A 288,358-nucleotide genomic window follows, 5' to 3' on the forward strand; every position below is an offset into this window, starting at 1 on the left:
AACAAGCTGTCAAAGATAAAAGAGGCACTTAAGTCCCATCCTAGGAACAAAATGATGCCTACCTCACTGAGAAGTTGTCTCCCTCTCTGTGGTGTCATTGTGGCCATTTCTGCATCAATATCTTCTTTTAATTTTTTAAGCATCTCTGTTTCATTTTCTAGAGTAACATTTGGGATGTTCACCCTCAACTTTTTCCCTTAATAATGGTACAAAAATGAATTAAACTCCTTTGACTATACAAAAACCTCATCTGCAACAAAAGTTGCATGCTCTTCAGGTCAAACATCTGCATTAGCATTTATTCTCACCATGATTTTCTCCTGGCTCTCTGCCACTTCTAATTCAGGTGCACGAAGGGTTGATACAGTTGCATTCTCATCAGACCCACTCTCATTATCTCCTTCTTCTCTTAGTTCCTGAAGCCTCTTCTTTCGCTCTTCTAATTTTTGGTTTAATTCCTCTAAAAGTGCAACAGCCTCATCTCGTTCCTTATTTCTAAATAAATCTTCAGCCTCCATGGGTATATGCAAATACTCTCCCAGATTCTGGCTCTTCCTACAGTGGTGGATATACCCCTCTAGATCATAATTTTTCCAAGCCTAGTGTCCATACAAATTGTACTCCTTTACCAACTTCCTTTCTATCATCTCATAAGGCTTAGTAGATACAACGGTGAAGTCTCCAAAATGCAAAGTGACAGGCATAAATGTCTTCTTGTGTGCACCACCAAAATACTTTGCTTTTGACATACTAAGTTGCCTAACAATCTCTAAATAGGCAATCCTATCAGGAACTAATATAGGCAATATATAAGGAACACCCTCAAAACCATAAACCCTTAAAAAAGTGTAACTTTGACATACAAACCAGTCACCCCAATTGTGGCTAACCCTCATGTCTCCAAAAGCATGGGGTCTCAAGAATCTCTTAATCTCAGGTGATATATGTTAGAATCAATGACAATCCCAAAGACACTGAGAGGGGGGGGGGGTGAATCAGTGTCTAACCAGTTAACAAAATATTTACACTTATTTAAAACTTTGCATCTCAAAATAGTGTACCGGTAAATAAGAATAACAGAGACAACATAGAGAACACACCATAACACAAGATATTTAACGAGGAAACCTGGTGTGGGAAAAACCTCGGTGGGATTTGTGACCCACAATATTCACTTAGTAGTCAATGAATAAATATTACTTACATGAGGGGCCTACACATGTAGCAAGGCCAATAGGCTAGAGCTCACTGCTCAACTACAAAATAGAAGTCTCACTAACTTACAAAATGGATGATTAAATCCAATACAATATTGCTCAAATCAACATCAACTATGCCAGGTTCAGTACCGGTTTAAGTTGTCTATAACCAAAACCTTGTTGTCCTTATACAAAATTCTTCTATCAATTTCGCATCATATCATTCCTCTTTCATCACACACATCACTTCACAAAATGACCTACAAGACTTCATACATATATGAGTCTTTTACAATATACCAAGTCGTCTTACAAAAAGATAATTATATTACAACAAAAGATATTTCCATGTCATCTTGAGTGATGGTATACCGTTGCCGATGTAATATGAATGTCGGTTTAAGTGACTATCGGTGCTGGTGCTTGCCGGAGTATGTAGAAATCTTAATGTCAGTGAATGACGGTCGGTTGCCTATTAGTTTGTCAATCAATTTTCCATCAATGACAACACAACCATTCTCATAAGAGTGTAGAATGCCAACAATCTCCCCCTTTGGCATTGATGACAACACTCATGAGAAAAATAAAAAACTGTTAACCAAAATTTGATATCCAAAAATATGTACTCCCCTTGAGCAAGTGATCTCCTCTGTATAAGCATTTTTCTCCTTCCACTACTCCCCCTTTGACATCAATGACAAATATAGTCAAATGAGTGTAAGAATTTCACTTCAAGGTCTGTAACTGGTTGGTTACAATCTGAAAAATATCTACCAAAATTAAATTTAGACTCTGTATAAACCTTTTTCTATCATTCAAAGTTGCCTCAGTCTATTAGATCATGCTAATGAGATAGTGCATGTGTTCTTCTGGTGATCGCTCTCCTTGAAGTAATGTCTTAGAGATTTCAATTCTTTGAGAGATAAGATTGTCCAACTTAGGACCAAGTTTATCTTTAAGTTCCCGAGCATTTGACCTTATCCTTGCCTTCTCTTTCTCAAGTTTCTCTAATTTCTCCTCAAAACCTATCATTTCCTGCTCAATAACTGATATATGTCGAGATGAACCAATTATATTATCAGCTATGTCATCAATTTCTTTCTGTGTTTTACTGATCTCCTTATCTATGTCCTCTGTCAAAAGTTGAGGTTTGCATGTTTCCCTATATAGCTCCTTGTATTCCAAAATTGTAGAGTTAAGTACCAGTAATGATGTATTCTAGTGTTTTGTACACTTCTTTATAATGTCTTCAAAGAATTTATTTTTCTCTTTTTCAACTCTCTCCTTAATTGTGTCCTCATTCACCTTGTCAATAGTTATTACATTATCAACAATAAATTTGGACAATGTGTCTAATTTACCTAAAGAATCCTTAATATGATCTATGTTACAATTTGGTGCAATCAACTTAAGAATAGGTAAAGTGTTGTCAATTGCCTTGTAGGCTAATGCATTGCAATCCATTATCTTCTTTATTGAATCCAAAAGTACCTCTATAACATTGGTAGGTAATAATTCACCTGTAGATGTACTAGATGTCTGACCAATTATCTTTATTACCTCTTTTCTTCTATCAGGTGTATCCATTTTGCTTGCATTTTCCTCCGGTGGATCAGTCTGGGTTTGCATCTCAACCTGCAAAGGTTTCTCAGACTATTTTAATGTCTTTGTGATTGTCAGTTTTGTTGTTTCTATATGTACCTCTGACTCAGTTTGTTTCTCTAAAAGTTCAATTGTCAGTATCTTTGTCTCCGGTGGCCCTGTGCAAGTACCTTTATCTTCAGTGGTTTTTTAGTCTTTGGTGGTTGCTCTATTTGGGTTGGTATCTCAGCTTCCTGAGAGTCAACTGTTTATGTCAGTTCCTCTGAAATCTTTATCCACAACAATGTTTACCTCTTGAGTATCCACCTTCATGTTAAAGAGTATCTCAGATTTAGGATTAGTATCATCATGTGTAATACCTTCAGTGTTAATTACTGATGGATCTTCTGAGTGTACCAGTGTAGTATCCAAAGGTGGTGGTGGAAGATTGTTAGTAATCTTAATGTTTGGAACTCCACCAATTTTTCCTTTGCCCTTGTCCTTGTCTTTCTGATACACTTTGAATGTCTTTTTAGGTCTGTTCATTTCCTCTTGTTTTTCTTTCTCCATTTGTACCAGTGTTAGAATCTTCCTCAAGCTATTAGGCTTTTGAAAATAGAGGACCAAGATCTGATACCAATTGTTACAATCAATGACAGTCCCAAAAACACTAAGAGGGGGGGGGGGGTGAATCAGTGTCTAACCAGTTAACAAAAAATTTATACTTATTTAAAACTTTGCATCTCAAAAAAGTGTATCGGTAAACAAGAATTAATGCATCAAATAAGAATAACAGAGATAGCATAGATAACACACCATAACATAAGATATTTAACGAGGAAACCCGCTGTGGGAAAAACCTCAGTGGGATTTGTGACCCACAATATTCACTCACTGGCCAATGAATAAATATTACTTACATGAGGGGCCTGCACATGCAAGAAGGCCAACAGCCTAGAGCTCACTACTCAACTACAAAATAGAAGTCTCATTGACTTGCAAAATGGATGATTAAATCCAATACAATGTACTGCTCAAATCAACATCAACTATGCCAAGTTCAGTACTAGTTTAAGCTCAGTCTATAACCAAAACCTTGTTGTCCTTATACAAAATTCCTTTATCAATTTTGCATCATATCATTCCTCGTTCATCACACACATCACTTCACAAAATGACCTACAAGACTTCATACATATATGAGTCTTTTACAATATACCAGTTCGTCTTACAAAAAGATAATTATATTACAACAAAAGATATTTCCATGTCGGCTTGAGTGTCGGTATGCTATTGCCGATGTAATCTAAATGCTGGTGTAAGTGTCTATCGATGTCGGTGCTTGCCAGTGTATGTAGAAATCTTATTGTCAGTGAATGCCAGTCGGTTGCCTATCAGTTTGTCAATCAGTTTTCCATCAACGACAACACATACAAAACACCCTCAAAACCATAAAACCTGAAAAAAGTGAAATTCTGACATACAAACTAGTCACCCCAATTGTGGCTAACACTGGTGTCTCCAAAAGCATGGGGTCTCAAGAATCTCTTAATCTTAGGTGAGATAGACCCATCACATTCCACTCTAACCAATCTATAGAAAGGCTTAACAAAATATTCTTCAAACAACACATAGTATGATTTGACAAACCTTGAGTCCCACAGGGATACCCATAATTGAACTAGTTGGTCCTGTCCATCTTTGTTCCTGGGAGTCACCCTTAATTCCTTTGGCCACAAACCCCTTATCTACCCATGAAACAAAACCATATGCATTAGCAATGAGTAAAATTTAAAATTAGGGTTAGGTTCCATCTGCAAACTCAAGAACCCTTCATCTAGCTTCTCTGCAAAGTAAGTTTCATAATCAAAATGGCCTTGGCTCATAGATTTGAATATCTGTAGCTAGCACCAATGGGCCTATCATTGTGACATCAGGTACTTCTTCCCCGTAGACCTGGCGGCATGCCCAGTATGTGTATTCCAAGTATTATTTGAACAAAGTAATTTCAAAAGGAGAACCATCCTACTCTGTGAGTCATCCTTTCTCCTTCTTATGCATCGCTAAATTCCACACTGTGTGAGTAGTGTCCATTTGGGTATACTCTTCTTTTGGGCCTGTAAAAGATAGGGGCATGTAAGGCTCATAATACATACCAAAAACCTCCTAAATAGTCCTGATAGATATTTGGATGAACGGATCCCCATTGGGCAATTGAATGCACCTTTTTTCTTTGTTGTACTTTCTGGTAAGAAATTCCAATAATCTAAGATTTAGAAAAACATTTGGGACCACCAGTCTAGCCAAGTTTGTTGTCCAAGGGTTCGATAGTGGCATCTCCTTGTTCTACCTTAGGTAATGATATAGAAACAATTTTTGGCCCCTTATGGTTATCCAAATATCTCCAACCTCTTTGTACTTGTCTTCCAATTGATCCTTGGGCAGAAAATAGGTTTTAAACCTCCTCGACTTAGCACCAGATGACTCCATTTGGTCAATCATGTCCTGGTTCAATTTTCTCTTTTGCACACCCTCTATAGTCTTCATCTTTTTTGATTTAGTAGACTGTGTGTCTAAAATCTCTATGTCCTTTCTTTTCCCTTGTGAACCAGAAGCCTCAATGATTAAATGCTTGAACTTTCAAATTACCCATGCTTCTTGTCTGCAACTTCAATGTTGATGGCCGAAAACACTGTGAATAATTCTAGCACAAAAACTCTTTCTTTATGTTGGATATGCAACGACTATAGTCTGTAACAATCATAAGCTCATCAATTTGTTCCATGTGGATCTAATCCACTTGATCATGAGCATTAAATAATAGCTATCACAACAGATATTCCAATGGCTAATTGGTGTAACCCTACCCGATAATTCAATTACTTGGTGCCACATGCATTTTGCGTTCTTTCAATTACCTTTTTGTCTTTCTGATCGGCATAGGTCACTTCGATCGGTCCATCAAATCTTTCCTCGGCCGCTTTGCTTTCTTCCTCAAGGCTTGGCTTATCCCGATGGATCCTCCTTTCCTTTCTATTAGTTAGCTTTTCTTTACGTTTAATCAGGGTAGGTCCCTCTAATGAAACCTCCTTCCATTTATCCCTCTATGGTAGTCTACCCATCGGGCATTGAAACCACTCTGAAAAATGTTTCTCCAATAATGTAAGTTACCTCAATGAGTTTTTTTATTTCAATCCACACCTTATTATCCTTATCGGGTTGCTTTGGTCTATCGGCGTAGGTTTTTCTGATGTAATCTCTTCATTGGTGATGAGCTTGTCTCCCTCATCGGGTATCGCGATAACTCAAAATGTAGCTTCCCGATAATGTAAGTTATCTTGATGGCCTAGCTCCCCTTTTTGCTTAGTACTTCTTTATCAGAGAAAGTATTTTCAATAGAGTCGCCTTCTCCACTTAGTCTATTGGGTATCAAGGTAACATAAATTAGGACTTCCTGATGACCTGATGACATGGCTATGGATACATCGCTCCATCTGTTGTCAACAAGCATTCCACTGATAACCCCATTGGGTATCAGGATAAAATTATTTCTTCATTCCTGATAATGCATGCTACTCTGATGACTCCAACTTCTTATCATATCATCACCATAACTCTCCCCGATGGATTACCACTCAATCGCACTTCTTCCTATCACTCATGCTTTTAGGAAACTCCGTCGGCATGAGTTACTCCGATCAACACACTTCATCCTCCTTGGGCAATCTCATCGGGGTGACTTATGCTGATAAGAATTTTTTTACATTTTTTATAAAAGAAGCCCTTCTCCATGGATGCAACTTTTAATAACCATACTGAAAAGTTTCTCCCACACCATTGACATCTTTGAACATGCTCACAACACTTCTCTATGTTGATCTTCCAAAAGTGCTCTTGCAATGAAACTAATTATGAAGATGAGGATTACCAAAATGCCATCACACTCAATATTTCCCTTTAATATGCCCAAGTGATGCCTTTCATGAAGACACTACAACATATTACTTGCACATACAATCGAGAAATAAATGTTCTTATGATGAAACTATATGGAAAAAGCATCCATATATAGCACATAAATATTTTGTAAAATATGTGCTAACATAGTCCCGCATAATTCCCCTACTAATCTAGATGCTAATAAGGAATATGAGAACAATGCTAAAGCTAATAATGCCATTCTTAGTGGGTTGTTTGATAGTGGGTTTGTTAATGTCATGCACTTCTCCTCTACCAAGGAGACTTGGGATAAGCTGCAAATGATATTTGAAGGTGATGCTAAAGTCAAGGAAGCCGAGTTGCAGACATTGAGAGTATAGCTTGAGGGCTTGAAGATTAGAAATGAAGAGAAGATTGCTGACTATCTCCAAATTGTTGATGAAACAAAAAATACCATTAGAGGGATAGGAGAAGAAATAAAAGATGAGGTGGTAGTGAAGAAAGTACTTAGATCTCTTACATCTAAGTATGATACAAAGGTCTCAGCAATAGAAGAAGCAAAATATTTGAAAGTCTTTACAATGGATGAGTTGTATGGTTGTCTAACTGCCTATGAGATGAGGATTGTCGGTACTGATGCTATGAAGAAAGAAGCTGCATTCAAGACATCAAGAAAAGGAAAAGAAGAATCTGCTCATGATGCAACTGGTGAAGACTTTGATGACATCATAGAAAACTTTGTTAGAAGACTCAAGACTAGTTCAGGCAAATACAAAGGCAAGCTGCCTTTGAAATGTTTCAACTGTGGAAAGATTGGACATTTTGCTGCTAAATGTCCTTATGGTGATAAGAATGAAGATGATCAATCAAGTGGTACAAATCATATAGTAAGGATAGGAAGAAGAATGTCTACCAGCATGGTAGAAAAGGCTACCAGAAGTAGAGTAGTCTTTACACACATGAAGATGATACCACACATGAGGAAAGTTCCTCAGATGACTACTATAGTGGAGATGTAGTCAGAGAAAACCTTTTTATGACCCAAGAGGTATCGATACCTAAAGAAGCAGAAGAAAAAGTGAAAGAAGGAGAAGTTGATCTTGAAGAAGAACTCGTTAATGCATTAGATGAGCTGAAGAAAACAAGAAGAGATTTGAAGAAGGTAAAAGGGGTTGCAGCTGAAGAACAAGAGTTCTTGGAACAATCTCTTGAAGAGTCCAAGAAAACTATTGCAGATCTAAAACTCTAGTTGGAAGAGGCCAAGAGGATGTGTGAAGTCACTAGTGCTGACCTAAGTGAAAAAAAAGGAACATCAGAATGTGGAAGCAGAAATAGTGAAACTCCAGAAGGACTTACAGAAAAGTCAGGAAGAAATAAAAGTGAGAAGCAAATATGAAGGCAACACTGAAGCTCTGGACAAGATGTTGAGCAAATAGAAGCAATCTAAAGATATTGGAGGCTTAGGTTTTCAAGAAGGTCAAAGTTCAAACAACAAAGACACATTTGATAAGGAAATACAGTTAACTTCTTCAAATGAAGGTAAAGGGAAGAAAACATTTACGCTAAGCAAGGATACTGGTAAGAAGACATATGCAGATGCTGCTAGAAACTGCCATACAAACTGGTATACTCAATCAATGAACTAGAGACCATACTCAATGCACCGACATGAAGATCCAAGGAGAAATGCAAGCACTTATCATGAAATATTCACAAGAGTTAGCGGCATGAAAGGAAGCCCCCCGGTGAGGCAGTCCTTTGTAGGTTCAAGACATCCTAACCTGTATGTTCCAAATTTTCATGGTTATTATCACCGGTGTAATAAGTTTAGTCATAGAATGGAAAATTGTAGGAAAATGAATGTCAACCCTGTTTTTGAGAGTACAAACTCATTTTCTGCATTACAAAGTACAAATGTCATATTTATAATTGTAATGAGTTTGGTCACAAGAGTTATGATTGCAGGAGTAATATGCAAATGTCCTACAAGAATACAATGAGTGTATCTTATAGTGCTAATGTGAAATGCTATAAGTGTCAAAATTTTGGTCACATAGAAAGGTATTGTCAGCTAAGAACTGACGAGCAAAAGAGAGTTGTGCTGGATGAGAAGTTGGAAATAAAACCGAAACACAAAGTGACATAAGAGGAAAAGAAAGAAGATAAACCGGATTTGGTAGAGAAGGAGAAAAACAAGATAGAGTTCAGCCTGATTGTGCAAACTTCTCTACATGTTGAAAGGAGGAATTTATGGGTAGTTGATAGTGGTTGCTTAAATCACATGACCAAAGATAAGAAAAAGTTTATCAAGCATGATCATTAGAATGGTGGTTCAGTCCGGTCTAATGACAACTCCTCCATAAAGATCAAAGGCTGGGTACACTGATATTGATGGAAAGCTCAAGGATCATGATGTGTAGTATGTGGAAGGTTTGAAGCATAATGTGTTGAGTGTAAGTCAGATGTGTGACAAAGGGTACAAGTTCTCATTTAACTCTACCGGTTGTCAGATAAGAAATCAGAGTACCAGTCAGGTGGTAGCAAAAGGAAAGAGAACAAAGGGTAATGTCTACAATTTGAAGGAATGCTATGAGTCCCAATGCATGATGAGACAAGTTGATGAAAGCTGGTTGTGGCACCGAAGACTAGGCCATGTGAATTTTGATAATCTAGTTAAAATAAGAAAGAACCAGTATGTGAGAAACATATCTCAGATAATAAAACTGGCAAGCACATTTTGTGATGAATGTGTCAGAGGTAAGCAAGCAAAGGTCAGCTTTAAAACAAAAGAATATAACACCTCAAGACCTTTGGAGCTGATACATACTGACTTATGTGGGCCAACAAGGACAAGAGCATTGGCTGGAGAAAGGTATTTAATGTTGTTCATAGATTATTACTCAAGAATGACTTGGGTAACCTTCCTGCATGATAAGTCACAAGCATTTGAGAGATTCAAAATTTTTAGGAAGATGGTGGAAAATAAAAGTGGACGCCGGTTAAAATGCTTAAGATATGACCGAGGTGGATAATTTTCTTCCAATGAATTTGTTAACTACTGTGAGAAACATGGAATTCGAAGACAGTATTCAGCTGCAAGGACACCTCAACAAAATAGGGTGGTAGAGAGGAAAAATAGGATAGTAAAGGAGGTGGCTAGGACTATGTTGAATGAGGCCAACATACTAGATATATACTGGAAGTAAGGAGTTCATACTATTGTCTACACTTTAAACTAAGTATAGTTAAGAGTGAATAGTAGAATGACTCCTTATGAGTTATGGAATGAAAGGAAACCATCACTTAAGCACTTTAGAGTTTTTGGAAGTAAGTGCTTCATCAAGAGACATGTTGATGGATTAGGAAGTTTTGATTCTTGAAGTGATGAAGGAATCTTCTTGGGATACTCAACCAATAGTAAATCCTACAAATTCTACAACAAGATTGAGAAGGGTGGTTGAGAGTGTAAATGTGAGAATAGTCACATAGAGGACATTTTGCCCCAACACCTTACATTGATGATTCAGATGTTGAAATTGAAGAAAAATCTGACAATGGACCAGTAGAAGATACACCAAACAAAATCCCCAACCGGTATGTGTAGAAGAATCATCTGAAATAATAGATCATAGGAGATAAGAATGAAGGTGTGTAGACTAGAAGGAGATTAGCCCGGGAAGGTGATTAGGTAAATTTCTATCTTATGACTGAAGTAGAGCCCAAAAATGTTGATGATGCTAGAAAAAATGAGAAGTGGGTAGATGCCATGGATGAAGAATTAAGACAAATTGAAAAAAATCAGACTTGGGAACTTGTTCCTAGACCAACAGAGAAGAATCTCATAGGTACCAAATGGGTCTACTAGAACAAGATGAATGCAGAAGGTAAGATAGTCCGGCATAAAGCAAGGTTATTTTGTAAAGGGTGTGCTCAATTGGAAGGTATTGATTTTGAAGAAACCTTTGCACTGGTTTCTAGGTTAAAGGCAATAAGAATGTTTTTAGCTTTCTCAACCTACAAGGGATATAAAGTATATCAGATGGATGTAAAATATACTTTTCTCAATGGCAATATTGAAGAAGAGGTGTATATGGAACAGTCGGAAGGGTATTTGTTGCATGAAGATGAGATTTTTGTATGCTAGTTGAAGAAAGCTCTGTATGGCTTGAAGTAGACTCCCAAAGCATGGTATTCCTGGTTAGACAAATACTTGAAAAAGCAAGGATTCTAGAAAGGGAATGCAGACATCAACTTGTATGTCAAGGTAAATGGATATCACATGATTATAGTTGTTGTATATATGGATGATATTATCTTTGGTGGAGACAAGGACAACATGTGCAAAGAATTTGCAGATTAGATGAAGACAGAGTTTGAGATGTCCATGCTAGGTGAGTTGTCCTAATTTCTTGGTTTGTAGATCTCACAGAAGGAGAAAGGAATTTTCATCTCCCAAACCAAGTATGTGAAAGACATGCTGAAGAAATTTCAAATGGAGGACAACAAACCAGTAAGTACTCCCATTGTTACCAGTTGTAAGTTGAGAAAACAAGATGAATCACCAAAAGTTGGGCAAACACTATATAGGTCTATGATCGATAGTCTATTGTATTTAACAACATCTAGACTGGATATTGTACAAGTTGTTTGCATGGTAGCACGATTCCAAGCTGCTCCTAAATAGTTTCACTTAAATGTAGTCAGATGAATCTTAAGATATCTACAAGGAACTATCAGCTATGGTTTGTGGTATCCAAAGAAAGGAGACTTCTCTTTGCAGGCTTATACTGATACAGATTGGACAAGAAGTATTGATGACCATAAAAGTACAAGTGGAGGTGCTTTCTACTTAGGAGACTGGCTAGCATCATGGCACAGTAAGAAGAAAGATTCAATGTCACTATCTATAGCTGAGAAAGAGTACATAGCAGCTACTACATATTATTCACAAGTTTTATGGATGAAGAAGACACTAAAAGAAATATAGGTGGGATACTGGAACCTATTCCAATCCAGTGTGATAGCTCAAGTGCAATCAACATCTCCAAGAATCTAGTAATGCACTCACGAACAAAACACATCACAATCAAGTATCACTTCTGGAGGGAGAAGGTAGCAGACAAGGAGGTCATGGTAGAGTATGTTCCCACTGATGAGTAGATTGCTGACATATTTACCAAGCCACTTCCTTTAGGCCCATTTGAGTATTTGAGACAAAAGATGTGAGTTGTCCCACCATCTGGCAACACTTGAATGCATAGGAGATTGCATGATTCGAGGGGAGTCAACCATTGTTACTATCTTATGACTCTTGAATCATGAAGCATGGACATGGGGGAGAGTGTGTCTTAATTGGATGTAGTCAAGGGAGAGATTACTGGTGTCAGACTAAGGTTCCCTTTGCCATTGTTGTCAAAGGGGGAGAGAAAATAGAAAAGAAGATGTTGACATCAATGCGAAAGGGGGAGATTGTTAACATTGAGTTGTCATTGATGTCAACCGGTATTGCAAGTAGGCTACCAGTAGAGGTATGTCATCTGGTATGAAGAAAAATGTACTAGTATGGTGAAAGAAAAGTAGTTGTTGAGACTATCAGTGACTTCACTGATGTTGAGTGATAACCAGTATAGATTAAACTGGTCTAGAGTTTGGCTGCCTATTTATGATGAAGAGGCAGAATGTTAAATTAATCACAAATCATTGAAGGTGAAGATGTACTACTGGTGTAGTGTACACTACCACTTAGTAGGAGAAGAAGGTCTCACCGATAAAGGCATGTACCTGTATGAGTTTTCTGAATGCTAAAGTGTAAACCAATTGTGTGTCAATGAGCTAAGTGTATGACCATTATGATGCCATGTGGAGCTGAGGTGGAAAACATGCAAAGGTTAGTGAAGCCTCCATTGACATGGTTGTTGAAATACCTAGTCAACATTAATGAAACAAATAAAAATCAAGGGATTGTAACTGACTGATGTGGCTTGAGGAAGAAAGAATGACAGAGGAAGATTAGGGAGTAGTTGGCACCTGGATTGAAGCAAATAAATCAGATTTCAAGAAGACCTCAAGAAGAAAACAACTGAAATTTTTATGAGTCAACAAATTTCAAGGTAGAAAATCATGTATGAGATTGCTATCTTTAGAAAGTATGCATTGGATAGTGCAAAACATGTACAGATGCATTCCTTGAGTATAGGTGATTGATCCGAGACAAATTGGATCAGATCTCATGCAGATTGTGTTGGGTAAAGGAAACCCTAACTGCCCCAAGTTTGAATTGATTCTTGGCAGGAAAACTCAAGTTTTAAATGTGATGACTTGAGACTGTGATTGCAGTTGCTGTAGTGTAATGACAAGTGTGAAATTGCTAAGAGCCAAAGAGATAAACACTTGAAGTGTTTATGAGAAAAGTATTGATCAATAAGGAGAAGCAGAGTAAATTGGTATAAGGAACAACTGATGGAGAGCGCATTGAAAACAAAGGTGACAAACTGGAAGAAGTTGTACCTGATTAAGAGTGATAAAATGTGAGTTGAGAGAAGGAAGTCATTGTGAGAGGGGATTGAGAAAAGTGATCAGTAAAGTCAAGTTGCAGAGTGAGTGGAGATTATATAGACCAATAAGGTTGAAACCGACAGAGGAGAATATTGTAAGGTTGCAAAACTTCATTTGAAAGAGTGATTTGATTTGTATATCTGAGTCTTATATTGTTTTCACTAAGTTGTAGCTTAGTGCAGGGGTTGTAGCTCCTTTATTTTGTATCCTATAAATTCTGTAGGGGTTGGTGCTCCTTTGAGTTGGTTCTCATAAATTAGGGGTTGGTGCTCCTTGGGTTGGTGCCCTAAATATTATAATCAAAGATTCATTGTGAGGCTAAATTGGAGCAAAAGATCTCCAGGAGCTATTCTCACTGTGGTTTTTCCCACATTGGGTTTTCCTCGTATATATCTAGTGTTGTGTGATGTATTCTTGTGCATGTGGTATGTTAATGTTTTAGCAAGTTCTTTTACACACTTTGCTTGCATTTTTTAACTTGTCGGTTAGCACTCGGTTTGTTTTTTATATTACGGGTATCTCCTTGTTGAAGGAAAAGAGTTTAAATCATTGATTCAGCCCCCTCTTAATGATCCATTGTGTCCAACATTTATCTACTATTGAAGTTGAGTATGTTGTTGCTACTGTAGATGTCTAAAAATGGTCAATGCTTGTGGAGTCATACTTTAACATTCGCGCATTGCCTTATTTTAGGGTTTTTGCGTTGCATTAACATTTCTTCTATGTTGCACACTTGGTCTTTATCATTTGCAAGCATCGAGTCCTTCTTCTACATTCCTCATTTTTCTCACTTTCGAATTAGGTCTTGTCGATAGCAATCTTCAGTCATGATTTTGGTAGATCTTATCCTGTCGTATCATGGTGTGTGTGCATTTATCATCATTTTGGACATCGTCAATCCTAATCGATGATAGAATTAGGGTTTCATCCTCTTTTCAATCTCATCATTTTGTGATCGATTCATCACTGATCCTTGTCCTCTTGTCAATCTTGTCATTTTGCGATCGATTCATCATCGATCCCTGTCCTCTTGTCAATCTCATCATTTTGCGATCAATTCGTCATTGATCCTTGTCCTCTTGTCAATCTCATCATTTTGCAATTGATTCGTCATTGATCCTTGTCCTTGTCAATCTCATCATTTTGTGATCGATTCGTCATCGATCCCTGTCCTTGTCAATCTCATCATTTTGCAATCAATTCATCATCGATCCTTGTCCTTGTCAATCTCATCATTTTGCGATCGATTCGTCATTGATACTTGTCCTTGTCAATCTCATCATTTTTGCGATCGATTCATCATCGATCCTTGTCCTTGTCAAACTTGTCATTTTGTGATCGATTTGTCATCGATCCTTGTCCTTTTCAATCATGTCAATTTGGATCAATTAGTCATTGTTCCTCGTCAATTGGCGCCTATCAATTTGATCTCCTTGTCAATCTTGGTCAACTTGTCATTGATTTTTGTCAACCAGTCTCAATCATTTATCAACATTGGTCCTTTGTCAATCAGAATCATGATCGAACCTACATTAATTTCTTGTTGTATTGACCTAATTCCTTGTCCTCTTATTTCTAGGGTTTTATGATTTGTTCATTTAATCCTTTTCTTCTTCTGGGTGGGTTAAATAAATTAATTTATTTAGTCCTAGGTCTCTTTCATGAATTAATTAATGGATGAAAACCTATTAATTAATTCACCTAATTTCTATTTCTCCTATTTTCTTCAATTTCTCTAATTTTTCCCCCTAATTTCATTCCCTCATTTTCTCCTATGTTTATGCTCCCATTTGTTGCAATCATGGAGGCTATTTTCTCTCTTCCCTTTTGTCATGGGAATGGCATTTTAATCTTGTCATAATTTGTCATAATTTTTGTCAATCAATCTTGCATGTCAATCTTGATTTGAATTTCCTTTCAAATCTCTTCATTCTAATCTTGTCCTCTCTCCAATTTGTCTATAAATTGGATGATTTTCTTCAATGAATCAATCAACCACGCTTCTAGTATCCTTATGCTACAATTTTCATCTTGTCAATCTTGCTTGCTTTCATACTTGCATTTTGCACTTGTAGGTGAGATCCACAAACAAAGTAATTTGAAGGAGAAAGAAGGAAAATGGAGGGACAATGAAGGAGATACATGCTTTGATTTGCATTTTATTTTAGTATTTCATCTTCATGCCTTTATTGAATGTTTTTAGGATTTCTATTCATTGCAATCTAGTTTTTGTGGTTGAGCTAGTTTAATATTGCTTTGATGCATTCCATTTTCCCAGTTACATTTTTTGGTGAACCCGACGTGAACTAACCCCTTAACCATGTTTTTGAGTGCTTTTGAGCTGATTTGCAGGTGAAAAACTCAAGAAACTGGGCGACTCAGAGCTTTCTGGACACTTCTGTGCCTGTGTTGAGGCATTTTGCGCCTATGTTAAGGCATTTTGTGCCTATGTTGTTGAGATCTGCGCCTGTGTTAATGAGAATTGTGCCTATGTTGATGCATTTTGCGCCTGTGTTGAGACATTCTATGCCTGTGTAAGGCCAGAAACAAAGGTAAAATCAGTTTCTTTTACTTGCAAATTAATTTATTTCATTCTGTTTCTTGCATTCTAGTTTTTCTTTGGTACTAATTCTCTATGCAACATCTTGGCATTACGTGTGACGAAGACTAAAAAAATACAACTACTAACAAATCTTATGCAGGACACGGTCAAAGACTTTCACTAAAACATATTGCTTGTGATTTTTAGAGTAGTTGCACATGTCATTTCTTAAAGGTTAATGAACACCATGCATGCTTTGTTTGTTTTTAATTTGATTGAATGTTTTAACCCTTAGAACTGGGCCTGCCTCCTGATCTGCTTGGCACTTCACATAGGCATTGGTGAGAGGGAACGACCCTAAGTGGTGATGGGCTAAAGCCAAGCTCTTCTGAACCACTCTAAATAACTATGGATGTAACGAAAGTTGTATACAACAGGTGCTGGAATGGTATTGCGACAATTTATTTGCCGGATCAATACCCACCTGAACAGATGCCCTTACTAGAATCTCTTGGTTTTAGATGCCAAAATCCTTCTATCTGTTGGCTCAGGCGTTGTGATACGTGCATGCCGAAGACACCTCTCATGTACTCCTTAGTTAGAGATAGCAAGTTCTTGGGAAGTGATGCCCCTTGAACTCAAATGTTGGTATGCCCGAGAAGTGAGTGGACTATAAGGGGGAGCTAGTGCTACCAAGCGTCTAGCTATCCGGCTAAGTGTTGTATTTTATGGTTAGAGGATTCAACAGATATTGTCCTTGCCAGCCATAGGCTTTGTTTTGAATGTGCTTGATTGTCTTGAGTCAAAGTCAAACAAACATTTTGTCTTTCATGATTGTCAAAGGTTAAATCAACAAACTTTCAAAAGTGCTCATAATCAACTTGGGTTTTCAAAATCAACAAACTTCAATTCAAAACAAAATCCAAACAAAAGTCCAAATTTGTCCAAGTATTCATCCAACATTTGAACATGGCTTGTCAAAACATTGAATATCCTTGTTTCAAAATTCATGTCACTTTAGGCTAGGTTTTACATAGTCCAACTTAGGTCCTAAGGCATATTGTCATCTCCCTTCATTTTAGTCCTTTTCATTGCAAGCGTCCTCATTTTGCACTTAGGTTCAAAATCATTTCCCTAAGTTTGCATTTCATTGTCATATCCAAGCTAGATTTCCATTCAGGTGACATTCGTGCATTATCCTTGTCATGCTAAAATTAGGTCTTGCCTAGGTTGCATTTTGCATATTCCAAGTCATTGGTCTTCATGTATCCTTGTCATTGTATTGTCATCTTATCTTGGCTTCATCTTTTCATATCATATCCTTAGATATTTTTCATGTCATATCCTAAGTCATTGTCATAATCATTGCCTTCTTTCATTTAGTCTCAAAAATTTGATATGTCAAACTTGAGAAATCCAAAACTTTGGATGATACCCTAAGTTGTTGTTAGGGAGTCTTGACCCGATCTAAAAATTTGTCCTTTCATTAATATCATTTTTGTCAAACCTAGCTTAGTATCCAAGCATATAGGTGAGACATTGTTAGTTTGTCCTATTGTCATTTGGTCCTTTGTCCTTTAAGGTCTTGGCTTCATTTCAATTTCCCAAGGTTGAGTCTTTAGGTTTGCATTCCAAAAAGTTTGTCCAAATCTTGAATAACAACAAAAACATAGGTTGCATTCTTGCCATAGATTGCATTTTCATCTATTTAGGTTGCATTTAGTTGTATATCATACATCATCCTTTTAAAATAAAAAATCCCAAAAATATTACATTTGCATAGTGACATGCCTGTTGAAACAAGGTCAAAATCTAAGAAGATGGGCGAACCAACATATCAACCCATTGACAACATATCAAACTCACAGTTTCAACCTAGCCAAACATTACAAATTGAAGGTTCATCAAACACATCATTACCACAATATGGAATGGTTCAACTTGGACCACCTCCACTATATGAGCCAATGTTTGTACCCATGAAACCGGGATATGGAAGTGTTCCACCAACGCCAAGAGAAAATCCACCTTTTGACCGGAATCAACTGAACCTGCAACATGAAATTCAAACTCAAACATTACATGAGGAACAAACTCTTTCACAAGGATTTGGTTTAGATCAAGGTATTCAACAGGAAATAAATCCAAATATTTTACTAGATTCTTCATCAGATTCCAATGCTTTTGATGATGTTGATATGCTCCTTAAAGATCCAAAGGTGACAAAAAGGATGGATAAATTCTTAAACAAGGTCTTTAAGATGTTTCCACAAAAATATCTTGATATGATGAGTAATGTGACCTCCTCAAATGAGCAAACTAATGTGCAAAAACAACAAGGTGGTGATTTGTTAAGTTTCTCTCCACATCCAAACAAAGAAAATGTACAACAAGAACCTCAACACACGTTGTTGAGTAAGCGTGTTTCACAAACTTTGACAGTGACTATTCCACAAAAATCAACATTCGAAACAATAAACAATCCATTGTTTAATGCAACACCTTTAACACAAAATCAAATGATGGCCACACAAATGTTGATAGGTGTCCCTCTACAAGAAGTGATTCCTTGCATGCCTAAAATTGGATCCAAATCTAAGATGCAAGAAAGCTTTACGACTAGAATGCCTAATCTTACGAATGTTCAAAACAATTCTACAATGCAACAAAGTTCATATGTCCCATCAAGTTCAATATGTTTGGCAAATACTCAAGCACCCATTATGCAAAATATTGTGACAGATCCTTTGATAGTGGTAACACAAAGAGCCACAAATAGTGGTGTGCACCAATAACAAATGTTTTAACAATTGAGAAATAGACAAAAATCACAATCGAATGTGCAAACACGCAATGCACAACAACAACAATATTGCATTCAACAACAAGTTGCAGTATCTTCTGCACCATTACAAGTCAATTCAAACTTGCAACCACCACAATGGATTGGACAAACAACACAACAAGTCAATGCAAGTGCCATAACCTATCTAAAGGAGAAACAACAAAAACCTCCCAAACAAATTTTTTTGCAAATGATGGGATTTACATCAGGACAACAACAATTGGCAGAAAGTCAGCAAATGTCAATTCGCCAGCATCAACAGCAACATGTGCCTCAATACGTGCCAAGACAAACAAGTTATCATACATCACAACCACAACTGAAATCCATGCAATATCAACAACACCCTCAATTGCAATATCAACCAAGGCTACCAATGATGATCCCATCACAAGAAACACCGCAACAGGGTCAATATCAAGGCATGGCACAACCACAACAACAAGAGCTATATCAAGAACTTTATATGCTAGACACCAGAGACAACAATTTTAGAGCATCAACAACCAATGGAGAACACGATGTATCGACAAAGAGTATACCCAAGAATGAATGATGAACTTCCAAAATCTTTGATATCTGACACAGTTGCGCAATAGCTTGAGAAGTTGCAACGACAAATCAAAGCATTGCAAACCAAAAAGACAAAGAAATTATACACCGATCAAGATTTATGTCCTAATCCATTTGCCAGGAGCTTGTACATGCCTCCCTTTCCTAAGCATTTTGAGGCACCTCATTTTGAGAAATATAAAGGGATAGGCAACCCAAAAGACCATATTCGAGCATTTTTCACAGCATGTACTGAAGTGAGCTATGAGGAAACATATTTGATGCACTTATTCACATGAAGTATCATAGGACAAGCCATGGATTAGTATTCACATTTACCAAGGAACATAAAGACATGGTCGGAATTGGCTCAAAAGTTTATATCCCACTTCACATTCAACATTGACAATAAAGTGACCATGTCAAATTTATGCAACACAAAGCAAAAGCAAGGTGAACCATTAGTGACTTTCTTACAAAGATGGCGAAGCTTGTATAGTCATTCTTCCCTAGATATACTTGAAGAACAACAAGTAAACTTATTTATTCAAAATTTTGTCCTAGAAATGATGTATGAGCTCAAACTGAAAAGTCCTAGTACCATTGAGAAGCTCATTAAGAAAGGGATGAACATTGAAAATTCTCTTGTAGCTAAGGGACTCATTAAGCTTAACAAAGACAGTGACAACACAAACAATTCAAGGGACAGAAATAGATTTTGGTACAAAAACAAGAATGTCACTAATGATGGAGTTGTCAACGCAAGAGCGGTGAATGCAAATCAACCCAAGTTCATGATAAAGAAATTAAGTGCTCCTAATATGCTGGCTATGCAACAAAATCAAACACAAACAAGTAATGTTATTCAACAGCCGCATTACCAATAGTATAATCAACAACAAGGTCAGCAACAAAACCAGCAACGAAAACCTTTTAGATCAAGGGATGGGCCTTCTCGACAGTTTACACCATTGGGAGAGCCTATTGAATCGGTAATGAAACAATTGATACAAGCAAATTTTATCAAGTTACCTGATGTCAAGGAAGAACCATTGGTAAAGCCACATTGGTGGAATGATAATACATATTGTGAATACCATCGGTCAAAAGGACATAAAACCGCATCATGTTTTCAATTGAAACATATGATTCAAGACTTGTTAGATCAAGGAGTAATTGAGGTAGACCCACCCAACATGACCTCTAACACTGATCATACAATTTTCAAAACTCCTTTGCTTGATCATGACAAGGGCAAAGCATCTTCTTCAAACTCTACCCAAATAGTGAATCTTAATTATGCAAATATTGGGTATAACAATGTCATCAATTGTTTTCGAGCATCAAATGAGTATTTTTCCACCATAAGAATAAAGGGACAAGATCCTTCTTGCGCAGTCACCACTCATCAATCCAAAATAGTCCTGAAAGGAGTTCCTGCAATTCCTCCCAAATCAACTCCTACGAGTTAGTATAATCTCCTAGATCATCTGGGAAAGACACCTGCACAAATATCAATTCTTGAGTTGTTGAAAATGTCCCCTATGCATTGCACAGTCTTAGATAAAGCTTTAACTGAGTCCACCATCCCAATAGACATTGATGTTGACTAGTTTCAAGCCCGAATTGGACATCTCATTGTTTCCCAACATGTTGCCTTTTTTGATAACGATATTTCCATTGATAAAATCCCTCATAATGATCCTTTACATCTTGAAGTTTTTTTCCATAATTGCAAGATCCGACGAGCCTTGATAGATGGCAGAGCAGGTCTTAACATCTATACCTTGAGAGTGGTCATTGGTCTTGGTTATACAGAAAATGACATTGATTCTTCTAGAAGAATAACAATCAAAGCATATGATGATGCTGAGCACCCATCTAAAGGGGTAATTTCATTGCCTATCAGAGTAGGTCCAGTGACAGAAAACACTTTCCTGCAAGTCCTAGACCTCGATCTCCCTTACAATATGATTCTTGGTCATCCATGGATTCATGCAATGAAAGCAGTTCCATCTACTTATCATTAGTGTTTAAAATATCCTTACAATGGGACTAAGATAACAATTTCAGGAGATCGTAATCCATTTCAATTTTGTGCTAATCTAAAAGATTCCCCACAACAACAAGTCCTAGTCAATAGAGAGGCCCACTCACATAATTATGTGGATCCTAATAAGTTGTTAGATGCTATCAAAGGAAAATTGAAGATACAGGACCAAGGATGCGGAGAGTATTCAATGGCTCAAACATTCCTCATTGGGAATTTACCAATATCTCCCAAATCACATGGCAAACTGCATTTGTTGCAAAAGGAACCTAAGATAGTCATTCAATATCAGCCCCCCACTACATTTACAAAATGGGGTGAACTTAACAAGGAAACTTTAGATGATGATGTAACAAATTGGCTTTATAAGTACCAAACTGATACACCACCTGTCAAATTGCCAGTGGAGTGGTATGGAAAAGGGTTTACTATAATGCAAAAAAAGGGATATGATGGCTGCAGTGGTTTGGGCCCTGACAAGAAAGGAAGACTGGAACCTATTATACCTGAGATGCGACATCCAATTTTAGGGTTAGGTTTTGTACCATTGTGAATTGGAACCTTGTCTACCAAAGTGACCACATGTGGAAAGGGGCATGACTCTGATGATGAAACAACACCTGAGGATATCCAACCTAAAACTGATTCCAATGAATGGGAATGGAGTTCCTTTTCTTCTAGCTCCTATGCCCTTGAAGATATTTTCCTTGATCTTGATGATTTGCCCATGGAAGACAAACATGAAATAACTCCCCCTCCCAGAACATGTCCTAATGCTTGGATAGAGTCATTCTGGGACCCAAGCTCTGAATCAGATACGAGCAATTTAGATAGTGATACTAGGGACATCATTATCCTTACCATCTCAGCCCTAACTCTCCCTAAAACCAATGATGACATGCCCCTTGTCTATCCACAGCTTATCCAATAGGGCCAACAAGAACCACTCAAATTGGACTGTTTTCAAAATGACGAAGCAATTGCAAAATTCCTTGAACTATGAGAAGGTATACCACAAGGTAATCATAAGGTAGGGTTTGCTATTGATTTAGATTCTATAGCATATTTTGGGGAGTCAACTCCATCTTCTAGTCATAAAAATGACAAAGAAAACGTAAAAAATCAAAAGAATGGGTCTTTGAGTGAAAACCGTAAGGCATTCTCTGATCATGAAAAAGTAAAAATAAAAGACGTACCTACGGGTGAAAACCTCTATGAGACACCCAAAGGTGAAAGACTGGACATACCCTCATCAAGTCAGGATAAATCAACATTGCTTGTGGAAATGACCGAAGAGATAAATTTGGGTACACCTGACAACCCTAAGGTCATTCATTTCGCTGCTTCTCTATCAAAACAAGAAAGGATAGATTTTGTCAATTTCTTTCTTGAGAAAAAGATCAATTTTGCATGGTCTTATGCAGATATGCCCATCCTTGATCCTGAATTAGTCCTTCATCACTTGCCATTAAAACTAGATGCCAAGCCCGTCAAACAAAAACTCAAAAAGATGCATCCCCAGGTGGCTCTCTTAGTCAAAGTAGAACTCAAAAAATTATTAGATATGGGCTTTATCAGACCAATTGATTATGCAGATTGGATTTCAAATTTGGTACCAGTTAGCAAAGTAACTGGGGGCATCAAAATCTATACAGATTTTAGGGATCTCAATAAAGCATGCCCTAAAGATGACTTTCCACTGCTGAATATAGACATCATAGTTGACATGACTGGCGGATATGAGATGCTATCATTTATGGATGGTTTTTCTGGATATAATCAAATTCGCATTGCTCCTGAAGATCAACATAAGACTGTATTCACATGTGCTTGGGGTACCTACTGCTGGAATGTGATGCCCTTTGGCCTTAAAAATGCTGGAGCAACATATCAAAGAGCTATTACAATGATTTTCCATGATTTTATGCATACTTTGATGGAAGCCTATGTCGATGACCTATTATGCAAATCCGTCACAAGAGATAGTCATCTAGCCATCCTTGGCCCAATCTTTGATCGAATGGAAACCTACAAGCTCAGACTCAACCCAAAGAAATGTGTCTTTGGTGTCACAACTGAAAATTTATTAGGGTATATTGTTTCTCACAGAGGCATAGAAGTAGACCCAGAAAAAGTTAAAGCAATAATGGACATGCCTCCTCCTTCCAATCTCCATCAACTAAGAAGTCTGCAAGGGAAGTTACAGTCAATCTACCGGTTTATAGCTCACTTGGCAGACAAATGACATCGCTTCCAACATTTATTGCATAAAGGTGTCACTTTCAAATGGACTGAGCAATGTCAATCAACATTTCAAACTCTCAAGGATTATCTGATGTCACCACCTATTCTAATGCCTCCTATAGTAGGGAAGCCATTCATATTGTATATCTCTGCAATTGAAATAGCACTGGGAGCTCTCTTAGCCCAACAAGATGAGAAAGGCAAAGAACGGGCTATTTATTATATCAGTTAGACACTAGTGGGCTATGAACTGAATTATTCAACTATTGAATGGGCATCTTTAGCAGTGGTATTTGCCACATAGAAGCTTCGACACTATATGTTAAATCATCAAACATTGCTAGTTGCAAAAATTGATCCCTTAAAATACTTGCTTAGCAGGGCAGCCTTGACAGGTTGCCTAACAAAGTGGGTTATGATCCTAAGTGAGTTTGATATTGAGTACATTGAGAGAAAGGCAATAAAAGGACAAATCATAGCAGATCAACTTGCAGAGGCACCTATTCATGATGATCATCCAATGTTGACAGATTTTCTTGATGATTCAGTATTTGCTCTTACCTCTTCTAAGGAATGGCAATTATACTTTGATGGATCTCACACAAAGTATAGCTCAGGAGCAGGTATATTGCTTGTCACCCCTCAAGGAGATTCTATCCCAAAGTCATATAGGATCACTTTCCATTGCACCAATAATATTGCAGAGTACGAAGCTCTAGTCATAGGACTCAGAATAGCAATCCAATGGAACATTACACATTTGTAAGTCTATGGAGATTCCCAGTTAGTCATCCATCAAGTGAATGATGACTATGAAACAAAAGATGAAAAGCTTCTTCCCTACAAGCATATGGTGGATTTCTTCAAGACAAAATTTACAGATATGCATTTCAGTCAAGTTCCAAGAATTCAAAACAAATTAGCAGATGCTATGGCAACTATTGCTTCCATGTTACATATGCCCCACAATATGGACAAATGTGAATTTTTGGTCGAACAGTTGCTGGTGCCTTCTTTTGAAATTTTGACAACAGATGTGATGTGTGTTCTTGTTGGTCCTAATTCCCTGTGGTACAATGACATCTATCAGTATCTGAAATCCCAAACCTTACCACGTAACCTTTCCTCTAACCAACGCCGAGCCTTTATATGCCAAACTGCCAAATATGTCATCATCACATACACCCTTTGTCATCATTCCTTTGACCACATCCTCCTTAGGTGTTTGGATTTTGATGAGGCACAAACGGCTTTACGCGAGGTTCATGATGGTATATGCGGGGGCCCTTTCAATGGTTTCAGTCTGGCTAAAAAGTTGGTTCGTGCTGGATATTATTGGCCCACTATGGAAAAGGATGCTCAGGATTTTGTCAAGAAATGCAACAAATGTCAAATACATAGAAATTACATTCATGTGCCAGCCCAAGAACTTCACTCTGTCATATCTCTATGGCCCTTTTCTCAATGGGGATTGGATCTTATTGGCAAGATTCACCCGACATCTACAAATGGACACAAATTCATCATCACAGCCACAGAATACTTCACAAAATGGATCGAGGCTATCCCTATGACCTATATCACTAGTGTTCAAATTTCAAAGTTTCTACTAAATTATATCATATGCAGATATGGGGTTCCCCTTGCAATAGTCATAGATAATGGCCGTCCATTCAAAAATAAAGATGTCAAGGAACTCTGTGACAAATTTTGCATCCAACACCATTTCTCCAGTCCTTATTATCCACAAAGTAATGGTCAAGCCGAAGCATCAAATAAAACCATCATTAAGATCTTGGAAAAGGTTGTCAATGACACTGGTCGCGATTGGCATGTACAGTTGAATCCAACACTATGGGCTTATCGCACTTCCATCTGTACACCTACTGGCATAACACCTTATTCCTTGGTGTATGGTATGGAAGCCATTTTACCTTTGGAAGTGGAAATTCCCTCTTTGCATGTTTCCCTGCAACATTTGATTGATGATGAGATGCATAGAGTCTCTAGGCTGCATCAGCTTGAGATGTTAGATGAGAAATGTCAGATAGCCCTGACACATTTGCAAGCATATCAAAACTGTCTCCATCGCTCTTATAATAAGAAGGTCAAAGGGTGACACTTTGAAGTAGGAGATTTGGTCCTAAAGGCAAACCCAAAGAATACACAATCTACTGACAACATCAAAGGAAAATTTGAGCCTAATTGGGTTGGGCCTTTCATAGTTACTGTAGCCTATAGTTTAGAGGCATATCAGCTTGCAACCCCAGATGGTGAACCTCTGTCAGATCCTGTAAATAGCATGCACCTTCGAAGGTATTGGGCATAGTTTTTCTATCAGCAGTTCTTCAATATGATCCTGGAAAAATACAAAAAAAATCAAAAAAGTGAAAAATACAAAAAAATCAAAAAAGTGAAAAATACAAAAAAAAATCAAAAAAGTGAAAAATACGAAAAAAAAAAAAAAAATTAAAAAAAGTGAAAAATTGAAAAACAAAAAGTAAGTAAAGAAAAATCATTCACCCTTTAGTGAAAACCTGGCAAATAGGCGCTTTGGGCAAGTACCATGGTGAAAACCTAGCAAACAGGCGCCATGTGTAAAAGACTATTGCTCCACTATCTATCATGACCCCTAGCTATACTTTCCCCCTCATAGGTTTATCACGCTTATCCTTGCCCTAACCCAATGTTCTGTTCTAGGCCTATGATTGGTCAACATCATTGTCTAGTATACTCAGGTTTCTAGTCCTTGTGCATATGTTTTGGTCCTAGTTGCTGTAGATGACTTTTAAATTTTCATCAGGTGCATGCCCCTTGTCATGATCAATTACTGGAGCTTTCTTATCAAATAATGTCCTGAAATAATCCAAAAAAAAAAACAAATCAAATAACGTTCTGAAAAAATCCTAAAAATCATATAAAGTCCTGAAAAATGAACAACAAAAAAAAATAAAAAATTGTGAAAAACATCAAAATCCAAAAACAATTTCTTTGGCATTTTGCATTTTGTCAATAAATGGTCCCCTTTGTGCATAGATAGATTGCTGAGCATACATCCAATGACAATCAATCAAACATTGTGCTTTGATGAAATCACGCATTAACAAATGAAATTTTCAATCAAACCAAACATTCAAATTGATCAAAATTGTCATGTCAATCAATCAACATCAATATCATTTGTCCTTGCCACTATTATCATGGGTCTTATACAAGGTGTGGTATACTCAAAACCAGACTGTGTCCTATCTTAGATGGGGTACCACATTCCCTGAAACCAGACAGCATGATCATTCTTGTTCTCCACTTTTGACAATGACAATCAGAATGATTGTTTGACTTGGTTGAATTTGTGTGTCTTATCTTTTTACTAATTTATCTTTGGCTTCGATCATGTTCCTATGTTACTCAATGATGTCACTAAGTGATTTAGAGTGACCAGGATGGTTCATGGTCCCTTTCCTTGTTTTCTATTTGTGGAATGTTTGTCACAAACTAGGGCAACTATATCATTGGGTGTCTATGATAAGTACGTTCGCTTTGTGAACACTGCACATACCTCGACCCTTGATGTATGCACCCTAGGATGCTTCACTCATTCCTTGTGTGTGATGTGTCTGTCTTTTGCCAAAGGGGTTGCATTCCTACTCTGGCCTTCAATGCCATGATGCTCTACATCCGCTTTGCTATAATAAATAAAGGTTCTCACCTAATTATGTGCATTTGCGAAAACAAGTTTTCCTTCATCTCTAACTGTCCTCTGTCTAATTTCTTCTTACTAACATTTCTTCCGTCAGTCTTGGTAGTTCATCCAATTTGGTTCTCCAATCTCCAAATAAATACGATGCATCCTGCATTCATGGATTAGTACATCTGCATTATATCAAGCCTGTACAAAGCATTTTATCCATTACATGCATCAAAAAAAAACAAAAAAACATAAACAACATTCATACATGTTCCAAAGATAGTACATAGATAGTGCATAAGACATCCATAGATGGAAAGTAAACATAAGCCATAACACATTGCATCCCATCATATAGCTGCATATCATATCATATATCAAAAAATAGTATCAGAGTACAAAATTGGACTGTCTATCCCATGTAAGGCCCACAAGCTGAGTACATAATGTCAAATGTCCCCATCATAAGGAGCACGTGCCTCTATCACTAGGTGCTCCCTCTATCCTCCTCATCCCTGACATGTCTCAAGGATGATGCCCCTCCTGTCCCTAGTCCTGGCTGTGGTGGTCTCATAGGTCCACTCACCCCCATGTTGCTCACTAACCTCCGAGAGCATTGCCTACTCTCTATCCTCGATCGTGACCGATATAATGCTGCTCGCTACTCTGGTGGAATTGCACTCTCATATAAAGTCCTCAAATGGCACATCTCATCTCCAGCTTCTAATAACATCCATGCCATCTCACACACACTAGCATCCCTAATCGACCCAACATACTCAGTCAATCTCTGCTCTGCTTGTTGTGCCTGGGCTATCGTTGTATCTCGAGCCACTATCAATATAGCTAACTCTGCTCTATACCTATCCCTCTCAATTGCTCACTGCTCCTGCTCTGTCCTCAAGATAGCATTCTGTCTCTCTAATGTGGCAATGTAATCATGCTGACTTGCTATGGTGGTCCTACATGTATGCATCTCCTCTATGCTAGTTGTCTCCTGCCCTATGGATATATCCTGCAATGACTCATGATCTGCTGGATCTAGCTCCTCTTGTTGCATACACCTAGGACTCTCCTCATCCCCCTCATCCTCATCCCCCTTGTCCTCATCATCTCCCTCCTCATCCTCTCCCTCCTCAACATCTCCCTCCTCATCATCTCTATCCTCATCATCTCCCTCCTCCTCATCTCCCTCGTCATCATCCCCCTCCTCTCCAGCAAGTGGGAAGTCCTCTTGTCTCCTAGGTACCAAAATATCAGGATCCGTCAATGGCACTGGCCGCCATTGTGAAAACCATCGCTCATACTCCTCTGTCATCCTGGCATCTACAACATTTGATCTCCAATCCCATTGTCTCTGCTACAGCTGTATGAAGTCGACAAATGCTATGTGTGGCTGGATCATCCTCCCCCACTGACTCGTCTCTCTGTGGGATCGGGCAAAGTGTGCAGTCCCTGTCGATACATCCTGCCTCTCTCCAAACTGTCATCTGACTCTCTCTGGTAGATACATCTCAATCACTCTTTGGTGATTCACTGGTCACCCAATCAGGTATCTCTCCTATCTGCAATATGGTAGCTCATTACCATCATCTGACCATCCAAGGCAATCAAGATATGGCCTCCATGTGAAATCTCTCAACCTATCTAGCTCATGTCGCCAATACAATATGTATCCGAATGGACCCTGTCTCAATGCTCCCCCATAGTAGTACACATATGGTTGATGTGGTACTACCTGTCTCTTTGCAATCGAACGACATATGGCTATGTGCTCAAATGCCCATACATGTAACAGTGTGACTCCATAGCTCAAAGTCTGTACCCTCTGATATGCTATCTGATGCAATTGAAAATATAGCATGGCAAGCACACATGGGCCCCATGCATATACAGTCCCCTCTATCACCATTCGCTCTAACACTCTTCCCCATCCAATAGGGAATCCATGTCCTCGTCTGTCACTTGCTAATAGGCATGTTATAACCACTGCTATCACCACATATCACTGATCATACTCTGCTGCCATGGTCTCCCAGTGGATCTCCCTCTCTACGATATCAAGGTCATCTACATCACACTCAAATAATCTGCACAAAGAGTCTCTCCCTATCGTTGGGTCATATACCACCATCTCCCCATGAATTGGAATGCGGAGGATATGCCACACTTCCTCTAGTGTCACAGTCACCTCTCTAGTCGGAAGATGGAAAGAGGAAGTCTCTGAATGCCATTGCTCTGCCAATGCTATGAGTAGTCCTGTGTTTTCCCTAATCTCAGGCATGTATGTGATGTAGTATAATCCAAGTTCTGCTAGTGTATCTTTGTCAGTACTCCTGAGTTTGTATCGCAACATGAAGCATTCGGGTCTGTTCTCCCACGCAATCAATGGATACTGTCAACTCTGCATCACAATTGGGGCACAATTTGTTAGTTTTAGGGTTGTTTCCTAAGGGCTATATTTCCTTTTTTCATACACCAATCAAGGTTTTCTTATCTATTTTTGACCTATCCTACCCTTATCCCTCTTTTCAGGATCATCTACGCGCTATTTTCAGTCAAATTAGAGTCATCAGTGCACAATTGCACTTGTGTACAATGTCTTGCGCCTGTGTACCTTACACAGGCATAGAACACCCTTACACAGGCACAAAATGCGCCCACACAGGCGCAGATCTCCATTTTTCCTACCCCTATGGGCCCCGCAATGTCTCGCAAGCAAGTAAAATTCATGAAATTTGACATATGGGTTTTTGAGCTACATACCGCTTCTCCTGCGTCATTCGATCATCTGTAGGTGCGTACACGTTCCCCAAGGTGATCTACCATTGGAATGTTCACCATCTCTCTGTAAAGGTCCTTTTTCCAGAGCAACAATTCCTCCACTTTGGCCAGTACAAATAAACTCTTTTCCTTCTCCTTGTCTCCTATATAGCTCTTTGTTAGTACCTAGATGGACGTGCATGCTCTCCATCTTATGATGGTCGCGGTCTTTTGCACCTTCCACTGCTTGTCATTTGTGCATCTGACCTCCACTTTTTAATCTGTTCGAACCTATCATCTTCTGTCATTATTATCGATCAATTGGCCTCTTTTCTGGATTTTTTCAGCCAATTCCTCAAGGGGGCATGCATATGTCATTGTTATTGTCTCAGGCATTTTCATTATTGTTCTTTGAAACAACGCTTAGAATCGCATTGTCTCAAAGAGGGGCAAAATATAGACATCTAAAAATGGTCAATGCTTGCGGAGTCATACTTTAACATTTGTGCATTGCCTTATTTTAGGGTTTTTGCATTGCATTAACATTTCTTCTATGTTGCGCACTTGGTCTTTATCATTTGCGAGCATCGAGTCCTTCTACATTCTTCATTTTTCTCACTTTCAAATTAGGTCTTGTCGATAGAAATCTTCAGTCATGATTTTGGTCAAACTTATCCTGTCGCATCATGGTGCGTGCTCATTTATCATCATTTTGGACATCATCAATCCTAATCAATGATAGAATTAGGGTTTTGTCCTCTTGTCAATCTCGTCATTTTAAGATCGATTCATCATCGATCCTTGTCCTCTTGTCAATCTTGTCATTTTGTGATTGATTCATCATCGATCCTTGTCCTCTTGTCAATCTCGTCTTTTTGCGATCAATTTGTCATCGATACTTGTCCTCTTGTCAATCTCGTCATTTTGCGATCAATTCTTCATCGATCCTTGTCCTTGTCAATCTCATCATTTTGCAATCGATTCATCATCGATCCTTGTCCTTGTCAATCTCATCATTTTGCGATCGATTCATCATCGATCCTTGTCCTTGTCAATCTCGTCATTTTGCGATTGATTCATCATCGATCCTTGTCCTTGTCAATCTTGTCATTTTGTGATCGATTTGTCATCTATCCTTGTCCTTTTCAATCATGTCAATTTGGATCAATTAGTCATTGTTCCTCGTCAATTGGCACCTATCAATTTGATCTCCTTGTCAATCTTGGTCAACTTGTCAGTGATTTTTGTCAACCAATCTCAATCATTTATCAACATTGGTCCTTTGTCAATTAGAATCATGATCGAACCTACATTAATTTCTTGTTGTATTGACCTAATTCCTTGTCCTCTTATTTCTAGGGTTTTATGATTTGTTCATTTAATCCTTTTCTTCTTCTTGGTGGGTTAAATAAATAAATTTATTTAGTCCTAGGTCTCTTTCATGAATTAATTAATGGATGAAAACCTATTAATTAATTCACCTAATTTCTATTTCTCCTATTTTCTTCAATTTCTCTAATTTTTCCCCCTAATTTCATTCCCTCATTTTCTCCTATGTTTATGCTTCCATTTGTTGCAATCATGGAGGCTATTTTCTCTCTTCCCTTTTGTCATGGGAATGGCATTTTAATCTTGTCATAATTTGTCATAATTTTTGTCAATCAATCTTGCATGTCAATCTTGATTTGAATTTCCTTTCAAATCTCTTCATTCTAATCTTGTCCTCTCTCCAATTTGTCTATAAATTGGATGATTTTCTTCAATGAATCAATCAACCACGCTTCTAGTATCCTTATGCTACAATTTTCATCTTGTCAATCTTGCTTGCTTTCATACTTGCATTTTGCACTTGTAGGTGAGATCCACAAACAAAGTAATTTGAAGGAGAAAGAAGGACAATGGAGGAAAAATGAAGGAGATACATGCTTTGGTTTGCATTTTATTTTAGTATTTCATCTTCATGCCTTTATTGAATGTTTTTAGGATTTCTATTCATTGCAATCTAGTTTTTGTGGTTGAGCTAGTTTAATATTGCTTTGATGCATTCCATTTTCCTAGTTACAGCTACTACTACTTATACACAGGTTCTATGGATGAAGAAAATGTTGAAGGACATTGAAGTGCATTGCATTGGACCAGTATTTATTCACTGTGATAACTCTGCTACTATAGACATATCAAAGAATCTGTTATTTCACTCTATGACAAATCAAATATCTATCAAGTTTAACTTTTTGAAGAAGAAGGTGGAAGAAAATGAAGTTAACATGGTTTATGTGAACACTAAATAGAAGATTGTAAATATTTTAACTAAACCTTTTCCTAAAGAATCATTTGAGTACCTAAGAGATAGATTAGGGGTTTCTACCCCTCTGATAGATAAATGATTGATGTTATTTGGCATCAGTCTAGTATGCATTATCAGAGATATCATTCATTCTAGCATTGATGTGGGGATGCTACTGCTCAGGGGGAGTAATTAGCCTTGTGATTAAGTGGTTTTTGGTTTTTGCTTTGATATTTTTGTCAGATTTATGGCATTTATGTCAAAAGGGGAGATATATATGTGAAAAATAAAGCTTTACAAAGATAATATTCATAGGGGGAGTTTGGTCTTTGTTTTAGAACTTCATTGCTATATCTTTGAGTGGGAAATTGTTGGTTATCTTCCATTAGGGGAGACTTGTTTGAGATTTCTTGGTACTTGATGTTTTTCACATTTAGTGTTACCATCAATGCCAAAGGGGGAGATTGTTGGCCATTTGGAGGAATTGATTATGTGTGCATTGATGTTTTGTCATTGATGTCAACACTAGCTGTTTTGGTTTCTTTACCGATATCCTTTTGATCCCAGTAGGTTGTTTGGTTTTTGGTTCATTTAGATTATCATGATCTAGTATGCTTCGGTATGTTTGGGTTATGGAATTGGCTTATTCATGCTACTCAAATTCATTTTTAGTTAGTTGGTTTTGATCTGGTGATCGGATGCTATCTCGTTTGCTAGTAAGCTTGGTTTGTTGTTCCAACGAGGGTTTCACTGGCAGAGCTTTGTTGAAGATCTTTGATGTTATACATAAGTGGTGTTGGTACAACCTCTAGTGGAGATTAAGGATGTTGATGGTGATCATTTTTGAGACTTAGTTGATTGGGATCATTGCTTTAGTGTGTGTGGACCTATATTAGGTCCTAATATTGTCTAGGTTATGGACCAACTTAATGTAACATGTGGATTGGACTTCTCGATGTGTTTTTGGGATGTATTATAGGTTGGATATTATTTGTTTGGTCTTAGGCCAACATTTTTTGTAATTATGTAATTGGTTTATTGTCTGGTGGCTGAGCTTATTGTTTATGGTCGAGGGTTTGTATATATATGATGTAAGATCTCATTGTAGATTATATGGTATGGATATGGAATGAATAGGAGTGAATAATGCAATAATCATTCAGGCAAAGAATTTGGTCGATCATTGGTGATTGATTTGGGTTTATGTAAGAGGATTTAGTCCTCTGGTATTGAGCTTAACCGAAACTGTACTCAGGTATAGGAGATGCTATCTTGGCAGTTCATTCCTTCTTCTCGATTGTAGTCCATATTTCTATGTAGTCAGTGAGACTCCTTTTGTGATGAGTAGTGCGCTCGAGGCTATTGGCCTTCTTGCAAGTGGAGGCCCCTCAATTGTAATTCACATACTTACTACAAAAATTTTATCTGACTATGGGTAGGCTTCCTACCATTGTTTTTCCATGTATAAATCTTGGTGTCATGTGGATGGAATTTATCCTCTGATTGTTGTTTATGATTAATTGGTTTATCTACTATTTCAGTATTTGGTTTATGCATTTCGGTATTGATCTTTTGGGTTATGGTATTAAATTTTAATTTATTAAGGTTCTGGTAATCTGGTGACAATTGATTCACCCCCCCTCTCAATTGTATTTCGGTTATTTGAATTGTCTAACAAGATTGGATAAGTATCTTCTAAAATTAGGATTTAATAAAGGTATTGTTGATAGTAATCTATATTTCAAGATTGAAAATGATAACATTTTGATTGTTGAAGTTTTTGTTGATGACATTATCTTTGGAGGAGATGATGAATTGAGTATAAAGTTTTCCAGTGATATGCAAAAAGAATTTGAGATGTCTATGATAGGACAAATGAAATTTTTCTTAGGTTTGTAGATTTCACAGACTAGAAAAGGTATTTTTATATCTCAAGCTAAATATATGAAGGAATTAGTGAAGAAGTTTGGGTTAGAATATTCTAAACTGGTTGGAACTCCTATGGTCACTAGCTACAAATTATCTAAGAATGATGAATCTCCGAAAGCTAATCAGACCTTGTATAGATATATGATCGATGGACTACTATACCTGACTCAAACTAGACCTAACAATATGCATGTTGTGTGCATGGCTTCTAGATATCAAACTGATCCAAAAGAGAGTCATGTCACTATTGTGAAGAGGATATTCAGATAATTGAAAGGAACTGTGGATTATAGTTTGTAGTATCCAAGGAATGATGATTGCATGTTATGTGCTTACACTGAAGTTGATTAGGCTGCTGATGTTGATGACCAAAAGAGTACCTCCGATGGTGCATTCTTTTTGGGTAAGAAATTGGTTTCATGGGCAAGTAAGAAACAAGATTCAGTTTCTCTATCTACTGTTGAAGTTAAATACATTGTTGTTTCTAGTAACTGCACTCAGGTAGTTTGGATGAAACAAATGTTGAAGGATATTAGATTTATCTATGATGAGCCTACTGTCATATATTATGATAATTTCAGTGCTATTAATATTTCAAAGAACTTGGTGCAACAATCAAAGACTAAACATGTATCAATTATCATTTCTTGATAGAAAATGTTAGTGAACGGGAAGTGAAATTAGAGTATGTGTCTACAAAGGAACAAATTTCTGATATTTTCACCAAGCCTTTGCTTGCAGATACATTCTTCAATTTGAGAGACAAGTTAGGGGTATCCAACCCTCCTAATGGGAATTAGATGCATTGAGTTGCATCAATTCGGTGGACTTTGCAGTCTTATCTTTTTGTCAGGATTGATGAGTTTTTGTTTCTCCTCTAATGGAGTAGTCTGTTTGTGGCTTAGTTGAGCTAGTTATAATCATGATTTGTTCATTTAAGGGAGAGAGTAAGTTTGGTTTTCTATTTTGAGAACCTTTGTCATTGATGTCAAAGGGGGAGAGAAAGCATGTGAAAAATTGTCTTATCTGGTGTTGGTGAGCTTGATCTTAGGGGAAGTTTGTTGGAGATGTTTTCTTTCTTTGCATTGATTGTTTTTCACATCCATATGTTGCCATCAATGCCAAAGGGGGAGATTGTCGGACATTGTTGCTACTAGGATATGTTATTGTCATTGATGTTAACATATTCCTATGATTTATTGCTCTGGTGGTTGTAGATTGGTTTATTAGGATTATGGTTTGGTATATGGAGTATTTCTAGTATCATTATATCTTTTTATATTGATTTTAGTAAGCTAGGAGCTTAATTGATCATATCATATGATTTAGTTTATAGTTTGGTTCTTCTGATTAGTGCTTTGCAAAGTTTAGTATTTCCTCTGGTATATTCCAGTGTTATAAGATCTTGAGTTGAGACTTTGGGAGTTTTCTTGGGATGTTCATGTGCATCTTAATTTTAGATGGTTCATGATTTGGTTCTCCACAAGTTATCTTTCCTTGTGGTAGTTGCAATTGTTTGAGTGTTCTTGAGTTTCAGATGTTGATCGATGAAGATTTGATAAGTGGTGTTGGTGAAGTTGTTACAGATGATTCTAACATGCTTGTTGGTGTTTCCTAATTATGTCATATTTTTTTATGATCTAAATTGATCATTGTGCATGATTTTGGTGTTTTATTTTTCTGATGGTGTTGTTAATTCTATATGAGACCTATTTGGTGGCGTAGCATGGTGCAGTTGATCTTGGAGTTGATTCTGGTGGTGTTGCATGTTTGAGAATTTGATTTAGGTCCATCTTATGTCATGTATATCATTATATTGGTCTAGTTGTTCTCATATGTATCATGTGATGTAATTTTGTAATTGTGAGTTGAGGGTTTGGCCAACCTTGTAGTAAAGGTTGATTATTTGTATAAATAGGTGATACAGTCATGTAATTTAGGTGTGCATGAAGTATCTACATTTATCAAAGAATGGTAAAGGTGTGAACAAGGGAATATATCCTTTGTCATTGTGATTGACCATAGATTGAAGTGTTGCAAAGCAAACAAATATGCTTAATCGAAACTATCATCAAGCATTTGTAGATGCTATTCTTTTAGTTCATTTGATTTTGGATTATTGTTTGAATATTTTGGAAGTCAGTGAGACTTATTTATAAGGTAGTGAACCTTCCCTGAGGGTTGTAGCATTTCAGTTTATTGTATTTTGAGTAGTGAGCCTGAATGCATGTGCATTCCCCATTGTAATTATTTTCACATACTACTATAAAGTATGATTTTATTGTGGGTAGGTTCCCACCATTGTTTTTCCCTTATCCAAGTTTTCTACATCTAAACATTTGTGTTGTGTGTTGTGCTATCAATGTTCTTATCTTTATTATTGCCATAATTAATCAGATTTTTATTTAAGATTAAAGTTTGTCCATCCGGTGAAAATTGATTCACCCCCCTTTCAATTTTCCTTCATTGTTGTTGCCAACACCAGGAAGAGGAAAGTAAGAAAAGAAGTTGAGGAGCTAGTAGATAAAATGAGCATATCCAATTAGGCTATGTAGAGGGCAAGAGAATAAAACATTCTAAAGGAGGAAGATGAGGTAAAGCCCAAGACTAAACCAGTCTCCAATCCTCCCAAGTAGACTAAGCCAAGACAATCTTAGTCTGCACCTACCTCTAGTATGTAGAAGCCTATCCCTCCACCCAAGTCTCAAAATACATCAATCGATGGAGGAGAGAAGAGAAAGAAGGAGAAGCCAACAAGAAAATATGCAGGTGCTAAAGAAGAGACTGAATTGGATGAAGAGGTTAGAGAAGTGAAGAAGAAAGCCACTTATGCCAGAGTGGTGAAAATCCTTTATCTGGTGGAGCTCATCCAATAAAGAATCCTAAAACACAAAGTGAGTCATCCAGAAAGGCTAGAGAAAGCAAAAATCAGAAATCAAAACTTGATGAAGCTCTTAAATCAGGTAAGCTTGAAGGATCTTATACTATTGTGTCCTTGAAATCCTTGGACGAGATTATTAATGAAATTGTAAAAGAAGGAAACTTGAAAAACCTACCTGTATATTATGAATTTTTTTATGACAAGGATCAAAGAGTAATTGAGGAAGAAGTTGTAGAGTACATGGATGTTTATAGTAAGGCATTAATAGAACTATCATCTATGATTCCAAAGGTGATATATGACATTTTGGATGTTAGGAGGCATACAACCAATTTAGAGGATGATTGGATAAAGGAATATGTACTAGTAAACTTATCCTCTGTCATCTCCAAAGATGAAGTTATTGGATTATTAAATCTTGCCAAGGAAATATTATGAAGCAAGAAGAGAGTAAATAAGCTTATGCTCAGGAACATAGATGAGATGATTAAGGAGACAAAGACAATTTTGAGACAGTATTTGATAGATCAAATATATGATGTAAATTTGGTGCACGATGACACTCATATAGCAGAGCAACCTCATGACACATTTTTTCTAGAAGTGCATGCATTCGTTCCTAACAAACCAAAGCATCAAACACCTAAGAAGGCTATTCCAAAAGGAAAGTCAAATGATTAGACCTCGGTTGATGATATTAATGGTGCTAATGATATCTCTGGTGAAGTTGAACAATATCCTCTTATTATAAAAGTTGTATCAAAACAGTCAGCTAAGGAGACAAGTGAAGAAAAGAAGGGCAAGGATGGTGATAAAGATGAGAGTCCCAAAAAAGAGAAAGGAGAGAAGGAGGTATATCAGGCTCCAATAATAGTGGCAAGACACACTATACCTAAAAAATAGAAACAAATTGTTATTGATTCATATTTTGGTAGAGGGGTGATTAACCTGAGCTCTTTATCTCCTATTCAAGCACTAAAGTTGGCAAATCTTTCTCAATCCAAAGCTAGTGAGGACTTACTTATGTCTCATTCTATTGACAAAGAGTTGATATCATTGGCAAGAGACCTGTTGGAGAAAATAATGTCATCTTTCAAGCCAGACTCATCTGATCCCTTCGGTAAGCTTAAGGGTTTTCTGAATGTTGTTGGTTCTCATTTTGAATCCTTGGAGAAGGAAACATGTGTTAAAGTGTTGAATCAATTCAATACTATGAGATTAAAACAATTTTTGAAGATGATTGAGGATGATAGAGTCGGTTTAGTTATTACTATGAAAAGTATTCAAGATTCTCTTAATGAAGGTGGTCGGTTATACAAGTCATGCCTAATTTTTTTGAGGTTCACTATAGAAATTGACAAGAAAATAAGGGAATGTGAAGGGCAGCTAGCTAGATTATCATAGTCATACACAACCTAATTAGTCTTGGCTAGCAGTTTTGAACCCCAAGTTTTTAGTGTATTAGACAAGATTAAAAGTTTAAATCAAGAAAAGGAAAGAGTTTTGGGTAGAGTGCCAGAAGTGAGGATTCTTATCACTACCCAGATAGATTCATTGATGATTAGCATGCAAGATGCTAAGGATGGTCTGGATAAGTCTATTCTAGCACACAAAATAGGAGAAGAGATGCATGCCTACCTTTTCATCGAGATGATAAGCATTTTGGAGAGATTAAAGAAGACATGGGATAACCATTTGTTGTCCCTTAGAATAGTTTTTGCAGATATCTTCAAGTTTTTCTGAGTAGATGTACATATCTTTGTATATCATTTTTGGCAGATTTATATCTTTGGCATTGTTGTCAAAGGGGGATAGAGTAGACTAAAAAATGGTGATAATTTCCAGGGGAATCTTGTAGATTCTTAGTGAGTTTGAAATTTTGAACTTTTCCAGTCTTGAGTGTACAATTCATTTTTCACAATATTTCCATCAACGCCAAAGGGGGGAATTGTTGGAAAAAAATATTGTTCCGATGAATATTGGTGCATGATTAATGCTTAGAGGTTGTCATTGATGGCAACCTAGTTCACAAATCCCATCTGGTGTACATAGATTTGGTTTACCGAAAGTCATATTGTTCATGAGGCATAAGTATGTAAGGTAGAAACAATAACCAATAGAGTAAGAGATCATTGTGTATATCTTTATTTTCGTGATGTAATTATGGTTGTTGTGATCAAGGCAGTTGATTCAAGGTTCAAGTCAGATTTTTTTGTGATTATGATATCTAGTGTTGATTCATGAGCAAGTTTAGAGATCTTCCATTTGGTAATTCAGTTAGAGTAGAGCTATTTTGATGTAGCATGTGTTGCGGATTTGTTGGGTTAATTTTGGTGATCAGTTTTATGTTTGAGGTGATTCAGTCGACTTATGGGAAGCTTATTATCATCTTGTTTTGGTTAGCATTCATATTTGTGGACAGATTGAGCTGACCTGGTGATACACATTTCATGTTGCGTGTTATGTGGTTTTGGGAAGCCAACTTTAGTAAATGATTCTTTTTGTTGGTGTGGATATATAAGATCGAATTGGTTGATCATTTTGATATAGGTGATGAGTGAAGAGTGTTTGTTTGAGTGGATTTGCAAGTCTAGTGAATGTGATTGAAGGTTTTGGTGGTTTGATGATTGAAAGAGAAAGAAAATAGAGCAGAAGGATAGATCAGTTATAGGAGACAATCTGAGCCTAACCAAAACTGCATTTTGGCATAGTTAGATGCTATACTTTAGCTCATTCATTATTGTAATCATTTGTAATAGCCTGTAATGTAGTGAGCCTTCCTCCAAGTTGTAGCTCTTTTCTAATTGAGCAGTGAGCTCTAGGCAGTGTGAATAAATGCAAGTTTATTCCCCTCATGTAATATTATCATACATCTGGCCATAGTAAAATAATATTGTGGTTTCAAATCCCATCGTGGTTTTTCCCTTTTCGAGTTTCCACATAAAAATCTTGGTGTTATGGTTGCATGGTTAATTGCTTTATGTTTCTGCATTTCACTTTCTTTGTTATGCATCTGGTGGTTTAAGAATTAGATTAGAAAGTTTGAAAATTGTAAAACATTGATTCACCCCCCTCTCGATGTTCATTGATTCCAACATGGAATACTAGATTTAGTAAACATAGATCTATGTGGTTTGACCAGAACAAGAAGCTTGCAAGGTGAGAGGTATTTCATGTTATTGATTGATTATTATTCTAGAATGTCTTGGGTTGCATTTTTAAGAGATAAGTCTAAGGCATTAGAGAAATTCAAGATATTCTAAGCAAAAGTTGAGAATGAGGTTGACAAGAAAATCAAGTGTTTAAGATCTGACATAGGGGGAGAATTTATTTCTGATGAGTTTAACGATTTTTGTAAGAAACGTGGCATTAAAAGATAGTTATGTTCCCCCAAACACCATAGCATAAGGGTGTAGAAAAAATAATGAATGAAATTATGAAAGAGGCTGCTAGAACCATGATGAAAGGAGTAGAACTACCAGAAGTCTACAGAAGAGAAGAAATTCACATAGAAGCATACACTCAAAATTCTATAATCAAAAGAAATATGGAAAGACATCCTATGAACTTGAGAATGGTACAACTCTGACAGTGAAATATTTCAAAGTATTTGGAAGCAAGTGTTATATCCAAAGAGATGAGGATAATCTTGGAAAATTCTACAACAGAGTAGATGAAGGCATATTCTTAGGCTACTCAACATGGAGAAAGGAATACTAGTGTTACAATAAAAGGCTGAATAAGATTGTTGAAAGTGAAAATGTGAAATTTGATTAAAGTACTTCAAAGGACTCAGAGATATTGGTAGGATATGAATCTGATGAGTCGAGTGAAAATAAAAAGGAGAAGGAAACTATCAATGAAGAAAGAATGTTCCACATATTCCAGTATATACATCCAAAACTCCAAGGTATGTATAGAAGAATCATTTGGAAGATCAGATTATTGGAGACAAGAATAAAGACATCATTACAAGAAGCAAAGTAGCTTAGGAACAAGTTTTGCTATGCTTACTGTCTAAAATTTAACCAAAAATAGTGAAAGAAGATTTCAGTGATTAAAATTAGGTAAAGGCAATGAAAGAAAAGCTGGATCAGATTGAGAGAAATAAGACATGGGAATTAGTTAATAGATTGGAAGACAACAATGTGATTGGAACTAAGTGGGTGTTCTGGAAAAAACTAAATGAGGATGGAAAGGTTGTAAGAAACGAAGCAAGATTGGTTTTCAAAGGTTATACTTAGACTGAAGGAATTGATTTTGATGAGAATTGTGCTCTGGTTTCTTAGATGGAAGCAATTAGGATATTCTTGGCATTTGAGACATTTAAGGATTTCAAGGTTTATTAGATGGATGTGAAATCAACATTCTTGAACATGGATAATTGAATGAAGAACTTTGTATTGAACAACTAGAAAGTTTTAAGTTGAAAGATGATATGAACATTGTCTATAGATTGAAGAAAGTCATGTATGGACTGAAACAAACTCCTATTTCTTGGTATGGAAGACTAGATAAGTACCTAATTAATCAAGGATCTCAAAAAGCTTCATCTGATAGCAATTTATATTTCAGGACTGATTTAGGTAAAATTTTCATTGTTGTAGTATATGTTGATGATATAATCTTTGGAGAAAATGAAGGTATGTGTGGAAGATGTGCTAATGAGATGTAGAAGGAATTTGCGATTTCCATGATTGGTGTTAAATTTCTTCCTTGGTTTGAAAGTTAATCAAAATGATAAAGGAATTTTCATTTCTCAATCTAAGTATATCAAAGAGTTGTTAAAGAAGTTTGGGTTGGAAAATTCCAAACTGGTGTATACACCTATTACCACCAAATGCAAGTTAACCACAGATGATAAATCTCCTAAGGAAGATGCAAGTCGGTATAGGTCAATGATTAGAGGATTGTTATATTTGACTACTACCAGACCAGATATCATGTATGTAGTATGCTTGGCAGCTAGATTTTAGCAAGAACCAAAAGTATCATATGTTGTGGCAGTAAAATGGATTTTTAGATATCTGAAAGACTCAGAAGAATTTGGCTTGTAGTAACCCAAGAACTCATATTTTACCTTGATATTCTATACAAATGCAAACTAGGCCAGAATTGTTGATGACAAGAAAAGTACAAGTGGAGGAGCATTCTTTCTTGGCTCCTAGTTAGTTGCTTGGTTGAGTAAGAAGTAGGACTCAGTGTCTCTATCTACAACTAAACCAGAATACATTGCTACATATTCATGTTGCATGTAGATTTTGTGGAATTAGCAGACTCTGAAGGACATTGGTGTAAAGTTTGATGACCCTATCTCAATAATGTACAATACTAGTGTAATAAATATTTCAAAGAATCTAGTACAACATTCTAGAACAAAGCATATATCTATTTGTGATGGTGAAAAATGGCATTGGGTAGTTTAGGACCTAACCCCACTTTACTCCACATATTGGAATATGAAAGAGCCTAAGGAAGTGATTCACTTTGACTAAATCTTGTAAAAGAGAGTCAAGGAATACTCTTAAGGTTTCTACTCCTTTGCACTATGAAAGGGAAATGAGCTAATTGTGCAATGATGATAAACTAAGCTAAAAAGATGAAGGAAATGATTGGGTAGATTACAATAATAGAGAGATACAGAACTGAAATTGAGACACAAAGTATAGAGTTGAAGGGGAAACTCTTGTATGCACTTGATATCAAGATCTAGGATTGATTGAGCTGGACTAGGGTGTTGAGCACTCTGGTCCCCCTTAATGTACTAAGTTAGACTTTTGGAATCTACTTATTGAAGCCCTGAGATGCAAAAATTTAAAGAATGATTAAAAATGTAGAGGACCAAGGAATTGGGCACTCTAGTCTTGGACCAAAGCATTGGGCATTATAGTCATAGGGATCTAGGTCTTCTTTTAGATCTAGACTTGTGCCTATGAATTTTGGATTTCTAGAAGATCATAGCTCTCTTGGATCTTTGTACCTACACCTGCAACTAAAAAAATGGTGTTTGGGTGGCTATATAAGGTTCTTCCTTAGTCAAACCCCTTGTTTTGATGTTTTCCACTTCCACAAATAGCCAATAAAATGTTGAAATATGTGTGTGTCCTAGAATCTCATGTGTTTACAAGATTCTAATGAGAAAGAATGCAAAATTTAGAGTTATACCCTATGCTTTGAGTATAAACCCTAAATGATCACAATATAAACCACAAATGCAATAATGGATCTTAAAAAATTATTTAGATCTAAAAATAAGTGTTATGAAACTCATATAAAGATATGAAAATAACATGAAATCATACCAAACCCTAAGGGAGAGGTACAAGCTAATCAACAGTTGGTAATCTCTTATTATTCTTCAATATCTTAAAAGCTTCAATGGGTGGTAAAAATGGTATATGAAGACTTGATTAATGCTTTATTTTCTGATTGAAGACTTCACATAATCTGCACTTTCAGTTCACAAGAGGCTCCTTCAATTGTTAGAGTTGTTGGATCCTTCAAATAAGGAAAGGTTATATATATGAAACTCTAACTTTTTTTTTGATCATAGGCTAACCTATAATTGATATATTTTCACACAAAGCTATATTTAAAAATTATAATATCACCAAAACATGATCCCAAAATTTGGGGAGATAAAGTTGGGACCAATATGTTGTGCTCTAGTCCAGACGACCTTTTTCCAATTTTTTAGGGATGCAAGGTATCATGATTACAAAGTTAATCCTAATCTCAGTGTGATAATTCAAGGTGTTTAGATATGAAAAATTGTTCCTTGAAGGTCGAAATAAGACCTAATAAGGGTTTTGATGAATTAATTGATTAAAAGGATAAAATAAAAAGGGGAACACGTAGGGTTAAGGGCTCAATTTTATAATGTGTAGAATGATGAGAGAGGACTTTAGATTTAATTAAATTAATTAATTAAATGCTTAAACAAAATTTAAAAAGTAAAATTCAACACACTAAGGCAGGTACTAACCTAAGCATGAAATTATACCACCCAATTAAAGGTGTACAATTTATGACACTACACTATTCAGTACCACTTCTTGAGGGAAAAAGTGTTGTATAATGAAGACTTGAATATGTACCTAAAAAGGAGTAGATTTTAGATATCTTCACTAAGGCATTGTGTAAAGATACTTTTGAGTATCTTCGATAGAAATTAGGGGTATTGCCCCTTTCTAGTTTGAACTAATGTGTATTGGTCTAGTGAGAAGTTTGCATATTCTTTTTCTAGACTAATACTTGGGTGCTTCCTCTTAGGGGGAGCATGAGTGAGTTTCATAGGGGGAACTTTTCCTGCCTTTGTCATTTTTTTCAAAGGGGGAGAGAGAGAAAGTATGATGTGTGTTGATATGCTTATTCATCTTGTTGGATGTTGTAATAAATGACAAAAGGAGAGATTGTTAGCATTATTTTGCATGTTGTCATTGATGTCAAATCTTGTGGTCCAGTTAGGTTTGGATGTGGTATATTGACCAGTAGAGGAAGATAGGTATGTATGTGATGTCAATGGTTGTTTGGTGATTTCCAAAAAGATTTGGTTTCTTGAAAGATTTGTTGCTGATGTTTCTCAGTACTATCTTTGGGCCTAGCTTGATCCAGAATTCAAGGTGTTGATCCGAAAGTTGAGATGGTATAATGACATTTGTATTATGTGTGCATAATGTTTTTGGGTCTGACATTCATAATGTATGTAATGTGATGATATGTTAGATGAAGAGTGTTGTGGAGTGGTCTACTTCTCATTCCTTTCAACCACTGAAATGTTTAGTGTTGACCTATTTTTTTAATCTCTATCTTGGCCAACTTGGAGGATTATTTTTTTCAGAGATAGTATATGTATGTGTATGATTTGGATGAGTTAGTGTGTCATTTTAATGATGGATAATTGTATAGAAGATATGCAAGATTGAAAGAAACTAGTTGATTTGTGAAGTGTGTTGCGGATTATTACCAAAAGCAGTTTCAACTATGTATACTATGTTTTAGTGCTGGATTCTCTTTTATATCTTCCTTTCTTTGGTAGTGAGCCTTTTTGGGTAGTGGTCCCTCTAGCAATGAGCCTTTCTAAGCAATGAGCCCTTCGAAAGTGAGCCTTTTTGGGCAGTGAGCCCTCTCGTAGTGAGCATCTTGGTAGTGAGCCATCCTTTGTAAAAATTACCTTAACCAGTCTCACCTTAACTGGTGTTTCATATTGAGCATTAGCATTCTACATGGTTTTTCCCTCCGTGGGTTTTCCATGTAAATTTTTGGGTTCATTATGTCTAATTTATTTGTGTATGTTCTTTCATGTTCCATCTATCTTGATTTAATCTTCTAATTATTTTAGATCTGTGAATAAAGTAAAGAAGTTTTGGTTGACAATTGATTCACCCCCCTCTTAGTTTCCCAAATATTCAACACACTGAACCTATCTCTATTATGTGTGGTAAAACTTGTGCAATAAACACTTATAAGAATCTGGTACAACATTCTAGGAAAAAAGCATATATCCATTTGGTATCACTTCTTGAGGGAAAAGGTATTGGATAATTAAGTGAAGCTTTAGTATGTACCTACAAAAGAGCAGATTGCAGATATCTTAATGAAGGCATTGTGTAAAGATACTTTTGAGTATCTCTGACACAAGTTAGGGGTATTACCCCTTCCTAGTGTGAATTGATGTACATTCAGATGTGCATTAGTCTAGTGAACAACTTGTATATCATTATTTGGACTGATTCTTGGGTGCTTCCTCCTAGGGAGAGTAGGAGTGAGTTTCAAAGGGGGAGTTTTGCTCACCATTTTCACACCATTTTCATTGTTGTCAAAGGGGGAGAGATTCAAGATTCAAATAGTTGCAAAGATGTGCAAACACTATTATGTGTTTGTTGTTGATGGATGTTGCCATCAATGACAAAGGGGGAGATTGTTGAAAATATGATGTTGATGATTATAATTAGTTGTCATTGATGTCAACACAATGGTTCTCATTAATTTTCTTTGTGTTGGTGATCCGAAAGATGTGTCCCAAAAATATTTGGTGCTCCAAAAGATGTGTTTTAGTATGGATTAGTTAACCTGATGGTGATCTAGATATTTCTATTTATCAGATATGGTGTTGATCGATTGCATTCATGCATATCTTGATTCCATTATTATTTTTGGTGTATTGGGCACTAATTTTTATGTCCGGATTAAGTCTGAAATTTGAGGATATGTAGCAGATTTAGTGTAGCATGTGAGTCATGATTTGGGTTTGGAATTTGTAATGTTTGTAACATATTGATCTAACTATTGATGTGTGTTGTGGTATGGTATACCTATCATTCCTTCTCACCATTGAAATGTTTAGTGTTGACCTATTTTAGATCCCTGTCTTTGCCAACTAATTGTAACATTATGCTTCTTGGAAGACAATATTTATATGAGGATGATCTGATTGTGTTAGTATGAAAACGTGTGGCATTTTTATTGAAGATATGTGAGATTGATAAGGAAGGATTTCATTATTGATCATGTTGTGCGAAGTGTGTTGGTATTGAGGCACTAGAAGTAGTTTGACTTTATAGATTGTGTTACAGTGGTGGATTACCTTTCTTTCTTTCTTTCTTTTTTTGGCAGTGATCCTTTTTCTAGGCAGTGAGCCCTATTGCAATGATCATTCTAGCAGTGAGCCACCCTTTGTAAAAATCACCTTAACTGGTGTTTTATATTGAGAAATAACATTCTTTGTGGTTTTTTCCTTCTTGGGTTTTCTATGTCACATCTAGTGTTCATTGTGTGATATGTTGTATGTTTATGTTTTCATGCTATATTTGTCTTAATTAAGTATCTGAATGTGTAAAAGGATTTAATAAATTGATTTAATTTATCAACTGATTCACCCCCCCTCTCAGTTTCTTAGATATTCAGCAATACAAAATAAATCAAAGAAAAATAGGACACATTAGACAACCATTGAGATCTTCTTGCCAGATATAAGTGTTTCTTAACTTAATGATAAGGATGATGTTTTGTAGGATGCTAGAGTCAATACTTGATCTAAGAATGAAACATCTCATATAAGACATCTAGTCTGGTTCCGATGATGGAACAACCTATTATAGGACAAATTACTGACGGGTAGATCATGTTGCTTAGGAAATTCAATCAATTTGATTGTCATCTAGCTAGGTAGTTTGTCTATTAATGTGTGATTTGTTAAGATCAATGTTGGACATGATGCTCTATTTGTGTCTAGCCAAAGTGTCGGTCTTTGTAAGAGAGTTTATTATGGGTGATGGATTGTGATGGGTGAAAGTTTATTATGGTGTGTGGATAGTGAAAGTGATTATTTTAGTGAAATGTGTTGTATCCTACGAAGTGATGTCAAATATCCCACTAAAAATTAGGTTGAGGATTGCCCCTAGATATGCATAGGACCATTTGTAACAAAATGGGTTAAGTGAACTAACTCATTATGGATATGAATGAAGGGTTGTGATGCTAAAAATCAATCAATCTCAAACCTTGAGATGTGCACCAAGGATTTATTATGGGGGATGGGTTTTATTATAGATAAATGTGTGCTCAAGTTACTATGGAAGGTGTGAAAAACTAGATAGAGAGACGATAACTGAAAGATAAATGACCTACTACACATGGTGCCTATAAGAAGTTCTCACAATAGTACTTACCCAAGGCACCACCAAGGTGGTATTCACCATAGGGTAATTATTTTTTTTGTCACACAAGATGCCTATTTGCCAGGTTTTCATCAAGGTGATATTTCTTCTTGTATTTTATTTAAGGGGATTTCCCAAGGATAATTTGTAAAAATTGCATAGGTGCATGTTGTTGATAGGCTCTAGAAGCAGTTCATCTTTGGGATTAATAATTTGGTATAGGCTAGATCTGTATGTTGTTGTGAAAATGTAGGGACCCAACCAATTTAGTTCAAACTTGCTTGGCTTTTCTCTATCTATTTGATTCCTCTAATTCTCTTTTAAGACCAAGTCACCAACCTTAAAGTGTCAAACTTTGACCCATTTGTTATAATTGTAATTCAAATTGTTTTAGATATGCTTTTAGATGTTTTAGTGTAATTTGACGTCTCTAATCTTTTAACTCTAACTCACACAACTTGGATGCTTGAAATTGTTCAACATCTATGAAGCACTACATGGAAACCTCAAGGATGGTAACTTGACCTTAATAGGAAGAATGGATTATGATCCAAAGATAAGGGAATGAAGTTTTTCACATGTGTAGAAGTGTAGATGTTGGTTTGGTAAGCCCATATAGGGCTAGGTTAAGCTGGATGTGCTAGTCATGGCCAACATCATTGACAGACTTTTTCTGGATTTTCAAGATAGTTTTGTTAGATGCCTCAACTTGACCATTAATCTAAGAGTAATATGGTGTATAAAAATATTGTTGGATGTGAAATTTATCACAAATATCATGAAAATATTGATTTTCAAGGGTTGATCAATGTTTGTGATAATGGAGAAGGGAATGCCATACTTGCATATGATATAATTGAGGATAAATGTTGCAATTTATTTACTATTAACATAGGTGAGAAGAGTGGATTCAATCTAGTTCGTGAAATGTTTAGTTGTAGTAAGAATTAATTTATGGACATTAATGGAGGTAGGGTGAATCTTTTCTTCATGGTCGAGTCCCCATTGAGAGGAGGGCAAGGGAGATATGATAGGATGAAGTTCCAATGCTAATGCATGAATGGGATCTCTGTAAATCTAAGACTAACATCATTTCTTAACAAAATTATAGGCATCTCATTCCATATTGGGCCAATAATATCCAATACTCATGATCCTTTTATCTAAGGTAGGTGTATCATTGTAAATTATATTCATAAATAATTCCTTGCTCATCTAGGCCCTATTTTAGCATGTATGGCTTCTCACATCTAGTCTCATTCATCACATCTCAATTTCACATATCATTTTGGCTACTCCTTCCCATTTTGGACCTAAAGTCTCAATTTGAGGCCACATTGAAGGGATTGGGTAGCCCGATCCGACCCGCTCCTTGATGTTTGAGCTCAAATTTGAACCACATAATGGTCAGCTAGGTTAAGTGAGAAATATGTTCCCATGTTGGTCTAATCCAAGTTTTGCATTCCAAAATGATTGAGAGAGATATATAAGCAAGGTATCCTCCCTCATTTTGGTTAATAGGAATGGACAAAGGACAAAACACTCAAGCATTCGTCATTCAAGAATTCAATACATTTCCTCTTGTCATATACTTCATTGTGGTGACCTTCAACAACCTTCATGCAAACATGTCTTTTATTATTTACTTTTAGCTCTTTTGTGTGTAGTCATGATATTGCACCAACATTTGTGATAGTATTTAAAGAATAATTTGCATCATCAAGTTACAAGAAATTTATATTCTCAAATCTAGCCTCTACTATACATTAGCACACATTCCTTTCAAGGAAACTTCAATTCAATTTCAAGGTTGATTCAAAAATTGGGATTTGACTTAGGCAAACCCCTTTCTACCTAATAATTTCCCTCATTTTTATTGTGAAATAATAGATGGTGCACCTACAAAATCAAGGACACGCTAATTAGGTGAAGATATATAACTTGCAATTTCTTGGAGCAAAAACTGTTGAGAGCGAGCAGAGCATAGGGACCCAGTCCCAAGAGCGGGCCAATCTAGGCGACCTAGTCCCTGTATTTTTGCCTCAATTTTGGATTATGGTTTGGTTTTGATCTGTTTTGTTGTATTCTCTTGTAAAATGTAGTTGTCAACCTATCATAACCTTTAACACAAAAGGTCATCTCCTCATTGGATCTTGCCTTCTTCTCCCTAATTTGCAGAGTCACTTTCAAGTACCCCCATGAGGGACTATTGAATTCTCCTTGTGTCTTATAAAATATTTGGCCAATTGGATCATTATCCCTCTCAATATAATCAAAGAAAAAATAGGCCTAAGTTTCCTAGTTTTCTAGTGAACCCTATTTTCCTACCGTACATTTTGGTGAAGCCGACTTATCTTAGGCTTACTTCTGATTTTCATTTTTAGATTTTATTTGTATGAATGTCATTGACTCATGTTTGTAATCATTTCTAAAACATATAGATTATGCACTTACATTTACATTCATAATTTCATTTGTATGTTCATTTTCCTTTCAAATAATAAGAAAAATTCAAAAAAAAAGATCTTGTTTATGCATTGTGTGTGTTTAGATTTACATTTATATGTTGTTTTTACATTAGATCATTTCATTGCAATAGTAAGCATTTATTTTCAACAATAACAGATTACCTTTTACAATACTTTCATGCCTTTGGTAACCCATTTGATTATGATTATTATACATTGGATAAGGAATTTACTATTAATGAACTCGATGAGTCCCTTGATTATTTTCTCTATCCTAAGTCATCATCCTCTAAACCATCATTTTTCCAAACATTAATCGACATAATACAAATGCCACTTAGTAGTGATGATCTTGAGATGTTGGATGAAACTCTTGATGACTTCACTCCTACCTCTAAATCATGTATTAAATCCTTAAAGACTCATAAGGAAATTGTGATACCTGACAATTCTCTTTATGAAGCTTTACAAAAGATACATAGGATTGAAAATACTCTTCATGAAGGTTCACCTCCCATTCAATCCAAGATAAATCCTATTCATGAAGAAGTATTTATGCTTGATAATCCAATTTGTGAAGCATTATAAGAGATCGATAGAATTGACAATCCCCTTTATGAGGCTTTCTCTTCTATTAATTCCAATACACTTCCTTATAGATATGAGGCCCTAGTGAATTCTCCTAAAACTTCTCTTATGCATGAGGAAGTTTGTGTGAAAGAAGAGGATACCACTATCATTTCTTCTAATGAAATCCCTCTTGGAGATGAAGCATTGAAGAATGATGAATCTTCTCACAAAAATAACCTCTTCCATTAGAATACTTTGGTGGAAGAGGAACATGACTTAGAACCCTATTCTTCCCCAAGAGACTACTTCATTGATCAAGAAATTTTAATGCAACATCATACTTTTTTTATTGAAGATATGACTCCCAAAATCAAGAGGATTTCCTTACCTCCCAAATGGACATAAATGTTACTAATAATAATGTGTATCTCCTAATAACATCAATACTTATTCTTCCATTCATCCTTTTGGTTCTTTATAATATTCTTACACTACTAATCTCAATAAGTTTTGTGATGAAAGTCCCTCCCCATTACAATTTCATATGCATTGAAATATTGAATTTGACATTATTTGTAAACAAGAATATAGTGGTCATGATTATCTTATATCTTATGGAATAGGTTTCTATAATTATTTCTTGTCTACACTTAATTATTCACATGACGTCAGAATAGTGCCTAATCACTCTCCTTTCCTTAGAGAAGACCAAATCTTGTTAACATCCCTAAGAGACTATTTGATCACCTTTTTACCTTTACAAATTATGGATGTCAACAAGTAAACTATACATATTTATTGTTTTGTGCTTATCATCTTATGTATGCTCTTACTTCCATTGATTGTAGAGCATTTAATAGGTCTTCATCGAATCTATCATGTAATTAAATAACATTAGTGGCCATTGTGTTTCTCCTCACTATGTGACATTATAGATTACTTATTAGAGGCTCATTGTCATTCATGGTGGTATAATTTCATGTGAAATCATACATTGTAAGAAACATATTAGCCTATATTTGTATCTTCTCTTGTCTCTATACTAGGGGGTAAGAGTCTTTTGCTAGAACTTCTCCTTTATTAGAGATAAAACTTTCCCTTTTTTGAATATGTCTTCTATAAGGATCTTTTCTTGATTGTGAAGGTGTATATCCCTACTGAGTATCCCCTCTCTCTTATTGGAACAAGTATCCCTGGTGAGGATCTTATCCTTGATTTAAAAGTATGCATTCTTGATTAGGACCTCTTCCTTAGTGTTAAAGTCTATGCTCATTCATCAAATCTTCATCTTTCCATTTATTGAGTGTTATCTTTTATAATGAACCCTTCTATATTATGGACATGCATATCCCTACTGAGGATCTCATCCCTCTTATAGGAAAATGTATCCATGGTGAGGATATTTTCCTTATTTTAGAAAATTTCATCTTTTATAAATGACCCGATGGTCCTGCAAAATGACCTACAAAAAATTTGATGTTCCTATGAAGAATTTGATCATTTTGAATTATTTTTTCTCTCTATTATTGCCCTCAAGCTTAGGGTTTAGGGTTTATTCATTTTGATTAAGTCCTATTGATAAAACCCTTAAACCTGTTATAATTTTGCGTTACCTTTTTTGAATTAGGCCTGAGGGTCATCCTCTCGTTCAAGGGGCCATATCTTCTCCTAGGCATTTAAATTTTATGTCCCTTATTATTTTCCTAAGTCTAAGCACACTATTATTTTATCCACCCCATGGTCTAGTCCACTTTATTTCCCAATGTTATGTCTACCCTTTATCATCCTAGGTGGGTCCCCTTTTAATATTTTAGTGAGTGCTTTATTATTTCCCTAAGTTTGAGTCTTATGTTATTTTGCTAGTATCTTTACTCTAAAGATCAAGATACTAAAGACTTGTCAATCTACACATGCAATTAATGGATGATGATGTCTTAATTGCAATCGAAAAGGTGCTAGATGGTTAAGAGGCTAAAGTTGGTGGGCACCATGGCTAGAGGATAAAGCTCGAGAAGAACAGATGATCCTCACGATAGTGTTGTCGAAGATGTGAGGAGGATAATCATCATGACATCGTGAGATGATGCCATGTGTCCAAGGTGGGCCGAAGTGAGCTGATGGTGGGGCTGGTGAGATGGCGATGAGATGTCGGTGAGTTGGATGTAGTACATCATACCTTTAAGGGACCCTCTTGCCACATATGATGGTCAATGTCAGATTGACCAATGTGGTTCATGTGATCTACCAGTGTGGAAAGGATCAACGGTTGAGATTAAAATTTGATTCAAATACAAAATGGAGCCATTTTTACACTCGTGCGAGCAGTAATGGCGGATAGGACGTCGACTCTTCATTTCAAAAAAAAATTAAATCCATTTTTAGAGTTATTTTGAGTCACTAAATCATTCAGAGGAGATCAAAGAGAAATTCCAAAGGCGAAGGAGATCTGAATGAGTTCTTGTAAGGCAAAATTGGGGTTTTCTGGTGCGTTTTAAAGAAGTAAGTCCTCTAAGCTTTTCTCATCTGTTTTAAAGCTATTAAAGCTGTGAATTGCATGGAAACCGTAGGAAAAAATTATAATTATTCTAAGGATAGAGGTTAGATAGAGAAGGGTGAGAATTTTCCTGAATTATTGCTACAATTAAATTTCCATGCTAGCCCTAGTCTTTTCCTTTTGAATTCAGAAATTATAGTAGAAACCCTAGTTTAGGAGATGGCACCTCAGAGAAATCACTCGAGAAAAACAAAATACTTGAAGAGAAATATGTATGATGATTTCTTGGACCAAATGAAGCCGTCAACTAATGATAAGTATCAAGGACAAAGGTTTGGACATGGACAAACCCTAGGTGAGGGTTTAGTCAATAAAGCTTGCAAGCTATCAGATGCAAAGGTGTCAATGTCAGGGCTAAATATGTTCAAGCTATGGTTTAGTCAAAGGAATTTACCAACCCCACTTTCATAGGCATGGCAGTATGACTTAGGAAAATTGGCGGTGCCTAATGTGTTCATGGATATTGACCTACTCAAATCAGTTGCAGATAGATATGACCCAATTATGAGGGTCATAAGAGGCAATAAGGGAGAAATTTTGTTGTCTATGTCAAGAAAGGAGTTTTAAAATGTTATTTTGATGTCTATGTCAAGAAAGGAGTTTTAAAATGTTTTTTATTTATATGAACCCTCTGTTATCCTGGAACCCATTGATTTGGAGGAATTGAAGGAGTATGAAAAGACAAGATATCTAATCAAAGAAAGATTGCTCCCATCCCACTTGGCTAAGGTAGCAGACACTCAATATTATATCGGCCCAAGTGCTCATGAGCCTTTTCCAATTGATTCTTTTGCACATTATTTTAGGGCTACATTCTTCTCACTGTTGTTTAGAAAAAGAGTAAAAGGAACCCAGATACCTCATTATTTTAATTTTTTGGAAGATCAATCAGGAATGAGTTTGATTTGAATAAACAAGAAGTCAAAAAATAAAGGTGGTTAGCTTATAAAAATATTATTGACAAAGTCCATAAGCTAGATCCCAAATATGATCCATTGATAGAGTTCAAACCATTTTATAAGAAAATGGATCATTTGATGGAAAATTTTGATACAGTCATGTATGATTTGATGGATGAGGTGGAGCAATTAGAGATAGCAGGAGGCCAAGAAATGAGAAAAGAGCCTCCAAAGGTAGCAACCCAACAAAGGCCACTATCAAAGCCTCCACAACAAAGACCCCAAATACAAAGGTCAGCATCACCATTAGAAGGAGAAACAAAGCAGGAGATAACTATCCCCATGCCTTCAAGAGGGAGGATTATTTATCGACAGTTAAGAGAGGAGGGTGATAAATTTATTGAAGAAGAGCTAAAGAGGAAGGGGATAATGGAACAAGAAAATCCCCTTGAACCTTAGTGTGGGACCCTTAAGGGGGTAGTGATTGTAGATGTTGAATCTCCACCTAAAAGGAGCCTTTCACCTCCTTCCTCACCTCCTCCATCTAAAAGATAGAAAATTGACAAGCCTGAAGAACAGCCCACACAAGAAATAGAGGAGAATGTGATCATTCTCACTAATAAAGAGTTATAGGTTGGGATACCATCTTCACCAAGCTCATTATATTGAGACCTTCCTTTACTTGATATATAAGGAAAGGCCATCCAGGACACAAGGAAAGATGCCTATGATAAATTTATTGAAGATGAGGCTTTTGTACAAAGCCAAGCTTTCCTGCAAATAGTATGGAAAATGAAGATTGATGATTACAAAAGGAGATGCGAAGAAAGGAAAGCTCAAAATATGGATAATACTAATTAGGAAAATCAGGATGAACTAAGAGATGAGATGATGGAATAATTTACAACAATCATAGTTGAAGAAGGTAGAAAAATCATTAGCCAAGAAGGGGTCCTAAGTATCACTAAGTGGGATATTGCAGATGCAGTGGCCTTTGATACCATTAGGAAGTAAGAATAGTAGTCATTCAATTATAAAGAAGAGGCTAGGTTGGCATTAAAATAATCTAAATTTGTACATGATTATGCCACACTAGCCATTTGGTCATTAGAACAAGGGCCCAAAAGACCTGATATTAGTGATTTCAACCTAAATTTGAGGGGAAGCCTAATAGTCAAGAGAGTTGCAGATACATCAAATGTGGAAGCCTCAAAGTTAATTGTGGATGTGCCCAAATTGGCCCATGAGACAGCTAAGAGGGAGAAGGTGGCTAAAGAAGAATACCAAAGAAAGTATGAAAACCTTTTTGGTGAATATAACAAGGTGCAACAGAGATGTATTGAGTTGCAGTCTAAGGTTAAACTTCTAGAACATAAGCAATTGGAGGCATCCCCTGCTACCCTATATCTTCTTTAGCACCATCAACATCATGGTCTCCTCCTATCACCCTTGTTGATGCAACAATTTAGCATTCTCCATCGGAGCCTTTTGTTGAAGAGCCAACCAGGTCAACTAATCCAACAAGAGCTCAATTGTTGGATAGGATCATAGAATTGGAGAATAAATTGAAAGAATCAAGGGATCAGTCTAACTTTGAGCAAGGAGAGATAGTTAGTTCTATACTAACTCATTTAAATGAAAAAAATGACAACAGGTTAAATAGCACATTCTTTATATTCTTCCCTATTTAATATTCAAGGTTTTGATCAGGATAAAGAGGTGGAAATATCTCTATTTACTAAGTGGTTACCAAGGGAAAATGAGCTTAAACTAATATCAATGACTACTAAATATCATGTTGAGAGGCCTGATGAATAGTGATGAACAACAAATACCCTAATTGGTATTGAGAGGGGGGAAGGTGAATCAGTACATACAAAAACTTCTCTGCAACTTATCAAGTTAAAACAATGCTAACCGGTTGTCTTCGTCACTGAACTTAACCATGTCAATACTGGTTAAACACAGTAATACTTCAGATAGCTAAACCAGTAAAACTGAATACTTCAAATAACATTCAGCACTTGATAACTGCTTCACCAATATACTTATGCATGTGTTGTATCAATAATACCATAACCATTAGATTCACAAGCATAATCACTTAAACAAAGACTGCACAATCATCACATGAAAAATGTACAACTCATGACACACAAATTTTTCACGTGGAAACCCAAATGGGAAAAACCACGGTGGGGATGAATACCCACAAGCTTGTTTTTGAACTATTTTGAAGCTCTCTCTATTAGGAGCCTAGTCCAGTTAAAGACTTTACAATAAGGTTCTGTTAGGAACCGGTCCTGTTAAAGATCACCTGGTTAAGGGATGGCTATATACCCTGTTAAAGGATGAAATCCTGTTAAAGGTTACCTTGCTAGAGGATTTGAAGAACTCAATGATCTTGAGTCACCTGGTTTGAGGATTTACAATAAGCCTGTTAAAGCTACTCGGTAAAGGTATTTTCCTATTGTTGAAATGGTTAGAAGACAATAGGTAAAGCTCTAATATGATAACAACACTATATGCTAAGGCAGATCTGTTTCAGCTTCTCTACTCTACAATCACACTTTGTAGTTTTCCACTCATTGGTCTAGCAAGTATCTCATCACTTGGATTAAAATGCAACATTTGCCAACACTTCAATATCAAAACTCATCAACCTTAACCCTAAACCCTAAACATTTTAGGTTTACAATTACAAGAAGTCCAATCCTGACTATTCACACACTTTGCATAAAATAAAACAATCTCAAACAAATCACAAGTCATTCTGCATCGTCCATTCTTCACTGCATATGGAAATCAATAACTCATCACGCTCTCTTCACATACCGCTAAGAATAATGTTCATTCCCGAGGTAAATATTTAATGCAATTGATCTTCACATGTAAGATCCTCAAAGGAAATCCTTCACGTGCACAAAACTGATGTGGCATATCGATCTCATCCTTATCTCTTAGCTAACTCATCACAAAATGTCACCTATTACATCGCACAAGCTAGATTTCCAAACCCGAAACCCTAGTGCTAAGACTACCAAGCAGTAGTCATACTTAGTGAAACCCTGACACTGGTTCACTTCATCTCTTCATACTGGTTCTCCTACTTGAACATCAATAACAAATTCTTCCAATCTTCATACCGGTTCACTTGTACTTATTGACATCAATGATAACATACATTATCATCATATCATCATATGCCAATAATCTCTCCCTTTAGCATTTATGACAATACTCAGTGTAGCATTGCAACTAAACTATAAACATCATAGACCAGTGCAACTATAACATATATCTTCATCATTAGATATCTTCTCCCATATCATACATCAGATATCTTCTCCCCCTTTGACATCAATGCCAAAGTGGAGGCACAAGCTTCCAAGATCCACTATGTTGCTCCCCCTATGGAGTAGCATCCTTTAACACATCAATCTTGAAATATTTGTCACTGTAGTGCCTGACTGATGTGGAGCACAAAACTTTAGTTTACTTCATGAAGGGGTAGAACTCCTAATTCATCTCTCAAATAGGTAAATGTAGTCTTTGGTAAGGGCTTAGTGAATATGTCTGCTAGCTGCTCCTTATTGGAAACATGTTCTAATACAACCTCTCTATTTTGAACCTTTTCTCTCAAGAAATGATACTTGAGCTCAATGTGCTTTGTCCTAGCATACAATACCAGATTCTTGGAAATATTGATTGCACTTGTGTTGTCACAAAATATACTCATCGGTTTAGATATAGGTACTTTGAAACCATCCAATACATGTTTCATCCAGATTGCTTGAGTGTAGTTCATAAATGCTGCCACATACTCCGCTTCAGCTGTAGATTGGGAAGTACAGCTCTACTTCTTACTCGTCCATGAGACTAGTCTTCCACCAAGAAAAAATGATCCACCGGTTGTGCTCTTCCAGTTGTCAACATTACTTGCTCAATCTGCATCGGTAAATACTTTGAGATTAAAATCACCATTGTATTGATACCACAATCCATAATCAACTATCCCTTTTAGGTATCTAAGAATCCTCTTGACTACTACCAAGTAGGATTCTCTTGGAATTTTTTGAAAATGGGCCACAATGCCCACTGCATGAGCAATATCTGGTCTCTTGTGTACCACATAGTGTAGCTTACCAGTCATTGACTGGTACCCCTTCTCATTCACCAATGTTGAATCATCTTCCTTAGTCAATTTGTAGTCGTTCACCATTGGTGTACCAACTGGTTTGCTCTCATCCATGCCAAAGGTCTTCAATACCTCTTTGACATACTTGGACTAGGTAATAAAGATACCCTCTTTCATTTGCTGAATCTGTAGACCAATGAAGAACTTTATCTCTCCAATCAAAGACATCTCAAACTCTTTATTCATTTCATCTGCAAATGCATGGCTCATTTCATCATCTCCTCCAAAGATTATGCCATCTACAAACACTTCACAGATTAGAATCTGATCACCTTCAGATTTCAGGTAGATGTTGTTGTCCTCACTTGTTCTCTAAAATCCTATCTTCACAAGATGAGAGTGTAACCATTCATACCATGTCCTTGGTGCTTGTTTCAATTCATACAGGGTCTTGTGTAATCTACACACCCTCCTCCTCCTCCTCCTCCTCCTCCTCCTCTCCTCCTCCTCCTCCTCCTTCTTCTTCTTCTTCTTCTTCTTCTTCTTCTCCTTCTTCTTCTTCTTCTTCTTCTTCTTCTTCTCCTTCTCCTTCTCCTCCTTCTCCTTCTTCTTTTTCTTCTCCTTCTTCTTCTTCTTCTCCTTCTTCTTCTCCTTCTCCTTCTTCTTCTTGGTTCAGTAATAATAAGGGGTTTTATCTTTACCTTTCTTGATGAGTACCCAGTTCATAGTATAGACTACAGTGCTCACCGCTTCTCTCCAAAAAGTGTGGGCAACCTTTCGTTGGATCAACATTGTTCTGGTTGCTTCAACTATAGTCCTATTATTCCTTTTTGCTATGCCATTTTGTTGTGGTGTCCTTGGGGCAGACAACTACCTCTTGATACCATTCTCTTCACAGTACTTGTTGAATTTATCATAAGTCAATTCACCTCCTTGATCAGTTCTTAGGCATTTTATCCTTTGACCACTTTCCTTCTCTACTAATGCTCTAAAGGCTTTGAACTTTCCAAATGCCTTAGACTTGTCTTTCAAGAATGTGACCCACATCATTTTTGAGAAATCATCAGTAAGAATCATGAAATAACTATCTCCCTGAATACTTCTAGTTTTCATTAGACCACACAGATCAGTGTGTACAAGATCAAGTAAGTTCTTTGCTAAAAAAGACTTACCTTTGAACATTGAGGAAGACATCTTCCCAAGTTGGCATTCTCTACACAGAATTCTCTAGTTTATTCAGCAAAGGCAATCCTCTTACTACATTGATCCTACTGGCTTTTATAATATTGTCAAAATTTATATGACAAAGTCTCCTATGCCATATCCAACTATCATCAAACTTTTCCATCAGACGCTAACTAATCTTGGCATTCAACTGAAACAAATTACCTCTAGTCTGCTTACCAGTGGCAATAAGTTCACCACTCTTTCCAATTATATTGCAGACTCCACCTTTGAACTCTAGAATGGGTCCTTTGTCATTTAGCTGAGCAACACTCAAAGGGTTATGCTTAAGACCTTCTACCCAGTAGACATCATTTGCACTGCTCTTTCCATTCACTAAGATGGATCCTTTACCTTTCACCAAGCATGGTGTATCATTGCCAAACTGAACAACACCTCCATCATATTATTCCAGAGACAAAAACTTTCTCTGGTCACCAGTCATGTGGTGAGAACACCCACTATCAATAATCCACTCATTAGAGTTGTCAATGCGAGAGACAAGGGCTTTCTCGTTGGAGACTTCTTCCTTTACAGCTATAAGCACTATGTCCTCATTCTCTTCATCCTCAAATTCTTCATCAGTAACACCTTCATCAACTGCAACAAGACAATTTCTCCCACCTCCTCCTTTATACTTTCTAAAGCTCTCCAATTTATCTTTATTGTCATTGTTAGGACAATTAACGGCTATATCTCCTATCTTATTGCAGGAAAACATTTTAAAGGAAGCTTACCTCTATATTTTACGGTGCCTTTTGGAAGTCTCTTGGCAAGAAGAGCTTCAAACTCGATCAGAATATCTTCATCATCCATATCTTTGCATTGCCTAGATTCATAACTGGTACTTACTTCTTTTCCTTTTCTGGTTGGTGCCACAGATACTCTAAAGGCTGACTCAGTCTTCTAAACACTATCATCACAACTATTGAACTCATATGCAGTCAACTTTGCAATGATAGATTGTAAGGATACCTTGGTTTTGTCAATAGACTTTAGCTCTTGAATAGCAGCAATTCTGATTGCATAAACCGATAACAATGATCTCAAAAATTTACTGATAATGGTGGCATCATCAATTGTTCCACCAATTTTCTTGATATCTCCAACCACAGTCTTGATCCTTATGCCATATTGTTGAATGGTCTCTCCTGCAACCATCCTCATGTCTTCAAATTTTCCTCTAAGGATTTCTTCCTTATCCTGCTTGACATGCTCATCACCGCCATAAATGGTTTCCAGTGTGTCCCATACATCCTTAGGAGTGTCCTTATCTTGTACATTAATGAACTCAGTATCAGACAGGCTGCTAATAAGGGCTTCCATGACTTGCACATTTTCTTGAATCTCTCTTTTATGATCATTGGTTAGAGTGCCAATGGGGATTATATAGGCATTCTCAACATAGCTCCAGTGTTAAGCACCCAAAATCTTGATATAAATCTTCATTCTATCCTTCCATATTTTGAAGTTATCTCTGTTGAACTTAGGACCTTCTCTCTTCATCATTAAAGCAGGATCTTTTACCTCAAGCAGGTAAGCTTATATCACCAAGGACCTGGAGTTGCTCTGATACCAATTGATAAATAATGATGAACAAAAAATACCCTAATCAGTACTGAGAGGGGGGGGTGAATCAGTACATACAAAAAATTCTCTGCAACTTATCAAGTTAAAACAATGCTAACCGATTGTCTTCATCATTGAAATTAACCATGGCAATACCAGTTAAATACAATAAGACTTAAGACAGCTAAACCAGTAAAATTGAATACTTCAAATAACATTCAACACTTGATAACTACTTCACCAATATACTTATGCATGTGTTGTATCAGTAATACCATAACCATTAGATTTGCATGCATAATCACTTAAACAAAGACTTCACAATCATCACATGAAAAATGTACAACTCATGACACTTAGATTTTTGATGTAGAAACCCAAATGGGAAAACCCACGGTGGGGATGAATACCCAAAATCTTGTTTTTGAACTCTTCTGAAGCTCGCTTTGTTAGGAGCCTAGTCTGGTTAAAGACTTTACAATAAGGTTCTGTTAGGAACCAATCCTGTTTAAGATCACCTAGTTAAGGGATGGCTATATACCCTGTTAAAGGTTACCTTGCTAGAGGATTTGAAGAACTCAATGATCTTCAGTCACCTGGTTAGAGGATTTACAATAAGCCTGTTAAAGCTACTTGGTAAAGGAATTTTCCTATTATTGAAATGGTTAGAAGAGAATAGGTAAAGCTCTAAACTAATAACAACACTACATGCTAAGGCAGATCCCTTTCAGCTCCTCTACTCTGCAATCACACTCTACAGTTTTCCACTCATCGATATGGCAAGTATCTCATCACTCGGATACAAACACAACATTTTCCAACACTTACAATATCAAATCTCATCAACCTTATGGACAACAATTAGGTCAGTAGCATAAAACCTAAACCCTAAACATTTTAGGTTTACAATTACAAGCGGTCCAATCCTGACCATTCACACACTTTGCATAGAATAAAACAATCTCAAATAGATCACAAGTCATTTTGCATCATCCATTCTTCATTGCACATGGAAATCAGTAACTCATCACACTCTCTTCACATACCTCTAAGAAGACTGTTCATTCGTGAGGTAGACATTTAATGCAATCGATCTTCACATGCAAGATCCTCAAGGAAATCCTTCATGTGCACAAAACTGATGTGGCATCTCGATCTCATCCTTATCTCTTAGCTAACTCATCATAGAATGTCACTGGTTACATCACACAAGATAGATTGCCAAATTGGAAACCCTACAGATGAGACTACCAACTAGTAGTCATACTTAGTGAAACCCTAACACCAATTCATTTCATCTCTTTATACCGATTCTCCTACTTGAACATCAATAACAACTTCTTCCAATCTTCATACCAGTTCACGTATACTTATTGACATCAATGACAACATACATTATCAACATATCATCATATGCCAACAAGGCCACCTACACTTCAGCCAACCTATTTGTTGGTAAAGTCAATGCAAGAAGCTCAAATCCAACTAGAGAGAATAGATAGAAAGATAAGAGAGTTGATGAGGATTTTAAATAAGTTGAATGATACACTTTTACCAGGGATCTTGGATGAGAATGGAGTTGTCAAGACTTTGCAACTATGGAAGGAAGAGGCAGAGAGAAATACCAACACTCAAGTGGAACTAATTTGCAAGGATTTGGATACTGGTTTGCTGTAAATTAGTATGGATAAAATTGTATACATAGAGACTTTTTTTGAGTCCTTTGAAAGAGAAGAAAAACAAGTTGTTGTAAAGTATGCTCCATATAGGGAAAATTTTGATGAGATCATGAGTTTTAGGTGGCCATCTGATGATGAATACAAATAATGGAGCAAGACACATTTAAATGAGCAATAAAGACTGCAAGCAATTAGCTACCCAACCTATTGATGTGATAGTTTGGTTAATGATTTTGTCTTCTTGTAGCAGTTACCTTTTTGAACATGAGAAACAACAAGGTGGGCCCATATCAGGATCTTTTTTAGCAACAAGGAAGACAGAGTGCATAAAGTGTTATGTTGGAGCAATTATAGATATTTGGTGTTGGTTGTGACATTCCTCAAAAGGAATATTTTGTAACAGAATTATGTATGGCCGATCATTTTGATGATAGGTGTCTCCTCAAGCCTGAAGCTTGTTTGCTCCCTTATTTTCTATAAAAGGGAATTCAAGGCCGAGAGACAGGGTTCCTGTTTTGATATCTATACTTAGTTTTCTAAATCAAATTCATAGGTCTCATTAGCAGGTTTAGGTGGAATGAGCAAAGTGTAAAGTCCTTTTTGCAAAGAAAAAATAGAAATGAGTCTTGTGTCATATTTTGTGCAAGTTTTGAAGGACTAGATTGTGCATTGTCTTATGACAGATATAGAATTTGAGTTAATGAAATAGAATTCAAACCTTTTTGTCTCCATTGTATGATTCTACTATCTTTTGAATGAGATATAATTAAGGATTTCTTTCATTCATTGCATTTTTGTGTTGTATGTGATTTATGTTTATGATGTGATCTAAGGGATCAATTAAATGCTTAAACAAAATTGCAGAGTGGTCGGGCTTGTGTAGGGATTTTGATAAATAGTCATGGTTTGGGTTATAGTAGAGATATATTGTAATGCAATATATTCTTAGTTCAACATGCTATCAGATAAACTCTATTGTAATTCATCTTACATTTCATTAATTTGACTCCCCAATGGAATAAGGCACTAGTTATTAGCTTGTCTTAGTCTTTATAGTCAGTTTTATGCTCTATTTCATGTATATTTGTTATAAATTGTTTATTATCAAAATTTATTTCACTCTATGTTTGTTACTATATGCTTTCTCCATCTCATGCTCCAATAGGTTGAGGATCATTGAAGAATTTTCCATTCTTGAGCATTCTCCCTCTTTGTTGAGCCTGTATATGAGATTATCTGCTTTGTTTTAGTGCAATTTGTAAGTATGGCACAAAGATTATAAATTCACTAAGGGGTCACCCTCTCGAGTCTTGCATAGCCCAAAGTGTAGAAGGATCTATTGAATCCTTGTCAGTTGGTCCAAGTTCTAGAGGATTTTGATGGTTGGATTTGGCTTCTCCATAGATATTTGAAGAATCAACTTGGTTTCTTCCTTTTGTAGTGTAAACCCTTTGGGGAACCAACAAAATTGTGACTCTATTGGGGAGTAATGCATAATTGCAGTCAGTCTTCTCATCCATTTGGGAAAATTGCATTGATTTTTCATTGTGTTTCTATGATTTGATTGTTGAGCATGCAGATTTGTGTTTTTGGTGCATGCTTTTTTTTGTACAGAGTGTTTTACATTTGTGTGAGAAAAACTTTCCTATTTGTGAACAAGGTCTTCAAATTTCTTTCAAGGATTACTAGATATCATTTTATTTGGAATCCCAAGGCTATTTGGGTCATGACTTTGAAGTCTCTACGCCAGTGCGTGTATTTTTTAAGATTTCTAAAAATTCCTTGAAAGATTCTATCACCATGAGTAGAGATAAAAAAACCAAAGGTTACATGAAGCTACATGTGGAAGAGAGATTGGAAGGAGAGATTCTTGGAGCTCCAAAAAGGTATGGGACAAGAATAAATGTGGAAACAAGCATTGTTCCCTCATCATGGAAGCCAAAGCATAAGAATGCAAGTAAGTCATATTTGAATCCTGTTCCTGAAATTCATACAACATCTTGTAAGAGTTATGAGTCAGATAGCTTAGCATTCTTTGATTCCTTATTTAATACACTTTTTCAAGAAGAAGTGCAACAATAGAATAAGGAAGTTACCTAGGTCCAATATTCAGAAAAGAGAAGAGATCAGAGTAGAAGTAGAAGTCATTAAAGAGATAGTTCCATTGGTATGCCTCCTCCTCTTGGCCTCACAACGGAATTTATTTATAATTATGAGTCAATTCAAGAACAAGAAGATGCAAACCTAATAGAATTAGGTTATACTTCTAGATCTGAAACAACTTTGCCAGATCCTGAAGAGGTTTTTGGAGATATAGATATGTTAAGAAAGGAACTCCAAGAACAAATGGAACTCAGAAAGAAAAGAGAAAAAGAGAAAGAAAATGAATTCATTAGTTATGTGATTGAAAGAGATAGTCTAATGAGACAATTAGATACACTTAAGGCTTTAAATCAAGAGAAAGTAAAGCCTAATATTGAAGGTATTGTTGTGAGAGAAATCCTAGACAATAAAGTTGAACAAATTGTTAAGGAAAAACCTAAAAGCCTTGTTGATAGTAAAAAATTTGTAGATCAAGTTGATCCTAAGTAGAATGTTTAACTTCTTAAGTCTAATCAAGACAAAGAAAACCCAAAGGTCTCTAGTATAAAGATAAATGACCAGAAATCTACAAATATCTTGAATAAAAGTCAAGGATTATCCCAAGCTGATATAGAACTAGAGAAGGCAAGAATAGAAAATGAATCTCTTGAAAAAGAGTTAGAGAAGATAGAGATGGAATCTACTATAGCAGAAAAGAAAAGGAAAATTAATTTCCTTAAGATATCAGCATTGAATAATGCTTCTTTTAATGTTGGTCCATCTAATGCTTAAACTATCTCTGGTTCAGTCCCCACAACACAACAAAATGTTACTACAAATAAAACTACCCAAAATGTTCAGAGTACCCAAACTACTGGAGTTGTGTTGAGTACAATGTACCATTGAGAGGGGGGTGAATCAGTGGTTCCTAAATTCTTTTCTTTTTAAATAGCCTTGGCACATCAGTTATCACCCTAAGAACTAAACAATCAAACCGATTAGACAAATTTGGATATCAAAAGTGGAAAGCACACAAATGAAACCCACAACACCAGATGTACGAGGAAAAACCAATATGAGAAAAACCTCAGTGAGAAATGTTGTTGGAGTCTACTAGTCCAATCCAGCCTCATAATGAAATAATAGATTACAATGATTTAGGGCACCAACCCAAGGAGCACCAACTCCTATTGATTTAGAGCACCAACCCAAGGAGCACCAACCCCTGCACTAAGCTCCAACACGATGATGTATAATAAAATACAATTTTGATATAGTTATAGCACCTGGTTTCAAATGAGCTCTACAACGCCTGCTCAATATATTTCTACCCATTAACAACCTCGTCTTCTTCACTGGTTCTCACACTACTAGTTATAAGATTACTCTCTTTGATCACTCATCGGTTACTCCAAGCCTCTCTTCTATCTCCCTTAGCCTCACACCACACTATATCACTCATGGATGCCTTCTTGACCAATCACACCTCACTGGTTAGCTTAACTGTTAGACTTGAAATAGTTTATTGGTTACTCTATCTCTACCGGTTAGACCCTCTCACCGGATAGCTTGCTAACTCACTACAAATTTCTTAGAATAAACTCTAAGGAAGATGATCTTTCTCCTTACTCAAGATCTCTTCTGTCTAACTTTTCGTATCCAATATCAACTGATTTCTGTCTCAAGCTCACATATTTATCTTCTAGGGTTCCCACCAAAAAAACATTCAAATAGTGCCGAGTTAGGTTTTGCCTTCACCAACTTGATTTGTATTGGATTTGATCCGATCTCCTTTTCTATAGAAATGATCTGCATGTCATTGATTAGCACCCCAACACCTCACATTCCAATGTGCATTTTTATATCTGGAGGTCTGCATCATGCTTTTCTACATTTCTCTATCACATGCCATTAATGGATGGGTTTTTTCCTTCAATGAATGGGTACAAAGATCAGATCTTCTTACAAGATAAGTTCAATCACTTTCCAACATGTATTCCTTGAGATGCAATCTTCTACCATCCTCCCATGACTTGTAGGTTCTTCATAAAAGTTGACCTTCTTGCTGACTATTATGTCGATGCACACTTCACCAACCCGTGCATGATCACCACATGGATTCCTGCTATTATTTTTGTTGACATCCTCCTCTTCTTAGTTTGAAATGCTGGTTTGACATTCTTTGTTGACCAAGATTGACTACTGGTTCAACTCAGCTTACCAGTATAACCTAACTCCACCGGTGGGCCTTCATACCTGCATACCTCTTCTCTGTTGGTGGATCAACTTGGCTTTCCATCAAAAATGTTGGTCCATTTACCTGCAACATTGATCTTCTCTAAGTATATTGGTTTACATCCTTCAGTTCTTCTCTTGCTTCCTTGCCTTACTAGTGGTCCTACTTTATTGGTATATGACACATTTCATGTGTATCAGTAACCTTCCTTCTACATGCTTACACACATATGGATTGACACCATCATGTCTTACTTCTACTATACCAGTCACCACTTCTTACTCACCGATGACCATGCCAAATCGGTTGACATCAATGACAACTTATTGCCAATAATGCCAACAATCTCCCCCTTTGGAATTGATGTCAACTTTTTGCAAGACTTCATACTGGTATATTTCTCCCTCTTTGACACAATTACAAAGGGTCATGGTACTTTAAACTCCCCCTTTGATACATTCCTATCTCCGTTTTAGTGAAATCATCTCTTAGTGATTACAGTTGTTATGAGACATACAACCTTGAACTTTCCCTATGATCAACATGTGGTTCAAGAGTTATAGATGTTTCTTTGAACTCCCCCTGAACCATATAACTCCTTACTAACTTAAGTGCATAAGGAAGGTGACACAAATCCCAACTTATGTCTTAAGTACTCAAAAGTGCTTACTGGCAATGGTTTGGTTCTCCTGTAGGGACATAGTCCATCTTTACTTCATGTCCTTCAACCTTCTCTCTAAGAAAATGATACTTGATGGCTATGTGCTTTGTTCTAGAATGCATCACTAGATTCTTTGATATGTTGATGGCACTTTAATAATCACACCAAATGGGAATAAGATTAGAGATGTCCACTTGTATGTCCTTGAGGGTTTTCTTCATCCAAAGCACCTAAGATAAGCATGTAGCAACAACAATGTACTATGCTTCAAGAATTGATAGAGAGACTGAATCCTGCTTCTTGCTATGCCATGAGACCAACCTATCACCTAGGAAGAATGCACCACCACTTGTTCTCTTCTGGTCATCAATGCAACCTAACCAATCAATATTAGTATTCTTCCAAGAGGAATTCCCCTTATTTAGGGTACCACAATCTATAACTAAGTGTTCCTTGCAAGTACCTAAACATTCTACTTATGACATTCATATGTGACTTCTTAGGTGCAACTTGAAATCTAGCCACCATGCACACTGCCTGCACTATATTTGGTCTAGAGGAAGTAAGATACAATAAGCTACCTATCATGGATCTATACAATGTCTGATCCACCACAGGTGATTTATCATTCTTTCTTATTTTGATTTCAGTCACCATGGGAGTACTTACTGGTTTTCAATCCTCCATTTGAAATTTCTTCAACATATCCTTTGCATACTTGGTTTGTGAGATAAAGAATCCCTTATCTTGCTGTGATATCTACAAACCAAGGAAGTATGTCAATTCTCTAAGAATTGACATCTCAAATTCTGACTGCATTTGATCAGCAAATTCTTTGCAAAGGGTGTCCTTGTTGCCTCCAAAAATAATGTCATCTACATACACAACCACAATGATCATGTGGTTTCCATCTTTCTTGATGTATAAATTGTTGTCAGCACTCCCCTTACTAAATCCTTGCTCCTTCAAGTACTGAGCTAGCCTTGAATACCATGCTCTAGGAGCTTGCTTTAAACCATACAGGGCTTTCTTCAACCAACACACAAAGGTTTCATCATCATGTAGCAAAAACCCTTCGGGTTGTTCCATGTACACTTATTCTTGTACATACTGATTAGGAGCCTTTTTGGATGCTTCTTTTGGTTCATTGTTTGACTGAGCTTCCTCACCTTCATCATCAGAATCATCATACCAGTTTACCTATGATTGTCTTCCTTTGTATATATCCTCATCAACTCTTACATGCACACTCTCAATGACTCTTCTTAGTCTTTTGTTGTAGCATTTATAGGCCTTGCTGTTAGATGAGTAACCAAGGAAGATTCCTTCATCACTCCTGGAATCAAAACTACCTAGACCATCAATATCTCTCTTGATAAAAAACTTGCTTGCAAATATCTTAAAGTACTTGACTGATGGTTTCTGGTCATACCACAACTCATAAGGTGTCATTCTATTGTTTATTCTTAATTTAACCCGGTTCAAGGTATATGCAGCAGTATGAACTGCTTCCTTCCAATATATGTATTGAAAGATGGCCTCATTTAACATGATTCTGGCCATCTCCTTGACTATCCTATTCTTTCTTTCTACCACACCATTTTTTTGTAGTGTCCTAGGGGCTGAGTATTGCCTTCTAATTCCATGTCTTTCATGGTAATCTTCAAACTCATTTGATGTGAACTCTCCACCCTAGTCTGATCTTAGACATTTCAGCTTGCACCCACTTTCTTTCTCCACCATCTTCCTAAAGATCTTGAATCTGTCAAATGCTTGTGATTTATCTTTTAGGAAAGTGACCCATGTCATTCTTGAATAGTCATCAATGAAGATCATAAAATATCTTTCACCAACAAGAGCTCTTATCCTAGTTGGACCACAAAGATTTGTATGTACAATTTCAAGTGGTCTTGAGGTGTTGTGTTCTTTTGTTCTAAAGCTCACCTTGGTCTGCTTCCCTTTCACACATTCATCATAAAATATGCTTATCGGTTTGATGATGGGCGAAATATTTCTTACACACCCCTTTTTTCTTACTGCAACTAAGTTATCAAAATTTATGTGGCCCAATATTCTGTGCCACAACCAACTTTCATCCACTTTTCCAAACATAGATTGTATACATTACCATTTGTCCTCTTTCCTTCAGCTATAGTTTGACTAGTACTCTCTTTCTTTATCTGCTAGCTAGTAGAATCAAAGGTGAATTTGTAACCTTTGTCACACATCTGACTCACACTCAACAAGTTGTTCTTTAGGCCTTCCACATAATACACATCATGTGCCTTCAGTTTTCCATCAATATTTAGAGTACCTTTTCCCTTTATTTTGATGGATGAGTTGTCTCTGAATCTTACTGAACCACCATTCCAATCTTCAATCTTGATACATTTCTTGGAATAGCCACTATCTACAACCCATACGGGTGAAACCACAATAGTGGGTTACACTTTTTCAAACAAAAAAAATTGACTCTTTTGTCCAAAACTCAATTTTAGCCATGTTCTATCGAAACCCCCTTTCGATCGAACGTAAAAATCACATTTGATTGAAACCCACTTCTGATCGAACCCAAAAAAGAATAAAATACAAAATTTGTATTAGGGGGTTCGATCAAACCCCCTTCGATAGAACATATATTCTATCGAAACTACTTGGTTTTGGACTCCCCCCAAACCTCTCATAGTTTCTATAGATTTTTGGCCTTCGAAACTCAAATTAGGGGCTCAAATGGACAAATTTTTACAAACCCAAATGCATGATAGTAGTACTCAAAGAAATCTTTCTAATGACAATTATTTTAATAAATAAAGAGTTTATTATGATTTATTTTTTAGATTAACTATACATGAGTTTCATACTGAACATCAACTTTTTAATTCAACGGTTATGGAAAAATAGTAAACAAGTGAAAAAAAATTCTAAAAATATTTGTGCACTAGGTATTGAAGTCCTCTTTCCAACAAAAAAAAAATGAATTTGGATACATACACAACAAGTTATGATCAACCAAATGAAGATATATCAAAATTACAGTTAACTGGACTTCAAAACTTAATAAAAAATGAAATATTGAAGATAATGTTATGAAACCAATTGGAAACATTAGATATGGATGTCACAAAACTAAATTTGAAAGAATCACATTCATATCTATTTTAGAAAAAAGTTATGCCACACCAAATGAGTATCACTCTTTAAAAATGTCATTTTTGGTAAAAAATTAGTTTTCGAGGGAGAGATAAAAATGAAAATAAATTGATTCAAAAAAGATTTCAAAAAAATATATTTAGAATATACACACAAAATTTCACAAATCACTAGCTCACATCATCTACAAATTCCTTATGGTTTAGCAATAATAAATGTCCAAATATGAGGTTTTTTTTTAAATTGAACATTGAAGTGTCAAAGTTGGCAAAAAAGTGTAACCTGCTATTGTGGGTTCACCCATACATTTTTCCTTTCAGCATGTAAGGTATTATGCACTATCAGCCTTGATTCTGCCTTGTCCTTTTCTTTCTCAACCCATACCAGTTTGGTTTCCTTCTTCTTGTCAGCTGCTATTTTGTGCTCTAGTTTAATTACTGATTCTTGATCACAGTATGTCCTCTTCTGCTTGATTTTCCCATTTTTACAAAACTTTGCTATATGTCCAAACTCTTGACAATTATAGTAATTCACATTTTCATTTAAGGGTGAATCTTTGAAACTATTGTAGGACACCCGTTTATTCTTCCTACATTCAAAACTCCTATGACCAAATCCATTGCACTGATAATAGACAACATTCATATCCCAAAGTGCATTAAATGGATTTCTACTTTCATAACTCATAGTGGACTTATTGGTTAATCTACAGTCAGCTATCCTATGTCCAAATTTGTTACACCGATGACAATAACCATGAAAGTTTGGAACATACCAGTTAGGCTGCCTTGGTCCTACAAATGACTTCCTCACTGAGGGTCTTCCTTTCATGTTGCTAACTCTGGTGAATCCTTCATGATCAACTCTTGCATTTCTCCTTGGATCTGCATGTCGGTACATTGAGTGTGGCCTCTAGTTCATTGATGTTGTATACAGGTTTGTGTGGCAGTTTCTAACAACATCTGCATATGTTTTCTTACCAGTATCCTTTCTTACCATGAATGTCTTCTTCTCTTCACCTTCACTTGAAGAAGTGAACTGTATCTCCTTGTCAGACGTGTCCTTGTTGTTTGAACTTTGTCCTTCTTCAAATCCTTCTATTTGCTCAACATCTTGTCCAAGGCTTCGTTGTTGTCTTCATATTTGCTTCTCACTTTCATTTATTCCTTACTTTTTCAAGCTCCTTTCTAAGATTCACTATTTCTGCTCCCAGATCTTGATGCTCCTTTTCCTTCTTCATCAGATCAAAGGATGTAACTTCACATATCCTCTTGGCTTCTTCCAATTGGAGTTTCAAGTTAGATATAACTTGATTTTACTCATCTAAGGATTGCTTCAAGAGACCTTGTTTATCTACTGCAACAAGCTTGAACTTCTTGATTTCTCTTCTTGTTTTACTCAGCTCCTCAGGAGCACTTATGAGCTCACATTCTAGATCCACTTTGGCCTCCATGTCTTTTTCGTCTTCATCTTCATCAACTGATTCATCAAGTTCCATAAAGAGATTAACTTCTCTTTCATTCTCATGGTAGTCATCTTCTGATGCACTTTCTGTGTCTGTGGCATCATCCTCAAAAGTGTATAGGTTGTTTTTCTTTCGGTAGCCTGTTCTTCCTTTTCGGTAGACATTTCTTTTTTTGTCTTTACCAATAGATCTGCTAAAACTCCTTAACTCATCTCCATCGATTTCATTATAAGGACATTTTGCAGCAAAGTGTCCAACTTTACCACAGTTGAAACATTTGAGTGGTAACTTTCCTTTATACTTGTTGTATCCTCTCTTGAGCTTTCTGACAATGTTTTCTACCTCTTCATCTAATTCTTCACTAGGTCCTTTATGAGCAACCTCTTCCTTGCCCTTTTTGGTGGATTTGAACATTGCCTCTTTCCTTGAGGATGCTTCATCGATTGTTCTCATTTCATATGTTGTTAGTGAGGCAAATAGCTCATCCATTGTGAAGATCTTCAGATCCTTGGCTCCCTCTATGGCAAAAACCTTAGTATCATACTTAGGTGTAAGAGATCTAAGTACCTTCTTGACAATAATCTCATCTACAATTTCTTGTCCAAGTCTTCTAATGGTGTTCATAGTTTCATCTATTCTATGAAGGTAGTTTGCAATCTTTTCTTCATTCTTCATCTTGATACCTTCAAGTTGACCCCTTAGCGCTTACAACTTGGCCTCTTTGACTTTTGCATCTCCTTCAAATAACCTTTGCATTTTATCCCAAGTCTCCTTGGAGGATGCACAATGCATCACCTTGACAAAATCATTATCAGACAACCTGCTCAAGATAGAATGTTTAGTGTTTTCATTATTCTCATACTCCTTCTTGGCATCCAGATCAGTGAGAGGAACACTAGGGATAGTATACCCATTCTTGACAGAAATCCACACATCAAAACCAAGGGAGGAAATATATGTCTCCATTCTTCTTCTCTAGAAGGCCATTAAACATGGGGGCTTTTGAGGAGGCAGACTCATTTATTTCCATTGTGTTCTAAGAATAGAATCTACCCAAGTTTTAATCAACTGGGAACTTAGGCTCTGATACCAATTGTTGAACACAATGTACCATTGAGAGGGGGGTGAATCAGTGGTTCCAAAATTCTTTTATTTTTAAACAACCTTGGTACATTGGTTATCACCCTAAGCACTAAACAATTAAACCAGTTAGACAAATGTGGATATCAAAAGAGGCAAACACACAAATGCAACCCACAACACTAGATGTATGAGGAAAACCCAATATCAGAAAAACCTCGGTGAGAAATGTTGTTGGAGTCTACTTCTCCAATCTAAACTCATAATGAAACAATGGATTATAATGATTTAGTGAGCCAACCTGAGGAGAACCAACCCCTACTAATTTAGGGCACCAATGCAAGGAGCACCAACCCTTGCACCAAGCTCCAACTCGGTGATGTATAATGAAATAAAATTTTGATATAGTTATAGCACCTAGTTGAAAATGAGTTCTATAACACCTGATCAATATATTTATGCCAATTAGCAACCTCCTCTTCTTCATTGGTTCTTACACTATCGATTATCAAATTACTCTCTCTGATCACTCACTAGTTACTCCTAGCCTCTCTTCTATCTTCCTTAGCCTCACACCACACTATATCACTCTTGGATGCCTTCTTGACCAATCACACCTGACTAGTTAGCTTAATGGTTAGACCTACAATAGTTTACCGATTACTCTATCTCTACCAGTTAGACCCTCTCACTAGTTAGCCTACTAACTCACTCTGCAACTTTCCTAGAATAAACTCTAAGGAAGATGATCTTTCTCCTTGCTCAATCTCTCTTTTATCTCACTCTTCACATCTAGCATCAACTAATTTTAGTCTTGAGCTCACCTATTTATCTTCTAGGGTTCCCATGAAAACAACATTCAAACAGTATCATGGTAGGTTTTGCCTTCACCAACTCGATTCGTATTGGATTTGATCTGATCTTCTTTTCCAAAGAGATGATCTACATGCCATCGATCAACATCCCAACACCTTGCATTCCAATGTGCGTTTTCTACATTTGTAAGTCTGCACCTTGCTTTTCTGCATTTCTCTATCACACGCTATTAATGGCTCAACTATTTCCTTTAGCGAACGGGTATGAAGATCAAATCTTCTTCCAGGATAAGTTCAATCTCTTGCTAGCTTGTCTTCCTCAAGCTACAATCTTCTACCATCCTTCAATGACTTGTGGGTTCTTCATAAAATATGACCTACTTGCTAACTATTACATCCATGCATACTTCATCGACCTATGCACAATCACCACCTGGCTTCCAACTGTCATTTTTGTTGACATCCTCATCTTCTTGGTTTGCGATGTTGGTTTGACATTCTTTGTTGACCAAGATTGACTACTGGTTCAACTCACCTTACCGGTATAACCTAACTCCACCACTAGGCCTTCATACATGTAGACATCTTCTCTATCGATGGATCAACTTGGCCTTCCATCAAATATGTTGGTCCTGTGTGTGTGAAAAAGTGGAATAAGTATTTGTAAGCTATAAGACACAACATTTCAATTAAGTCATTACATGTATGGTTAGACAAATATAAGCATGAATAATAAAACCATAACAAATTGACCAATTGCCTTCTAAAAGATGCGAGTACATACTTTCTCTCAAATTTGTATAAGCAATACCAGTGACTAGACTACACCAAGACGAAGGATTTCATCTATATGAGCATGATATTAAGCTAAATGGATGCAAGATTATGCTAGATGGATGAATAATAAGATATATGAATTCAAGCAATCATAATTGAACTAAATATGCAAAATAAATTAAACTAAGATGCAATAATCTCAAAAAAGCAAGCACAATATCTTCAATGACTCTAGAGCAAAAACTGTATAATAACAATAAATCTCCAGGGTGTTTTGAATGAGAGACGAAGGCTGAGTTTATAGAGAATAACAAGAGAGATCAATAAAAAGAACAATTTAGGATAATTGAAATAATTGACAAATCAAAATCAGTTAACCTTGAGATAGATTCCAATTATAGTTTGATTGAAATGCATTCTAGAAAAGAAGTTTGAGTTTGCATTGGAGATAAAATTCAATTAATTCCATGCACTTAAGATAAAAATAGGTAATTCCATGCACTTGAGATAAAAATAGGTAATTCCATGCATATTTCTTTGATTTATTCAAGAAAAGAGTCTTTTCAATGCAACTGAACTTCTTTTCTCAAAAGCTTTGAGTTCCAATTTTAGAGAATGATAAAATTCCTTTAATCATTTTTCTAATTTCAAGTTCTCAATTTATAAGAAAGAAATGATATCTCAAGTTTGATTTCTCTCTCAATTCAATTCTTTTATTTTATTTTCAATTTAACTATTGCTTTTCATATTGATTCCTCTTTTGTGATAAATTAATTCCATTTTTTATGATTAATGGCAAATTTATTAATTAATTAAATATGCTAGGATATTTAATAAATTAAATAGGATAATTGATCAAAATGATTTTTTTGTGATGATTTAATTAATTAAATAAATATTAAATTAATATAGAATAATTCACTTGCCATGTGGCATTTGATAATTGAAGAATTAATTAATTGTGTGCTCAAAGTTGATTTAAGTTTCTTTGGTTAGGACCTTGGTGATGTTGAAATTAGGGGCCCATGGTTTAGATGACCAATTTTAGGGTATTACATTTGCCCCTCTTTGAATTAATGTGCAAGCAACGCATTGGTTCAAAGAATATGTTGATGTGTAGGAAATACCAGTTTTGAACTTGATTGATCATGAACTAGATGAAGAGTAAGATATTTAGCTTGATTTGAAGTGATGAAGCTGAAAAAAGTTGATTAAAGTGATATCGATCCCGAACTTGATTGAACTAGGACTGATGAAGAGAAAAGATACCGAACTTGAACTTGATTGATCAAGAAGCAGATCATACTGATCTAGAACTTGATTGAACTAGACACAGTGAGTGAAGATAAAATTGATCTTGAACTTGATGGATCAAGACATGCTGAGTGAAGATAAACTATCTAGCTTGATTTGAAGCGATGAAACTGAACACCTGCTTAGATTGAGCATATGATCAAAGATACTCTTTAAATTCCTTTAATTGAGTTTAAATGAATAATCAGCTTGATGAAAAGCGATGAAATTTATCAACGTTAAGAGACTGATTTAGATGAAGACAAATATCAGCTTGATTTAAAGTGATGAAACTGATATGCCCCTAGCGATTGATTTGATTCAGATGATCAAGAAATCTCAACTTGATATGAAGCAATGAAGCTGAGATGGCCCTTAGCAATAAGAATTTGTTTGATTTTCAATTAATTGAAAAGATTTTTTCTCGACTTTTGATGAAGATTTGAAAAAAAAATTGAATTTGAAGATGTGAAGTCATGAGGTCACTAGTATGCCCCCTCGGGAGAAAAATCAAAAAAGAGCGAGGGTACATGATTTTAGGCAAGTGTTGGCGATGATAATGACTTGAGCACAAAAATTAAGTCGAAGGAATATTTGAAGATTTAGCGATAATTGATGTGAAATTGAGCGCAAATTGAAGAAAAGAATGAGCATTTGAGGAAAGCACTAAGTGGTCATAGTTGTGTGAAATTGACTAGAAGAACAATCTTGGATTTTGATTTCGATCCCAAAAATGGAATCGGGACAGGCAAATTAGCTAAGGGTACAATTTTCATGTCCATCAGAGTAAGTTGAAAAATTAGGTTTTGGGCTATATAAGGGGTCCAAGTGTCATTTTCAATTCATTTTAACCTCTCCAAGTTAAAAATTTTAAAATCCCTCTACGAAGAAAAATGGTCATTCCGATCTAGGAGCACCGATTTGAGCATCAGAGACCTAATAATCAACCGTGGAATTAAGAGCCACTGGTGAGTGACTAATCTTATGCCTGTTTATTTAATCAATTTTGAATTTTTTGTTGATTTTTTTGTTTTTAGTATTGGTCCATGTCGTTTTGTCGTGCGGTATGACAATGTGTCTCATACGAGAAACTATCCTTTAGTATTTTATCATTTGGGCCCATTAGTTTTTTCGTTTGAGACATCCTCATGTATCGTACAAATGTTTTCTTAGAAGATCATTTAATCGTGTGGGTGTATGTCTTTTTTTGTATAGGAGTCTTTTGTCATGCTATAGCTATTCTTGACTCGTACGAGTTTCTGCCTACACTGTGAAATGTCATATGAAAAATAGTGAGTGTTTTTAAGGCTGCAAACATGAAAATTTGATTTTGCAATTGATATAATTGGATTTGCATGATGTTTAAGTCATCTTATAGAAAATTTGAATGACTTTTTGATGCTCTATTGTTTGATTCTTGTAGGTGCGATTTCCACATGTTCTTTTCTGATGCATCTATCCTCCTACTATGAGGCAAGTTCGTGAGTTATCCGATATATATAGAGCACATATTGACTTGTGCAGATTTACCCACCTTTTATAGATGCCAGATATCCGTGTGAATTACGGGATATATATAGAGCACATATTGACTTGTGCAGGGATGCTCACTGCACTGGTTGAGAGATTCCATTATGAGCATAACACCTTCCATTTACTAGTTGGGGAGATGACCATCACTCTAGAGGATGTTTACAAGATATTGAGGATTCCATTTTCTAGGGATAAGGTTGATTATGATTCAACTCAGCATCCTGGTATATTAGCCTTGAGATGCATTTTTCATGATGAGGACATCCTTACGTGGGCTATTAGTTGGGATGATATGTTGGACAGGTATAGTGAGGAGTTTCCCTTGGCATGTGTCTTGGCAGGATTCATTGGTTTCTTCATTATGTCGGACAGGGGACAACAAGGTTTCTTATGTGGCTGGGCTAGGATGTTGGAGAGATTGGTGGATCATCCTGAGAGATTAGGATGGGGTTTGTGTCTATTAGCCCACATGAATCATGAGATGCATGATGTTGTATATAGGGAGGGGAAGAGCATGGCAATAGGTGTTCTAGTTTTATAGATATGGGCCTGGGAGCATCTCCTAGTTTGTAGACCTATTGTGGATGATGCTAGAGATCCACAACAACTGATACTTTATAGATATTCTAGATATGTCACTCAACCCCATATGGGCAAGATAGAGTACTGGAGATGACAGCTAGATGACTTGATTGTTGTTGTATGGAGATCATACAGGGGCCTTGAGCTTTGGGGTGATTGGAGAGTTGTGCAGAGAGATATATTCATGACTCGTCCTCTTATCGACAGATCTATGATGATTATTGAGTGATTCATTGTATCTCAGGTCATGAGGCAGTATGGTAGGCCTCAAGGGATTTCATAGGAGTTTACCACCTACGCTCGTTATGCAGATAAGGATAGATGAGGATGGCCCCCTAGGTTTTCCTACACATTGAGCATGCAGGCACTGACAGGGTTACAATGACTTCAGTGGGATTATTTGGATGACACTGCAGATCCGGGGGTATTGCCCCAGTACATGGATTGGTTCCAGCAACATCCATTCCCTAGGTTTATAGATCTAGCTTAGCATGTGCCTCTCATAGAGGAGATTGAGGATGATGCCCCTACACAGGCACAAAGACAGGGATAGGGACATAGAGAAGAGGCTCTTAGGCGGGTAGGTAGTGATCCTAGTGCGAGTAGTAGCAGGGTACTAGCTGGGGGGAGACAACAAAAGAGAGAAGAGGGCATATCTCTAGGAGCTATTGGTGTGAGGATGAGAAGAGGAGCAAGCAGCTCCTAGATAGGTGCGGCAGTGGAGGGATGAGCAAGGTGGAGATGAAGGCAAAGAGCCTATGAGGGAGCAGGGGGCAGCTAATGTAGGATGGTTGATGAGAGTGAGATTAGTAGGTCTAAAATCATAGTTGACAGTAGCTCATACACAACTTGCAGAGTGGGACTGATAGCTAGTGAAGCTCAGAGTAGAGAGAGACTCATATTTGGCTGACATCAAGGTAGAGCGAGACTGATAGCTAGCTAGGGTTAGGGCATAGTGAGACACTCTTTAGTAGGAGGTTTTACACCAGACCAGTCGAGAAACATATTATGTGGCAGTGTATAGCATAGCTGTTCCATTAACTTAGCAAGTTGTCCCATATTCTCAGTACATGGTACAATCTGAGGGAGCTCGGGCACCGAGGCAGGATGCCAGTCAGTAGGCTCCACCTCCTCCACCACCTGGCGATGAGGGAGAGACAGAGAGATAAAAATTTTTATAGCTCTTAGATTTTGTTAGATACCCCATTTTTTGTAGCCCACATGATTCTTTCTCTGATGGTAGATTGTATATGATAGTTATATCACTTGTACTCCAAGATATTGATGATTATATATATAAGATCTTGATTTGATTTCATTGTACTTGTGTCGATTGATTTATGAGATATTTTTCTATATTCTTTATTCTATATGTATGCATATATGTTCAGTATGGATGTATGCAATGTAAATGAATATGAATGTTTGTTTTTGTTTCTTTTCATATGCAAATAAATGATGAAAATGAGTAACTAGTAATGAAAATTGTTTATTTATTTATTTTCTATGCAATAAGATGAATGCAAATGAATGTATATAATGATATGTATGGATCTATATAAAATGCTTATGTATGTAGCTAACATCTCAATACACAAGTACTTGATCGAAGAAATGATGAAAAAGAGACCACTTAGCTTAGAAATGATGATACTTCAAACTCTCATTCAAAAGATAAAGAGATGATTGTTATCATGCAGAAATCACTCGAAATGCACAAAATGCAGAATGAATGCAACTTAAAAACTAGTCATTGGATTTGGAATGCTTAATTTTCATCACTGAGCGTTTACAAACATAGTAGGCAGAATAGAGTTCCTTCCTTTTCATGTGCAATATTAATTATCTTGCCCATAATCACCCTTTTTTTGTTCATATCCTTGGACAGATTACCCATGCATCCGGATTGCAGATTTAAAGAAATTCCCTCAAAACAGACAAAGAAATGATGCCAACCTCCCTGTAGCATACAAATAAATGGAGTCGAGGTATGTGTGGTGATTTCACCTTGATGTGAAGGCTCTTATAATAGACACCCAGCTGATTAGATGTTTCCATATCATCAGAATCATTCCTACAAGTAGAAAACAAAGAAAATATTATGCCCCAAATCCTTGCTTCTCTTAGTCAAGATAGACTTCCTCAAGTTACTCAGAGGGAATAATGATTGAAAACCAATATAAAAGACAACACACAAAGAAATATTTCATGCATATCTCAAACTATTTAGTGATTATTTCTAGTAATGTTTTTTTCTTGTGTACTCAGTGATAAAACTCTTCAGTAGTTAGGAGACAGGTGACTGACTCAGATTGGACAACCAAGTATCACTGACAGAATGATGACTTGGTTGATACTACTTAGGACACATAAAATGCTCAGTTGATTGCCCTAAGACTAGGACATTGATTAGTTTCAACCCATGAGAGTTCCAAAAGAACCAAGATGTCACAAAAGTGACTAAAAGATATGTACAAGCAAAATCAAAGATGCGGGAAAGCAAGAAATGCCAATGTTGCATTGATAGATGGAGCGCTTGAGTACAAAAGGTGCCTATTTGCGAGGTTTTCACCTGCTTGACAAAGATTCTTTTTTTTTTTCAAGACATTTTCAGCTGTACAAGTTGTTGGCGTAGAGAATACTAAGTGAAGAACTTTTTCAAGTGGATGGTGTTAATTGGTTGATGGAGTTGTTCCCCTTTTGATGTTGAGAGTTGATAGGCACCAGAGCCAGAGACTATAGTAACAATGTAGGGACCCAGCCAGTTGGTTTCAAACTTCCATTTGTTGTCTTGAAACTATTGGTTTTTAGGATTTTCTCTTAAAACAAGGTCACCAACCTAAAACTCTTGTTGTTGAACCTTCTTGTTATATCCTTTGGACATTCTCTTTTGATACACTCTCAGATGATCAAACACCACTTGCCGACATTCATTCAGCAACTCAAGTTCATGCAATCTAGATATTATGTGGTCTTCATCAGTAACAAGACCTTACAAAGAAACTCTCAAAGATGGTATTTCCACCTCAATAGGTAAGAATGCTTCAAATCCATACACCAAAGAAAAAGGTGTGGCCCCAATAGGTGTTCTAATACTTGTTCTATAAGCCCATAGTATAGAATTGAGTTGCAGATGCCAATCCCTCCTAGATTTGTTTATTGTTTTGAGTAAGATAGTCAACAGGTTTTTGATAGATGCTTCAGCCTATCCATTTCCTTGAGGGTAATATACGGATGACCAGTGTTGTTTGATTTAGAATTTCTCATAGAGCTCATCTAAATCTTTATTCTTGAATTTTCCTCCATTGTCAGTCATAATGGATGAAGGTATCCCATACCTATAGATGATATAGTTAAGGATGAACATAGCTACTTGTTTACTGGTTGCTTTGATGAGTGGAACCACTTGTACCCACTTAGTGAAGTAATCAGTGGCAGTTATGATAAACTTATGTCTGTTGGATGATGTAGGATATATTTGACCAATGAGTTCAAAGGCCCATTGCTGAAAAGGCCAATGTGTAATGAAGGGTATGAGATCCCTTGCTGGAGCATGTATGATATTCCCATGTAGTTGACACTTCTCACAAGTTTTAGAAAAATTTATACTATCTTTCTCCATGTCTGGCTAGTAGTAGCCAACCCTTAGTAATTTTCAAGCTAAAGTAAGACCATTCGAATGAGATCCACAAATACCTTCATGAACTTTCAATAATGCACATTGGGACTCTTTATTTTCTAGAAACCTAAGCAAAGTACTATCCAAACCTCTCCTAAATAGATTGTTAGCAATGATGACATACCATGAAGCATTTCAGATTAGGTTCCTTTTCTCATTACGAGTAAGATTTTCTGGGACAATTTGGTCTCGTAGATAAGAGTAAATATGGCTGTAGTGAGATGAGTCATGTCCAATAATAGAACAGACCATCTGGGACTCAAGAGAATCATAGGCAGGGTAGTGTAACTCTTCCACCAGAAATTCAAAGCAAAAATTAGATTCTTGTAACTCTGGTATGGATGCCAAGGTGGCCATAGCATCTGCTACTCTGTTTGTGGATCTGGGAATCTGCTAGAATGATAGAAAAGTAAAATATTTCTTGAGATCATCCACCATTCTATTATAAAGCATCATTTTCTCATCTTGAGTCTAATATGTATCATTGATTTGATTAATGAATAGATGAGAATCTTCATAGATGTGTAATTCTAGAACCTTCCATTTGATAGCTAGCTTGATCTCGTTTACCAAAGCTTCATACTCTGCAATGTTGTTTGTGCAAGGGAAAAGAATCTTATAAGCCTTCGGGATCGAATACTTTTGAGGATTAATAAAAAGTATTCTAGTACTAGAACCATGTTGAGTGAAAGATCCATCAAAGAACATCTTCCATGATTGTTGAGTAAGGTGCATTATTGATTCATCTGAGAATTCTATATGCAGAGGTTGAGTGTCTTCAAGTGGAGCATCAACAAGTTGACCTGCAATCACCTATCCTTTGATAGCTTTACATTCTACATACTCAATATCAAAATCTGTAAGAACCATGACCCATTTAGCTAATCTTCTTGTAAGTGTTGCTTTGTTGAGAAGATATTTGAGTGGATCAATCTTAGCTACTAGCTTGTTCGAATGTGCTAGCATGTAGTGTCTCAATCTTTGTGATGCAAAGACTAATACCAAGCATGTTTTTTTTATTATAGTATAGCTGATTTCATAAGACAATATATAGCTCTCTCTTTTTTATTTTCATCCTGTTGTGCCAGAAATGCCCCCAATGATGAATCAGTAGTTGATATGTATAGAATCAATGGTTTACCTTGAATTGGTGGCATCAGTATTGGTGGATTAGATAGGTATTCTTTGATTTTCTAAAGATGTTGTTCACATTCTTGATCCCAATTGTATGTTACTCCTTTCCTTAATACTTTTGTGAAGGGTTGAGCCTTATCTGCTAGCTGAGAAATAAAGCGTCTAATTGACTGGAGACGTCCTTGTAAACTTATCATTTGACTAATATTATTTTGAGGTGGCATTTCCATTATAGCTTGGGCCTTCTCAGGATCAACCTCAAATCCTTTCTTTGAAATAATGTAGCCAAGCAATTTCCCAGATGTAGAATTTAGCCAAAGCTTGAATTTTTCCATTCTATCTAGTATAAGGTCTAGCTCTTGAATATGTGTGGATCTCTTCATAGTCTTCACTAAAGTGTCATCAACATAATATTCCATGTTCTTATGCATCATATAATGAAAGATAGTTGTTACTTCTCTTTGGTAAGTTGCTACTACATTCTTTAGCCCAAATGGCATGACGTTTCAATAGAAGGTTCCTCGTGCATAGGTGAAAGTTGTCTTTTCTTGATCTCCAGGAGCTATTTTGATCTGATTATAACTAGAGAATCCATCCATTAGTGATTACATCTCATATCCATTAGTCATATCCACTATCATATCAGTGTTAGGCAATGCAAAATCGTCCTTCGGACATGCTTTGTTAAGATCCCTAAAGTCTGTGGAAACCCTACTAGATTTGTCTTCCTTTGATATAGGTACTATGTTTGAAATCCATTCTCCATAGTTTATTGCTCTAATAAATCCATCTTTTAGCAATTTTTCTAGCTCAACTTTGACTATCAATGCCAGATGAGGGTGCATCTTGCGGAGTTTTTTCTTGACTAGATTAACTCCTGGTGTAATATAAATATGGTGCATGATGAGATTAGGATCTAGACCCAGTATATCAGAGTATGTCAATGAAAAGTTGATTTTCTTCTCTAGAAAGAGATTGCTGAAATATTTTAAATCTTCTGCTGATAATGATTGAGCTAAGTGGATGATATGTGGTGTCTCTTGACTCCCAATATTTATTGGCTGAGTTGGTTCAATCAATATAGAAGACCTTATCTAGAAATGACTTGGCAGTATATCAAGTATCTCACCTTTAGGTGCCTCAGAGAGGTTTTCACCCTTATGTATGTTCTTTATTTTTTCTTTTTTTTATTTAGACACTGCCACAATGTGGTTTTTGCCATCAAATCTTTTATTTTTCTTTTTTTGATTTTTGTGACTAAGATACTTGATATCTGTTTCAGTCATGTTCTCACTATGTTCGCTGGTGGAAGAGTCCATTGGTTCAATTGCATTAAGGTGGTAGGCTAACGTATAGTCATTGGCAAAGATAGGTACATTCATAGGTTGGTTTTGGAGACTATAGTCAATTAGTTCAGGATGTACCAAGGATAAATTCTAAATAGGTCCAAGGAAGTTCACGGTATTATCATCATAACTTCGGACCGACAAGTCGAGTTCTAGAAGACTACCTTGCATAAATGTCTCGAGACTAGAAATAGTTACAACATGATCATTTAAGTTCATGTTAATGTTTAATTGACCAAATCCAATAGACCTACTCGTAGAACCATTTTCTATGCTATACTGGACTACATATTGTGGTTTGACAGTAAAAAGATCAGTAGATAGATTCATGACATCCATGACAGAGGAGTCAGAGATTGATGCTAAATAGGTATTATCATCAACAGGACTATTGTTAGAGTCATAAGAGGGAGTTTTTGACTCTTCTTCAAGTGATTGAGTGAATGCATGTATAGTGTCGATACCTACATCTTTCATGTTGCAAGTTTCTTCATGATTTAGTTCATTTATCACTTGTATCTGACATAACTATTGACATAACCTTGATGGCTCTGTGAACTTTTGTCTTCTACTCCATTCAGCTTCTTCTAGAATAATGACTAGCTCTATTTATGTAGCTTCTGATTCTTCTTTTGTAGTTCTATACTTGTTTTTTTTTGTCCTATTAGAGGGAGACATAGTAGGTGAAGAATTTTCTCATGTCTTTTCTTCTTTCAGCTTTTGTTCATAGTCTGCCTATCTTTTTAGTCTGATTTCTTTTATCTCCATTTTTAGTTTTAAGCATATCATCTCTTCTGTGTCATCTATGATATCATTGGACTCTTATAGATTTTTTGTACCAGATGTATCTGAGAGATGATCTGGACCCCATTCATACTCATTCGAGTCAGTTTCTGAATCATCTACTTGTTGTCTACCAGAGTATGTGAATGGAATTTTCCATAGTGCAAACAATTCTCTGATTCTTTCTACCTTTTCTCTCATATCCTTTGGGACTTCTACTCCTTGTAATGTTGTAGCTGATACCATTGGAACTTGATTATTGGTTGTTTCCTCTCTCTTGATTGTTATTTCTTTTTGTTCTTTTTCATACTCTTCTTGAGCTTGTTGAGTGTTTACTTCCTCTGATGTTGAAGGTAGTATCTTTTTTCTTCCACTTAGACTTAGAAGCATTTTTTTGGTTTGAAGTCTTTCCTGGATTGTATCCCAGTCCATCTTTGTCATTTGTAGACTTTGTTTGTAGATGAACGGGTTCAATGATACCTTCTTGATTTTTTCCTAGAGGACCAGTACCTGAATATCCCATGTATTAAATCATTTTATATCCTGGACCATATTGTGTCGGGGAAATCTCACAATGTCTTACTTCTTTTTTTTCACTATCTTCTTTGAAAATCCATTTGAGAACATCATCCTCTTATATTTCATCTGTAAGGGAAGTAAAGGATTGTATAAAGAGACCATCATATATGACATTTGGAGTGGAAGTCTGTAGTTTCATAACCTCTGATGGTTTTCCTGACTGTCTTGGTGATGGAGGAAGAGAGATTAGTGAAAGTACTGGTTCTATCTTATATCCATCCATGCCAGTGTATGTGATTTTCAATTTCTTTTCAAGTTCTTCATCAAGGTTTTTGAACTTTCAGCTATAGAGGCTGCTCTATTATGAGGCACAAAGGTATCAGCACTCTTTGCCAATGCATTGCAGGGGGAGTTTGTATCAATAGGAATATTGACTTCAACCTCATTATAAGGAAATTTTAAGCACTGATGATATGTAGATGGAACTTCCTTCATTTCATGAATCCATGGCCTACCTAGTAAGATATTGTATGACAGAGGAAGATCAAGCACTTGGAAAATAACATCCCTTTCTATAGTTCCTTCTTTGATTGGTAATAGTACCAAACCTTTAGAGGTTCTTTCTTCTTCATCATAAGATTTGATTGTTATTTTCTTGGTTGGATCAATGACATTTTCAGAAAAGCCCAGCTATGTAAGCAGATTAGAGGTACAAATATTCAACCCAACACCTCCATCTATCAAAACATGTTTAACTCGGTGTTTATGGATCATAGCTTCAATGTATAATGGCTGGTTATGTGGGTGATTCAGCTAGTTGTCATCTTCTTTAGAGAAAGTAAGATAATGAGGTGAAGTCAGGTGACCCACCATAGATTGAAACCGATCGATATCTAAATCTTTTGGGATATTAGTTATGAGCAATGCTTTGTCCAAGATCTCCTTATGACCAGAAGAGATTTTGAGCAATTCAAAGATGGAGATTTGAGCATTCGTTCTTTTCAGTTGTTCGACAATACTATATCCAGGGGATGATGATTAATTTAGCTATTTAAATTTAGCAAATGTTGTATCTATTTGTTTGTTTGATGAGGTTGATAGGTTTGATGTTGTTTGAGTGGGAGTTGAAGAAATAGTTCCTTGGAGAGTGACTTTCTTTTGAGCCCGGGTCACAACATTTGCATTTTGTGATTCATTTTGTTTATCTTTGATTATAATCACATTGTAATATCCAGGTTGGGAAGACTCAATCATGTTGATCACATTGTCATTGTTGGTATAGGTGTAATTAAATTTGACACCTCCTTTTGAATTTTAGGAATCACCTTGTTCATAAATAGGTAAGGGATCTTTATAAGCTTTGTGATCAGCATTAGTTGTGTGATTTCCAGCAATAATTTTTCAACATGAATGAGATCTTGAATCTCATGCTTGAGCTTCATGCAATTGTTTGTGTTAGGACATTTGTTTTGATGGTATTCACAGTGTTCATTTTCTCTCCACCATTTTGGTTTAACTTCCAGATCATATGACCTAGAATTATCTGGTAAGGTTATCAGATCATTTTCCAATAAAGTTTTGAAAATGGATTCATATGATTCCTCCAGAGGAGTGAAGTCACGTTTAGGTTTTGAAAGCCAAGGATTCTATTTAAACCATTCTTTTACTTTCTTCGAAGGATTTTCTACTGCGGTTTCAGGTGCTTTGAGTGCTTGTGTGCCACTAGTCAAGTTAAATATCATGGATTTTGATTTTTCTTTAACAATGTCTACCACTCCATCATTAACAACATTTTTGTTGTTGTCTTTGCCATATTTCCAATATTTGTTTTTTTCTTTGGAGCTAGAAGCTTTCTGTGTTTCTTTCCAAAGTGATATATCTCCTTTCTTTATAAGCACATCTTCCATTCTAAGGGAACTGTCTACCATTTTGTTGAATGAGGGATATACTTGCATTTGGATACTATATTTCAATTTAAGGATTAAGTTGTTGATGAAGATATCCCTCTTCTTAGAATCTGGAATAGGCCGTGAATATCTAGAGAACATCTTTCTCCATCGTTGGAGAAAAGTGAGAAAGGGATCCCCTATTTTCTGTTTGGTATTGCAAAGCTCTATCATACTAAGTAAATGATGAACTTTATAGGAGTATTGTTGTAGAAATAGTTGGATTAATTCTTCAAAAGTTTTTATTCCCATAGGTAGGCTTGAGAACCATTCCATAGCTTGCCCCCCTAAAATTTTTGGGAAAAGGCTCATGAGATATGTTTGGTCGTGCATGAACTCCATACATAAAGCACAAAATTATCTGATATGGTCTTGGGGATCTGAGTTACCATCATATTTATCAAATTTTGGGATCTCCACTCATGAAGGGAATGGAGGCATGTAAATGTTTTTGTCAAATGGAAATGGGCATACTGTGTCGAGAGAATATTGTTTTGATGATTTATCCTTGTTTTTCAGTTCTGTGATCTCAGGTCGTAATGCTTTTAATTCTGTGATCTCAGTTCATAATGCTTGTAATTGTTTGTTTACCATTGTTAATGATGTCTCTTCCTCTTTGGTGATGAGGGCCTCAATGTTATAACCAGTAGGAAGTTTAGCTCCTTGCTTTGCTAGTTCTAGAAAATAGTCTTCTTTTTATCTATCCATGATAACCTTCATCATTTTTTGGAAATCTTTATCGTTTTGACATTTCTATATATCAGTTTCTAGAGGTTCAGAGGCTTCAGATTCACTTGATGAGAAATCACTATCAGTATCATGGATACTGAGATCGTCATAAAATTTGTGTTTAGCATCTTGTCTTTCTTGTTTTGTTCAAGATATGGTGGGAGACAAGGATTGATCATAAATTGGCATATCTGATGATGAAGGTTTATTAGTGAGAGGATCCTTTATGTAAAATGGATTATTTTGATATAAAAAGGATTGTCCTTTGCCCTCGATAGCTTTCTTATGAGAACTTCTAGTTTGAATAGGCATTTTTATTGATTGATGTGACCTAAAGTTGTTTATGATGCAGAAGTCAAGATCAAATTTGGAGCTAGTTGTTCGTTTAATGTATCAATTGAGAGAAGCAACTAAGATTGAGTCTGGTTTCAAGAAAGATCTATCCTGTTTAAGGCGTTTATCTAAGTTACCTAGTTAAATCTAAGAGAAGTGACTAAGAATTAGTCTGGTTTCAGGAATGATCTATCCTGTGTAAGACGTTATCTAAGTGACTTAAATTTTATAAATGGTTGATTGAACTAGCTAAAAGATGATTGACAAAATCGTGCAACACCATGGTAGAAGTGCACTGTTTAGATTGGTTTATGCTAAGAATGATGATAACCAATTTTATGCTCATTGTAAATTGTTTTAGGCAAGTTTGATTGTTCTAGAATGACAAAATTAGAGATTCGTACGATAGGTTTTACAGGACCGGATGACAATTTAATAGCTTCAGGACGACACAAACAAAATTTCGTACGCGTTGCTGCCTATGTTTGCACGACAAATGGGTATACCTCAGATGACAAACTGATAAATGTAATGGTTTTTCATACGAAATAGAATCAGAGACCAGATGATAATTCCCTAAGAAGGATGATAGTTTAGCAGATTTCATACAACATAGAACGGAGGCTTAGATGACAAACTGTTAGACCTAATTAAATTTCATACGACAATAGATATGTATCAGGATGATAAATCAGAAGACTCGTACAACAACTTACTGGATAGAGACAAAATCTCTAACAGACCGAGTCTTTTTTTTTATGACTGATGACGACCAGTTTTGAGATGGACTGAGTTTTTGAACAACTGAGATAGACTTGTTTTTGACATAGACAGAGTTTTGACTACTGAGTTGTTTATTATTTTCTTCAGTTCTGGTATTTCAATTTCAGTTTTAGGGATGAAAACATAGTAAACACGCAATATGTATAATGAATTCAATCATAGTACACTAACCCTATGGAAATTGGTGAGAGAAGAAAACCTTTGCTTGCAGACTCAGGTTCACACCCAATAGCTAATCAAAATACAGTCGATGTGTCTCATGCAATGGATTCTCAATGCCATATTAGCCGACTCCAAATTATAATGGGAGCACAAAATGGCAAGTATTTTGTGAGAGTTAGTATCTCTCTTGCACAAAGATTATCCCCCCTTTCGGAGGTGAACCGGGTAGCTTCAAATCTTAATTGGAACTAGTAAGGGATCCGTTTGGCATGTCAGGGTATAAACTCAATTAAGAGGTCTCCCAGCCTTGAAAACCAAGGTTTGATATACCCAAAGGTACAAAGGAGAGCTATTCCCTGTTGGGAATCCCACAGATACTAAGAGGGGGGGGTGAATCAGTGTCTAACCGGTGAATAGAATTTCTTAACTTAAAACATGCAGAACATATTATAATAGAGTACTGGTATGTAATAAATAATGCAATAAACAAAATTAAATTCATCCACATGAAAAGAACACCATAACACAAGGATTTAACAAGGAAACCCAGTGTGGGAAAAACCTCAGTGGGATTTGTGACCCACATTATCCACTTACTGGCCAATAAGAGAATATTACTTACAAGAAAGGCCTGCACATGTAGGAAGGCCAACTGCCTAGAGCTCACTACTCAATGGGAAGTCTCACTGACTTACAATGTGGATTATACAAATCCAATATCTTGTACTGCTTTACAATAGCATCTATAATGCCAGATCCAGTACCGGTTTCTTCTTTGTTCTTTACATAAAACCTTTAACCTATATTTTGTATAATAGGTCTGCCTTATATCTTTTCTTATTCACTTGTTGCTTCTTCCAAAATGTCTACAATGATCTCTCCTATATATAAGAGTCATTTTACAACTTGCCAAGTCGATTTTACAAAGTTTTTACAATAATAAACAAAATATAATAAAACAAAAATCTTGTCGGCCTCTATGTCAGTATACTTCCTTTCTATGTGCTGGTGTCGGTGGTCTGAGTGTCGGTGTGGAGTGTGATCTGTTGATGCCGGTGAACTATCTTGTCGGTGTAATGCCTTGCCTGTGTAATTCCTTACCGGTGCCATAGGATTGTAAGGTTTCCATCAATGACAAAACCTTCAATCACATACAATGTCTCATTGGAGTGTGCATATGCCAACAATCTCCCCCTTTGGCATTGATGGCAACACTCATGAGAAATTTCAAAAGTGTATCAAAAAATGTGAAGTCCAAAAAAAATGTTACCAAAAATGTATGCTCCCCCTGAGCATATGATTCTTGTGATATTGAATTTTCTCATACCACTACTCCCCCTTTGGCATCAATAACAAAGGTTGTCAAGATGTCAGTAGAGTTTGTAGTTTCAACCTTGTAACTGGGTAGTTACAATTTGAAAAAGCTCTGCCAAAATCAAGTTTATACTCTCCATAAACTTCTTGTTGTCTCTTATTGTTGTCTCTATTCTTTTAACTATACTGGTGAGGTGTTGCATATGCTATGCCAGTGTTTTCTGTCCCTATATCAATGCCTCAGATATTTCCTTCCTCAATGATGCTAGATAGTCCAATCTTAGACTCAATTTTAGTCTCAAATGCTTTGCCTTATTTACTATTCTCTCCTTTTCTCTTTCTAATTTAAGTAACTCTTTTTCAAAAGTTGTCATCTTCTATTCAAAAACTGATAATGTATTAGGTGAGTTAACAAAATTATCTGCAAGTTTATTGATTTCAACCTATACCTTGCTCATCTTCTTATCTATGTCTACTGTCAAAAAGTTTGTTTTGCAGGTGTCTTTGTATAGAGTTTTGTATTCCTTTAATAAGTTACACAGTTCCAGTAGAAGTGTGTTAAAATCCCTAGTACACTTCTTTATCTAATCTTCAAAGAATTTCTGCTTTTCAGTTTCTACCTTATCCTTCAATGTCTCTTCCTTTATTTTCTCAATGGTCACTGTGTTCTCAGTGATGTATTTACACAAAATACCAAGTTGTTCTAAAGAATATTTATTGTCTATATTACAGTTAGGAGCAATTACCTTCAAAATTGGGATTGTGTCATCTATGGCTTTATAAGCCTGTGAACTACAATCTGTTATCCTTTTGATTGAATCCAAAAGTACTTCAGTTACATTTGTTGGTTTGTGGCCTGCTGAGAAGGAACCAACATTCTGAATTCTGCTAGTGGAGGAAGTAACCAAGCTTGTTGTGACCTCTGGTAGGTCAGTCTGGGTTTGCATTTCTTTAAGCAATGGTTTGTGTACTTCTCCAGTTGTTGGTGGCACTGTTTCCTCATGAACTTGTTCCTATTTCTGTTCCTCTTCTTATTGCTCTGTCTCAGTCTGAGTTCCTGCATGTTGCTCTTTGTCATCTGCTGGTTTCTTTTGTATGTTATCAATTTGTTCAGCTACTGGTGGCTCATTAGCAATTTCAGTCTTACCAGTTGTATCTTTGTCTACCACAATGTTGATCTTTTGTGTATCAACATCTATTGTATATAAGACTTCAGGATTAGGATTGACATCCTCTACATCCATACTTTCAACTACTAGTTGATCTTCTATAGTTATTGTTACCGGTGATGTAAAAGACGGTGGGGGTAAGTTGTCTTTTACTTTAATACTCAGAGTTCCACCAACCTTTCCTTTTCCTTTGTCTCTTTCCTTCTAATATACCTTTATTGGTTTGGGGTTCCTGTATTCTTCCTGTTTTTCTTTTTCGACTAGGAATATATCCCATCCATTTTTTGTTTCTTCAGTCACCTCATTGACCCTTCCAACCATTAATGAAATGTGCCAGTGTGCAGTAGAGAATACTGATCGGTTGGCTTAGAAATTAAATCATCAATTTCTTTAGGTGAGTTCACTGGGTACACAACAAGTAGCTTTTCTATCTTGATTTTCTTGTCAAGTTCTATTACTGCTTGTCTCCTTGCCTCCATCCTTTTGAACAATTCATCTAGTACATCATCTATCACTTCCATCAAAAATTTCTTATACATGTCCATATGCAATATAACACTATTTTCTACTTGTTCTTTTTCATCTGCAGTCAAAGTGTCATACAATTTCTCTATATTCTTCAGTTTTCCTTCCTCTGTTATTTCATTTAGCAGTATGTCAAGAGGAGCCAAGTTTTGTTTTGTTCTCTTCTTCTTCTTGGGTGTCAACTTTCTTTGCTACCTCGGGAGCTAGTTGAAACATGGGCCTAGTGTGTTTTATGACCTTGACTACAATAGGGTTTTCTATATATTCAAGTGTAGAGGTGGATGCAATGATGATAAATACCTTTTTCTGCCTTTGGATGGATTGATTTCTTGAAGTGCTTCGCCTCTTTGCTCAAAATCCCTTAGCTCTGCAAATTTTGCGCTCTTCAAATATTTGAAATCACAGTGAAAAGAAATGGAGCCAAAACTACAAATTTATAGTGTTTATTTTCCATCTACCACATTTAATGCATGCCGGTTAAGTATTCACTTAACATTGTCTGCCGGTAAGAAGTAATTTCCAACTTCTCATCTCTAACCGAGGGAATAATAGCACATGTGTCACTAGATTGCCAAACCCTCAAGGAAACTTTCTTCAATTAGATGAAGAACTTTTTGCTGGTGGAGCACTGCTCTGTCCTGCCGGTGGAGTAATACTTTGTTCTACTGGTGGAGTGTTGATTGGTTCTACCAGTGGAGGAGTATTCCCAACATTTAGATCATCTTTTCTAATCCATTGTTTTGAGAATTCTTGTTTTACCTCTTCAAATTTTTCTTTCCCTTTCAAGCTAGAACTTTTGTTGTCTGCCGGTGATCCTTTACTTCTACAGAATTTTGCAATATGTCCAATTTTGTTACATGCATAACAAGTCACATTATTCTTCTGAATAGCTTTCCCATAACCTATGCCGGTTTGTGTTCTGCTTTGATTAGATAAATATCCAAATCTTCCACAAACATAACATCTCACATTCATTATGCAATTTTCAGAGTTGTGACCAACTTTGTTGCATTTTGAACATTGACCGATGGGTGTGTTGATATTCTGATAATTTCTAGATATACATTCATTTTCTCTATGACCATACTTATTACAGTTAAAGCATTTTCCATTGAATTTATAAGTATTAGGTTGCCTTATCGGTTTGCTATGATCCTGAGTATTTGCAGTACCGGAGCTTTCACCAGCTTCAAAGCCAATTCTAGAAGTGTCACCCTTAGGTTTTTGATTCTTTAGCAAGGTGCCAAGTTCCTCTGAGCTTTTCTTGAATTTTTCTTTATGTTGATTTGCAATTTCTCATTCTCTTTCTAAGACTTATTTTTGCCTCATCAGTTCATTGGAGTCATTCTGAGTGTGCATCAGATCTGTCCTCAATAAATCATTTTCATAGTTCAGATCTATCTTCAATAAATCATTTTCATAGCTAAGTCTTGTGTTCTCATTTGTTACATCACTTAGTCTTTTGGTCAATTCTTCTTCATTCTTCTTCCTATCCTCAATTTCTTTACAAAATATCATAATCATATCTTGCATCTCATTCTTTGTTGTCATGTTTTCCAATTTCAGCTTGCTTATCTGATCATTAAGTGATTCCTTTTCATCATTTTCGCTTTGCATCTTTTCACAAAGTTCTCTTCTCTTAAAGTGCTTGAATGATATCTTGAGATGCCTTTAGATCATCTTCTAGTTTGATATTTTTCAATTTTTCTACATCATAGTCTGAGAGAGCTCCTTCAAGTTGCTTCATCAGATTTTCCATATCTACCGGTATCAAGATCTTCCTCAAGTTGTTAGGCTTCTGAAGATAGAGGACCAGGCTCTGATACCAATTGTTAGGAATCCCACAGATACTGAGAGGGGGGGTGAATCAGTATCTAACTCGTGAATAGAATTTCTTAACTTAAAACATGCAGAACATGTTATAACAGAGTATCGGCATGTAATAAATAATGTAATAAACAAAATTAAAAGCATCCACATGAAAAGCAAACCATAACACAAGGATTTAATGAGGAAACCCAGTGTGGAAAAACCTCAGTGGGATTTGTGACCCACAATATCTACTTACTGGCCAATAAGAGAATATTACTTACAAGAGAGGCCTGCACATGCAAGAAGGCCAACTTCCTAGAGCTCACTACTCAATGGGAAGTCTTACTGACTTACAATGTGGATTTTACAAATCCAATATCTTGTACTACTTTACAATAGCATCTATAATGCCAGATCCAGTACCCGTTTCTTCTCTATTCTTTACATAAAACCTTTAACCTATATTTTGCATAATAGGTCTGCCTTATATCTTTTCTTATTCACTTGCTGCTTCTTCCAAAATGTCTACAATGATCTCTCTTATATATAAGAGTCATTTTACAACTTGCCAAGTCGGCTTTACAAAGTTTTTACAATAATAAACAAAATATAATAAAACAAAAAACCTGTCGGCCTCTGTGCCGATATACTTCCTTTCTCTATGCCAGTGTCGGTGGTCTGAGTGCCAGCGTAGAGTGTGATCTGTTGATACCGGTGAACTATCTTGCCGGTGTAATGCCTTGCCAGTGTAATGCCTTGCCGGTGTAATGCCTTGCTGGTGCCATAGGATTGTAAGGTTGCCATCAATGACAAAACCTTCAATCACATACAATGTCTCATTGGAGTGTGCATATGCCAACATTCCCAAGCATTGTTGTTGACTTGATTTTCATCAAATCACATTTATTTTATAGTAGGTTGGAGTAATTGGCGTTCAGCCATTCCCACTTGGGTTGTTCCCCTCTCACCAACCCTAATGGCTTTGGCCTTATAGGCTCCTCGGGAGGGTAAGCCCGCTAAATTTATACAAATCTCAAACCTAGAAAAATCCTCAAGGGTCTGGATTTCTGATTGTCTATGCATACTTTCCTACCTCTTAGAATTTTCTTAAAACATGAAAGACAGATTTGTTCATTAACCAGATAGCAAGTTAGGTGCCAAATAAAATGAATTTAGTGAATACACAATGTTTGCTCAAATCTCCTCAGGAAACCTACAAAGACAACGAATCAGTAGTCATATTGTCTTTGTTTGACAAGCATATTCTTCAACAAGCATTCTGCAAATATTGATTAGGTTGTGAAAATTTCTCAGACAGATGAACAACAAGCTAGGGTCAGCGTTAGTATGATAAAAATTAAATAAAGAACTTGAAGAATGAAATCTTCTTTAAACCCAAAAACATAGAATACCATACAACGATTCTCACTGAGTCATACAATAATTCATATGAGATCACACCATATCTACAATTTGTCATTCAGCACCATGGGAAAACTCATACGATATTTTGTAGTAACTGTACGGACAAAAATATGGAAAAATACAAATCTGAAAAATAATAAAAAGTTAGTCTTCGAGGCCAAAAGATGTAGTCTTCTGCCCCATGGTGGGTGCCAAAAATGTGTGTGTGAAAAAGTGGAATAAGTATCTGTAAGCTGTAAGACACAACACTTCAATTAAGTCATTACATGTATGGTTAGATAGATATAAGCATGAATAATAAAACCATAACAAATTGACCAATTGCCTTCTAAAAGATGCGAGTATAGACTTGCTCTCAGATTTTTATAAGCAATACTAGTGACTAGACTACACCAAGATGAAGGATTTAATCTATATGAGCATGATATTAAGCTAAATGGATGCAAGATTATGCTAGATGGATGAATAGTAAGCTATATGAATTCAAGCAATCATAATTGAACTAAATATGCAAAAAGAAATTAAACTAAGATGCAGTAATCTCAAAAAAGCAAGCACAATATCTTCAATGACTCTAGAGCAAAAACTGCATAATAACAATAAATCTCCAGGGTGTTTTGAATGAGAGATGAAGGCTAAATTTATAGAGAATCACAAGAGAGATCAAGAAAAAGCACAATTTAGGATAATTGAAATAATTGAGAAATCAGATTTAGTTAACCTTGAGATAGATTCCAATTATAGTTTGATTGAAATGCATTCAGAAAAGAAGTTTGAGTTTGTATTGGAGATAAAATTCAATTAATTCCATGCACTTGAGATAAAAATAGGTAATTCCATGCACTTGAGATAAAAATAGGTAGTTCCATGCATATTTCTTTGATTTATTCAAGAAAAAAGTCTTTTCAATGCAACTGAACTTGTTTTCTCAAAAGCTTTGAGTTCCAATTTTAGAGAATGATAAAATTCCCTTAATTGCTTTTATGATTTCAAGCTCTCAATTTAGAAGAAAGAAATAACATCTCAAGTTTGATTTCTCTCTCAATTAAATTCTTTTATTTTATTTTCAATTTAACTCTTGCTTTGCATATTGATTCCTCTTTTGTGATAAATTAATTCCCCTTTTTATGATTAATGGCAAATTTAATAATTAATTAAATATGCTAGGATATTTAATAAATTAAATAGGATAATTGATCAAAATGATTTCCTTGGAATGATTTAATTAATATAGAATAATTCACTTTCCATGTGACATTTGATGATTCAAGAATTAATTAATTGTGTACTCAAAGTTGATTTAATTGCCTTTGGTTAGGACCTTGGTGATGTTGTCAAAATTAGGGGCCCATGGTTTAGATGACCAATTTTAGGGTATTACAGGTCCTATTACTCAGTCCATTTACCAGTAGCATTGATCTTCTCTGAGTATATCGGTTTGCATCCTTTAGTTCTTCTCTTTCTTGCTTTCTTTCCTTACTAGTGGTCTTACTTTACTGGTAAATGACACATTTCATGTGTTCTGGTAACCTTCCTTGTACCTACTTACACACATATGGAGTGACATCATCATGTCTTAATTCTCCTATACCGGTTACAACTTCTTACTCACTTGTGACCATGCCAAACTAGTTGACATCAATGAAAACTTAATGCCAATAATGCCAACAAGTTGCAATCACTGGGAAGGGAGGTCAAGTAGTGACTCAAAGCACAACGCAGTCCCAAGCTTCTAAGGTACCTGTTGGAGTTACAACAAGAACTAATACTAGGTTTGGTACTAGAACTAATGTTGGTGGACAAGATTCTAGTGAACAATTTCAAAGGAGACCCATCCATTTGGAAAGGTATAGACAATTGTGTTTTGATGGGATTCCAGGTTGTCCTAACCCAGTCCCAAATGAGTTGAAGGACAAGATTAGAAAATTTGCAAATAATTCTATCATAGGAGAACAACATCTAAGAGCTTTTACTGATAAATTGAATGATTATGAAGTAGAGCATGAGGATGTTGTCATGAAACTATTTGTACAATCTCTAACAGAGGATGCTAGGGATTGGTACAAAGGGTTACCTACTAAAGCATTAGCTCTTAGGAAGAATTTGAAAGATGCTTCAAAGAATAATATGGTGACAAAAAAATGCTAGTTTTATGTTGAATAAATTCAACAATATAAAGAAGTTACCAAATGAGGCTATAACTGATTTTAACATCAGGTTTCAAAAGGCCATGCACAAATTATTTCAGGTTCTAAGATTTAATGACAATGTTTGTCTAACAACTAATGTGAATGCATTTGATTCAATAATGACATATCTCCTTAGAGATAAAGATCCTTAGAATCTGAGAGATGTATTTAGGATGGCTATAAACATTGAAAGTGTGTGTGTGAAAAGTGGATAAGGTCTGCAAGCTGTGAGACACAAAACTTCAATTAAGTCATTGCATGCATGGTTAGACAGATATAATCATGAATATGAAAACCATAAAAAATTGACAGATTTCCTTCTAAAAGATGCGAGTATATCTCATATTTGTCTAAGAAATACCAGTGACTAGACTACACCAAGACGAAGGATTTAATCTATAAGAGCACAAGAATAAGCTAAATGTATGCAATATTAAGCTAGATATGCAAGATTAAGATAGATGAGTGAATATTAAGCTAAATGAAATCAAGAAATAATGATTAAACTAAATATGCAAAAATATAAACTAAGATGCAATAATCTCAAAGCACAATATTTTCAATGACTCCAGAGAAAAAAATTGCACAATAACAATAAATCTCCAAGTTGTTTTGAATGAGAGATGAAGGCTGAATTTATAGAGACTCAAAAGAGAGACCAACGGTCAAGATCAATTAATAATGAGCGGTTGAGATTCCTCAAGAAAAAGCACATTTCGGGATAACTGAAATAATTGAGAGATCAGATAAAGTTAATCTTGAGATAGATTCAAATTATAGCTTGATTGAATGCATTCAGATTGTAAGTCTCAGTTTGAATTGGAGATAAATTTAGTTGATTCCATGCACTTGAGATTAAAATAGATGATTCCATGCACTTTCCTTTAATTTTCTCAAGATTTTTATTTAGAAAAAGGCTTTTGAAAATAACTGAACCTCTTTCCTCAAGAAAAGCTTTGAGTTTTAATTTTAGAGAAAATGATTAATTCAATTTAATTGTTTTTCTTATTTTCAAGTTATCTCAACTTAGAAAAAAAGAAATATCTTAAGTATGATTTCTTCTTTCAATTTAATTCTTTTGTGTTGTTTTCAATTTAACTCTTTCTTTTGTAGATTAATTCCTCTTTTTGTGATCAATCTCTTTTGGTAAATTAATTTCTCTTTTTCTTTATGCTTAAATGAAAAATTTATTAATTAATGAAATATGCTAGGATATTTAATTAAATAAATAGGATAATTGATCAAAATAATTTACTTGGAATGATTTAATTAATAAATTAAATATTTAATTAATATAGAGTGATTAACTTGCCATCTAACATTAATGATCGAAGAATTAATTAATTAGGTGCTTAAGGTTGATTTAATCGGCTTTTGGTTAGGAGCTTGGTGATGTTGTCGAGATTAGGGGCCCATGGTTTAGATGACCATTTTTAGGGTATTATATTTGCCCCTCTTTGAATTAATGTGTGAGCAATGCATTGGTTCAAATAATAGTTGATGTCAAATAGATATCAGTTCTGAACTTGATGGATCACAAACCAATAAAGAGTGAGATGTTTAGCTTGATTTGAAGCAATGAAACTGGACAGATTGATTAAAGCGATACCGATCCTGAACTTAGTTGAACTAGGACTGACAAAGAGCAAGATATCATTCTTGAACTTGATTGATCAAGAAACAAGTATAGATCTAGAACTTGATTGAACTAGATTGAGCAAGAGACCCAACCGATTCTGAACTTGATTGAACAAGAACTAACTAAGCAAGAGATAAAACCAATTCTGAACTTGATTGAACAAGAATAGACTAAGCAAAGCGAGAGAACCGATTCTGAACTTGATTGAAAAAGAATCGACAAAGAGCGAAAGAACTGATTCCAAACTTGATTGAACAAGAATCGATTAGCAAGAGAAAATGTCCAGCTTGATTTGATGTGATGAAACTGAACATCGATTTGAAGATTGATTCAGATAAGGACAACAATTGTTATTCCCCTAGAGATTTCTTTATTTAACATCAAAGAATCTCAACTTGATATGAGGTGATTTAGTTAAGATGCCCCTAGTAACAAGGTTTAGATGATTTTGTTTGACTGAAAAGATTTTTGCTCGACTTTATGAAGAGGATTTGAAAAATTTCTCGACTTCTGAATAATGATAATGAGTATGCCCCCTCAGGAGTGAAATCAAAATTTAGCGAGGGTAAAATGATTTTAGGAAATTTTTAGTGATGATAATTATTTGAGCACGAATATTGATGTTGAATATTAAAGGCAAAGTTGATTTGAGAATTTAAATTTGAGATTTAGAGTTGAATTGAGCGTAAAATGTTTCAAAAATTGACTTGAGGATGAAAGTGCTAAGTGGTCAACATCGTGAAATTTCAACTAGAAAATTGACATCAGATTTCGATTTTGATCCCAAAAATGGACTCAAGACAATCGATTTAGCTTAAGGTACAAGTTTTATGTTCATTGGAGCAAGTTTGAAAATTAGGGTCTAGGCTATATAAGGGGTTCAATGTGTCATTGTCAATTCATTTTCACCTCTCAGAGTTTAAAATTTGAAAAACCTCATGCGAAGAAAAATGACAATTCCGACTCAGGAGCATCAATTCGAGCGCCATAGACATCATAATCAACCATAGAACTATGACCCAACAGTAAGTGATCGATCTTTAGCCTTCGTATTTTTAATTTTTTTTAATTTTAGTTGAATTTTTGCATTTTTAATTTCGTTTGAAGTCATTTATGTTGTTATGTCATGTGGTTTAATACCATTTATGGTACGAGTATCTATCCTTTTGTGTTTTGTCATTTGAGGAAGTAGGGTTTGTCGTCTGATGGTCACATGTGAATCGTACGATAGTGTTCTTGATAGACCATTTTTGTCGTGCGACATATTATCATATGTTGTATGATAGTGTTGAATAGTTCGGCATGTAATTTTGTCTCATACAAGTTTCTGCTTGTCTGTGGAAACTCGTATGGAAAACAACAAGTATTTTTGAAGCTGTAAACAACATTTTTTCTTTTGAATGTTGTGTATTTGGATTCTATAGCATGTTTATCACATTCTTAGTGCAAATTTGATCACATACTGATGATTTAGATGTTTGATTTTGTAGATTCAGTTTCTTGATATTCTTTTTCGGTGTACATTTTCGTCGATGATGAGGCTGGTTTGTGAGTTATCAGACGTAGAGAGATGTCATATTGGTTTGTGTAGATTCAGATACCTATTACAAATGCCTGATATCCATGTGAATCATGGTATGTTGACTGCTTTAGTTGAGCATTTTCATTCTAAGCATACCACCTTTCATTTATCTGTTGGAGAGGTGACCATCACGCTAGAGGATATATAAGATTTTGAGGATTCCATTTGCTGGAGATAAGGTTGATTATGATTCTACTCCACGACCTAGTATTTTGACATTGAGATGGATATTCCATGATGAGACTATTCTTGATTGCACTATTACCTGGGATGATTTGATGAGTAGATATGGTGCACAGTACCCTCTGGCTTGCGTGTTGGTTGGTATGATTGGTTTTTTTGTGATGCCTAATAGAGGATAGTAGGGATTTTTATATGGTCTGGATAGAATGCTTGAGATATTGTTGACTCATCCAGTGAGATTGGGGTGGGGATCATGCTTACTCGCTCATGTATCATGAGATGCATGAGGTTGTCTATTGGGAGGGGAAGAGCATGGTAGTAGGTGTCTTAGTTTTACACATATGGGCATGGGAGAATATCTTAGTATCTAGACCTATTGTAGATGATTCATAGGAGGCACACCAACCTATTGTATGTTGTTACTCAACCCCACCTGGGCAAGCCTGACTATTGGAGGAGGTAGTTGGATGATTTGATTGTTGTAGTATGGAGACTGTTGTCTTCAAAATATGATTCACTTCAACATCCTTATAATAATATGATAACTCTGTGCAGAAGAGATATTAAAGGGAAGGAAACTTCCAGGACAACATATGACAAGGTTTGATTTAACCTTCTACACTTCAGACCTACTCTAAGTCCAGGCGGGTATACCTTTGTGAACTAAATTCACACCTTTTAAAAGATAAATCCACAGCAAACCAGTCCAAAAAACCAGTGGATCTAATCACCTTAACACTTACTAAAACAAAGGAATGAAAATTGTACTCATATTTAGTATTTGACCTACAAAATATGTAATAAACAACCTTGATCTATACCAGTGCCTTGCAATCAATCTTCTATCCATCATAATCATCAACACATTGGATGAACCTAAGAATATCTTCATCACTATCAAAAACTTGCCAATTATACACATTATCAGGGATGGCAAGCCTAGATTTTATTTCCATAGTGGAAATGCCGGTTAGGGTCGCATCATCATTTTTTAATGCAACATTAGCTAGGAAATATGCCATAATATTCTTTGATCGCTCTATCTAATTAATAGAAAATGCACTAAAATGCTCAATAACATCCCAAGCTGCATGTTTATATCTCTTTAATCTATCATTCTTGGATGCATATTTGGATCTTACCTGAGAGACAACCAATTCTAAATCCCCTAACACTATCAAAAGCTGGATTCCATGCCTTTTTGCAACTTCAAGCCCCAACAATAGAGCTTCATACTCTGCAGTATTATTTGTGCACTGGAAAGCCAATAAGAAAGAATACTTAAAAGTTATACCTGATGGGGATAGAAAAAGAACCCCTACTCCGGATCCTTCTTTGGAGAAAGCTCTATCAAAATACATCTACCATAAACCATACTATTGTAATTCTAATTTGACCATAATGGGGTTAGTATTCTTTAACTGAAGAAAAAATGGTTGAAGTCTAAAGTTATCAAGATCTACATCAATCATACAATTGAGCATATTAGGGTCTACATTTTCAATTACCCTAGGAGCACGTGGCTCTCTGTACAACTTGACCTGATTTCCATTAATTGGAATGGTGGCATAAGATAAATCTAGTTGAACATTTCCTCCTACTGCTACTACCCACTACCTGGATAACAACATACCATAATGGGGTTTAGTATCAGTAACAATAACATCCATTTTATAAGTTGCCTCAGGGAATGCTGCTATTTTTACTTCAACATCTTTCATTGTACCTATCACAGGTACTTCCCTATTATCCATAGCATAGCATTTTCCATATATAGTGGTTACTAACAGTCCTAATTCTTTCATAACACCGTAGGGCATAACATTAGCAGCAACTCCTGAATCTATTATGCAGTTTTTTATCAACCGGTTGTTTACTAACAAAGTGACATAGAAAGGATCTACCTGTGAAGGCTCTTGAGTGATAGTGGTTCCAGCATAAACCTCTAGGGTTTGGAGTTCTTGATCCTTTCCATTTTTAGCTGAACCTGTGGGTAGGACTATGCTACTATCAGATATACTAGAAAACAAAGACAAAGTTGCATCCCTATGTTCTTTTATTTTCAGCAATTCTACTAATGGGACAGTAACCTTCATTTGAGTAAGAGCTTGAGCCATGTCAAATGTAGAACTATTGTTTATTTCAGTATTATCTCTAACTCTTTTTGCCTTGAATTGACTTGCTCTTTTTGTTGTGGCAGCTCCTTGTATATCACTAGTATTTTTGTCATCTGTACTCTTGGGTACATCTTTAACCTGTTCCTTCTTTTCTTGACCAGTCTTAGGGAAAGTAGCAGTACTACTTGCTGCCCCCTTTTGAGTAATCTCTTTTATGAACATGGAAATAGGTTCACCCCGATCAGTGTCCTTATTGGTGCTTCTTAAGTTATAATTGTGTTTTGCTTTGGCAATGGCAGCTTTAGTGAGACTTTTAACTTCTTCCTCACTAGGCCTTCTAAGATGAACTTCTTCATCCTCAATTGTTACCACATTCAATGTAGGATGCCAATCAAAGGTTAGTTGTCCTTGAACAAACCTTTCATTATCCAACACATCGCTGTATTCGCTTTGTATAGACTCCTCATCACTTTCTATAATCGTTTCAAACATATTAATGTCAGGTTCAGCTTCTTGTCTCATAGATTCTTCAAGGGCTTGAGCTACTGCACATTGATGAGGAGAATGTGGTCCATCACAAGCAATACACCAAGGAGTATTTTCTATATTATGGATAGTTTTCCCTTTCAAGGGATCTGGAGCGTCCTAGTTTTGGGGAATTTTAGGCTTCTCATTTTGGGGTTTGCCATCTTTCTAGTTGGTATTATAAGGCATATCATGCAATCTAGGGGGCCTATCCTGCCAGTTATAATGAGGTTTATCATTTTTGTTTACCTTGGCAGTTAGATCCTTCATAGCAATGACCAACTTCTCTATCTTGTCTTCCTCCTTGGCTACTTTACTAGGTTGTTGTTTTGTTTCTTGCCATAACCTACCATCTGTTCTTCTTCCTAACTTCCCGAATGCTTTTCTATTACTTTCTACATTAATGGAAATTCTAAAAGAATCTCTCAAGTTATGTGGATTTTTATCCCTCAGGATATAGGCCATCTTAGAATCAAATGCATTGTAATAGGTATTCAGACACATGTTATCATCTAACCTCATCACTTGATACAATCTATGCATAGCCTTTTGGAATCTAGCATTAAAATCGGTGATCATTTCATTGTCAGACTTTCTGATGTTATTAAATTCATTGAGCATAAAGCTCACATTTGTTTTATCACCATATTTCTCTTGAAAACAATTTTTAAAATCTTCCCATGACCCAATGCTATTAACTGGAAGACCTCTATACCAATCTCTTGCATCATCAACCAGGGACTGAACAAACAGTTTCATGATGACATCTTCATCCACTATCTCATAATCATTTATTAGGTCTCCAAAAGATTTTAGATGTTCCTTAGCACTAATTGCATTATTTCCAGCAAATTTATGGAGTCTGTCCCTTAACTCAGTAGGAACATGGCTAGGATATCCTGGGATCCCATCAAAGAACAGTTGTCTATATTTCTCTAAATTGATAGGTCTCCTTTGAAAAGGGGTAATAACATTATTGTTTCCCATATTCATTCTAACTTTTGGAATTGGAGATTGAGATATTTGGGTATACTGACTATTCATAGGGATTTGACTCACTGAGGCTATATTAGCAAGCACCGTAGGTTGAATTTTAACTGGGGGAAGGAAAATTTGCTGAGGATTGGGCTTACTAAGGTCTTCTGATGGAAACATGATAGGGGGAGCTTTTAGATAACTAATTTTTCTTTTGACTTCCTGATTGGCTGCTTCCAACTCATCTTTCTCTAACTCCATTTGTAAATCCTCCTTTTCTTTCCTCATTCTTTCCATTTATCTCTCATCTGCTGACAACCTATGAGAAATATCCTCTGCATTTTTAGATCCAATTCCATCATCCACCCATTTTTGTTTTCCTTTATTCACATTAGTCCTAGGAAGCTGAGAATCACTAACTACTTCCCTGTTTGGTTGGACTACTAACCTATATGCTTGCTTGGCTTTAAGGATCAGAATTTCTCTGATCACAGGGCCTTCCTCATCACTCTTTTCTTTTTCTTTAGCTAGCACTTCAAGATCAGCTATTTGTCTAAGAAGCATATCTCTCTCCATTAATTTAGCTTTGACTTCCTTCTTATTTGCTTCCTTTTGGGCTCTTAGGGAGATTAAATGGTGAACTCTCCTATTCAAATCTTCAATCTCTTGGGACACTTTATCTTCATCAGGGAAATTTTCTCTAGAATCAGATATATTGACTTGATCTATGTCAATCAAACTAATGTTTCCATCGATTTTTCTAGGCATAGAGTGTCTAATTGCATTTGAACTGGTCCTATCTCTTGCAGAGACACTAACATGGGATAAATCTTGATTTAAAAAATGTGCATTATCAATATTTCCAAACAATCCATAATAGAAACCTAATGTATCATGTTCAGAATTTCTAGAAGAAGAATTAGACTTTGCATAAACAGGTCGATCAGGCATCTTACCAGTATTATTATTCTTTTGTACCCAAGCAACATTTGATGGCTCGTGTAGCACTAATCTCTTCTGACCTCTTCGTGACTGCTCTAGCAAACCTTCTTGCAAAGTTTCACGAGGGTGCTTCTTCATGAATGATCTAGTGTTTTTTCCTCCTTGCATTACACTTGTTTTCCTTTTAGAATGATTGGTATTTCACAAGGACTGATTCCAAAATAACAGAGTCGCCACCCACTTCTATGGGATTTATGAAAACAAGCTTAGAATGAAATGCTGCAATTCCACAAACACAATGATTTTCTTTATAAATTTAAGCACAAAATCTACTTCTAGATTCTCAATGTGACTTATCCCATCCGGGTCACCACAATATGAATTAAATCTTTCTTAACTAAAAACATTTAACAATTCATTTATTCCCCAGCAGAGTCGCCACTTTTGCTGTCTTCAAAATCTGATTCACTTCAACATCCTTATAATAATATGATAACTCTGTGCAGAAGAGATATTAAAGGGGAGGAAACTTCCAAGACAACATATGACAAGGTTTGATTTAACTTTCTACACTTCGGACCTACTCTAAGTCCAGGTGGGTATACCTTTGTGAACTAAATTCACACCTTTTAAAAGATAAATCCACAACAAACCAGTCCAGAAAACTAGTGGATCTAATCACCTTAAAACTTACTGAAACAAAGGAATGAAAATTGTACTCATATTTAGTATTTGACCTACAAAATATGTAATAAATAACCTTGATCTATACCAGTGCCTTATCCAAGGTCACAGAGTCATCTAAATTCAAACAATACTCCCCCAATCAAAATATCTCTACACATCCCATTAGCTTGGCTTCTGCAGATCCCTATATATGCCTGACACACATAAGAATTTATTCATACTACATCAAACTAAGCTCATCAAGATTCAAAGTATCCTACAGAGAATTTATTGGTAGAAATAATTCCTGCATATTTAATTCCCCTCTTGAAGAGAAAAGATAAGAAAAATATCTACTAAAAGTTGCTTTACAACCTTATTCAAACAAAATAACCCTGGATTATTTAGAATGAAACAGTAAACACTTGCAAACACATTTGAAGATGACACAAAGTTTAAACTCAAAATCGATGGTCTGTATATTGATATTATTTTCAAGAAAGTATTACAAAAACTTTCAAATATTCTCCATTAAAACTTGGAAAAGCTCAAATAAATTTCTGTAGTGTTTTCTTACAATTCTTTGCGATCATTTTTATACTAGTCCTGGTATCCATTTATAACAATATGGATGCACATAGCTTTGAACTTTCCTAGGAGAATTTGTTACAATTATTGCTTCTCAAGAAGAAGTTACAAAACCTTTTACAAAAACGGTTACAAGTCTTTTTCAACCTCCGCGGCTTCTTCTACTTGTTGTCCCGTTACAACCTCTTCTAACTGTTCTGCATCCTGAATGGCATATTTTCTTGTCCACTCATTGTACACATCATCAATTGGCCACGTGAAGTTAATCACTTTTGCCTTTGCCTTGGTTAACCTCTTCTAGGAATTTCTCATCTTGTTGACCTTTGAATTGAGAAAACCATAATGAGATTTGATTCTCTCTATCTCTTGAATTGTTACAACAAAAAAGGAAGCATCATCTAAGTCAACAATTCCTTTTATTCTAGCTGACAGTTTGGCCTCTAATTCCATAAGCCACACTTGTTTGTCCTTCAATTGATTTGGGCTGACAAAAACTCCTGGAATCAATTCAAAAACCTGATCAGTGTACTCCTTTTTGTACAAGTTGATCTTCTTGTCAGCATTGTCTATCCCTTCTGCTAATTTTATTAGATCCTTTGTGGTATCACAAGTGGATTTGATGATAGGATCAGCCCCTGCTTCATCATAAGATACACAAATAAGATCCAAATCCTTCTCTCTAGGCTTCCACTTGTAAAAAATAGGCATCAAAATGGCCTTATCTCCATTAAGCTCATTCCACATATCTAAAATCTTGCTTATGTTGTTATACAATAGTGAGGCCCCCATAGTGTCTGCAAAAATTGAAATGGTAGCCTTTACTCTTTCTTCATACTTCTTTGCATACAAGGCCTGAGCCTATTTTAAATTCTCCAATTCCTGGGGAGTAATCCCAACCATTTGAGAACTAGAAGGTGCTAGAGATGGTGGGAACTCAATAATGGGGCTGGTAGGTGGAGGTCTTGTAGGAGAAGAGGAGATCATCAGTGTTGAAGACTCACCTTGATGGTATTGTCCTATCAACTGGCTTTGCAGCTTAGCAATGATGCTATCTTTACCCCTTACCTCTTCCTTAGCACTATTGTAAGCTTTCAAAATTGTCTCCAACTTAACTTGGAGGTCTGCCTTTTCCTTAGCCTCCCTTTCTACTACTGCAACACTAAACTTTGCAGTCTCTAGCATAGTGCTAGCAACTTCCACTACCCCTATGTTCTACACTCTTTTCACTATCATTCCACCAAGGTAACTTGACCTTGGGGTGTCCTTATTTCTCTTATTCTCATCTCTCTTAAGAGACCACATGACTAGTGCAGCATTGTCTTTGCTAAAAGTGATTCCCTCCATGGATTTGGTTTCTTTTCTCACTGCCTCCAATACCAAGGCATCTGCTATGTCCCACTCAGGGAGAATGAGTACTCTAGCTTGTGCCACCATATCTCTTCCTTGCTTAGGAGTGATAGTCTTAAACTCATCTATCATTTCTTGCTTTATTACCTCCTCAACCATAGCTGGATCTTTATGAGGTTGCTCACCTTTTCTTTTTCACATCTTGCATTGCATTTGTCAATATTTTGCTTCCATACAAATTGCATGAATTCTCCTAATGTAACAAAGTTATTGTTAGCCAAGAAGTCCTCACTGGCTTGTTTGATCTCAGGATCCCACTCCTGACCCTTAAACTCATTGGTAGTGATGTTCATCTCAATAGCAAGGGGCTCTTCTAGCATTCCCTCTTCTACTTCATCATATGTGTAAGCTATTTCTCCCAGACTGCCTAACTGTATCAGTTGCTCAGCTGCTGCCTGTTCATCTCCTATATGAATAGGGGATTGAGACGGAGAGTACAAGGGTGTATCAGATTGTATTTCTTTTCCCACTCTCTACTTCTTTGGGCTATCTTGGATGTCAATGACATCTTGTATCTTCCTCTTTCCTTTAGAGGTAGAGGGCTCCCCTATTGTAGGCATTAACACACTATAATTAGACTTCTTATGCAATGTATAGTCACCAGGAGGGATTTCTCTAGTGGAGGCAGACCTACTTAGAACCATTCTTGCCTTTTCAGGGTTGTTTTTTATCACAACTTCCCTCTTTTCTTTCAGAGTCTACATTACATCCTCAAAACAAAGAATTAGGAACTTTATTTTCTCCTCAAAAGGGTGAAAGCTAGACAATGGTTCATAGCTGGTATCAAACTGATGTACAAAGTCTAATGCCTTTTTATAAGCCACCCACTTTTCCTTCCTTAGCTCCTGCTCATCTAGATCAAACTCATTTCTAATGAGGTCCTCAGGAAACTGGAATTGATGGGGTCTACCTCTGCATATTTCTCTCTTTCTAAACATGCCATTGAAGAAATCTTTAGGATCGGCACACCTGGATATTGCAGTTGACAAATGATAAAGTTTAAGAAAATCCTCAAAACAGTTCCAACCTCCCTTGGTTATTACAAATTGGTGGGCTATAGTAACTGTAGGGAAAATAGTCCCTTTACCCCTGCCTGTTAGCTCTACCTCTTGCACACTACCAATTTGTCTGAGGACTTCTACAATTCCCACTTTGAGAGGGACCTGATAGGGCAATAACAATGGAGTGCCTCTGAAACCAAATACTCTGAAAAATGTAGAGACGGGATATAAGTAAATATCACCCCAATTATGGACAATTTTTATACTTTCTTTAAATTCTTTTGGTCTAATAAATTCCAAAAGAACCTTGGGGACTCTTGGATTTTATGAACAGAGGAGAGTCCTAATCTTTGATGCAAAACATTTATCAAATTTTAAGAAACTAGCATTATCTCTGTCCCACAATAGCACTATACTCCATAATTGCACTGGCATCTTTTCTCCATCTTTCTCTTTTATAAGATCCATTCCACTTGCAAAATAATCACCACCTTTGAATAAAAATAGATGCATGAGGAGGGAATACCATCCAAAAGGCCTATCAACCTTCCCATTTTTTATTCCTATCAACCCTTCATGGATATCATCAGTAATAAAGGAAGCATAATCAAAGGTTACTGCAAGAGAAGGATTCAAAATCTGAGCAATCATTAGCATGTAATGATTGGGCATATTTGCCTCAGCATCCTCTCCTAAAATCTGGCAAAGTGACCAATAAAATCTCTTAGCCCTAAGGGTGACCAGATTCAATGAGAAGGGCTCTTTAGTGTTGGGTCCTACAACTATCAACCCACCTATCTTCACAAAGAATTCCTTAAGAGGCCCATTTCTAAGGTGGTTCCTTTGCACACTGTATACCTGAGCTAATGATTTGAAATTAATAGGTTCTAGAAAATTAGTAAACTCATTAAGCCCAAAAGCACTTTTGAATTCCTCATTATTTATTTCAATGAGGGCTTTCCCATTTATATCCCTAATGCTCCTTGTGACTGGATCATAAAATTGTGCAATCTGAGTTAGGAGATCCATATCCATGAATACTCCTAGAACTACCAATTTTCCCACATCTAACTCCCAGATGCTATTCTGCAGGGCTGGGGAATTTCTCATGCCAAATCCAACTTTGAACAACCCCAACCCAGACAACCCAACTTGTGGGTCTCTCAACCAGTTACCCTTATCATATAACCCTTCTCCTATTTTCAAACAAGGAACTATTAGCACTAGTTCTTTCACCTTTGATGCTTGATTAGTTGACAATGTCAACCGTTCAAGAAAATCATCACAAATGGCCCTTTCTTGGTAATTAACTTTTCTTGAGAACTCTCTCTTAGGTGCCATCTTAAAATATGCAAGCAATTTAACTATTACCCCCAACTAGTTCTATGACAAATCAAGACCTCAATTAAAACATACTGCTAAGAAATTGCCACACAAGAGTACAAGAAAACCTATTTTTAGCTTGAAGGAATCTTCTCTGCGACTAAATGAATTTTCTCTGTATTTGAAGAAAATAGCTCTGCAACCACTTTCTCTACAACAATTCTTTAGAATGATACCTTCATCTGATATGAAATCATATATGGTACTTAGGCTCTTACTGCGACATTGATACCGCATGCTTCGGTCATCCCTTCAGAATTGAATTCATGAGAGAATTCAAATTTTTCACTCCAACGGGCCACAACATACCTGCACATTTTTCCTTTTCACTCTTTCACTGTTTCGCAGAGCATAACCTTCGAACATTTTCACCAAACAAAATCATGCCAATCGTCCAATCAAATGAAACTTGATCGGTCTTTACACTGACTTAACAGCTTTGCCTTAGCACCGGGCCCTACCTCCTTTTCGTCATTTCGTGGGCTTTATCCTCCAAGCACTTTTCTTTTGTGAATCTGTGCTAGGTGTTAGATGGAAATTTAACTACTTGGCATTTAACTCTTACCGGGACCGTCAGCTTCTTCATTAACCACGCCTTTATCTTGATGGCTAACGGTCTTTCGCTATTTCGTATAGCTTAAACTGCTTTCAACTTGGGCCCATGAAACAATGTGAAGCGTTGGATCAAATCAGAGATGACCATCCTTTAAGGGAGACCTTTATGCTTGCTTCACTTATGCCACTCTTTCATTGGTTACCAAATACCACGTGGCATTCAACCATTAGCTTTGGAAAACTCTTCGAGTTTAGTTCAAAGTCAGTCACGTGTCTTTCCCTTATAACCGCTAGTTATACCTTGGCGGGCCCTCAATTTCTTCTAAAACCACATGTCAATTGACACATCACCATCTAGCACTACACCTAGATGAACCTTCTCTTCCTTTCACTATTTCACAAAGATTATCCCTTGGTTGGTTCGCAGCCACGAAACAACGCGAGCCATCAGATTGAATCAGAGTTGATGCTCTTTTAACTTCATGCTTTTAACTGTCCTTGGGGCCCCAAAACCTTTTTGTTATTTTGCTGGTTTTAAAACATGAGCATTTTACCATTGCGAGCTCACATGGGCCATTAGATTATATTTGACTTGCTTGATGCTTAACAACTTAACTGAATTCGACAGACGTGGGCCCTCTGACTCAACTCCATCCACCTGGCATCTAATCATTTCCGAACTGACATGTCAACCTTTCATTCACTAAGAGACAACATCGGATTCCACCTCATCCTTGCCACCTATATCTGCCAGGTCACTTCTTATCCCTTGGCATGACTCACCTCTGGGACACACCTTTTAATCCTTAAATCTGGCTTGCTGACTATTTTGACCTTCTACCACATGCGATCATCTTACTCGCCATCTCGACCAACTGGATTGCCTGTTTGGAGCGCCATGTCATTTTGCTACTTCATGAAAGCTAACTATCGAGCATCTTCCTCCTGTAAAGCTATGCTAACCATCAAATCAAATGAGACTTGCACATCTGTTATGCTCTTATAAAAACTCCCTTTTCATGGGCCGAAAAACCTTTTCACTATTTTGCAGGGCATAACCTTTGAGCATCTATCAGCCATGAAACAACATGAACCATTGACCTCTCTTGCACCTGATCACCTTTTATCCATTTGAAAAGTCTTCGCTGTAGGGTCCTACCAAACCTTTTCACCATTTCGTGAAAGGTATTTCACTTGCAAGTTTGGGCTATGAACTAACGCCAACCGTTAAATCTTGAACGAGATGGAGCCTTTTTAAATCAGACCAAATGTGCACCATTGAACATGCTTTTCCCTTTTGCCATTTCATGAGTCTTAAACCACATGCAACTTCGCCTAACGAAATAGCGAAAACCATACATCCATCTAAGAGCTGCATGCAACTTACTGGGCCCGACAACATTAGGAAGAAAAGACATAAGGCATACATTTTTACGATTAATTCAACAACTACCTAGGCAAACGACAAGGGGGGACACCCCATACGACCCCAAGACCCATTACTTAAGTGGATAAAGTAACGTAGGAATAGAAACTAGAGGGTTTTTGATCAAACATTGAGCGATTTAAAATTGAAACCCTAAACCCTTAAGACCTAACACAGACTTGAAGTAGTTGATAGTGTGTCTGACTCAAAATTTCAAAACTTAGCCAATTATGGGAAAAGAAAACCCATTTCTTAAACAGTGATAACAGAGACCATATAGGGGTCTAGAGCTATGGGATGATTGGAGAGCATAGAGGAAGGATATATTCATGAATCGACCTCTTATTGGCAGATTGATGTCTATCATTGAGAGATTTGTTGTATCTAGGGTGATGAGATAGTATGGGAGACTATGGAGTATATCCTAGGAGGTCATAACCTATGCTCGATATGGAGAGGAGGAGAGATGAGGATGGGAACCAAGACTATCATATGCATTGAGCATGTAGGAGTTAGCAGGTTTACAGTGGAAGAGATGGGATTATCTAGAGGATGTGGCAGACATGGAGGCATTGCCCCAGTATAGAGATTGGTTTCAAAGACATCCATTTCCTTGGTTTACAAATCCTAGAGAGCATGCACCTCTTATAGAGGAGGTTGAGGAGGATGCACCAGCATAGGAACAACTACCAGGTTAGGTACAGGGATGAGGGCAGGTAGAGGGACAGAGAGCGGATGTACCTAGTTGGACAGGAGGTGATCCTGGTGCTAGAAGCAGTCGGGTACTAGGGGGAGGTAGACATCGACAGAGGGGTTGAGGCTAGTAGTGCTAGGGCAGTAGAGGTTAGAGGTGAGGAGGAGAGAGAAGCTCCTAGGTAGGTTAGGCAGTGGAGAGATGAGAAGGGAGGCAGAGAGAGGTATGTTGGGAGAGAGCAGGGAGTACCAGATGTAATATGGTCTTTGAGATTGAGGTTGATAGGTTTACAGTCATAGTTGATAGTGGTGCAATTGTAGCTGGCAGAGTGAGACTGACAACTTGTTGAGATCAGAGCTGAGCATGATCGATAGCATGTTGAGATCAAAGATGAGCACAATCAATAACTTGCAGAGGTGAGAGCAGAGCATGATGCTCTTCAGTAAGAGGTTTTGCATTAGATGAGTCGTGCAACTTATTATGTTGCAGCTTATAGTGTAGCGGTCCTAGTAGCACAGTAGGTTGTTCTATATTCTCAGTATATGGCTCGATTTGAGGGAGCTAGGGCACCCAGATAGGATGTCGGTCAACAGGAACCACCTCCTTCACTCAACAATGAGGGAGAGGCAGAGAGCTAGATTTGTTATATCTCCTAGATTTTGTTATATACCCCATTTTTGTAGCCTATATGATTCTTGCTCCTTTAAGACATCGTATTTGACAGTTGATATCATTTATACTCTTGGACACTGAGATTATGATGAGATATACGAGCTCTTGATTTGATTTCATCGTTCTTGTGTTGATTGATTATGAGATGTTTTTCTATATGTATGCATATCTTTTTAATATGGATATATGTAATGTAAATGAATATGGATGTTGTGTTTTGTTTCTTTTTTCCATATGCATATAAATGATGAAAATGAGTAACTAGTAATGCAAATGTTTATGCAATAATATGAATGCAAATAAATATATAATAAAATGTATGGATCTATATGAGATGCTCATGTATGCAGCTAACATCTCATTACATAAGTACTTGATCATAGAAATGATGATGAAAAAGATACCACTTAGCTAAGAAATGGCGATTGCTTCACACTCTCATTCAAAAGATAAAGAGATCATTGTTATCATGCCAAAATCACTCAAAATACATAAAATTTAGAATGAATGCAACTCAAACTATCACTAGATTTGGTATGCTTAATTTGCATCACTGAGCTTTTACAAACACAATAGGCAAAATAAATTTCCTTCCTTTATATATACAATATTAATTATCTTATCTGTAATGACCCTTTTATCGTTCATATCCTTGGACAGATTACGCATGCATCTGCACATTAAAGAAATTCCCTCAAAACAAACAAAAAAATGACTCCAACCTCTCTGTAGCATACAAATAAGAAGAGTCAAGGTATGTGTGGCGATTTCACCTTGATGTGAAGGCACTTATCATAGACACTCGGCTGATTAGATGTTTCCAGATCATCGAAATTACTCTTACAAGTAGAAAACAAAGAAAAGTATTATGCCCCCAATCCTTGCTCCTCTTAGTCAAGATAGACTTCTTCGAGCTACTCAGAGGGAATAATAATCAAAAACCAATGCAAAAAGACAACACACAAAAAATTTCAATCATATCTCAAACAGTTTAGTGATTGTTTTCAGTATTCTTGTTTTGCTTGTTTACTCAGTGATAAAACTTGGGGTTAGTTTGGAGACAGGTGACTAACTCAAAGTAGATGACCTGGCACTACTGGCAAAAAGATGACTTGGTTGATACTACTTAGGACATGTAAATTGATCAGTCAATTACCCTAAGACTAGGACATTGATCGGTTTCAAGCCATGAGAGTTCCAAAAGAACTAGATGTCACAAAAGCGACTAAAAGATATGTACAAGCTAAAGCAAAGATGCAGAAAAGTGCGAATGAAAATGGGAAATGCCAAATTTGCATTGATAGATGGAGCGCTTGAGTACAAGAGGTGCCTATTTACCAAGTTTTCACCTGCTTGGCAAAGATTCCTTTTTTTTTTGTTACCAAGGTGCCTGTTTACCAGGTTTTCACCAAGGCATTTGATTTTTTTTATTTTTTTCATAAGTAGAAGATAGGGGTAGGACCCCTAACTTACTTCTGAGATATTCAAAAGTGTCCCTTGGTAGTGGCTTGGTGAAGATATCTACTATTTGTTCCTTTGTGCTAACATACTCCAACACCACTTTCTTCTCTTGAGCTTCTTCTCTAAGATAATGATATTTGATAGAGATGTGCTTTGTCTTAGAGTGCATAATAGGATTCTTTGAAATATTAATGGCACTAGTATTGTCACAGAATATAGTTACTAGCTTGGTAACTTTCTCATTTATACCTTCCAACAGTTGTTTGATTCATGCAATGTTGGTACAATTCAATGCTACAACAACATATTCAGCTTCTGCTATTGACTGTGAAACATATCCTTGTTTCTTGCTAAGCCAACTCACTAGTCTTTCTCCTAAAAATGAAGCTCCTCCACTTATGCTTTTTCTATCATCAATGTTGCCTGCCCAATTAGCATCAGCATAAACTTTTAAATCAAAATCATTTCCTTTCTAATATACTAAGCCATAATCCTCTGTGCCTTTCAAGTATCTAAAAATTATTTTAATTGCTATCATGTGTGTTTCCTTAGGATCTACAGAGAATCTTGCAACTATACCTACTGCACGTGCTATGTCTGGTCTGCTGTGAACAACATATTGTAGCTTTCCAATCATGGATCGGTAAAGTGTCTCATCAACAGATGCAGATTCATCATTCTTTGATAATTTACGGTTAGTAGACATAGAAGTACTTACTGATTTTGAATCCTCCATTCCAAATTTCTTCAAGATTTCCTTTATGTACTTGAATTGAGTAATGAAAATCTCATTTTTCATTTGTAGTATTTCTAAACCTATAAAATACTTTATCTCACTGAATAATGACATCTCAAATTCTTTGCTCATTTCATTTCCAAAGTTCCTGCATAAATAGTCATTTCCACAAAATATAATATCATCAACAAATATGGCTGAGATCAGTATTCCATTTTCATCATTCTTCATGTACATATTACTATTCTCACTTGTCCTTATAAAACCAATCTTAATCAAATAAGAGTGCAATCTTTCATACGATGCTCTAGGTGCTTGTTTCAAACCATATAAAGCTTTGTTCAATTTACATACCTGATCTTTATTCTTGTCTTCAACAAATCCTTCAGGTTGTTCAATACAAACTTCTTCTTCTAATATTTCATTCAGAAATACAGATTTGACATCCATTTGATATACCTTGAAGTTTTTGAAAGCAGCATATGCCAACAATGTTCTTACTCCTTCAAGTCCAGCAACAGGTGCAAAAGTTTCACCATAATCAATTCCTTCTTCTTGAGCATAACCTTTGCAAACTAGTCTTGCTTTGTTTCGAATGACCTCTCCTTTTTCATTTAGCTTGTTTCTAAAAATCCACTTTGTACGAATTACATTTTTGTCCTTCGGTCTTGGGATTAGTGTCCATGTGTCATTCTTCTTGATTTGATCAATCTCTTCTGTCATAGCATTTATCCAATCTTCACTGTTAAATGCCTCTTTCACTATTCTCGGTTCAAATTCAGATATCAGACATGTGTTCTGTCTTAGTTTGTTCCTTGTCATCACTGGGTCATCCTTATCTCCTATAATCTGACTTGGTGCATGATGTCTTCTAACATACTTGGCTAATATAGGCTTGGTAGGCTCTGTATGATCTTCTTCATCACTTGGTAACTAGATATTCTCTTCATTTTCCTCAACAGTCTTCTCGATAAGACTTGTCGGTTGAACATAGACAAATTCATCATAATCTTCTGGTTCCTTGGAATTTCCTTCATCATTTCTTTCTGCAAATTCATCAATTTTCACATTCGCACTTTCTACTATTTTGTTAGATGATTTGATCAGACATTTAAATGATTTGCTTCTAGAAGAATAACCTAGAAATGTTCCTTCTTCACTTTTCTGATCAAACTTGCCATTTCTATCATCTTTGTGTACATAGCATCTACTTCCAAAGATTTTAAAATAACTTACATTAGGTTTCTTATCATACCAGATTTCATATGGTTTCTTCAATTGTACTTGGTTCAGGGTGTAAACTGTTGTGCTTATTGCTTCTCTCCAAAATGGTTGTGGCACTTTCTTTTCAATCATCAGTGTTCTAGCACAATCCACAATAGATCTATTTCTTCTCTCACATATTGCACCTTGTTGTGGAGTTCTTGGTGCAGAGACTTGTCTTTTAATACCATGATCATTGCAGAATAAGTTGAATTCGTCAGATGTGAACTCTCCTCCTCTATTTGATCTAAGACATTTCAGTTGTCTTCTTGTTTCATTTTCAACTCTTGCCTTGTACCATTTAAACATTTGAAAAGCTTCTGATTTTTCTTTTAAAAACATTATTGACATCATCCCTGAATAGTCATCCACAAATATTATGAAATATTTATCACCATAATAACTTTGAACTTTCATAGGACCACAAAGATCAGTGTGCACTAGATATAATATTCCCTTAGAAGTGTAAGACTTACTTGTAAAGCTTGATCTTGTCATCTTACCCATCTGGAAACCTTGGCACATAGCATTCTCAGGTTTTTCAAGACTCGATAGACCTCTTACTCGGTGCTTCTTACTTATTTTGATCAGATTATCAAAATTTACATGAAAAAACCTTTTATGCCATAACCAGGTATCATCTATCTTTGCATGCAAACACTTGTTATGAGTTGAGTCAAGGTGAAATGTGTTACCTTTTGTTTGTGTCTCGGTAGTAGCTAACTTTCCATACTTGTCATGAACTTTGACAATTCCTTTCTGAAATTCTATTCAGTAACTTGTGTTGTTTAGCTATGCTACCCTCAACAAATTGTATTTCAAACCTTCAACCCAATAAACATCATTACATTTAGCATTGTCAAGAAGTGTTATGGATCATTTACCTTTCATCGGACATGGTGCATCATTACCAAATCTTACATAGCCTCCATCATAATCTTCTAATGTAACAAACTTGTGTTTATCTCCTGTCAAATGATCTTAGCACCCACTATCTATGATCCAATAACCATTAGTGTTTATGTGAGATATTAGGGCTTTTTCTTTATACCTTTCTTCATCTAATCCATCGTTGATAGACACATAAACTACTTCCTCTGTATCAGTTTCATCTGATTTATTATTGTTAGATTCCTCATCCACTCTTAAACATGTCTTTCTATCTCTTCTTCTGAAGTCTCGGTGTCCTTTGTAATGATTATCTTTCTGTCTATCATCTCAGTAATCTCTCTTTTCAGTAGAATCTTTGTCAGGACAATTAGAAGCTATATGTCCTATCTTATCACAATTGAAACATTTCAAAGGTAGTTTTCCTTTATACTTACCTTTGCCTCTCGGTAACCTTCTGGCTAATAGTGCTTCAAACTCTTCCTATTTTCTTATTTCCTCATACAATTTGTGTACTTCTTCCATGTTCTTATGAAATCTTTCACTTGCTCCACTATGATCTCCTTCAGAGCAATTATACTTTCTTTTATTGTAATCATTAGATTCATCAAGATGAAAAGAACTAAATGCAGATTCAACTTTATTTACCGAAGATCCACTGTTATCAAAGTTACTTAACTCAAATGCATGTAGCTTGCCAATAGTAGCATCTAAAGAAACTGGCATATTAGGTACAGACCTCAATTCATTGATTGTAGAGACTCGGATTGCATAAGCCGGTAGAAGGGTTCTCAACAACTTACTTGTTATATCCTTCTCTTCAATAGTTCCACCTGCTCCTTTGATTTGATTGACAATGTCCTTTAGTCTTGTATTGTACCGAGTTATGTTCTTGCCTTCATTCATCCTCATAGATTCAAGTTGTCCTCTTAGACTATCTACTTTTTCTCTTTCAACATGTTCATCTCCTCCATACACAGATATGAGCTTATCCCACATTGCCTTTGCATCATTGCAGCCTTCTAGATAATTAAACTTTGAGTCAGTCAATGCAGATGTTATTTCAATCATTGCTTGAAAATGTTCTTGATTTGCCTTTATCTCTTACATAGTCAATGGATAGGTGCTCGGTGTAACAAAATCATTCTCCAGATAGTATACAACATATTCTCCAACTCCTGATAGATTCAACTTCATCCTTTTCTGCCATGTAGAGAAACTTGACTTGTTCATCTTCGGTGCATCCCTCTTATACATCTTTGGATCTTTAACTTAAGTGCCTTTAAACTTTTCTTCTAGAGTCGAAGGCTCTGATACCAATTGATAGTTTTGATACTAAATGTAAGTACAGATCCAATAGCCAACAAGATGAGAGGGGGGTGTGGTGAATCATACAAACTTAATCTTCCGTAAAAACATCAGATTCAACCTCGGTAACATATACTTTAGTAATATAACCAAAACTATTAAACATGCAAACTCAAAAGCATATAAACATAATAAACCTCATAACACTAGATTTAACATGGAAACCCAAATAGGGAAAAACCACTATGGGATTTCGGACCCATTAAGAAATATACTCTTCTAGAGTATGCTCGGTTAAAATCAAATCCTGTTAAAGATTACAAACACATTGCTAGATGTGACCCGGTTAAGGGATTTCCATCGAATCTGTTAGGATCTTCACCTTGTTAGAAGTGACCTTGTTAAGGGATTTCAAACACTCAATCAGAATGTCACCTTGCTAGATGGTTTTACAAATAAGACTGTTAAGTCCACTCGGTTAAGAGATTTTCTATCACTTTTCACAAAATAACAGTAATAAAAATCTATCTGCAACTTTACATCTAAAATGCTAAAGCGGATTCTTATTCGTTCAATACAATCTAGACATAGAACTAATCTTGTCAATGTGTTGGGCTTCTATACTATGTTATTCAAATAGGTCTTCAAGCTTCTGTGCTCAATAATCACTATGTAGCATCCTTGTGCATACACTTGCCCGCATGCATTGTTTATCAACAGTTCCCTATTTATAAACAATTAGCTAACTGCTTAATCTCCTTGATCAAATTTCCCATGATCAATCATAGCCATCAGATCTTCAAACTTTGACCATGTTCAATCCATCTTTTGATCTAAAAATGTTTTGCCCTGCCTTGGAACTTGCATATATTTCTTGGAACTTGTGCCAAGGTATTGCAGTTCAATCTGCATTGTAGATCTTCATGTTGATCTTCCTTTGCCATAGATTCATTAACAAACTATATTTATGACATACCAATCATTTAATCAGTTCCAGCTTATCATCTTCCTTCATTAAATAATGCATGTAAACATTTAATGCATTCTGTTATAGCTCGGTTACAACTTGGTTACAACTCAGTAAATACTAGACTTCACTCAGAAGACATTCTGCCTTCATTAACCGATAGCGACAACCTTAGGGTTTACCAACTAGGTTCCTTAGGGTTTACCGACTAGGTTCCTTGCTTGGTAACATAGTATAGTATTAACCTTACAATTTACAACATATGTATGATGTTAAAACAATATAAACATCATGATCTCATCATTGTCTGACTCAGTAATAGTTGGCCCATTGAATACCTTATTCATCCCCTTATTCATCATATTCTTTTTGTGTCTTTTACTGACATCTTTATACTCTTTAAATCATACTTCTCAAGATATGGCAACATCATATTGAGTTAGAAAATCAATTTCTTGACATCAATGATAAAATAATAATATCAAGATAGTAAACATCCTTAATCAGTTATATCCATAATCATCAACAACCTTCTCAATATTCTTATTGAAATGTCAACAATCTCCCATTGTCTGTTATAATGCTATATTGGCAACAATCTCCCCCTTTGGCATTGATGGCAAAATCAATTGATTTGACCTTAAAAGATTCGGATTGCTATGATTCTGAAATGCTCTCCCCCATACATTAGACTTCTCCTCTTTTCCCAGTCTTCTTTCCAATCTTCAGTCTTCTCCCCTTTCTCAGTTTTCTCCCCCTTTGACAACAATGCCAAAAAGTAAAGAACTAAAACATAATTTCTTGCTGTAATGTGTCAATTCAGTCTCGGTCAGAGCATTTTGTCTTTAATTCTTGTATAATTTCCTATATTATTTCCTGTACACCTTTAGAAAATAGCCTAAAGTGTGTAATGCAGCATCAACTCCTAAAAGACATTCGATAGAGTCATCAGATTGATGCTTTCACCGAACTCGGTCAATGAGTAGAAGATAGGGGTAGGACCCCTAACTTACTTCTGAGATATTCAAAAGTGTCCCTTGGTAGTGGCTTGGTGAAAATATCTACTATTTGTTCCTTTGTGCTAACATACTCCAACATCACTTTCTTCTCTTGAGCTTCTTCTCTAAGATAATGATATTTGATAGAGATGTGCTTTGTCTTAGAGTGCATAATAGGATTCTTTGAAATATTAATGGCACTAGCATTGTCACAGAATATAGTTATTGGCATGATAACTTTCTCATTTATACCTTAAAACAGTTGTTTGATCCATGCAATGTTGGTACAATTCAATGTTGCAACAACATATTCAGCTTCTGCTATTCACTGTGAAACACATCCTTGTTTCTTGCTAAGCCAACTCACTAGTCTTTCTCCTAAAAAGAAAGCTCCTCCACTTGTGCTTTTTCTGTCATCAATGTTGCCTACCCAATCAGTATCAGTATAAACTTTTAAATCAAAATCATTTCCTTTTTGATATACTAAGCCATAATCCTCTGTGCCTTTCAAGAATCTAAAAATTCTTTTGACTACTGTCATGTGTGTTTCCTTAGGATCTACAGAGAATCCTGCAACTATACCTACTGTGTGTGCTATGCCTAGTCTGCTGTGAACAACATATTGTAGCTTTCCAACCATGGATCAATAAAGTGTCTCATCAACAGATGCAGACTCATCATTCTTTGATAATTTACAGTTGGTAGACATAGGAGTACTTATTGGTTTTGAATCCTCCATTCCAAATTTCTTCAAGATTTCCTTTATGTACTTGGATTGAGTAATGAAAATCTCATTTTTCATTTGTAGTATCTGTAAACCTATAAAACACTTTATCTCACTAATTAATGACATCTCAAATTCTTTGCTCATTTCATTTCCAAAGTTCTTGCATAAAGAGTCATCTCCATAAAATATAATGTCATCAACAAATATGGCTAAGATCAATATTCCATTTTCATCATTCTTCATGTACATATTGTTGTTCTCACTTGTCCTTATCAAACCAATCTTAATCAAATAAGAGTGCAATCTTTCATACCATGTTGTAGGTGCTTGTTTCAAACCATATAAAGCTTTGCTCAATTTACATACCTGATCTTTATTCTTGTCTTCAACAAATCCTTCAGGTTGTTCAATACAAACTTCTTCTTCTAATATTCCATTCAGAAATGTAGATTTGACATCCATTTGATATACCTTGAAGTTTTTGAAAGCAGCATGTGCCAACAATGTTCTTACTCCTTCAAGTCTAGCAACAGGTGCAAAAGTTTCACCATAATCAATTCCTTCTTCTTGAGCATAACCTTTGCAAACTAGTCTTGCTTTGTTTTGAATGACCTCTCCTATTTCATTTAGCTTGTTTCTGAAAATCCACTTTGTACCAATTACATTTTTGTCCTTCAGTCTTGGGATTAGTGTCCATGTGTCATTCTTCTTGATTTGATCAATCTCTTCTGTCATAGCATTTATCCAATCTTCACTGTTAAATGCCTCTTTCACTATTCTCGGTTCAAATTCAGATATCAGACATGTGTTCTATCTTAGTTTGTTCCTTGTCATCACTGGGTCATCCTTATCTCCTATAATCTAAGTTGGTGCATGATGTCTTCTGACATACTTGGCTAATACAGGCTCGATAGGCTCTGTATTATCTTCTTCATCACTTGGTAACTGCATATTCTCTTCATTTTCCTCAAAAGTCTTCTCGGTAAGACTTATCGGTTGAACATAGACAAATTCATCATAGTCTTCTGGTTCCTTGGAATTTCCTTCATCATTTCTTTCTGCAAATTCATCAATTTTCACATTTGCACTTTCCACTGTTTTGTTAGATGATTTGATCAGACATTTAAATGCTTTGCTTCTAGAAGAGTAACCTAGAAATGTTCCTTCTTCACTTTTCTGATCAAACTTGCCATTTCTATCATCTTTGTGTACATAGCATCTACTTCCAAAGATTTTAAAATAACTAACATTAGGTTTCTTATCATACCAGATTTCATATGGTGTCTTCAAAGTTCCTTTCCTCAATTGTACATGGTTCAGGGTGTAAACTGTTGTGCTTATTGCTTCTCTCCAAAATGTTTGTGGCACTTTCTTTTCAATCATCAGTGTTCTAGCACAATCCACAATAGATCTGTTTCTTCTCTCACGTATTGCATTTTGTTGTGGAGTTCTCGGTGCAGATACTTGTCTTTTAATACCATGATCATTACAGAATAAGTTGAATTCGTCAGATGTTAACTCTCCTCCTCTATTTGATCTAAGACATTTCAGTTGTCTTCCTATTTCATTTTCAACTCTTGCCTTGTACCATTTAAACATTTGAAAAGCTTCTGTTTTTTCTTTTAAAAACATTATTGACATCATCCCTGAATAGTCATCCACAAATAATATGAAATATTTATCACCATAATAACTTTGAGCTTTCATAGGACCACAAAGATTAGTGTGCACTAGATATAATATTCCCTTAGAAGTGTAAGACTTACTTGTAAAGCTTGATCTTGTCATCTTACCCATTTGGTGTCCTCGGCACATAGCATTCTCAGGTTTTTCAAGACTTGGTAGACCTCTTACTCGGTGCTTCTTACTTAGTTTGATCAGATTATCAAAATTTACATGACAAAACCTTTTATGCCATAACCAGGTATCATCTATCTTTGCATACAAACACTTCTTACAAGCTGAGTCATGGTGAAATGTGTTACCTTTTGTTTTTGTCCCGGTAGAAGCTAACTTTCCATTCTTGTCATGAACTTTGACAATTCCTTTCTGAAATTCTATTTGGTAACCTGTGTTGTTTAGCTATGCTACACTCAACAAATTGTATTTCAAACCTTCAACCCAATAAACATCATTACATTTAGCATTGTCAAGAAGTGTTACGGATCCTTTACCTTTCACCGGAAATGGTGCATCATTACCAAATCTTACATAGCCTCCATCATAATGTTCTAATATAAAAAACTTGTGTTTATCTCCTGTCATATGATGTCAGCATCCACTATCTATGATCAAAGAATCATTAGTGTTTATGTGAGATATTAGGGCTTTTTCTTCATACCTTTCTTCATCTGATCCATCTTTGATAGCCACATAAACTACTTCCTCTATATCAGTTTCATCTGATTTATCATCGTTAGATTCCTCATTAGCTATTAAACATGTCTTTCTATCTCTTCTTCTGAAGTCTTAGTGTCCTATGTAATGATTATCTTTCTATCTGTCATCTCGGTAATCTCTCTTTTTAGTAGAATCTTTGTTAGGATAGTTAGAAGCTATATGTCCTATCTTATCACAATTGAAACATTTCAAAGGTTGTTTTCCTTTATACTTACCTTTGCCTCTCAGTAACCTTCTGGCTAATAGCGCTTCAAACTCTTCCTATTTTTTGATTTCCTCATACAGTTTGTGTACTTCTTCCATGTTCTTCCGAAATATTTCACTTGCTCCACTATGATCTCCTTCAGAGTACTTATACTTTCTTTCATTGTAATCATTAGATTCATCAAGATGAAAAGAACTAAATGTAGATTCAACTTTATTTACCAAAGATCCCCTGTTATCAAAGTTACTTAACTCAAATGCATGTAGCTTGCCAATCGTAGCATCTAAAGAAACTGACATATTAGGTACAGACCTCAATTCATTGATTGCAGAGACTCGGATTGCATAAGCCGATAGAGGGGCTCTCAACAACTTACTTGTTATATCCTTTTCTTCAATAGTTCCACCTACTCCTTTGATTTGATTAACAATCTCCTTTAGTCTTGTACTGTATTAAGTTATGTTCTCGCCTTCATTCATCCTCATAGATTCAAGTTGTCCTCTTAGACTATCTACTTTTTCTCTTTCAACATGTTCATCTCCTCCATACACAGATATGAGCTTATCCCACATTGCCTTTGCATCATTGCAACCTTCTAGATTATTAAACTCTGAGTCGGTCAATGCAGATGTTATTTCAATCATTGCTTGAATAGGTTCTTGATTTGCCTTTGTCTCTTACATAGTCAATGGATAGGTGCTCGGTGTAACAAAATCATTCTCCAGATAGTATACAACATATTCTCCAACTCCTAATAGATTCAACTTCATCCTTTTCTGCCATGTAGAGAAACTTGACTTGTTCATCTTCGGTACATCCCTCTTATACATCTTTGGATCTTTAACTCAAGTGGCTTTAAACTTTTCTTCTAGAGTCGAAGGCTCTGATACCAATTGATAGTTTTGATACTAAATGTAAGTATAGATCCAATAGCCAACAAGATGAGAGGGGGGGGTGGTGAATCATATAAACTTAATCTTCCATAAAAACATCAAATTCAACCTCGGTAACATATACTTTAGTAATATAACCAAAACTATTAAACATGCAAACTCAAAAGCATATAAACATAATAAACCTGATAACACCAGATTTAACATGGAAACCCAAATAGGGAAAAACCACTGTGGGATTTTGGACCCACTAAGAAATATACTCTTCTAGAGTATGCTCGGTTAAAATCAAATCCTGTTAAAGATTACAAATACATTGCTAGATGTGACCCGGTTAAGGGATTTCCATCAGATCTGTTAGGATCTTCACCTTGTTAGAAGTGACCTTGTTAAGGGATTTCAAACACTCAATCAGAATGTCACCTTGCTAGAGGGTTTTACAAATAAGACTGTTAAGTCCACTCGGTTAAGAGATTTTCTATCACTTTTCACAAAATAACAGTAATAAAAATCTATCTACAACTTCACATCTAAAATGCTAAAGCAGATTCTTATTTTTTCAATACAATATAGACATAGAACTAATCTTGTGAATATGCTGGGCTTCTATACTTTGTTATTCAAACAAGTCTTCAAGCTTCTGTTCTCAGTAATCACTATGTAGCATCCTTGTGCATACACTTACCCGCATGCATTGTTTATCAATAGTTCCCTATTTATAAACAATTAGCTAACTGCTTAATCTTCTTGATCACACTTCCCATTATCAATCCTAGCCATCAGATCTTCTAACTTTGACCAGGTTCAATGCATCTTTCGATCTAAAAATGTTTTACCCTACCTTGGAACTTGCATATATTTCTTGGAACTTGTGCCAGGGTCTTGCGGTTCAATCTGCACTGTAGATCTTCATGCCAATCTTCCTTTGCCATAGATTCATTAACAAACTATATTTACGGCATACCAATCATTTAATCAGTTCCAGCTTATCAGCTTCCTTCATTAAATAACGCATGTAAACATTTAATGCATTCTGTTACAGCTCAGTTACAACCTGGTTACAACTCGGTAAATACTAAACTTCACTCGGTAGACATTCTGCCTTCATTAACCGATAGCGATAACCTTAGGGTTTACCGAGTAGGTTCCTTAGGGTATACTGACTAGGTTCTTTGCTTGGTAACATAGTATAGTATTAACCTTACAATTTACAACATATGTATGTTGTTAAAACAATATAAACATCATGATCTCATCATTGTCTGACTCGGTAATAGTTGCCCCATTGAATACCTTATTCATCCCCTTATTCATCATATTATTTCTGTGTCTTTTACCGATATCTTTATACTCTTTAAATCATACTTCTCAAGATATGGCAACATCATACTGAGTTAGAAAATCAATTTCTTGACATCAATGACAAAATAATAATATCAAGACAGTAAACATCCTTAATCATCAACAACCTTCTCAATCCTTATTGAAATGTCAACAATCTTCCATTGTCTATTATAATGCTATATTGCTAACAATCAGTAGCTGATATGTAGGAAATCAATGGCTTGCCTTGAATTGGTGACATCGATATAGGTGGATTAGAAAGATATTCATTGATTTTCTTTAGGTGTTGTTCACAATATTTATCCTAGTTATATATAACTCCTTTCTGTAATGCCTTTGTGAATGGTTGAGCCTTATCTGCTAGCTGAGAAATAAAGCATCTTATTGATTGAAGTCACCCTTGTAAACTTCTCATTTGACTGACATTCTTTGGATGTGACATTTCCATGATAGCCTTAACTTTTCTGGATCCACTTCAATTCCTTTTGCTGAAACAATATATCCTAGGATCTTACTAGATGTAACCCCGAATGCACATTTCTTGGGATTTAATCTGAGTTTGAATTCTTCCATCCTATCTAATATTGGACCTAGTTTTGATAGATGTGCTGATATTTTCATAGATTTAACTAGAGTATCATCAATAGAATCCTCCATGTTTTTGTGCATCATATCATGAAAAATTGTTGTTACAATTCTTTGATAAGTAGTGCTTGCATTCTTTAAACCGAAGGGCATTACATTCCAGCAAAAAGTTCCCTATGCACAGGTAAATGTTGTTTTCTCTTGATCCTCGGGTGCAATTTTGATCTGATTGTATTCGGAAAAACCATCCATCAAAGAGTACATTTCATAGCCAACAGTCATGTCCAAGATCATGTCTATGTTGGGTAGTGGAAAATTATCTTTTGGACACGCTTTGTTTAAATCTCTTAAATTTGTGCAAACACATATTGATTTGTCGGGTTTGGAAATAGGTACAATATTAGATATCCATTCGGCATAATCAATTGCTTTAATGAATCCAACTTTTAGTAATTTTTCTAATTCGGCCTTAACAAGTAATGCAACGTGAGGATGCATTTTTCAAAGTTTTTGCTTAACAGGTTTAACTCCAGGAGTGATAGAAAGATGATGTGTTATGAGGTCAGGATCCAGACCTGACATATAACCATATATTCATGCAAAATTGATCTTCTTTTCTGTGAAGAAATCAATAAATTGTTTTAGTTTTTCGGCTGACAAGGATTGAGCTACATGTATGGTGTGCTGAGCTTCTTCTTTACCAATATTTACTGGCTGTGTAGGTTCAATTAGCACTGATGATCGCTCTTGAAAGTGATCAGGCAAAATGTCAAGTATCTCACCTTCAAGAGCCTCAGAGAGGTTTTCATCATTAGGTACGTCCTTTATTTTTACTATTTTTGATTCTGACACCGCCACAGTGTGGTTTTCGCCATAAGAACTCTTTTTTTTTTTTGCAACTAAGATACTTGACATTTGTTGTTGTCATGTTCTCACTTTGTTCACTGGTGGAAGAGTCCATTTGTTCAATTGAATTAAGATAATAGGCTAATGTATAGTCATTGGCAAAGGTAGGTATATTCAAAGGTTGATCTTAAAGAGTACAATCAATTAGCTCAGGATGTACCAGGGATAAAGATTTAACAGGTTCAAGAGGATTCATGGTATTATCATCACAACTTTGGACCGACAAGTCAAGTTCTAGAAGACCACCTTGCGTAAGTGTCTTGAGACCAGGAAGAGTTGGAACACGACTATCGAAGTTTACGTTAGTATGTAGGGGACCTAACCCAATAGACCTACCACTAGTATCATCTTCTACTTTGAACTGGACTACATATCGTGATTGAACAGTAACAGGTTTAGCAGATAGAGTTTCAACATTCATGACGAAGTAGTCATAGTTTGGTGTCGAGTAGGTAATGTCATAAATAGAACTTATGTTAGAGTGATCAGAGTCAGAAGATGAAATCTCTGACTCTTCTTCAAGTGGCTTAGTGAAAGTATGTATAGTATCAGTAGCTACATCTTTGATGCTGTAAGTTCCTTCGTGATTTGGTTCAATGATCACTTGTATTTGACATACCTGTTGACATAACCTTGATGACTCTGTTAATCTCTGTCGTCTTTTCCATTCAGCTTCCTTTGGACTAATGACTGGCCCTACTTCTATAGCCTCCAATTCTTCATTTGTAGTTCCATACCTAATTGGCTCTATCTCATTAGAAAGAGATATAGTAGGTGAAGAATTTTCTTGTCTTCTTTCTTCTTTCAGCTATTGTTCATAGTATTCTTGTCTTTTTAGTTCAATTTCCTCTATTTCCTTTTTCAACTTCAAGCGTATTATCTCTTGTGTTTCATCTATGATATCACTAGGTTCTTCAAGAGTTTCTTCAATAGATGTATCTGAGAGAGGATCTGGACCCCATTCATACTCATTTGAGTCAGTTTCTGAATTATCTATTTGCATTATACATGTGTATGTGATCGGTATGTTTAGTGGTGCAAACAACTCTTTGATTCCTTCAATTTATTCTCTCATATCTTATGGGATTTATACTCCTTGTAGTGTCAAAACTGATATAGTTGGAACTTGATTACCAGCTGCTTCTTCTCTCTTGATTGCCAATTCTTCTTGTTCATTTTCATAATCTTCTTGAGTTTGCTGAGTATTTACTTCCTGTGATGTTGAAGGTAGTATCTTTTTTCTCCACTTAGACTGATGATGAGAAGTATGTTTTTGATTTTATGACTCCCCTAGATTGTATCCAAGTCCAACTTTATCATTTGTAGACTTAGTTTGTAACTGAATAGGTTCAACAATACCTTCTTGACTCTTGCCAAGAGGACCTATACCTAAATATCCCATACATTGAATCATATTATAGCCTAGACCATATTTTTCATGGGAAATCTCATAGTGATTCACTTCTTTATTTTCACTATCTTCTTTGAAGCCATTTGAGAACAACTTCCTCTTCTATTTCATCTACAAGGTAAGTAGAGGACTATACAAAAATACCATCATAAATGACATTTGGAGTTGAAATTTTTGGCTTCATAGCCTCTGATGGTTTTTGAGACTCTCTTGGCAATGGAGGAAGAGACATTAGTGAAAGTACAGGTTATATCTTGTATCCATCCATGCCAGTATCTATGATTTTCAATTTCTTTTCTAAATATTTCATCAAGGTTTTTGATCTTTCAGCTATAGAGGTTGCTTTATTATGAGGAACAAAGGTATCAATATACTATTTTAATGCACTACATATGTAACTTTTATCATCAGGAATACTGACTTCAACTCCATTATAAGGAAATTTCAAGCATTGATGATAGGTAGATGGTACTGCTTGCATTTTGTGAATCCATGGCCTACCCAGCAAGATGTTTTATGAAAGAGGAAGGTCAAGCACCTGGAAAATAACATCTCTCTCTGCGGGTCCTACCCTAATTGGTAATAGTACCAAACCCTTAGAAGTTCTTTCTTCTTCATCATAAGCTTTGATTTTTATTTTCTTAGTTGGATCAATGACATGTTCAGAGATCCCCAACTGTGTCAGTAAATTGTAGGTACAAATATTCAACCTAACACCTCCATCTATCAAAACATGTTTGACTCGGTGTTTATGGATCATAGCTTTGATTCGTAATGGTTGGTTATGTGGGTGATTTAGTGAATTGTCATCTTCTTCGGAGAAGGTGAGGTAATGAGGCGAAGTCAAGTGACCCACCATAGATTGAAACCAATCTACATCTAAATCTTTGGAGACATTAGTAGTGAGAAAATCTTTATCTAGGATCTCTCTATGAACATAAGAGATCTTAAGCAGTTCAAAAATGGAAATTTGAGCGGTGGTTCATTTTAATTGTTCGACAATGTTGTAACCAAGAGAGGATGACGAAGCCAATTTCTTATATTTACCCATGATCGTAGCTGGTTGTCAATTTGAAGAAGTTGGTAGGTTTGTTGTTGGTTGCTCAGGATTTGAGGAACTATCTCCTTTTAGAGTAACCTTCTTTTCAGTGTGTCATGCCCAAGCTTTTGGGCACAAATGGAATAGTTTTTTTTTTTTAAAATACTTAACTTAGTATGGCTAACTTAATAAAATAATGCAAACTAGTTTGGTCTTAACTATATTTTGAGTAAATCAAACCATTAATTTAATTTGGTGATAAAATTAACTAAGTTATAAGCGAGCTAATATTTCTCCAAGAGGTTTATTACTAACTTCCACTAACAAATAATTAAAGTCTCAAACCTAACAATTAATCTCAAATAAAAATGATCAATATTTATCTTATAGTTCTTAAATTACCGTGGGTCTAAAATTGATTTACCCTAACTCTTTGATTTACAAATCTATTAAATAAAAATATCCATTAATGAAAAAGTGTCTAATAAATTTCAAATAAATGGACCAACAGGGCACTACATAAAAAATTATGTTTTCCCAAGGGTTTATCCTACCCAACGTTTTAAGGTTTTTTTTTTTTCACTAGATGCTCCTACATTCATTTATTAATTAAAAGCACAATCCTTATCTTACAACTATCTATTTGAACCCAAATAAATATAGAAATTAAACTACATACACATTATATATATATATGCTTATGAATATATTCTAAAGAGAGGGGGGGGGAAAGTTTTTATTTTAATTAATTAACCCCTTTTAAACATTCCCACACACATTCCTATTTTAAAAGCCTAAATGTTTTTTGCCCTAACCCGAAAATAGGGTTAGGGCATGTGTGTAGAAAACAAAATTCACACTTTTTTTTTTTGTGTGTGTGTGTGTGTGCTGTTTGTGTATACTCCCATTCTTTTTGTGTGTGTGTGTGCAGGTGCGGGCGTGGCAGCCCGAGCTTCATTACCTGACGGCGCGTGCAGGCCGAGCCAGAGGTTTATTTTTTTGTGTGGTGGAGGAGTAAGGAGGGGGCAGAGCGGAGTATGCGAAGGGAGGCGGTGCGAGGGTGCCACAGGCTGCGGATAGCGCTGCCCATAGACTGCGGCTCCCGTAGGCTGCAGACAATGCCGCCCACAGTCTGCGGGTTCCGCAGCCTGTGGATGGCACCGCCCATAGCTGCGGCTTCTCGCAGCCTGTGGATGTCGCCGCCCACAGCTACGGGCTCCCGCAGACTGTGGGCGTTGCCGCCCAAGGCTGCGGCCCCCGCCATTTGCCAAACATTATTTTTTTCGAAAACCCCCTGTTTCATGTTAAAATAAAATACGAAATTCTTTTTTTTCTTTTATTTATATATATATATATATATATATATAAAGGTAAGGAATATATATATAGTTTTATTTGAAATATATATATATTTATATATATATATAAATATATATATATTAATGAATGATATATATATATATATATATATATATATATATGAATGGCTTGATTAACAAGCTTATTAGTTTTTCCCAATTTTTTTTTTATAAACAGATTTTCAGAATGCCTTTTAAAGGAGTAAAATATATATATATATATATATATATATATATATATATATATATATATATATATATATATATATATATATATATATATATATATATATATATATATTGCTACATTTTTAAACTATAACTCATTTAGGACTTCTTTTGAGTTTATTATTTTTATATTTCCTTAAAATGCATACAAGGATTTCCTAATGTTATTTGCAGATTGAATAATGGGGGAAATATAGATTTTTTTTTTTTTAAAGAAAAAGGTTGAAGAAATATATGTTGAATATTCTATTTTTTTTTTGTTTAAAAATAGATTTTCTGCAACTAACATTTACAATGCATCCTAATAGCAACTTAATATATATATATATTTTTTTGTAGGCAAAATAAACTAAGACTAAATGCTAATTTTTTTTGAAAAGAAATAGACTACTATAATAAATTTCACTTTCTGCATTAAATGGGAAAATAAATGACTGATTTATTTATTTTGCAGCAACATAAATAAAAAAATAATCATGTAGTAATAAACTAAATTTTATTTTTAGAATACACAAAAATGCATCTACTTCATTTTTTTTGTAAAACATGAAGATTTAAATACAAGCTAATACTTTTCTCCTTTCTTTTTGCAAAACTAACCAGGTAGGAAAAATATATATTTCTTTGGCAAAGGTAGATACAAAGTAAATATGAATACAAATGGGTTTGAAAACCCAACAATATTTTTCTTTTCATGGTAATATGAGTAAAATAACTACACTTCTTTTCTTGAAAATAAATACAACATAGCTCACATTCCTTTTCTTTTATACAACCTACAACATTGAATACATTTCTTTTTTTTCTTCAACACTTTTCTGCAACACAAAACAGCAACAAGCTCTTTATTCTTTCTTTTCCCAACCCAAGCAACCTGCAATAAAAACACAACTTGACTATGGAGAGCTCACCTCCCAGCCTAGGCTTACTAGAAGCCACCCCCGAGCTTGGAGAACCAAGCACTAGATGGGTTACAAACAAGCAAACAACACAACAAATAGGGCAAACACTCAACATGCATCTTCCCATTCCAAGCTACACTTTCACCACATCTTGTGATGATCTTTCCACGGGTGGAAGTGGACCAAGTACCATTGGGGAGATTGCAAGCCAAAAAAATTACAACTCAAGCCACCTTATGGCAATACAAAATACAACAAAGATACATCTCCATACCTTACGCCCCCCAAAGGCTCAAAGGCCATATTTTCTCCCCTTACGACCCCCAAATGCATACACAAGGCTATGCAGCAAGGGTTACAAAGGACACCCTTGATATCACTCTCCATAAGGAGAGCCTCTCACCCAAGGCTATCATACTCCTTCCACCCCAAGACCATCCTACTCCCCCAAGAGTAGGAGATCTTGGACACTCCCAAAAAAAACAAGAACACATAAACCAAACATAGAAATGAAAACTACATTTTTTTTTTTCAACAACAATTTACATAAACACATCTTTTTCAACAAGCATTTCTTTCCTTCAACAAAACAACATAAACAACATAAATAAGAGGAATTAAAAACCAACCTTATTCTGCCAATAGGTATGTTAGATTTAGTTGGGGATGAGCTGCCCAAATCTAGACAAACTTCTCTCCAATCTTTCCCAAAAATTCTATTCTACTACTAATTTTCAAAACAATGCATAATCTCTGTAGACGTATAAAAATGACCATATTCCTAAATGAATATTTTATGTTCATTTCTCTATTTGATTAAATCCAATTTAATTAAATTACCTACATTCTTCTATTTAATTAAGTAAATTACTCAATTTATTTAAATTAAATTCACTATACCCATTTAATGAATAAATCATTTTATTCAATTAAATCCCCCCTATCCACTTTTAATTAAATTCAAATTTAATTAAATAGTTATCTTAAATTGAATAAATCTAATTTATTTAATTTCCCCAAATTGCAACCAAATTGAATTAAATTACTTTATTTCAATTAAATCCTATTATCCCTCCATCCACTTGCAAAATCCCAAACCCCTTTCTAATCCCTTCTAGAATCTTCTAATCACTTCTAATTAACCTAACCCCTCCTCTAAACTTTGTCACATCCCTAAGCAAAAGGAAGTCACTTCTCAAAACCTCAAAGTCTTTGATAACCATTAAAGGCTTCAAGTCTTCAACCACTAAATTCCTCAAAGTCTTTGATAACCATTGAAGGCTTTCAACCTTCAACCACTTAATCCCCAAAGTCTCCAATAACCATTAATGGTTAACTCAAACCCTCCTACATGGTTAAAACATTTGTTTTGACTCAACCTCTATCTAACCCAAGGGTCTCATTAGGCCTTTAATGCTTTGACCATGATTATCTCTTAATCATTTGCACAAAGGTTTATCCTTGGATTAACTCTTAATCCAGTGGGTAAGCCTAACTTAGACTTGACCCTTAGCCTTTAGATAACCATGAGGTCTTCTCAGGCCTTTAATGCCTCCAACCCCTTTTCTCAACCCAACCCTATGTTGACACTTGTCACCATTTCATTGGTGCCAATTGTGCACATGGATCCCCAACTTTCAAACTCAACCCTTGATTAAACCATTCAATCTTGACCATCCATTACCCTATTCTTGCTATAAATAGAGCTCTCATTCCTCCATTTTAAACAATCATCCTTCAAATTTGTAGCATCACACTTATGCTCAAATATATTCAAGCTTTCATTTCATATATGCTCATCATTTAGCCTCTCTTTAAATCAAGAAGTAGACTAAATATGCATGTTTAGAATAATTTCTTTATCATTTTAGTTCAATCATAGACTAAATATAGTATGCTAGGATAGTATTCATACTAATCTTGTCATCTTATCATTTAGTTTATTGCATTTCTAAGAACATACATAGTTTAACACATCTCATCCTAAAAACTATCAGTACATCCCTCGTTCTTACATTTGCCATCCCTAAACCATTTTGCTCAGTGATCTGAGAGCAAAAACATTGGTTTGAGGGACATTGTGAGATAGAGAACCATGGGACCCTCCTTAGGAAGCTGAGTAATATGTTATTACTCCATAGCTTGCACCAAGAAGTCCTCTGTGTGTGTGTGTGGACTAGTATTTAACTAAATTTTCACATATTAAATCTTATCAGCCCACTTTTCCCGCATACATTTCTGGCACCCACCGTGGGGCCGGACCCCATATATCAAATCAGTTTTTGAATTTAACCACTTTTACAGGTCCACGGGAAACAGGAATCGGCGCATGGGAAATATTCCCTAGCACATCCAAATAACAGTCTAGTGCATCCTGCTTACTGTTTAGCGCGTAAGGGCTATACTTTAGCGCGTAAAGACCATCATTTAGCGCATAACCCCACTAATATATTTCCTGTAAGTCTCGACATGGGCGAAACACAGAGTAGCGCATTCAATAACCAGAATAGCGCATACGATCCATAGTTCAGTGCTTATAAACCATCATCCAGCGCGTGTATTTCAAACGTTAGCGCATCATATTTCAAATTTCCTACAGGACTCAGGGCGGGAAAGAGAAAAAGATAGAACAGCGCTTCCAACACACATAGTAGCGCATTCAGAGAATAGAGTAGTGCGTTGATAATTAATTTTAGTGCATCTAACATATATTGTAGCGCGAATAGTCTGTTCTGTAGCGCATCGCAGACAGAGGAAAAAAAAAAAAAAAACTTTATTGTAACCGAACTGAAATTTTAGACTTGTAGAAGTCTCCCAAATCATCTGACATTTTCCTTTTTGTTTGCAGGACTCTAACAATTTCCTTACAGGTGGAGTGGGCCACTTTATTTTAAAAATGATTTCTTTTGTTAACCGCAAAATCGAAACTTTGCTTTGTTGACAATTTCTTTTCATAGATCAGACAATCATTGTTTTGATGGAATAAAATGAACATCATGTTTTTGTGGAGCAACGTCTCCGCATAGATTTTAGCAAATCACTGATTTGAAAGGTTAAAATAAACTTGATTGCTTTGTCTCGAAAGAGGAAGGAATATGCTCTCCCCTTTACTGGGTGATCAAAAATCCAGACCACTCTTACAGTTTTCAGTAATTCAAGCATTAAAACCTTTAGCAAGTCTGCCTTCCCGAGGAGTTGCAATCAACTCTTAAAGCCATTTATGGCCGGTGTGAAGGGAACGACTTTGATGCCAAGAATTCCAACCCACTATAATCAAATGTGGAAAGTGACGAAAGTCCTTTTCAACGGTTGCGCGCAGTGATTAGCCTTCCCCCAGTATCCTTGAGATACGTAAAGCCTTTGTTCTAAAGGTTGGGAAGCCTCCTGAGGGAGTTTATCACTAACGGCCGAACGGGAAGCCTGATTACGAACCATAGCACTAGAAACTTTGAGCCGAGTCAGTAACCAGACATTTATAACATCATAGTGCAAGGGTGGGGAAGAATCCACCCCCAAGATTACTCACCATATATCTCCCAAGATAACTACTCAACTATGAAGCGATTCACTTTGGGTTAATTTCTGGCAAAAGGCAAAAAAATGGGCGCCCTCTAGGGGGTGACATGACTGTTTGAGCTGACAGAGTATCGAGACTAGTGGGCTATGATGTTATTTATGACCCTTGACTAAAGAGTCTTTCTGAAGTGTCTTACTTGTATCCAAACCTGTTAAAACATTGGGGATTTGAACACATCATCGCAAGAACATACACTTTTTGTTAGATTAGGCAAAATGATTGTACTTTTGGTGCTGTGCTTGCATTTATTATTTCAGAAAATCATCCATCAAGCTTGAAAAATCTACAAAAACTGTCAAAAATCAACAAAAAACTGAACCAAAGGAAAAATCAGTGCAGTCTAGCGCATAAGAGAAATCTCTTAGCATGTGAAACATTTCTGTTAGCGCATTAAAACCTAAAACCAGCGCGTTAGCCCAAAACAGTAGCATTTTTATCTTAAGGCAAAACAGTGCAAAGTCTTTTAGCGTATCCAAACAACAGTCTAGCACATGGAAGAAACATCTCAGCGCGTAGGAACCAAGAATTAGCACATAAAGTCTAAAATTTAGCGCGTGACAGGCCTAGTATAGCGCGTAGCTTTTCCAAAATAATTTTCAACAGTCTAAATTTTAGCACGTGGAAGAAACAGCTTAGCACGTGGAAACCAAATTTTAGCGTATAAAGTCAAACAATCAGCGCGTTAAAGACCCAAGATAGCGCATAACTTTTACATAGTTAAACAAACAATTTTCAATGAATCCAAACTTTAGCGCATGTCTAGGGGCAGCTTAGCGCGTGTGCTTATTTTTTTAGCGCATGGAGTAAATTAAGTAGTGCATGTAGACTCTGGTCTAGTGCGTGGTCCAAGGCTAAAAAACAGAGAGCAAAACTGAGAAAAAGTTTGAAATTTTCAAAAACCTTTTAGAAGCCTTTTTCATCAGACATCAGTTTTCATCAAAATAGAGTGACAAAAACAGACCATTAAAAACTTTTCTTGAGCTAAATTTGTGTCAAACAAAGTTGTCAGAATCCTAAACAAATCGCACAATAGAGGATGTCTCTCCTATCATAATCCGGAAAAATTTCATCACCAGTGTCATCAGAATCCTTTACCATCTTACGGATTTTTATCTCAAAACACTTGTTTAAAATTTCCAAATTGTCAAATCTAGTTTCCAGATCGAGAATCTTTTATCCATATCATTTGACATGCTTTGTCATGAAGGGACATCTAAACCTTCACTCTAATAAAGTAAGATTTGAAGTTTTTCAAACAAGAATCAACTGAATCCAAACAAATCAAAGGAAACCATTGATCACTCATGCATGGCTAATCCCCTTATTCTGAGAAGAAAGAACCTCTATCGTAACATCACGTTGAAGAAACAATAACCTAGTTTTTCCAAATTCATCAAGAGAAATAAGTTTTTATACATCAATCGTCAACTCTTCAAATCTCATCGGGTATTCCTTCATCACGTCAAAAAGTATATCCAAAACAAATCTAGCGAATTTGACAAAGAACCCTTGAAGACAAGAGCATACTGTCAAAAGTCTGCTTTCAATCAAACTATAAACCGCGGCGGAAAGATCAATCCAGCATTCTTACCCGACGAGTGCATCACATATAACACATCTCAACCAGAACCACCAACCCCCGAGCAACACATCGAAGAGGATTTTGTTCCTTTCATCACTAAAAGTTTCTACTAAAATGCCTGTCACTCGCTCTCAACGAGACAAACAAAGCAAGACACACGCAGAATCAAGTATGAATCGAAGATTATCAAATCCTTTTGAAGTTCCACCCATCGAAGAGACTAAAATTACTGAAGCACTTCTTTGGGAATGTTAGGAAAACCCTTCCTTCCAAAAACTTGTAGAAAAGCTCATGGAAAATGACAAAGAAAAGTATCTGCTCATGCTTACAAGTAAAGGCGTTAAACTTCCTGAAGATTTCAATGCAAACATTTTTCAAACTGGGTCTCGACAATATACATATCAAGAACAACAAAGAGAAGAAGAAACTCACATACCTGAACAACATATTCCAGAACAAGACATACCAGAAATGCATGTACCTAAGCTCAAAACTCTAGAACAAAACATACCATTTACCACACCTTTTCAGCTAAGAATAAATACAAGGGAAGAACTCTTCCCTCGGCAAGATAATGCGCCTTTGATTGCTCTTACCCAAAAAATGCAAATGTTGCAAAGACAAATACAAGATATGCAATAAGGGACAACAGTACGGTACTCTTTAAACAAAATTTGTCCTTATCCATTTGATAGAAGATTGAACATGGTGCCTTTTCCTCCAAACTCGGACGTTCCCAAATTTGATAAATACGATGGGAAAACTGATCCCTGGGATCATGTTCGAGAATTTTGCACACTGAGCCTTGAATTTGCTCATGATGACACCTATTTGATGAGGTTATTCCCTAGGAGCCTGGGAGGGCAAACCATGGAATGGTTATCCAAAATTTCGCCACCTATCAGATCATTTGATGAATTGGTTAACAAATTCATCACCCACTATTCCTACAACATCCAACATGCCATAACCATGCTAGATGTTTGCAACACCAAATAAAAGAACAATGAAACATTCATGGCATTCCTTCAACGCTAGTGATGCATGGTATCTAGATATCCTCGAGATATTCCTAAAAAGGAGAAAATGAAAATATTCATCGGTAACCTTGAACGACGAAATGAGTTACAGACTAAAACTTCAATGCATACCATCTTTCGCTAAATTGATTCAAAATGGCATTCAAGTAGAGGAAGCCTATGTCAAAAAGGGAACACTCAAATTCTACAAGGAAGGAACAAACTCATCAAACTACAATAATCAGAACAACACCAACCTTGACAAATCTCGATTTTGGGCTCGAAACAAAAATGAAGGCAACAATGAATCATCTCATCCCAAATCTAAGAAACCAGTGCTTGCATTATCCAGAAATCCTCAAAATCCTAAAAATGCTACTCCTAGTGCTAACACATATGCACCAAACAATAATCAAGGACAACTCAACATGAACCACACCAACGATTCTCAAAGAAAAAACATGAATCTAGGACCTAACAACAATTCACGCAACAACATGAACAATTTCCAAAAACGTATCTTCACACCACTGGGACAATCATTAGAATCCGCATTCAGAGAACTTTTGGCGAACAAGATTCTTTCGTTGCCTCCAATCAACAACTATGAGCCCCCAATCAAACCACCTTGGTGGAACGATTCCCACTATTGTGATTTCCATCGCAATAAGGGTCATCGAACAAATGAATGCATGAGATTGAAACATATAGTACAGGACATGATTGATCGAGGTAACTTAACAGTCGATGGTCTCAAAACAAATGGTGATCACGGAGCCTTTAAAAATCCTCTCCCAAATTACAACAAAGATGGGGCATCAACTTCAGATGATACACGCGGAGCTCGTATTAATCACATCTACAACAACACCATCAACCACATATCAGCTGAAGATCATCAAGTCAATGTCATCACCATTCGAGATCGGCATGATCATGAATCTGTCAATGTAACAACCCGAACTCAGAAATATGTCTTGAAGGGACATACTACACCTACAACTACCACACCAAAAATCCAATATGACTTGGTTAGCCAACTATGCAAGACTCCAGCTCAAATATCTATCTTGGAATTATTGAAACTATCACCAAAGCACAAAGACATATTGGAGCAAGCGCTATTGGAAACAAATGTACCTCAAAATCTGGATACAAATAGATTTCAAGCCATGGTCGCCCATATAATAGGACCTCATAACCTCACCTTCTCAGAGCATAATAATACTTCCTTGAGTCATCCGCATAATACTCCTCTCCATATTGAAATCATTGTTTGCAAACACCGAGTAAAAAGAGTCTTAATAGATGGAGGAGCCAGACTTAATATATGTACTTTAAAGCTTATCCGTGCATTAGGCTTCTCAGAAGAATCTATTGATCCTTGCAAGAAAATTACCATAAAGGCATATGATGATGAGGAAAGGTCCTCTAAAGGAACAGTGATATTACCTATTCAAGTAGGACTAGTACAAAAGGATACTATATGTCAGGGCTTAGATATTGATCTCACTTACAATATCTTGTTAGGACGACCCTGGATACATGAAATGCAAGCAGTACCTTCTACATATCACCAGTGTGTCAAGTTTCCTTATGATGGACAAGAAATCTCCATATCAGCTGATCACAATCCATTTCAACATTGCAACGCGATGGGGGCAGCCCAAGACAGTTTGGTTCCTCATAATAGAGAAAAGCAGCGATCCTTGACATCAGATCCACCAACAGCAAAATCCAACTCCTTATGGGGAGACTTCAAGTAGAAAATGCAAATCGTAGACCAAGGCATGGGAGAATACTCTTTGGAGCCTTTATGTTTGGCCAAATTGCCAACATCACCTAGATCACATGGTTTGCCTACTACATCAACACAACTGGCTACTCAGCCCATCACTCAATTTGATGGTACCTTCATCCAATTGGGTACTCTAGAACATGAATCAAAAGACAAGGACGTTCTCAGCTGGTTATACAAAGATGAAGAAGAAAATCATACAGCAGCCGCTCTGGACATTGTTCTACCAACACACCTGTATGGAAAAGGCTACTTAATCATGAAGCAAATGGGATATGGTGGTAAAGGACCTATTGGGAAATGCAAGGAAGGAGTCACGGAACCTATAGATCTTCCTTCACAACCTAGTAGAAACAAAGCAGGATTGGGTTCTAAACTCACATTCCTATTGAAACAGCCGACACACACAGCTACAAAGCCTCAATGGAAGGAAAAGAAGAATTACAAAGAAGAATGCTAGCAGGAAGCACTTTTTGAATCAGTAGAAACAATCCGCAAGGCACGGGAACATCAAGATCAGAAGTTACATCAGGAAAAACTTCTAAGTCACAAGAAGGCCCTATCTGTAGCAGTAGCTCATATTCAAACACCAATATCTCAAGAACAAATCATATCATCTCCAGATACCATTATTCCTCCATGAGAAAGCACAGTCTATGAACAAATCCAGCAAGTAGAAGACGGATCTGATATAGAATCTACAAAAACCATCAAAATGGTATCCATCATCAAATATTTGTTTTCACCATACAACACACTTGTTTGCAGCACAGATAGAATCTAGGATGATGCCTATGAGACAGATTCCAATGAATATGAATGGGGTACCTGGTCCAATGCTATAGAAATCCCTGATGATACTGATTCTATATCCCTTTCTCAGGAAGAACATAACGCAGAAGCTAAACCTCTTGAATTTGGACCACAAAATATCTATGATGCCTAGGAAAGCAAACAAAAACATTATGAACAAGTCTATGTGGAGAATGATACCATCGAGGACCTCGATGAAATCCTAGACTTCTTTAAAACCAAAACCCATCACGATGAAAACTCTATCCTAACACTTACACTAGCAGAGCTTGATCTGCCCAACGATTCCTTACCACTTGTCTTTCCTGACCTCATCGACTGGGATGAACCTGAAATCCATGCTATACCAATTTTCCCAGATGATGCATCTATTATCCATTACTTATGTATCATAAATCCCAAAATAGGCTCTACCAATAAACAAAATAATGATATCTATCAATCAGGGAGTGCCAAGTCTCTTAGTCGCAAAAATGAACCAAATAAAGAATCTAATGCTGAAAACTAGTCAATGACAACTCTAGATCATAAAAAAGTAAAAATAAAGGATGCATCAGAGGGTGAAAACCTTTTTAAGGCACCTAAAGATGGGAGACTTGACACTCTTCCTAAGCACTTTCATGAGCGATCACCCATTTTGATTGAGCCCACTCAATCAATCAACATTGGTACTACAGAAGCAGCCAAAAACATACACCTTGCAGAATCTCTGACAGAGGAAGAAAGATCGGCATTCATCATCTTCTTTAAAGCACAGCAAATTAACTTTGCTTAGTCATATGCTGATATGCCTGGAGTGGATCCACACTTAATCATGCATCACTTGTCCATTTCTACAAGAGTTAAGCCAGTCAAGCAAAAGCTACGAAAGATGAATCCACAGGTAGCACTCATGGTCAAAACTGAATTAAAGAAACTATTAGACGTCGGATTCATCCAACCCATTGACTATGCGGAGTGGATTTCCAACATCATTCTAGTATCAAAACCAGATGGTAGTATCAGAATATGCACTGACTTCAGAGACGTCAACAAAGCTTGTCCGAAAGATGATTTTCCTCTGCCAAGTATCGACATAATTGTAGATCTCACAGCAGGCCATGTAATGCTTTTATTAATGGATGGTTTCTCAGGCTACAATCAAATCAAAATAGCTCCAGAAGATCAAGATAAAACAACATTCACCTGTCCTTGGAGAACGTACTGTTAGAATGTTATGCCTTTTGGCTTAAAGAATGTAGGGGCCACTTATCAAAGAGCAATGACCACAATCTTCCATGACATGATGCACACATTTATGGAAGACTATGTGGATGATTTATTAGCTAAATATTTCATTAGAGCTAAACATCTTGGCATCCTAGCAAAAAAAATTAATCGATTGGAGAAATTCCAAGTCAGGATTAACCCTAAGAAGTGTGTCTTCAGGGTTACATCAGGCAAGTTACTAGGCTACATAGTCTCAGCTAAAGGTATTGAAGTAGATCCCGCAAAGGTACAAGCCATTATGGACATGCCACCACCATAGAATATCAGTCAACTTAGATCTCTACAAGGATGACTTCAATCAATCAGACGATTCATCGCTTAGCTAGCCGATAAAAGTCTACCATTTAACCATTTGCTACACAAAAATGTACCATTCAAATGGGAGGCTAAGTGCGTAGAATCTTTTTACCAAATCAAACAGTACCAGATGAATCCACCAGTTTTGGTACCACCAGTCGTAGGAAAGCCTCTTATTTTATATATTTCAACAACAGATATTTCACTGGGGGCACTATTGGCACAAGAAGATCAACAAGGAAAGGAACGCGCCATATACTACATCAGTAGGACATTGAATGGCTATGAGCTCAACTATACATTCATTGAAAAGGCTTTCCTAACATTGGTTTTTGCATCTCAAAAGTTCCGACATTACATGATAGCACACACCATCAAGCTAGTAGCAAAAATTGATCCTCTCAAATATCTACTCAGCAAGGCCGCTCTTACAGGCTGATTGGCTAAATGGGTCATGATTCTCAGTGAATTCGACATCCAATACACAGAAAGACGAGCTATCAAGGGACAAGCAATTGCAGATCAACTGGCTGAAGCACCGCTACCAGGAAAACAAACCATGGAGATAGAATTTCCAGACAGGGATGTTCTTACTCTTTCTACCAAACACTGGACCCTATACTATGATAGATCCTATACACAACATGGTTCAGGGGCTGTCATTTTGTTCATTACTCCTGAAGGACACACTATGCCAAGATCATATAGGCTTATGTTTCCATGTACGAATAATGTGGCTGAATATGAAGCATTAGTCATAGGCATCAAAATGGCCATCGAATAGAAAATCACAGAGCTAAAAGTCTATGGAGACTCACAACTGGTCATCAATCAAATCAGCAACAACTATCAAACAAAGGACGACAAGCTACTACCCTACAAATGAATGGTGGATGACTTCAAACAATATTTTGTGCACATCACCTTCGAGCAAATACCAAGGTTGAACAACAAAGCAGTTGATGCAATGGCTACAATCACTTCACTACTACAAATTTCAGAGCAACAGAGTCATTATGAGTTCCTGGTAGAGCAACTGTTCTCCCCCGCCTATGACCACTCTGAATCCCATGTTATCTATGCCTTGACTGGTTCAGATTCTCTGTTATATGGACCAATATACGACTATCATAAGCATAATATCTTACCCATTGACCAATCCCGTAACCAAAAACGTAACTTTATCTGACAAGCTACCCGTTATACCCTTACCACTGATACTTTGTATCGTCGAGGTCTCGATGGTACTCTTCTTCGTTGCCTTGATCGTAATGATTCCGATTTGGCTTTACACGAGCTTCATGAAGGTATTTGTGGCACACATTCAAGTGGCACTACTCTCGCTAAAAAACTTCTAAGGATGGGATACTACTGGCCTACAATGGAGAAAGACTCATATCACTTCGCCAAGAAATGTCCTAAATGCCAGATCCATGGCAATCTAATACATGCACCAGCACAAGAACTGCAGCCATTTATAACATCCTGGCCCTTTTGTCAGTGGGGACTGGACCTAGTTGGCAAAATTCATCCGTCATCTTCAAATGGACACAAGTTCATTATAACAGCAACATAATACTTTACCAAATGGATAGAAGCAGTTCCCATGACCACAGTGACTGGGAAATAAATTGCCTCTTTTATCCTAAATTATCTTATCTGCAAATATGGTATTCCAAGTTCAATCATCACAGATAATGGACAACCTTTCAAGAATCAAGATGTCCAAGAACTATGTGAGAAATTTAAAATCCAACATAAGTTCTCTACACTATACTACCCACAGGGAAATGGTCAAGTAGAAGCATCTAACAAGACAAGACTGAAAATCTTCAAGAAAATGGTGAATGATGCAGGCAAAGATTGGCACATACAACTCAATCTAGCACTTAGGGCATACCGAACCAGCATTTACACACCTACAGGAGCGACACCATAATCATTGGTATATGGATCAGAAGCCATTTTGCCCCTGGAAGTAGAGATCCCATCTCTCAGAGTCTCTTTGAAAGGCTTAATCCCAGATGAAGAGTATCGAGTTAACCGACTGCAAGAACTTGAGCTATTAGATGAAAGACACCAACATTCTTATACCCATCTCAAAGCATATTAGCAATGCATGTGTAGAAGCTACAATCACAAGGTCATTCCCCGCAACTTCAAGGTTGGTTACCTAGTCCTCAAAGAAAATCCAAGAAATCAGCAAGATCGAGAAAAGAAAGGGAAATTTGAACCTAACTGGTTGGGTCCCTATGTTATCATATCAGTTTATGGATCAGGTGCTTATCAGCTAACAACTTCTGAAGGAGATGTGGTCGATGACCCAACTAACAGCATTCATCTGAAGAAGTACTATACTTAAAGTAGCCTAGTGCATGGAAAAAGCCAAAAACAAATAAAAAAATCAAAAATCCAGAAAAAGCAAACATACAAAATACAATAAAAACAAATGGTGAAAACTTGGTAAACAGACGCCCTTGTGAAAGAACGGCTCCTCTATCTATCGCCATGCCATTTTATCCATCAAAACACTATCGGCCATTGCCCGACATTTAGCATATATTCATTCAGGATATACTTAATGTAGTCACTATCCTGGGTTATCCATCTATATCTATCCTCTTACCACATCCCACCATGGCTTGGTAATCACTGTACATGATCATATCAAGAGGCACACTCAGCTAGGGGCATTCATTGGTTCAAAAACTTGCAAACATTCCAAACATCACAAAATATCGCCAAAATTAGAAGCATGACATCCAACAAACATCCCTACACTTCATCGCAAAGACCAAAACAAAAACAATTCACACAAATCTCAAAGATGGATGATTTTCTGAAGTACTAGATGTTGCATTCTTGCATAAAGTCTTGACTAGTTTTGCATTTTGAACTTTTTGAATTATTGGATTCTCTTCCTTGTCTCACTACATGCTTCACAGCTAGAGGTCAAGAGGAATTTCCAATATTTTCTTAGTCTTCTGTCTGGGAGGCGATCACTTGTACTGTGTGAATACATGCCTCGAGACGTGATACGTTGAATATCACTAAAGGCCTAATTCCACTTCACGCATATAAATGATCTAATCTTGTCTGTTTACGCAATACGCACTCAGATCGTCCTGGTTCAATTATACCTTGACGCTTGTGCTATCTTGCAAAATCAAATATCATGTAAATTTTACTCAGGTCATTATGGTTCAATTATACCATTATGCTTGTATAAATTTTCAACATATCCTAAACAAATCAATGCTCGATGATATTTACAAAGAAAGCAAACATATGGTTCTATCGGATGGCAAATACAGAATGAGGGATGCTCCAACAACAATTAGTTGCATATCATTTTTACAATTAGTTGCAGATCATTTTACAATTAGTTACATATCATTTTAACATCATTACATATCATATTACATTCAGTTGCATATTAAAACATACATCTCATTTTCAAGATACATCTCATAGCATATAAATAGCATGCATCCTGCATCATACATTATATCATGTATTTAAAGCATTACATCATCACATAACATAAATGCATCCATATCAACACATCACATGATCAAAAATGGTGCCATATATATATATATATATATATATATATATATATATATATATATATATATATATATCTCAAAACTGATCAAAATGTACAAAATGTGTCCAAACACTATGTCCAGTACGAACGAATACAATGCTCAAAATATAACAGAGACCATGTCTCTCAAGTATGACTGTCTCCTGACGGAGATGGTCTCACTCCAGATACACCTTCCCCTGGATCTCCAGGAGGGTCCTGTCTCGCTGGCCCCGTCACACCTCGGCTCTCAGAACATGACCTAGTAGCTTGAGATCGGCTAGATCTTGACTACGCAAAACTCTCAACCCGCCGATCCTTGGGTACCACCGCTTCATAATGCCGCCTATAATACTCCGCCTACTGCACTCTGAGTGCTAACTCTCTCAGGGTGTCTCTTATGGGATCACCCGCTGCTGCTCTCTGCATGCTTGCCACCATCTCCTCCGCTCATCCTCGCCACTCTATCTCAGTATCTCACTCAGTGGTCAACTGAGCAATCTGCTGCTGAAAAGTCAAAATCTGTGCCTACAGCTACTGCACAGTAATCTGTAAGGTCCAGATCTGAGCATCCTCCACATGTCCTAGGACCTGAACCCATAGTGGTACCTGTGCTGGAGGAACGCCTCCCACTCGGCCTGTCCTCAGTGCTAGAGGTGGGAGCACATCTGTCCTCCTCCTCTGAGCTGGTCGTACGGCCTCCTCTGCACCACCCACTGTAGCTAACACCTCCCCCATTCTCCCCTCTCCACTGGCTTCAATAGCCAATCCACCTCTCCCCCTATCTATCCTCCCCTGTCTGGCTGCTCTATCCACTCCTCTCCTCCCTCTGGCTCCTCCTCTCACTCCTCCTCCTCCTCCATCCTCCCCATCATCTCCATCATCTCCCCCATCTCCCTCCTCCTCATCAGAGTCAAATGCTGGCCTCATCTCCTCCGGATCCGAGATCCTAGCCACCGCCCGCGCAGCAAACAATCGAGCGAATTCGTCTGTCATCCCCGCATCCTGGATCTTTGGGGCATAGTCCCAGATCTGCCTGGCCAACCCCACAAACTCCTCCACTACCACGACACTATCAATAGTCAGCCCCCAATCGGCCACATCTTGCTACCGCTGTGCATAAAGGCACGCTCCCTGTGGAATATCCTACTAGCGCCCAAATTGTCTCAAAACTTGGGTCACCACAAACTGCTCAATGACGAATGGGGTCCTCCCAATCAGATACCTCATCATAAAAACAAAGGGCATCTCCAGCCCATCCTCTGCCCATACCTCGCATCCTGTATATGGTCTCCAAGTGACCGTATCTATGTCATCAAAAACTCTCCTCCAATGCTCTAGTTTGCCCAACTTACGCTGGACAACTAGACCTCTGTATCCGTAGGCATATGCTGCACCTACGGACCTGTCCCTGTCTGCCAGTGGCCTCGCTGCTGGAATGTGCTCCCAGCACCATACCTGTAACAAAGTCACGCTAGCTGACAAACCGCCGTAACCAAGGTATACTACCTCATGTAGACTCCTATATAAATGAGCCAGCATCGCTGACCCCCATGCAAACCTCCTGCCCTGTGTAACCATCTCCTCCAAAACCAATCCCCATCCCACCGAGAATCCCTTTGACCTACGATCAGGACAAAGGAATCCCCCAATGAATCCTGCCAGTACAGATGGCAGTGGTGCATAATCCAAATCCAGAAACTCTTGCCAGGGGATCTCATAACCGCAGACTGTATCATCATGAAAAATCCGGCGCAGTGCCTCTGTTCCACCCTCCTCCGACTGCTCGTATGGTAGTAGTGCACCTACCACAGGAATGCGTAGAATCTAGTAACAGTCCTCAGGTGTGACTGTCATCTCTCTAGTGGCAAAATGGAAGGTGTTCGTGTCGCTATGCCACCTCTCTGCCAAAGCTGTCAAAAGCCCTCGGTTCACCGTGAACTGAGGCATATCTAGAAGAGACGTCAATTCACATCTCTCAATAATGTCCAAATCAGCCTGTGACAACCGCGGTATTAATGTCCATAGTCTGGGGAATCTCTCCCTCGACTGTACCACACCCAATCGCTCCTGTCAAACACAACATATCCAATATCAGTTTCCACATCAAAACAAAAATATCAAAATAAAATTCACATCAACAAACATGAAACAATTTGCTCATCTAAATCAAGTTCAAAATCCTATCATTTCATATCAACTTGTAAAACAACTCAAGTTCTCAAAAACCGTATCAAAACTTGTAACACAACTCAAGTCTTCACAATCACATAAACTTGTAAAACAACTCAAGTTTCCCACCCATATCAGCTTGTAAAACAACTCAAGTTTCCAACCCATATTGGCTTGTAACACAACTCAGGCTTCACACATACTGAACTTGAAACAGAACACGCAAATAAATCATATTCTGATCAATACAACAGCTTGATATCTACACATAACTTGAAAAACTCACAAATCAAAACAAGTTATACAAACACTCATATTGGATAAATTCATCAAAACATGACAGGCAAACAACACAAATTTTCAAATCGGCCAATTCTGCAAAAAATATTCAGATGCACTAAAATAGTTATTCTCTGTGCTAAAAACCTCCCATGTGCTAGGCTGTCTCTCCTACGTGCTATTCTATCTACCCTATGCGCTAGACTGACTCTACGTGCTAATCTTTTCTCCCCATGCGCCACCTTACCTACCCTATGCGCTAGACTCTTCCTATGCACTAATCTACCCCTCCTAGGCACTACCCGTTTAGCCCTATGCGCTAGGTTAGTCTTACGCACTAAACCCCCTTCCCTATACGAACCCCTGCGACTCCTATGCGCTAGGTCACCTCTACGCGCTAACCTGTTGATGTGACGTGCTACCCGACACTTTCTATGCGCTATTCTACACGTGACGCGCTAACCTAATACTTTTATGTGCTAGCCTATCTTTTTCGGACGGACCCCTAAATTTGAACTCGATGCACTACTTCACACTTCGTATGCACTACTGTAGACCCTAGATGTGCTAAACTGTAAAACCTGAACTTTGAACTTCAAAAAATGACTAAAAATGACAAAATAAAAAATCAAAAGAGGGTCAAAAGTGTTGACTTACTGGTGGTCCACGCGCTGCAGGTCTCCGGTACCTCCGAACGCGCTCGAAATGGTGTCTGTGATAGGGAATAGGCATTTTCTCTCCAGAGCAAATTTTCTTTCTTCAAAGTCAACAAAGCACAAATGAGTCTAAATAAGGCCCTTTTCCCCTTTTATAAGAGGAAAATGAAATTAGGGTTAGCCAAATGGACCTGTAATATGGTCGCGGTCTCCACTATACCATAACATTTGTAACTTATCGGGAGATGAATCAATTTGCAAACTTTTTACATGCACGAAATCATACACATCCTATGCAACTCATAAAAAAATTTCAAACAAAAATAAAAAATAAAAAAAAAATTCAAAACTATTGATTCATCTTCCGAGGGGGCATCACATCAAATCTGGGGCACGACTGGCAAATCAAAAGAGCAACACAAAAATTGCATTAAATCATAAATCATGATAAAGCATCATTTTCTTTGAAATAACATGTGCACACACGTCACTTCAAAGAGGGGCAAAATGTAGACATATAAAAATGACCATATTCCTAAATGAATATTTTATGTTTATTTCTCTATTTGATTAAATCCAATTTAATTAAATTACCTACATTCCTCTATTTAATTAAGTAAATTACTCAATTTATTTAAATTAAATTCACTATACCCATTTAATGAATAAATCATTTTATTCAATTAAATCCCCCCTATCCACTTTTAATTAAATTCAAATTTAATTAAATAGTTATCTTAAATTGGATAAATCTAATTTATTTAATTTCCCCAAATTGGAACCAAATTGAATTAAATTACTTTATTTCAATTAAATCCTATTATCCCTCCATCCACTTGCAAAATCCCAAACTCCTTTCTAATCCCTTCTAGAATCTTCTAATCGCTTCTAATTAACCTAACCCCTCCTCTAAACTTTGTCACATCCCTAAGCAAAGGGAAGTCACTTCTCAAAACCTCAAAGTTTTTGATAACCATTAAAGGCTTCAAGTCTTCAACCACTAAATTCCTCAAAGTCTTTGATAACCATTGAAGGCTTTCAACCTTCAACCACTTAATCCCCAAAGTCTCCAATAACCATTAATGGTTAACTCAAACCCTCCTACATGGTTAAAACATTTGTTTTGACTCAACCTCTATCTAACCCAAGGGTCTCATCAGGCCTTTAATGCTTTGACCATGATTATCTCTTAATCATTTGCACAAAGGTTTATCCTTGGATTAACTCTTAATCCAGTGGGTAAGCCTAACTTAGACTTGACCCTTAGCCTTTAGATAACCATGAGGTCTTCTCAGGCCTTTAATGCCTCCAACCCCTTTTCTCAACCCAACCCTATGTTGACACTTGTCACCATTTCATTGGTGCCAATTGTGCACATGGATTCCCAACTTTCAAACTCAACCCTTGATTAAACCATTCAATCTTGACCATCCATTGCCCTATTCTTGCTATAAATAGAGCTCTCATTCCTCCATTTTAAACAATCATCCTTCAAATTTGTAGCATCACACTTATGCTCAAATATATTCAATCTTTCATTTCATATATGCTCATCATTTAGCCTCTCTTTAAATTAGGAAGTAGACTAAATATGCATGTTTAGAATAATTTCTTTATCATTTTAGTTCAATCATAGACTAAATATAGTATGCTAGGATAGTATTCATGCTAATCATGTCATCTTATCATTTAGTTTATTGCATTTCTAAGAACATAAATAGTTTAACACATCTCATCCTAAAAACTATCAGTGCATCCCTCGTTCTTACATTTGCCATCCCTAAACCATTTTTCTCAGTGATCTGAGAGCAAAAACATTGGTTTGATGGACATTGTGAGATAGAGAACCATGGGACCCTCCTTGGGAAGCTGAGTAATACGTTATTACTCCATAGCTTGCACCAAGAAGTCCTGTGTGTGTGTGTGGACTAGTATTTAACTAAATTTTTACATATTAAGTTTTATTAGCCCACTTTTCCCGCATACAATCTTCAACAATGGAGAGTGGGTGATTACTCACTAAGTCCCTAATCCTTGCCTAAGAAGACTTCTCACACACTTCTCGACCCCTTGGGTCAGGTGAGAGTTCCCATTGGTTGCTCTTCCCAAACTCTTACACATTACTAAAACTGGAAAGGGAAAAGGTGAGAGAAGATGGGGAAGAGAGTTTGACATCAAAAGGGAAGGTTGTCTATCCTAGGAGGAACTTTCTAAGTTGAATTTTCGCTCACCTTGGAAAAACCACTTTTTGAGGTGACTAAACAGTCACATGGGAGTAGTCACATGTTTCAAAATACCCCTAACCCATAGGTATACCCTTTGGACCTTTGGAAAAGCCCTAAAATTGACCCTAGGAGTCCATTTAACCCTTTAGAAACCCAACTGAAGTTTACCTACGGGTCAAACCTGAGCTGACCACTCCCAAGACTTCTTACCCATGGCAAATTTGGGACCACACTCATGTGTTTGAATGGCTTTGGTAGAAACAAAACTCCCTCCAAGAGACAAGTCAAAAACAATGACACTAATCAGCACATGTGTCAAGTGACACAATAAAATACAATATAAAAATCACACATGGAATTTGTCTCTTGTAGGATTACACATATACATAAAAATTAATTTTAACACTCAAGCATCATACACTTCACAAATAAAATACATTACAAACGGGGTGTTGTCTCTCCAAATAGACATCCCCTGGCTTAACAAATGTACATTGGTCTAGGTTTGGTTCTCCATATAAATTCCATGGTCACATGGATAATTTTCCTGCGCATCTCAATTAACACATTAGTAATTCCAAATATTCACAATTATACATAATTAAATACATTGATTTCATTGCACATCAAACACTCATACATTTGGCAACAAAAATTCAATATCTCATTCATTCAAATTCGATTCCACATAAGCAATTAACATAATTCTCAAAATTGAACCATTCATAAAATAAGCATCATCTTTCTCTCATCAAAATGAAGTCCTGCAATTCCAATATTGACATTCACCATTTCAAAGTAATTATATTCTAGCAACATATAAAGTTTCATAATCATCATGCATAAAATAAAGCATCAACATATGTCAATGTGAACCAAATCATGGAATCATGTAAGTTCTAAATCCATAAAGCATAAAATAAAGCATCCATAATAGTCTCAATATGCAAATAACTAAAAATGTCAAACTGAGTCGGGGTAGGGACTCACACCCTCCCCCTCTAGGCATGAACTTCCTCCTGGAGTTCATCAAAAAGGTAGGGGTACTGTGATCTCATACATGCTGCATCCTCCCATGAGGCTGTGACCTCATCATAGCAATCCCACTGGACCCTAACCTGGTCCAGCTCTCGACCTTGAAGGCCCAACGTCTGGCGTGCCAAAATGCGAATGGGCTCCAAAGCTAGCTGCCCGTCCGACTCCACCTGCAAGGCATCCCAATCTAGAATATGAGTCTCGTCATAGATATACTTCCTCAAAACTGAAACATGAAACACATCGTGGATGCGAGATAGGCTAGGTGGCAATGCTAAACGGTAGGCAACTGGTCCTATCCTCTCAAGGATCTCGAATGGTCCTACAAATTGAGGTGCGAGCTTAGAACCCTTTCCATATCGGATTGGACTCTTATGTGGTCGCACTCTCAAGAAGACTCTGTCTCCAACCAAGTAGCTACAATCTATCCTCTTCGCATCTACATATTTCTTCTGTCTATCCTGTGCCTCTCTAAGATGCTGCCTAATCAAATCCACCTGCTGCTCCATATCTCGAACTATCTCAGGACCAATAGCAACTCAGTCCTCAATGCGGTCCCAACTCAATGGTGTCCTACAAGGTCTACCATATAATGCCTGATAGGGTGGCATCTCCAAGGACGTGTGATGCCCATTGTTATAGGCAAACTCTACTAAGGGAAGGTACTCTTCCCATCTGGTCAAGTGATCCATGACATACATGTGAAGAATATCCTCTAACACCTAATTAACCCTCTCTGTCTGGCTATCCATTTCCAGATGATAGACTGTACTAAAATTGAGCTTGGTACCCATAGCTACCTGTAATGCCTTCCAAAAAGAAGATGTGAAGAGGGAATCTCTGTTGGAAATGATCTTGCGTGGAACACCATGAAGTTGGACAATGTCTCGCAAAAACACCTGTGCTACTACTGGTGCTGTGAAGGTGGTACGAACTGGTGAAAAGTGAGCCACTTTGGTCAACTTGTCAACCGTCACCAAGATGGCATCATGGCGACGAGATGACATAGGGAGACCAATGATGAAATCCATGGATATAGTATCCCACTTCCACTCTGGTATAGCATGAGATTGGAGCAACCCACCTGGATGGCGGTGCTCCACCTTGACTCTCTAACACTCAAGGCATCGGGCTACCAACTCGGCAATAAGCTATCACATTCCTGGACAATGGTATAATTCCCTCAAGTTTGCATGCATCTTCTTGACCCCGGGATGTGCTGCATAAGGAGATATATGAGCCTTTGAGACAATGAACTCCTGCAATCCCTCAGAAGAAGGTACATAGATGTGCCCTCTATGGCGTAATAAACCATCGGACTCTAAGGAATAATCCACATATTTCCCTTCTAAAGTTTCCTGCGATCATATAGCCTGGCAAACCTCTAAATACCATCTGTCCTTTGGCAACCGCTGCATGATCCGATCTCTCAAATCCGTGCTCATAGACATGGTGTATACCTCATGACGTCTCCTACTCAAAGCATCTGCAACTACATTTTCTTTCCCTTTGATGTAGTGGACATCAAAATCATACTCGCACAAGAATTCCATCCATCTCCTCTGACATGCATTAAGATTCGGCTGAGTGAATATGTACTAAAGGCTCTAATGGTCTGAGTGCAACTCAAAATGATGACCCAAAAGGAAATGTCTCCATCTCACAAGTGCATGCACTATTGCTGCAAGCTCAAGGTCATGAGTAGGGTAATTAAGCTTGTGAGTCTTGAGTTTCCTAGACTCAAAAGTTATAGCTTTGCCACTCTGCATAAGGACTGCTCCTAAACCCTCTAGGGAAGCATTTGTGCAAACCATGAAATCAGCTGAAGGATCTGGTACTACAAGGATAGGTGCGGTAGTAAGTGCCTTTTTAAGTTCCTGAAAGGCCTTCTCGCACTTCTTCGTCCACTCAAATTTCTTCCCTTTGCGCTGAAGAGAAGTAATAGGATGAGCAACTCTAGAGAATCCCTCAACAAAACGTCGGTAATAACCTACTAAGCCCATGAAGCTCCTAACCTCTATCACACTGGTAGGTGCTAGCCAATCCATAATGGCTCTGATCTTCGATGGGTCCACTGAGATCCCATCACCGGATATAACATGACCAAGGTACCTGACCTCTGTTCTAAAGAAAGCACACTTCGACAAACTGCCATACAACTGATTTTCCCTCAAACACTGCAAAACCTGTCTCAAGTGCTCCTCATGTTCCTCCTCATTCCGTGAATATATCAATATGTCATCGAGAAACACAATCACAAAATGGTCGAGGAATTTGCGGAATACTCCATTCATGAGACTCATGAAAACTGCTGGGGCATTCGTAAGACCGAATGGGACCACGGTGAACTCATAGTGGCCATATCTAGTGCGAAATGCAGTCTTGTGGATATCACTATCCACTATCCTCAACTAATGGTACCCTGACTTTAGATCAATCTTGGAAAATACTTTGGCACCCTAAAGTTGGTTGAATAGATCATCGATCCTGGGCAACGGATAATGGTTCTTGATGGTTACTTTTTTCAACTGATGGTAATCCATACATAATCAGAGAGATCCATCCTTCTTCTTCACAAAGATGACTGGTGCACCCCAAGGAGATACACTAGGGAAAATGTGGCCCTTCTCTAGGAGTTCTTCAAGCTGTATCTTGAGCTTATTAAGCTCATTTTTTGTCATTCTATATGGTGCTCTTGAAACTGGTTCGACTCCTGGAACAAGGTCTATATGAAAATCAATCTCTCTATGGGGTGACATACCGGGTAACTCTGAAGGAAATACATCTGAAAATCCCTTAAGGATGGGATGGTCATCAATAGATGGTTCCTTTTCCTCTTCTTCTACTCTATCACTAATGGTGATGGAAAATAACTGACATCCCTTTCGCATGCTCCGCTTAAGCTGCATGGTGGAGATCATATGAAGAGACACAGATCTCTGAATTCCTGTGATCACTCTGGGAGAACCATGATCATCCTCACACTTGATCTTTTTCAGGCGACAATCCATCTTGGCTCTGTGGGCATAAAGCCAATCCATGCCAAGTATGATGCCATATGATTCGAGTGGTGTAACTCTAAGGTCTACTATGGTGGTGGTATTACCAATCTAAAGCTGACAACCCTTAACCTCTGATTCCACTGACACTCTAGCCCCTGAAGCTAATTCCACTTCCCAATTGACCTCTTGTCTAATTGCCACTAGCCCGCAATGCTCCATAACCAATGGAGATATAAAAGAGTTAGTAGCTCCTGAATCAAATAATATAGACACATTGCTACCTCTGATCATACCTGCTACCTCAATAACTGTGGCCTGATGCTCAGCCTGGCGGTTGTCAACCACTGCGAAGACCCTATGGGACTTGCCCATATCCCCAACTGTCGGCTCTGATGCTGCCATCCTCTGATTTCCTGCCATCTGACCCTGAGGACACTCTCTCACCATGTGTCCCATGGCTCCACATGTGAAGCAAGCGCCACATGCCTGAAACTGCACTCCTTGTAGTCTAGAGAAAGATTGTCCCCCTGTCCTACTAGAACCACTATACCCACCTCTGGAGGACTGCTGAGTCCTCATGGGAGGTGTGTAAGGAGCCTGAGATCTCTGATCTCGCCTCTGACCTTGTGACTGCCACTGCTTGGGCTTTGCACCCTGCTGACTCTGCAGAGGCCTTTGCCTCTGGTTTTGTTGTGTCTACTACGGAGGAGGGGGTTTGGAGAACCCCGATGCGTGTCTGTTGTTACCTTTCCAATGGGGTTTCTGAAACCTGTAAGTCTGTGGTGTAGGGTTACGGTTCTGGAACCGATCCCTCAAATCCTAGGGTCTGACCTGAATCTCCTCGGCTATCAAAGCCTTGTCCACGGCAACCCGAAGGCTCCCTGGAGCAGCCATTCTCACTGGTCCTGCTATGCCGGAATTCAATCCTTTGATAAATCGGTTGACGAGAAGCTTCTCATCTTTCAGGTAGTCTACATACGGTAAGAGTTCAAAGAACTTGTTTTCGTACTGGGTCACTGAAAGACCCTTCTGTTGGAGGTCATGAAACTCATCCACCCTACGCTGTCTGAAATGCTCTGATAAATACCTCTCCCTGAATCTCTCTATGAAAATATCCCAAGTGAGGGTTTCTATCTCTAAGACACACTTATACTCTTCCTGTCTCCACCATGTGGAGGTTGTTCCTCACAATAGGTGAACTGGTGCACGTGCTTTTAGATTGCTCTCATAAGAGCGCAATGCAAAGCACCTATCTAGGCTTAAAAGCCATGCCTCTGCTTCTACCCCGTCGCTAGATCCCCCAAAAAGATGGTGGCTAAGGACGCATAACCTCTCTAATTAGATCCCCTGGATCCCGATGTGCCCTCTCAATATACACTGGTGCTACGGCTAGAGGTGGTGCTGGTAGGTGAACGGACTCAGGCTCATGCCTAGCCTGACTCTCTACGGGATTAGGAGGTGGACTCCTACTCCGTTCCCGTTCTACTATTCTATGGCTTCCTGAGTTCTGGTTCTCAACATTATGATCTACTGCCGGAAGCCTATCTTGAACTATGCCAATCAGGTTCTGAAGAGCTACCAAGATGTCTCAGTCTGGGTCAACTGATCGTTCGAGAGGAACTGCTAGGTTCACTTCCTGAACTGATTCCTTCCTAATGACCTCTTCGCATGCCATGTGTTCACGCCTAGGGCCTCTACCACGTTTGCGAGCTTGTCGCGTAGTTGGAGGTATCCTTTTTAAGAAAATAAAATAAAATGAAATAAATAAATATTCTAGGAGAAATATTTTAGCTAATTTAAAAATAAATATAATAAAATTAAATATAATTTCATTAATTAAATAATTATAGCGAAACGTAATGGAGTAAGGTTCCTAGTGTTGGTAACCTTGCTCTGATACCAAAATGTCATGCCCAAACTTCTGGGCACAAACGGAATAATTTTTTTTAAAAAAAATACTTAACTTAGTATGACTAACTTAATAAAATAATGCAAACTAGTTTGGTCTTAACTATATTTTGAGTAAATCAAACCATTAATTTAATTTGGTGATAAAATTAACTAAGTTATAAGTGAGCTAATATTTCTCCAAGAGGTTTATTACTAACTTCCACTAACAAATAATTAAAGTCTCAAACCTAACAATTAATCTCAAATAAAAATGATCAATATTTATCTTATAGTTCTTAAATTACCGTGGGTCTAAAATTGATTTACCCTAACTCTTTGATTTACAAATCTATTAAATAAAAATATCCATTAATGAAAAAGTGTCTAATAAATTTCAAATAAATGGACCAACAGGGCACTACATAAATCATTATGTTTTCCCAAAGGTTTATCCTACCCAACGTTTTAAGTTTTTTTTTTTTTTTCACTAGATGCTCCTACATTCATTTATTAATTAAAAGCACAATCCTTATCTTACAACTATCTATTTGAACCCAAATAAATATAGAAATTAAACTACATACACATTATATATATATATATATATATATGCATATGCTTATGAATATATTCTAAAGAGAGAGGGGGGGGAAAGTTTTTATTTTAATTAATTAACCCCTTTTAAACATTCCCACACACATTCCTATTTTAAAAGCCTAAATGTGCTTTGCCCTAACCCGAAAATAGGGTTAGGGCATGTGTGTAGAAAACAACATTCACAACTTTTTTTTTTTGTGTGTGTGTGTGTGTTGTTTGTATATGCTCCCATTTTTTTTTTTTTTGTGTGTGTGTAGGTGCGGGCGCGGCGGCCCGAGCTTCATTACCCGGTGGCGTGTGCAAGCCGAGCCGGGGGTTTATTTTTTTTTGTGTGGCAGAGGAGTAAGGAGGGGGCGGAGCGGAGTATGCGAAGGGAGGCGGTGCAGGGGTGCCGCAGGCTGCGGACAGCGCCGCCCACAGACTGCGGCTCCCACAGGCTGCGGACAGCGCCGCCCACAGACTGCAGCTCCCACAGGCTGCGGACAGCGCCGCCCATAGTCTGCAGGTTCCACAGCCTATGGACAATGCCGCCCACAGCTGCGGCTTCCCGCAGCCTGTGGACGTCGCCACCCACAACTGCGGGCCGCCCATAGTTTGTGGGTTCCGCAGCCTATGGACAACGCCGCCCATAGCTGCGGGCTCCCGCAGGCTGCGGACAGCGCTGCCCACAGACTGCGGCTCCCGCAGGCTGCGAACAACGCTGCCCACAAACTACGGCTCCTTGCAGGCTACGGACAACACCGCCCATAGGGAGGCGGTGCAGGGGTGCCGCAGGCTGCGGACAGCGCCGCCCATAGTCTGCAGGTTTCGCAGCCTATGGACAATGCCACCCACAGCTGCAGCTTCCCGCAGCCTGTGGACGTCGCCACCCACAGCTGTGGGCTCCCGCAGGGTGCGGACAGCACCGCCCACAGACTGCAACTCCCGCAGGCTGCGGACAGCGCTGCCCACAGTCTGCGGGTTCCGCAGCCTGTGGACAACGCCACCCACAGCTGCGGCTTCCCGCAGCCTATGGACGTCGCCACCCACAGCTGCGGGCTCCCGCAGACTGTGGGCGTCGCAACCCAAGGCTGTGGCCCTCGCCATTTGCCAAACGTTATTTTTTTCGAAACCCCCTGTTTCATGTTAAAATAAAATAGGAAATTCTTTTTTTTTCTTTTATTTATATATATATATAAAGGTAAGGAATATATGTATAGTTTTATTTGAAATATACAGATTTCACAAAAAATGAATGAAATATATATATATATTTATATATATATAAATATATATATATTAATGAATGATATATATATATATATATATATTTGAATGGCTTGATTAACAAGCTTATTAGTTTTTCCCCCCTTTTTTTTTTATAAACAGGTTTTTAGAATGCCTTTTAAAGGAGTAAAATATATATATATATATATTGCTACATTTTTAAACTATAACTCATTTAGGCCTTCTTTTGAGTTTATTATTTTTATATTTCCCTAAAATGCATACAAGGATTTCCTAATATTATTTGCAGATTGAATAATGGGGGAAATATAGATATTTTTTTTTTTAAAGAAAAAGGTTGAAGAAATATATGTGAATATTCTATTTTTTTTTTGTTTAAAAATAGATTTTCTGCAACTAACATTTACAATACATCCTAATAGCAACTTAATATATATATATATATTTTTTTTGTAGGCAAAATAAACTAAGACTAAATGCTAATTTTTTTTTAAAAGAAATAGACTACTATAATAAGTTTCACTTTCTGCATTAAATGGGAAAATAAATGACTGATTTATTTATTTTGCAGCAGCATAAATAACAAAATAATCATGTAGTAATAAACTAAATTTTATTTTCAGAATACACAAAAATGCATCTACTTCATTTTTTTTGTAAAACATGAAGATTTAAATACAAGCTAATACTTTTCTCCTTTCTTTTTGCAAAACTAACCAGGTAGGAAAAATATATATTTCTTTAGCAAAGGTAGATACAAAGTAAATATGAATACAAATGGGTTTGAAAACCCAACAATATATTTCTTTTCATGGTAATATGAATAAAATAACTACACTTCTTTTCTTGAAAATAAATACAACATAGATCACATTCTTTTTCTTTTATACAAGCTACAACATTGAATACATTTCTTTTTTTTCTTCAACACTTTTCTGCAACACAAAATAGCAACAAGCTCTTTATTCTTTATTTTCCCATCCCAAGCAACCTGCAATAAAAACACAACTTGACCATGGAGAGCTCACCTCCCAACCTAGGCTTACTAGAAGGCACCCCCGAGCTTGGAGAACCAAGCACTAGACGGGTTACAAACAAGAAAACAACACAACAAATAGGGCAAACACTCAACATGCATCTTCCCATCTCAAGCTACACTTTCACCACATCTTGTGATGATCTTTCCACAGGTGGAAGTGGACCAAGTACCATTGGGGAGATTGAAAGCCAAAAAAATTACAACTCAAGCCACCTCATAGCAATACAAAATACAACAAAGATACATCTCCATACCTTATGCCCCCCAAAGGCTCAAAGGCCATATTTTCTCCCCTTACGACCCCCAAATGCATACACAAGGCTATGCAGCAAGGGTCACAAAGGACACCCTTGAGATCACTCTCCATAAGGAGAGCCTCTCACCCAAAGCTGTCATACTCCTTCCACCGCAAGACCATCCTACTCCCCCAAGAGTAGGAGATCTTGGACACTCCCAAAAAAAAACAAGAACACATAAACCAAACATAGAAATGAAAACTACTTTTTTTTTTTTCAACAATAATGTACATAAACACATCTTTTTCAACAAGCATTTCTTTCATTCAACAAAACAACATAAACAACATAAATAAGAGGAATTAAAAACCAACCTTATTCTGCCAATAGGTATGTTAGATTTAGTTAGAGATGAGCTGCCCAAATCCACACAAACTTTTCTCCAATCTTTCCCAAAAATTCAATTCTACTACTAATTTTCAAAACAATGCATAATCTCCAACAATGGAGAGTGGGTGATTACTCACTAAGTCCCTAATCCTTGCCTAAGAAGACTTCTCACACACTTCCCAACCCCTTGAGTGAGGTGAGAGTTCCCATTGGTTGCTCTTCCCAAACTCTTACACATTACTAAAACTGGAAAGGGAAAAGGTGAGAGAAGATGGGGAAGAGAGTTTGACATCAAAAGGGAAGGTTGTCTATCCTAGGAGGAACTTTCTAAGTTGAATTTTCGCTCACCTTGGAAAAACCACTTTTTGAGGTGACTAAACAGTCACATGGGAGTAGTCACATATTTCAAAATACCCCTAACCCATAGGTATACCCTTTGGACCTTTGGAAAAGCCCTAAAACTGACCCTAGGAGTCCATTTAACCCTTTAGAAACCCAACTGAAGTTTACCTACGGGTCAAACCTGAGCTGACCACTCCCAAGACTCCCTACCCAAGGCAAATTTGGGACCACACTCATGTGTTTGAATGTCTTTGGTAGAAACAAAACTCCCTCCAAGAGACAAGTCAAAAATAATGACACTAATCAGCACATGTGTCAACTGACACAGTAAAATAAAATATAAAAATCACACATGGAATTTGTCTTTTGTAGGATTACACATATACATAAAAATTAATTTTAACACTCAAGCATCATACACTTCACAAATAAAATACATTACAAATGGGGTGTTTTCTCTCCAAATAGACAACCCCTGGCTTAACAAACGTACATTGGTCTAGGTTTGGTTCTCCATATAAATTCCATGGTCACATGGATAATTTTCTTGCGCATCTCAATTAACACATTAGTAATTCCAAATATTCACAATTATACATAATTAAATACATGGATTTCATTGCACATCAAACACTCATACATTTGGCAACAAAAATTCAATATCTCATTCATTCAAATTCGATTCCACATAAGCAATTAACATAATTCTCAAAATTGAACCATTCATAAAATAAGCATCATCTTTCTATCATCAAAATGAAGTCCTGCAATTCGAATAATGACATTCACCATTTCAAAGTAATTCTATTCTAGCAACATATAAAGTTTCATAATCATCATGCATAAAATAAAGCATCAACATATGTCAATGTGAACCAAATCATGGAATCATGTAAGTTCTAAATCCATAAAGCATAAAATAAAGCATCCATAATAGTCTCAATATGCAAATAACTGAAAATGTCAAACTGAGTCGGGGTAGGGCCTCACACAGTGCGAGTTATAACATTTATAGTTTGCATTTTATTTTGTTTATCTTTGACTATGATCATGTTGCAATACTCATATTGGAAACATTCAATCATGTTGATCACATTGTCATTGTTACTGTAGGTGTAATTGACTTTGGCACCTCCCTTGGATTTTGAGGAATCACCTTGTTCATAAGAAGGCAATGGATCTTTAATATCTTTGTGATCAGCATTAGTTGTGTGATTTCCAACAACAATTTTTCTAGCATCGATGAGGTCTTGAATCTCATGTTTGAGTTTCATGTAGTTGTTTGTTGTATGACCTTTGTTTCGATGATATTCACAGTACTCATTTTCCCTCCACCATTTGGGTTTAACTTTTGGATCATATGGTCTAGAGTTGTCTTTCAATGTTATCAGATCATTTGTCAATAAAGTCTTATGAGTTGATTCATATGATTCCTCTAAAAGAGTGAAATCGCGTTTAGGCTTTGAAAGCCAAGGTTTCTCCTTAAACCACTCTTTTGATTTCTTTCGAGGGTTTTTCGCCACAGATTCAGCTACTTTGAGTGCTTGTGGGCCACTAGCCAGATTAAATATTGTGGGTTTTGATTTTTTTTAACAGTGTCTACCACTCCATCATTAACAACGTTTCTATTGTTATCTTTGTCGTATTTCCAGTATTTGTTCTTTTCTTTGGAACTAGAGCCTTGTTGTGTTTCTTTCCAAAGTGATATATCTCCTTTCTTTATAAACACAACTTCCATTATGAGAGCACTATCTACCATTTTATTGAATGAAGGGTACACTTGCATTTGGATATTGTATTTCAATTTAGGGATTAGATTATTGACAAAAATGTCCATCTTCTCAGAATTTGGAATAGTTCATGAATATCTAGAGAACATCTTTCTCCAACGTTGAAGAAAAGTGAGAAAAGGTTCTCCTATTTTTTGTTTGGTACTGCAAAGATCGATCATAGTGACTGGATGACGAATGTTATAGGAGTATTGTTGGAGAAACAATTCGACTAATTCCTCAAAAGTTTTAATTCCCATAGGTGGGATTGAAAACCATTCCATAGCTTGTCCTCCTAAACTCCTCGGGAAAAGGCGCATGAGATATGTTTGTTCATGCATGAACTCCATGCATAAAGCACAAAACTCTTTGACATGGTCTTCAGGATCTGCATTACCATCATATTTATCAAACTTAGGAATCTCCACTCTTGAAGGAAATGGAGGCATGTAAAGGTTTTTGTCAAATGGGAATGGGCATATCGTGTCCAGAGAATACTGCTTTGATAATTTATCCTTTATTTTTATTTCTATGATTTTAGTCTATAACGCTTGCAATTGTTTGTTTACCAACGTTAAGGGTGTCTCTTCCTCTTTAGTGATGAGGGTTTCAACATTATAATCAATAGGAAGTTGAGTGCCTTGTTTTGCTAGCTCTAGAAAATAATCTTCTTTTTCTCCAGCCATGATAATCTTTATCATTTTTTGGAAATCTTTCTTTTTTACGGCTATTTATAATAGCTTCTGTAGGTTCAAAGGCTTCAGACTTGCTAGATGATGAATCATTGTCATTAGCATGGGTGTTGATATGCAAAAAGATAAACTAAGATGCAATAATCTCAAAGCACAATATTTTCAATGGCTCCAGAGAAAAAACTTTACAATAACAATAAATCTCCAAGGTGTTTTAAATGAGAGATGAAGTCTGAATTTATAGAGACTCAAAAGAGAGACCAACGGTCAAGATCAATTAACAATGAGCGGTTGAGATTCCTCAAGAAAAAGCACATTTCGGGATAACTGAAATAATTGAGAGATTAGATAAAGTTAATCTTGAGATAGATTCAAATTATAGCTTGATTGAATGCATTTAGATTATAAGTCTCAGTTTGAATTGGCGATAAATTTAGTTGATTCCATGCACTTGAGATAAAAATAGGTCATTCCATGCACTTTCCTTTAATTTGCTCAACATTTTTATTTAGAAAAAGGCTTTTCAAAATAACTAAACCTCTTTCCTCAAGAAAAGATTTGAGTTTTAATTTTAGAGAAAATGATTAATTCAATTTAATTGCTTTTCTTACTTTCAAGTTATCTCAACTTAGAAAAAAATAAATATCTTAAGTTTGATTTCTTCTTTCAATTTAATTCTTTTCTTTTCTTTTCAATTTAACTTTCTTTTGTTTTCAATTTAACTCTTTCTCCTGTAGATTAATTCCTCTTTTTGTGACTAATCTCTTTTGGTAAATTAATTTCTCTTTTTCTTTATGATTAAATGGCAAATTTATTAATTAATTAAATATTATAGGATATTTAAATAAATAAATAGGATAATTGATCAAAATAATTTACTTGGAATGATTTAATTAATAAAATAAATATTTAATTAATATAGAGTGATTAACTTGCCATCTAACATTAATGATTGAAGAATTAATTAATTAGGTGCTCAAGGTTGATTTAATCGGATTTTGGTTAGGACCTTGGTGATGTTGTCGAGATTAGGGGCCCATGGTTTAGATGGCCATTTTTAGGGTATTACAGAAAGAAATAACCATAATTTTTCTCTGACTATATAATTATATATTGACTTATTTAATGTCTTTCTTGTTGTGCCACAACTGCTACTTTCTTATAAACATTTAATTTATATAAAATGTCATAAAAGATATTTTTCTGAGGCATTTATTATACTTTAGAATAAAAAATTACTAAAAATAGACATCTCAAAAATCTATATATTTACTTGTTGGTTGCTTGGTAGGAAGAAGAGAGGATCCTAGATTCTCTAAAATGCAAAAGATAAAGTGGAGAAACTTTTAGGATCAAAGCCTAAAGAAGAAGAAAAATGGGACAAGGTGCTTAGTACCTTGAAGGATCTCGAGTTAACTGTTGCAAAAAATGACAAAGGTATTGCACCAGAGAAGCAACAGTTTAATAAATTTAACAAACCCTTGAGATTACAAGACTATCCATATAACATAAATTGGAAGGATGGTAAGCTAGTTCATCAGCAACAAAAGATCAAACAGGAGCAACAGACTCTTGATCCATTGTAGAAACACATAGTGAATGTAGTTGAAGATACACCTTGGTGTATTTCTTTCTAGTCATCCCATTCATCTGAGTATTTTGCAGTTGCACCATTTATTACTGCCAAAGAAACTACAAGGAGAACAAGAAGAAGAAACATTTGAGGATAGCAACGTTGACTATCTCATGACCACTTCTTATCTTGTAGGAGCAAAATATTTTTTTGATATTGAAGCTCAAGGCTTGGATGTGGATCATCAAAGGCAAAGAAGTGAATCATATCATCAACAAGTTTTTTTTGATAAAAATCTTTATGTAGATCATCAAGTGTGTAATTTTCAACAAGGAGAGGATACAATATCCTTGATAAGAACTTTTGATGAGGAGATTGCCAAAATAATAGTTTCTAAGGTGGCTCAAGTTAAAAGTAAATACCAGTTAAGAAACAGAACAATCAGCAAAGATCAAGGCAAGCCTTCTGGTTTATTCATCAAAGAAATGAAAAGTAAAGGCAATGAGGTAAAAGAAGATAAATCAAAGAAGGATAGAGTCAAAATCAAGGAGGTCAAGCAAAAGGAATGGGCTAAGAAAGCTATGATTTTAAAGCCTAATGAGGAAGTTGCTTCACCCAAGGTGAAAACAAAAGAAAATGAAAAGTCTGTTACACATGTTGGAGAGGACCTAAAGTAGAAACAAAGAATTGAAAGAAAAAAGCTGAAGAAAAATGAAGAAAAATGAGGCATGTCTCTTGAATTGCCAAATTACACACCTGTTGATATGCTGCAATTTCTTTCTCAAATTACAGTTAAGGTTCCTTTACAAAAAATGTTAAGAATAATTGAACATAAGGAGAAATTTGTGGCTTGGGTTAGGGATGTTTCCTCTTCTATCAAAAGTGAACATAAGAGTGATATTCTTATTGTAAAGGAGCAAGGGAATAAAAAAGAGAAAAAGGAAAACGAATTTGAGGAAATGGTTTCATAAATTCCTCAAATTTATCTTGAAGACATAGTACATGAGTGTCCTAGAAATGTGGAGCTATTTTTCTTAAGTGTTATCATAACTGGAGGTGTATTGAATAATTGCATGATTGATTTTGGAGCCTCAAACAATGTCATGGTATTGAGAATTATGGAAGCCATGGGTTTAAATGTTGATACCACTCAGGGCAGGTGTTGTGCTATGGATTCAAGAGAGGTACCTGTGATAGGTACTATAAGGGAACTACCTTATAAGCTTATTGCCTTATCTAAGAAGGAATTAACCACGAGTGTTTTACTTGTAGACATCCCACCTCATTATGAGATTCTATTGTCAAGAAAGTGGAGTGGTTTTATGGGCAGAAGTTTGTAACTTGTGATTTATCTTATGCAACCTTTTTCATTGATGGTGAGAATGTAAAAATTGAGAGAGTCAAGGGTGCCATATATGGTGGTGCATGAAAAAGACTCTGATGAGGACATGACATGTTTTGTAGACATTGACATCAATGCATTCAGAATTGAAGATTCCCCAAGAGAGGAAAAGGAACAGCCTGCACCATTGGATAAGGAGGTAGACAAATCATTAGATGATGAAAGCCTTTGGACAATATATTTTGATGGAGATAGTTCAAAGGAGGGCTTAGGTGTAAGTGTATTGTTTATCTCACCCTATGGAATAACTCTCAAATTTTCTTTTACTTTGTCCTTTGCATGCACAAATAATGTGGCAGAGTATGAAGCATTACTTTTGGGATTGAGATTATCAGAAAAGAATGGGATAAAGAATCCCAAAGTCATTAGAGATTTGGAATTGGTAATATCCCAAATAAGGTCAATGTATGCATCAAAAAATAAAAGATTAAAAGAGCATAGGAATGTTGTATGAGATGAAATTGAGAACTTTTATGCATTTGGCATTGATTGGAAAGAAAGAAGTCTTAATAGGATGATAGATTTACTAGCTAATATTGCATTAAGGCCTGAAGATATAACTTTTGTTGGAATCTCAAAAGTTGAGGTTCAAACTAGACCATCAATCCCTGACAACATTGAAAGCTAGCAAGTTTTCAATGATGAGGATAATATTCTAATATTCCTACATTGTGTGGATAAATATGAGAAATAGGAGATTGATTTTGGTTCTTTTGTACAAACAGTAGATGGAAAGGAAATAGTTTTTGGAAATGAGGTGATTCAGATGAAGACAAACAAGAATCCCAAAGGCCTGTTTGTGTTAGAAAGGGTGTTTGATAGTTAGGATAAGGCTAAAGTTTCTACTACTGCCCCACATCCTAAGGATTTGAAAGAAGTTAACCTTGGAACTAAGGGAGCATGAAAGAAGGTGTATATTGCTAAAAAGATGTCACCTAAGGTGAGGAAAATGTTGATTGATTTATTGAGAAAGTATAGACATGTCTTTGCTTGTTCATATGATGACCTAAAAGATTATAGGGAAGATTTATTCCAACATGAAATCCCTTTGAAGGAAGATGTTAAGCCTTTCAGACAAAAGCAAAGGCTGATTAATCCAACCTTGGCACCCAAAATGCAAGAAGAACTTGTCAAGCTTAGGGATGCTGGGATTATAAAACCTATTAGGCATTCATCATGGGTATCTAACTTGGTACCTATAAGAAAGAAGAATGGAAATATTAGACTATGTGTTGACTTTATAAATCTTAATATATCTTCATTAAAAGACAACTATCCATTTCCTAACATGAAAGCTATGCTGCAGAGGGTCACAAGATGTGAACTTATGACCATGATGGATGGTTTCTTAGGTTACAACCAAGTGATGGTTAAGGAATTAGAGAAGTATAAGACAACATTTACTACACCTTGGGGAACATATGTGTATGTAAGAATGCCTTTTGGGCTAACAAATGTAGGAGAAAAATTCCAAAGAGAAATGGATGTTGCATTTTATGATATCATAAATGTGTTCATAGTTGTTTATCATGATGATTTAATAGCTTACTCTAAGAAGGAAGGTGATCACTATGGCCATCTTGAAAAAAACAATTGATAGAGTTGTTGAATATGGTATATCCTTAAACCCAAAAAAGTGTGCTTTTGGGGTAACTTAGGGTAGGTTACTGGGCCATATTGTATTAAAAGATGGTGTAAGGATTGATCCTGAAAGGGTAGTAGCAATTGAAAAGGTACCTCAGCCCAAGACAGTGAAAGGTATTCAATTTTTCTTTGGGCAGATAAATTTTCTCAGAAGATTTATCACTAACTTTGTTGAAATTAGTAGACCTATTTCTAAAATGTTCTAATTGAATGAAAAATAGGTTTTAAGGACCCGAAACCATTACAACATAGTTAAAATAAAAAGTTGAGAAAATAGAGTCCTCATATAAAGCGACTGGTCCAAAAAACCAACGAACAAAAAAAATAGCTAAACAACAAAAAACAGCAAAGAACCCAAGGAGACACTACATAGTAATTTTCTTCAGCAGATCCTCTGCCTTAGTCACCAGCTCATCATAGGTCAGCCCAACTACTTTTAGCTCCTCCAGGTCCTTATTCACTTTCTTTTCCTTCCTCTTTCCACGGGTGTGAGTTTTGGGGCCTTGGGTTTCCCCGGTTCCTTCTGCATCCAGGTCAATTTCCTAGGTTTCCTTTTCACATCGAGCTTGCTGATGAGGGTATGGGTGTTGTTGGCTGAGATTTTCAGAATGCTGAGACTCTGCTCTACAATGTTCTTGAGGCACTCCTCTATCTTGTCCACTTTGGCAACTATATCCAAGAGCATTTTTTCATTAGTTTCCTCCAGGGTTTTTCTATCCTGTATCTCCTTTTCAATTTTCTCAAACCAGGGATTAAAAGCATCTCTGATGTCTTCCGCTTTGGCAATTGTGTTCTTCAAATCTTTAATATAACTGGCCATAGTGTTCCCCTCTCCAATGTTAATAGTCTCCAAGATCATGACTCTATTGCAGAGTTTTTTGTATTCATCCACAGTATTCTTATTCTCGTCAATAATCCATTCAATGGTTTTCATAAAACCCTTCAAGGCCTTGAGGTGAGGACCAGGAGAAGGAGTAACTTTACCAGGGGTTATCTATTCATCTTTAGCAATATGGAGGGTAGAAATAGTGTTAGAAGCCCTGAGGGTCTCCTCCATAGTCTCCATCTCCAGGCTTTGTTCAGCTTCCAGGGTTCTTGTTTGCTTGTCCTCTTCCGGTTCCTTGCCTGTGTCCTCCGGATCTTTGCTAGTCTCCTCTATTTTCTTTTGCTTCTTCCTGGGTTGGGCTTGGATTTTACTTTTTTCCTTCAGCACTCCCTTAGGGTTCTTCTTCTCCTCAGGGAAATCAGAGTCCTCTTCTTCCAAAGAAATACTAATCAAGGGTTTTCTTTGGGGTTTTTTACTCTTAGAAGAAGAGGGTCTTGATTTCCTCTTCTTGCTCCTCTCATACTCTGAGTCGTAAGAGCTTTCCTCATTTTCAGTCGAGGAATCATTATCTGAATCCTCCTCCTCTGAGAAATCAGAATCAGACATTTCTTCTTCCAAATCCACAGAGAGCTACATTCGATTGATTTTACTAGCCTTTAGATGATCATAAATGAGGACCATAAGTCCCTGGTGCATTGCAGTGTCACCCCGAGGATTTTCTTTATATGCTTTTAGGGATGCATTCATAGAACAAAGCAAGAAATAAGGGAAATTCACCTTATCATTATGCCTAAAATGATTTAAGAGGACAAAGTGATATCCATATACTTTCATAAACCTGCCATCTAGAGTTATATACCTCATTAAAACAAAGAGAATTTCCCGCCAGAGCTTTGCAAAAGCCCTAGGTGGGTAATAGGTTTTTCTCAACTTTACCAGTCTTTTCTTCTCTTTCTTTGTGACCGAGTACCTTTCAATGGCTTCCCTGCTGACCTTCCTATCTCTGTAGAAATTCCAGCCCTCCCTTTTGATTCCCGTAGCTTTAGCTATTAACTCTTCGTCAATTTCCACTAGTTGGTCACCCATTTTAAGCTTGCCCTTCTTCCAATTTTTGCAGAAGAAGTTGGTTATCTTTCCATCACGGCCATGGAGTCTCTCAAGGAAGCTCGAAAGACCACCCTTCTGCAAAATTTCCCACACCTCTTCTTTTTGTTTCCATTCCTTGCAACTTCCTAGCTCATATCTTCTCCCATTTCTGTCCATGGTGTCATTTCTCATAGTCAAGTTCAAGTTACAGAGCTGGTGAAACAAAAAGCTTTTCGAAGCTAAAACAAAAGCCCAGAAAGTGTGCGTAGCATTATTGATTTGACAAGTTATAATGCATGTTCTGCTAACTTTGATGTTATAATGAGTAATTCCCTCATTATTGAAGTAACTCAAAGTCCTTACTTCAGTACATATCATAATTGCCTTGTCAATCAAGATTCTTTGGGGTACTTTGATATCTTTCATTTATTATGATTTGTCTTACATCTCTGGGAAGACCGCTCTCACCTATCCATGTGGTTATTGTATCATTCTTCACCACCACGTTTGCAGCCCAATCAGCAGAATAGTTGGCCCCCCGATATATATGGGATATGTGCCATTTTTTGAAGCTTCTGATGATGTCAATGGCAAAAAAAATTATATTGTGGATCGACCAAGAGGGCTGAGAGGTCCCATTGAGACACTTAATAATATTTTTGGAATCCCCTTCGATCTAGAGATGGGTACAGTTCCATTTTTTGGCTAGAATAATGCCTTGAAGGGATGCCATAGCTTCCGCCTTATGATTGGTTTGAATGCCAATAGGGACAGCAACCATACCTTTGCAAATGCCTCTGTCATCTCTAAGAATAGCTCCACAGCTTGAAGGACCTGGATTTCCTTTGGCTGCTCCATCAAAATTGATTTTAAGCCAACCATGGGGAGGGGTTTGCCATTTAACTTCAAGCCTTTTATTGTGGCTGATATTATGACCATCAGTGATCTTCATATTCTAGGCTCTTAAGATATTTGACTCCAAAGAGTTGTTTGAGTAACAAGAGACCTTCATAGTTCCCATATTTTCCTGAATAGCACTTTGAATTTTCTGAAAAACAATGTCTTGATTTAAAGACACATCCCTGAAAATTCGGTTGTTTATTTCCTTCCAGAGACCCCATAGAATGTGAGGCAAAGAGAGCTACCACATACACCTCAGAAAAGAGTTGGTCCAATGAATTTGCCAAGAAGAGAACAAATCTCTGATGTTACTAGGAAACACCCAACCAAGACTAAAGCTTTTGAGGAAGCTTTCCCAAACAGAGGTTGAGAAAGAACAGTGGAGGGCAAGATGGTCCACTGACTCTTCCTCTTGAAAGCATAGCACACACCTATTTGGAAGGGCAAAACCTCTGCATTTAAGGTTGTCAACAGTAAGGATCTTATTCTGGAGAATAGTCTAGAAGAACATATTGATTTTAGGAGTTAGCCCTTTTAACCAAGCTTTAGACCAGAAAGGATTCATAGGAGGGGAGGGGGAGAGGATACAATACATTGAAGATACAATAAAGGTACCTTTGGGGTTATATCTCTAGATCAGGGAATCCTCTTCCTTATTCAGCCAGATAGCAAACAGTTGGGTTTTGAGCTTGGAGAGACTGGGATGAATACTATCAATGTTCTGCCAGTTGTTCCCATCCCAGTAATCTGCCACTAAGGTACCAAAAGAGCCAATACAAGAGGGGGCATGGGAAGCCCACTCATAGAAATCCATTAGGGGTTTGTCAAAAAGCCAGGGATCCTCCCAGAATCTCACTTTTCTACCATTTCCAAGTTTCCATGTCACACCTTTAGCAAACACCTCTTTACATTTAGAAACATGGTTCCAGATATGAGATCCATTTATACTAAGATCCGAATTAAGAAAAGAAGATAGAGAAGAGGACAGAAGAGAATACTTACTTCTCCAAATTTTGCACCATTCAGAATCAGAGTTAAACCATCTCCAAACTTGTTTTGACAAGAGAGCTTCATTTAAAGTGTGAATCCTCCTAAGCCCCAGACCACCTTTGCTTTTTGGCTTGCAGACCTGATCCCATGCCACCAAGGACATTCTTTGCTTTTCCTCCACCCCAGACCATAGGAATCTTCTTTGAATTTTCTCAATAGCTTCAGCATACTTGACTGGAATTTTGAATAAGCTAAGAGCATAAATGGGGATACTTTGAAGAGTAGCCTTAAGAAGAAGGAGCTTACCAGCTTGACTTAAGAGAGCCCCTTTCCAACCTACAAGTTTTTTGTGAAATTTATCAACCAGCAAACTCCAATAGGAGTCAGGAGGGGCAATCCCCATGGGGAGACCAAGGTAGGTAGCAGGAAGGTCAGCAATCTTACACTCCAAAATTCTGCTGATCTTTTGTTGTCTTCTCTCCGGAGTGTTAATGAAAAAGACATCACTTTTGGCCCAGTTAATAAGCTGCCCCATTGTAGAAGCATATTTACACAAGGTATTCTTCAGAACATTAGCTTCTGAGATGCTTGAATCCCCCATAATTATTGTATCATCAACAAACTACTGGTGTGAATAAATAAGGTCAGCAGAAGAAGGTTGGAGACCCTTAAAGGATCTTATCTGCACCAAATTTTCCATGGTCCGTCCAAAGTATTCTGCCATAATAATGAATAGGATGGGGGAGATAGGATCTCCTTTCCTAAGACCTCTCGAAGCTTGGAAAAAGGTTGAAGGAGAACTATTGACAAGAATAGCAAAGGACATAGTAGTGGTAAGTTGGGATAAAAGATCCACAATTCTTGGGCCAAACCCAAAAGTAGTAAGGACTTTCTATAGAAGAGACCAGTCCACCCTATCATAGGCTTTGGAGAGATATAGCTTAAGGATGAGACCCTTCTTCTTCACTTTAACAAGAGAGTGAATATTCTCATGAATAGTAATAATGGAATCGAGAATTTGTCTTCCAGGAACAAACCCATTTTGCTGGTGTTTAATAAAAGCCAAGAGAATAGACAAGAGTCTAGAGGTCAGGACCTTAGATATGATCTTGTAAAAGGAATTGCAGAGGCTAATAGGTCTGAACTTGTCCAGAGAATCAACACCTTGAATCTTGGGGATAAGAGCAATAAAAGTACCATTTATTTCCTTCAAGAGTTTTCTAGCCCCAAAGAATTCCTTAACCCCATTAGCAACATCAGTCCCAATAATGTCCCAGATAAAGAATTCTAAGAAATAAATCAATCCATTAAGAATACTCATGTCTTGAAAACACTGGACTATAATAAACCTATGTGAATTTTCTCATTTGCATCTTTCCATATTGTTGCTGCAGTTTTGTTGCAAAAGAACTCAAAGGGTTTTGAACAACCCATTGCATTTTTTAGTAAATCTTTGCAAGCTATAGAACTGAAATATGAGTTGAATGAAAAGCAGGTTTATGCACTAGTGAAGGTTGTTAAAGCTTTTAGGAGTTATCTAATGGGAGCAATAATGGTTGCATATGTGCCTAGTGCAATAGTAAAGGACATCTTCACATAGCAAGAGGTGTCAGGAAGAAGATGTAGGTGGATCAATAGGATCCAAGAGTTTAACATTGATATCCAAATCACCAAATTGGTGAGAGGACATGGATTGGCCAAATTAATGGCTTAAAGCAATTTGGATGCCAATCAAATAAATGTTATAGAAGAGGAACACGGATCTTATCTCCAGTATATGGATGGTTGTGAATGGTATGATAATGTAATATACTACTTATAGAAGATGAAATGTCCTAAAGATATGAGTGATAAAAAAAAGAGGACATTAAAGCTACATGATATAAAGTATGCTATTGTAAAAGGAAACCTTTGGTGGACAAATAGTGATGGTGTTATGCTAAAGTGTGTAGACCAAGACCAAGCTTAGAAATTGTTGACAAAAATGCACGGTGGAGTCTATGGAGGGCATTATATGGCTAAGACAAATGCACACAATATATTGAGGTTTGGGTTTTGGTGGCCAACAACTTTTAAAGATGCATATCAGTTGGTAAGAAAGTGTGATCCATGCCAAAGGTTTTCTGGGAAATTGAAGCTTTTAGGGAATTTCTCATTAAAGTCAGTAGATGTGCAGGCTCGTTTTCAATAGTGCACCATAGATTTTATTGGAGAAATATTATGTAAATCTAGTGGATAGAGGCTATTCCAACCAGGAGAGAAACTAGTAAAGTTGTCATTGATTTTCTTACACACAGCATATTGACAAGATTTGGATGTCCTAAAAGGATACTGTCTAATAATGCAATGAGTTTCAGATCAGAAGAATGTACTAATTTCTACAATAAATATGGCATTCAGATATCTTACTCATCACCTTACCACCCACAGGGAAATGGACAAGCAAAATCAAGCAATAAGAGCTTGATGAATATTATTGAAAGAGTCCCAGAAAAGAACAAGGATTGGGACTCAAAGTTGAAACTTGTAATTTGGGCAGATAGGGTAATAGTGAAAAAAGCAATAGGATGTGCTCCATTTGACTTGGTTTATGGAATGTGGGCAAGGTTGCCCCAAAATAATTTGATGGAAATGTATAAGTTTGTCCAAATTTATGGCAGTGACATAGATGATGATATGCAATTGAGGGTTGAAGCATTGATAGAACTAGATGAGATTAGAAGGGAAACTCATGCTCAAAATGAAAAGTTATAGATGGAGGTGAAGAACTTATATGACAAAAGAGAAACTATAATAAAGTTTCAAGTGGATGATCTGGTTCTGATGTGGAATGGCAGATTAGAAGATAAAGGAAAACATGGCAAATTTGATGCCATTTGGCTTGGTCCATATTTGATTCAGAGAAAATAGGGAGAAGATTCATATTTTCTCCAAGAGATAACTGGTGATACTTTTAAATTGTCTATTCATGGACAATTCTTCAAGCCCTACTTTTCTTAAAGTAGTTCTTTTCCATGAGCATTAGGTTAGGTCTTGTAAATAGTAGAGTAGATTTCCTTTCTATTTGAGTTTCCTTGTTTGGTTAGCTTCCTATTTTTTTCTGCTCTGCAAATGGTTTGCTTCACCTAAGATTCTAAATTCTTGCTTCATTCCACTGAAATGAATGTCCCCAACTAGAGCCATTGATAGTCCTGCAAAATGACCTACAAAAAAATTGATGTTCTTATGAAGAATTTGGTCATTTTTAATTATTTTTGCTCTCTGTTATTGCCCTCAAGCTTAGGGTTTAGGGTTTATGCATTTTGATTAAGTCCTATTGATTAAACCCTTAAACATGTTATAATTTTGAGTTACATTTTCTGACTTAGGCTCGAGGGTCATCCTATTGTTGAAGGGGTCATATTTTTTCCTAGACATTTAAATTTTATGTCGGTTGTTCAGCCCAACAATAAGAATAATAACTATAGTTAAAGTCTCAACCCTAATTTTGCACATTCACTTTGTGAAATTACTATCTCCATAGTTGGTGTTCATTTGATTGTCAACCCAAGGACGTAATACTTGAAATGGGTCTGCACTATATATGCACTAAGTTCCTATGATAGCTACCCTGCATTACTATAGCAACTAACATCTATGCAGGTAAAGTAAGAATCAAAACAACTGAATGGCTATAGGAAAAACTCTACATTAACATAAATTTCACTCAAGAAATACTAACTAAGTCCAAAGTTGTCAAATAGGAATTACTCTATTTTCTTTGGTTGCAGGAACAATCAATGGATTTGTTTCCAATGGTTGGAGGAACAGTCAATGCAAGAACATCTATTGCAACTAAAGAAGAAAAATAATTTTAACAAAGGCATGGGAACACTCACCAAGTGGTCCCCCTTGGATGAGTGCTTCCAAGCTTCCAAAAGAACTCTAAGTGCTCATAATAACATATCTTTATTCATTGTTTCTCAAAAGTCGATACATTATTCAGAATCAAAAGAAACTAAAAACACTTTGCAACATTATTTCTAAATCTTCTGCTCTTTTTCTTCTCTTTTCTTTCTAACCTCTGAAAAGAGACAAAGACCCTTATTTAAAAGAAAACAACTACTTCCTACAAGATAGATCACACCAATGAGAAGAGGTGAATAATATTCATGAAGGGAAATAGTCGGAGTTAAACCATTGATAATGTGGATCTAAACCAAACCACATCCATAACATAGCGTGGCGGTATTTACAATACTAACGCCCACTTGAGTCAGACATGAATGAGTATTGAACACCTACTTCTCCTCTTCTATTCCTTTCACTCATCATCTTCTCTGCTGATTTGATCTTTCAGTCACCTCCTTGAATATCTCTTACTGCAATTGGCATGGCACAAGATCTTTCACTGCAACATCTTATTTATTCCTGCAATTCAAAAGAAATAACATACAAGAACATACACATCTATTATAATTAATCAAAAGATCTATTAATTTCACACATGATATTGCATAAGACAACCTGTATGGAAATATGAATGAATCACATGGTTGTAGGAACAACTGGCAAAGACAAAACATGATTTAATAGGTTCTGATAACATCTGAAATGCATATAGTCAGATTTTAATACATCATCACTATCCCATCATATTAATTAAAACATAAGAAAAAATTATGAGTTCTGGGAATAAAAAGAGCTAATATCTCAACTCATCATGCCCCCCAACTTAAGGTCTTGTTGATCCTCTAGCAAGAGGAAAATTATTGATTCTGGCACTAACTCTTAAGTCACCAACAGTTCCTTGACCTATTCCTCCTGAAGCCAAATTCCAATAAAACCCCTTCATCTTTTCTAGCCTAGACCATTTGGCCTCTTCTATAACTACTTCATAGGGTTTGTTTGTAATCCTTCATCCCAACAATTGCCATTTGAAAGATCAAAGGTAACTAGTTATAGTTTTTCATCCTACTTAGATGGATGTATTTAGGGGCTCTTTGTATAGCTGCATAAAAATTTGGCAGTGAATGAGTTTCTTCTTGTTTTCATTCCTCTGGCAAATTGTTCCAATGCTGAGTCAGGCTGTCAATTGAAGTTGCACTTTCATTCTGAATTAAGTGTTCATATGCTTGGAATGTTTCTTCCCTCACTGGCAATACTCGGTCCCTTACATCTGGCCTTGCCAATAGCTTCTACCAATCACAATAAAGAACCCTTGGGTCCTTTGCTTCCTTCTTAAGTGGAAATGGACAATCAAATTCAATATTCTTATGTGTTTTGGCCTGAGTTCCCATGCTGATCTCATTCTGAATCCATGACATTAAGGATTTTATGTGAATATCACCAATGTATAGCAAGGGATTCCACTCACTATCATAATTCACAACATAGCTATGCAAGTAGAGTTCACACAATAAATTTTTCACTGCTGATGGACAAGTCTGATAGGCATCATAAAATTCTTCACGGGTGTCTAAGAAGGGCTAAGGTCCCTAATAATGTGGTTTAATTTAAAATTTAAATACTGCTCCTTTAGATGCAGAGCATAAACTCTTGGTGGTGCCCTACATTGCTTTAACTTGGGGACAATACTGGTAATTGTATCAATCTTGGCTTCTAATTCTTCAATTTTATCATCCCTTCTTTCTATTTCCCTCTGTTGCTTATCAATAATTCCCTATAATCTAGCCCTCTCTATCTCCCACTGTCTATAGAATGTTAATGCAATAGATAAACCGGTGAGAGATATGGAGGTCTAATAGTTGTTACCTTAGGGCGTGGAATTTTGTTGACAGGTTCCTCAAGTTGTTCTGCCACATATGCTAGACTTGAGAGTATGTCAATGTCGTGTTCCTCCTAGGTTTCAACCTCTGGTGGAGTCTCCTATTCCTCGTTTGATGCTTTAACTGAAATAACCTCTGTTGCATCACTTGCTGGACAAAATTTTTAGGTACTATTCCAAGTCCTTCTTGCATAAACCTTTGGAGTGGCTGTAGTAACGGTTTCTACCAGGGGCTTTTTTGCAGGGGTATTTCCCTTTGGCTTATGCCTCTTGGCTGTAGGAGAAACCTGTGTTGCCTATGGCTGAACCATAGTTTCATCTTCTGTATTAATTGCTTCTAATTCTTTCCCTTTTCTTTTAGAAGATGTTGCTCCTCTTTGGAAAGAAGTGGAGGGTTGCTCAATGTTTTTTTCTACCATCCCTTCCTCTGTAATAGTCAAAGATTTGTTGGTGACAAGAGATTTATTCCCTGCAAAAATTATAGGAGACTGAGGGCCCTCCCATATCCTCCTTTTGAACTGCTAACTCATTTACAACAAGAGCATCTTCAACCCTAAACTGCGGCATGTCTTCAAATACCCCCCATGCCATCTGTGAAACATCCCTAAGAGAACATTCTACCAACAATTTTATTAGACCATGATGACTGACAGAACGATTTCCATTCTTCTGTGTTTCTTTAGCACTTGTGGAAATGAGGTGGTATAAAAAAATTGGAACATTTACCCTCCGGCCATGCCGTAAATGACTAAGCAATTTGAAATGGGCTGAATGTAAATTTGAATACCTTCAATCATAGGTAATGTACTTCATTACCTACAAGGCCACCTTGGACCATTCTGCTAGAAGAGACACCCATCTAGTTTCCTGTTTATCCACCGTTAGAGGTCCATCTATGGGGTGCGTAAATTCTGCTCTAGTGCTTCTTGCATCCTTTGATTTAGGAAACAACTCTCCTTCCTGCAGCAACCTAGTAACTTCAGCTATTCGTTACTCTATAGAAAGAACACTTAATCCTTTGACAAAAGCTTCCCCTTGATCGAATGAATGCATGAACTCGGAAGCAATTTCCTCATTATAATCTATTATTTTTAAAAAGTAGTCAATCCAACCATGCAGCTAGAAATAATGCTCACATAGGGAATCCTTTAGCAATGTGTTAGTCTAAGATTCTGATTCCCACTTATCCCCTGTAAGAAAATGAATAACTTTGTCTGCAAATGAAGAGATCAAGAAAAAATGAATCTTAGAGTAACATATGACAAGGTTTCGAGCATCTTCTACACTTTGAACTTATCCAAAGTTCAGGCAGGTATACCTTTTGTGAAAAATTTCACACTTTTAAACGAGATCCACAATAAACCAGTGTCCAAAAACCAGTGGATTTTATAGCCTCAACATAAACTGAAATAATAAAGGAAAACTAATGCTCATTTTCAGTATTGATCCTCAAGAGATGTAGAAAGAAAACTACAACTGATACCAATGCCTTATCCAGGCTATAGAGTCATCTAAATTAAGCAAGGATTTCACAATTAAATCCCCATACATCTCATCACTTCGGCTTCTATTAACCCCATACATGCTTGACATATATAAGAGTTCTTTCTTGTTAAACAAAACAGTTTTTATCAAATTCAAAGCTTCAAACAAGGTAACCTACTGACAGAGATATTTCATGTGTATTTAATTCCTCTCCTGAAGAGAAAAGCTAAGAAACATATCCATAAAGACTGCATTACAATCCATTTTTAGTTGAATAACCCTAGATTACTCAAATGAAACTAGTAAATTACTGAAAGCACACCAGAAGACAACACAGGTTTAGGCTCAAAAGTTTCTGATCTGTATATTGATATTCATTTTGAAAAAATCTTAGATAACTCAAAGTATTCTCTATAATAACTAGAAAAACCCAGATATATTTCTGTAGAGTTTCTTTACAAAATTCTTGTGATCTCTTTTACACTAGTCCTAGTATCCATTTATAACATTGCGGATGCATACAAGCTTCAGACATTCCTAAAAAAGTTTGTTACAAACTGTGATACCCACCAAGAAATAGTTACAAGTCCTTTTCAATATCAACGACCTCTTATGTTTGTTGTTCTGTTGCAACCTCTTCTACTTGCTCTGGAGCATCTTCCTTTTATCTGACATATTTTCTCTTCCACTCCTGGAACATGTCATCACTTGGCCAAGAAAAGCTAATAATCTTCTGTTTCATTCCTTCTAGCCTTTTCCAAATGACCCTAACTGCCCAGTTTCTATTTCTGTGAAACCATAGTGTGATTTCACTTTTTCAATTTCTTCAACTATTTGGACAAGTAAGGATGTGCCATCAATGTTAATAATTTCATTAACCCTTAGGGACAATTTGTGGTCCATCTCTTCTAGCCAGGTCTTCTCCTCTTTCAACTGAATTGGACCAACAAAACCTCCTAGAAACAATTCAAATTTATGATCTAAAAATTCTTTTCCATATAGTTGGGCTTTTCTTTTTACACTTGCCTTTTCCTCTGAGAGTATATTCATCTCTTTTATAAACTCACTAGTGGACCTAAGATTGTCATTCTCCTCTGCATCTGCATGGGATGAACAAATGAGCTCTAAATCCTTACCTCTAGGCATCCACTTATTAAGGATTGATTCCAAGGTGCTTCATCCTCTCTAAATTTGATCAGAACATCTAGAATCCTTTTCATATTAATGTATACAGTGGTGGCTTTGACTGAATTAGCAAACTTCAAGATTGTGGCTTTTACCTTTTCTTCATACTTGTTTGCAAACAAGGCTTGAGCTTGTTTCAACTTTTCCAACTCATGTTGGACAGTTTCAGCTGACTGGAAACTAGAAAGCATAGGAGAAGGGGGATATTCTATAATGGGACTAGTAGGTGGAGGTCTTGTCAACTGACTCTAAAGTCTAGTAATAATGTTGTCTCTGTTGGTTTTTCCTTCTCTGGCCTCATTGCAAGCCTTTAAAATGGTCTCCAATTTCAATTGGAGATTAGCTCTTTCTTTTGCCTCTTTTTCTGCTATTGCCATACTGAACTTTGCAGTTTCTAATACTGTGCTTGCAACTTCCACTACCCTTGTATCTTGGACTCTCTTAACAATAATGCCTCCTAGTAGACTACAATTTGATACACCTTTCCTCCTTTTGTTCTCATCCTTCTTCAGTGACCACATGACTAACGTAGCATTATCTTTGTTGAAGGTCACTCCTTCCATAGGTTTTGTTTCCTTCCTCGCTGCTTCAAGAACTAGAGCATCAGCTATATCACAATCAAGGAGGATTAAAACACCAGCTTTAGACACCATCTCTCTTCCCTTCTCAGGAGTAATAGTCTTAAACTCTTCAATCATTTCTTGCTTTATTTCTTCTTCTACCTGAGCTACATCTCTAAGAGGTTGTTCATTCTTCCTTTGCTCACATCTGACCTTGAATTGCTCCATATTTTGCTTCCACACAAATTGCATGAAAGCTCCTGTCGTAACAAAATTACTATCATCCAAGAATTCCTCATTGGCTTGCTTAACAGTAAGGTCCAACTCTTCTCCTTTTAACTCACCATCAATCAAGTTCATTTCAGCACTAGGTTGCTCTTCTAGCATCCCCTCTTGGGTCTCCTCATAGGTATAGGCAATCTCATCAAGACTCCCTAACTGTAATAATTGTTCAACCACCGCTTGCTCATCTCCTATGTGGACAGGGGAATGAGATGGAGAATACTGAGGCTCATCAGTTTCAACATCCTTTCCCACTCTTTGCCTTTTAGGGGAATCTTGGATGTCGATGACATCCTCAATTTCTCTTTTCCCTCTTGAAGTGGAAGGCTCACCTATAACTGGCATCATCACACTACACTTTGATCTCTTATGCAGCACATAATCACCAGGTGGGACAGCCTTAGCAAAATCAGGCTTAGCTAGGACCAATTTAACCTTGTCAGGATCATTTTGCATTATAGCCTCCCTTTTTTATTTCAAGGTTTACATGAGGTCTTCAAAATAAAAAACCAAGAATTTGATTTTCTCCTCAAAGGGATTGAAACTAGAGAGAGGGTCATAAATTTTATCAAATTGATGAATGAAATCAAGAGCCCTCTTATATGCAACCCACTTCTCTTTTCTCAGTTCTTGCTCATCCAAACTGAATTCATTTCTAATTAAATCTTCAGGGAACTAAAATTGGTGAGGCCTACCTTTACACACTGCCCTCTTTCTAAAAATGTCGTTGAAAAAATCTTCAGAGTCTGCACATCTTGAAACTGAAGTTGACAACCTATATGGCTTAAAGAATTATTCAAAATATTTCCAGCCACCTTTAGTGATTACAAAATGATGGGCAAAAATAATGGTTGGGAAAATGGTCCCTTTATCCCTATTTGTCATCTCTGCCTCTTGTACTCCTCCAATTTGTCTCAATACTTCTGCAATTCCTATCTTCAATGGGACCTGATAGGGAAGTAGCTAGGGAGTACCTCTAAAACCATACACTCTGAAAATGGTAGAAATAGGGTACAAATACATGTCTCCCTAATTGTGAACAATTTTAATACCCTCAACAAACTCTTTAGGCCTGAGTAATTCCAAGAGAACCTTAGGAATCCTAGGGTTCTCTTTGCACAAAAGAAATCTAATCTTAGATGCAAAGCATCTATCAAACTTTAGAAAAATAGAATCCTCTCTATCACAGGATAAAATAGTGCTCCAAAGCTGCACAGGCATCTCTTCTTTATCTTCTACCTTAACCAAATCCAGCTCCTTTGCAAAATAGTCAGCACCTTTGAACAAAAACATATGCATTAATAGAGAATACCATCCAAACAGCCTATCCACCTTACCATTTTTTATCCCTACTAACCCTGCATGAATTGCATTAGTAAGGTATGGGGCATAATCAAATGTTATTTCTAGGGAGGGGTTTAGAATTTGTGCAATCATCGACATGTAATGGGTTGGCATGTTTCTTTCAGCATCTTCTCCAAAGATCTGACACAATGCCCAATACATACCCTTAGCTCTTAGAGTAAACAAACTGAGGGAGAATGGTTCCATTGTACTGGGGCCTACAACTGTTAACCCTCCTATCTTAACAAATAATTCTTTCAATGGGTCACTCCTAAGATGATCCCTTTGTGCATTGTAGATCTGGGCTAATGACTCAAAGTCAATAGGCTCTAACAAATTTGAGGCCTCACTAAGTTTAAACACATTTCTGAATTCATCATCTTTTATTTCAATCAGGGCTGATCCCTTCACACTCCTAATACATCTGGCTATAGGGTCATAATTCTGTGCAATCAGGGTCAACAAATCTACATCCATGAATACGCCAGGGACTACAAGCTTCCCCACATCGAGTTCCCATATGCTATTCAAAGGGGCAAGGGAATGTCTCAACCCAAAACCTACTTTGAACAGTCCTAAACCTGACATCCCTATTTCTGGGTCCCTTAACCAATTATCTTTATCATATAGGCCATCCCCAATTCTCAAATGAGGGTTCATTGGTACTAATTCTTTGGCCTTGGCCCCGATATTGGTAGACATGGTTAACTGTTCTAGAAAATCATCACAAATATTCCTTTCCTGGTAATTCACTTTTTCTATCAACTCCCTTCTTGGTGCAATCTTGAATATGCAACTATACCAATTGAAACTTGCACACACCTCTAATGAAACAATTCACACAGCAATGACCAAAATCAAACCAAAAGTATCAAGAAAAGGAACAAAAACATGTTATTTGCCTGAAGAAAAACCGCTCCGCACCAATTGTTCTGCAACAAACTTCGATGAAATGATTGTAACATTCAAGTTGATGTGGACTCTAATATGGCAAGTTGGCATTGAATTTTAGAAATTAATCCTACATGCTTTGACCATCACCTCAGAATTAAATTCACAAATCGAATTCAAAAATGGGCTCCAACGGATCATAAATTCTCTAAGTATTTCCTCTGTTTCGTTGTTTCGCTACTTCGCGAGCCTTAAACTCTCTGCACCTTTCTTTTGTGAAGCCATGCCGGTGGTTAGATTGAGATCTACCTGCCCAGTCTTTATCTCCAACAAAGACTGTCAGTCTTTTTAACTAACCACGCCTCACCTTGATGGTTAACGGTTTTCGCCATTTCACAGAGACTAAGCTGCAGGCATCTTCGGGCCACGAAACAACGAGGACCGTTGGATCTAAAACAAGATGAACATCTTTTAACATGATTTAAACCTTTCAAATGGGCCTTTTAACTTGGAGATCACTCTCTCTACCTTTTTACTGGTCAACAAATGCCACGTGGCAGTCGGCCATTTGGTCAGGAAGTTCCATCGGGTTCCATTCTGAATCCGCCACGTGCTTTGCTTCACTATTCTCCACATAACTACTAGTTGAACCAAGGTGGGCTCTCAACTACCCTTTAGAGCCACATGTACTTGACATGTCACTCTTTACTCCATGAAACACACCATCTGTCATGCCACGTCATGCCTTCATGTGATTGCCACCTGTCTTATGCTATTTCACAATGGCTAACCTGCGATCATCTTGGCTTTGCGAATCTACGCAGACCATTAGATCTCAGGAACTTGCCTGTCATTTATCCTTTCTATGACCACCTCACCCGATCCCACCACCTTTTCACTACTTCGCGGAAGGTAGAACATGTGCATCTTCTAGCCGCAAATCAACACGAGTTGTTGATCTTTTCCAAACCAGTCATCCTGTAACCTAAGAAAGCAACTCGTCTCTAGGACCTGCCAAGTCTTTCACTATTTCCCATAACTTATATTGTGTGTATCTCGAGCTAGCGAATCAACACGAGCTATCAGATTTAAAACAAGATGCGGTTCTTTTATCTGACAATCAATCCATCTGGTCAGGCCCGCCTAGGATTTTCGCTACTTCGTGAACATTAACCTGCTAGAAACTTCACTTAATGAAACAACAACAATCGCTAGATTAACAAAGAGTTGCACAATACTTACGGAGCCCGACAAGCATTAGAACAAGGTAAAGTAAAGGCACATAGATGTTTTAAAAAATTAAGGGACCGCCTAGGTAAATAACTAATGGGGGGACACTTCTCATGACAGACTGACCCTTCACTAAGTGGCAAAAGTAACATGGAAATAGAATGATAAGGGTTAGAACTCAAACCTTAAACCCTCTTTTGACCTAAGACAAATAAAGGCAACAAGGCCATACCAGCCTCACCTTTTGCAGACTTCTAGCCAACTATGGAACAAGAATATCCATTTTTAAATAGTGATAACAACGGCTCTGACTGGGGATGGTTGATCGCAATATCAACACAAGAATTCAGAAACTCTCTGGAGAAATAGACCAAACAAGCCCCAAAACAACAACAAAAGCAAACCTAAATATGTACAGACTAAGACCTACTGTGCATGGACATTAAGAGAAGTAATGTTTCAGGAATTGTCCATGCACTGGAAATTCATGTACTTCATTATTCATATTCTACAGAAAATATGAATCCTTTCCATTAAGATCACAAACCACAGAGGGGCCTATCCATAGTGACTCAAATTTTTTGTTTTCCCTTATCTTGTCCTTTCGCATTCCACTGAAGAACCATATCACCAATTTGAAATTTTCTCAATAAGGTCCTTTTGTCAAATAGATATTTTGACTACAATTGGATCTTCAAATTCCTCTTGTGAGCCAAAGTTCTAATTTCTTCTATCTCCACCATCTGAATCATCCGGTCTTCCATAGGTTTAGATAACTCCATATCTTCAGCTTGGAGGAACTTATACACTGGAAGAAGATTATTGACTGGCACCCTAGATTGCATACCATAGACCAACTCAAAAGGCGAGACACCAATTGCTCTCTTAACAGTAACCCTATCTGCCCAAAGGGCTAATTTCAACTTCTGGTCCCAAGACCTTTTATTTTCCTCCAAAATTTTCTTAATAATGTTCAAGAGGCTTTTATTACTTGATTTAGCCTGCCCATTACCCTGAGGATGGTAAGGCGAAGAGTAGGACATAACTATTCCATGGCTGGTGCAAAATTCAACAAACTCTTCTGACTGGAAACTCATGGCATTGTCCATCACTAGCTTGACAGGGACTCTGAATCTGGTTATGACATTATCCATCAGGAAGTCAATAACAACCTTACTTGTGGCTCTCCTAGTGGGTATAGCTTCAATCCATTTGGTAAAATAAATAGTAGCTACTATAATCCACCTATGGCCTCTTCCTGATTTCTCAACAATTTCTCCAATAAAATCAATGCCCCACTGGATAAAAGGTGCTTCCACTCTAAGTGGGTTGAGGGGTAAAGCTCCCTCATACTTCAATTTTGATAAAAAATTCTGGCATGGGTCACATCTCTGGACATGCTCATGAGCATGTTTAAACAAAGTAGGCCAATAATATCCAGCCTGAACTACCTTACCAACAGTTGTCTTGGTAGAGTAATGACCTCCACACACTCCATAATGCATTTCAGTTAACACTCTCTTAGCCTGGGATTTATCCAAACACATTAGCAATGCCCCATCTCTATTCTGCCAAAACAGATCACCCTAAATGAGGACATATTTCTGTGACTTCAACTTTAGAGTTCTTCTCTAGTTATGGGTCATTCCTTCTGAAAATGTTGCATCTCTTAAAAAATGTATTATCTCTGAGTACCAGGGCTGTGTCTCAATACTAGTGACCAAGATGTTCTCAACTTCAACATTATTCACTTCAACATCAAGAAGGTTTGATTCAGCCATAAGCTTTGCAAGGCCTAATTCTCTCACCAATTTAGTGATCTTAATTTCTAAATCAAACTCCTGGATTTTGGTTATCCATCTGCATCTCTTACCTATGACCTCATATTGGGATAAAATATCTTTGACAGCAGTATGTGGGACATAGGCAACTACTTGTGCATTTACAAGATATGGCCTAAAAGCTTTAACAACCTTGACCAAGGCATATGCTTGGTTCTCCATAATTTCATACTTTAACTCTGTTGCCTGTAAAGATTTGCTATAAAAAGCTATAGGATGTTCATATCCTTCATTATCCTTTTGTAAAAGAACTGCAGCCATTGTGTGATATGAAGCAAAAGAAAACAAAGAGAAAGGCTTACTGTAGTCAAGGGACTTCAACACTAGTGCCTCCTGAATAGCCCTTTTGATTTCATCAAAATCCTTTGAAGCTTCTTCATTCCAGCAGAACTTTTTATCCTTCTTAAGTAGTTTAACAATGGGCTTGACTATCTCTGCTAAATTTGCAATAAATCTTCTAAGAAAATTTACTTTTCCCAAGAAAGATTGGATACCTTTAACATTCTTCGGCTTAGGCACATTGTTTATAGCCTCAATTCTTTCAGGGTCTATTCTTACCCCTTCTTTGGAGACAATATACCCTAGCAGCTTCCCTTCAGTAACAGCAAAATGGCACTTTTTAGGATTTAAGGATACTCCAAATTCTAGAGCTTTATTGAAAACCTATTCTAAGTGTCCACAATGGTCATTCGCCCTTTTAGAGAAGCATGTCAAATCATCTTGATATACTATGAAAGCTACATCCATTGCCCTCTGAAAAGTAGCTCCAACATTCTTCAAACCAAAAGGCATTTTGACATACACGTATGTTCTCCAAGGGGTGGTGAAAGCAGTTTTGAATTGTTCAAATTCTTTTACTAACACCTAGTTATACCCTGAGAACCCATCCATCATAGACAATAGGTCACAACTAGTTACTCTTTGCAACATCGCCTCCATATTAAGAGAAGAGTAATTATCTTTCAAGGGGGCAACATTTAGGTTCCTAAAGTCCACACGGAGTCTAATGTCCCCATTATTCTTTCTGACTAGGACCAAATTTGAGACCCATGATGAATGTCTTATAGGCTTAATAATTCCCCCTTCCCTTAACTTGGTCAGTTCTTGCTGCATTTTAGATTCTAACAGGGGGTTGATAGGTCTTTGTTTTTGTCTAAAAGGCTTACCATCTGAAAGAAGAGGGACTTCATGCTGAAAAAGATCCTATCTATATGCCTTTAGATCTTCATAAGACCAAGAAAAGACATTCTTATAGTTCTTTAATAAATTAATAAGATTTATTCAGACATGAGGAGGAAATTTTTTTCCAATATATACCAACTTAGGGGATGATTCTGTCCCCAAGTTTACTTCCTCTGGTTCCTCTAACTTAGTGGTTGATTACTGGTGCAGATGACTGTCACTGTAACTAAACATACCTTCCATTTCTACTAACCCTTTAGGTATTTCATTAGTTTCTAACTGAACTAAGTCATTTCCAAACATAGTTTCTTTGTTTTCAACCACTTCCACCAAGGCATTGCAATCAATTTTTTGTCCATCATAGTCATCAATGCATTGTTTAAACCTAAGAATATCTTCATCATCAGCAAACACTTGCCAATTATATACATTGTTAGGAATGGCAGGCCTAGCTTTTACCTCAACTGTGGATATACCGATTAATGTTGCATCATCATTCTTTAATGCAATATTTGCTAAGAAATCTACCATGATATTTCTATCCAATTTATAGTGAATGCACTAAAATGCTCAAGCACATCCCATACTGCATGCTTGTATCTTTTCAATCTATCATTCTTAGATGCATACTTAGCTCTAACTTGAGAAACAACCAATTCTGAGTCTCCTAACACTTTTAACAATTCAATCCCATACCTTTTTGCAACTTCAAGCCCCAATAGCAAGGCTTCATATTCAACAGTATTATTTGTACACTGAAAGGCTAACAAGAAGGAATAATTGAAAGTTATACCTGATGGGGATACAAAGAGAACTCCTGCTCGAGATCCTTCTTTTGAACAAGCACCATCAAAATACATGTGCCACAAATCATGTTGTTGGGATTCCAATTCAGTCACAATAGAATCAATATTCTTCAATTGAGGCAAGATTGGTTGTATTCTAAAATTGTCTAGATCCACATCACATACAATTCAATATACTAGGGTCTACTTTCTCAATCACCCTAGGGGCACGTGGTTCTCTATACAACTTAACATGGCTTCCATTAATAGGGATAGTAGCATATGATAGATCCAACTGAACATTTCCACCCACTGTCTAGACAACAATGTGCCATAGTGAGGTTTGGTGTTAGTTACAATGACATCCATCTTGTATGTTGCTTTAGGGAAGGCTGCTATTTTTACTTCAACATCTTTCATTGTACCTATCACTAGCACTTCTCTGTTATCCATAGCATAACATTTCCCATACAATGCACTCACTGACAATCCTAATTCTTTCATGACACCATAAGGCATTGCATTTTCAGCTGCACTAGAGTCTATCATACAGTTTTTAATTAACCGGTTATTTACTAATAAAGTAACATAGAAAGGATCAACCTGTGAGGGTTATTGTGTAATAGTTGTTCCAACATATACCTCTGGGGTTTGCAGCTCCTCGTCCTTTTCATCCTTAGTTGAACTGGAAGGTAAAGCTGTGTTACTGTCAGGTATCTTAGAAAACAAAGATAGAGCAGCTTCTCTATGTTCCTTTATTTTCAATAGTTCTATCAATGGGACAGTAACCTTCATCTGGGTGAGAGCCTGAGTCATATCAAATGTGGAATTATTAATCAACTCAATAGTAGTTTGAGCTTTCTTTATCTTAGGCTGACTTGCCTTCTTTATTGCAGCAATTCCTTGTATATCACCAGAAGCCTTATCATCCATAGTTTTAGCTATAGACTTTAATTTGTCATTCCCCTTTTTACTGTCTTGGGGCAAGGTGTCTTTACTTGCTGCTTTCTTCTGAGATATCTCTTTTATAAACATTGAACCAGGTTCACCTTGGTCCGCATCCTTCTTAGTACTTCTCAAATTGTAGTTGTGCTTGGCTTTGGCTATGGCAGCCTTAGTGAGATTTCTTACTTCTTCATCGTTGGGTCTTCTAAGATGAACTTCTTCATCTTCAATTGTTACCACATTCAAAGTGGGATGCCAATCAAGTGACAATTGTCCTTGGTAAGACCTTTTACTATTCAGCACATCACATTCACTAAGTTCACTTTTTAATGACTAATCATCACTTTCTATAATAGTTTCAAACATATTTATGTCAGGCTCAGCCTCTTGTCTCATGGATTCTTCAAGGGCTTGAGCTACAACACACTAATGAGGAGAATGTGGTCCATCACAAGCCATGCACCAAGGATTATTCTCCATGTTATGAACATTTCCTCCTTTTAAAGGATCTGTGGTATCCTGGTTCTGAGTATTCTTTGGCTTCTCATTTTGAGGCTTTCCATCCTTCCAAGTAGTATTATAAGGCATGTCATGCAACCTAGGAGGTCTATCTTGCCAATTATAATGAGGCTTATCATTTTTACTTACCTTGGCAGTAAGATCCTTCATAGCAGTCACTAATTTTTCTATTATGTCTTCTTCTTTAGCAACTTTATTTGGTTGCTATTTTGATTCTTGCCACAACCTACCATCAATTCTTCTCCCTATTTTCCCAGATGCTTTCCTATTACTTTCCACATTAATGGCAATTATAAATGCATCTCTCAGACTATGCAAATTTTTATCCCTCAGAATATAAGCCATTTTAGAATCAAAGGCATTGTAATAAGTATTCAAGCACATATTGTCATCTAACCTCATTACCTGATATAGCCTATGCATTGCTTTCTGAAATCTGGCATTAAAATCTATGACAATTTCATTGTCAGACTTTCTGATACTATTGAACTCATTGAGCATGAAGATCACATTAGTCTTGTCACCATATTGTTCCTGAAAGCAATTTTTAAAATCTTCCCAAGACCCAATTCTATTCACAGGGAGACCTCTATACCAGTCCCTTGCATCATCTACTAGAGACTGTACAAACAATTTCATGATGACATCTTCATCTACAATTTCATAATCATTGATCAAGTCACCAAAAGATTTTAAGTTCTATTTTGCACTAATTGCATTATTCCCAGCAAATTTGTGAAGTCTATCCCTCAATTCAGTAGGAACATGGTTAGGTTACTGTTATTCACCAAAAGTGATAACCCAAGTATACCTGCAAATCTATCTATGAGATAGCCAATCTCAATCAATGAAACACCTCAGGGCTTGGACAACATGACAAGGATATGAATCCTTCTACTCTTCAGGCTCTACAAAACCTAGGTGGGTATACCTTTAATGCATTTAATCAGACCTATTACACACAAGACTGCATCAATCAAAAGCAGATGGATCTCAAAAGGTTCGAAAACTAAGAGATAACTGCAGATGGGCTAGATCCACACTTGCAACTCAACATTTTGAATCATGAGATGGAGGGACACTTCCACATAACATAAAATATAAAAAGATATTCTGATTTTTTATTTATAAAAGGTGTTCTGACAACCTTTCAATATTACAAGAGACCAGTGCCTTATCCAAGCCACAGAGTCATGCATAAAACTGGATGAGAAATCTCAGATGCAAGTTCTTTTCAACATTAAATTTTCATGTATCAATGCCTTAAATTAATACAATCCTCTACTCTGTCACAAAACCATACTTATATGTAGATATCCAATATGCATTCAAAATCATTAATGCTGGGTTTTAGGATTTAAATCCTTCCTTGAAGAATACCCAAAAGACAACATTACACTCTTTGAGGGATCTAAAAGAGACAACTCAAATTATCCTTGATAATATGAAATTATATGAATCTAAGTACATTTTGGAGACAATTTCATGGAAACTCACACATGCCTTGCATATGTGTGAACCTGCAAACTGAAACTAAACCTACAATAAAGACAACACTGAAAACATAGACGAACACACTGTCATTTGCATTGATAAAAGGATGCCATCACTGGAACCTACAATTTCGGATTTCTCCCTTGGAGCAAATCTCTCAAAAACTGGAACCACTACAACTGACAAGAATTGGGAATAAAAAGAGGAGGGAAGAAAATCAAATCTGCAACTGAAAATATCAAATATCTTCTCTCTAACTAAATTTTACTCCCGGCCAAAGTGCTTCCAAAATATCCCACATTTGTCAAAATTAACTTCATAATCAGATTCCTCATTCTGAGAGCTTTCCGAAAATATATAACAATTTATACCTTGGCCAAAAATTGAGTTCTGGGTGAATTAATTCCGCAATGTGCACCATCATTTAAATTTTTCATTTATTTAATATAGTTTAAACTATATAATAAACAATTTTAATTTTAATTTTTTGCCTCTGATGTGCTCTGACGCCTTGCCACGTGGCAGGATCTGATTGGTCGATGGTGTTGACCGGACGCCACCTAGGATGGCACCTCATCTTTTGCCACCTATTGGCCACGTCACCGCCACTGGGCTACCACCTATGTGCCAACTGTGTGCCATGTCACTGCCACCTCACCGAGACCCGCCTGTTGCATCGCTGACTGTACCTACCACCTATGCGCCACCTGGCTTTCGTAACTTCGCAGGGCTTAACTTCCATGCATCTTCCTTTCACGAAATAGTGTGCACCGTTGATCCATCTTGAACTTGCTCACTCATTAAGCTGGCCTTCCTCTGCAAAATTTTGCCTGTTTGCCTCGAGAAGTGTGCCTATGTGGGGTCCACCGAGTCGTCGCTTAGTCATCTCCTCCGTCACCTCATAATCTGTGCTCATGCATGGGCCCACCTTGGGTGCCATCAAGCACCATCCATCAAAAGCCTTTATGGCTTTGACATATTACTATTGTGGAGCATTGCATATAAATATTAAAAAAGACCATTTCCCAACCAATGTGGGATAAAAGACTTGGCCTGTAGCTGCACTTTTGGACCTCTTTCCCTGGGTTTTAATGGTGCCAAATGCATATACTTGAAACTTATTTTTGTTTCCTCCTTACCATACCACGTGAAGGATCTAGAGGAATCAATGGCATTTGCATTTGTTGCAATAAACTTTAATGCTGCCACCAAGTTCAGCTCCATTACCACGTAGGTTCTTCTAATTCCAAGCCACACAGAGGGAGGAGGAGTGCGAGGGAGGAGCCACCACTGGAGAACTCCATACACCACGCTATGATAGAGAGGGAGGACGTTGAAGTTTCAATGCGTTGCTATTTTCCACGTCCCTTCCTAGTCTCCTACGCTACTCCAGAGGCTTCTACGCAGGGGCATTACTCAGAATTTTATTACACTGCAAAGCCACGTACATGGAGGCATTTTGCATTGTCTTCTCCCACCATGCTCCATCACCAAACACCTTCTACCCTTTGCCATGATGCCTTTTGCCTTTGCAACTCATAGCATGGGAGACGTTACAAGCCCATAGCATTTGGAGGAGATAACAAGCTTGTTTCGTTTGGGGCTACATCTACCAAAGGAACTCCACGCTACCTTGGCCTTCATTTTAAAACACCTTTCAATGCCCTCTCCAGCTATCACGTGGGGAAGGAGTATGCACCATGCATTTTACTTGTTTCACTTTCTGTAACCCCTTTTTGCATATCATGTTGCAAGAGGGAAGGAGGAGATTGCTGCACATGCATTTGTTTGAAAGTTCCATGCAAGCATAAGAAAAGGCTCCTTAATTAAAATTCCAACTCCTTCGATGCAGAACAGAGATGTTGCACTGATGAATGTAGCTGCTACAACTATCCATTCACATTAGTCCCAATGGATGATGGGAAAAGTGAGATGTTAGAGGGCTATAAACCTTGATTTTAGACAAGTGTAAGATAGTGGAATCGGTGCTTCAATGAGACTTTGGCAAACAGCAACACTCTCATCGAATTGAGATAAATCTGAATCAAAACTATGGCGTTCATGATCATTCAGGTACAGCTACCTCAAACCGATGGACATAAACTAAATAATACAATGAGATGGATGTTGTGAACTGAGAACAACAGATATATCAATTTCTAGAAGGAACCTTTCTAAATCACATTGGATATCTAATCCATACATAGTGTGGCACTTGAGAGCGTAAGGAAAAAAAAAACACCATAATGTAGTCTAAGAGCCGATGCTTGAGATGGGTATCATCGAGATGGCGAATCCCGGTATGGGCTTACCTTTCAAAGTCCATAACAAGCCCAATAGTTTTGGTAGTGATGAATTTCCATTACTTGCCACATCCCATTTCAAAATTGCACTAGTATTTGCATGTTTACCATGAACACGTAAAATGCTTTGGTTGTTTTGACTACAAAAGGCATTCCCATTTTACATTATCTTCTGGTGGGAAACATACAAATATTCTACTCCATCCACGGATGTCAACATTATTCTGGAAATGCTCATAGGGCCAAGTCGCCAATAAAATAACACTGCGCAGGCATAGGCCAGGTCGGGACCCAGTGGGTCCGACTAAATTTTTTTTTGATTTCAAGCAACTAGCCTTTGAAATGCTTCACGAACCTCAAACATACCTCTGGAAATGATCGGCATCATTTTTGGATCATCCGACTGAAATTTGCAACCTCTAGGCGATTACGCCACAATTTTCGCATTTAATCGCGAAGACGTAATTTTCAAACCTGTCAAAACACCTTTTTGGAGATCGCCATCTGACAGGTGTGTACTCTGATATACAAGGATGACTTCTACCAAATGGTTTCTCAAGATGAGTCCCGAGCGAAGAGATATTAATTTTTGAAAATGCCCAACTGGCTTTGTCGACAATGCGGACCTGATGAAGTCAATGTCCTGGCAACGCATGATGCCTTTCTCAAAAATATCAAACGACCTCCGTAGGTCCTCAGATTCATAACTTAGGTACCTTAAAGTACATATTAAATATTTGAATTCTTAGTTCGATCACCAGACTGACAGGATGCAAATGGTACACTCACAAAAATGGCTACATTAACTGATATATCACTGGAGTGCGGATAACTGAATTTGATGGCAAAATGAGCTTTTTTGAAAACCTATCAAACGGATTGGTAGAGCCTTGAAATTTGAAACGTAGCTCATCATTTATACCAACATTAGCCCAGAACAAACATTATGACATGACGCTTATTGAGGCAACTTGTACACTTGTGCGAAATAGGGCTCCGACTAGCTGTCAAAACAGGGACTAGTCAAACCACACAAACTGCAAACGGATTTGACTTCAAAAACTGAGCAAATGGATTCGTCAAGACCTAAAATTTTGCAGATTGACTCACATTTATGCATAGAATTGAATTCATTTTTAAATTCTCCATGAAGATCAATAGGGCAAAAGATGTAATTGCTCAAAGTAGGCCACTCAATAAAATCTGCATTTGTGCCTAAAATGCACTTCCAACTCACCCCTCAAACTGGGTACCTCATAAACTTATCCAAATTGAATTCTGAAAGTTGCACATCACTGAATAAGCCAAATGAAAGGTGTGGGACATGAATCCCGAGCCTTACCCTGTGAAAATCAACTGGCTCCATTTTACCCCTTTGCTAACTAGGCCATTCAGACTGACTTATTTTAATCATTTGGAAATGCAAGGCAAAATTTTGAAATGGGCCTATAAACTTGACTCAATTTTAAATACTCCCAATAGTGGCTCTGACTGGGGATGGTTGATTACAAGATCAACACAAGAATCCATATATCTTTGGTTAAGCAGACCACCAAAAAATGGATCATTCTTCTCTCATTCTTCTCTTCTCATCTCATTTCAAGAACAGGGATTCCTTATTATACCCAAACAGTAGGGCACTTTATTGAAAACCACACAACTAAAGCAAAGCAACTATACAATAGATACAAACATGCTTAAAACTGAATACAAGCTGCTCAAACAACTCTAGCATTTACCTCTGTCAAAAATCTGATTCTCATCACCTGATATATTGATCAAAACAAAGGCACCTTCTACTAACAACTAAGCATGATCATTATAATCAACCTCTTTTGTCTCATTACTGAAACAGCTAGTGTTCATAACTTTGGTTTGATTTTGAACTTTGTGATCACACACTATTTCAACACAAGTAAAATCATGAGACAAATCACCGTAGAGGCTTTCCCACAAGCTGACATACCTTTCACTATCCCACTCAACTCTATCATTTGCAAGGACGTCATCATGCTAAACTTGAAAAATAAAACACTCATTTTCAACATTGTAGTTCCTATCAGCAGATGCCTTATTACCATTTAAAACACTAGAATGAGGGATACTACACACCAACTGATGCAAACAAGGAACACAAATATTACCATCCGAATGTGATACTTCACTATGCTGATCACACCTTATACTATCCTTGCTTATCAAACTGAAAATCTCTGCATTCTCAACATCCCATTCATGGAAAAGAATGCATACCTCTGGCTAAAGCAAATCCTCAGCTGAATCTTTTTCATCCAAACTTATATCCACCTGAAACACTTTCATTTATGGTTTTAAACGATCATCACATAATCCATGCCTCTTACCTTCATCATGAAGTAATTTTTTACAACCCATGCTATTGCTATTCAGAGTTTCATCAGTATTATGGACTGGTTCATCATCTATAACATCTGGCTGATCAGTTATCTCTTCATACAAAGGGTTAGAAACAAAATGAAGAATCCCCTCATGAACATTATGACACTGAAGTGGCTGGTCCGTATCTATATCAGCATTGAATAGAACATTAGCAAAATTTCTAAAGACACCATTCGTTCGATCATCACAATCATCTTTATCGGACAAAGAAGAAATTGAAACATCGCTGGAACAATCATCAGTTTTCCATGTTTCACATCCATCAGATTTCATCCTATTGCTATCATTCTGAAAATCAAGATAGTCATACTTATCTTGCCACGACTAATCTTCTTCACCAATTGAACACTCATCATCAGCCAAAGAATGAACATGAACATCGCTGCCATTTACTTCATCAGATGAGTTTTCAGCATGTTCACTAAAATTTTTTGTCATAAAACCATCTATTAGATCAGCATGTTCATCAAGTATACAAGCATTCAATTCACAGTCCTTTTCCGAAGAATTCCCTTCACTATATTGCAAAAGGTCTTCATCAATAGCTCGAAGGCTCTCCAATATCTGAACTTTCTTATCCACAACTTCAAGAGCTTTCTTAAGTTTTGCAATCTTCTGGACTTGCATTGTACTTTGTTGTTCCATTTGAGATTTCATAAAAAATTGTCCATTCATGTGTGCTATATTTTCATTGCAATCATGCATACCATCACAATTTTCTAAATTTACTTTGTGCATATCTTTCAAAAAAGAAAGATTATCAACATGATTATAAGAAACGAAGTCTAAAGTGAAATTTGAAAAAACATTTACTTCATCCTCAACACAATTGACATCATCAATGTTTAAAAGAGGATTAGCTATTGTTTGCACCAAACAATTCTGATTTTCATCATATTGCACACTTTCACTTGCACAAACAACAACACTTAGTAATCCCTCTGTATTTGGTATTTCAACACCAAATACATCAGCAGCATGTAAAGATTGATGGTCATCACCATCATTATTTTCACCAATATTATCCTGGAGAGATGCATGATTCACTTGGTAATTAGCAGCCACATAATCAACATAACCGGCATACAAATCAAATGGTACATATCCCTTGTATATATCTATCTCTATATCAACATTTCAACAATGCTTCCCACTGATCATTCCATCACTACTGCAAGAGACAACCGGCATTAACAACAAAGGTTCTTGACTTTCATTTAAATCTGAAACACATGCATCATAAAAGCCATTTGGAACTACAAAGCTTGATGCACCTAGACACAAAATGATTTGCTGAGACTCACATGGTATTTCACCATTGAAGGTGCTTTGATAAGAAACTACAGCAGACACAGATCTCTTGGCTATCCTGAATTTTAAATTGTTTTCAATGTCCCTAGCAGTGTTAAAAGCTTCATACAAAGTTTTGGGTTCTTTGTTTCTTAATAGGAAACCCATCTTCTCATCAAATGCACTCATGTAAACATCCAGACATACTTTATCATCAAGTTTATACCTTCTGGAAAATTTGGACAGAGCTTGTGAAAATATGATGTTAAATGTGGGCACCAATTCATCTTCCCTAATTTGGATATAGGTGAATTCTTTCAACAAGTTGGAATCACTCACCTTCTCATCAGATTGATCCATGAAATCTGAAACCAATTCTTCCCATGAGGTAATAGAATTCACTGGCAAAAAAGAGAACCAATCTCTTGCATCCTCTTTTAATGACTGAATAAACAACTTCATGCATACATCTTCTTGGCAAATTTTGAATTCTCCTATCAAATCTGAAAATCTTTTCAAATGTTGACATGCTGATTCTGATTTCTTCCCACTGAATATGCGCAAATACTTTCTAATTTCTGTGGGTATGGGATTTGGGTAACCTGGAATTCCTTCAAAGTTTAGAGCAGCAGAATGGTTCATGATGAAACTTCTCCTAGTATATGGTTGTGACACTTCACCAGGCATGGCTCTATGTGGAAATACACAAGGTTGAAAATCTTTACTAATCATTTTTCTTACTCCCACAAATGATTATACAACTTTGGATAAAAGAGTCCTCATACTGAAACTATTCATAACATTGCTTGACACAAAACTTTTCCAAATTTTCGCATACTATAACAAAAGAACATATACTCTGGATATTTCAGCAGAATAGATATACAAACTAATTCGAAATCCTCTCTTTGCCTCTTTATTAGTGATGTTCACTAAATGGGAAAACTATTTTAGTAGTTCAAATTTTCAGAGGAAATTGTTTTGCATTTGAATCCTTTGAAAATACCTAAAGATTTGCAGCTATAAAACTTGTAGATCTGAAGATCTACTTCACCTTTAGCACGGTCTTTTATCACAGAGTCGCCACCTCTTGCATAGAGGATATTTTGAACAGCAAAATGCCACTCAACATTTATTCAATTCTTTGTTACTCCTTCGATCTCGCTGCAATCAACACTCTTCTAGGCTATTTAACACTGGTATGAACCACAGAGTCACCACCCAAATAAGGAATTGGGAAAAATTCACATACAGCTGAAAGAACTTCTCACAACTTTCAACCATGCATTCACTATTACTCCTTCATAAAATATGACATGTAACACATATCACTCTACAGATCCAGAACAAGGAGCATTTTCTTCACCATAAAACCACTTTACACTCTGTGCATAAAAAGTGGACAGACTGGATGGATATGAAATTGACAGGACTAGGAACACATTCAACCTCTAACCATATCAGTCAAGCATTTATATCCATTTGTTCCCCAATAGAGTCGCCATTTTTGTTGTGGTGACTTGAATGGGATAATCTCAACCTTATATGAATTAAATCTTTCTTAACCAAAGGCTCTTGACAGTTCATTTGTTCCCCAGCAGAGTCGCCATTTTTGTTGTTCACCAAAAGTGATAACCCAAGTATACCTGCAAATCTATCTATGAGATAGCCAATCTCAATCAATGAAACACCTCAGGGCTTGGACAACATGAGAAGGATATGAATCCTTCTACTCTTCAGGCTCTGCAAAACCTAGGCGGGTATACCTTTGATGCATTTAATCAGACCTATTACACACAAGACTGCATCAATCAAAAGCAGATGGATCTCAAAAGGTTCAAAAACTAAGAGATAATTGCAGATGGGCTATATCCACACTTGCAACTTAACATTTTGAATCATGAGATGGAGGGACACTTCCACATAACATAAAATATAAAAAGATATTCTGATTTTTTATTTTTAAAAGGTGTTCTGACAACCTTTCAATATTACAAGAGAATAGTGCCTTATCCAGGCCACAGAGTCATGCATAAAACTGGATGAGAAATCTCAGATGCAAGTTATTTTCAACATTAAATTTTCATGTATCAATGCCTTACATTAATGCAATCCTCTGCTCTGTCACAAAACCATATTTATATTTAGATATCCAATATGCATTCAAAATCATTAATGTTGGGTTTTAGGATTTAAATCCTTCCTTGAAGAATACCCAAAAGCAAACATTACACTCTTTGAGGAATCTAAAAGAGACAACTCAAATTATCCTTGATAATATGAAATTATATGAATCTAAGTACATTTTGGAGACAATTTCATGGAAACTCACACATGCCTTGCATATGTGTGAACCTGCAAACTGAAACTAAACCTACAATAAAGACAACACTGAAAACATAGACGAACACACTGTCATTTGCATTGATAAAAGGATGCCATCACTAGAACCTGCAATTTCAGATTTCTCCCTTGGAGCAAATCTCTTAGAAACTTGAACCCCTACAACTGAGAAGAATTGGGAATAAAAAGAGGAGGGAAGAAAATCAAATCTGCAATGAAAATATCAAATATCTTCTCTCTAACTGAATTTTACTCCCAACCAAACTGCTTCCAAAATATCCCACATTTGTCAAAATTAACTTCACAATCAGATTCCTCATTCCGAGAGCTTTCTGAAAATATATAACACTTTGTACCTTGGCCAAAAATTGAGTCCTGGGCGAATTAATTCCCCAATGTGCACCATCATTTAAATTTTTCATTTATTTAATATAGTTAAACTATATAATAAACAATTTTATTTTTATTTTTTTGCCTCTGATGTGCTCTGATGCCTTGCCACGTGGCGGGATCTGATTGGTCGATGGGGTTGACCGGATGCCACCTGGGATGACACCTCATCTTTTGCCACATGTTTGCCACGTCACCGCCACTAGGCTGCCACCTGTGTGCCAACTGTGTGCCATGTCACTGCCACCTCACTGAGACCCGCCTACTGGATTGCTGACTGTACCTGCCACCTGTGCACCACCTGGCTTTCGCAACTTCGCAGGGCTTAACTTCCGTGCATCTTCCTTTTGCGAAATAGCGCACACCGTTGATCCATCTTGAACTTGCTCACTTGTTAAGCCGACCTTCCTCTGCAAAATTTTGCCTCTCTGCCTCGGGAAGCATGCCTGCGTGGGGTCCACCTAGTCGCCACTCAGTCATCTCCTCCGTCGCCTTGGGATCCATGCTGGTGCATGGGCCCACCTTGGGTGCCATCAAGCACCATCCGTCAAAAGCCTTTATGGCTTTGACATATTACTACTATGGAGCATTGCATATAAATATTAAAAAAGACCATTTCCTAGCCAATATGGGATAAAAGACCTGGCCTGTAGCTGCACTTTTGGACGTCTTTCCCTGGGTTTTAATGGCGCCAAATGCATATACTTGAAACTTAATTTTGTTGCCTCCTTACCATGCCACGTGAAGGATCTAGAGGAATCAATGGCGTTTGCATTTGTTGCAATAAACTTTAACACTGCCACCAAGTTCAACTCCATTACCACGTAGGTTCTTCTAATTCAAAGCCACGCAGAGGGAGGAGGAGTGCGAGGGAGGAGCCACCACTGGAGAACTCCATACACCATGCTATGATAAAGAGGGAGGACGTTGAAGTTTCAATGCCTTTATATTTTCCACGTCCCTTCCCAGTCTCCTACGCTGCTCCAGAGGCTTCTACGCAGGGGCATTACTCAGAATTTTATTACACTCCAAAGCCACGTACATGGAGGCATTTTGCATTGTCTTCTCCCACCATGCTCCATCATGAAACGCCTTCTACCCTTTCCCATGATGCCTTTTACCTCTGCAACTCACGGCATGGGAGACGTTACAAGCCCATAGCATTTGGAGGAGATAACAAGCTTGTTTCGTTTGGGGCTACATCTACCAAAGGAACTCCATGCTGCCTTGGCCTTCATTTTAAAACACCTTTCAATGCCCTCTCCAGCTATCACATGGGGAAGTAGTATGCACCACGTGTTTTACTTGTTTCACTTTCTGCAACCCTTTTTTGCATATCATGTTGCAGGAGGGAAGGAGGAGATTGTTGCACATGCATTTGTTTGAAAGTTCCATGCAAGCATAAGAAAAGGCTCCTCAAATAAAATTCCAACTCCTTCGATGCAGAACAGAGATGCTGCATTGATGAATGTAGTTGGTACAACTATCCATTCACATTAGTCCCAAAGGATGATGGGAAAAGTGAGATGTCAGAGGGCTATAAACCTTGATTTTAGACGAGTGTAAGATAGTGGAATTGGTGCTTCGATGAGACTTTGGCAAATAGCAACACTCTCATCGAATTGAGATAAATCTGAATCAAAACTATGGCGTTCGTGATCATTCATTTACAACTACCTCAAACCGTCAGACATAAACTGAATAATACAATGAGATGGATGCTATGAACTGAGAGCAACAAATATATCAATTTTTGGAAGGAACCTTTCTAAATCACATTGGATATCTAATCCATACATAGCATGGCACTTGAGAGCGTAGGGAAAAAAAAAACACCATAATGTAATCTAAGAGCCGATGCTTGAGATGGGTATCATTGGGATGGCGAATCCCGGTATTGGGTTACCTTTCAAAGTCCATAACAAGCCAAATAGTTTCAGTAGTGATGAATTTCCATTACTTGCCACATCCCATTTCAAAATTGCACTAGTATTTGCATGTTTACCATGAACACGTAAAATGCTTTGGTTGTTTTGACTGCAAAAGGCATTCCCATTTTCCATTATCTTCTTGTGGGAAACATAAAAATTTTCTACTCCATCCATGGATGTCAACATTATTCTGGAAATGCTCATAGGGCCAAGTCGCCAATAAAATAACACTGCGCAGGCATAGGCCAGGTCGGGACCCAAAGTGGGTCCGACTAAAAAATTTTTTGATTTCAAGCAACTGGCCTTTGAAATGCTTCATAGACCTCAAACATACCTCTGGAAATGATCGGCATCATTTTTGGATCATCCGACTGAAATTTGCGACCTCCAGGCGATTATGCCACAATTTACACATTTAATCGTGAAGACGTAATTTTCAAACCTGTCAAAACACCTTTCTGGAGCTCGCCATCTGACAGGCGTGTACTCTAATATACAAGGATGACTTCTATGAAACGGTTTCTCAAGATGAATCCTGAGCAAAGAGATATTAATTTTCGAAAATGCCCAACTGGCTTTGTCGACAATGCGGACCTGATGAAGTCAATGTCCTGGTAATGCATGACGCCTTTCTCAAAAATATCAAACGACCTCCATAGGTCCTCAAATTTGGAACATAGGTACCTTAAAGTACATATTAAATCTTTGAATTCTTAGTTCAATCACCAGAATGATAGGATGCAAATGGTGCACTCACAAAAATGCTACATTAACTGATATATCACTGGAGTGCGGATAACTGAATTTGATGGCAAAATGAGCTTTTTTGAAAACCGATCAAACAGATTGGTAGAGCCTTGAAATTTGAAACATAGCTCATCATTTATACCAAAATTAGCCCAGAACAAACATTCTGACATGATGCTTACTAAGGCAACTTTTACACTTGTTCGAAACAGGGCTCCGACTAGCTATCGAAACAGGGACTAGTCAAACCACACAAATTGCAAACGGATTTGACTTCAAAAACTGAGCAAATGGATTCGTCAAGACCTAAAATTTTGTAGAATGACTCACATTTATGCATAGAATTGAATCCATTTTTAAATTCTCCATGATGATCAACAGGGCAAAAGATGTAATCGCTCAAAGTAGGCCACTCAATAAAATCTGGATTTGTGCCTAAAATGCACTTCCAGCTCACCCCTCAAATTGGGTACCTCATAAACTTATCCAAATTGAATTCTGAAAGTTGCACATCACTGAATAGGCCAAATGAAAGGTGTGGGACATGAATCCCGAGCCTTACCCTCTGAAAATCAGCTGGCTCCATTTTACCCCTTTGCTAACTAGGCCATTCAAACTGACTTATTTTAATCATTTGGAAATGCAAGGCAAAATTTTGAAATGGGCCTATAAAATTGACTCAGTTTTAAATACTCCCAATAGGTACCCTGGGATTCCATCAAAAAAGAGTTGCCTATAAAGTTCTAGATTAATAGGTCTTCTCTGGAATTGGTTAGCAACAAGGTTGTTTCCCATGTTCATTCTTACATTGGCACTTTGAGTTAGAGAGATATGGTTACCTTGGTTAGTAACAGGGGCTTGATTGGCTGTGGCAGTGCTAATAGGCAAGGTTGGCTGAATTTTAACTGGAGGGAGTGAAGCTTAGCGAGGAACAGGTTTATTTAGGTCTACTGAGGGAAACATGATAGGAGGAGCCTTCAGATAGCTAATATTTCTTTTAACTTCTTGATTGGCTGCTTCTAATTCATCTTTCTCTAACTCCATTTGCAAATCTTCTTTCTCTTTCCTCATCCTTTCCATCTCTCTTTCATGTGCAAATAACATGTGAGAGATCTCTACTGTAGTCTTAGATCCAGACCCACCTTCCGTGCATTTCTGCTTTCCTTTGTCAACATTATTTCTAACAGGTTGTGGGTCACTAAGGACTTCCCTATTTGGTTGCACTATTGACTTATATGCAGGTTTGGTCTTGGGAACTAGGATTTCTCTAATCACTGGACCTTCGTCCTCACTCTTGGCTTTTTCTTGGGTAAATAGCTCAAGGTTAGCAATTTGTCTTGGAAGCCTATCTCTCTCCATCAATTTTGCTTTCACCTCTCTCTCTTTATCTACTTCCTTTTGTGTTCTTAAGGAAATTAAATGATGGACTCTTCTGTTCAGGACTTCAATTTCTTGGGATACCTTATAATCCTCAGGGAAGATTTCTTCAGAGTCTGACATATTGACTTGGTCAATATCAATTAAACTGATGTTTTCATCAATTGTCCTAGGTACATAATCTCTCTTAATATTTGAACTACTTCCGTCTTTCCCAAAAAAACTAGCATGGGAGATCCCCTGATTTGAAACTTGGACATCTTCAATATTCCGAAACAAACCAGAATGGAAACCTAAAATATCATGTTCAGATTCGCGGGAAGAATAATTTGAATTTGCATAGACGGGTCTCTCAGATGACTTACCTATATTTATGCTCTTCTATACCCAAGCATCATTAGATGGCTCATGTACAACTGATCTTTTCTGGCCTCTCCATGATTGTTTAGGTAATCCCTCTTGCCATGTCTCATGAGGATGCTTCTTCATGAAAGACCTGGTGTTCCTTCTTCTCTGCATTATGCTTGTTTTCTAAAAAGAATTTCACTTATTTAAAAGGACTGGTTATATTTGTCAGAGTCGCCACCCACAAAGACTGTGGGAAATAAGAAAACAAGCTTTAGACAAAAAACTTGCCAATTTTTTAAAACAAAAATCACGAAGATTTTCAAAGAGACAGATAACACAAATCAGAGATTAGGCAATTTTCCACAACACAGATATTCGAACAACTTCTGAACTAATTCAAGTAGAAATTTGCAACATAGATACATACTATGAATCTCCCCAGTAGAGTTGCCACTTTAGTTAGTCTCAAATTTTGATTCCCTCTTATCCCCTGTAAGAAAATGAAGAACTCTGTCTGCAAATGAAGAGATCAAGGAAAAAATAATCTTAGAGTAACATATGACAAGGTTTCAAGAACCTTCTACACTTTGAACTTATCCAAAGTTTAAGTGGGTATACCATTTGTAAATAATTTCACACTTTTAAACAAGATCCATAGTAAACCAGTGTCCAAAAACCAGTGGATTTTATCGCCTCAACATAAACTGAAATAATAAAGGAAAACTTATGTTCATTTTTAGTATTGATCCTCAAGAGATGTAGAAAGAAAACTACAATTGATACCAGTTCCTTATCTAGGCTATAGAGTCATCTAAATTAAGAAAGGATTTCAAAATTAAACATCCCCATACATCTCATCACTTCGACTTCTATTAACCCCATACATGCCTGACATATATAAGAGTTCTTTCTTGTTAAACTAAACAGTGTTTATCAAATTCAAAGCTTCAAACAAAGTAACCTACTGACAAAGATATTTCATGTGTATTTAATTCCTCTCCTGAAGAGAAAAGCTAAGAAACATATCCATAAAGACTGCATTACAATCCATTTTCAGTTGAATAACCCTAGATTACTCAAATGAAACTAGTAAATTATTGAAAGAATGCCAGAAGACAACATAGGTTTAGGCTCGAAAGTTTCTGATCTGTATATTGATATTCATTTTGAAAAAATCATACATAACTCAAAGTATTCTCTGTAATAACTAAAAAAACCCAGATATATTTCTACAGAATTTCTTTACAAAATTCTTGTGATCTCTTTTACACTAGTCCTGGTATCCATTTATAACATTATGGATGCATACAAGCTTCGGACATTCCTAAAAAGTTTGTTACAAACTATGATACTCTCCAAGAAACCGTTACAAGTCCTTTTCAATATCAATGACCTCTTTTGTTTGTTGTTTTGTTGCAACCTCTTCTACCTACTCTAGAGCATCTTCCTTTTGTCCAACATATTTTCTCTTCCACTCCTGGAACAAATCATCACTTGGCTAAGCAAAGCTAACAATCTTTTGTTTCATTCCTTCTAGCCTTTTCCAAATGACCCATAACTGCCCAATTTCTGTTTCTATGAAACCATAGTGTGATTTCACTTTTTCAATTTCTTCAACTATTTGGACAAATAAGGATGTGTCATCGGTGTTAATAATTTCATTAACCTTTAGGGACAATTTGTGGTCTAGCTCTTCTAGCCAGGTCTTCTCCTCTTTCAACTGAATTGGACCAACAAAACCTCCTGGAAATAATTCAAATTTATGATCTGAATATTCTTTTCTATATAGTTGGGCTTTTCTTTTTACACTCGTCCTTTCCTCTGAGAGTATATTCATCTCTTTTATAAACTCACTAGTGGACCTAATATTTTCATTCTCCTCTGCATCTACATGGGGTGAACACATGAGCTCTAACTCCTTACCTCTAGGCATCCACTTATTAAGGATTGGTTCCAAGGTGGCTTCATCCACTCTGAATTTGATCAGAACATCCAGAATCCTCTTCATATTAATGTATACAGTGGTGGCTTTGACTGAATCAACAAACTTCAAGATTGTGGCTTTTACCTTTTCTTCATACTTGTTTGCAAACAAGGCTTAAGCTTGTTTCAACTTTTCCAACTCATGTTGGATAGTTTCAGCTAACTAGAAACCAAAAGGCATAGGAGAAGGGGGATATTCTATAATGGGACTAGTAGGTGGAGGTCTTGCTGGAGAGGAAGCTATCATGAGTGTAGAGAATTCACCTAGATGGTGTTGGCCTAACAACTGACTCTGAAGTCTAGTAATAATGTTGTCTCTATTGGCTATTCCTTCTTTGGCCTCATTGTAAGCCTTTAACATGGTCTCCAATTTCAATTGGAGATTAGCTCTTTCTTTTGCCTCTTTTTCTGCTACTACCACACTAAACTTTGTAGTTTCCAATACTGTGCTTGCAGCTTCCACTACCCTTGTATCTTGGACTCTCTTAACAATCATGCCTCCTAGGAGACTAGAATCTGATACAACTTTCCTCCTTTTGTTCTCATCCTTCTTCAATGACCACATGACTAAGGCAACATTATCTTTGCTGAAGGTCACTCCTTCCATAGATTTTGTTTCCTTCGTCACTGCTTCAAGAACTAGAGCATCAACTATATCCCATTCAGGGAGGATTAAAACACAAACTTTAGACTCCATCTCTCTTCCCTTCTCAGGAGTAATAGTCTTAAACTCTTCAGTCATTTCTTGCTTTATTTCTTCTTCTACCTGAGCTACATCTCTAAGAGGTTGTTCATTCTTCCTTTGCTCACATCTGACCTTGAATTGCTCCATATTTTGCTTCCACACAAATTGCATAAAAGCTCATGTTGTAACAAAATTACTGTCACCCAGGAATTCCTCACTGGCTTGCTTAACAATACGGTCCAACTCTTCTCCTTTTAACTCACCATTAGTCAAGTTCATTTCAGCACTAGGTGGCTCTTCTGGCATCCCCTCTTGGGTCTCCTAATAGGTATAGGTAATCTCACAGAGACTCCCTAACTGTAATAATTGTGTAGCCACCACTTGCTCATCTCCTATGTGGATAGGGGACTGAGATTGAGAATAATGAAACTCGTCAGTTTCAACTTTCTCTCCCACTCTTTGCCTTTTAGGGGAATCTTGGATGTCGATGACATCCTCAATTGCTCTTTTCCCTCTTGAAGTGGAAGGTTCACCTGTAATTGGCATCATCACACTGTACTTTGATCTCGTATTCAACACATAATCACCAGGTGGGATAGCCTTAGCAAAATCAGGCTTAGCTAGGACCAATTTAACCGTGTCAGGATCATTTGGCATTATAGCCTCCCTTTTTTCTTTCAAGGTTTGCATGAGGTCTTCAAAATAAAGAACCAAGAATTTGATTTTCTCCTCAAAGGGATTGAAACTAGATAGGGTCATAACTGCTATCAAATTGATGAATGAAATCAAGAGCCCTCTTATATACAACCTTCTCTTTTCTCAGTTCTTTCTCATCCAAACTGAATTCATTTCTAATTAAATCTTCAGGGTACTGAAATTGGTGAGGCTTACCTTTACACACTTCCCTCTTTCTAAAAAGTCCATTGAAAAAATCGTCAGGGTATGCACATCTTGAAACTGTAGTTGACAACCTATATGGCTTAAAGAATTCTTCAAAATATTTCCAGCCACCTTTAGTGATTATAAAATGATGCGCAATAGTAATGGTTGGGAAAATGGTCCCTTTACCCCTATTTGTCAGCTCTGCCTCTTGTAATCCTCCAATTTGTCTCAATACTTCTGCAATTCCTATCTTCAATGGGACCTGATAGGGCAGTAGATAGGGAGTACCTCTAAAACCATACACTCTAAAAATGGTAGAAACAGGGTACAAATACATGTCTCCCCAATTGTGAACAATTTTAATACCCTCAGCAAACTCTTTAGGCTTGAGGAATTCCAAGAGAGCCTTAGGAATCCTAGGGTTCTCTGTGCACAAAAGAAATCTAATCTTAGATGCAAAGCATCTATCAAACTTAAGAAAACTAGCATCCTCTCTATCCCATGATAAAACAGTGCTCCAAAGTTGCATATGCATCTCTTCTTTATCTTTTACCTTAACCAAATCCATCTCCTTTGCAAAATAGTCAACACCTTTGAACAAAAACATATGCATTAATAGGGAATACCATCCAAACAGCCTATCCACCTTACCATTTTTTATCCCTACTAACCCTGCATGAATTGCATTAGTAAGGTATGGGGCATAATCAAATGTTATTGCCAGGGAGGGGTTTAGAATTTGTAGAATCATCAGCATGTAATGGGTTGGCATCTTTCTTTCAGCATCTTCTCCAAAGATCTGACACAGTGCCCAATACATACCCTTAGCTCTTAGAGTAAACAAATTGAGGGAGAATGGTTCCATTGTACTGGGCCTACAACTATTAACCCTCCTATCTTAAGAAAAAATTCTTTCAATGGGCCACTCCTAAGATGATCCCTTTGTGCATTGTAGATCTGGACTAATGACTCAAAGTCAATAGGCTCTAACAAATTTGAGGCCTCACTGAGTTTAAGCACATTTCTTAATTCATCATCTTTTATTTCAATCAAGGCTAATCCTTTCATACTCTTGATAGATCTGGCTATAGGGTCATAATTCTATGTAATCAGGGTCAACAAATCTACATCCATGAATACACCAGGGACCACAAGCTTCCCCACATCTAGTTCCCATATGCTATTCAAAGGGGCAAGGGAATGTCTCTACCCAAAACCTACTTTGAATAGTCCTAAACCTGACATCCATATTTCTAGGTCCCTTAACCAATTACCTTTATCATATAGGCCATCCGCAATTCTTAGACAAGGGTTCTTTGGTACTAATTCTTTGGCCTTGGCCCCGACATTGGTAGACATGGTTAACTGTTCTAGAAAATCATCACAAATATTCCTTTCCTGGTAATTCACTTTTCCTATCAAATCCCTTCTTCCTGCTATCTTGAATATGCAACTATACCAATTGAAACTTGCACAGACCTCTAATGAAACAATTCACAGAGCAATGACTAAAATCAGACCAGAATTATCAAGAAAAGGCCCAAAAACCTATTATTCGCCTAAAGAAAAACCTCTCCGCACCAATTGTTCTGCAACAGACTTCGATGAAATGATGCTAACATTCAAGTTGATGTGGACTCTAATACACCAAGTTGGCATTGAATTTTAGAAATTAATCCTACATGCTTCGGCCATCACCTCAGATTGAATTCACAAATCGAATTAAAAAATGGGCTCCAACGAATCATAAATTCTCTGAGTATTTCCTTTGTTTCATTGTTTTGCTACTTCATGGGCCTTAAACTCTCCACACCTTTCTTTCATGAAGCCATGCTGACCATTAGATCAAGATCTATGTGCCCAGTCTTTATCTCCAACAATGACCGTTAGTCTTTTCAACTAACCGCGCCTCACCTTGATGACTAACGGTTTTCGCCATTTTGTAGAGACTAAGTTGCAGGCATCTTCGGGCCACGAAACAATGATGACCATTGGATCTAAAAAAAGATGAACATCTTTTAACATGCTTTAAACCTTTCAAGTGGGCCTTTAACTTGGAGATCACTTGCTCTACCTTGTCACATATTAACAAACGCCACGTGGCAGTCAACCATTTTCTCAGGAAGTTCCATCAGGTTCCATTCTGAATCCGCCACGTGCTTTGCTTCACTATTCTCCACATAACTTCCAGTTGAACCAAGTAGGACCCTCAACAACCCTTTAGAGCCATGTGTACTTGACAGGTCACTCTTTACTCTAGGAAATACACCATTTGTCCTGCCATGTCATGCCTTCGTGTGATTACCACATGTCTTTCACCATTTTGCAATGGCTAACCCGCGATCATCTTGACTTCGTGAATCTACATGGGCCGTTAGATCTCAGGAACTTTCCTGTCATTTATCCTTTCTATGACCACCTCGCCCAGGCCCACCACCTTTTCTCTACTTTGTGAAAGGTAGAACACGTGTAGCTTCTAGCCACGAATCAACGCGAGCTGTTGATATTTTCCAAACCGGTCATCCTTTAACCAAAGAAAGTCGCTTGTCTCTAGGACCTGCCAAGTCTTTCATTGTTTTGCATAGCTTATACTGCGTGTATCTCGAGCTAGCGAATCAACGCGAGCTGTTGGATTTAAAACAAGATGCGGTTCTTTTATCTGACAATCAATCCATCTGGTCGGGCCCACCTAGGCTTTTCACTACTTCGAGAACATTAACCTGCTAGCAACTTCGCTTAATGAAACAACGACAATCACTAGATTAACAAAGAGTTGCACAATACTTAGGGGCCTGACAAGCATTAGAACAAGGTAAAGTAATGGCGCATAGATTTTTTAAAAACTTAAGGGACTGCCTAGGTAAATAACTAATGGGGGGACACTTCTCATGACAGACCAACCCTTCACTAAGTGGCAAAAGTAATGCGAAAATAGAATGATAAGGGTTTTTCTCAAACACTGGAAGGGTTAGAACTCAAACCTTAAACCCTCTTCTGACCTGAGACAAATAGAGGCAACAAGGCCATACCAGACTCACTTTTTGCAGACTTCTAGCCAACTATGGAACAAGAATATCCATTTTTAAATAGTGATAACACAATGCATCATGGATTACTAGTTCATGGCAGATAGGATCTCCACCCATGACTATCTCAACTCATAAAATAACTTCCACAACTAAGAATGAGGACCTGAAGTAATCTGCAGACTGAAAATATTTTCTTGAAACTTCTTTCCTTACTTCTAGTTTGGCGGCATAATTCATTAGCTACTCATGTTTAAAGAATGATGGTTGGCAATCAAATCAAGTTACTGAAAAGGGTAGATAATTACTAATCTTAGAAATTGGACCATAAAACACCCCCCCAACTTATTTTGGCACGTGTCCACACATGCGGAAATGATCTAGGGAAGTGTACGTTGATTTGGCATAGGCAATAATCACAGTAAAATAATAAATGCACAATTAAAAATAATAATAAATGTACATACCTGCAGTCGTATGAATAAATGCTGCATGAAAATGGTTAGCCAAAAGAATTGTGAAATGAAATGATTTGACATTAATGAAATGATAGATAAAGAAATGAGATGGGATGATTCGGATGGAAAATTTATTTATGGAGGATAATATTTCCATAAAACATGGAAATATCTTTATGAAATGGTACTTGAAGAATTATAGTGTTAGGAACGTTCCCTACAGAAGCTGCAGGAACTGTACCTCGAATGCTCCCTTTTGTGGCAGTAGGAACTTTCTCAGTTGCTACAGGAACTAATGTTTGATCTTTATTGCCGAATTGCTGCAGGAATTGCTCTTTGGTTGTAGGCTTATGGTAGAGATGTAGTTGGTGACCATTTACTAAAAGCTTAAATCGAACTGGATCAATAGTGGTCAAACGAACAACTCCATTTTTTAAAACTTCTTTTATCTCATATGGGCCTAACCATCTGATTTGCAGCTTTCCCATAGTATCTTTATATCTTGAATCATATAGCAGGGCCCAGTCACTTGCTTGAAACTTCTTCTCCTTGAAGTATTTATCATGCCACTTAGCTCTCTGATTTTGAATTAGTTTTGTTTGTTGGACAACCATTTTTCTCCACTCATCCAATGCATTCAATTGTTGAATATGATCTTTTTGTGCTTTAGAAAGTGTCATATTCAAGTGTAGAGTTGTCCTTAGAGTTTTGTGTTCAAACTCAATAGGCATCATTGCTTCTTTTCCATACACCATTTCAAAAGGTCTAAAACCAATTGGTGTTTTCCATGTTGTTCTATATGCCCAAATGGATTCAGGAAGTCTTTGAGACCAATCTTTTTTATGAACAACTACTGTTTTAGTAAGAATGGCTTCTAGATCCCTATTTATGACTTCTACTTGTCCATTTTCTTGTGGATGGTATGGGGTAGACTTCTTGTGCCTTATATTGTATTTATTGACCAAGGCTGCAATCAATGTGAAAGTAAATTGTGGTCCTTGGTCTGAAACAATTTCCCTTGGAACTCCATACCTAGTAAATATCTCTTCATAAAGGAACTCAACCACTTTATTATCTCTTCATAAAGGAACTCAACCACTTTATTATCTCTTGCATGTGTCATAGCTCGTGCTTCCACCCATTTGGTTACATACTCAATACATACCAGAATATAATATTTTCCATTAGAAGGGGGATCAATTGGCCCAACAAAATCTAATCCCCATTTATCAAATGGTGCCACTAGTATCTATGGATAAAATGGCATTTCATCAGATCTAGTAGGCCGACCAATGCACTGGCATCTGTCACATTTCCTTGTTTATTGTGTTTCATCCTTATATAATGTTGGCCAATAATATCCTGTGCTCAATGTTTTAAGTGTTGTTCTCATAGAAACAAAATGTCCTCCACATGGTTCATCGTGACATGCATGTAGGATATCATATATTTCATCCTTTCTAACACATCTTCTCATCACTTGGTCAGGTCCCGTATAGAATAAACAATCAGCAATCCATGAGAAGTTAAAGATTTTCTCCACCAACAATCTTCTATCTTTAGGAGAAAAATGAATTGGCATTTTATTAGAAGCTAAATAATTGGCAATTCAACATACCAGGGAGTGTGTGCCTGTATAAGGAATAAGCATTCATTTGGAAAAGCATCATCTATGGCTGCAGGATCATCCTGCAATTGAATCCTTGAAAGATAATTTGCAACCACATTGGACTTTCCTAGTTTATCAATAACTATGATATCAAATTATTGCATCAACAGTAACCAACGAGCCAATCTTCCTGTAATTGAAGGTTTGTTCATGAGATATCTAATTGTGGTATGATTAGTATGCACAAATATAGGATACCCTGTTATATAATGCCTAAATTTGTTGAGTGCATAGATAACTGCTAACATTTCTTTTTTAGTGACTGTGTAATTTAGCTCAGGCCCCTGCATGTTCTTGCTGATATAATAAATTGCACTCTCCAAATTATCACTCTTTTGTCCTAAGACTGCTCCTATGGCATAATCAGATGCATCTGTGTGAATTTGAAATGGTAAGGACTAGTTTGGACCTTTAAGAACTGGTGCTTGGGTCAAAGCTTGTTTGATCTTCAAGAAAGCTTCATTGCATGAGAAAGTCCATTTAAATTCCACATCCTTGGTCAAAAGAGAATATAAAGGGCTTGTAATTTGGGTAAGTGCACAAAGTTGTGTCCACTTAGTGTGGAATTTTTACACTTAGAAAAAAAAGAAAAATCTCATGGAACGCATGAGAAATGAAATGGGATCTCGTTTCCCATTGGGATCTCGAGCCTAGATCTAAAAATGGGATCTCATTTCAAAAACAAAATGGGATCCCAACAGGATCCCATCCCATTTTAAATTTTTTTTTTTTTTTTTTACTAAAAAATACAAGCTATATATACATGAAATATAAAATTTATACATAAGTCACATTTCTCTTTGTCTTTTTTTTCCTTTCTATCTCACTTTGTCCCCTCTCCCAAAATCTAAAACTATATCTCTACCTCTCTCTCACATCCTTAACTCTTTACTCTTTATCTTCGCTATCTCTATACACCTCCCCTTACCCCCTACCTACATAACATAGGTCCTATTATGACATAATACCCCTTAACAAGTCCTAGTAAGGGGTATAAAGTCATAATAGGTCTTCTTAAGGGGTTTTATGATATAATATGACCTATGATGTCATAATAAGACCTATGATGACATAATAGGACCTATTACATCATCATAGGTCTTATTATGTCATTATTAGTCCTATTATGACATAATACCCTTTAATAGGTCCTACAAAGGGGTATAATGTTAGGTCCTCTTAAGGGGTCTTATGACATTATAGGACTTATTATGACATAATAGGTCCTAATATGTGATAATCAATTTTATTATGTCATAATAGATCCTACTAAAGGGTCTTATGTCATAATAGGTCCTGTTAAGGGGTCTTATGACATAATAGGACACTATTATGTCACAATAGGACCTATTATGTCACAATAGGACCTATTATGTCACAATATGACCTATTATGTCACAATAGGTCCTATTATATCACAATGTGACCTATTATGACATAATAAATCATATTATGACATTATAGGTCCTATTATGTCACAATGTGACCTATTATGACATAACATGTCGTATTATGACATTATAGGTCATATTATGTCACATTAGGTCCTGTTATGACATAATAACTCTGTCTAAAACTACCATATCTCTCTCTCAACCAACTTATCTTTCTCTACATATGTCATAATAGGTCCTACTAAGGGGTCTTATGTCATAATAGGTCCTAGTAAGAGGTATAATGTCATAATAGGTCCTCTTAAGGGGGTCTTGTGACATAATAGGTTGTATTATGACATAATAGGTCGTATTATGTCATAATGGGACCTATTATGTCACAATGGGACCTATTATGACATAATAGGTCATATTATGACATTATAGGTCCTATTATGTCATAATAGGTCCTATTATGACATAATACCCATTAACAAGTCCTAGTAAGGGGTATAAAGTCATAATAGGTCCTCTTAAGGGGTTTTATGACATAATATGACCTATGATGTCATAATAGGACCTATGATGACATAATATGACCTATTATATCATCATAGATCCTATTATGTCATTATTAATCCTATTATAACATAATACCCTTTAACGGGTCCTAGAGTAAGGGGTATAATGTCATAATAGGTCCCCTTAAGGGATCTTATGGCATAATAGGATCTATTATGACATGAGAGGTCCTCTTAAGGGGTCTTATGACATTATATCACAATAGGTCCTATTATGACATAATACCCCTTAACATGCCCTACTAAGGGTATAAAGTCATAATAGGTCCTCTTAAGGGGTTTTATGACATAATATGATCTATGATGTCACAATAGGACCTACGATGACATAATAGGACATATTACATCATCATAGATCATATTATGTCATAATTGCTCCTTTTATGACATAATACCCTTTAACAGGTCCTACTGAGGGGCATAATGTTATAATAGGTCCTCTTAAGGGGTCTTATAACATAATAGGACCAATTATGATATAACAGGTTCTCTTAAGGGGTCTTATGACATTATAGGACCTATATGAGATAATAGGTCCTATTATATGATAATCGATCCTATTATGTCATAATAGGTCCTACTAAGGGGTCATGTGTCGTAATAGGTCCTAGTAAGAGGTATAATGTCATAATAGGTCCTCTTAAGGGGTATTATGACACAAAATGACCTATTATGTAACAAAAGGACCTATTATGACATAATAGCTCGTATTATGACATTATAGGTCCTATTATGTCACATTAGGTCTTGTTATGACATAATACCTCTTAACAAGTCCTACTAAGGGGTATAAAGTCATAATAGTTCCTCTTAAGGAATTTTATGACATAATATGACCTATGATGTCATAATAGGACCTATGATGACATTATAAAGTCATAATAGTTCCTCTTCAGGAATTTTATGACATAATATGACCTATGATGTCATAATAGGACCTATGATGACATAATATGACCTATTATGTCATCATAGGTCCTATTATGTCATAATCAGTCCTATTATGACATAATACCCTTCAGTAGGTCCTACTAAGAGGTATAATATAATAATACATCCTCTTAAGGGGTCTTATGACATAAGAGGACCTATTATGACATGACATGTCCTCTTAAGGGGTCTTATGACATTATAGGACCTATTATGACATAATAGGTCTTACTAAGGGGTCTTAAGTCATAATAGTTCATATTAAGAGGTATAATGTCATACTAGGTCCTTTTGAGGGGTCTTATGACATAATAGGACCTATTATGATGTAATAGGTCATATTATGTCACAATAGGACCTATTATGACACAATATGACCTATTATGACACATTAGGACCTATTATGTACCAATGGGACTTATTATGACATAATAGGTTGTATTATGACATTATAGGTCCTATTATGTCACAATTTATAAGATCTTCTAAAATCTAGAATCTATATATTATAACTCCTAGAGATCTGGAACCATTCTCAAACATCCTGCTAATATATACATAAAATATAACTTAAATTTAATATTTCATTTATATATATAGTTTGTTTGTTTTTTTGTTTTTTTTTAAATTTAAAAAAAAAAATTTAAAAAGCAAACGGGATCCCGTTTTGAAACGGGATTTTGCTAAAAAAAAATTTAATTATTTTAAAAAACGAAACGGGATCCTGTTTCTAAAAAATTCAACTTTGGTTCGGTTGTAGCTTCGGTTTTGGCTTGGGAAATGGCTTGGAGAACTGACCCTTAGGCTTGGACCTGGTTTGACCTGCAACTTGAAGGCCAAATCAATCTTCATATAAAATAATGACTTCAAAAATATATCTGAACACCAAATTTTCAGAATTTTTTTAAACAATAAAAATCCATTATAGTAGAGACTATCTAGATTCTAAATATGTAATTTTTTTAAAAAATTGATCAATATTTTTATTTTTAAAATAATTACTAATGAAAGAGGTCTATAAACTTGAAATAACATGGTTTTTTTGTTTTTTAATAACTTTTTGGTTTCTAAGTTTTTTGAAAAAAAAATTATATGGCATCAAACTAGAGACAAATCTATACAGTTTAAAAAAAATAAAAAAATGTTAAGTTTAGGTCAAATTATGCTTGTCGTACACAAGAATTTTTCAAAACAATGATTATGGCCAATAAAAAATTAACAAAAAAAAATATATGCAGAAAAAAATTACAAAAATATATTCTCATAAAAGGTGAGTGAGTTACAGATCTTTTTCCAAAAGGATTTATAAAAAAAAATTCATTTAGGTCAAATTATGCTTGTCGTACATGGGCATGGTATGGTCCTGAAAAGTGACTTTTAAACTATAGGTTTTAGTAATGCCTATTCAAACTTCATTTTTAAGATCTGGGTATTAAAATAAATTACATATTTGGAAAGTAGACTTTGAGCACTACATTTTCTATTACTGAATTTTTTCAAGATTCATTCTTTAAGTGCTTCAAATATTTAGGTCAAATGGGACGAAATCAAAAAAAAAGGGAAAAAACTTCCACTTTTTGGCCAAAAAGTGGACACAACTTCTTGCACTTACCCATTTTGCTGAAATCTTTTACAAACCTTCTATAATATCCAGCATGACCAAGAAAACTTCTAACATCTTTTTGTTTTACCGATGTTGTGATATTTTGAATAACTTCTATTTTTGTTGGATCAACTTGTATTCCATTTATAGAGATATGATGACCAAGAACTATACCTTCCTGCATCATCATGAAGCACTTTTCACTATTCAATGATAAATTATAGTCTTCACACCATTGCAAAACTTTCTTCAGGTTCTCCAATGCTTCTTCAAATTTTGAACCCTAGGTTGTAAAATCATCCATATAAATTTCCATGCTATCCTGAGAAATATCTGAAAATATGCTTATCAGTGCTCTTTGAAAAGTAGCTGGAGCATTACATAATCCAAAAGGAAGAAAAAAATATGCATATGTTCCCCAAGGACAAGTAAATGTAGTCTTTTCTTGATCCACTAGGGTAATTTGAATCTGGTTGTATCCACTTAATCCATCAAGAAATGAGAAGTATCGCTTCCCTGCCAAAGAGTCTAATACCTGATCCACAAATGGCAATGGAAAATGATCTTTTCTAGTTGCTAAGTTCAAGGCTCTGTAATCAACACATACCCTCCATTTTCCTCCTTTCTTAGGAACTATTACCAAAGGTGATACCCATTGACTATTAGAAATAGGATAGATAAATCCAACATTCAACAACTTCTGCAATTCCTCTTTAACTATTTCTCTTAATGCAGGATTGATTCTTCTTTGTGGCTGTCTAAGTGGTCTATAGTTTGCTTTTATGTAGATACAGTGGGTACAAACTGTTGTATCAATTCCATGCATATCCTTGTAATCCCATGTAAAAGCATGTTTATGACATTTAAGAAAATCCATAAGTTCTATCCTTTCAATTTCTGTAAAATTACTGTGGATATTCAAATATTTGTTTGAATCAACTTCCACTTTGATAGTAAGATCAATCTGAGATATTAGAAAAATGATAAGTGTAGATTTCCTGCGACAACAAGGTATGCAATATATCAGTGGCTGCAGGAAACTCTGATTCTGCAATATTTGGTACTAACTCCTGTGACTGCTGATCTTGCCTGAACTTATTTGTTAGTATTTAATAAAGAACTAAGTCATCATCATGAAGTTGGATGTGTTGTAAATTGACACTCATTGGATTCATTTTGTTGTCAATGATGGCAACAAGACTTGATGGAAGTCACAAACCGACACTAGGAGGCATATACCGACAAATACCGACATTAGAAGCATTCAGGGCTACACCGACACCGGCACCGGCATTAGTAATTCAGGAAGCCGACATCAAGAAATATTTATTTTGTAAATCATTTTGTAATTATTATTGAGGCTGACATTGAATATCTTTTGTAAATGCATTGTAAGCTGACATAAGGCATATCATATGTAATAGGTATATAAGTCAGTCTGTAAGCTCAATTTAATATACATAGAGAAGATGGTATCATGATGGTATAGAGATAGACATATAGAATAACTGTGAGATGTGGAATATATGTATGGAGATCATTTTGTATGTGAACATTATATCATGCAATGATCTATAGATAGCTAGGAAAGCACTCTTGGAGGAAAAGGAATACCGATAATAGTTCAATACTATGAATCGGTACAGAGCATAACCAGAACTAAAACTCTATCTGGCAGAGCAGATGCATTCTTAAGTTCATTTTCAGTAATTTACATTGGCAAAAATCATGTAGTCAATGAGGCTCTATAGTGATGAGAAATATGCTATAGGCAGTATGCCTTCCTGCAAGTGCAGGTCCCTATTTATGTAATATCTTTTCATATGGCCAGTGAACTGATATTGTGGGTCACAAATCCCACCATGGTTTTTCCTCATTGAGTTTTTCACACATAAATTTTGTGTTAAGGTGTTCATTTATGTGGATGGTTTATTTGCTTCTTGTTATATGCTCATTTGTTTAGCGGTACATACATGCATGGTTTAGAAAGTTAAATATTGTTGATTCTGATAGAACACTGATTCATTCCCCCCCTCTTAGTGTTCTCATATCCCAACAATTGGTATCAGAGCTTGGTTCCTCGAAAGATGTTTAACAGCTTGAGGAAGATCCTAAAACCAGAATATTTGAATATGGATATGGAAAGGCAACTTGAGATGGCTCTTGAGGACTATGATGCTGAAAGGATGAAGAACTTGAAATTGTAAGAAGAACTGAATTCTGCAAATGAATTCATTCTTATCCTGCAAGAAAGGTTGTCATCTGCTCAAGCCAAGAGGAAATAACTTTTGCAACAACCAGATGATGAGGAGAAGAATTCTCTTAAGGAACAATGTCAGAAACTAAGTCAAGAAAATATGCTCATGAAGAATGAAATGCAAAATCTGACCATGAGGTTATCAAAAGATATTAAGGATAGAAAGAAGAAGGAAGATAGTCTTACTTTATCTTTGAAGAACAAATTTGATGAATGTGGAAGATTGACTCATGAGAATAATCTGTTGAGAACTGATTTGGCACACTCTCGAAATAATGAACAAGAACTTGAAAGGCAAATAACTACTCTGAGAGATGATCTGACTACTACAAGTGAGTATAAAGAAAGTTTAGGATCAGTGTTGCACAATTAGATGACTTACTAAAAAGACAAAGACAAATTGATGATTCTAGAGGGCTTGGATTTGTACAAGGTGAAAGCTCTGGTACTGCTAATGAAGATCAGGCAACCGGTATGCAGAACTCATCAGAATAGAGGAAACTGGTAAGATAATATAATGCTTATAAATTCAATGGTATATTCTTTGTTTGCAATAAATTTGGGCATATGGCTAAACAATGTAGAAATAAGGAAAATCAAAACTACAATTTTGTTCTCGATCAATGCACAAATTGCAAGAAATATGGTCATAAATTGGAAGACTGCATAATGAATGTTAAATGTCATGCATGTGGAAAGTTTGGACATTTTTTTAATCATTGTAGGTCAAGAAATAATAATAATACCAGATATGTCAAGGCAATTCAGAAGAACAATGTTACATGTTATGCATGCAACAAAATAGGTCATATTGCTAAGTATTGCAAAAGAAAGACTCAACCAACTAATAATGATAAAGATAATGAGAAAGGGAAGAAGAAGGTAGATGAAATACAACAAAATCATACCAAGAGATGGGTTAGAAAATATTAAGAACAAAGTGGATATCGATCTAAACTAGCAAATCCACTGGTAGAACAAAGTATTCCTCCACTAGCAGAAAACTCCACTGGTAACTGAGGCATAAGCCTTAGGGGTTGGCAAAGTCACTGCTAAATCTTGCATATTACCCCAGAAGAGATTTAAGGAGAACTGGGAAGAGATATGGAGAACTATGTTTATCATTGATGAAGGTTACTCTAGCACTTAACTATGAAAATGACATCTGTAGGGTTGTTGGTGAAGCATTAATGATAAAAAATTAGGGTTTTATTTGTTGATAAAAGAAGGTAAATGAATTCATTTTCACTCACTGAGCATTCAAGCAATCAGAGTGAAGTAAAGGCAAAGTAAGAGCGAGCAAGCATTGAGAGAGGATTTCGAGCAGTTATCTGAAGCACTCAAATAATCCACCGACATTCACTCAGATATTTTCCGACATGGCATCTAGATCTTCCGCTCCTAATTTTATTGCAAATCTGACAATAGTCAAAGTTAAGAATAGGTTAAGGCCAATCTTTAAAGAGGTTCCCAAAATTGCAAAGAAGGAAGACTTTGCGGGAGCATTTTCTAGGGTTCTTGAAGGAGTAATGTATGTTGAATATGTGAGGGCATACATCCACTACACTCTTGAGGATCTGGGTACCAAAGACATAAAAAGCATGTATCAATTAGTGATACTGGGAGACACTGGAAAGATCAAACTAGAATTTAAGGCAATTGAGGATCCAGGGTTAACCACTATTCTGTATTTACTGGAATTCAAGGATGAAGTTATCAGATATGTCTTGAGCAGGGTTCATAACAAATTTATATGGTTAGATAGACCCTACATGATCACAAAGGAATCTATACAAGTTCTCACCCGCTTACCTAGGGTTGGACAAGAACTTGGTAAGAAAATATCCAACATAGAGGTTCAAAAACTCATTGGTTCCACACCGGATAATAGATCAATGAGGATTAGCACAATAACTAACTCAAACATAAAATTTGCAAGCATGATCATAGGATATACGGTAACTCAATCCAACTGATTGAATTCTATTGCAAGTTCATGCATTCATGCCGCATATCAAATGTTGAGAAATAATGTGAAGTATGACTTATATGAATGGATGAGGAGTGAATTAATGTTAAACCTTAAAAAGATCAAAGGAACCAAGAAAGGAACATTCAGATATGGAAACTTAATTGTCTATTTGATGCTTTATTTCTTGAATGAGCTACCCGGTTTAGGAAAGAAGCAATGGGCTCATGACATACTGGTAGGTATGCAGATCAAAATGGCTATCACCAGTCTTGGTACCAGCAAGGATGAAAATCTTTGGGGTTACTTCAAGACATTTCAGGAGAATATGAGGCAAAGGGAAATAATCTCTAGGAACATTGTGGAGAAGCACTCCATTGACATATGTTTCATGGTGAAAACTGATGAAACACTCATGGAAGCAGTTAAACCTAGGCAAATCTGGATCACCGAGCTTGGATATGAGGTAGATGATAGTATTTTTTAGCTTTATGCAAAGATTCTGTTAGATGTCCCATTGGATGACAAAACATAGCACCTCTGTAAAATAGGAGAAAAGGCTCTTGAAGTGAAAACAGGTTTCAATAGAAAAAGGAGAGAGAAGAAAATTGATAAAATGTCTGCATATGTGCAGAATGTGATTTACAAAATAGATACTTAGCTAGGTTCCTAATCTAAATAAGCAGTCAAACTGGCATAGGTTTCTACTAAAGAAGTGAAGAAGCCACAAGTTCACATTTCCCCAATCACTTCTAACTCTGACCCTGAGGATAATGAGCCTCTGGTTTTCAGAAGGGTGAAAAGGAAGGATGTTGTGAAACCACCGATAGAGAAAATTAAGGTAGAACCAAGGAGGAGAATTGTCAAAAAGGCAACATAACCTACTACACCTCCACCACCGATAAGGAAGCCTATGTAGAAGAGGAAACTAGTCACACTGGTAACAACAAGCAAAAAGAAGAAGGGTGATGATACCAGATCTAGTAAGACATCAATGACTTGTGCTGAAATTATTGATGAAGTAACAAAAGATGGGATATTAAAGAATATTTCAAAATATTATGAAGTTTTTAAGAGAGTGAGCAAAATGAGTTAGAGGAAGCTATTTTATTATATATAGATATCTATAAGAAGGCATTAGTTGAAATTTTGAAAGAGATACCCTTATCTCTATACAATAAATTTGAAGCTAGGAGACCTGATGCTATCAAGAGGGATAAGGAAATCAAGGAAGTTGCCCTTTTGGAACAATGTGGCTCTATAAATAATGAAGAGATGAAAAGATGTATAGATACTGCTAATAGGACACTTTTTAGTAGTAAAAATAGGCAAATAAGTCTTATGTTGGGTAGAGTAAATGAGGTGGTAAATGAGACAAGTAAGGGGTGGACAAAATTATTTCAGAAAAACCTAGACTTTCTCACATCTCAGGAAGAATTTGCAAAGGAAACCTCCCCTACCATTCCTGACAAATCAAAAGGAAAGGGCATTTTAGGAAGTTCTACTTTAATTTTGACACAATCACAACTGGTTGCAACTAAAGGAACACATCCACAACCGGCAGTCATAGAGAGTGTATAGTTTATACCGACACAAACCAATTTTGAGAAATAGAGTGTACAGGATATTGGAAACACTATGGATAATACTCCACCAGCAGTAACCGACACTGCACCAAGTGGCAAAGCCACTGGTGCAAAAGAGGTTGAGATGGATAAGGTTAAATCAACTGATCAACTAAGTCCATACCGATAGGTAAAATAGATTCACCGACAAGAGTATTGGCAATTGACACTTCTCAGGCTGAGAAGAAATTAGTTTCTGAGTTAAGTCCAACAGAACTAATGATGATGGCCACTCAGAAATTGTTAAAGGAAGGAAATATAGACAAAGGGTTGATTGATAAATCGATCTCTATATTACATAGAATAATGCTTGACTGTTAGATAGAGGATGGAACAAGCCCTTCCGGTAAGCTCAAAGCTTTAATAGAACACATATCAAATAACTATCAATCCTTGAGACATATTACAGACCGACAGGCTTTGCACAGTTTCTCTGCTGCAAAAAGAGCAGAGTTTGATCAACTTATAGTAACTAGGAAGAAGAAGATAGAGGACAAACTTATTTCTATTGAGGTTTGTTTGAAACAATGCACCAATATTTACAGAGTATGTTGTAATATAGGAACTCTAACAACCAATGTAAATGACAGATTGAAAGAATTACATGACAAAATGGCTACTATTGCTAATTCTTTTGATGGGATAACTACACTAACTACATCTTTTTATGGACAAATTTTGTCCTTGGAGAACCAAGTTTTTGCATTTGAGAAAGAAAAAGATAAAATACTGAGGAGAGCAAGAAACTTAAGAGGACTAGTGAATCCAAGAATTGACTCTTTGGGTGTTCACAAGAGAGAAGGCATGAATATGCTAACAAAGCCCACACTGGTAGATACCCAAGAGAAGGAATCATTTGCTCACTTACTCAGTAGACTTGCATCAGTATCAGACACTTTCAAATCAAGATGGGACACATATATTCAATTACTGCAAAAAGCATACCTAGAAATTTTGAAGATGACTAAGCTTGAATGATTCTAACTATATTCTTTCATTCTTTATTCATTCACTGATCTTTAGAATTAATGTCAAAGGGGGAGTATGTACATTTGTGAAAAATATCAGGGAATATGAAGTGTGTTGCTTTGGGGGAGCACACGAGTAGGGAATCCATTTTTCACATGAGTGTTGCCATCAATGCCAAAGGGGGAGATTGTTGGTAATTTACACTCATTGGTTCATTTTGTTGTCATTGATGGCAACAAGAATAGATAAGAGGCAACAAGACTTGATGGAAGTTAAAAATCAGCACTAGGAGGCATATACTAATAACTCAATGATGAATAGTGAGTACCAAATCGGTACTAAGAGTGGGGGGTGAATCAGTACAGGCACAAAAACTTTTTCTGAACTTGTTTGATTGCAAATTGTAAACTACTGGCAATCCCTAACACCGGTCCAAACCAAATTACTACCAATTAAACAAGGTACAACTATGAAAGACATGAACTGGTCAATCTTCTTAGCTTTCCATACAACCTACTCCCTCATTTTCACTTTGTCCTTATGCATAAACAAATAATCTATCATTAGAAATATAATAACTTGCTAGATCAACATGATTGACCACTTGACAAAAAACAACAAAGCATCACATGAAAAAGACATCACATATGACACACATATTTTTCACGTGGAAACCCAACTAGGAAAAATCATGGTGGGGATGAATACCCACAAGCTGTTTTAAACTCTTTAGAAGTCTGCTCTATTAGGATCCTAGTCTGGTTAAAGACTGTTGCATCAGGTTCTGTTAGGAACCGATCTTGTTAGGGATCACCTAGTTAAGGGATGGCTAGAATACCCGGTTAAGGGTTAAACCCTGTTAGAGGTTACCTTGTTAGAGGATTTTATGAACTCAATGGCTTTGAGTCACCCTGTTAAAGGATTTATAGCAAGCTGGTTGAAGCTACCTTGTTAAGGGATTTTCCAACTGTTGAAGTGCTTAGAGATCAACAGGTATTACAATGATCTGGTAATAGCACTCAAGGCCAATGCAGATCCACTTTAGTTCCTTCCTTCTACACACACACTATGTAGGTATCAATCCTCTCAAATGGTCTTGCAAGAATCACATATCTCTGCACATAGATACACACACAACATTTTCCAACAACCTCAACATGAGACACCACATCGACCTTATAGGAAACCCTAAACCCTAAACACTTAGGTTGAGAAATTTAGTCGGTTCAATCCTGACCATTAAACACTTTGCATTTGAATACAACGGTCTTGAATAGATCTCAAGACATTCTCCATCGTTCATTCTTTGCTGCTTCTTGGAGGTGATAACCCATCACACGTTCTCCATCGTTTGCAGAGACTTCACACATTCCCAAGGTAGATAGGATCAATCTCCTTCATGCAAGATCCTTCACATGCATGAGGCTGACGTGGCAACATGATTTTATCTCCATTACAATGGTAACTCATCACACAATTCCATTGGTTGAAACACACAGGCTCGAAACACTTCAACCAGAAACCTTGAAGCTAAGACTACCAACCAGTAGTCATGCCATATGAACCCTTGATACAAAACATTCCATATGCCGGTTCTCATTCTGACATACTAGTTCCGGTTCACAACATCATACTGGTTCACTTTGTCAATTGCTTAACTTCAATAATCCTATTCACTCTTCATCATGTTACTGGTTCACTCTTTAACATATTGCCGGTTCTCTTTCAGCATATTGACATCAACGACAACTCAATTTCATCAGGTCAACATATTCTACACATATGCCAACAATCTCCCCCTTTGGCATTGATGGAAATATACAAAGATATCTCTTTTTCTACATCACATCTTCTCCTTAATACTACAGATATCTTTTCCACTTCACATCTTCACCCCCTTTGACAACAATTCCAAAGTGGAGGCACAAGCTTCCCTATTCCACTATGGTGCTCCCCCTGAAGAGTAGCATCCTTCAACACATCAATCCTGAAAAGATATAGCGAAGTAAGATCTGACTGATGTGGAGCACAAACCTTTAGATTACCTCTTGAAGGGGCAGCACCCCTAACTCAACTCTCAGATAGGCAAAAGTAGCCTTCGGTAGAGGCTTGGTGAATATGTCTTCTAACTACTCCTTACTGGAAACATGTTCCAATACCACCTCTTTGTTCTGAACCTTTTCCCTCAAGAAATGATACTTGAGTTCAAAGTTCTTGGTTCTAGCATGTAAAACCGGATGCTTGGAAATGTTAATTGCACTTGTATTGTCACAGAATATACTTACTAGTTCAGATACAGGAACTTTGAAGTCATTCAATACATGCTTCATCCAAATAGTTTGGGTGCAGTTCATAAAAGCTACAACAGACTCTGCTTCTGCTATAGATTGAGAGATACAAGTCTGCTTTTTACTCATCCATGAGACTAGTCTACCACCGAGAAAGAATGCACCACTGGTTGTGCTCTTCCGGTCATCTACATTACCAGCCCAATCAACATCTGTGAACACTTTTAGGTTGAAATCATTATTGTATGGATACCATAACCCATAGTCAATAGTTCCCTTTAGATATCTAAGAATATGCTTGACTGCTACCAAGTGGGATTCTTTTGGGCTTTGCCAAAACCGAGTGGTAATACCCACTGCATGTGCAATGTCCGATCTGCTATGGACTACATAATGCAACTTACAAATCATTGATCGATATTCCTTCTCATTTACCAATGCTGAGTCATCCTCTTTTGATAGTTTACAGTCGGTCACCATTGGTGTACCAATCGGTTTACTATCTTCCATGCCAAAGGTCTTCAACACATCTTTGACATACTTGGACTAAGTAATAAAGATTCCATTTTTCATTTGCTAAATCTACAGTCCAATGAAGAACTTAATTTCCCCTATGAGTGACATTTCAAACTCCTTTTTCATCTCATATGCAAAGTCATGACTCATCTTGTCATCTCCATGAAAGATTATGTCATCAACAAATACTTCGTAGATCAAAATTTGATCTCCTTCTAATTTCAATTAGATATTGCTATCTTCACTTGTTCTTTCAAATCCAATCTTCACAAGATGGGAATGCAAGAATTCATACCATGCTCTTGGTGCTTACTTCAGTCCATATAAACACCATGTCACTATCTTCTGATAGGGAAAACCCATATGGTTGCTCTATATACACCTCCTCTTCAAGTATTCCATTTAAAAATGCAGATTTTACATCCATTTGGTATACCTTGAATCCTTTAAAATTTTCATACGCAAGAAGCATAAGAACTCCTTCCAATATTTCTACCGAAGAAAAGGTTTCAGCATAGTCTTCTCCTTCTTCTTGGGCATATCCTTTACATACTAGTCTAGCTTTGTTCCTTACCACTGTGCCATCCTCATTTAGCTTATTTCTAAAAACCCATTTGGTTCCAATGAGATTTTTATGCTCCAGTTTGGGTACCAAAGACAATGTACCATTCTTTTCTATCTGGTCAAGTTCCTCCTCCATTGCCTTGATCCATTCTTCATCTTTATGTGCCTCTTTGAATGATTTAGGCTCAAATTCAGATATCATACACGAGCTTTCTCTGACCTTTCTTCTTGTAAGAATTCCTGCATCTTTTTCTCCTATGATCTGCTTTGGATCATGATTGAGTTTGACATACCTAGGTATGTTCTTAACAACTTCCTCTTGCTTTTCTTCATCATCCTCACCTTCATTAACATCATCATCTACTGGTGTAGGAGCACAATTACTGGTACTGGGCTAATTTGCAACCGGTTCCCAGAAAGTTACTACCGGTTCATCTCCTCCTTACTTACTACTGATTCCCTCTGATTTCTCAGAGTTTTCATCAACCCTAACATTGATGCTTTCAATGATTCTCTAAGTCCTATTATTGAAACATTTGAGAGCTTTAATTTTTGTGGAATATCCTAGGAATATTCCTTCATCACATTTTGCATCGAACTTGCTCTAATGTTCACTCCTCTTGATATAGAATTTATTACCAAATACTCTAAAGTATCTTACCATAGGTGTCTTACCAGTCCAGTACTCATAAGGAGTCTTATCCTTCCCTTTCTTGATGAGTACCTGGTTCATTGTGTAGACTGTAGTACTCACCGCTTCTCTCCAAAAAGTGTGAGTGACCTTTCATTGGATCAACATAGTTCTAGCCGCTTCAGCCATAGTCCGGTTGTTTCTCTCTGCTATGCCATTCTACTGTGGAGTCTGGGGGGTAGACAGTTGCCTCTTGATGCCATTTTCTTCACAATATTTGTTTAATTCACTGGAAATGAATTCCCCTCCTTGATTAGTTCTAAGGCATTTGATTCTTCTACCACTTTCCTTTTCTATGAGTGCTCTAAAAGCTTTGAACTTTCCAAAGGCTTCAGACTTGTCCTTCAAGAATGTGACCCACATCATTCTTGAGCAATCATCTGTAAGAATCATAAAATACCTATCTCCCTACACACTCCTAGTTTTCATAGGACCACACAAATCAGTATGCACAAGATCAAGTAAGTTGTCAGTAGTGAAAGATTTACCTTTGAAGGTTGAGGAAGACATTTTCCCCAGTTGATATTCTCTGCACAAAGGATTTTCTAGTTTGCTCAACATCGGCAGTCCTCTAACTACCTTGATCTTACTGGCCTTAACTATGTTATCAAAGTTTACATGGTAGAGTCTCCTATGCCATATCCAGCTATCATCAAACTTAGCCATAAGATGTATGTACTTATATTTGCATTCAGCTGAAATAAGTTACCTTTGGTCTGCATACCAGCGGCCATCAGTTCACCATTCCATAGTGAGTCCACTATCATTCAGCTGGGCAACACTCAATAGATTGTGTCTGAGACCTTCCACCCAATACACATTGTTAGCACTGCTCTTTCCATTTAGAGAGATGGATCCTCTGCCTTTGACCATACATGGTGCATCATTACAAAAATGAACAACACCACCATCATACTCTTCTAGAGATATAAACTTGCTCTGGTCACCAGTCTTATGGTGAGAGCAACCACTATCAATAATCCACTCATTGGAATTATCAAAGTGGGAGACAAGAGCCTTCTTGTCTGACACATCCTCCTTGAGTGCAACAAAGACAATATCTTCATTTTCTTCATCTTCTGATTCCTCATCTATGACACCTTCATCAACTGCTACAAAACAGTTTCTCCGATTTCCTCCCTTGAATTTATTGAACCTTTCCGGTTTGTCCTTGCTATCACCATTAGGATAGTTTATAGCGATGTGTCCTATCCGGTTACAATAGAAGCATTTCAAAGGAAGCTTACCACTATATTTTTTGGTTCTCTTAGGAAGTCTCTTGGCAAGAAGAGCTTCAAATTCCATCATAATATCCTCATCATCCATTTCTCTGCTCTGTCTTGGTTCACCGCTGGTGCTTGCTTCTTTTCCTTTTCTGGATGGTGCAACAGATGCTCTAAAAGTTGATTCAATCTTCTGAACACTACCATCAAAACTATTTAGCTCATAGGTTGTTAATTTTTCAATGATGGAGTCTAGGGATACCTTAGTCTTATCTATTGATCTGAACTCCTGAATAGAAGCAACCCTTATTGCATAGACTGGTAAAAAGGACCTCAGGACTTTACTAGTAATAGTAGAATCTTCCATTTTCCCTCCTACACTCTTGATGTCTCCAACAATAGTCTTGATTCTTATTCCATATTGTTGAATGGTCTCACCTTCAACCATCCGCATGTCTTCAAAATTCCCTCTAAGGCTTTCTTAGCTTGTTTTACATGTTCATCATTGCCATAGATATTCTCAAGAGTATCCCATACTTCTTTGGGATTTTCTTTATCCTAGACATCGCTAAACTCAATGTTAGATAAGTTGCTGATTAGGGCTTCCATGACTTGTCCATTCTCCTAGATCTCTCTCTTTTAATCATCGGTTAGAGTACCGATAGGAATAGCATAGGCATTTCCAACATAGTTCTAGTGCTGAGCACCCATGCTTCTGATGTATATCTTCATTCTATCTTTCCATATTTTAAACTTGTCTCTGTTGAACTTTGGACCTTCCCTCTTCATCATTACAATAGGATCTTTCCCTCAAGCAGTCAAGCTTACAACACAAAGGACCTGGAGCATGCTCTGATACCCAGTGATAACTCAATGATTAATAGTGAGTACCAAACTGGTACTGAGAGGAGGGGGTGAATCAGTACAAGCACAAATTTTTTTTCTGAACTAGTTTGATTGCAGACTGTAAACTACTGGCAATCCCTAACACCGGTCCAAATCAGATTACTACCGATTAAACAAGGTACAACTATGAAAGACATGAACCGGTCAATCTTCTTAGCTTTCCATACAACCTACTCCCTCATTTTCACTTTGTCCTTATGCATAAACAAATAATCTATCATTAGAAATATAATAACTTGCTAGATCAACATGATTCACCACTTGACAGAAAACAACAAAGCATCACATGAAAAAGACATCACATATGACACACATATTTTTCACTTGGAAACCCAACTGGGAAAAACCATGGTGGGGATGAATACCCACAAGCTGTTTTAAACTCTTTAGAAGTCTGCTCTATTAGGATCCTAGTCTGGTTAAAGACTATTGCACCAGGTTCTGTTAGGAACCGATCTTGTTAGGGATCACCTGGTTAAGGGATGGCTAGAATACCCGGTTAAGGGTTAAACCCTATTAGAGGTTACCTTGTTAGAGGATTTTATGAACTCAATGGCTTTGAGTCACCCTGTTAAAGGATTTATAGCAAGCTAGTTGAAGCTACCTTGTTAAGGGATTTTCCAACTGTTGAAGTGATTAGAGATCAATGGGTATTACAATGATCTGGTAATAGCACTCAAGGCCAATGCAGATCCGCTTTAGTTCCTTCCTTCTCCACACACACTATGTAGGTATCAATCCTCTCAAATGGTCTGGCAAGAATCACATATCTCTGCACATAGATACACACACAACATTTTCCAACAACCTCAACATGAGACACCACATCAACCTTATAGGAAATAGATAGGTCGGTAGCATAAACCCTAAACCCTAAACACTTAGGTTGAGAAATTTAGTCGGTTCCATCCTGACCATTAAACACTTTGCATTTGAATACAATGGTCTTGAATAGATCTCAAGACATTCTCCATCATTCATTCTTCGCTGCTTCTTGGAGGTGATAACCCATCACATGTTCTCCATCGTTTGTAGAGACTTCGCACATTCCTGAGGTAGATAGGATTAATCTCCTTCATGCAAGATCCTTCATGTGCATGAGGCTGACATGGCAACATGATCTGATCTCCATTACAATGCTAACTCATCACACAATTCCATTGGTTGAAACACATAGGCTCGAAACACTTCAATCGGAAACCTTGAAGTTGAGACTACCAACCAGTAGTCATGCCATATGAACCCTTGATACAAAACATTCCATATACTGGTTCTCATTCTGACATACTGGTTCCAATTCACAACATCATACCGGTTCACTTTGTCAGTTGCTTAACTTCAATAATCATGTTCACTCTTCATCATGTTACTGGTTCACTCTTCAGCATATTACCGGTTCTCTTTCAGCATATTGACATCAATGAGAACACAATATCATCATGTCAACATATTCTGCACGCATGCCAACATACACCAATGGATACCAGCATTGGAAGCATTTAGGGCTACACTGACATTGACATCAGTACTTCAAAAATCTGACATCAAGGAAGATTTATTTTGTAAATCATTTTATAATTATTGTTGAGGACGACATTGAATATATTTTGTAAATGCATTGTAAGATGACATAAGGCATATCATATATAATAGTTATATAAGTTAGTCTACTAGGTCAATTTAATATACATAGAAAGATGGTATCATGATGGTATAGAGATAGACATATAGAAGAACTGTGAGATGCAAAATATATGTATGAAGATCATTTTTGTATGGAAACATTGTATCATGCAATGATCTATAGATAGCTAGGAAAGCATTCTTCGAGGAGAAGCAATACCGGTAATAGTTCGAGACTGTGAACCGGTACTAAGCAGAAATTGAACTCTATCTGGCATAGCAGATGCATTCTTGAGTTCATTTTCAGTAATTTACTTTGGCAACAAGCTTGTAGTCAATGAGGCTCTTTAGTGATGAGCAGTATGCTCTAGGCAGTATGCCTTCCTACAAGTGCAGGCCCTTGTTTATGTAATATCTTTTCATATGGCTAGTGAACTAATATTGTGGGTCACAAATCTCACCATGGTTTTTCCTCATTGAGGTTTTCCACATATAAAATTTGTGTGTTATGGTGTTCATTTATGTGGATGGTTTATTTGCTTCTTGTTATATGCTTATTTTTTTACCGATGCATACATGCATGGTTTAGAAAGTTAAATGTTGTTGATTCCAACAAAACACTGATTCACTCCCCCCTCTCAATGTTCTCATATCCCAACAGGATGAACGGTCCTCTATTAATCATCATAAGGTGATTTATAGAGTCAACTCCTTCAAATTCTTCACCCAAATTAGGCCAAATGGCTTGTTTTTGATCAAATTGGGGCTGAGCAGGGGAATACAGAGCCAATGTTTTGGTAGTTCCCATCTAAAATAGTCATATCCCTTGACCTACATCCAATATATGCATCAGCTGTAGCAAGCCAAGGTCTTCCCAAGATCACTGGAAATCTTCCCAATGTGGCCTTAGGAGACATGATCATAAAGTCTACAAGGTATTCTCAAGAATCCAAAGTAACAACTATATCTTCAATCATACTAGATCAGGTTGAACTATAGAACTGTCAGCAAGCTATAGGACTATAGGTGTAGGTCTAAGACTAGTGATTTCAAGATGTTGCATAATATCCCTTGTCATAAAATTAATGGTTTCTCCCAAATCAATCAAAGCATTCTTTATCTGAGTGTCATTAATGACTATATTCACAATAGGGCTACCAGGATCAACATCCTTAGGAATTGAAACCTTTCCTAGCACAATATCTCCCAATTGACCCATTACATGCACTGTTTGTGGATCTTTCTTCTTTCTGCCAGGACTTTTTAGACATGCTTCCCTAAGTGCCTTACTATATACAAGAACATCCTTTATAGCTTGTGACAATGGAATTTTAACACATATGTGTTTCAGTTGATCTATAATATCAAAAATTTGCTCCTGTTCTGGAAGAATCTCTTTTTCTTGTGACCTCTAAGGAAATGGGGGTAGTTGCTATTTTTGAGGTATTGGGACTGTTGGACTAAATATTTCTTGTTCCTTGGGTATTTTAATTATAACTGGAGGGGATGGATTAGGCAGAGTTATCCTAGATATGAGGTGAATATCACTTATAGATAGAGAATAGCTTGGGTATTGATTAGGATCAACTGAATAAACTTGTTGTTGTTGGTGAGATTCGCTATTAGGATTCGACATTGGTTGAGTGGGAAACTATGTGGGTTTAGGTAGAATAGTAGTGGATGCAGGGGGAGGCATTATTGCAGGTGGTTGTGGTTGTTGAATAGGTTGTTGATATCCAAAAGGCTAATTGGTCCATGGTTGACTTCCCCTCCATTGAGGAGAAGGTTGCCAATTTCCTTGAAATTGTTGCCATTGTCCTTGAGGTGGAGACCAATTTCCTTGTGGTTTCTGCCACTATGGAGTTTGATTAGCAAAATGTTGCCCTTGGCCTTGAGGACCATACCAATTTGGATAACTACCAAAATTTTGAGCATATGGTGATTTCCATTGATTATTTGGTGTATAGGAATTTCCACTATAACCAGAAAAAGAAAGTGGATCAGGAGGCATACCTTGTCTTGGAAAATTTGGCCTTTTCTGAGCAACATAGAAAACTTTTTCATCATCACCTTGTATTGTCTTGAAGTCAGGAACTTCAAGATTTGCAACCATTTTACATCTACAGTCTTTTTTTCTTTGTCTACAATGAGGGCATAATTTTGCAAGAACTGCATCAAATTCCTCATGCTTCTTCTTAGCTGAGAGTGTATCCAATTGAGTAGCCATATTATTTATGATATCCTCCTTAAAGTCCTTCAACAAATGGCTAAGTTCCATTCTAGAAACTCCATTACCAGATGTTGATGAAGAAACTCCTAGCTTGAAACACCTATTTTTTTAGATGCAGATCTGGAATACTTCTGACAAATATGTCCAATGTCATTCCATTTGGTTTGTGTTATGTCACCTCCTCCCATAAGATCCAAAACATTAGTGCATTCATCACTGATTCCTCTCAAAAATATCAGCTTGAGAGAATCTTCATTTAGAGTGCTATGCTTGGACTTTTTGACACTGAATAGAAAACTCTCCAGATAATCTTCAAGACTTTCATCTTCTTTATGTGTCATTCTAAAAATATCATCCCCATGGTGATTAGTGTCTCTATAATAATCCTTGTATCTTGTGAGAAACAATCATTTCATCTCATCCCATGTAGTGATTGTACTATTCCTTAGACTCATAAACCATCTTAAAAATGATTCTTTCAAAGTGGTGGGGAATATTTTGAGTCTATCACCATCTGTAGTATAATAAAAACTCCTACAGAGGACATAAAACCTAAACAATAATGTATATGGGTCCTCTTTCACTAATCCATAGAATTTAGGGAGGGAAGAAGCTGAAATGTTCTTCAGATTAGCATTATCATGTTGATCTGAGATAGGAAACTCAATTGTTGGTGCCAAAGGTGGGGGTGGATTATTCCCACCAGGAGGTGGATTTCCTTGCATTGGGATTTTAGGAGAATTCACTAAATGAAGTTCTTCTTCTGGAGGTCCAAAGAGAAAATGGAGGTTGCTATCAGGAAATTCAGATTCAGGATGGTTCATATTTTTTGGGGTTTGATAAAGTTTTAAAAAAGGATCTACATCTGTGGGTCAATTTCTGCATGATTAGGATGACTGGGGAGGAATCTACCTTGAGCATCTCTTCTCGCCTATGCATGCAAGTTCATAGAAATTACTTAACAATCAGATCTATCAAAACTAACTAAACTGAAAAACTAAAGAGATAATAACCATAATAGGTTCTTAGTTTGACACCATCCCTGGCAATGACACCAAAAATGTTCAACCCAACAATAAGAATAATAACTATAGTTAAAGTCTCAACTCGAAGTTTAGACATTCACTCTGTGAAGTTACTATCTCCATAGTTGGTCTTCATTTGATTTTCAACCCAGGGATGTAATACTTGAATGAGTTTGCACTATATATGCACTAAGTTCCTGTGATAGCTACCCCGCATTACTGCAGCAGCTAACATCTATGTAGCAAAAGTAAGAATCAAAACAATTGAATGGCTACTAGAAAAACTCTGCATTAACATAAATTTCACTCAAGAAATACTAAGTCCAATGTTATCAAACAAGAATTACTCTGTTTTCTTTGGCTATAGGAACAATTACAATACCCTAAAAATGGTCATCTAAACCATAGGCCCCTAATCTCGACAACATCACCAAGGTCCTAACCAAAGGCAATTAAATCAATCTTTGAGCACATTATTAATTCTTTAATCATCAAATATTGCATGGCAAGTCAATTACTCAATATTAATTAAATATTTATTTAATTAATTGATTCATTCCAAGAAAATCATTTTGATCAATTATCCTATTTAATTTATTAAATATCCTAGCATATTTAATTAATTAATAAATTTGCCATTTAATCATGCAAAAAAAGAATTAATTTATTACAAAAGAAGAATTAATTACAAAGCAAGAGTTGAATTGAAAATAAAATAAAAGAATTGAATTGAGAGAGAAATCAAACTTGAGATATTATTTCTTTTTATAAATTTAGAACTTGAAATTGGAAAAGCAATTAATTGAATTATTGATCATTCTCTAAAATTGGAACTCAAAGCTTTTCAGAAAAAGAAGTTCAGTTGCATTAAAAAAACTCTTTTCTTGAATAAATCAAAGAATTATCTATTTTATCATAGATGCATGGAATTAATTAATTCTTATTTCTAATGCAACTTGAACTTCCTATCTAAATGCATTTCAATTAAACTATAATTGGAATCTATCTCAAGGTTAACTGAACCTGATTTCTCAATTATTTTCAATTAATCCTAAATTGAGCTTTTTTGTAATTCTCTATAAATTTAGCCTTCATCTCTCATTCAAAACACCCCAGAGATTTTTGAGAACACGCTTGGAGATTATTATTATGCTGATTTTGCTCTAGAGTCATTGAATATATTATTCTTTTTTAGATTATTTGCATCCATATTTAGTTTTATCCATATTGCTTGAATTCATTATTACTTGAATCTTTCATCCATCTTTCATCTATTTAGCTTAATACCATGCTCATATAGATTAAATCCTTCATCTTGGTGTAGTCTAGTCACTGGTATTGCTTATACAAATCTGAGAGAAATCTTATACTCGCACCTTTTAGAAGGCAATTAGTCGCTTTGTTATGGTTTTATTATTCATTCTTATATTTGTCTAACCATACATGTAATGACTTAATTGAAGTGTTTGTGCCTGCAACTATCAGGCTCTATTCACTTTTCCACACATACATTTATGGTTCCCACCATGGGGCAGAAGACTACATTTTTCGGCCTCCAAGACTAACTTTTTTATTTTTGTTATTTTTCAGATTTTTGGTCGTACAACTTCTACATCATATCGTACAAAATTTATCATAGGCCAAAATGACAAACTATAGGTGTCGTATGAACTGAAATCCTGTATCGTACGATCTGGTAAACTCTGTCAGATGATTCTGTATTTTTTTGGTTAAAAGGACAAAAAAACAAATTTTATGATTCTGGTTTTCTGTTCAGATTGCTTATACTGACGACTGGCCCTAGTTGTTTATCTGTCTATCTTAGAATTTTTCACAGCCTAATCAGTTTTTTCAGAATGCTTGTCAAAGAATATGCTTGTCGCACAAAGACAATATGACTACTGATTTGTTGTCTTTGCAGGTTTCTTGAAGAGAATTGACCAAACATCGTGTATTCTTTAAATTCATTTTTAGGAACCTAAATTTCTATCTGGTTAAAGAACAAATCTGTATTTTGTGTTTTAAGTAAATTCTAAGATTTAGGAGAGTATGCTCTTGTCTTTTTCTAGACAATCAAAAATCTAGACCCTTGAGGCGTTTTCTTTGTTTGAGGTTTGTACATCTTTAGCAGGCCTTCCCTCCCGAGGATCTTAAAAACTCTTAAAGTCGTTATGACTGGTGTGAGGGGAATGGCCTAAGTGGGAATGACTAAATGCCAAGTACTCCAGCCCATTATAAAACAAACATGATTTAATGAAAATCAAGTCAACAGCAGTGCTCGGGAATAGCTCTCCTCAGTACCTTCAGGTATATTGAACCTTGGTTTTCAAGGCTGGGAGACCTCTTAATTGAGTTTATACCTCGATGCGCTGAATGGACCCCTTACTAGATCCAATTGAAATTAGAAGCTACTCGATTCACCTCCAAAAGAGGGATAATCTTTGTGCGAGAGAGATAGTAACTCTCCCAAGATACTTGTTATTTCGTGCCCTCATTAGCATTTGGAGTCGGATAATACGGCGTTGAGAATCCATTGCGTGAGACTCAACGGTCATATTCTAATTAGCTATTGGGTGTGTACCTGAGTCTACAAGCAAAGGTTTTCTTCTCTCACCAAATTTCATAGGGCTTGCATGTTGTGATTGGAGTTACTATTCATACTACATTTTTTCATCCCTCAAACTAAAACAGGAATACCAAAATTGGAGAAAACAAGAAACAACTCAGTGATCAAAAACTCTATCAATGTTAGAACTAGTCCATCCTAAGTCAAAATTCTGTCCAAAACTAGTCTATCCTAGTCAAAACTCAGTCCATCTCAGAATTGGTCATACTCAATTGTCATACTCAGCTATTGAAAAACTTAGAATTTTTGTCTTTGTCCTGAGAACAGTCGTACGAATCTGATAATTTATCGTCCTACTTCATATCCTGTGTCATACGAATCTGATTATTTGTCATCTGAGCTCAATCCTCTGTCGTACGAATCCTAATACTCTATCGTACAAAGCTGAATCTTGTGTCTTACAATATATAATTGCATTGAATCTTTTGTCATCCTAGACATACCCATCTGTCATACGATACTAGGCAACAAATCGTATGAAGCAAAACTGTTGTCGTCCGGCTCAATAAAACCTGTCATACGAATCTCTGATTTTGTCAGTACAGAGCAGTCGAACTTGCCTAAAATAGTTTACAACAAACATAATATTGGTTATCATCATCCTAAGCATAAACAGATCAAGACAGTGTACCTCTGCCATTTGTATTACACGATTTGGTCGATCATCTTTTAGCTAGTTCAATCAACTACTTATCAAACCTAAGTCACTTAGATAACATCTTATATAGGATAGATCATTCCTAAAACTAGACCGAATCTTAGTCACTACTCTCGAATCAACTTAGATAAATGTCTTATACAAGATATATCTTTCTTGAAACTAGACTAAATCTTAGTTGCTTCTCTCAAACAATACGTTAACATAACAACTAGCTCTGAAATTGATCTTGACCTCTGCATCACAAACAACTTTAGGTCACACTAATCCATAAAAATGCCTATTCAAACCAGGAGTTTGCATAAGAAAGAAGCCAAAGGCAAAGGACAACCCTTCACATATCAAGATAACCCATACTACATGAAGGACCCGCTCACTAACAAACCTTTGTCATCAGGGCTACCAGTTTTTGATGAACTTGAATCTCCCACTATAAATGAGACGGAATACAATGACAAAGACAACCTTAGTATTCATGAAACCGATAATGATTCCTCATCAAGTGAAGCTGAAGAAGATACTGAACCTCTAGATTAAGATATTTGTGACTATCAAAAGGATAAAGACTTCCAAAAAATGATGAAAGCTATCCTGGCTTGAGAAAAGGAAGACTATTTCTTAGAACTAGCAAAACAAGGTGCCAAACTTCCTACTGGATATGATGTTCAGACACTCATTACTAAAAAGGAATAATCACCTATACTCATGGTACACAAACAATTACAAGCCTTATAGACTAAGATTACAGAACTGAAGAGTAAGGTTAAGTTCCCAAAACAATATAATCTAGAGACAATATGCCCCTTTCCATTTGACAAGAATCTATACATGCCTCCATTTTCTGCACGAGTTGAGATCCCAAAATTTGACAAATATGATGGTACCTCAGATCCCCAAGATCATGTTAGGGAATTTTGTGTTTCCTATATAGAGTTCATGCATGATCAAATGTATCTCTTGTGCCTTTTTCCAAGGAGTTTGGGAGGACAATCTATGGAATGGTTCTCAAGTCTACCCAAAGGAATAAAAACATTTGAAGAACTAATCCAACCATTTTTACAACAATACTCATACAACATTTGACATCCCGTAACTATGATCAAGCTTTGCAATACTAAATAGAAAATAGGGGAGCCTTTTCTTACTTTTCTCCAATGTTGGAGAAAGATGTTCTCTAGGTACTCACAACCTATCCCAGATTCTGAGAAAATGGATATATTTGTCAACAACTTGGTCCCAGAATTGAAATACAGTATCCAAATGCAAGTACACCCATCATTTGACAAAATGGTAGATAATGCTATTCGAATGGAAGATGTGCTCATAAAGAAGGGGGATATCTCACCTTGGAAAGAAACACAACCAGGATCTAGCTTTAAAGAGAAAAACAAGTATTGGAAGTATGGAAAAGACAACAATAAGAACGTTGTTAATAACGGAGTAGTAGACACTATTAAAATCAACTCAAATCCCATGATATTCAACATGGCTAGTGGCACACAAGTGCTCAAAGCTGTTGAAGTTGCAACAAAAAATTCTCCAAAGAAAACAAAAGAGTGGTTCAAAGAGAAACCTTGGCTTTCCAAACCTAAGCATGATTTCACTCCTCTTAAAGAATCATATGAATCTTCTTTCAAAACTTTGTTGGCAAACAATCTGATAACACTACTAGATAATTCTAGGCCATATGATCTGGAAGTCAAACCAAAATGGTGGAGAGAAAATGAATACTACGACTACCACCGAAATAAATGTAATAACACAAACAACTGCATGAAGCTCAAACATGAGATTCAAGATCTCATAGATGCTAGTAAAATTGTTCTTAGGAATCACTCGACCAATGCTGATCACAAAGCATTTAAGTACCCTTTACCTGTTTATGAACAAGGTGATTCCTCAAAGACCAAAGGAGGTGCCAAAATAAATTATACTTATACCAACAATGACAATGTCATTAACATGATTGAGCCTTCCCAATCTAATATTGCAATGTGATTATAGTCCAAGATAAACCAAATGAATCACGATATGCAAGAGCTCTGACCCGTTCTCAAAAGAAAGTCACTCTCCAAGGAGCTAGTTCTTCCAACCCAGCTCAAGTAACATCAAACCTACCAGCCCCATCAAACAAACAAAAAGAATCAACCTTGGATAAATTTAAAAGGCTAACTTCAACATCATCCTCTGGATATAGCGTTGTTGAACAATTGAAAAGGACAAATGCTCAAATCTCAATCTTTGAATTGCTAAAAATCTCTTATGCTCACAAAGAGATCCTGGACAAAGCATTGCTCACCACTAATGTTCCAAAATATTTAGATATTGATCGGTTTCAGTCTATGGTGGGTCATCTAACTTCACCTCACTATCTGACCTTCTCTGAAGAATATGACAACTCGCTAAATCATCCATATAACCAGCCATTGCATATTGAAGCCATGATCCATAAACACAGAATCAAACATGTTTTGATAGATGGAGGCATGGGGTTGAATATCTGTACTTACAGTCTACTTACACAACTAGGATTTTCTGAAAATTTTATTGATCCGGGCAAGAAAATAACAATTAAAGCCTATGATGAAGAGGAAAGGACCTCTAAAGGTCTGGTATCATTACCAATCAGGGTGGGACCTATAGAAAGAGATATTGTTTTCTAGGTACATGATCTTCCTCTGTCATACAACATCTTACTGGGCAGGTCGTGGATTCATGAAATGAAGGCAGTTCCATCTACATACCATAAATGCTTAAAATTTCCCTATAATGGAGTTGAAGTCAGTATTCCTATTGATACAAATGTCCCCTATAATGCATTGATAAAAGGTGTTGATACTTTTGTACCTCATAATAGGGCAGCTTATACAAATGAAAATCCGGAAGCTCTAATGAAAGACTTAGAAAAGAAATTGAAGATTACAAATACTGGCATGGATGGCTACAAGATAGAACCAGTACTTTCATTAGTCTCTCTCCCTCCATCACCAAAATAGTTGGGCAAACCATCAGAGGCTATGAGAACACAAACTTCAACTCTGAATATCATATATGATGGTCTTTTTGTATAGTCTTCTACTTCCTTGGCAGATGAAATAGAAGAGGATGTTGTTCTTAAGTGGATTTTCAATCAAGGTAGTCAAAACGGGGAAGTATGACATTGTGAGATTTCCTCAACCTAATATGGTCCTGGCTACAAGATGATTCAACGCATGGGATATTTAGGTACTGGTCCCCTAGGTAAACATCAAGAGGGTATTATTGAACTGATTCAACTGCAAACAAAATCAACAAATAATAAGGCTGGACTGGGGTACAATCCGAAAAAGACATCAGACCAAAAACATGCTTCTAAGTCTAAGTGGCAGAAAAGGATATCGCCTTCAACATTATAGGAAACAAACACTCAACAAACTCAAGCAGAGTGTGTAAAAGAGAAAGAGGAATCAACAGTCAAGAAAGAAGAAACAGTCAGCACTCAAGCTCTGTTGGTGTCAACTACAACAATACAAGGAGTTGAAGTCCCAGAGGATATAAGAGATGAAGTAGAAAGAATCAGAGAATTGTTTGCACCATTGAAGGTTCCAGTCACATACACTGGTAGGAAACAAGTAGAAGATTCAGAGATTGACTCAAATGAGTAAGAATGGGGTCTAGATCACCTCTCAGATACATCCACTAGAGAAACTCCAGAAGAGTCTACTAGTACCACAAATGATACTCAAGAGATGATGCACATAAAACTAGAAAAAGAAATACAGGAAATTAGATAAAAGAGACAAGCAAACTATGAACAAGGACTAAAGGAAGGAAGAATACCAAAAATCTTTTCATCTATGTACCCCTATACTAAGATAAAACAAATCAAGTATAGCACTACACAAGAAGAATTAGAAACAACAGAATCAAAACCAGCCATCAGTCTAGATGAAGCTGAATGGAGTAGATGAAAGGGAATCACAAAAACATCAAGATCATGTCAATAGGTGTGTCAGATACAAATGATAAATGAGACAAATCTTGGAGGAACTTGCATCATTAAAGATGTTGGTGTTGATACCATACATATACTCACTAAATCACTTAAATAAGACTTGGAAAATTCATCCAATGACTCTGATGACTCTGATAATAGTCCTATTCATGACAATATCTACTCAACGTCAAATTTTGAATCATCTAATGTAAATAATGAAAACCAGTCTACTGATCTTATTGTTGTCAAACCATGATATGAAGTCTATTCTGGCGTAGAGAACAATGCTACAAGTATGTCTATTGGATTAGGTCAACTAAATATTAATGTGCACTTTAATAATCATGTTCTGACTCTTCCTAGTCTTGAGACATTTACGCAAGGTATCCTACTGGAACTCAACTTTTTGATCAACAGTTTTGATGTCAATACTGTGAACTCCCTCCAACCTGTCCAACATTTATCCTTACTACATCTAGAACTAATTGACTGTACTTTACAAAACAAGCCCATGAATATACCTACTTTTTCCAATGACTATTCGTTAGCCTATTATCTCAATGCAGTTGAACCTGTGGACTCTTCCACCAGTGAACAGAGTGAAAACATGATTGAAATAGATATCAAGTATCTTAGTCGTAAAAATTAGAAAAGTAAAAATAAAGATCTGATGGGGAAAACCACATTGTGGCGGTGTCAGAATCTAAAAAAGAGAAAATAAAGGATGTACCTAAGGGTGAAAACCTCTCTGAGGTGCTTGAAGGTGAGATACTTGATATACTGCCAAGTCACTTCCAAGAGAGATCTTCTATATTGATTGAGCCAACTCAACTAGTGAACATTGGGAGTCAAGAGACACCATGCATCATTCATCATTCATGTAGCTCAATCACTATTAGTAGAAGAATTGAAAGATTTCACTCATCTCTTTTCAAAAAAAGAAGATCAAATTTGCATATACATACTTTGATATCCTAGGTCTGGATCCTGATCTTATCATGTATCATCTTTCTATCACACCAGGAGTTAAACCAATCAAGAAAAAACTCTGTAAGATGCATCCTCATGTGGCACTACTAGTCAAGGCTGAGCTAGAAAAACTGCTAAAAGTTGGATTCATCAGAGCTATAGACTATGCCAAATGGATTTCAAATATAGTACCTATGTCAAAGGTAGACAAATCTATTAGGGTTTGCATAGACTTCATAGATCTCAACAAAGCTTGTCTGAAGGATGACTTTCCATTACCAAACTTTGATATGATAGACAACATGGATGCTGGATGAGATGTACTCACTAATGGATGGATTCTCCAGATATAATCTGATCAAAATTGCTCCTGGAGATAAAGAAAAGATAGCCTTCAACTATACATGGGGAACCTTTTGCTGGAATGTCATGCCATTTGGGCCAAAAAATGTAGGAGCAACATACCAAAGAGTAGTAACTACTATCTTTCATGACATGATGCATAAGAATATGGAAGATTATGTTGATGACACTTTAGTAAAGACTATCAAGAGATCCACACATATTCAAGAGATAGTGATAGGGAGCTTACTAGGAAAGCCCTCACAAGGCTAGTTTGCTCAAAAGGATCAATTTATTGACCAAAGACTTGTAGAGTCTATTGTACATGACTACTCAATCTATCTTATTGTTGTAATTCCAAGTACTCCATGGTTTTCTTGCCTAACAAACTCCCTTTTTGGTGATGACTCTTGCCCATGCACAGATCTACTCAAGATACTTAATCCTTCCAACTACACTTTCTCATGCTTGACTCTTGGGGCCTTCAACCTTTAGTTTCAGAGTGTACTAGGGGTCTTCCACATGTAAATGTAGGGGTAGTGAGGTACTACTCACCTTTGGATGCTCATAAACTTGTTTTGAGGTCTATAACCCTTAACTTGCTCAAATTCCTTAACAAGGCTCACCTACCCCAAAATGAGGCTGCACATTGTCTAGGAGTTTCAAGTACACTTGTTGGACCGTTTGGAATGTTTTCATTATGTTTCATAAGCCCCAAGTTTCATTTTTCCATCGGGTTCATGATTCTACAAAAACTATCATTTTTTTCTATTATGCAATAGGGCTACTAGTCCGTGGAGGCATAATTGGCCTTATTTTGCTCCTATCGGTCAACAATGGTCATCTCCACCACAAAAATTGTTTGTAATGATGTTTTAGGAGTATATTCTCAAGGATTTTTGAGGTTTAGCCCACTGTTAGTGTAGATTTAGGACTGTCCACCTTTTGTGGCATATTTGGAGGGTTCGGTAGGGTTTGGGGCACATAATGTTGGAAAGTCACTCTAAATCCACTCTTCAAGCCTCCACAATGGTTTAGGACATCTACCACATCTTAAGGAACCTTCCCCTATTCTTTTCCTGCACGTAAAATGTCAAACACTTGGCAAGCAAGTGGGAAAATAGAAAATTGCCCTGTCACTATCCTTTTTCTGCCTTTTACCAGTCAACAACATTTTCTCTTTAGAACCTGCAAGAATGAAGAGTTTGGAAAGGGAAATTACCTCAAGGAGGTCTCAAAACATGTAACACTCCACCTATTACATTTCCTTCAAGATAAAAGGCATGGATAATGCTTTTAGAAGCATCCCAATGAGCATTTTACAAATTACCATTCACAAAACAGTGAGCATACTGTTTGTTTACAAAAATAGGAATGTTTGACAAAACAAGCTTAATCCAAAAAACCAAGGTGATGATCAACACTCTATACCATACTTCCATATCATTGCCTCATTGATTAGTTCATTCCAAATTGCTTTTGGATGACAATCTTGAGTTTTAACCATGAACTAGCCTAGTTGCTCCAACTTGCCTAGTTCACATTCAAATGCATCTTCAAACCACTTTTCTGGCACAAAAAGAAAGGAATGTACATTATATACACATGGATCAACTTGGAAGAATCCATTGGAGGGATCCCAGACCTGGATCAACCAAGTTGACACATTTTACAACTCCAAACCCCTGGCAGGGCAACAGATACACAATTTACAAATATTTATGTATAAACACCTTGCAAATGAAAAACCAATGAAACAATTACATGAGAAGCCTTATTACATCAACATCTAAACTTCCAAGAAGGTACGGTATGGATTTGTATAGCTACAGTACGGACTACCCTTCAAAAAGAAAATAAAATAGTCATAAAAGCCAAAAAACTTGATTTCTATTAAGTTTCACTTGTATGTATAATAACCAACCCTTTCTAAGGCAAAGGGAGGCCTTATTTAGTTTCTCTAGTTGGTTTTTATGCCCTTGTATGGACAAGAGGCTTCAATAATTACATTTTTCAAGAAAATGACAATTTTGACAACTTTTCTTGCTCACAAAGGCATTTTTGACAACCTAGCCTTATCAACTTGCCTAAACAACTTATAAATTCTTATAAACACTAAACAAACATGTTTCAATGCTCTTGAAGACATTAGGAGACCTTTTTGGCAATTTTTCACATTTTTGCCAAAAATTGTCAACTCAAGGCCTAAAAGTTAAAACTTGATCTCTAGAGCCCAAAAAGAGATGAAAACCACTAAACATGACCCAAAATAACCTAAAACAACAAAAAAAACCTAACACAAGACTTTACAAACATAAAAACATTAAATACCCAAAAATGGGAGTTTTACTCAACTAGGTGCTCCTGCACCATACTCCCCCCAAAACAAAGAAGTCATGTGACTCCTTGAGGTAGCAAAGAAGAAGAAATGCCAACTTTCTGAAAGTCAGCTTTAGGTATCCAAGTGGCCTCTAAGGTAGGTTGATCCTTCCATTTGATGAGATGCTCCATGTAGGTGTGGTTCCTTGTCTTTTTGAGAATTTTGGAGTCTAGAACCTGTTCAGATTGGGGAAAAGAAAGAGAAGGGAGAGATAGATCGGAAAGGGATTGAGAAACATCTAAAACTCTTTGAATCTCCTCATGTAGCTGCCCTTTGAAAGCAATTAGATCTGCAACATTAAAAATGGGGGACAAAGAAACATTAGTAGGCAAATCAACTTTATAAGCATTAGACCCATACTTAGCCAAGATCTTGCAAGGGCCTATTCTCCTCATCTGAAGCTTGTTTGGAACTCCCTTTTGTACCCTTACCTTATTCAAATTAACCATCACATAATCACCTATGGAAAACTAAACATCTCTCTTTGTAGCATCCACTCTTGCCTTGACTTTTTGAGAGGTGTCTTGGAGAGCTTGTCTCACTTGCTCATGAACCTCCTTCATGGAGTGAGCCATGTCATCTAGTGTCCCACTCTTATGCTACAAGTTAGTGATATCTCTTAACTCCATTATACCCCTTGGATGCATACCATAAACAACTTCAAATGGACTTTTACTTGTAGACTGGTTAACACTGTCATTATAGGCATATTCTGCTTGATGAATGAGCTGATCCCAACTTTGCCCATAGTCCTTTGTCAAGCACCTAAGCATGTTTCCAAGAGACCTGTTCACAATTTTGGTTTGGCCATTAGTTTGTGGATGATAAGCTAAACCAAAAGAGAGATTAGTACCCAATCTCTTCCACAATATTTTCTAGAAATGACCAAGAAACTTAACATCCCTATCTGAAACAATGCTAGTAGGCAAACCATGAATTCTAACAACTTCTTTGAAAAAAAATAGGCAATATGACTTGCATCATGTGTTGTTTTGCAAGGAATTAAGTGAGCCATCTTGTTGAATCTATCAACTACTACAAAGATGCTATGAAATCCTACTTGAGTTCTAGGTAATCCTACTACAAAATCCATGCTAATGCAATCCCAAGGCCTATGTGGAATTGGAAGAGGCTGATATAAACCAGCATTAGAGGAGTTACCTTTTTCTTTCTAGCATACCAAGCACTGCTCAAGATACCTCTTGATGTCTCACTACATTTTAGGCCAATAATAGAACCTTTAAACCAGCTCTAAGGTCTTATTGAATGAGGTTCTCTCTCATAGAACCCTTTGGAACACACAACTGTCCAACCCTAAATAATAAACCATCCTGCAAAGTGAAATCAGCATATGCACCATGGAAGTTATTCTCAATATCTTTACAAACTTTATAAGCTTTAGCAAAATCATTATCAGTAGGATACATGTCTTTGAAACTATCAATACCAATGCTTTGAACTTGAATCTCATGAATAGTTAACAACCTTCTACTCAAAGCATTTGCTACTTTATTCAACTGACCCTTCTTGTGCTTAAGAGTAAAAGTGTAATCTTGCAAGTATTCTACCCATTTAACATGCCTATGATTCATTTTATCCTATGAGTTCAAGAAACTGAGTGCCTGATTATCTGTGTATACAACAAACTCTTTAGGAAGAAGATAGTGTCTCCATTTCCTAAGTGCTTGTACTAATGCATAAAGTTCTAAATCATAGGATGAGTACTTTTTCTTTGCATCATTTAATTTTTCACTAAAGAATGCAACTGGTCTATTTTCTTGACTTAAAATAGCTCCTACTGCAATATTACTAGCATCACATTCAATAGTAAAAAGCTTATCAAAACTAGGTAAAATGAGCACTGGTTGAGTAGCTACTTTGGTTTTCAATAACTCAAACCCCTTATTGGCTGCACTTGTCAATTGAAACTTTACCTTTACACCCCCTTTGATGGTGTCCAACATTGGAGCACAAATCTCACTGAATCCCCTGATGAATTTCCTATAAAACTGAGCCAAACCATGGAAGCTTCTGACATCACTGGCTATCTTAGGAGTTGGCCAACTGGTTATTGCTACAACTTTTGAGTGATCCATTTTTTAGATTGCCTCTTGAGCAAAAAAACCAAGATAGACCAATTCTTGCTTCATAAAATCACATTTCTCAAGATTAATGGTTAGCTACTCATCAGATAACCATTTCAAAACATTAGCTAAATGTTGTAAGTGCTCTTCCTTAGTCTTGTTGAAAATAAGAATATCATCTAAATACACTACAACAAATTTGCCAATGAAATCATGTAAAACTTCATTCATGAGCCTCATGAATGTGCTGGGAGCATTAGAGAGTCCAAAAGGCATGACTAGTCACTCATAGAGTTCCTCATTTGTTTTGAAAGTTGTCTTCCACTCATTCCCCTATGATACCACTATGATAGGGAGCTTACTAGGAAAGCCCTCACAAGGCTTGTTTGCTCAAAAGGATCAATTTATTGACCAAAGACTTGTAGAGTCTGTTGTACATGACTACTCAATCTATCTTGTTGTTGTAATGCCAAGTACTCCATGGTTTGCTTGCCTAATTTTGGTAAACAGATTTGTCTTTCCTTATCTATTTAAATCAAAGCATTGTGAAGCACAGGAAAGCAAACAAATTTTCTACCAAACTGTTGGAAAATCATCTAAATGATTAACCTCAGAATTTAGGTACAACTCCCTCTAGTGAATATTCATTGAGCTCTGAATTACATACAATCAATAGGAGAGAGTTGTACCTAAATTTAGAGGTTAATCATTTAGATGATTTTCCAACCGTTTGGTAGAAAATTTGTTTGGTTTCCTGTGCTTCACAACGCTTTGATTTAAATAGATAAGGAAAGACAAATCTATTTACTAGCAGATTTTTGGCGACTCTGCTGGGGAGCAAATAGAATAACTGATTATAAAATTAGATCATCATTTTAAGTGTACTCTGTTTTTCATAAATGGTATTGCCTCTAGAAGGGTTTTTGCCTTTGTTGCAACTAAATCTAAACTGGGTACAAGAAGAACAAAGTAACATTACCTCAAAGCTGGATACTCTAGCCTGGAGGCATAGTAGAAGTCGAGCAGAATATGATAGAATCAGTGCTCTTCTTAGCGAGATAGAAAGACAATCAGATCAGCCTCTGTTAGTCATTGAACGGATAGTAGTCCCTAGGGTTTTCTTTATCCACATCCTTGATAATCAATTCTAGATTCCCAGATGTTTGTTGCCCTAATTGTTCCATACTGGACTCTAGACCATATACTAGATCCCAGAGGAGAGGGGGGTTTCTGATCCTATTTTTGAAGAATTGCAGAATCTGAATTTCCAATCCACCTTTTCACCCCAATGAAGGGCAAGGAGTAGACCTTCATCTCCTTTGCTATCATCACTTGCATCTCCAGTTTGTCAAGCATTAGTCCTGCATGATGTTGCCATAACCATTTCATTCAACCCTACTCTCCTTAATATTATACTTCCAATGGCAGCCAATAACCCTTGGGGGGCAGCTGTAGGCCCATTGAACCTAGGCTTGAACCTTAACCCCTTGCCAAAAGCTGCCAAGGATCATTTGCCTAAATTTAGCGGGGATAGGACGGTCACTGTAGATGAGAATTTGAATGCTTTCAATGTAGCTTGTAGAGTAATAGCGATTCAACATGAAGATGTGGCTATCAGGTTGTTTATCCAGACATTGACAGGAGTAGTGGCTGATTGGTTTTATCATTTGCTGAATAGTGTGATAACAACCTGGCAGGATTTGAAGACAAGGTTTGAAGCTAGATTCAAGGTAGCTAAAGATGAACACTCCCTTCTAGCTTAGCTATCCTAGTTGAAAAAGGAACTACCTGAATCCATGAGGGACTTCGTAGCAAGATTTGATAAGATTCTTCACAAGATTCTGGTTAACCAAAAACCTTCAGATGATAATCTCAAATGTTTTTTTATTAATTCAATGCCCTCGGAAATAAGTTTCTTGATTCATAGGCAAAGGGTTGCTAATTTGAATGTTGCTAAAAATCTCACAGTTGAATTAGAGGATGATTTGATCATTGCGGGAAAATGGAAAAGAGAGATATAAACATCCAATGCTCAACCCACTACTTCCTCAGATCCTATTATTCAACGGTTAATGAATGATGTAATTGCCCTAAAGAGGTAGACTCCTAAAGCAAGTACTTCCTATTCCCAACCATATCAAGATGTTCCTAGGATATGTCCTAATCAATAGGGAGGAGGTGGAGGAAGACAATTACAATTGCCCTCTGTTCAGCAAAGACTTGCTATTGAAGCATGACCACTTAAGACAAATTCTTGTGTGTTTCATTTAACTAATGAACATGATGGATTTTCATGCCCAAAGATGGTCCGTTTTTCTCAAATGGTTAGTAAAGGAGAAACAATCTTAGAAGTAGATGGAGTAGGATCCCAAGGTATGCCTGGCAACTCTAAAATTCATTATATGGAATATGTCTCTGACTCAGAGAGGGGAGGAAACATGTTGGTATCTTTGGAAGATTCCTTATACGCAATTCTTACAAGAACTCAATAGAATTCGAAATCTCAAGATGCTACGACACTCGTACACAGTTCTTAGAAAGGAAAAGAAATCTTAACCTGTCATGGAGTTATGTCAAAAGTATTTCTAGGAGTTGCTCCTTCAAGTTCTAATTCTTTTACTAACCCTTTTGATATCATTGAGTTTTGCAAAACATCTTGTGTTCAGATTTCTCTGGCTGAGTATTTGAAGTTAAACCTAAGAGGACTAGATAGATTGGTCAAATTTGTTAAAGGGGATGATGCTCATGCCTTAACAAGTGAAACCCAAACACCCATGAGTACTGATTCATCATCTCATGCTAATGTCAGTCCTGCCCAAATAACTCCTAAGAGCTCATCAAGGTCTGTTCCTCTACAAGATGATCTCCTTGAACCTAATCTCGGAAATAAACTTGAACCTTTCTATGTATCCTTATATATTAACGGGCATAAGTTGAGTAATTGCATAATTGACTCAAGAGCATCTGATAATATCATGCCTTCAGATGTAGAAAAAGCTTTAGGTTTAACCCTAACAAAGACCTTTGGCAAATGTTACTCCATGGATTCCAAACAGGTTCCTTTACTAGGGCAAATTAAAGATGCATAGGTTGCCTTGGTAGCACATCCTGCCAAGAGAATCAAGTTGACAATCCTAGTGGCTGATATTCCTGCTAGCTATGGTATGTTGTTGAGCCGTACCTTTTGTAAAGACATGGGAGGGGAAATTAAGATGGACTGGTCTTAAGAGGTGATCACAGTTGGAAAATAGAGAGTCCTTTTGCACTCTAAAACGAAGGCTAAGTACACAGTTTTTTCCTCTGATGACCCAAAGGCTCAAATTTTGTATCAAGATTGTGTCTTTGGGAATTACATGATATCAACTGACCTGTTATCACTAATTAAAATAGGGTTTTTCTTTTCCCATGATTGGCTATGGTGTTAAAATTTTTGAGTAGGGTGTAATTCCAAGTGCTTCAGCTTTGCTCTAGACCTTAAGGGTTTAAGGGTTTTTTATTTTAGATCCTATCTTATTTGTTTTAAACCCTTTGGTTTCTAATCTATCATTACTTTATTCACTTAATTAATGGGTCGTGGGGTCATAGGAGGTGTTCCCCCCTTGTTGTTTGCCTAGGCGGTTATGTTAATTAATCGAAAAATTTATGCCTCGTATATTTCTCTTCTAAATTTGTTGGGCCCAGTAACTAGTGCACATCTCACGGGTGGATCCATGGCTCGCGCTATTTCGCTAGGAGCAGTTGCACGTAGTTTAAAACCAGCAAAGTTGTGAAAACCACATGACATGCTACATAGATGGTCCAGCTGGTTGTTGACAATGAGTAAAATGGTGGCACATGGCATGGGTCACAACAGTCAGAGGGTCAGGATTAAAAGCTGAAGGCGGGCCTCGGAGGTGAGTCAGGTCACAGATGGAGATGACCTGGTAGGTACAGCTGTTAACAATTTATTGAAGCCCCGTGGTTTCCTTCTGGTGAATGACAGAGTGACAAATCAGCCCTGCAGGTGACTGGATGCCAGGTGTTCACGATGAGTCAGCGGGCCCACCCCTCCTGAGAGCCTTTTCAGAGAATTAAATGCCGATAAACCTCAGAGATAATCTGATGGCCCACGCTATTTCGCAAGGGTAAAGTGCTCACTCCTTATGCCCATGAAATAGCAAGAATAAATGAGAACCGTCCACGTGTCATGATGATGACCTAGATGATAGATTTGTTGAGACGAAAGTGGGGCCCCCATGGTTTCCTTCTAGTGAATGACAGACTGACAAATTAGTGCCGCAGGTGACTGGATGCTAGGTGTTCATGATGAGTCAGCGGGCCCACCCCTCTTAAGAACCTTTTCAGAGAATTAAATGCCGATCAACTTCAGAGATAATCCGACGGCCCGTGCTATTTCGCAAGGGTAAAGTGCTCACTCCTTATGCCCGCGAAATAGCGAGAATAAATGAGAACCGTCCACGTGTCATGATGATGACCTGGATGATAGCGCTGTTGAGATGAAAGTGGGGCCCCCATGGTTTCCTTCTGACGAATGACAGAGTGACAAATCAGCACTGCAGGTGACTGGATGCCAGGTGTTCACGATGAGTCAGCGGGCCCACCCCTCCTGAGAGCCTTTTCAGAGAATTAAATGCCGATCAACTTCAGAGATAATCCGATGGCCTGCGCTATTTCGCAAGGGTAAAGTGTTCAATCCTTATGCCCACAAAATAGCGAGAATAAATGAGAACCATCCATGTGTTATGATGACACGTGGTCTAAGAAAAAGTGTGGGCCCGCCAAGGTGGAAACGTCAGTATAAAAGGAAAGACACGCGGCTAGTATAAAGTGGAATGCGAAGGGAATTTCAAGGCTAATGATTCGACGCAATGTGGTATTATGCAGCCAATAAAAAAGTGGGACACAGAAAAAGGCCAAAGTCATCAGTTAATCTAACGCTCGATCAAGTTTCTTTTGATCGAACGGTTGGCGCTATTTTGCAGGACTAAGCTGTCCGATAATTATGCTTCGCGAAGTTGCGAAAGAGCAAAATGGAACACTTGCAGGAATGTTATGACCCATTGGAATGAAAAATATGAATTCTCGTATGAATTCAATTTTGAATGGACAGCCAGAGCATGCGGAATCAATGTTACAGTTAAGGCCCTGAGTACAAATATTTGATTTCCTAACTACCAAGTGAAGATATCTCTTAAAAGATTTTGCAGAAGAGCAGACGCAGAGTTATCTTCTTCAGATACAGAGCAAGTTAGTTTAGTTGCAGAGAAAATTCCTTCAAGCAAAGATCAGGTTCTCTCATATTTTTGTAGCAATTCTTGAGTGGTGTTCTAAGTAAGATAATTTTCTTGTTGCAGGATTGTTTAAGAGTGATATTCATTTTCTTGCATTTTCAAAATGGCTCTTAAAAGGGAATTTTCCGGCAAGGTTAACTATTTAGAAAGAAGTGTATGTGATGACTTTTTAGAACAGTTAACGTTATCAACCAATCAGGTATCAAAGGCCAAAGAGTTAGTGCCCAGGGCTCCCCGTCTGAAGATAGGAGAAGGATTGTACGACAAAGGTAATTGGCTGAGAGACCCATAGGTTGGACTATCCGGGTTGGGGTTGTTCAAAGTTGGATTTGGGATGAGAAATTCTCCTGCTCCTCAAAACAGTATCTAGGAACTGGATGTTGGGAAATTAGTAGTCCCAGGGGTATTCATGGATACAGACCTGCTAACCCAAATGGCATTAAATTATGATCCAGTCACAAGATGCATCCAGGATGTAAATGGGAAAACCCTTGTAGAAATTAATGCTAAAGAGTTTAGAACAACATTTGGGCTTAATGAGTTCACAAACTTCTTAGAACCTATAAATTTCACATCATTAGCCCAAGTTTATGGTGCACAGAGGAGTCATATCAGGAATGGGCCTCTCAAGGAACTTTTTGTGAAAATAGGAGGGTTAGCAGTTGTAGGACCTAACACGCAAGAGCCCTTCTCATTAAGTATGTTTACCTTGAGGGCTAAGGGAATGTACTGGGCAATTTGTCAAGTTCTAGGAGAAGATGCTGAAGCAAATATGCCGAATCATTACTTGCTAATGATTGTCCAGATTTTGAATCCTTCTCTTGCTATCACATTTGATTATGCCTCTTTCATTGCCGATGCTATCCATGGAGGGTTGATAGGAATAAAGAATGGAAAGGTGGATAGACCTTTCGGATGGTACTCACTCTTAATGTACCTTTTTCTCTTCAAAGGTGGTTATTATTTCGCTAGTGGACTAGACCTGGTTAAGGAGAAGGAAGGAGAAAAAATGCCAGTACAATTATGGAGTACTGTGTTGTCATGGGACAGAGAGGATGCTAGTTTCCTAAAGTTTGATAAATATTTTGCATCCAAAATAAGGACTCTCCTCTGCTCTGATAATCCAAGAGTCCCCAAGGTTCTTCTGGAATTCATAAGGCCAAAAGAATTCGCAAAGAACATCAAAATTGTTCATAACTGGGGCAACATCTATTTATATCCAGTCTCCACAGTTTTCAGAGTTTTTGGTTTCAGGGGTACTCCATTTTTGTTACCTTACTAGGTCCCTCTCAAAGTGGGAATAGCGGAGATCCTTAGGCAAATTGGTGGCCTACAAGAGGCAGAGTTAATAGGCAGAGGTAAAGGGACTATTTTCCTTGCAGCTACCATAGCCCACCAATTCGTAATAACAAAGGGAGGCTGGAATTGCTTTGAGGATTTCCTCAAACCTTATCATTTATCCACTGCAGTGTCTAGGTGTGCTGATCCAAAGGACTTCTTCAACGGTGTGTTTAGGAAGAAGGTAGCATGCAGAGGTAGGCCTCATCAATTCCAATTTCCTGAAGACCTCATCAGGAATGAATTTGATTTAGATGAGCAGGAACTAAGGAAAGAAAAGTGGGTGGCTTATAAGAAAGCCTTGGATTTTGTGCATTAGTTTGATGCTAGCTATGACCCATTGTCTAGCTTCTTCCCATTAGAAGAAAAAATAAAATTTTTGATCGTTTGCTTTGAAGATGTGATGCAAACACTAAAGGAGAAGAGGGAAGCTGTGATTAAGAGCAACCCTAAAAAGGCCAGAGTGATCCTAAGTAGGTCATCCTCCAGTAAAGCAATTCCTCCTGGTGATTACACATTGCATAAGAAATCAGGTTACAGTGTGCTAGTGCTTACAACAGGAGAGCCCTCTACATCCAAAGGAAAGAGGAAGATACAAGATGTCATTGACATCTAAGACAGCCCAAAGAGGCAAAGGGTGGGGAAGGAAGTGCAATCAGATACACCCTTGTATTCCCCATCCCAATCCTCTATCCATATAGGAGATGAACAAGCAGTAGCTGAACACCTCTTGCAGTTGGGAAGCTTAGGGGAAATTGCATACACCTATGATGAAGTGGAGGAAGGGATGCTAGAAGAGCCCATTGATACTGAAATGGATATTACCTCCACTAAACTAAAAGGCCAGGAATGGGATCCTAAGATGAAGAAGGCAAGTAGTGCCTTTTTAGCTGATGACAACTTTGTCACATCGGAAGCATTTATGCAATTTATTTGGAAATAGCATATATATAGATATAATGCTAGATGTGAGACAAGAAATACTGAGCAGCCCAATAAAGATCCAGGCTCAGTGGAGGGAGAAATAAAACAAGAGATGATGGAGGAATTCAAGACCATCACCCCTGAGCACGGAAGAAATTTGGTAGCACAAGCTGGAGTGCTTATTTTCCCAGAGTGGGATATTGTTGATGCCCTGGTGCTAGATGCAGTGAGAAAAGAGACTAAACCCATGGAAGGGGTAACTTTCAATAAAGATAATGCTGCACTAGTCATGTGGTCTCTCAAAAGAAATGAGAGCAAGAAAGGCAAAGATACCCCAAGGTCAAGTTACCTTGGTGGAATGATGATAAAGAGAGTGCAAAGTACAGGGATAGTAGAAGCTGCTAGCACTGTGCTAGAAACTGCAAAATTCAGTGTTGCAGTGGCAGAGAAGGAAGCCAAAGAAAAAGTGGCCCTCCAAATTAAGTTGGAAATAGTTTTAAAGGCCTATAACAGTGCCAAGGAGGAGGTGAGAGGTAAAGATAGCATCATTGCTAAATTGAAAAGCCAGTTGATGGGACAATACCAATAAGGTGAGTCTTCAACACTGATGATTTCCTCTTCTCCTGCAAGATCTCCACCTACTAGTCCCATCATTGAACTTCCACCATCTCCAACACCCTCTAGCTCTCAAATGATTGAGATTACTCCCCAGGAATTAGAAAACCTGAGACAGGCTCAAGCCTTATATGCAGGGAAGTATGAGGAGAAAGTAAGGGCCATAATCTCCAGTTTTGCAGATACAATAAATGCCTCATTGCTTTACAACAATGTGGGAAAAATTATGGAGATGTGGAATGAGCTGAGGAGAGATAAGGCCATTTTTGACACCCATTTTTGACAGATGGAGACCTAGGGAGCAAGATCTAGAGTTCATGTGTCTATCCTGTGATGAAGCAAGAGCTAATCCCATTATCAAATCCACTTTTGAAGTCGCTAAAGTCTTAATGCAATTGGCAATAGAGGTGGATAATATGGATAGAAGGGTTAAATTGCTTAAGAAGGAATACACTGATCAAGTTTGTGAGTTGCTCCCAAGAATTTTTGTTAATCTGGATCAGTTAAAAGACAAGCAGATATGGCTTAAGGAGATAGAAGCCAAATTGTCAGCAAGAGTCAAAGGAATCATTGATCTTGATGATACTTCTTTCTTTGTCATGACAATACAAGAGATAGAAAAAATTAAGTAACATTATGGATTTCTTAATTCAGAAGTCAACAAACTGAGGAATTCTTGGAAAAGGTTGACTAAAAATAAAGATGATGTGATTAATTTTTCATGGCCAACAGAAGAAATATATAGTGAGTGGACAACTAAATATGTCACCCAGGATCTGGAACAATTGGAGAGCGACCCTGAAAAGACAGAAGAGGTTGTAATAGAATAACAGGTTGAAATAACTACAGAGGCTGAAAAGTGCTTGTAACTGCTTTTGCGAAAAGCTTGTAACTTCTTTATTTTGTAACAAACTCTCCTCAAAAAAGGTCCGAAGCTTTGTGCATCCATGTGGTTATAAATGGATATGAGGACTAGAGGAAAAGGGATCACAAAATTTTGTAAGAAAATGCTGCAAAAATTTATCTGATCTTTTCTAAGTCTAATGGAGAATTAGAATTTATTGTAATGTTTCTTGAAACTAAATATCAATATACAGGCCATCGGTTTTGAGTAAAGTTTTGTGTTGTCTTCAAGTTTGTTCACAAATTTATTTACTGTATTCATTCTGAATAATCCAAGGTTGTTCTGTTTGAAATGGAATTGCAAAGCAATTTTAGTATAAGTGTTTGTTAGCTTTTCTCTTTAGGAGAGAAATTAAATACGCCGGATCACTCATACTAGTAAATTCTTTGGGAGGAACTTTGAATTTTGAGGACCATAGCTTAGTTTGGATTGCTTGAATTCTTGTATGTGTCAGGCATATATAAGGATTAATGAAACCAAGCCGACGGGAAGTATAAATATGTACTGTTTAAGGAGTTTTATTTGAATTTAGATGACTTTGTGACCTTGGATAAGGCATTGGTATTAACTGAAGTTGTTCATTGCATGCTTTGTTGATCAAAATGCTAAATTTAAGTATGATTTCCATCCTTTGTTTTCAGTTGATTTCAAGGTGAATAAATCCACTGTTTTCTGGACTGGTTTGCTGTGGGTTTATGTTTGAAAATGTGAATTTAATTCACAAAGGTATACCTACCTGGGCTCTTAGGAAGTCCGAAGTGTAGAAGGTCTATCCAAACCTTGTCATATGTTGTCTTGAGAATTTCTTTATCTCCGATGTCTCTTCTGCACCAAGCTTGAATCATATTATTTTAGGGATATTAAAGGGAATCAAATTTTGAAGACAACAAAAGTGGCGACTCTGCTGGGGAGAGTTATTACAAAGATATAAATACTGATTTGTGTCGAGATTTGTAAGGAAATTTGTTATGTTTGTGGGTAAGACTGCTTGTTTTCATTTTTCCCATAGTTTTGTGGGTGGCGACTTTGTTACTATTGAACCAGTCCTTTTGAGATACAAATTCTCTAAAAAAAAGACAAGCGAGATGCAAGGAAACAAGAACACGAGATCATTCATGAAGAAACATCCTCATGAAACCTTGCAAGAAGGTCTGCCAGAACACTCGCGAAGAGGTCAGGAGAGATCTATGTTGCATAAGCCATCAAATGCTGCATGGGTGCAAAAAGCAATAATACTGGTAAGATGCCTGATCGACCTGTCTATGCAAAGTCTAATTCATCTTCTAGAGATTCGGAGCATGATATTTTAGGTTTCCATTCTAGATTATTTGGAAATATTGATGATGCACCAATTTTAAATCAAGATCTATCTCATGCTAGTGTTTCTGCAAAAGACAGAACTAACTCAAATGCAATTAGGCACTTAGTTCCTAGGACAATAGATGGGAACATTAGTTTAATTGACATAGATCAAATTAATGCATCTGACTCTGAAGAAAACTTCCCTAATGAGGATAAGATGTCTCAAGAGATCGAAGATTTGAATAAAAGAGTCCATCATTTAATCTCCCTAAGAGCCCAAAAGGAGGCAAATAAGGAGAAGGAAATCAAAGCCAAGTTAATGGAAAGAGATAGGCTTCTTAGATAGATAGCTGATCTTGAAATGCTTGCTAAAGAAAAGGAAAAAAGTGATGAGGAAGGCCCTGTGATAAGGGAAATCCTAATCCCTAAAAATAGACAAGCTTGTAATTTAGTAGCTCAGCCAATTAGGGAAGTATTTAATGACTCCCAGCTTCCTAAAGCTAATTTAGATAAAGGAAAACAGAAATGGGTAGATGATGGAGTAGAATCTAAAACTCCAGAAGAGATTTCTCATAGGATTCTAGCACATGAGAGAGAGATGGAAAGGATGAGGAAGGAAAAGGAAGACCTCCAAATGGAACTGGAAAAGGCTGAGTTGGAAGCAGTGAATCAAGAAGTTAAAAGAAAGATTAATTACTTAAAGGCTCCCCCTATTACATTCCCATCGGGAGATCTTAGCAAGCCTAATCCCCAACATATTTCTATTCCTCCGGTCAATACTCAACGTACAGTACATGCTGATATTGCCTCAGTAAGTCAAATACCCTCGAATAAACAATACACCCAAGCACCTCAATCTCCAATTCCAAAAGCTAAAATGACCATGGGAAATAATAGTGCTATTGCCCCTTTTCAAAGAAGGCCAATCAATCTAGAACAATATAGGCAATTGTTTTTTGATGGGATCCCAGGATATCCAGATCATGTTCCTACTGAGCTAAGAGACAGACTCCATAAGTTTGCTGGGAACAATGCAATTAGTGCTGAGGAACATTTGAAATCTTTTGGGGATTTAATAAATGATTATGAGATAGAAGATGAAGATGTTATTATGAAGCTGTTTGTTCAATCTCTGGTTGATGATGCAAGAGATTGGTATAGAGGTCTTCTAGTAAATAGCATAGGTTCATGGGATGATTTTAAAAATTGTTTTCAAGAACAGTATGGTGATAAGACTAATGTGAGTTTCATGTTGAATGAGTTCAATAATATTAGAAAATCTGAAAATGAAATAGTCACTGATTTCAATGCTAGATTCTAGAAAGCTATGCATAGATTGTATCAAGTGATGAGGCTAGATGATAACATGTGTCTTAACACATACTACAATGCATTTGATTCCAAAATGGCCTATATTTTGAGAGATAAAAATCCTCATAACTTAAGAGATGCTTTTAGAATTGCTATAAATATAGAAAGTAATAGAAAAGCATTTGGAAAATTAGGAAGAAGGACAGATGGTAGATTATGGCATAAAACCAAACAGCAACCTAACAAAGTTGCTAAGGAGGATGATAAAATGGAGAAACTGGTTATTGTTATGAAAGATTTGACTGCCAAGGTTAGCAAAAATGATAAGCCCCATTATAACTAGCAAGATAGACCTCCTAGATTACATGATATGCCATACAATACAAATTGGAAGGATGGTAAAACCCAAATTGAGAAGCTCAAAATTGCCCAAAGTCAAGATACACCGGATCCTTTGAAAGGGAAAACTATTAACAATATAGAAAATACTCCTTGGTGTATTGCTTTTGATGGACCACATTCTCCTCATCAGTGTGCAGTGGCTCAAGCTTTGGAAGAATCTATGAGATCTGAAGCAGAACCTGACATTAATATGTTTGAAATTATTGTAGAAAGTGATGAGAAATCTATGCAAAGTGAATATAGTGATGTGTTGGATAATGAAAAGTTAGTGCAAGGACAGTTAGCCTTAGGTTGGCATCCTACATTGAATGTGGTAACAATTGAAGATGAAGAAGTTCATCTTAGGAGGCCTAGTGAGGAAGAAGTTAGAAATCTCACTAAGGCTGCAATTGCCAAAGCAAAACATAACTATAATCTGAGAAGCACCAAGAGAGACACTGATCAAGGTGAGCCAGGTTCTATGTTTGTAAAAGAAGTCACAAAAAAGGGGGCATCAAGCAGCGCTACTACTATTCCTAAAGTTAGTCAAGAGAAAGAGGAACAAGTTAAAGATTTACCTAAAGGTATAGATGACAAAAATGTTGGTGATGTACAAAGAGTAGAGACAGTGAAAAGGGCCAGTCAACTCAAAACAGAAAAGGTTAAGGTTAATACTGAAAAATCTAATAATTCTACATTTGATATGGCCCAAGCTTTAACTAAAACGAAAGTCACTGTTCCATTAATAGAATTGCTAAAGATTAAAGAACATAAGGATGCAGCTTTGTCTTTATTCTCTAGCGTATCTGATAGCGACATGGTATTACCCACTGGTTTGGCTAAAGTTGGAAAGGATCAAGAGTTCCAAACCCCAGAGGTCTATGTTGGAACCACTATCACTCAGGAGCCTTCTCAGGTAGATCCCTTCTATGTTACTTTGTTAGTCAATAACTGGTTGATTAAAAACTGCATGATAGACTCAGGAGCTGCTGCTAATGTAATGCCCTATGGTGTTATGAAAGAATTGGGGTTATTAGTAACCACTGTGTATGGGAAATGTTATGCCATGGATAACAGAGAAGTGCCTATGATAGGTACAATGAGAGATGTAGAAGTAAAAATAGCAGCATTTCCTGAAGCCACTTACAAAATGGATGTCATTGTTACTGATACTAAACCTCACTATGGTATGTTACTATCCAGGCAGTGGGCAGCAGCAGTAGGGGGAAATGTTCAATTGGACTTATCTTATGCTACTATCCCTATTGGTGGTAACCAGGTCAAACTATATAGAGAGCCGCGAGCTCCTAAGGTAATTGAAAATGTGGACCCTAGTATGCTTAATTGTATGATTGATGTAGATTTAGATAACTTCAGACTTCAACCAATCTCATCTCAATTGAAAAATACTGACCCAATTGTAGTTGAGTTACAAGCACAACAGTATGGGTTGTGGCAGATGTATTTTGATGGAGCTTTCTCCAAAGAAGGATCTGGAGCAGGGGCTCTTTTTGTGTCCCCATTAGGTATAACTTTTAAGTACTCATTTTTATTGGCATTCCAGTGCACAAATAATACTGTAGAGTATGAAGCCTTGTTACTAGGACTTGAGGTTGCAAAAAGGCATGGAATCCAACTGTTGAAAGTAATGGGGGATTCAGAATTGGTTGTCTCTCAAGTGAGATCTAAATATGCATCCAAGAATAATAAATTGAAGCAATATAAGCATGTTGTTTGGGATGTTATTGAGCATTTTGATGCATTTTCTATTAATTGGATAGAGCGAACCAAAAATATTATGGTAGATTTCCTAGCTAATGTTGCTTTGAAAAATGATGATCCAACACTAACCGGTATTTCCACTGTGGAGATAAAATCTAGACCTGCTATCCCTGATAATGTGTACAATTGGCAAGTTTTTGCTGATGATGAAGACATTCTTAGGTTTATCCAATGTGTTGATGATTATGATGGACAAAAGATTGATTGCAATGCATTGGTGGAAGTGGTAGATAATAGAGAGACAGTGTTTGGAAATGATGTTGTCCAGTTGGAAACCAATGAGATACCTAAAGGGTTGGTGGAGTTGGAGAGCATGTTTAGTTACAATGATAGCCATTTACACCAGCAATCTACCACTAAGTTAGAAGAGTTAGAAGAGGTAAACCTGGGGACAGAATCATTTCCTAAGCTGGTATATATTAGAAAGAAATTATCCCCTCATGTTAGGACTAACCTTATCAATTTATTGAAAAGGTATAAGCATGTCTTTGCTTGGTCTTACGAAGACCTAAAGGCGTATAGACAAGATCTTTTTCAGCATGAAGTTCCTTTACTTCCAGATGCTAAGCCTTTCAGATAGAAACAAAGACCTATCAACCCCTTATTAGAAACAAAAATGCAACAAGAGTTGACCAAATTGAGAGAAGGGGGGATTATCAAACCAATAAGGCATTCTTCATGGGTCTCCAATTTGGTCCCAGTAAGGAAGAAGAATGGAGACATCAGATTGTGTGTAGATTTTAGGAATCTGAATGTTGCTTCCCTAAAAGATAATTATTCATCCCCAAATATGGAAGCAATGTTACAAAGAGTGATAGGTTGTGATCTTTTATCCATGATGGATGGCTTCTCAAGATATAATCAAGTGTTGGTAAAGGAGTCTGAACAGTTTAAAACAACTTTCACTACTCCATGGGGAACCTATGTATATGTGAGAATGCCATTTGGATTAAAAAATGCAGGAGCTACATTTCAGAGAGCTATGGATGTGGCTTTTAAAGAATTCATAAATATTATCATGGTGATTTACCAAGATGATTTAACTTGTTTCTCAAAGAAAGTTGATGATCATTGTGGACATCTAGAAAAGGTGTTCGATAAAGCCCTAGAATTTGGTGTGTCACTAAATCTCAAGAAATGTCATTTTGGGGTCACTGAAGGGAAGTTATTGGGACACATAGTTTCCAAGGAAGGGGTAAGAATAGACTCTGAGAGGATTGAAGCAATCAATAGGGTGGCTGAACCTAAAAATGTGAAAGGTATCCAATCCTTTCTAGGCAAAGTAAATTTTGTCAGGAGATTCATTGCAAACTTCACAGAGATAGTGAAACCTATTGTCAAATTGCTTAAGAAGGATACAAAGTTTCATTGGGATCAAGAAGCTTCAAAATATTTTGATGAGATTAAGAAGGCAATCCAAGAAGCACTAGTGTTGAAATCCCTTGATTATAGTAAGCCTTTTTCTCTGTTTTCTTTTGCATCATATCACACGGTGGCTGCAGTACTATTACAAAAGGACAATGAGGGATACGAACATCCCATAGCCTTCTACAGTAAATCTTTGCAGGTAGCAGAACTAAAGTATGAAACCATGGAGAAACAAGCTTATGCCCTAGTTAAAGCTGTTAAGGCTTTTAGGCCATATTTAGTGAATGCAAACAATATCGCCTATGTCCCACATGCCACAGTTAAAGATATTTTGTGTTAGTTTGAGGTTACTGGAAAGAGATGCAGATGGATTAATAGAATTCAGGAGTTCAACTTGGAGATAAAGATCACCAAATTGGTGAGAGCTTTAGGCTTAGCTAAGCTCATGACTGAGTCAAATCTCATGAATGTAGAAATACACAATGTTGAGGTTAGACATGTTTTGGTCACTAGTATTGAGAGGCAACCCTGGTACACAGATATAATCCAAGTTTTGAGAGGTGACATATTCCCAGAAGAAATGACATACAATCAGAAAAGAACTTTGAAGCTCAAGTCCCAAAAGTATGTGCTCATTCAGGGTGATCTTTTCTGGAGAAAAAGAGATGGAGAGTTACTAATGTGTTTGGATGAATTTCAAACTAAACAGGTGTTGATTGAAATGCATGATGGAGTATGTGGAGGTCACTATTCTGCTAAGACTACTACTGGTAAGATAATACGGGCTAGGTATTATTGGCCCACTTTATTTAAAGATATCCATGCATATGTTCGGAGATGTGATCCATGTCAAAGATTCTCCTCCAAGCTTAAGTATGAAGGAGCCTTACCCCTAAATCCAGTCTCTGTAGAAGCTCCTTTTGTCCAGTGGGGCATTGATTTCATTGGAGAAATTGTTGAGAAGTCAGGGAGAGGTCATGGATGGATCATAGTGGCCACTGATTATTTCACCAAATGGATAGAAGCCATCCCTACAAGAAGAGCTACTAGTAAAATTGTCATTGATTTCCTGATGGATAATATTGTGACTAGATTTGGAACACCTGCAAAATTGGTAATGGATAATGCTATGTGTTTCAGATCAGAAGAATTTGTAGGCTTTTGCAATAGTCATGGTATACTCATGTCATACTCATCACCTTATCACCCCCAAGGGAATGGACAAGCAGAATCCAGCAATAAAAGCCTGTTGAATATCATCAAGAAAATCCTTGAGGAGAATAAAAGATCTTGGGATCAAAAGTTGAAGTTAGCTCTGTGGGTAGATAGAATAACAGTCAAAAAATTCATTGGAATGTCACCTTTTGAGTTGGTTTATGGTACCCAAGCTAGACTGCCAGTAAATAACCTTCTTCCAGTGTATAAGTTTTTGCAGAATGAAGACATGGAGGTATCTGAATCAATGGAAAATCGGATGATCCAAATTGTAGAAATGGAGGAACTTAGAACTTCTGCCCATAAGAAAAATCAGAAGATCCAGTTGCAGTCAAAGTATCTTTTTGATAAAAGGACATCACTAAGGAAGTTTCAAATTGATGATATGGTTCTTCAGTGGAATGCAAAAGGACAGGATAAAGGAAAGCATAAAAAATTTGAATCACTATGGATTGGCCCTTTTGTGGTTTGTGACTTAAATGGTAAGGATTCATATTTCTTGAAGAATATGGATGATGAAATGCAGGAATTTCCAGTGCATGGACAATTCCTGAAGCATTATTTCTCTTAATGTCCATGCACGGTAGGCCTTTTGTTTGTACATATTTTGTATTCTTTCCCGCTTTTCTGTGTTTTGGTCTGTGTTTTGGTCTGTTTCTCCAGAGTTTCTGAGTTTTCTTGTGTTGATCTCGCAATCAACCATCCCCAGTCAGAGCCGCTGTTATCACTGATTAAAATTGGGTTTTTCTTTTCCCATGATTGGCTATGGTGTTAAAATTTTCGAGTAGGGTGTAATTCCAAGTGCTTCAGCTTTGTTCTAGACCTTAAGGGTTTAAGGGTTTTTTATTTTAGATCCTATCTTATTTGTTTTAAACCCTCTGGTTTCTAATCTGTCATTACTTTATTCACTTAAGTAATGGGTCAAGGGGTCGTAGGAGGTGTTCCCCCCTTGTTGTTTGCCTAGGCAGTTATGTTAATTAATCAAAAATTTATGTCTCGTATATTTTTTTTCTAAAGTTGTCGGGCCCAGTAACTAGTGCGCATCTCACGGGTGGATCCACGGCTTGCGCTATTTTGCTAGGCGAAGTTGCGCGTAGTTTAAAACCAGTGAAGTTGTGAAAACCACATGGCATGCTACATAGATGGTCTAGCTAGTTGTTGACAGCGAGTAAAATGGCGGCACATGGCACGAGTCACAACAGTCAGAGGGTCAGGATTAAAAGCTGAAGGCGGGCCCCGGAGGTGAGTCGGGTCATAGATGGAGATGACCTAGCAGGTACAGCTGTTAACAATTTATTGAAGCCTCATGGTTTCCTTCTGGCGAATGACAGAGTGATAAATCAGTGCCGCAGGTGACTGGATGCCAGGTGTTCATGATGAGTCAGCGGGCCCACCCTTCCTGAGAGCCTTTTCAGAGAATTAAATACCTATCAACCTCAAAGAAAATCTGACGACCCGCGCTATTTTGCAAGGGTAAAGTGCTCACTCCTTATGCCTGCGAAATAGCGAGAATAAACGAGAACTGTCCATGTGTCATGATGATGACCTAGACGATAGAGCTGTTGAGACGAAAGTGGGGCCCCCGTGGTTTCCTTCTGGCGAATGACAGAGTGACAAATCAGTGTCGTAGGTGACTAGATGCTAGGTGTTCATGATGAGTCAGCGGGCCCACCCCTCCTGGGAGCCTTTTTAGAGAATTAAATGCCGATCAACTTCAGAGATAATCCGACGGCCCACGCTATTTCGCAAGGGTAAAGTGCTCACTCCTTATGCCTGCGAAATAGCGAGAATAAACGAGAACCGTCCACGTGTCATGATGATGACCTGGATGATAGAGCTGTTGAGATGAAAGTGGGGCCCCCATGGTTTCCTTCTGGCGAATGACAGAGTGACAAATCAGTGTCGCAGGTGACTGGATGCCAGGTGTTCACGATGAATCAGCGGGCCCACCCCTCCTGAGAGCCTTTTCAGAGAATTAAATGCCGATCAACTTCAGAGATAATCTGACGGCCCGTGCTATTTCGCAAGGGTAAAGTGCTCACTCCTTATGCCCGTGAAATAGTGAGAATAAACAAGAACCATCCACGTGTTATGATAACACGTGGTCTAAGAAAAAGTGTGGGCCTGCCAAGGTGGAAACGTCAGTATAAAAGGAAAGACATGCGACCAGTATAAAGTGGAATGCGAAGGGAATTTCAAGGCCAATGATTCGACGCCACATGGTATTATGCAGCCAATAAAAAAATGGGACCCAGAAAAAAGCCAAAGCCGTCAGTTAGTCTAACGCTTGATCAAGTTTCTTTTGATCGAACGGTTGGCGCTATTTCGCAGGACTAAGCTGTCTGATAATTATGCTTCGCGAAGTTGTGAAAGAGAAAAATGGAACACTTGCAGGAATGTTATGACCCATTGGAATGAAAAATATGAATTCTTGTATGAATTCAATTTCGAAGGGACGGCCAGAGCATGCGGAATCAATGTTACAGTTAACGCCCTAAGTACAAATATTTGATTTCCTAACTACTAAGTGAAGATATCTCTTAAAAGATTTTGTAGAAGAGCAGACGTAGAGTTATCTTATTCAGATACAGAGCAAGTCGGTTCAATTGCAGAGAAAATTCCTTAAAGCAAAGATCAGGTTCTCTCATATTTTCGTAGCAATTCTTGTGTGGTGTTCGAAGTAAGATAATTCTCTTGTTGCAGGATTGTTTAAGAGTGATATTCATTTTCTTGCATTTTCAAAATGGCTTCTAAAAGGGAATTTTCCGGCAAGGTTAACTATTTAGAAAGAAGTGTATGTGATGACTTTTTAGAATAGTTAACATTATCAACCAATCAGGCATCAAAGGCCAAAGAGTTAGTGCCCAGGGCTCCCCGTCTGAAGATAGGAGAAGGATTGTACGACAAAGGTAATTGGCTGAGAGACCCATAGGTTGGACTGTCCAGGTTGGGGTTGTTCAAAGTTGGATTTGGGATGAGAAATTCTCCTGCTCCTCAAAATAGTATCTGGGAACTGGATGTTGGGAAATTAGTAGTCCCAGGGGTATTCATGGATACAAACCTGCTAACCCAAATGGCATTAAATTATGATCCAGTCACAAGATGCATCCGGGATGTAAATGGGAAAACCCTTGTAGAAATTAATGCTGAAGAGTTTAGAACAACATTTGGGCTTAATGAGTTCACAAAATTCTTAGAACCTATAAATTTCACATCATTAGCACAAGTTTATGGTGCACAAAGGAGTCATCTCAGGAATGGGCCTCTCAAGGAACTTTTTGTGAAAATAGGAGGGTTAGAAGTTGTAGAACCTAACACGCAAGAGCCCTTCTCATTAAGTATGTTTACCTTGAGGGCTAAGGGAATGTACTGGGTACTTTGTCAAGTTTTAGGAGAAGATGCTGAAGCAAATATGCCGAATCATTACTTGCTAATGATTGTCCAGATTTTGAATCCTTCTCTTGCTATCACATTTGATTATGCCTCTTTCATTGCCGATACTATCCATGGAGGGTGTATAGGAATAAAGAATGGAAAGGTGGATAGACCTTTCGGATGGTACTCACTCTTAATGCACCTTTTTCTCTTCAAAGGTGGTGATTATCTCGCTAGTGGACTAGACCTGGTTAAGGAGAAGGAAGGAGAAAAAATGTCAGTACAATTATGGAGTACTGTGTTGTCATGGAATAGAGAGGATGCTAGTTTCCTAAAGTTTGATAAATATTTTGCATCCAAAATAAGGACTCTCCTCTACTCTGATAACCCAAGAGTCCCCAAGGTTCTTCTGGAATTCATAAGGCCAAAAGAATTCGCAGAGAACATCAAAATTGTTCATAACTGGGGCGACATCTATTTATATCTAGTCTCCATAGTTTTCAGAGTTTTTGGTTTCAGGGGTACTCCATTTTTGTTACCTTACCAGGTCCCTCTCAAAGTGGGAATAGCGGAGATCCTTAGGAAAATTGGTGGCCTACAAGAGGCAGAGTTAACAGGCAGAGGTAAAGGGACTATTTTCCCTATAGCTACCATAGCCCACCAATTCGTAATAACAAAGGGAGGCTGGAATTGCTTTGAGGATTTCCTCAAACCTTATCATTTATCCACTGCAGTGTCCAGGTGTGCTGATCCAGAGGACTTCTTCAACGGTGTGTTTAGGAAGAAGGTAGCATGCAGAGGTAGGCCTCATCAATTCCAATTTCCTGAAGACCTCATCAGGAATGAATTTGATCTAGATGAGCAGGAACTAAGGAAAGAAAAGTGGGTGGCTTATAAGAAAGCCTTGGATTTTGTGCATCAGTTTGATGCTAGCTATGACCCATTGTCTAGCTTCTTCCCATTAGAAGAAAAAATAAAATTTTTGATTGTTTGCTTTGAAGATGTGATGCAAACACTAAAGGAGAAGAGGGAAGCTATGATTAAGAGCAACCCTGAAAAGGCTAGAGTGATCCTAAGCAGGTCAGCCTCCAGCAAAACAATTCCTCCTGGTGATTATACATTGCATAAGAAATCAGGTTATAGTGTGCTGGTGCCTACAATAGGAGAGCCCTCTACATCCAACGGAAAGAGGAAGATACAAGATGTCATTGACATCCAAGACAGCCCAAAGAGACAAAGGGTGGGGAAGGAAGTGCAATCAGATACACCCTTGTATTCCCCATCCCAATCCCCTATCCATATAGGAGATGAACAAGCAGCAGCTAAACACCTCTTGCAGTTGGGAAGCTTAGGGGATATTGCATACACCTATGATGAAGTAGAGGAAGGGATGCTAGAAGAGCCCATTGATGCTGAAATGGATATTACCTCCACTAAACTAAAAGGCCAGTAATGGGATCCTGAGATAAAGAAGGCAAGTAGTGCCTTTTTAGCTGATGACAACTTTGTCACATCGGAAGCATTTATGCAATTCATTTGGAAACAACATATAGATAGATATAATGCTAGATGTGAGACAAGAAGGACTAAGCAGCCCAATAAAGATCCAGCCTCTGTGGAGGAAGAAATATAATAAGAGATGATGGAGGAATTCAAGACCATCACCCCTGAGCAGGGAAGAGATTTGGTAGCACAAGCTGGAGTGCTTATTTTGCTAGAGTGGGATATTGTTGATGCCCTGGTGCTAGATGCAGTGAGAAAAGAGACTAAACCCATGGAAGGGGTAACTTTCAATAAAGATAATGCTGCACTAGTCATGTGGTCTCTCAAAAGAAATGAGAGCAAGAAAGACAAAGATACCCCAGGGTCAAGTTACCTTGGTGGAATGATGGTAAAGAGAGTGCAAAGTACAGGGATAATAGAAGCTGCTAGCACTGTGCTAGAAACTACAAAATTTAGTGTTGCAGTGGCAGAGAAGGAAGCCAAAGAAAAAGTGGCCCTCCAAATTAAGTTGGAAACAGTTTTAAAGGCCTATAACAGTGCCAAGGAGGAGGTAAGAGGTAAAGATAGCATCATTGCTAAATTGCAAAGCCAGTTGATGGGACAATACCAACAAGGTGAGTCTTCAACACTGATGATTTCCTCTTCTCCTGCAAGACCTCCATCTACTAGTCCCATCATTGAACTTCCACCATCTCCAGCACCCTCCAACTCTCAAATGATTGAGATTACTCCCCAAGAATTAGAAAACCTAAGACAGGCTCAAGCCTTATATGCAGGGAAGTATGAGGAGAAAGTAAGGGCCACAATCTCCAGTTTTGTAGATACAATAAATGCCTCATTGCTTTACAACAATGTGGGAAAAATTATGGAGATGTGGAATGAGCTGAGGAGAGATAAGGCCATTTTGACACCCATTTTTGACAGATGGAGACCTAGGGAGCAAGATCTAGAGTTCATGTGTCTATCCTGTGATGAAGCAAGAGCTAATCCCATTATCAAATCCACTTCTGATGTCGCTAAAGTCTTAATGCAATTGGCAATAGAGGTGGATAATGTAGATAGAAGGGTTAAATTGCTTAAGAAGGAATACACTGATCAAGTTTGTGAGTTGCTCTCGAGAATTTTTGTTAATCCAGATCAGTTAAAAGACAAGCAGATATGGCTTAAGGAGATAGAAGCCAAATTGTCAGCAAGAGTCAAAGGAATCATTGATCTTGATGATACTTCTTTCTTTGTCGTGACAATACATGAGCTAGAAAAAATTAAGTCACATTATGGTTTTTTTAATTCAGAAGTCAACAAACTGAGGAATTTTTGGAAAAGGTTGACTAAAAATAAAGATGATGTGATTAATTTTTCATGGCCGACAGCAGAAATATATAGTGAGTGGGCAACTAAATATGCCACCCAGGATCCGGAACAGTTAGAGAGCGCCCCTGAAAAGACAGAAGAGGGTGCAACAGAATAACAGGTTGAAATAACTACAGAGGCTGAAAAGTGCTTGTAACTGCTTTTGTGAAAAGCTTGTAACTTCTTTATTTTGTAACAAACTCTCCTCAAAAAAGGTCCAAAGCTTTGTGCATCCATGTGGTTATAAATGGATACAAGGACTAGAGGAAAAGGGATCACAAAATTTTGTAAGAAAATGCTGTAGAAATTTATCTGAGCTTTTCTAAGTCTAATGGAGAATCAGAATTTATTGTAATGTTTCTCGAAACTAAATATCAATATATAGGCTATCGGTTTTGAGTAAAGTTTTGTGTTGTCTTCAAGTTTGTTCACAAATTTATTTACTGTATTCATTCTGAATAATCTAGGGTTGTTCTATTTGAAATGGAATTGCAAAGCAATTTTAGTATAAGTGTTTGTTAGCTTTTCTCTTTAGGAGAGAAATTAAATACGCCGGATCACTCATACCAGTAAATTCTTTGGGAGGAACTTTGAATTTTGAGGACCATAGCTTAGTTTGGAATGCTTGAATTCTTGTATGTGTCAAGCATATATAAGGATTAATGAAACCAAGCCGACGGGAAGTATAAAGATGTACTATTTAAGGAGTTTTATTTGAATTTAGATGACTCTGTGACCTTGGATAAGGCACTGGTATTAACTAAAGTTGTTCATTGCATGCTTTGTTGATCAAAATGCTGAATTTAAGTACGATTTCCATCCTTTGTTTTCAGTTGATTTCAAGGTGAATAAATCCACTGATTTTCTGGACTGGTTTGCTGTGGGTTTATGTTTGAAAATGTGAATTTAATTCACAAAGGTATACCCACCTGGGCTCTAAGGAAGGCCGAAGTGTAGAAGGTCTATCCAAACCTTGTCATATGTTGTCTTGAGAATTTCTTTATCTCCGATGTCTCTTCTGCACCAAGCTTGAATCATATTATTCTAGGGATATTAAAGGGAATCAGATTTTGAAGACAACATGACCCTTGAGATGAGAGTATGTTATTGGATGCAGGTAAGTCAAATGAACTCTGGTCTATAGAATTTGATGGGAGTTGTTCGTCCTCAAGATCAAGGGCTGGGGTCATTTTGATACCTCCCTGAAGAAAGGTCATTCCTTATTCATTCAAATTGGAATTCCAAAACACAAATAATACGGCTAAATATGAGGCCTTACTATTAGGTCTGGCTGAAGCAAAGAGGATGCAAATCAAGATGTTGAAGGTGAGGGGTGATGCAAAGCTTATTGTTAAGCAGGTGAGGGGATTATTTGCGGTCAAAAATGAGAGATTGAGACACTATAGGAATCGTGTTTGGGATGAAATTGAAGCTTTCGATGCTTTTTCAATTGAAGCTTTTCCTAGGGAATTTAATTCAAAGGTAGATTCTTTGGCAGTATCTGTAGCCTTGCTAGTTCCACAACCAGATTTGACAACTGACACTTACAGGGTTGAACTAGTTTATAGACCTAGTGTGCCAGATAATTCTGAATCCTGGCAGGTGTTTGAAAATGATAAACAGATTCAGAATTTTCTGCAATGTGCTAATATTTTTACATCCTTGTTTTATGAAGGGTTGGAGGTGAATTGTAAAGAGTTTTCTCCTGATACACAAGAGGAAGTGCATGACGGGATGCTGCAGTTAAAAGGAAATAAAATTCCAAAGGGTTTAGTATCGCTTGAACGTCTTTTTGACAGGAAAGATGGATATGTTAAGCGGAGAGATAAGAAAGCTCCTATGATTCAGAGCTTTGGGGAGTATGAGCAAATTAACATTGGTACCAATGAGGATCCTAAGTTTGTTAATTTAGGAAAATGTTGTTCTGAAGTGGAAAGAAAGAGGTTTATTGATTTACTAGTTGAGTTTAGAGATGTTTTTTCTTGGAGTTATGATGATTTGAAAAACTTTAGGGATGGTAAGTTTAAACATTAAATTCCTTTGAAACCAGGTGTTAATCCTTTCCGACAGAAGTTAAGAAACTTTAATCCAAAGGTAGTAGAAGCAATTTTTCATGAGGTTGACAAAATGTTGAAGGCCCGAATTATTTATCCTTTACACCATTCGACCTAGATTGCAAACATAGTTCCTGTTCAGAAAAAGAACGATGAGATACAAATCTGTGTTGATTTTAGAAACTTAAACCAAGCAATTCTAAAAGATAATTATCCCTTGCCCACGATGGATCATATTTTACAAACTGTATCCGGGTCCGAGATGATGTCTATGTTGGATGGTTTCTTTGGGTATAATCAGATTAGTTTCATGGAGTAGGATCAACATAAAACAACCTTTATAACTCCCTGGGGCACCTTTTCTTATAACAGGATGCCTTTTGGTTTGATTAACGCAGGGGAAACTTTTCAAAGAGTGATGGATCTTTCCTTTGGACACTTGAGAGATAAAATTATTATGGTATATTTAGATGATTTAACTGTATTCTCCAGGAAAAGGAAGCATCATGTGGGGGACTTGAGAAAGGTTCTAATGAGATGTAGGGAGCATGGGGTATCCCTAAACCCCAAAAAGTCCATCTTTGGTGTCACGGAAGGAAAACTTCTGGGACACATTGTTTCACAATAAGGAGTAAAAGTTGATCCACAAAGAGTAAAGGTGATACAACAACTTACTCTCCCCTCAAATAGAAATGGAGTGAGGTCTTTCTTTGGATAGGTGAACTTCTTAAGACGTTTTATTCCTAATTTTGCTGAAACTACCAAGTACATCGTGAATATGATGAGTGAGAAGGAAGATTTTAAGTGGAATGAAGCTGGCAGAAAAGATTTTGAAGAGATTAAGAAGGCGATTGCATAGGCGCCTACCCTAGTAAACCCGGATTTTAATAGAGACTTTATTATTTATTGCTATGCATCAGAACATACTATGTCCGGGATCTTGGTACAAAAAGGTCCAGGTAATGAGGAAGAGCCGATTTCTTTTATGAGTATTCCCCTGAAGAAGCATGAGTTGAAGTAATCACACATAGAGAAGCAGGCTTATGTGGTGGTAAAAGCTGTGAAGCAGTTTAGGTATTATATACTTCACTCTCATGCGATTGTTTTTGTTCCCAATTCTACAGTAAAGGTTGTTTTAACTCAACAAGATGTTGGCATCAATAATAGAGCATCTTGGGTTTCAAAGATACAAGAATTCAATTTGGATATCAAGCCCACTAAACTGGTCAGAGGACAAGGCCTCTGTAGATTGATGGTAGAAAATGAGTCAAAAGAGGATGATAGTTTACCTTTAACCCTATTCGTTGATCATCAAGATTCTTGGTTCACTAATGTGGCCTATTATCTTACATATGGGGACTGTCCCGATCATCTTTCTCCTAGGGAAAAAAGGAATTTGAGGTTGAAAGATGCAAAGTATGTTATCTCAAATAACATTTTGTATAAAAATGGTTTAGATGGCACTTTCCTCCGATGCGTAGACAAACTACATCAAGAAGCTCTATTGAAAACTTTCCATAATGAAGCATGTGGGGGCCACTTTTCCTCTATAGTTACTGCATACAAAATCTTGAGAAACTGTTACTATTGGCTAGGGATGTTTCAGGATGCATACACCTAGGTGGTGAAGTGAGAGATATGCAAGTTGTTCATAGGAAAACCCCAATTAGCCACCTTGCCTTTGAGGCTTGTGGTAATTGAAGAACCTTTTAAGCAGTGGGGGATAGATTTTATTGGTCCTTTGAATCCCATTTCTAGTGTGGGGCACACTCACATATTAACAGTGATAGATTATTTCACTAAGTGGGTGGAAGCTATTCCTATTAAGAAAACTACCTTGAAAATTGTGTGTACATTCCTTAAGGAGAATATCCTTGTCAGGTTTGGAGTCCCTCAGAAAATATTCACAAATAATGCATCAAATTTTTCTTCATCAAAATTGAGCTTGTTTTGCTATGATCACGAAATTGTTTTGGCACACGCTTCTGATTATTATCCACAGGGTAACAGTCGGGCAGAATCAAGTAATAAGAATTTGATCAATATCATGAGAAAGTTAGTTAGTGATAATTTCAGGGATTGGCATAAGAAGCTACATGAGGCACTATGGGCAGATCGAACTTCACTAAAACAGGCCATAGGAATGTCACCATTTGAATTGGTTTATGGAATTGGTGCACAAATATCTCTTCCTTTAGAATTAGTGGCTTCTAAATTGCATACAGTTATAGAAGATGCATTTTTCCAGAGCTCACTTGAAAAATGGATTATGTATTTAACCAAAATTGAGGAAGAAAGAGTGAAGCTAGTTGATAGGATCATAGAACATCAGATGAGGGTTAAAGATTTTTCATCAGAAAGCAAGGCCTAGGAAGTTCATGAAAGGGGACTTAGTGTTATTGTGGGATAAAAGGAGAGAACCGAAAGGTGCTCATGGTAAATTTGAGTCGCTGTGGAAGGGACCTTATGTGATTCACGAGGTAAAGGGGCCCAACTCTTTTAATCTTGCTTATTAGGATGGTTTTGAACTTCCCCTGTCTTATAATGGGCAGGATTTAAAGTTGTATCAATTGTAAACAGGCGTCCCCTATTAGTTTATACATATGTTTTTGTCGTGCTAGTTTAGGTGTGTCTATTTTTATTGCAAGTTGGTCCTTAGTCAGTTATGTTGCAAAACCAGAGATCCTATGATTCATTGCTTGGTACCTTATGTGTCCCAGTCCCCATGCAGAGCCACTGTTGGGCCCATATAAAATTTCCATTCCATATGCGTCCCTATGTGAAGTAATGCTTGTCTAATTCATCGGTCAAGAGCTTGCTTAATTTTTTTTGCTTATGTCATTTCGGTCCTTGCTAGGTTCTATTACCTTGAACTTGAACTTGAACCTTTTTGGTTCAGGGTTCAAAGTTCAATGGGCATTATTTCAAATATTTTTCCTCCTGTGCAAATTTAAGCTTTGCTAGTTCTTGTCAGCATTTTGCAGCCTTTGAACCTTGAACTTGAACCTTTTGGTTCAACGTTCAAGGTTCAAGATTTGTTATGTTAATAATGTTTTGTGATGGTTTCGCAAGGCTTTGAGTTTTATGTATGGTTTCCTTGAAAGACATGTGACTTGCCAAGTGGTGACGATGTAGACTTTGAGAACATGAAAGACGACCGCCGACGGAAGGGATTTTCTTTCTCTAATAATTTGAAATCTATCATTTATGGCAAGTATGTGTGAGGATCTATTGTATCAGACGGGAAGTGACTTAACGGTTAAGGCATGTTTTAGTGTAATCATTTCAAAGTAAGGTCTCATGAATAAGGAGTAATGAAGGCAACTTTAGTCATGGTGGGTAAGATTTTTCTCATCTTTAAAACTGAGTAGTTGTCTCATCAGGATTATTATTTTCTAGAAGAAATTTTGAGAAGGCATTTTTCAGAGCGAGAAACATATGTTGCGATAGGGGTTTATAGAGGGCAGAGGAAGGTATGTTAAACAATCTTCTAAATTGTTGCAGTTTGTTTTAAAAAGGGTCTGGGTGTTCTTTAGCTGCTTGTTTTTGTTTTCACTTCCCCTTCTTTGCATAGGATTGATCTGAAAAAACCACAAACCAAAACATGAGGCCTGTTTTGCCCAAATTGATGAGCTCATCTCCCCTCGTAAGCTCTTTACCGGAGTTGGGTGATACAACACTAGTTCAACTAGATTTAGATGTCTTTTTGGAGAGAGTTCAACCGCAGACCCCATGATGACAGATGTGGCTCAGAGCGGATTATTAGAAGTTGTTGCCTTTCCCACAGCTGCTCCCTACCCTGAGTTAGTCTTAGAATGTATGAATCATTATGACAAGGGAAATAGGTGCATAAGGAAAAATGATGGTGAAGTCTTGTTGTCTATTGATAGACAAACAGTAATGGCAATCATGGGTATTCCACACTGGGAACCCTATGAAGACTAGACCATTGGTAAATCTTATGGGATTTTCTCTGAAAAGAAGCAATATTATAGAACTGTGACTACATGAAATTTGCTCTTAAGATTTAAAAAAGGGGGCTCGAGGCTGTCGAGACCTTTAACTCATGAACATTTGATCCCAGCAATCTGAGACTTGGTCATACTGCTGAGCAGGGTGAAGGGTAATTCTCATTCTTTTTATTGGGAAGACTGGATGTATTTCTTCATTTAGGTCACTCTGGATAGAAGCCGATTCATTGACTGGGGAACTGTTATTGTGGAAAGGTTACATGAAGGCCTGAGTAATTATCTTGGAATGCCTAATTTTTATATGTCATCCTATCTGTTATATATGCTTTCCTGTGTGAGGGAATGGTCGAGGTTGTCTCATGTAAAATGGGTTCAAGGCATGAGAATTTATGAGTATCATCCTAATCTGACTTTGAAAGGGCATGTTGATGATTATCTCCATTGGAATGATGTTTTCGCTGGGAGGCTGACCTTTGAAATATAGGGTAATTTGCACAGAAGAATGTCTCTAGAAGCAGTTGAGCTTGTAAACATATATGGCAGTTTCTTTATATAGTTCAGCCATTTCACTTATTTAAGAGTCAGAGGATTTAAGGGTGAACCCTTTAGACTTCCCAGGTATGTTTCAGATTCCTGTATTTTGATCAAGGTATCTAGACAACTTGCTTATGTTGCAAAATATTATGGTGAGGACTCTGACACAAGTGGAATTTTTCCTATCGATTTAGGCCATTATAGTTGTAGGTCTGTTTCTGATGCATTGAATCTTGAACTTTAATTTTAAAAGTTTCATTTGAAGTCCTTTGTAAAAGGGATAACTTTGATAGCAAGGGTTTCATTTCTCAGTATGTAAAGAAAGTGGTACCTGATTAGCACGTTCCTCAGTTAGAAGATTATTGGGAGGGTTGTCAGGATGAATTTGAAGTACCGAGAAGGAGTTGGTCTAAACTAACTTTGAGGCAAATTCATGACATGAAATTGCCCATGGATACCTCGGGTATCAGCACTGATGATGAAGACATACTTGACTCAGAGTTTATGAAATGGGTCCATGATAAACCTCTCCTAGAAGTAGATTGGAATAAAAAGATGGCAGATAGTATTCAGACATGCACTTTTAGTGTAACTTGCACGATGGAGAATTGGCTTAAGACTTGCCGATTTCATCTGACACGAGCAACTAGTTCAAGAGGCAAAAGTGGGAAGAGGGGTACTGCAAGTAAAACTTTTGTTATGACTAACATTCCCATTTCTGATGCAGGAAAAGCACAGGCAAGGATTAAAGAAGAGAAACTTGACCTCGGGATTGAGCTTTCTATTGCTGGCTGAGTTACCAGATCGAGATCCAAGAAGGGTTTCAAGCTACCAATTTTTCACCTCATTCTGAATTTGGACCCAAAGGAAATGCCGAGCAATATGACATCCCTTGTTTCTCGAAGCAGACAAGGTTCCAATTGACATAGATGCTATTTTTTAGGACTCGGGAGCACTCAAAATCTAGTCTCATATAAACCATGCCATGCCACCACCCTCAGCAGGGTTTCCACTCATGCCCTTGAAAGAACTGACCTTAGCACCAAAATGGCTAAGTGATTCAATCACAAGGAAAAGGAATGTGGTTTTGATTTCAGTATCGATGGAGGACACCGTGAGCAAATGTGTGGGAAGGTCTACAAAGCCCAAAAAGTTAAAAACGGAGGCAATGATTGATTTTGATGAAAACACGAAGCATTGGACCATAGATATTACTAGACTTGAGTCTAACAAAGATGCTACTATGGCTTTAGAAGCAAATTATGCTATTGAACAAATAGATTTGGGTGTCGGAACCAGAGCCGTGGATGTGAAGCACTTGGAGGCTTCCACCAAATGAATTATCTCCCGTACTTGGAAAGATGAGAGGGACAAGACTAAGTTGAAGCAAAGTTTAACACAAATGGCCCAATATATCCATACTTTGCAGAACACCCCCTTGCCATTGTCTCAACATTCAGGTCCATTTAGTCCACAATCACCTAACAATCAAAAATTCTTGGATGAAGTTCAGTGGAATAGGATGATTGTTGAGGTTTTCTCAGAGTGGCTCACCTTGATCATGCACCAAGCAAATAATTACATAATAGACTTGGTCCAGATTTTTAAGGATGCCAATGAGGTCACCAAAGCCTTGGATTCTGACTTGGTCTCATGGTAGAAGGAGAAATCTAAGTGGGCAGTGATTTCAAAGCAGATGCAAGATATTCAGCGTTATGGTCTAATAAACTTTCTTGCTGAAAACCAAGTATCAGGACTAAATGAAGATGTAATGTTCATTTGCAAGGAGAATATCAAGTGGCACAATCAAATAATTGAGCAGGGTTATAATGAGTTAGCTAGTTTGCATGGTGAGTTAACAGCCTTGAGGGTGACCATGCAGAAGGACTTACATTGCGTGGATGTTCAACTACTCAAAGAGGACAGTGAAAATTTGGAAGACACTGCGAAGATGATTAACCAGTTCAATAGCCACATCAGACAGATCAAGATGGAGAAGTCCTTGTCCATGGAAGACTTTATGAAGATCTCTAAAGTGGAATCGATGCTCCCTATTTGCCTTGATCATCTAGATTCACACAGAGATAAAGTGCAAATGGTAAAGAGGAAAAAGGAGCTCTGGAAGCAAAGAGTTATTCATATCAGTTTGCTGCATGTAACTATAATCTAGGAGTTTTCAAAAGTGCACCGAGAGTGGAGTGTGGCCAAGGCGGTGATGGTGTCTGTTCAAGACACCAACCTGAGCGATCGCATCGAAACTGAGCAAACTACATGACTAGCACTGCTGGTAGTTGTTTGCCAGCGTGTCTAGTTATTTTCTTTAAATTTTGGTTATACAATTAGGGTTGCTTTCTATTAACTCTGGCGAGTTAATTTTACTTGGGTTAAAAGAACTATTGGGTCTGGTGACCTATAAATGTCTTTTGTAATGAGTTTAAAAGGGTTCACTAAGTTTTTGGAAGAAAACTATCTTTAAGACTGGCTAAAAACATTTTGTGTATGAAGAAAGTAGATGATCATCAGTGAATGTGATATCTTATTAATAGTTGTTTTCAATTCAAATCTGTGTGTTTGATTTTGGAGTCTGATTTCTGTGTAAATCTATTTTGATGAAGGGGCTGCTATACTTTCTATATGTGCAGAAAACTATTGGCTAAGTTCATCTTTATAAGTTTTCATTTCCATTTTGTTTTAGGGTTCATATGAAGTTTGTCGGCTTTATGTAGAAAATTATATATAGATCAGTGCTTGCATTCATTTTGTATCAACTAGTGTATTCAATTGCCTTTAACTGCTTTTTGGTGAAAAGCATCCTATTGATTGTATGTAATTTGGAGCCGAATGAATATTCACTAGAGGGAGTTGTACCTAAATTCAGAGGTTAATCATTTAGATGATTTTCCAACTGTTTGGTAGAAAATTTTTTTTCTTTCCTATACTTCACAATGATTTGATTTAAATAGATAAGGAAAGACAAATCTATTTACCAACACCTAACAAACTCCCTTTTTGGTGATGACTCTTGCCCATGCACAGATCTATTCAAGATACTTAATCCTTCCAACTACACTTTCTCATGCTTGGCTCTTGGGGCCTTCAACCTTTGGTTTTAGAGTGTACTAGGGGTCTTCCACATGTAAATGTAGGGGCAATGAGGTACTACTCACCTTTGGATTCTCATAAACTTGTTTTGAGTTCTATAACCCTTAACTTGCTCAAACTCCTTAACAAGGCTCACCTACCCCCAAATGAGGCTGCACACTGTCTAGGAGTCCCAAGTACACTTATTGGACTATTTGGAATGTTTTCATTATGTTTCATAAGCCCCAAGTTTCATTTTTCCATCGGGTTCATGCATTCTACAAAAACTATCATTTTTTTGTGTGTTATGCAATAGGGCTACTAGCCCGTGGAGGCCTAATTGGCCTTATTTTGCTCATACCGGTCAACGATGATCATATCCACCACAAAAATTGTTTGGAATGATGTTTTAGGAGTGTATTCTCAAGGATTTTTGATGTTTAGCCCATTGTTAGTGCAGATTTAGGACTGTCCACCTTTTATGGCATATTTGGAGGGTTTGGTAGGGTTTCGAGCACATAATGTTGGAAAGTCACTCTAACTCCACTCTTCAAGCCTCCACAATCATTTAGGACCTCTGTCACATCTTAAGGAAACTTCCCCTGTTCTTTTCCTGCAAGTAAAATGTCAAACACTTGGCGAGCAAGTGGGAAAACAGTAAACTGCCCTGTCACTGTCCTTTTTCAGCCTTTTACCAGTCAGCAACATTTTCTCTTTGGAACCTGCAAGAATGAAGAGTTTGAGAAGGGAAATTACCTCAAATATGTCTCAAAACATATAAAACTCCACCTATTACATTTCCTTCAAGATACAAGGCATAGATAATGCTTTTAGAAGCATCCCAATGAGCATTTTACAAATTCCAATTCACAAAACAATGAGCATATTGTTTGTTTACAAAAATAGGAATGTTTGACAAAACAAGCTTAATCCAACAAACCAAGGTGATGATCAACACTCTGGACCATACTTCCATATCACTGCCTCATTGATTAGTTCATTCCAAATTGCTTTTGGATGACAATCTTGAGTTTTAACCATGAACCAGCCTAGTTGCTCCAACTTGCCTAGTTCACACTCAAATGCATCTTCAAACCACTTTTCTAGCACAAAAAGAAAGGAATGTATGTTATATACACATGGATCAACTTGGAAGAATCCATTGGAGGGATTCCAGACTTGGATCAACCAAGTTGACACATTTTAGAACTCCAAACCCCTGGCAAGGCAGCAGATACACAGTTTACAAATATTTCTGTATAAACACCTTGCAAATGAAAAACCAATGAAACAATTTCATGAGAAGCCTTATTACATCAAAATCTCAACTTCCAAGAAGGTACAACTACAATACAGATTGCCTTTCAAAAGGAAAATAAAACAGTCATAAAAGCCAAAAAACTTGATTTCTATTAAGTTTCACTTGTAAGTATAATCACCAACCCTTTCCAAGGAAAAGGGAGGCCTTATATAGTTTCTCCAATTGGTTTTCATGCCCTTGTAAGGACAAGAGGCTTCAATAATTACATTTTTCAAGAAAATGAAAATTTTGACAACTTTCTTAAGCCAAATGACAACTTTTCTTTCTCACAAAGGAATTTTTGACAACCTGGCCATATCAACTTGCCTAAACAACTTAAACATGCTTAGAAATACTAAATAAACATGTTTCAATGCTCTGGAAGACATTAGGAGACCTTTTTGGCAATTTTTCACTTTTTTGCCAAAAATTGTCAACTCAAGGCCTAAAAGGCAAAACTTGATCTCTAGAGCCCAAAATGAGATCAAAACTACTAAAAATGACCCAAAACAACCTAAAACAACAAAAACAACCTAACACAAGACCTTACAAACATAAAAACATTAAATACCCAAAAATGGGAGTTTTACTCAACTAGGTGCTCCTGCACTAGTTAGGCCCTATACTAGATAGAATGGAAAAATTCAAACTCTGGTTAAATCCAAAAAAGTGTCCATTCAGAGTGACATATAGGAAACTACTTGGCTAAATCATTTCAAAGAATGGAATCAAGGTTGATCTTGAGAAGGTACAAGCTATAATAGAAATGTCGCCTTCGAAGAACATCAGTCAAATGAGAAGTTTACAAGGACGTCTCTAATCAATCAGACACTTCATTTCTCAGCTAGTAGACAAATCTCAACCTTTCAAAAAAGTATTAAGGAAAGGAGTAATATACAACTGGGATTAGGAATGTGAACAACACCTTCAGAAAATCAAAGAGTACCTATCCAATCCACCAATATTGATGCCACTAATTCAGGGTAAACCATTGATCTTATACATATCAACAACTGATTCATCATTGGGGGCACTTATGGCACAAAATGATGACAATAAAAAGGAACAAGCTATCTATTACATCAGCAGAACATTGGTGTCTTATGAAATGAACTACACTATAATAGAAAAAGAATGCTTGGCATTATTCTTTGCATCACAAAAATTGAGACACTACATGTTAGCACATTCAGTCAAGTTGGTGGCTAAGATTGATCCGCTCAAGTATCTTCTCAACAAAGCAACACTCATCGAAAGATTGGCAAAATGGGTCATGGTACTTACAGAGTTTGATATTGAATATGTGGAATGCAAAGCCATAAAAGGATAGGTAATTTTAGATCAACTTGTTGAAGCTCCACTTGAAGACACTCAACTGTTGCATATAGAGTTTCCAGATGAATCAACAATGCACCTTACTCAACAACCCTGGAAGATGTTCTTTGATGGGTCTTTTACTCAAAATGGTTCCGGTGCTAGAATACTATTTATTACTCCTTAGAAGTATTCAATCCCAAAGTCTTATAAGATTCTTTTCCCTTGCACAAACAACATTGCAGAATATGAAGCTTTAGTAAATGGGATAAAGCTAGCTATCGAATGGAAGGTTGTAGAATTACACATCTATGGAGATTCTTAGCTGATCATCAATCAAATCAATGATACATATCAGACTCAAGATGAGAAACCGATGCCTTATAAGAGAATGGTTGATGATCTCAAGAAGTATTTTACTTTTGTATCATTCCAGTAGATTCCAAGATCAGCAAACAGAGCAACAGATGCTATGGCCATCTTGGAATCTCTACCTGAGTTACAAGAATCCAATTTTTGCTTTCAATTCCAGGTGGAAGAGTTACATTACCGTGCCTATGATTCTCATGAGACCCAAATAGTCTATTCTATTATTGGACATGATTCATCCCGATACAACCACATTTACTCTTATTTACGAGACCAAATTATACTTGAAAATATTACCCGTAATGAGAAAAGAAACCTAACCCAAAATGCTTCGCGATATGTTATCATTGCTAATGATCTATTTAGAAAAGGTTTGGATGGTACATTGCTTAGATGTCTAGAAGTTGAAGAATCTAAACGCGCATTATTATAAGTCCATGAAGGTATTTGTGGATCTCATTCGAATGGTCTTACTTTAGCTCAAAAACTAGTATGGGCTGGCTAGTACTGGCCAGACATTGAAAAAGATGGTATAAAATTTTCTAAGACTTGTGAGAAATGTCAACTACATGGAAATCTCATACATGCTCCAGCAAGGGATCCCATACCCTTCATTACACATTGGCCTTTTCAGCAATGGGCCTTTGATCTCATTGGTTAGATATATCCTGCATCATCTAATAGACACAAATTTATCATAACTGCCACTGAGTATTTCACTAAGTGGGTAGAAGCGGTTCCGCTCATCAAAGCAACCAACAAACAAGTAGCTCTATTCATCCTAGACCATATCATTTGTAGGTATGGGATACCTTCATCCATCATGACTGACAATGGAGGACAATTCAAGAATAAACATCTGGATGATCTCTATGAGAAATTCAAAATTAGACAACACTGGTCATCTGTATATTACCCCCAAGGTAATGGACAATTGATGCATCCAACAAAAACCTACTGACTATCTTGCACAAAACAATGAACAAATCTGGGAAGGATTGGCATCTGTAGCTCAATCCTGCATTATGGGCTTACAGAACAAGTATCAGAACACCTACGGGGGCTACACCTTTCTCTTTGGTGTATGGGTCTGAAGCAATATTACCTATTGAAGTGGAAATACCATCTCTAAGAGTTTCTTTGCAAGGTCTTGTTACTGATGAAGACTATAGAATATCTAGATTACAAGAACTTGAATTGTTGGATGAGCATTGACAAGTGGCGTTTGATCATCTCAGAGTGTATCAAAAGAGAATGTCTAGAGGATATAACAAGAAGGTTAGACAAAGAGAATTTCAGGTTGGTGACCTAGTTCTGAGAGAAAATCCTAAAAATCAGTAGTTTCGAGACAACAAAGGGAAGTTTGAACCCAACTGGCTAGGTCCCTACATTGTTATTATAGTCTTCGGCTCTGGTGCCTATCAACTCTCAACATTGGAAGGAGAACAAATCCGTTAACCGATTAACACCATCTATTTGAAGAAATTCTTCACTTAGCATTCTCTGCTCCAACAATCTGTACAGCTGAAAAAGTCCTCAAAAAAATTTTAAAAAATCATAAAAAGTCCTCAAAAAAGAAAAAAAAATGATGAATCCTACCAAGTAGGTGAAAACCTGGCAAACAGGTGCCTCTTGTACTCAATTCTCCATCTATCAACACAACGTTGGCATTTCCCACTTTCATGTATCTTTATTATCGCTTGTACATATATTTCAGTCACTTTTGTGACATCCTAGTTTGTTGGAACCCCCATGGCTTGTAACTAATTAATCTCCTAGTAGTCTTAGGTTAATCGACAAAGCAATTTATATGTCCTAAGTAGTATCAACCAAGTCATCTTTTCGTCAGTGAAACCCGGTCATCCACTCTGAGTCAGTCACCTATCTCCTAACTACCGAAGAGTTTTATCACTAAGTACACAAACAAAACAACAAAATTGAAAACAATCACTAAATAGTTTGAGCTATGAATGAAAATTTACTCTGTATGCTATCTTTAATATTGATTTTCAATTATTATCCCTCTGAGTAACTTGAGGAGTTCTATCTTGACTAAGAGGAGCAAGGATTGGGGGCATAATA

The sequence above is a fragment of the Cryptomeria japonica genome, chromosome 6, assembly GCF_030272615.1.
Source record: "Cryptomeria japonica chromosome 6, Sugi_1.0, whole genome shotgun sequence".
Taxonomy (NCBI): domain Eukaryota; kingdom Viridiplantae; phylum Streptophyta; class Pinopsida; order Cupressales; family Cupressaceae; genus Cryptomeria; species Cryptomeria japonica.